Raw genomic sequence first — 288,358 nt, 5'->3', positions numbered from 1 at the left:
ACCAGGATCCAAAGAGCAGCGTGAAGAAGACGTCCTGGCCCGAGGTCCACAGGACGTTCAAACAACTGTGCCCTGACCTTCTTCAGCTGGTAGAGATCAGCTCAAGCCAGCGTCTGACCCAGAAGGCCAAACTTTATGGAGCAGAGAGGAGCAAGGAAGACTGAAGACAAGGAGGAGGATAAGTCTGAACAAGACTGAAGAGGCCTGGCCTAATTTCAATCAAGCATGTGTGTGCGTGTGAGAGAGCGCGCGAGAGAGAGATAGATAGAGATGTAATGGTTAGTAGTTCCGTGAGTTCTTGAGACTAGAGGTCGACCGATTAATCGGAATGGCCGATTAATTAGGGCCGATTTCACGTTTTGTTAACAATCGGAAATGGCATTTTTGGGCGCAGATTTTTTTTATTTTATACCTTTATTTAACTAGGCAAGTCAGTTAAGAACACATTCTTATTTTCAATGACGGCCTAGGAACAGTGGGTTAACTGCCTTGTTCAGGGTCAGATCAACAGATTTTCAACCTATCCGCTCGGGGGATCCAATCTTGCAACCTTACAGTTAACTAGTCCAACGCTCTAACCACCTGCCTCTCATTGCACTCCACGAGGAGCCTGCCTGATACGCAAATGAAGTAGAAGCCAAGGTAAGTTGCTAGCTAGATTTAAAAACATATCTTATAAAACACAATAATTCATAATCACTAGTTATAACTACACATGGTTGATGATATTACTAGTTTATCTAGCGTGTCCTGCGTTGCATATAATCGATGCAACGCTGGGGGATGATTTAACAAAAGAGCATTTGCGGGAAAAAAGCACAATCGTTGGACGACTGTTGTTGCCGTAGGCGCCGTTGTTGCCGTTGCTGTCTGGTGAGGACCTGCCTTACAACAGGCCTACAAGCCTTCAGTCCAGCCTGTGTTCCTGGTGTAACTCGGGCAGTTGTTGTTGCCATCCAGTACCTGTCCCACAGGTGTGATGTTCAGATGTACCGATCCTGTGCAGGTGTTGTTACGCGTGGTCTGCCACTGCGAGGACAATCAGCTGTCAGTCATGTCTCCCTGTAGCGCTGTCTTAGGCGTCTCACAGTACTACGGACATTGCAATTTATTGCCCTGGCCACATCTGCAGTCCTCATGCCTCCTTGCAGCATGCCTAAGGCACGTTCACGCAGATGAGCAGGGACCCTGGGCATCTTTCTTTTGGTGTTTTTCAGTCTCAGTAGAAAGGCTTCTTTAGTGTCCTAAGTTTTCATAACTGTGACCTTAATTGCCTACCGTCTGTAAGCTGTTAGTGTCTTAAAAAATTTTCCACAGGTGCATGTTCATTAATTGTTCATGGTTCAATGAACAAGCATGGGAAACAGTGTTAAAACCCTTTACAATGAAGATCGGTGGTTATTTGGATTTTTACGAATTATCTTTGAGACAGGGTCCTGAAAAAGGGTTGTTTCTTTTTTTGCTGAGTTTATGTATACACGTGTTTAATTGAACCTTTATTTAACAAGGCAAGTCAGCTATGAACAAATTATAATTTTACAATGACGGCCTAACCCGGACGTTGCTGGGTCAATTGTGCACCGCCCTATGTGACTCCCGATCACGGCCAGTTGTGATACAGCCAGGGATCGAACCAGGGTCTTTAGTGACACCTCTAGCACTGAGATGCAGTGCCTTAGACCGCTGAGCCACTCGGGATGCCCTTTTCTTTGGGCTCTTAACTTATTCCCCCCCTAGATAATTTCCAGCAATTCTACACATTATCTTTAAAACTTTTTAAATGTTTCGCTCAGCCTCATGGCAAAATGTGTACCGTTAGGAAAGGATAGGAGAAAAGACAGCTAGCAGAGCAAAGGATGGGAGGAAAGGGATCAAGGAAAGGAAGCTGTCTATTCTTTATTTAATCTGTATTTAACTAGACAAGTCAGTCAAGAACAAATTCTTAATTATGTAGGGGGCACCAGTACCGAGTCAATGTGCGGGGGTACAGGTTAGTAGAGGTAATATGTACATGTAGGTAGAGGTAAAGTGATTATGCATAGATAATAAACAGAGAGTAGCAGCAGTATAAAAACAATGGGGGGGGGGGGGGGGTCAATGTAAATAGTCTGGGGGGCCATTAGATTAATTGTTCAGCAGTCTTATAGCTTGGGGTTAGAAGCTGTTAAGGAGCCTTTTGGACCTAGACTTGACGCACCGGTACCGCTTGCTGTGCGTTAGCAGAGAGAGCAGTCTATGACTTGGGTGACTGGAGTTTGTTTGGGCCATCTGGCACCGCCTAGTATATAGGTACTGGGCTGTACACACTACCCTCTGGAGCACCTTACGGTCAGATGCCAAGCAGTTTCCATACCAGGCGGTGATGCAACCGGTCAGGATGCTCTCAATGGTGCTGCTGTAGAACTGAGCATCTTTTCTGTCTCCTGAGGGGGAAAAGGCATTGTCGGGCCCTCTTCTCCACTTTCTTGTTGGGCTTGGACCATGATAGTTTATTGGTCATGCAAACACCAATGAATTTGAAACTCAACCCACTCCACGACAGCCCCGTCGATGTGAATGGGGGCGTGTTCGTCCCTCCTTTTCCTGTAGTCCACAATCATCTCCTTTATCGTGCTCACTTGAGGGGCCCCTTGCGTCATCTGTGGATCTGTTGCGGCAATATGGGAATTGGAGTGGGTCTAGGATTTCCGGGATGATGGTGTTGGTGTGAGCCATGACCAGCCTTTCAAAGCACCTCATGGCTACCAACGTGAGTGGTACAGGGCAGTGGTAATTTCGGTAGGTTACCTTCGCTTTCTTGGGCACAGGGACTATGGTGGTCTGTTGAAAGATATAGGTATTCAGACCCTTTACTCAGTACTTTGTTGAAGCACCTTTGGAAGCAATTACAGTCTCAAGTCTTTTTGGGTATGATGCTACAAGCTTGGCACATGTGAATTTGGGGAGTTTCTCTCATTCTTCTCTGCAGATCCTCCCAAGCTCTGTCAAGTTAGATGGGGAACGGCTTCCGTCTGGCCACCATAAAAGGCCTGATTGGTGGAGTGCTGCAAGGAACTCTGGAGCTCGGTCAGAGTGACCATCGGGATCTTGGTCACCTCCCTGACCAAAGCCCTTCTCCCCCGATTTCTCAGTTCGGCCAGGCAGCCAGCTCTAGGAAGAGTCTTGATGGTTCCAAACTTCTTCCATTTAAGAATGATGGCCACTATGTTCTTGGGGACCTTCAATGCTGCAGAAATGTTTTGGAACCCTTCCCCAGATCTCTGCCTCTGCCTGTCTTGGATTTCTACAGACAATTCCTTCGACCTCGTGGCTTGGTTTTTACATAGACAGGTGTGTGACTTTTCAAATCATGTCCAATCAATTGAATTTACCACAGGTGGACTCCAATCAAGTTATAGAAACATCAAGAATGATCAATGTCACAGCGGTCTAAGGCACTGCATCTCAGTGCTGGAGGCATCACTACAGACACCCTGGTTCAAATCCAGGCTGTATCACAGCCAGCCGTGATTGGGAATCCCATGACGGCCTACATTGTAAATAAGAATTTGTTCTTAACTGACTTACCTAGTTAAAATATATATATATATATATATATATATATATATATATATATATATATATATATATATTGTGTGTAGATTGAATGCACTGTATGTAAGGGATAATCAACAAGAGGCTATGCGTTCTATGGAAAATAAGGAATGCCATGGAAGGTGTGTTCCATAATGCGTTAGCGGAGTAGAACTAATCTTCCACGGACTTGAACTAATCTTCCATTGACTAACGCATAGCCTCTCGTTGATTATCCCTTACATATATCACAGCTATAGCATAGAGCCACGAGTTGATTATCCCATTTATGCCATGGCTAGAATTTAATACATTTGCCACTATACATTTTCTCAACATCCACTGAAGTAGCTAGCAAGTTTACTAGATCGCAACAGTAGTTGCCTTGGTTACCAAACAAACATACTTGCTAGTTTATCTAAACAAACCATCAGTCCTAGCTTGCTATTATGAAAATCTAATTCAATAATGGCAATAATGTTTTCAATTCGACTTTTACTGTCAAAAGCAGTTCAAACACAGAACATGTAAGAACTAAATATAGTAAAGGAATTCTACAGTGCATTAGAGGGAAATAATATGCATGCTCTAAAATAACCTTCAAACCAATCCAAAACAAGTATTCAACAATGACATGGCAAAACAGACATAAACCGGGTGGTTCGATCCCTGAATGCTGATTGGCTGACAGCCGGTGTATATCAGACCCTATATATCACAGGTATGACAAAACATACATTTTTACTGCTCTAATTACATTGGTAACCAGTTTATAATAGCAATAAGGCACCTCTGGGGTTTGTGGTTATAAGGCCAATATACCACTCCGCGTTGTACTTAAGAACAGTTCTTAGCTGTGGTATATTGGCAATATACCCCCCCTTATTGCTTAAATATACCACGGCTATGAGGCAAAACACTTGTTTACTGTTCTAATTACATTGGTAACCTGTTTATAATAGCAATACTGTACCTCTGGGGTTTGTGGTATATGGCAAATATACCACGGCTACCTCCAGGCACTCCGCCGTGGATAAGAACCGCCTTTAGCCGTGGTATATTGGTCATATACCACACACCCTGATTGATTGTAAATGCGGAAAGGGAACTACGAACGATAGGAGGAAAGACCATTATTTGCTTTTGATAATGACTCATTTACTTTGGATCATGACATAGTTTCACAAACATATCTATATAGGCATATTTACAGACGGATTTTCATTTTAAAAGTTGCATTCTGTATTTGCACAACTGACACACACACACACACACTGATAGAACTATCTCCATAGAGCTAGCCAGCTAACTCGTTATATAACGTTAGTACCATCAGACACAATTATAAACTCTTAGCTTGAACGCTAGCTAGCTACTTTTGTTAGCATTCATCCACGTTAGCTAGTTAACTTACCAGTTTTCAAGCAATTCTTTGATAGCATTTGCAGGACGTTGGATAACTTCTCCAGCAGCAATCCGATTAACAACGGTCTCGTCGAGTCTCCGAATCACCCCGGACATACTGTTAGCTTTGATTCAGATTGTGAATATTATCAGAAGTAACAGAAATAGCTGATTAAATGGGACACCCTTACTTAATAAGAGTAGCTAGCTTAACATCCTACCACCATCACAACATGTTGTTAAAAGCGCGGGGGAGAGTGAGGGGTTCGATTAATCTCGCCAGTGCGCCCATTGAGCCGTGTTTTGCACCGGCTGAAAGTTGATTGCATTCGATTTGGAACCGGGCTGCCTCCCGGACGTTGAGCCAGGTAACCCGCTCTGTCCGAGGCCGAGGTCGCCTCAAAACAAAAGTGAAGTAATTATTAAGCAATAATTAAGTAATTCGTAGGATTCTGTTTTCCCATGCAACAGTGACATCTGCCTTCACAATAAAAACTAGTTGGAAAAAGCACACATTTATTTTATGGAAAAGAGATGTATGTTTCTGGACGATGCACCAATACTGCCTTGTTGACAAAATAACGGAGTGGTGTCACTTACTGCTTTCGCCCGATGATGTGACCGGATTTTTGCCAGGTTTAACCTGGGCCAGTGTAAAATAACTCCCTGTGTCAAATCTCTTCTATACAACCCCATGATTGGCTGTTCCTAAAAACAAGTCAACCGTAGCAGCCAATAGGGATGGGGATTGCTGTAACAAACCGCGAGTGCCTGTGTTTCCTGTGATACAATGCTACTTTTTTGTTTTGGTTTAGATTACTACTAGTGTGCATTATAAAAAAAAGTATTTTATATTTAGCTGCCATGAAAATTGCCACAGTGCTGTCAATCTGCTGGAGATTAACATCTAATCATTTACATAATAATCATACCAAAAATAAAATCCTTATTTTTTGGTGTCATATATTTTATATTAGTAAAACATGTTTTGTGGTAAAACAACAACAACAACAGTATTTACACTTTTGAGCCACAGCAACGTCATATTTTGGGTTCCGGCAGCATGACATGGATGGGATAGAATGCTGTGAGCAGTGCATCAGGAGGGTGGCGCTGTTTGGTCACCAAGACCAGGCTGAACTTCTCAATGCGGTCCAGCATGAACTCAGTTCTGGCATACTGAGGACCATCTGTGGAGCGCACCAGGCTTAGGTACCTACCGGGAGACGACACACCTTGATATCAATCTCGCAATGAGAGGGTGCAGCCTTGCATTTTTTTCTATGTCTTACACCACCACTTAAATGTAAAGAAAATCTAACTACAACTGAGAAAGGTTCATATTGAGATGATCTATGCGCTGGCAGTAAGCGCTTGGTACTGTACCTCTCTTCTTGCAGGAGCTCCTTGTTCATCAGCTGTTCACTCAGCCCTGGGTTCACCTGGTCTAGCTGGTTCTGTACACTCTCAAACAAGTCCACCTCCATCATGTTAATAACCAAGGGCTTTCCGAACCTGCAGACAGGATTACATCAGAACAGCCTTTCTATTCATACATACATTTATCTGTGTCCTTATTCACTCCTTTATTTAAACAAAAACAATATTTTTTGTGACATATTTACTGTTGGCAATTCAAATGAGCAGCCCGACCCTGAATTTGATATACATTAAGGTTTTACAGCAAACTCTTAAAAACACTTCTTACACCTGCTGCTGTCGTTGATGTGCATAACTCAAATTTAGGCTTAGGCTGCTCATTGCCGGCACCCCTGTAATATCTCTCTCTCACACCTGATGGCCCCCAGTAAAGCGAGTCTCAGTTTGTCAGGCTGCATGTCTCCAGGATGCAAGGCGTCCAGGTAGTTAGTGTCTCTGTAGCGTAGAAATGTGGCAGCCTGACCATAGGTATCCACAAGCAGGGGCCACCTAACATCAGATACACAGCCAGTGTGGATAAACTTAATTAACTGAATCTAATGTTAAATTGTAAACAGAGCGATTAGCTAAACACAGAGAGATGAACAACCTGTTTGTGTTTTGTTTGAGCAGCTAACCTGAGGGCAAAAAGTCATACTAAAGTGAGTAAGTAATTATTATAATTATTTTACCTGCCATCCTGCTTGATCTTGCCGCCTACATCTTTAATAAGAACTTCCTCAAGGTCACGAACCGGGCAACGAACCCCACCACTGTCCAGGACAGCATCTTAGTTCACATAAACACACACTGTGAGAATATTACATTTTGTGTTGCTCCAGGGAAAGGTGTGTTTGTTTGTCTCTGTGTCTGTGTATGTGTGTGTGTGGGGGGGGGTACCTGCATGTGTGTGTGCGTGTGACATTACATACCACCACCAGACTGCTCTCTCAGTGTCAGCTTGGCAAGGGATAGTTTCCCTGCAGCCTCATGAGCTGCTATTTGAGCTTTCGCCAACACATCTTCAGCTTCATGAACAACCTTTACGCACGCACGCATGCGCACACACACACACACGCACACACACACACACACACACACACACACACACACACACACACACACACACACACACACACACACACACACACACACACACACACACCAGTACTGAGACAATACATACATCATTACTTCAGTACTGAGACAATACAACTTTAGCAGTGTGCTAAAAAAGTACAGTAACTACCAGCAAGGTGACTTTAGCCTGCTCCTCCATACCCTTCCTCACACATGTATCATGTTCTGTGATCCTCTTATTCAGCTCAACGAAGGCCTTCTGCAGCTATATACACACACAGGGCGAGTGACGTCAGAGTGATGAAAGGGACATTTTCCCTGTTCATCTTGGAACTATTGATTCCAGATGTGTCTTACCTCTCTTTGGCATCGCTCATGCTCTTTCTGGAGCTGATCCACCTCCCCTTTCAGCCTGAGGGAAAACACAGGCCATTTTTGGTTTGCACGTTTGCACTGTTTCCCCCTATCAGTGAACAGTGTGGGGAAATCATGTCAGCTATCCTCTCTATCTGTCCTCAACTCAGCAAAAGTGACTATGCAGGACTGGCCTGATGACGTGACTTAACAGGACTGACGTGCCTTTGTGTTGAAGGAGAGGGGAAGTAGATAGATATAAACATATTACAAATAGTACAAATAATGTGTGCACACAACATCTGATCTCTGGCCAAGCTATTCAGTTTCTCTTACTGTTCTGGCTAAATTGTGTATCTTACTCTGTTGTCTATGCTGTATGCATGAGACATTACCTAATTAGACTATGTTTGGGAGCATAGGGTTGGGTTTTGAGAGTGTCATACTCTATGAAAGGTTTCTGTTTTGAGTGGGAGGGGTTGAACACTTGGGCGTGACTCTTACCGGTCAGTCTCCGCCTCGTTCTGCTTTTCCTCTTCCTCTGCCCTCCTCTGTTCCTCTGCCTTCATCTTCGACAGCATGGAGTCAGTGGCACTCAGATCCCAGTTCTGTAAAGTGGCAACCACAGCCTCTTCAGAAGCCACCTGGAACATGTCCACAAACACATAAGCCCAAACATGGCTTGTAAAAACACAATTACACAGCCGCCCTCTGTATCTGTCTCTCTCATTCTCACACACACACACACACACACACACACACACACACACACACACACACACACACACACACACACACACACACACACACACACACACACACACACACACATATAAAGAACCCTGATTATTGTCTATGCGCACACACAGTCACACATACCTGCTCTGGAGTGCTACCATCATCTGCATGGGTCCTCGGGTCTGCCCCAAGCTGTAGAAGAGTCTGCACTGCCCCAAGATGGCCTCCAAACGCAGCTCTGTAGATTGGAGTCCGTCCAAATGCACCCTATTAACAAAAAAAAAAACACTTCTTGACATACTTCTGCAATTGCTTAGGCCTTAGGCATGGACATTTAACTCCAATACTCAGAAATATATATTTAGTTGTTTGCCTGCTGGAGAAAGTTTGTGGAAGACAAACACTTCCAAAGAAAGGGTTTAAGTCAAGTCATGCTTGTTTTTTTAATTTAACCAGGCAAGTCAGTTATGAACAAATTCTTATTTACAATGACGGGGAGGGAACAGTGGGTTAACTACCTTGTTCAGGGGCAGAACGACAGATTTTTACCTTGTCAGCTCAGAGATTTGATCTAGCAATTTTTCAGTTACTGGCCCAACCCTCTAACCACTAGGCTAACTGCCTATCAATAGATGTGAACAGTCGTGGCCAAAAGTTTTGAGAATGACACAAATATTAATTTCCACAAAGTTTGTTGCTTCAGTGTCTTTAGATATTTTTGTCAGATATTACTATGGAATACTGAAGTATAATTACAAGCATTTCATAAGGGTCAAAGGCTTTTATTGACAATTACATGAAGTTGATGCAGAGTCAATATTTGCAGTGTTGACCCTTCTTTTTCAAGACCTCTGCAATCCACCCTGGCATGATGTGAATTAACTTCTGGGCCACATCCTAACTGATGGCAGCCCATTCTTGCCTAATCAATGCTTGGAGTTTATCAGAATGTGTGTGTTTTTGTTTGTCCACCCACCTCTTGAGGATTGACCACAAGTTCTCAATGGTATTAAGGTCTGGGGAGTTTCCTGGCCATGGACCCAAAATATCAATGTTTTGTTCCCCGAGCCACTTAGTTATCACTTTTGCCTTATGGCAAGGTGCTCCATCATGCTGGAAAATGCATTGTTCGTCACCAAACTGTTCCTGGATGGTTGGGAGAAGTTGCTCTCGGAGGATGTGTTGGTACCATTCTTTATTCATTTATTCATCTTTATTCATTTTTTGGGGGATTCAGTTCATTTGCATGGCAAAGAGGGACTTTGCAATTAATTGCAATTCATCTGATCACCCTTCATAACATTCTGGAGTACATGCAAATTTCCATCATACAAACTGAGGCAGCAGACTTTGTGAAAATGTATATTTGTGTCATTCTCAAAACTTTTGGCCACAACTGTATGTTTGTGTGTGTCAGTGGGAATGGGTGGGTGAGGGAAGACACTCACTCTCATCTGACCAAGAGCTAATATTTCTGTTCGTGCTGCATTCTCTCACCCGTGTGTTTATGTCCGCACCCCTTTCCACCAATAAGGTGATGACTTCCGGCTGACCCCCACCTGCTGCTTCTGACACTGCTGTGTTGCCATTGGCATCTGTGATGTTAATCATGAAAAGTTGGTTTAGCAGCCGCTGGCGTTTGCCTGCTTCATCCAACCCAAGGCCACGCTTTGTGTCCCTATCAGACACCTAGACAAGGACCAGTGCATCTATTAATCTTTGTCATGTCTTCATTACTTGTCCACACAGATCTCACAGATATCACATATCAGTCTCACCTCCTTCAAAATTGCTAACACTTCCTCTGCCTCTCCATCGAACGCTGCTTCCAGAAGTCGAGTTCGCAGAACCTGCTCTTCCTTCTTCCCCTTTCTCTCGTCCTCCTCCTTCTTCCTTTTCCACTCTGCCTCTTCCTGTTCTCTTCGTACGAGTGCCACAAAAGCCTGCAGGCCAATCAAAACACACCTTTCAGGGTACACACACTTCTCATTTTCAGAAACAATGACATTACATTGCATTTCATACACTGTCATTTTCATATAATTAGCTAACCTCTTTCTCCAAGCGATCCATAAGGTCTTCATAGTCCTGTTTTTCCTTCTGTCTCCAAACCCGCTCTCGCCTGGCCAGCAGGCCTCGAGTGGCCCGCTGGATGGTCACTGCAGCTAGCTCCTCTGGAGTCAGCTCTACATCTACAACAACAATAAACATGCATACAGTGAGTACAAACAAGTCCCTGTTATTTCAGTTTAGTATCGATATGCACATTTTTTATTTAGTTTTAGTTGTCTAAAAATATTTATATTTCCTTTTTATATTATTTAGTTTCAGTTTTAGTGTTAGCTGCAGAAAGCATGCGTGGTAGGCTTGTAACCATTTGTGTCTGTGTTTTTTACTTCACTTATTGCAACTCGGGGGCAGTAATACATAAGATGATGGGTAAGGTTAGGTTTCTATTATAAAGTAAAGCTCAATATGACTTGGATTTAAAAGGAATAGCGTTGCGATTGGTGCAAAAAAAATATGTTGGAAGGAAACAATCCAATGCTTTTTAACTGTAGTAGTACATGTAAGAAGAACCAAGTTAGATAGCTAGACAATTTTTTCCATATTAGCTAGTGATAGCTAGGCCTATTTGAAACATCGCCTTCTCCTGGCTGCATTTACCCGCTAGATACAGTGGCTTATAAACCCAAAAGCTTGAAAACCCAACTCGACCCCATTCGATTTTCCCCCAAAGTTTGGAGAAAATAACTAAAACTGAACATAATTCATGATAGTTTTTATTTCATTTAGTTTTGGAATCAAAGTTAATTGTTTCAGTATAGTTTAGCCTCAGTACAGATTCATTGTATTGTCTTTGTCCGTCAAGGTTTATTTGTTCATTTCCTTTGTTCAACCAGATAAGTTAGAGAACATTTCTCTTTTACAATAACAACCTGACAAGAGTAACAAAGCAAAGCCACAGACTCACACAACAACACCCATGCAGTATACATAAGATTGTACAGTCGACTTTACAGCCTAATCCTATCTGTACAGCCCAAATATTTGTTTAACCTGGAGGATTCCGTTTCTTTGTGCTGCTCAGTATGTTGAACTTGACGACAGCTATTTCTAGTTTTTATTATTATAATTTCCCATATAGGCCTATATGTTTAATAAACACAGCGCATTCGGAAAGTATTGAGAGCCCTTCACTTTTTCTACATTTTGCAATGTTACACCCTTATTCTAAAAATGGATCAACATCCCTCAACAATCTACACACAATACCCCATAATGACTAAGATTTTTTAAATAAAAAAAATAAAAAATACACAAAAACTGAAATATAACATTTGCATAAGTATTCAGACCCTTTACTCAGTACTTTGTTGAAGCACCTTTGGCAGCAATTACAGCTTTGAGTCTTCTTGGCTATGACACTACAAGCTTGGCACAGCTGTATTTGGGGAGTTTCTCTCATTCTTCTCTGCAGATCCTCTCAAGCTCTGGAAGGTTGGATGGTGAGCGTCGCTGCACAGCTATTTTCAGGCCTCTCCAGAGATGTTCGATCGGGTTCAAGTCCAGGCTCTGGCTGGACCACTCAAGGATATTCAGAGACTTGTCCCGAAGCCACTCCTGTGTTGTCTTGGCTGTGTGCTTAGGGTCGTTGTCCTATTGGAAGGCAAACCTTCACCCCAGTCTGAGGTCCTGAGCGCTCTGGAGCAGGTTTTCATCAAGGATTTCTCTGTACTTTGCGCAGTTCATCATTCCCTCAATCCTGACTAGTCTCCCAGTCCATGTCACTGAAAAACATCCCCACAGCATGAGCATGATGCTGCCACCACCATGCTTCACCGTGGGAATGGTATAGGCCAGGTGACGTGACGCTTGGCACTCAGGCCAAAGAGTTCTATCTTGGTTTCAACAAAAGGGCCGCGGCTTTTGTGGAGCGATGGATAACGATGCTTCGAGGGTGACTGTTGACGTGTGCAGAGCGTCCTGGTTCGCGCACAGGTCGGGGCGAGGGGACGGACGTAAAGTCTATACTGTTACATATAGACAGATGTGTGCCTTTCCAAATCATCTCAAATCAATTGAATTTACCACAAGTGGACTCCAATCAAGTTTTAGAAACATCTCAAGAATGATCAAAGGAAACGGCATCCACCTGAGCTCAATTTTGAGTCTCATAGCAAAGGGTCAGAATACTTATGTAAATAAGTTATTTGTTTCTAAAATCCTGTTTTCGATTTTTCATTATCAGGTATTGTGTGTAGATTGATGAGGATTTTCTATTTATTTAATCCATTTTAGAATAAGGCTGTAACGTAACAAAATGTTGAAAAAATGAAGGGGTCTGAATATTTTCCAAATGCACTGTATATGGTTTATAAATGTTTATTTAAGTTTGATTTGCTGCATTTATCTAAATAAAAGTTTTGTATTAAATGGAAATAATAATATACTGTACATAAAAGGAATGTAGGCCTAGTATTTCATACCATCTCATGAATACCATCTGAGAGCTACAGCTGAAAAGGCTTTCAACATAATTGCTCATTTGTTAACTAAAGGAGTACGGCAACAGCTGTCAAAGCTATGAATCCCGCTCTATGATATGTAGTGAGGCAATTATCTATGTACTGAAGACAACTTAATTTTACATGCTCTACAGCAGGGTTCCCCAAATGGCGGCCCGCTGTGAATTTGGCATGCCGGTGGTTTTATTTGCCCCCCACAAGTTTTTTGAGAAAAAAAAAATGTATAAAATAAAAATATGGTTTATTTTATAAAAAAAATTGTGGGGGTGAGGGGGGGCATTTTCATTGTTGGACATAAAAGAACGTAAAAACACCAGGAAATCAGCTCCAATCGATTTGAATTTTGAAAATCTGTTCCCAAAGTTCCAACGGATAACAGAGAGACGTTTTGGGCTCCCGAGTGGCGCAGTGGTCTAAGGCATTGCATCTCAGTGCTAGAGGCGTCACGACAGACACCCTGGTTTGAATCCAGGTTGTATCACAACCGGCCATGATTGGGAGTCCCATACGGCGGTGCACAATTGGCCCAGCGTCGTCCAGGTTTGGCCGGTATAGGCTGTCATTGTAAATAAGAATTTGTTCTTAATTGACTTGCCTAGATAAATAAAGGTAAAAATATATATTAAAAATAAAAAATGTGATCGTATACAAATCATAAGAATTAATAATAATTGATTTATATAGCACTTTTCTACCAACTGAGGTACTAAAAGCGCTTTACATAGTAGGGGGAAACTCACCTCATCCACCATCAATGTGTAGCACCCAACTCAGTGATGCACGGTGACCATTTTTGTGCCAGAACTCTCACCACACATCAACTATCAGGTGTAGAGGTGAGGAGTGATATACGCCAATTAGGAATGAGGGGGATGATTAGATGCCATGATGGAATGTGGTCAGGTTGGAAATTTTGCCATGACACCAGAGCGTACACCCCACCCCTACTCTTACAATAAATCCCATTGGGATTTTGAATGACCACAGAAAGTCAGGACACCGATTTTAACGTCCCATCCGAAAGACGGCACCCTGCACAGGTCAATGTTTCCAAATGTAATCAAGGTTTTTGTCACGTTCACTGATGGAATGAGGAGACCAAGGTGCAGCGTGGTAGGCGTACATCTTTCTTTTATTAAATGACACTGAAAAAACAACAAAATACAAAACGAACGTAAAGCTATGTGCAGTGCAGAAAGCAACTACACAAAAACAAGATCCCACAAACTAAAGGTGGAAAAAGGCTGCCTAAGTATGATCCCCAATCAGAGACAACAATAGACAGCTGCCTCTGATTGGGAACCATACCCGGCCAACAAAGAAATAGAAAAACTAGAATGCCCACCCAAATCACACCTAACCAAATAGAGAAATAAAAGGCTCTCTAAGGTCAGGGCGTGACAGTTTTAGTCAAATATTATATCTGTTTAGGCTTCTTGCGGTAAATTTGCAGTCTAAATGTTTTATTTTTTATTATGTTTCGGCCCCCGATCATCCGCTCAAGAAAAAATTTGCTTGCGGCTGAATGTGGTTGATGATCCCTTCTCTATAGTTCCTACTGCTCCCATGTGTGCCTTGGGTGGTGCCTGCAGGAAACAATGAGGGATTGTTTTCAAGCTTGCATCATTTCCTTTGACCACATCAGACTCCCTTGGGTGTAATGAAGAGTAACAGACAGTTGTGTAATGTAAGCAATGTGTTCATTCTTCTGAACTCCAGGGTGGTTAATGAATGTGTGATTGCACACTGTCCCCGGTAAGAAGAACACAGCCGATCCTAGGGAAAAATTATTATTATCTCCTTTTTTTCCCACCCCTTTTTCATGGTATCCAATTGGTAGTTACAGTCTTGTCTCATCGCTGCAACTCCCGTACGGACTCGGGAGAGGCGTGCGTCCTCCGAAATACAACCAAGCCACACTGCTTCTTGACACAATGCCCACTTAACCCGGAAGCCATCCGCACCAATGTGTCGACGGAAACACCATACACCATGTCAGCGCCCAGTCAGCCACAGGAGTCACTAGTGCGAGATGGGACAAGAACATCCCTGAACATCCCTGCCGGGCCAAACCCTCCCCTAACTAGGACGACGCTGTGCCAATTGTGCGCTGTCCCATGGGTCTCCCAGTCGCGGACGGCTGCAACAGAGTCCGGACTCTAGTGGCATAGCTAGCACTGCCTTAGACCACTGCACCACTCTGGAGGCAATTACTATTCTCTTCTGGTCGAGTCCTAACTTGAGATGAGCATGCTTAACTGGCTTTCTCATAAATCAAGCAACACAATATAGTCTATCATGCCCTGAGCGACAGCAGCTTTTTAGATCTCAGGGAAGTATCCTGTCACCAATGTACCTCAGCCAACATACTACGGGCGAGTTTCACTTCTACTACACAAGCATTAGGCACACAGATCTCAACTGATGACTAAGGCCTAGGTATATGAGGACAATCAAATCAGCACTTCTTTACATTGTTGCAATGGAAGTAAGCTAAAGGTAAATTGTCTGATTTGGCATGATAAGAATGAGCAATGCAGAGCAGTACTTTTCTTTGGTGGTTGCACTGTCTTGGCAGAGGTGTTACGTCTTGTCTTGGCAGCAGCAGCTTTGCCTTTGGACTGACCACCCTGGGTCACACCAGTGCTCTGTCTGCGCTGGGGGGAGGCACCTTCCAGAGCACAAACAAAAAGGGGAAATTAGACTACACATTAAGCGAAAGAGAAACACATCTCTATGTACAGACGGCCGACACATTTAATGTGATGGTAACCAAAACCAATTAACCAAAACATGTACCATCACAAGTTTAGGTACATACTTAAATGTTTTTACAGCAAAGTAAAGTAATGAAACAGGCAGGGAGCAGGTCTCGAACCCTCGACCTTCTAGCCCGAAGTCCGGCGCGCTATCGACTGTGTCGATTTCCATAAACCCAGGGTCGTTACACTAATTTAATGTTACTTTGTGTTTAAAATGGGCTGGAGATATTGATAACTTGTTAACGTTAATTGATATAAAGCCTATTAAACAGCTTCAACCTCCAATTGTTTTGCATCTTCATTTCAGACAACAACATTTTACTTAGACCTAAAATACTTTCATATTCGGTAATCAGATCCCCAATGGCTAACGTCGTTAGACACCTCGACTTGAAGTTGAATTCCAATGCTATTCATGGTTTGCATACCTGCCTCTAATGATTGGACTGCTCCCTTCGACCGTGCCTTGGCTCCAGTTTTTCCTGGGCTTATAGTACTACGTGAACTCATATTTTGTCCAAATAATAGTTCGACGAACCAGCCTAGAAGCCCATTACTCTAGTACAATTAGCCAAAAATAGATTATGGTTTCAAACCTACGCAATTTAGCTGTTGGATTCACAATCCCTTCCTGAACTCTCACTGGTCACCATGGTAACACTTGCGCAGCTTGGTCTCACGCGAAGGTAAAATAGAAATAGAATGAATAGAATGGGTTTGTCAACGTTCAAGTCAATAGGCGCGTTCTAGCGGATGTCTTTTGTCAACTCCGTAACCATTCTTGGTCAACGCTTTTCAAAGTGTGTTGCATTGTCTGACTTGCGCCTACCAATTACTGTATACACTGAGTGTACAAAACATTAGGAACACCTTCCTAATATTCAGTTGCACCCCCCTTTTGCCCTCAGAACAGCCACAATTCGTCGGGCATGGACTCTACAAGATGTCGAAAGCGTTCCACAGGGATGCTGGCCCATGTTGACCCCAATTCTTCCCACAGTTGTGTCAAGTTTGATGAATGTCCTTTGGGTGGTGGACCATTCAAACACACAGGAAACTGTTTAGCGTGAAAAACCCGGCAGTATTGCAGTTCTTGACACACTCAAACCGTTGCGCCTGGCACCTACTACCACATCCCGTTCAAAGGCACTTAAACCTTATTAACAAATATCAACAAACAAAAGAGGAATAGTCACATGCAAATAATCATACATACAAACTATTTACATTGCCAGGAATCCTAAACAAACAAATCATATTCATTAATAATACAACAAGTTTTAATTGCATTTTTGTTTGAATTAGACCATTTGCATTTGTGAGTATGAAACGTACCTAATATTATTAGCAGTTTAATTAAATATACTACATCTTTATCAATGTCAGAATTTCTGAAATAAATCATTATATCAAAACCATTAAATAGTACAACCGGTCTTGTTTTTGTTTTTGTAACAAAATTCTGTATGTCAATCCCAAAAAGTATACTATAAATACAGGTTAAAAAAACAACAATGCAAAATGGTCTCCTTCTCCATTCCACAGAAATCACATTTATAATCAATATTCAGCTTGAATCTTTCCAAAACATGTTTCACAGGATAAATTCTATGTAACATTTTAAATGAAACTTCCTTTACCTTGTTACTGATACAATATTTGTTAGCAATCTTCCATGCTTTCCCCCATGTTATATCACCATAGATATTTGACCAAAAGAATTGTAGTATCACAAACAATATTCCTAATCTGTTTATTACTACATTTATCTTTGATGTTAATGTTGCCAATGAATATATTTTAATGTAAATATATGTTACTTACATCAACCACAGAGGAATTTAAAAGAGATACAACCCCCCTTGGAATCGCATCAAAAACAATTGCATATTCTTTCGGGGTTATTGGAATTTTTAATTTATCAAGAAATGACCCATGTGAGAGTAGATATACATCCTCAACCACAGAGGAATTTAAAAGAGATACAACCCCCCTTGGAATCGCATAAAAAACAATTGCATATTCTTTCGGGGTTATTGGAATTGTTTATTTATCAAGAAATTACCCATGTGAGAGTAGATATACATCCTCAACCACAGAGGAATTTAAAAGAGATTACAACCCCCCTTGGAATCGCATAAAAAACAATTGCATATTCTTTCGGGGTTATTGGAATTTTTAATTTATCAAGAAATTACCCATATGAGAGTAGATATCCATCCTCATTCAGTAACTGACCAACCAAAATAATTTTATTCTCAAACCAGTTACGAAAAAAAAAGACTTATTTTTAAATCGTATATCTTTGTTGGGGGGGGGGTTATTTTTATTTTACCTTTATTTAATTAGGCAAGTCAGTTAAGAACAAATTCTTGTTTTCAATGATGGCCCAGGAACAGTGGGTTAACTGCCTTGTTCAGGGGATGTTTATACGCAAACATCCAAGCTAAAATCGCCTGCAAGTGACATCAATAAGGACTTTAGCTACTCCAGGGAGTGATGTGCAGCCTCTCGTTGAGTAAGTGAAGTTGAAGGGTGACCGGGGGACTGCAGGCTGTCATATAATATATCCTTATAACTTCCTCTGTGTGCAAGTTTAAAATAATCGGTTCAATGACATACATATTGTGCACTATAAGCAATTATTGTTATCATGATTGTCCTCAAATAATTGTTTTGTTTTTTACAAAGAGATTTTTCTATTCACTATCATGGGGGATTCTGTTTTCTGCTAACAATGCCGTAACACGCTCGGCCTTGAACTTCCATGGCTTCATTGAGAGGGGTCAGTCGTTCTCCCCTGGCGCCAACGTGTAGACTGCATCAACTTTAGAAAAATCATGTGATCAAAGGTCATGAAGTTTTGACTGCAGTCGACTGCAAGTTTCTGCAGTTGCTCTTCAATTCAATTCAAGGGGCTTTATTGGCATGGGAAACATATGTTAACATTGCCAAAGCAAGTGAAGTAGGTCATATATAAAAGTGAAATAAACAATAAAAATAACAGTAAGCAGTAAACACTCACAGAAGTTCCAAAAGAATAAAGACATTACAAATGTCATATTATGTATATATATATATATATATATATATAGTGTTGAACGATTGGCAAATGGTCAAAATACAAAAGGGCAATTAAATAAATGTAAATATGGGTTGTATTTACAATGGTGTTGGTTCTTCACTGGTTGCCCTTTTCTTGTGGTAACAGGTCACAAATCGTGTTGATGTGATGACACACTGGTATTTCACCCAGTAGATATGGGAGTTTGTCAAAATCGGTTTGTTTTCAAATTCTTTGTGGATCTGTGTAATCTGAGGGAAATATATGTCTCTAATATGGTCATACATTTGGCATGAGGTTAGGAAGTGCTGCTCAGTTTCCACCACATTTTGTGGGCAGTTTCCGAATAGCGTGTCTTCTCTTGAGAGCCAGGTCTGCCTACAGCGGCCTTTCTCAATAACAAGGCTATGCTCACTGAGTCTGTACATAGTCAAAGCTTTCCTTAAGTTCGAGTCAGTCACAGTGGTCAGGTATTCTGCCACTGTGTACTCTCTGTTTAGGGCCAAATAGCATTCTAGTTTGCTCTCTTCTTTTGTTAAATCTTTCCAATGTGTCAAGTAATTATCTTTTTGTTTTCTCATGATTTGGTTGGGTCTAATTTTGTTGCTGTCCTGGGGCTCTGTGGGGTCTGTTTGTGTTTGTGAACAGAGCCCCAGAACCATCTTGCTTAGGGGACTCTTCTCCAGGTTCATCTCTCTGTAGGTGATGGCTTTGTTATGGAAGGTTTGGAAATCGCTTCCTTTTAGGTGGTTGTACAATTTAACGTCTCTTTTCTGGATTTTGATCATTAGCGAGTGTCAACCTAATTCTGCTCTGCATGCATTATTTGGTGTTTTACATTGTACACAGAGGATATTTTTGCAGAATTCTGCATGCAGTCTCAATTCGGTGTTTGTCCCATTTTGTGAATTCTTGGTTGGTGAGCAGACCCCAGACCTCACAACCATAAAGGGCAAAGGGTTCTATAACTGATTCAAGTATTTTTAGCCAGATCCTATTTGGTATGTCGAATTTGATGTTCCTTTTGATGACATAGAAGGCCCTTCTTGCCTTGTCTCTCAGATCGTTCACAGCTTTATGGAAGTTACCTGTGGAGCTGATGCTTAGGCCAAGGTATGTATAGTTTTTTGTGTGCTCTAGGGCAACGGTGTCTAGATGGAATTTGTATTGGTGGTCCTGGTGACTGGACCTTTTTTGGAACACCATTATTTTGGTCTTACTGAGAAATACTGTCAGGGCTCTTCACCAACTTCATCCTGCAGCCATCGCCTGCATTGTGGGAGGCTCTATTGTCAACCATTCATTAGCTACCTTGATCCAAACAAACTATATATTTTGCATTTTCATTTACTGTTCCATATTTTATTGAACCTGTTGTCTTATGTATGCATTTGTTCTGGCGTCTTGTATAGAATACTATCCTAGTAGCAGTCAGATATTTACAAACGAGGCTAGTATTTTGCCAAGAATCTACCTAACTTGCTAGCTACTTTACCTACCTAGATGATATTAGAAACATACCCTTATTTTACCAAATCCTCTTCTCCGTCAGCCAGTGGAGGTTTATATTTCATCCCATAGAATGTCTGCCAACTATATGAACAAGGTGAAATCTATTTTAATTCATGGTGTCAGAAGGCACTGCTTTATTAAAGAAATTCAAAACTAACTTGTTGGCATGTTCTGTTGAGGATTCAAATCCCAATTTAACTAATTGCAGAATGTATCCATATTTATTTGACATGAATGCACCTAGTCACACATCAATCCCGTCAAACACCTGAACTCCAACAATCACATTGTTTTAAATAAATCTAAATATTAAACAATGCAGAAATATGCCTTTTATACATAACATATAAACATCTTTCTTGAAGTAAAGATTACATTTACTTAAATTATCAAAAATATCTTCCCAACTATTTTGCGATCTGTATGGCACAGCTGTCAACATCCTGGTTCTTAAATTAAACTGGTATATTTTCCTATTTATACTATTCTTGTTCCTCCCCCAGTTTTGATCCTTTGTATTAGGCAGACAGACCAGTTCCCTACCTCCTTCTACTGCCACCTCCCTTCTCCATTTTTGGGGTAGTGCTGTAATCAATTGGTTGTAATCTTGGACTGACCAGACCTTCCCATGTAATTCCGATAGCTCCATGAAATACATAATTCTACCACTCCAATTTACAATATAATTTAAAAACAGAATAGCCTTCTCAAACAAATTTTCCATAAATACAAATATTTTATCAACCAGCACATTTGAGTTCAATCATAATATTTGTTGTAATATTTATTCTATCTTTTCTGGGGGATGAATTTGAAATTGTAACCATCTCTGCATTGCTTGTTTGAAAAGTGAGATACTTTGAACAGGGTTTCATTTTCAATTCATTGAAAATGAGAAATGGCAATCTGCACAAAGCAAAAAGGCCATTTTTAAACAAGGGATGAGCTTTCCTTAGTAATCTATTTGGGAACAATTTTGGATTCAAGTAAAGCTTTTGTATAAGTGAAGCTTTTAGAGAGAGCTTTAGTGCTTATATATTTAATCATCTCAGCCCACCCAGTTTATATTCATTATATAGATATGCACGCTTCATCTTGTCTGGTTTAGCATCCCAGATGAAGCAACAACAACAAAAAAGTATGAACCATCCGGAGTAGGCAGTGCCATAAATAAGTGAGTAAACTGAGATATGACTAAGGAGTTTTTTCTGATGAAATCAAGGCTGAAGTCTTTGGATTGAATGCCAAGCGTGGAACCTGGCACCATCCCCACAGTGGAGCATGGTGGTGGCAGCATAATGCTGTGGGGATGTTTCTCAGCAGCAGGGATTGGGAGACTATTCAGGAAAAAGGGAAAGATGAACGGAGCAAAATACAGAAAGATTATTGATGAAAACCTGCTCCAGAGCACTCATGACCTCAGACTGGGGTGAAGGTTCACCTTCCAACAAGACAACAACACTAAGCACACAGCCAAGACAATTAGGGGGTGGCTTCAAGACATTTTACATTTACATTTAAGTCATTTAGCAGACGCTCTTATCCAGAGCGACTTACAAATTGGTGCGTTCACCTTAAGACATCCAGTGGAACAGCCACTTTACAATAGTGCATCTAAATCTTTTAAGGGGGGGTGAGAAGGATTACTTTATCCTATCCTAGGTATTCCTGAAAGAGGTGGGGTTTCAGGTGTCTCCGGAAGGTGGTGATTGACTCCGCTGTCCTGGCGTCGTGAGGGAGTTTGTTCCACCATTGGGGGGCCAGAGCAGCGAACAGTTTTGACTGGGCTGCGCGGGAACTGTACTTCCTCAGTGGTAGGGAGGCGAGCAGGCCAGAGGTGGATGAACGCAGTGCCCTTGTTTGGGTGTAGGGCCTGATCAGAGCCTGGAGGTACTGAGGTGCCGTTCCCCTCACAGCTCCGTAGGCAAGCACCATGGTCTTGTAGCGGATGCGAGCTTCAACTGGAAGCCAGTGGAGAGAGCGGAGGAGCGGGGTGACGTGAGAGAACTTGGGAAGGTTGAACACCAGACGGGCTGCGGCGTTCTGGATGAGTTGTAGGGGTTTAATGGCACAGGCAGGGAGCCCAGCCAACAGCGAGTTGCAGTAATCCAGACGGAAGATGACAAGTGCCTGGATTAGGACCTGCGCTGCTTCCTGTGTGAGGCAGGGTCGTACTCTGCGGATGTTGTAGAGCATGAACCTACAAGAACGGGCCACCGCCTTGATGTTAGTTGAGAACGACAGGGTGTTGTCCAGGATCACGCCAAGGTTCTTAGCGCTCTGGGAGGAGGACACAATGGAGTTGTCAACCGTGATGGCGAGATCATGGAATGGGCAGTCCTTCCCCGGGAGGAAGAGCAGCTCCGTCTTGCCGAGGTTCAGCTTGAGGTGGTGATCCAAGACAAGTCTCTGAATGTCCTTGCGTGTCCCAGCCAGAGTCCAGACTTGAACCCGATCTAACATCTCTGGAGAGACCTGAAAATAACTGTGCAGCGACGCTCCTCAGCCAACCTGACAGAGCTTGAGAAGATCTGCAGAGAAGAATGGGAAAACTCCCTAAATACAGGTAGGCCAAGCTGGTAGCATCATTCCCAAGAAGACTCAAGGATGTAATTGCTGCCAAAGGTACTTCAACAAAGAAAGGGTCTGAATACTGAATATTTTGCGAAAATGTCTAAAAACCTGTTTTTGCTTTGTCATTTGTGTGTGATGTGGGGGAAAAAAATATTTCATCCATTTTAGAATAAGGCTGTAATGTAACGAAATGTGGAAAAAGACAAGGGGTCTGAATACTTTCCGAATGGACTGTATGTCTATTTCAAAGTCAGACCATTTCATAGGTAAACTGCAGGGTAATGTAAAAGTGTTTTTTTTTAAAGATCCAATACGTAATATGGTAATTATGTTTTAGTCCAGAGTGGCCAGAAAAGTTATCTAGATCTTCAATGAGACATTGCAGGGATCTAGCTTGCGGACTTAATATAAAATTTGAGTCATCAGCATACAATGACACCTTTGTTTTTAAGCCTTTGATTTAAAATCCTCTAATGTTATTTGATCTGATTTTAATAGCTACAGTAGCACTTCGATGACCATAACAAATAAATATACTGACAGCAGACACCCTTGTTTGACTCCTCTTGTAGCAACTCGACCATGAAGGCCTGATTCACGCAGTCTTCTCTGAACAGTTGATGTTGAGATGTGTCTGTTGCTTGAACTTTGTGAAGCATTTATTTGCGCTGCAATCTGAGGTGCAGTTAACTCTAATGAACTTATCCTCTGCAGGAGCTGTAACTCTGGGTCTTTAATTCCTGTGGCGGTCCTCATGAGAGCCAGTTTCATCATAGCGCTTGCTGGTTTTTGTGACTGCAATTGAAGAAACTTTCAAAGTTCTCGACATTTTCTGGATTGACTGACCTTCATGTCTTAAAGTAATAATAGACTGTTGTTTCTCTTTGCTTATTTAAGCTGTTCTTACCATAACATGAACTTGGTCTTTTACCAAATTGGGCTATCTTCTGTATACCCCCTACCTTGTTACAACACAACTGATTGGCTCAAACGCATTAAGAAGGAAAGAAATTCCACAAATTAACTTTTAAGATGGCACACCTGTTAATTGAAATGCATTCCAGGTGACTACCTCATGAAGCTGGTTGAGAGAATGTCAACCGTGTGCAAAGGTGTCATCAAGGAAAAGGGTAGCTACTTGAAGAATCTGTTTTGTTTAACACTTTCTTGGTTACTACATGATTCCATATGTGTTATTTCATAGTTTTGATGTCTTCACTATTATTCTACAATGTAGAAAATATTAAAAATAAAGAAAAACACTTGAGTAGGTGTTCTAAAACTTTTGACCGGTAGTGTATATATGGGAGATTCAAAATTATGCAGACATTTACATTGACGAAAGCCACAGTCTATCTGCAATATTAAAATGTGTTTGCATGATTAAAGCCTAAGCACATTCATTTCCATGTATCCTATCTGTGCTTGGAGTTCAAAACAGTTACCCTAAGTTAGCTGTGTTAATCTAAGTATTCTTGAAACATGTTCTCAGAATGTTATATAATTACTTTCAAATAACATATAATTTATGTTCTCAGAAAGTTAATAAAACCTCCCAGGAAAACTTTTGGGGGAACCATTGGGGTGGTAGGTAGTCAAGTGGTTAGAGCATTGGGCCAGCAACGAAGAGGTTGCTAGATCAAATCCCTGAGCTGAAAAGGTAAAAATCTGTTATTCTGCTCTTAAACAAGGCAGAACCCCTTACCAGTTGTCATTGTAAATAAGAATTTGTTCTTAACCTATTTGTCTAGTTAAATAAATATAGAAACACTTTATCAGAACCTCCCTGCAACCTAAGAATGTGATTTCCCAAAACAGCCAACTTTTTCACTTCCATTCTCAAAAAAACTGTTTTCCAAGAACCAACGTAAAACCAAACATGTACGTTCTCACAACTTCCAACGAACCAAATATGCTATCTGGGAAGGGTTTGGGAACCTCCGTAACCGTAATTTGAGTCGTAAACTCATGGGTATGCTCAAAATGGCTGTTAGTCCTGACTTGAATGGGCACTTTCGTTCTATGGATTCTATTTCTATGGATAATATTTATTTTCGGTTTGTCAAGTGGATAGCTTAAGGCCTTTCGCAAATTTCAAAATACAATCGTGGCAAATACGTTTGGAAAGCAAATGCCTACTGCCCGAAAAAGAAGACTAATTTGTCAGTAGAAGCTACCATTGTTTTCTCTCAACAACGAACAGCACTGTTTTTCAAAGTAGTCAGGCGCTATCTTGGGAGACAATCACCTGTACAGTGAGAACCCTAGGCTACGCATATTCATGCTATCCATCTTCATCATTGGGTGAGTCAGTGCCACTGGAAAGTTGAATTAGTAGCCTCCTAATATTGTACAATATGTGTCTCCCCTCTTTTTATTAGCCCTAGGCCAGGTCAAGAGCAAGGACGCTTTCCCAAAAGCATATTAATAAGGCTGCGTTTATTTTAAAACCATAGGATCCAATGAACTTAGCCTAAAATGTTTTTGGAAAACTGGCCTAGGTCGTGTTCATTTATCTGTTTGACAGTGTCATAGTCGCCACTAATTTTGGTCATTTTTGTAGTTTAAAGAAATATTCGATGTCTCCTGTCATGTAGGCCTAAATGATGTAGAATGGGATGAAATACGTTTATACTGCCGCGTTCAAAATAACTGGACACCAGGAACTTGGAAATCTCACGACTTCCGACTTCAGTGCGTTCAAGACGACTGGGAAAAATAGTTTTGAACGGTCATCCAACTCGGAATCCCAAGTCGGGAACTCGGGCCTCTTTCTAAAGCTCCCTTTCTAAAGCGACTTTCCGCCTTGAAGATCACTGACATCGTGAATTCACCTCGTTTCTTCCGAGTCCCAGTTGTCTTGAAAGCACCATATAACACCACATTTTCGCGTCCATGTCACGAAACTGGAATTCATTGAACATTTGCAGTTATGATGGGTTACTTTGAGGCGGGGCATAATAACTCGTCCGCAATCTGCGAGACGGGCTTCTTCCTCACTTCTGAAACTCTTCCATTCTCCCTAACATGCCTCAAGCAAGCATGAAAATAAACTGGTTCTGTCGGAGTAGGTGATCAAGCCACGCAGAACGCTATTTTTGAGGAGTCCAGCCAGACTAGGAATGCGATACAGTCTCAGTGGGGAAGACCGGTTCAAGAGAAGGACTACATCATAATAGCCTAAACTGAAACCATGGATGATTAAATTCAGGAAGAATCTCAGTTATGCCATAAGGTTAGTTCTTAAAGTTTTTCAGGAAACATATAGGAAGATAGTGTGGAACATTTCTCTCTTAGGGACAGATCGACATTTACGAGGGGAGCTGGTCCAACTCAAGGTGTCCTAAAAAAAAAAAAAAAAATGCACCCCCTCCACCACATTACAAATATTATCACATGACCCTCCCCTTGTAGGCTACTGTAAAATAAATTGAACCCCCCCCCCCTCATAGAATTAACTCAAAATAATGTTTACTCCCATGAATAACCCTGTTTTATAAACGTGGATATCAACTTTGTCACTTCAGCATGTTTTTGTGGCACAGTATATGCCTTGCGGGGCTATGGCCAGAAGGGTGAGGGTTCGCTGACCACCACAGATGGGCTCTCTATGCGCTCCTGTTTCATTACTTAACGATCAGACAATGATCTTCTAGTGGGAATCAGAATTTCAACATTTTGATGCCATATCTATAATTATATCAAAAATATGCAACAAATGTTCCATCTATAGGTTTCTGTACCAATGCACCACACAACAAATAAACAAAACATACTGACTTTGAGCACTTCAATATCATGGTATTGCACAATGAAGTCGGGACTTATTTCCATCATGGTCCCTAGATTTGTTGCAGTATATGCTACAGTAATATAAGGGCTAAATGCGTGTCTAATTTACACATCTCCATCGGGCTTTCGGGTGTCACCTTATTATTTAATTGTAAAGATTTTTTTTTTCAGCTGTTATAAAACAGCATGTCACTTGAATATTGTTGCTTTAAATCAGTGCTCACTTTTTCATAGGCTTTTTTAAAATCCATCATCTCCATTCAAATTGCATCCAAAACATATAATACTGTTCAACCTAGTGGTAGACATACCAGTGGTAGACATACCAGTGGTAGACATACCAGTGGTAGAAAAAGTAGCCAATGATCATACTCGAGTAAAAGTCAAGATACCTTCATAGAAAATGACTCAAGTTAAAGTGAAAGTCACAGAGTAAAATACTACTTGAGTAAAAGACTAAAGGTATTTGGTTTTAACTATACTTAAGTATCAAAAGTAAATGTACTTTGCTGAAATACACTTAAGTATATAAAGGAAATGTAAAATAATAAATCATTTCACATTCCTTATATTAAGCAAACCAGACAGCACAGTTTTCTTGTTTAAACATTTACGGATAGCCAATATTCAGACATAATTTACACACTAATTTGTGTTTAGTGAGTATGCCAGATCAGAGGCAGTAGAGATGACCAGGGATGTTCTATTGATAAGTGTGTGAATTGGACCCTTTCCCTGTCCTGCTAAGCATTCGAAATGTAACAAGTACTTTTGGGTCTCAAAATGTATGGAGTAAAAAGTACATTATTTCTTTAGGAATGTAGTGGAGTAAAAGTTGTCAAAAATATAAATAGTAAAGTAAAGTACAGAAACCCCAAAAAACGACTTAAGTTGTACCTGAAACTATTTTTACTCAAGTACTTTACACCACTGGAGACTACATGACCAAAAGTATGTGGACACCTGCTTGTCAAACATCTCATTCCAAAATCATGGCCATTAAAATGGAGTAGGTCCGCCCTGTGCTGCTGTAACAGGCTCCACTCTTCTGGGAAGGATTTCCACTAGAAGTTGGAACATTGCTGCGGGGATTTGCATCCATTCAGCCACAAGCGCATTAGTGAGGTCGGGCACTGATTTTGGGTGATTAAGCCTGGCTCGCAGTCGTCGCTCCAATGCATCCCAAAGATGTTCGATGAGGTTGAGATCAGGGCTCTGTGCAGGACAGTCAAGTTTTTCCACACCAATCTCAACAAACCATTTCTGTATGGACCTCGCTTTGTGCACAGGGGCATTGTCATGCTGGATCAGGAAAGGGCCTTCCCCAAGCTGTTGCCACAAAGTTGGAAGCACAGAATCGTCTAGAATGTGATTGTATGCTGTAGCGTTAAGATTTCTATTCACTGGAACTAAGGGGACTAGCACTAACCATGAAAAACAGCCCCAGACCATTATTCCTCCTCCACCAAACCTTACAGTTGGCACTCTGCATTCGGACAGATAGCGTTCTCCTTTCATCTGCCAAACCCTGATTTGTCCATCAGACTGCCAATTGGTGAAGCGTGATTCATCACTCCAGAAGTCGAACGCGTTTCCACTGCTGCAGAGTCCTATGACGGCGAGCTTTACACCACTCCAGCTGATGTTTGGCATCGCACATGGTGATCTTAGGCTTGTGTGGCAACTCGGCCATGGACACCCATTTCATGAAGCCCAGTTATTGTGCTGACGTTGCTTCCAGAGGCAGTTTGGAACTTGGTAGTGAGTGTTGCAACAGAGGACAGATGATATTTACCCGCTACGCGCTTCAGCACTCAGCGGTCCCGTTCTGTGAGCTTGTATGGCGTACGACTTCACGGCTAAGCTGTTGTTGTTCCTGGACATTTCCACTTCACAATAACAGCACTTACAGTTGACTAGGCAAGCTCTAGCAGGGCAGAAATTCTACAAACTGACTTGTTGGGAAGGTGGCATCCTATGACAGTGCCATGTTGAAAGTCACTGAGCTCTTCAGCAAGGCCATTCTACTGGAGATTGCATGACTGTGTGCTCTATTTTATACACCTGTCAGCTACAGGTGTAGCTGAAATAGCCGAATAGCGGTGGTAGGCAGCAGCAGGCTCGTAAGCATTCATTCAAACAGCACTTTCCTGCGTCTGCCAGCGGCTCTCGCTGTTTATGACTTCGAGCCTATCAAGCCTATCAATTCCCGAGATTAGGCTGGCAATACTAAAGTACCTATTAGAACATCCAATAGTCAAAGGTATATGAAATACAAATGGTATAGAGAGAAATAGTCATATAATAAATACAACCTAAAACTTCTTACCTGGGAATATTGAAGACTCATGTTAAAAGGAACCACCAGCTTTCATATGTTCTCATGTTCTGAGCAAGGAACTTAAACGTTAGCTGTTTTACATGGCACATATTGCACTTTTACTTTCTTCTCCAACATTTTGTTTTTGCATTATTTAAACCAAATTGAACATGTTTTATTATTTATTTGAGACTAAATAGATTTTATTGATGTATTATATTAAGTTAAAATAAAAGTGTTCCTTGTTCATTCAGTATTGTTGTAATTGTCATTATTACAAATATATATATAAAAATTGTCCGATTAATCGTTAATGGCTTTTTTGGGTCCCCCAATAATCGGTATCGGCGTTGAAAAATCATAATCGGTCGACCTCTAGTTGAGATCCGGTGACTGTGCTGGCCACTCCATTATAGACAGAATACCAGCTGACTGCTTCTTCCCTAAATAGTTCTTGCATAGTTTGGAGCTGTGCTTTTGGTCATTATCCTGGTGTAGGAGGAAATTGGCTCCAATTAAGCACCGTCCGCAGGGTATGGTATTCTGTTGCAAAATAGAGTGATAGCCTTCCTTCTTCAAGATCCCCTTTACCCTGTACAAATCTCCCAATTTACCACCACCAAAGCACCCCCAGACCATCACATTACCTCCACCATGCTTGACAGATGGTGTCAAGCACCCCTCCATCATCTTTTCATTTTTCTGCGTCTCACGAATGTTCTTCTTGTGATCCGAACACCTCAAACTTAGATTTGTCTGTCCATCACACCTTTTTCCAGTCTTCCTCTGTCCAGTGTCCGTGTTTTGCCGAGATATGGCTTTTTCTTTGCAACTCTGTCTAGAAGGCCAGCATCCCGAAGTCGCCTCTTCACTATTGACGTTGAGACTGGTGTTTTGTGGGTACTATTTAATGAAGCTGCCAGTTGAGGACTTGTGAGGTGTCTGTTTCTCAAACTAGGCACTCTAATGTGCTTGTCCTCTTGCTAAGTTGTGCACTGGGGCCTCCCACTCCTCTTTCTATTCTGGTTAGAGCCAGTTTGCGCTGTTCTGTGAAGGGAGTAGTACACAGCGCTGTACGAGATCTTCAGTTTCTTGGCAATTTCTCATATAGAATAGCCTTCATTTCTCAGAACAAGAATAGACTGACACGTTTCAGAAGAAAGGTCTTTGTTTCTGGCCATTTTGAGCCTGTAATCGAACCCACAAATGCTGATGCTCCAGATACTCAACTAGTCTAAAGAAGGCCAGTTTTATTGCTTCTTTAATCAGAACAACAGTTTTCAGCTGTGCTAACATAATTGCAAAAGGGTTTTCTAATGATCAGTGAAAGGGTTTTCTAATGATCAGTGACAACATTAACAACGTCTACACTGTATTTCTGATCATTTTAATGTTATTTTAAAGGACAAAAAAATGTGCTTTTCTTTCAAAAACAAGGACATTTCTAAGTGACCCCAAACTTATTAACGGTAGTGTATACATATGTCCTAGCCTACCTCGTGCAGGTAATAAATTCAATGCAGTTATTAGACTTATATTTAGCTAATGAATGATGGGCTATGCATAAACTTCTAATTTATAGCCTCGGTCTCTTGCGCAATACGCACCATGCGTTCTCTCCTTTAAAAAAACGCTCCTTAGTTTTTCTAGTCCCAGGAAAATCTAGACTAGAATAGTTTGCTAGAATAATACATTTTTAGCATTTCTTATACTAATAGACTATTAAAAGAGGGACACAAGCTCTTGTTTGCTGCATGTGAAATACAGCAGACATTAGCACTCATGGCCACGGGCCGGGGAGTTTGAAAGAAGAGAGAACACGGGATGGCGATAGGCTATAATAGCAGTTATTTGTTCAGACCCGTAACCGTCAATGTTCGTGACGAGAAAAGAAAGCCATCTGCATCCTATTCTAGTCCTATTTTATTCAAGCATGTCATTACAATGATGAAGATCAGGACGACTAAACATTTCATTTAGGCAAACTGGAATAAAGCAACAATGGAGAAAGAGGGGGTAGGCTAATATGCACAACATCAGAGGAAATATTGTGGAATATTATTGTAACTTTGTAGGCATGCTACAACACTGACATGCATTTCTGTATGTCAGACGGCTACTAGGTCTGCTATACAGATATAGACTTATGGAAAGAGCTTAATTCATTCATTTTTTATCCGAATATTTTTGTATAAAGATAAACATCATAATGTTATATTATAGGAGTAACTCTGGTAGGCCTGAAACATTCTTGCTCATGGGCTTTCAGTAGCTAAAGCTTAATAATAGCCCCTGTTAGTTTTTCCACTCTGTTTGGCAGAACCTAACTGACAACTTGTCAAAGCTCAAACCAAGTTTATTCACCCACTGAGTCAAACAGCTGAAAAGACAAAGACATGTTTACATAGGCACATATATTTCCACCCTCCTTCTAGGTGGAGTCTACTCCTTGCTCCTCTAGACAGCCAATACATTTCTGTTGCTAGGCAGGAACTTAAATGTTGTCTTTTCCTTCTCACTTCATCTGACCTGACCTCTGCCCAAATTCCTCACTCCTCCCTAATCCACGGCTATCCAACCTTCTCAGTGACTGAAACCAGACTGTTACTATTTGCCTCTCTCCATAGGATACATGAGATTTGACAATAACATGTTCTGGCAGAATGTACACTTTCTACACTCCCCTTTCTCAATCAGTAGATTTCCATACACCCAGTTATAATATGGTAAAATGAATAAGGATATTTGAAGTTGGAATCCAACACCACACCACACCTTCACAAAAGTTTCTAAACTTTACTAGGGTAATATCAATAGTAAGTCAAACCAGGGCTCCCAAGTGGCACAGCGGTCTAAGCCACTGCATCTCAGTGCTAGAGGCGTCACTACAGACCATTCCAGGCTGTATCACAACCAACCATGATTGGGAGTCCCATAGGACGGCGCACAATTGGCCCAGGGTCATCTGGGCCAATTCATTGTTTATAGGGAATATATGAGCAGGCTATTATATTGCGGTAAACACTTGGAACTTAATTTGGCCAAAGAAAATTTCTCAACAGAAAGAAATATAACAATTTCGAACTGGTTTAAATGTTCACAAAATTTTTGAACAGTCTATATTGCAGCAATTACTAACAAATTACAGAAATAGGCTAATGTTATTTATTTTACAACAGACCTACTTATAACCTATCTTAAACAAAATACAGAGCATACAATTAAACATATCAAATTAAATTTAGCCAATGAACATTTCTCAACAGAATAAAAAAAAACAGGTTTTGCATATTCAAAATTCTGGTTTCGATAAGTAAATAGGCGTACAATAATAACAATGATATACAATAATAATAATGATGAAACACATTTTTATAAATACATTTAAGTTCCAAAATTATATTCTACCTAAATAAGGAGTTGCACAGTAGCCTGCATTTAGCCTTGGCAAAACGTTCTTCTCATCTTTCACTACAATATTAAAACTAGTATTAAATTCCCCTTGTAAGCTATTAACTATAGGCATACTCTTTTTCTTATTTATTTATTTATTAACCTTATTTCTCCCCAATTTCGTGGTATCCAATTGTCTTATCGCTATGGACTCGCGAGAGGCGAAGGTTGAGAGCCCTGCGTCCTCCGAAACACAACCCAAACAAGCCGCACTGCTTCTTGACACAATGCCCACTTAACCCGGAACCCAGCCACACCAATGTGTTGGAGGAAATCAATGGAAACAGAATGTGCTTGAGCTCAATTTTGAGTCTCATAGCAAAGGGTCTGAATACTTATGTAAATAAAACAATTAAAAAAATACTTTTTTTTATACATTTGCAAAATTTACTAAAAACCTGTTTTCTCTTTGTTATTATGGGGTATTGTGTGTAGATTGAGGCAAACATTTATTTATTCTATTTAAGAATAAGGCTGTATCGTAGCAAAATGTGGAAAAGGGGAAGGGGTCTGAATACTTTCCGAATGCACCCATTCCACTTATCCAGTTTATTTTTGTGTTAGGTTACACGGGAACACGCATAATGACATTTTAATGTGTAAATTGTGATGTTGTATTTTGTATAAATATGCAGAATTGATCATAGCCTACCAATCTGCCACTCTATAACTTTCCTTCCATTTCTCCTCACTACCATGTTCTCACATTGTGTGCACCCTCTCTTTGGGCTCTCTCAGGAATCAGTATGGCACACCGCTCTCAGTGTTCCTCAGCCGGGGATAACCGCCTGGACCCCAACTATGTGCCTCCCCACTACCGCGAGGAGTACCGTCTGGCCATTGACGCACTTGTGGAGGATGACCTGGAGGGCTATTATAAATTCCTCCAGAGTGCGGATGTGGTGGACTTCCTTTCCAGACAGGAAATTGAGCACATTAAGTGCACAGTGAAAGTTCCGTACCAGAACACTCAGCCTGAGCTCCCATATGTGGAGTCTGGGGGAGACGGCTCTTCAGACACATACTGGCCCATCCACTCTGACTTGGATGTACCCGGACTTGACCTTGGCTGGCCCGAACAGCATCGCTTCATAGGCCCCACCGATGTCACCACACTGGTTAACCCCTCTGAGCCAGATATGCCAAGTATCAAGGTGCAGGCTCGTCGACTTATCAAGAATGCTCAACAAGTATGTCCGTTTTTCTTTTTTGTCTGGTTATTAGCAGAGTATACATGATCCCAATTTTAGATTCTGCTGATTTATTGGCACATTGGACAATCTCGCAGAATTCTGCAATCTTTATGCACGTTCGCCATTGACTGAGAACAACAAACAAATTCACTACATATGTAGGGTTTTAATTTGATCACTCTGCAAACTTGTAGTGTATTCAAAGTTTAAAAAGGCTTCTGAAGTTTGTAATTTCTGGTTTAAAATGTCAGATTTGATTTGTCCTAACGAAGAATGTGTCAACCCCTACAAAAAATATCCATGAATGATAATCCACATAATAATTCACATTCCCTGTTGCTGCAAGATTATTTTCTATATTCAATCTAAGTATCTAGTTTTCAAAATGCAATATTCACTTTACTTTTGATATGATTCTCATGTCATTTGCTAACAATACAATGAAATATCACTTAAACTGCTCAAAACAAATAACTACTGAACTAGAATGATGTATTGCCTATTTAACATATATACTAGTTTGATAACTGCTGAACTGTGCATTTCTATATTTTGACCTCACATGTAGCAATTTGACTTTTTATGTTCGAAGGTAAAACCAAATCATGTATGGATGTGGCTGTAAATACTGCACAATTCTCTATCAGCCAGTGTGCTTCAATAGGACAAGGTGGAAAGAGTCACTCTACTGTATGTGCTATCCTTTAGAATTATAGTGTAGTATACAATCCACTGCTGAAATACCTGAGGCCTCATTTATCAATATTGCGTAGAAACTATTCTAAAACACTACTTACGAACGGAATTTAAAATGTTCTTACGCATAGAAAAGGTGTGATTTATCAAACAATCCTACAAACGTCATACATACACCGGTAGGAGATAACTGTTAATAAACACCAATTGTTCTCAGCCTCAGTGCTTGTGCATTTTGAAGCGCCTCTAATTAACCATATACAGGTATGGTCAAAATCATCCCTTTAGAGCCTGGAATATAAAAAGCTGTACCATGAAATAGACTACAACTGCGCAACCAAAAAAATCTATTTTTTAAAGGTATTGTTTAGACTGAAATAGAGGTGCTAGTTTCAGAGATTGAGCTAGTTTCAGAGATTGAGTACAACCAAAAGGTTCAATTTGGCTCGCTCAGTTGTGGCTTGACCAGTAAAAATACAAACATAGCCACAAAGAGAGGACCATTAGGACAATTCAAGTTGCTTTAGCAATGGCAAATATACTTCAAATGAGTAGGCAACACTCACCAATAAGCCATCCATCTTCACCAATAAGCCATTCATCCTCACCAATAAGCCATCCATCCTCAACACTTCCCGCCTATAGGCGTATAGGCCAACATTGCTGTTCTGCAGAATGAACTAATTGTGCATTCCACCTATCCACCACATTCGGCATCATACAACCTATCACCTGCACATTACGAGTGGAAGCCATTTCTGTTCACATACAGTGCCTTCAGAAAGTATTCACACCCCTTGAATTTTTAAAACATTTTTATTATGTTACAGCCTGAATTTAAAAAGGATTACATTGAGATCTTGTGTCACTGGCCTACACACAATACCCCATAATGTCAAAGTGGAATGATGTTTTCAGCAATGTTTACAAATTAGTTAAAAATGAAATGCTGAAATGTCTTGAGTCAGTAAGTATTCAACCCCTTTGTTATGGCAAGCCTAAATAAGTTCAGGTGTAAAAATGTGCTTAACAAGTCACATAATAAGTTGCATGGACTCACTCGGTGTGCCATGATAGTGTTTAACATGACTGTTGAATGGCTAACTCATCTCTGTACCCCTAAAATACAATTATCTGTAACGTCCCTATGTTGAGCAGTGAATTGCAAACACATATTCAACCACAAAGACCAGGGAGGTTTTCCAATGTCTCGCAAAGAAGGGCATCTATTGGTCAATGGGTAAAAATGAAAAAATAATACATTGAATATCCATTTTAGCATGGTACAGTTAGTAATTACATGTTGGATGGTGTGTAAATACATCCAGTCACTACAAAGATACATCCTTGCTGGAGAGGAAGGAAGCTACTCAGGGATTTCACCATCGGGCAGTTACAGAGTTTAATGGCTGTGGTACGAGAAAACTGAGGATGGATCAACAACATTCTAGTTACTCCACAATACTAACTTAAATGACAGAGTGAAAAGAAGGAAGCTTGTACAGAATACAAATATTCCAAAACATGCAGCCTGTTTGCAATAAAGCACTCAAGTGAAACTGCAACAACAACAAAAAATAGCAAAGAGATGAACTATGTCCTGAATACAAAGTGTTATACACTGCTCAAAAAAATAAAGGGAACACTTAAACAACACAATGTAACTCCAAGTCAATCACACTTCTGTGAAATCAAACTGTCCACTTAGGAAGCAACACTGATTGACAATACATTTCACATGCTGTTGTGCAAATGGAATAGACAACAGGTGGAAATTATAGGCAATTAGCAAGACACCCCCAATAAAGGAGTGGTTCTGCAGGTGGGGACCACAGACCACTTCTCAGTTCCTATGCTTCCTGGCTGATGTTTTGGTCACCTTTGAATGCAGGCGGTGCTTTCACTCTAGTGGTAGCATGAGACGGAGTCTACAACCCACACAAGTGGCTCAGGTAGAGCAGCTCATCCAGGATGGAACATCAATGCGAGCTGTGGCAAGAAGGTTTGCTGTGTCTGTCAGCGTAGTGTCCAGAGCATGGAGGCGCTATCAGGAGACAGGCCAGTACATCAGGAGACGTGGAGGAGGCCATAGGAGGGCAACAACCCAGCAGCAGGACCGCTATCTCCGCCTTTGTGCAAGGAGGAGCACTGCCAGAGCCCTGAAAAATGACCTCCAGCAGGCCACAAATGTGCATGTGTCTGCTCAAACGGTCAGAAACAGACTCCATGAGGGTGGTATGAAGGCCCGACGTCCACAGGTGGGGGTTGTGCTTACAGTGTGTTGGTACCATTCTTTATTCATGGCTGTGTTCTTAGGCAAAATTGTGAGTGAGCCCACTCCCTTGGCTGAGAAGCAACCCCACACATGAATGGTCTCAGGATGCTTTACTGTTGCTATGATACAGGACTGATGGTAGCGCTCACATTGCCTTCTCCGGACAAGCTTTTTTCCGGATGCCCCAAACAATCGTAATGGGGATTCATCAGAGAAAATGACTATACCCCAGTCCTCAGCAGTCCAATCCCTGTACCTTTTGCAGAATATCAGTCTGTCCCTGATGTTTTTCCTGGAGAGAAGTGGCTTCTTTGATGCCCTTCTTGACACCAGGCCATCTTCCAAAAGTCTTCGCCTCACTGTGCGTGCAGATGCACTCACACCTGCCTGCTGCCATTCCTGAGCAAGCTCTGTACTGGTGGTGCCCCGATCCCACAGCTGAATCAACTTTAGGAGACGGTCCTGGTGCTTGCTGGACTTTCTTGGGCGCCCTGAAGCCTTTTTCACAACAATTGAACCGCTCTCCTTGAAGTTCTTGATGATCCGATAAATGGTTGATTTAGGTGCAATCTTACTGGCAGCAATATCCTTGCCTGTGAAGCCCTTTTTGTGCAAAGCAATAATGACGGCACGTGTTTCCTTGCAGGTAACCATGGTTGACAGAGGAAGAACAATGATTCCAAGCACCACCCTCCTTTTGAAGCTTCCAGTCTGTTATTCGAACTGAATCAGCATGACAGAGTGATCTCCAGCCTTGTCCTTGTCAACACCTGTGTTAACGAGGGAATCACTGACATGATGTCAGCTGGTCCTTTTGTGGCAGGGCTGAAATGTGGAAATGTTTTTGGGGGATTCAGTTCAATTAATTGCAATTCATCTGATCACTCTTCATAACATTCTGGAGTATATGCAAATTGCCATCATACAAACTGAGGCAGCAGACTTTGAAAATTAATATTTGTGTCATTCTCAAAACTTTTGGCCACGACTGTATATGTTCCTGTTCGTTTTGCTAATGGCGTGCCTCTAATTTGTACTTTATATGTATCATGAATTCACAATGTAAATACATGATTTAATTATTACTCTTACAATTTCACACATTTTCAACATGTATTTTCTCCATCCTATGCTTGACAAGCAGTTCCCTTATTCTACCACTTGGCACTGTGTGTACGCATGGTCATGGCTGTGCGTAAATTTAGGCACACTCTCAAGCAAACATTCACATGGCTAAATCTCACACTTTGCGTGGACATCATCCCATGCATGGTTTTTACGTACAGATTTGTGCCCACGCATGATTGATAGGTGAGGCCTCTAGATTGTATATAACAATATATTCCACTCATTATCTGAATTTCATTGATACACTAAGCTGATGAATTTCAAGCACAGAGACAGACGATACTATATCAGTTGGTGTGTAACAGAAAGGATATGCAATACTACAATAGAAAATGTAGAATAATCGCACAGCATGTGATGTGTGTATAATGCCTCACTATTGCATGCTTTATTTAACATTTGAAACCAATGCAGGTGTAATGTTAGTATATATGATAGTGTACTCTGTGGTCCTTTCCAGGTGATCGCTGTGGTAATGGACACTTTTACAGATGTGGACATCTTTGCTGATATTCTGGATGCTGCCATGCGAAATGTTGCCGTGTATATCATTCTGGATGAACAGAATGCACACCACTTCACTAGCATGGCTTCCAACTGCCGGGTCAATCTGGAAAACATTCAAGTGAGTCTATGAAGTGATGCACTATCTTGAATGTACTGTATGTGAAGGAGTTTTCCTATTAAGATACATTGATCATTTTAAAAGGGAATTTCACCCTAGAGTAACCTGGGCCTGTTTTCATGATGTTCGAGGCTTTTCTAGGATAGTGAGATGTGTTTCACACATAGTTTCCCAGGAGGAAGAGTGGGTCTTGGCTTTTAGTCGAGCAGCGTGTATAATGCCTCACTATTGCATGCTTAAGCATTTGCTTTAACATTTGAAGCGAATGTATATATTTGTTCCCACTCTGTGAACTAAACCATTACAGAGGCCTAGACTAAAAGCCTATTTATGCTTGATCCAAAAATGTGGTCAGAGGCTCCATATGGAGGGTGGTGACACTTGCGGAGCCTCCAGAGGAATGCTGAGGTCAAATGGAGCTCTTGTACCACATTGCCATGCACCTCCCAAATTTTGTAACAGTGTGGAGGGCTCTGAGTTACCTCTTCTGCAGAGAATAAGTTACCAGCCTCCGAAATGGCAGCCCAAATAAATGCTTCACAGAGTTCAGGTAACAGACACATCTCAACATCAACTGTTCAGATGAGACTGCGTGAATCAGGCCTTCATGGTCGAATTGCTGCAAAGAAACCACTACTAAAGGACACTAATAATAAGAAGAGACTTGCTTGGGCCAAGGAACACAAGCAATGGAAATTAGACCAGTGGAAATCTGTCTTTTGGTCTGATGAGTCCAAATTTGAGATCTTTGGTTCCAACCGTCGTGAGACGCAGGGTAGGTGAACAGATGATATCCGCATGTGTGGTTCCCAACGTGATGCATGGAGGAGGAGGTATGATTTTGTGGGGGTGCTTTGCTGGCGACACTGTCTGTGATTTATTTAGAATCCAAGGCACACTTAACAAGCATGGCTACCACAGCATTCTGTAGTGATACACCATCCCATCTGGTTTGCTCTTAGTGGGACTATCATTTGTTTTTCAACAGGACAATGACCCAACACACCTCCAGGCTGTGCAAGGGCTATTTGTGACCCGATTCAGGAAACGAGGCGTATGTCACAAGTCACGACTTCACAGTAGAGCCATTTGAAATGCCTTCTCGAACATGTGAACATTCATGTGCCTTAATATCAAACTTGTGTGCCATCTGTAAATACGAATACAATTGTTAAATTACGAGCCTAGTTGGTTTAGCCACAGAAAAAAGGAGCAACCTTCCCATTAGCCATGATTGGCTGAGATAATGAGTGGGCTGGACATTTGTCTATTGGAGCTCGTCGTGTCGAACGCGGCTTAAAAAAAATGTATCGCATAGTAAAACTGCATAAACCTAATGTCAAGTAAATGTGTACTGTTAGCTAGCTAACGTTAGCTGGCTGGGTCGCTAGCTAACGTTATGTGTATGATCTTATTCTTCATATCTCAGATATATATGCTTGACTAGTTATAGCCATAGAACCTGGCTGGTTAGCTACCTGCAGATTCATGCAGGGTAGTTATGTCATGTGATTATTTTCCATTGTTTAGCTAGCTAAGCTAGCTAGCTACATGTCTTAACAAAAGACTCCACTAACGTTACGCAAGTGTCCATTTTAATAGAATGTCACTGCAACTGTAGGTAGATGTACTAGCTGTTAAATTCGTTCTGGCTATCTACTCCAATTTCAGACCACGGGTAAGAAAGTCTCGCTAGCTACATTTTCAGATGTTACGCATTTCTAATTTTGACAAAGTATTTTAATTTCAAGTTAAAGTGTACTGTTAGCTAGCTAGCTAACATTAGCTGGCTGGCTCGCTAACTAACGTTAAGTCATGCGTTGGGATTCATTGTTTACCTAGCTAGCTATCTAGCTAAATTTCTTAACAAAAGACTCATCTTAATGTGCCAGGGCACAGAATAACTGATTCATTTTTGAACGCTCAACACCCGTTGAATATGTCCGGTGTCAGTAAATGCCGGTAACAAAACGTAATTCAATTGTTGCCAGCAGCACAGTTACAGTCACCAAAGCTCATTATGTGTCTGGAAGTAGCTAGCAAGTTAGCTTGGGTGCTTGACTGCTGTTGTTTAATACAGCACGCTCAGATCAACCCTTATAGAGATGGGTCGGGCTAAAGCTTAAGAGGGTGTGAATGGGTCTAGACAAATAAGATAAGTTATAAGTTACAAGTTTATCAACTTTCAAAGCAGAATTACTTTCCCATTGTTCTTCAAATGGAATGTATGATGTACCATTTTGTTATTTGGTGTCTCTTGTTGTGCTGTGCTCACTTGAACAGGAAGGTGGCGCGGCGGTCTTTTGTGGGCAAATTTTATCATCAAAGTCTGGCATTCTCTGGATTTATAGTGCTTTGAATACAACTGGGAACTCTGAAAAAAACAAGGTTGAATCATGACATTAGTGATCTTCAGGTCGGAGCTCTAGGAGGCCAGAGTTCCCGACTTGGAATTCCGAGTTGGATGACCGTTCAAAACAAATTTTCTCAATCTGAGCTTTTTGTTTTTTTAACTCACTGAAGTCTGAGATTTCCCAGTACTGAGTTGTTTTGGACACGGCAGAAGTCATGCTGGATTGATAGCATGGCCAATGTTGAATGTTTATTCTTTTAAGCTTGGAAAAGAGACCCTTAAACCCAGACTTGGACCACACATCCACTCCACTGAATAGCAGGCTAGTGATTGCTTTGCAATGCTTGCAGTTAGCCACTGATTCCTTCCAAACCACTCATTGTTGAATTTGCGGTTTTCCAACGTGTTGTGTAATGTTTATGTTCAATGGCCGATGAGCACCAGAACGTTATCTATAATTTATCTTCATTATTTCTCTTCATATGACAAGAATTGAAAAGGATTTGCCAGGAGATTGTCGACTTGATTCATGATGATGACTGCTAGCTTGCTAAATACATGTTTTAAAGTATGATGTTGACATGATCAGTCCAATCAAAGCTACTGTAGATATGTCATTTGACGTCATTTTATCTGTGGTCATTGACCTTGAGCCTTCTTGGATGGGCACTTCTAATGTAACTCTATGGCAGCACCCAAGAGGCTTGAATTTTCGAGCTCTCCCCGTAGATTTTGTGGTGACGTAGTGTCCCCATAAGTGACAGAACACTGAGCCAATCACAGCGCAACTGGTAAACATTACCAACCCCTACGCTCTGTATTTTCCGCTGGCTGCCCCACCACCACCACAGAAAGCACTGTGCTAGGCTGAAACACCTGCATTTCGGAGCTGCCTTACACAAGAAAGCAAAAAAGAGACTATGGTACATCAGAGCTAACTGGCTACCTACTACTGTTAGCTAGCCAGATAGCCACAAAGAATTGTTAGCTAGCTACCCTGTTGCGTCTTTATTGTTGCCATTGTCCTGGATGGAAGAATGTTCAGTGAATGGGGAGATGCAGCGTGAGGTAATACAGTAGGGGGAGTGCGAGTGCTTCTCAGAAGTAATGTTTTATGCGTTCTCCTCACTCTCGTTCTCACAAGAACATACTTAAGAGAAAGTCCTCGGAGAATGCACATGGAGCATGAGAGTGTGGACCACGGTAATACGCAGATTGAGAAACACCTAGTATCTACCTACAGTCATGTCTATCAGGCAGTGGCGACCCATCATTCAGGGCTGGCCTGTTTTGCGTGCTATTTTGGCATTAATGTGTCACATATTCAACTGTCGTTCAAACTGTTCAACTGTACAATATTTTTATTGTCTTACAGACAATATCGTGTTGTGCCTGGATTTCTTCCTGGAGTGGATTCTAGATACAGAAACACAATTCCTTTGCATGCGTGTGTAATTGTAGCAGAACTGTATCCTGTGAACTCTATCCCTTCTAGACTATGCTGGATTTCAAGCAGATGACTCATGAGGGGCTGAATGGCAGTTTTATCATGATAACACTCCCACAGCTTTACAAGCATTCCCTGAACTTTAGTACACTGATCATGCTGTATTTTCTTAATGATGTATGTTTCTTTGTGAATGGCAATTTCATCATGACCATCAGTTCTCTTAGCTACAGATTGTTACACCAGTTTATATGATTTAACCAAATATTTTTGGTATCCATCACTGGGAGTTACAGGATAGGTACTGTTTGGTGTAGCACAGACTTTTCTACCAGCCTTAGCGATGCCATCTTTGACCTCGATTTGGGGGAAACAGGAGTCTCATAAAATGTCTGTGTCCAGTTGCAGGGGGGTCCGTTTGAATTGAGAAAATTCTCCTTTATTAAAATAAATAATTTTTACTACATGGAGTAATCCAACCATGTGTACGCCACCATCTTGTCTATTTTAAGTCTTCTCTCATTGATCGAAAACAGGGCTCTGTCATCATGAAATGCAGAACTTTGGGGCGGACACCTCATTGGAGACAGCTGGGTGTTCACCCCAAAGTTCTGCATGTCATGATGACAGAGACCTGTCTCGATAAATGAGAGAAGACTTGAAATAGACAAGATATCGGCAAAAATATTTGGGTAAATCAAATTATCTGGTGTAACAATCTGTAGCTACAGTTCTCTGGACTTGTGTGTCTCTACACCTGAAAAACACTGAACTGTACTACACTGTTCATACATTTTTGTGGGTATGTTACTTTTACCATATAACATTCTTGTTGAATAACCAGTTTTCTTGAGTTAGTAGTAAATAGTGTACACTCCCCTGTATTTGAGATTTTTCACAAATAAACATTTAGATTTCTGCTACAGGGCCCTGTACAGTTTATATACATTTATTCTTTAAATCCATAAAGGCAGACACATTTCGAAGATTGATAGAAAATATCCATATTTATTTTATGGTGGTTCTATATCAGAGCTCTTCAACCCTGTTTCTGGAGAGATACCGTACTGTAGGTTCACTCCAATCCTAATCTAGCACACCTGACTCTAATAATTAGCTGGTTGATAAGCTGATCCAGGTGCGTTACAACTGGGGTTGGAGTGAAAACCTACAGGAGAGTAGCTCTCCAGAAACAGGGTTGGAAACCCCTGTTCTACATGGACTTATTTTGAGACACAGGCAGCCCAATTCTGATATTTTTCCACTAATTGGTCTTAATCACATCAGATCTTTTTCAGAACCAATCTGATTGGTGGAAATACCAATTAGTTAACAAAAAAATATCAGAATTGTGCTGCATGTGTAAACGCAGACATAGTCCTATATCCAGCTTTGGTACATTGGCAATGATGTTCAGCATGGTGGGCTGGCGAAGCTGAGACTCTTTGTGCTTTGTCCTGTCTACGGTTAATGCCCAGCTGGATAAGACTTTGCAGAAAGTGGTGTAGAGCTTCTTAACCACCAAATGTTTGGTCCTCTTGCAGAATATTTGCTGGTACTACACGTCTCCTGGAAAGACATGGTTGTGGTGTTAGCATTGTGGAAGGGATGTAGGGCAACACGCCTTTGTTGGTAAAGGTGTCAACCGAATGTGACAGGCTAGAGAATTGTTTATGAACAATGGGAGCTACTTTTGAGAGGATAAGATAAGTAACAAAGTGAATGGGCTGGGGGACTAAAGAAAGGTGTGAAAAGTCTTAGGGGGCTTTTCTTACACAGTATGAATTGTTGTGTATGGGAGATGGAGGAAAAATGACACCATAATCGCTCTCATACACAACAATACATTTACTGTCTAAGCACAAATAAAAAAACCTTCCTCATCTCAAAGTACTGTCTGTAAACCTCCCCCAGCACATTGACTTTGACAGATCATTCTTGTTAATTAGTAGCCCTTTGCAGGGGATTTCTGTAGACGTGTCTTTGCATTGTGTTTGGAGAATCTGAAGAGAGAAGAATGAGGTGGTTGTGTCATTACTGTTGTAATCTGGATTTTATACCTTTCAGTGTCCGTTGCTGGTTTCTGTCCCACAATCTTGTTGTGCTCTATAACCGCAAGGTGTCCGGTCCCTCATGCTTGTGTACCCAAAATGCAGCCGCTTTGGGGTCTTTTTCAGCAGGGCACTGGAATGACTCCAAATAACCTGAGTTTTTCAAAGAGGCATAATTGATGACATGGTCTGGAAGGGACTATGTTCCGCAGGCTACCTTTAACCACCTGTAACCCTATAACACAAACACTAACCATACAAACTCTACCCAATTCATGTTTATACCACGCTTACTGTAAATTGAGCTATCTTAGCCGTCAGCTTGTAAATATTTTTTGCCAACTTACCTTCAACTTGTGCAGAGCTACGGGTTGAAAGCGCATGTTGGTGGATTCTGTGGATTCACCTACAACAAAATATACAATTTAACCACCCAACTAATTGTATTGTTCTCTATTAGACTGGCTAGCTTAGCATCGACATTTCAATATTGTCAGCTTGCTATCTAGCATCGCAAGATTGCTAGCCAGCTGAGACTGGCTGAGAACCAACCACATTCATCATTGCTACCAACAAACAAACAGAGTTAGCTATGGTGACAATTCCATTTTTTGTAACGGAGTGTTCTCCACACAAGTATCGAAAAGATTGCTACCAGATTGAGCTACTCTTATTTGCTAACATTAGCTAGCTTATGTTAACTAACGTCAGTCAAAGATAGAACGAACAAACATTTTTACTCTGCTGAAGGCAATTACCAGTCCAGCAGTGACTACCATGGTATTGGCAAAAGTTATTGAGTGTGTGTATACCAAAAAAGATACCTACAGTGGGGAGAACAAGTATTTGATAACCTGCAAAAAATTGGCAGTGTTTGCTAATTATAAAGCATGTAAGTAATTTAAAAAAATTATAGGTACACTTCAACTGTGAGAGCCGGAATCTAAAACAAAAATCCAGAAAATCACATTGTATGATTTTAAAGTAATTAATTAGCATTGTATTGCATGACATAAGTATTTGATACATCAGAAAAGCAGAACTTAATATTTGGTACAGAAACCTTTGTTTGCAATTACAGAGATCATACCTTTCCTGTAGTTCTTGACCAGGTTTGCACACACTGCAGCAGGGATTTTGGCCCACTCCTCCATACAGACCTTCTCCAGATCCTTCAGGTTTCGGGGCTGTCGCTGGGCAATACGGACTTTCAGCTCCCTCCAAAGATTTTCTATTGGGTTCAGGTCTGGAGACTGGCTAGGCCACTCCAGGACCTTGAGATGCTTCTAGGCCACTCCTTAGTTGCCCTGGCTGTGTGTTTCGGGTCGTTGTCATGCTGGAAGACCCAGCCACGACCCATCTTCAATGCTCTTACTGAGGGAAGGAGGTTGTTGGCCAAGATCTCACGATACATGGCCCCATCCATCCTCCCCTCAATACAGTGCAGTCATCCTGTCCCCTTTGCAGAAAAGCATCCCTAAAGAATGAAGTTTCCACCTCCATGCTTCACGGTTGGGATGGTGTTCTTGGGGTTGTACTCATCCTTCTTCTTCCAAACACGACGAGTGGAGTTTAGACCAAAAAGCTCTATTTTTGTCTCATCAGACCACATGACCTTCTCCCATTCCTCCTCTGGATCATCCAGATGGTCATTGGCAAACTTCAGACGGGCCTAGACATGCGCTAGCTTGAGCAGGGGGACCTTGCATGCGCTGCAGGATTTTAATCCATGACGGCGTAGTGTGTTACTAATGGTTTTCTTTGAGACTGTGGTCCCAGCTCTCTTCAGGTCATTGACCAGGTCCTGCCGTGTAGTTCTGGGCTGATTCCTCACCTTCCTCATGATCATTGATGCCCCACGAGGTGAGATCTTGCATGGAGCCCCAAACTCATCTTCAATCTCTTCCATTTTCGAATAATTGCGCCAACAGTTTTTGCCTTCTCACCAAGCTGCTTGCCTATTGTCCTGTAGCCCATCCCAGCCTTGTGCAGGTCTACAATTGTATCCCTGATGTCCTTACACAGCTCTCTGGTCTTGGCCATTGTGGAGAGGTTGGAGTCTGTTTGATTGAGTGTGTGGACAGGTGTCTTTTATACAGGTAACGAGTTCAAACAGGTGCAGTTAATACATTTACATTTACATTTAAGTCATTTAGCAGACGCTCTATAGAGGTAATGAGTGGAGAACAGGGGGTTTCTTAAAGAAAAACTAAAAGGTCTGTGAGAGCAGGAATTCTTACTGGTCGGTAGGTGATTAAATACTTATGTCATGCAATAAAATGCAAATTAATTACTTAAAAATCATACAATGTGATTTTCTGGATTTTTGTTTTAGATTCCGTCTCTCACAGGTGAAGTGTACCTATGATAAAAATGACAGACCCCTACATGCTTTGTAAGTAGGAAAATCTGCAAAATCGGCAGTGTATCAAATACTTGTTTCCCCCATTGTATATGATTTATCAGATGGTTTCAGAGTTCAATACAGGACTGTAACATTAGCTAGTTAACCTACCTAGCTAGGCTAGCAAGCTAGCTAACATTAGTTTACCTCTAATCGAGAATCTTCCATTTGTTGTGAAAGAAAACCTCTCAGCTGGAGTCGAAATGGATTCCCCCTCAGTTCAGCCTAAAATCCCTCTGGTATTTTTTTTTCACCGTAAGGTGCATCATTCTTAATAGCCACAAGCCACTGGCAGCATCTGGGGAAAGGTAGAACGGTGAAAGATAACTCATTTTCGTGCTTGTTTGTAATTAACACAGAACACCACACAGGCATGATGACAAACGTTAGTAAAAAAAAAACATTGTAAACAAAAAAAGTTCTGAGTACATACACAATGCCATCATCGAAGTTTGTGGGAATGCCCCATCTACCTTAGCGGGCGGTATCTACATTCACTATGAATGCTGGACTTTGTGCTTCACTATGAGCAGACGAATACATGTAACAGTATAACTTTAGACCGTCCCCTCGCCCATACCCGGGTGCAAACCAGGGACCCTCTGCACACATCAACAACAGTCACCCACAAAGCATCGTTACCCATCGCTCCACAAAAGCCGCGACCCTTGCAGAGCAAGGGGAACCACTACTTCAAGGTCTCAGAGCAAGTGACGTCACCGATTGAAACGCTATTTAGCGCGCACCACCGCTAACTAGCTAGCTATTTCACATCCATTACACTCACCCCCCTTTTGACCTCCTCCTTTTCCGCGAAAACCAGTGATCCGGGTCAACAGCATCAATGTAACAGTATAACTTTAGACCGTCCCCCCGCCCATACCCGGGCGCGAACCTCTGCACACATTAACAACAGTCACCCACAAAGCATCGTTACCCATCGCTCCACAAAAGCCGCAGCCCTTGCAGAGCAAGGGGAACCACTACTTCAAGGTCTCAGAGCAAGTGACGTCACTGATTGAAACGCTATTTAGCACGCACCACCGCTAATTAGCTAGCTATTTCACATCCGTTACATACACAGGAAGTCAAAACTTTGCAATTCTACCAGTGAAATGAAAATGTGCTAGTTCTAGCTTGTGGTTTGGATAATTGTGATATTTATGATAAAAATGTAATGTTATTAATATAGTAATGACTATATTCCGTGGCAGAGCCAGGGTGAAATTCCCATTTAACTTTAAAACTTGGCCTCCCGGGTAGTGCAACAGTCTAAGGCACTGAATCGCAGTGCTAGCAGGTCCTGGTTCGATCCAAGGCTGTGTCGCAACTGCCGCGACCAGGAGACCGATGAGTGCACAATTTCCCTAGCGTCGTCCGGATTAGGGGAGGGTTTGGCCGGCTGGAATGTCCTTGTCCCATCGCGCTCTAGAGACTTCTGTGGCTGGCCGGGTGCATGCACGCTGACACGGTCGCCAGGTGTGTCAGTGTTTCCTCCAACACTTTGGTGCGGCTGGCTTCCAGGTTAAGCGAGCATTGTGTCAAGAAGCAGTGAGGCTTGGCATCCCAGCCGGAGGACGCACGACTCTCGACCTTCGCCTCTTCCGAGTCCGTACGGGAGTTGCAGCGATGGGACAAGACTGTAACTACCAATTGGATATCACGAAATTGGGGAGAAAAAGGTGTTAAACATTTTTTACTTTCAAACATGATTATTATTATTTTTTTCATAACCTTTTATTGCAGAGGGCTAAATCAAGGTCACACAGAGTGATTCTTGGTAGTATTAAACAAATCTATTTTGTAACACAAGTATACACCTCAGACACATGGTTATGGGTTTAAAGAAATAAGACACCTGTACCATGTCAGATATTGTAACGGTTTTCGTTGGTGGAAGGAGAAGAGGACCAAAGCACAGCGTGGTAATGTCCATGTTAAATTTATTCAATAACTGAACATTGAACCACACTGTAAACAAATGCACAACAGTCCTGTCTGGTAGAGAGACAGAAAGCAACTACCCACAACTCAAGTGGGAAAAACAGGCTGCCTATGTATGGTTCTCAATCAGAGACAACGATTGCCAGCTGCCTCTGATTGGGAACCATACCAGGCCAAACACATAGAAATAGAAAACATAGAACACAAAACATAGAATGCCCACCCCAACTCACGCCCTAAAATAGAGACATAAAAAAGGAACTAAGGTCAGGACGTGACAGATGTAGACTTTAAATGTATACTATATTGAGTTTGCATCCCAATACTACACTTTATATACATCACAGAAGACTTAAATACAACAAAACTGTTTGACATGGAAACACCAGATTTTCGTTGTTAAAAAAAAAAACTTTATTAATGATGAAAAAGATTAATATCATTCCACCCATAAGGCCAAAGAGGGTGCTTTTAGTCATTGACTGAAGTAAAGGACTACGGCTTTCCTCATATTCAGTACGTAATTTACAGTTCAGAAAAGAAACACCACATATAAATATGTTTAACCATGTATTAAAGAATGAATAATGCAAATCTTGGCAACACAGGCTCTGCTCCTTGCCCAAGCAAAGCATCCATATATAAACAAGCAGTGAGTGTGGTAAGCTATACCAATCCCCCAGCAGGAAAACAGAACCTAATAGGTGGAGGTTAGGGTGGTAGTGGGAGCAAAATAAGTGAACATACTAGTAGTAGCAGTAAGTGGCAGCAGGAAGTGAGTTAGAGTAAGTAAGTTAGGAGTGATTGCTGCTAGCATCTAATTGGTGCAATCGTGGGCACTTGGGTTCCGCTTCATTTCAGAAAGGAGGAAACACCACATAGAAATATGTTTAACCATTTATTAAAGAATGAATAATGCAAGTCTAGGCGATGAAATAGGTTTTGGCCATGGAAACCCATTTCATGAAGCTTCCGACAAACAGCACTTGTGCTGATGTTTCTTCCAGAGGCAGTTTTGAACTCGGTAGTGAGTGCTGAGCTGTTGTTTCACCTAGAAGTTTCCACTTCACAATAACATCACTTACAGTTGACCGGGGCAGCTCTAGCATGGCAGAAATTTGACAAACTAACTTGTTGGAAAGGTTACAGTCACAGTATGGGCCATTCTACTGTTTAGGTTTGTCTATGGAGCATCTAGCTGTGTGCTTGATTTTATACACCTCTCAACAATGGGTGTGGCTGAAATTGCAGAATCCACTAATTTGAAGGGATGTCCACATACTTTTGTATATATAGTGTTTATTGTCATTGGTTGCCAACATCAATGTTGAACAGAGGTTTGCCAGGTACCACCCTTGCTCAACATGCAAGTAGCATAACATTAAAGAGAGGACAAAGCAGTGTTAGTTTTGATGAAGACGACTAATGTTCCATGCTAATTCTTTCATCTAGGGGTGTATGAGAGTATGGTTAACATGTGAGTGTCCATAATGCAGACAGAATTTAAGAGATCATGCAATATTAAGGGAAGGAACATTTAGTGTCTTTCAGACTGAAGAATCCATTAAAGCCATCGTACCTCTGGAAAAGCGTAATGTAAACCCAACAACGTTGACCTAACATGAACTCAAACTTTGGCTACTGAGTGAAGAGGGATACTCTTTGATATGCATGCTCGTTGCTTCTCCATACGCAATGAAGAGTAGGCGGACAGATGGATTCCTGTGCAGACTGCACGCCGAAGGGTCATGACGCCCAATATGAACTGAATCTCTGCTATCGGACCATGATAAGAAGGGCCTCATTTGCTTGTCTGAATTTTGTAATAGAAAAGGCATCCCTGAAGACTATGAGAACCATTTAACAGAAATGCAAAAATCATCCTGTGAGGGTTTGATCGCTGATGATGAACTACTAATGGCAATTAACTCTTCCAAACTGGTAAATCTCCTGGCTTCAATGGTATACCAATTGAGGGGTGCATGATCTTTTTACAGAAATCAAATAATATTTGCTCACCTACAGTTGAAGTCGGAAGTTTACATACACTTAGGTTGGAATCATTAAAACTTGTTTTTTAACCACTCCACACATTTCTTGTTAACAAACTATAGTTTTGGCAAGTTGGTGACACAGGTATGACACAGGTAATTGTTCCAACAATTGTTTACAGACAGATTATTTCACTTATAATTCACTAAATCACAATTCCAGTAGGTCAGAAGTTTACATACACTAAGTTGATTGTGCCTTTAAACAGCTTGGAAATTTCCAGAAAATTATGTCATGGCTTTAGATGCTTCTGATAGGATAATTGACATAATTTGAGTCAATTGGAGGTGTACATGTGGAGATTTCAAGGCCTACCTTCAAACCCAGTGCCTCTTTGCTTGACATCATGGGAAAATCAAAAGACCTCAGAAAATAAATGGTAGACCTCCACAAGTCTAGTTCATCCTTGGGAGCAATTTCCAAATGCCTGAAGGTACCACGTTCATCTGAACAAACAATAGTACGCAAGTATAAACACCATGGGACCACGCAGCCGTCATACCGCTCAGGAAGGAGACGCATTCTGTCTCCTAGAGATGAACGTACTTTGCTGCGAAAAGTGCAACTCAATCCCAGAACAACAGCAAAGGACCTTGTGAAGATGCTGGAGGAAACATGTACAAATGTATCTATATCCACAGTAAAACGAGTCCTATATGGACATAACCTGAAAGGCCGCTCAGCAAGGAAGAAGCCCATGCTCCAAAACTGCCATGAAAAAGCCAGACTACGGTTTGCAACTGCACATGGTGACAAAGATCGTACTTTTTGGAGAAATGTCCTCTGGTCTGATGAAACAAAAATAGAACTGTTTGGCCATAATAACCATCGTTACATTTGGAGGAAAAAGGGGGAGGCTTGCAAGCCGAGGAACACCATCCCAACCGTGAAGCACTGGGGTGGCAGCATCATGTTGTGGGACTGGTGCACTTCACAAAATAGATGGCATCATGAGGTAGGAAAATTTTGTGGATATATTGAAGCAACATCTCAAGACATCAGTCAGGAAGTTCAAGCTTGGTCGCAAATGGGTCTTCCAAATGGACAATGACCCAAAGTTGTCTAAAGTTGTGGCAAAATGGCTTAAGGACAACAAAAGTCAAGATATTGGAGTGGCCATCACAAAGCCCTGACCTCAATCCCATAGAAAATTGTGGGCAGAACTGAAAAAGCGTGTGCGAGCAAGGAGGCTCACAAACCTGACTCAGTTACACCAGCTCTGTCAGGAGGAATGGGCCAGAATTCACCCAACTTAATGTGGGAAGCTTGTGGAAGGCTACTAGAAATGTTTGACCCAAATTAAACAATTTAAAGGCAATGCTACCAAATACTAATTGAGTGTATGTAAACTTCTGACCCACTGTGAATGTGATGAATTAAATCAAATCTGAAATAAATCATTCTCTCTACTATTATTCTGACATTTCACATTCTTAAAATAAAGTGGTGATCTTAACTGACCTAAGACAGGGAATTTTTACTAGGATTAAGGTGTATGTAAACGTCTAACTTAAACTGTACTTACATTTTTCATTTGAACAGGGGGAACTATCAACAACCCAAAGAGAGGGACTGATTACATTACTATTGAAGCAGGAGCAAATGTCAAGATAAAAGCCCTGTACACCTCAAAAACTGGAGACCCCTCACTTTGTGCTGTGCCCGTATTCTGTCAAAATGTTTAACATTTAGAATGAAGAAAGTAATAAGCAAAATTACTCAAAGTGAACAGTCTGGCTTAACTGAAGTTCGCTACATTGGTGATAATATTCGTTGTTTTATGGAAATGTTTAGGGTCCAACAAGGGGATCCAGTTTCACCTTTTTATTTTAAAAAATGTTTTACCCCCTTTTTCTCCCCAATTTTAATCTTGTCTCATGGCTGCAACTCCCCAACAGGCTCGGGTCAAATCATGCGTACTCCAAAACATGACTCATCAAACCGCGCTTCTTAACACTCGCCCGCTTAACCCAGTTCACAGTTCACCTGACAACCGCCCAGCCCACCACAAGGAGTCGCTAGAGCACGATGAGCCAAGTAAGCCCCCCAGCCAAACCCTCCCCTAACCCGGACAACGCTGGGCCAATTTTTCCCTATGGGACACCCAATCACGGCCGGTTGTGATACAGCCCGGGATCGAACCAGGGTGTGTAGTGACTGGGAGGGGTAGTAGGTCTGAGTATCAAGGGTGACATAGTGACGCCCCTAGCACTGCAATGCAGTGCCTTAGACCGCTGCACCACTCGGGAACCCCCGCCTTATTCATTCTTATTGGCTATCGAGGAGATGGCCGTCAGAATCAGGAACAATTCTAATGTAGTAGGTCTAAGCATCAAGGGTCTCATAACCAAAATGTCCATATATGCAGATGATACAACAATCATCAATAGATGCTCTTATTGGAGATTTGAATTACTTTCTTAAACCAAATTATGACAAATGCATTTTAAGAGTGGGTTCCTTAAGAAAGTCCAACTATATTTGTCCCTGTTGTGTACCAATTAAGTGGAGCAACGGCCCAGTGGACATGCTTGGCATCCACATTCCAAAGAGAATGAAGGATCTTGTAAAGGAGAACTTTGATTTGAAACTAGCCAAGATTGACAAAATACTTTTGCTGTGGAAAGGTAAAGCTTTGTATTTATATGGCAGAGTGACATTGATAAACACCTCAATTGTCTCTCAGTTCAGCTATCTCTTCCTGTCACTTCCATCGCCAGATAAGGTTTTCTTTAAGCAGTTTGAAGCCATGATCTTTCATGTTATTGGGAATGGTAAACCAGAAAAGGTCCAACGTAAATATATCTAAATCAATGGAAGGCTGAATTTGAGGAATATTGAATATTTAATCAATCTCTGAAAGCCTGAATGCCAAAAACAATATGTAAATAGGAGTAAAATCTTAGAAAAGACAAACCCACTTCTCAATTCCAAAATATTTAATTTTATACAAATGAACTCTTTGCACTTTATTTGGTTCCTGCATGGTATCTTAATAGACATATCCCTATTCTTCAAAGAATCAATTAAAGCTTGGTTGCATTTTCAATATTGTCCCCCAGAAGATCCCCCTTTTCCGACCCAAATCATATGATTCATTTCAAATATACTGATGAATAAATATAAATGAAACATAGAATGTGTTTCTGGAAAAGGGGATCTTATTTTGAAATGATATCATTGATAGTAATGGGTATTGTATTTTATCTGAAACACTGTGCATGATGTATGGGAACATACTCTATGTACAAATCATAATTACAATCAGTTACTGGCAGCAATTCCAACAGAATGGAAGAAAAAATGAAGGGGAAGAGAAGATAAACTGTTTGTAGACCTCAAATTAAATCTCACAGATGGTTAACTATAGATAATATTTATAAAGACCTGTACCATTTACATTTGGAAAACAACAAATTGTTTGCCATCCCACTTAAATTCCACTCTTACTGGGATTTTTTATTTTATTTAACCTTTATTTAACAAGGCAACCAGTTAAGAACAAATTCTTATTTACAATGATGGCCTAGGAACAGTGGGTTAACTGCCTTGTTCAGGGGCAGAACGACAGATTCGATCTAGCAACCTTTCAGCTGCCGCCCCAAAAGAAGAGCAGTTTAATACTCCCATCCCCTGGAAAAAGGTTTTTGGTTTTATTTATAAAACAACCTTAGACTCCACAATCTGAATGTTTCAGTTGAAGATATTTTATAATGTTCTGGCAACTAACAACATGTTACAAATATGGGGCATCGAAGAGGATTTGTTACATATTTGCTGGTATTGCCCCATAGTTGCAAACACTTGGGCAAAAGTACAAGAGTGGTTACTCCCTGTTTTACACAACTTTGTTTTCTCTCCACAAACAGTTATATTGCGTGACTTTAGGGACAGATGCAACCCAATATATGATCCCTTGATTCTGCTGGGGAAGGTTTTAATTTTTAAAACTCAGAAAACAAATATGTTAGTATTTGATTCTTTCAAAAATAACTGTCAAACACCATTATACACTAGAATGATTGATTGCAAAAGAAAGTGGGAGGTCTCAAGATTTTACTGATAATTGGGACCAAATAACACATCAAGAGGGATGGTGCTGATTTCATATATACAGAACAAAAATATAAATGTAAAGTGTTGGTCCCATGTTTCATGAGCTAAAATAAAAGATCCCAGAAATGTTGTATACAAACAAAAATCTTATTTCACTCAAATTTTGTGCCCATATTTGTTTACATACCTGTTAGTGAGCATTTCTCCTTTGACAAGATAATACACCTACCTGACAGGTGTGGCATATCAAGAAGCTGATTAAACAACACGATCATTATACAGGTGCATTTTGTGCACTCTAAAATGTGCAGTTTTGTCACACAACACAATGCCACAGATGTCTCAAGTTTTGATGAAGTGTGCAATTTGCATGCTGACTGCAGGAATATCCACCAGACCTGTTGCCAGATAATTTAATGTTAATTTCACTACCATAAGCCGTCTCCAACATTGTTTTAGAGAATTTGTCAGTACGTCCAACCTGCCTCACAACCGCAGACCATGTGTAGCCATGCCAGCCCAGGACCTCCACATCTGGCATGTTCATACTCTGGGACTAGCCACTCATACAGCTGATAAAGCCCTTTTGTGGGAAGAAACTCATTGCTCCCAAGTGGGTAGCCCCATGACATACACTATATACTGTATACAAAAGTATCTGTGACCAACATATGCATATCTGTATTCCCAGTCCAGTGAAATCCATAGATTAGGGTCTAATGAATTTATTTCAACTGACTGATTTCCCTGATCTGTAACTCCAGTAAAATCATTGAAATTGTTGCCTGTTGCGTTTATATTTTTGTTCAGTATACTAAGGGAAGGAGCTCCTGATCGCCAGTCATATGACAATGCTAGTTGGTTTTTGTTTGTTGTTGTATTTATAGTTTATAGTAATTCCTGTTTATGTCCTTTTGTAGTTAGTTAGTGTAGTTGTTTGTACCATCTATGGGAGGAAGGATGTCACCGTTGCGCAGCATCTGAAACCTGGTCCCAACTGAGTCCGAATACTCATTGGCGACAACAACACCAGGCTCAAGAGCATCGAAGCTTGTAAAACAGGAAGTAAGAAAATATATTTAGAAGAAATTACAACCTTGCATAACATCAATTCACCTCCCAAGTTTAGATGAGAAGAATAACCTCATACAATGCAATGAATATGATATTCACCTGAAGTGCTGGTACTGATCTGTGGCAGCGGCCTGAAGTACAGAGTCAGGTGTTGTTGCCAGCCATAGCTTTCCACCAGCACCGTACCATCCTCCAGTCCAACCAGTGGTGGGATGTTGACCAGTCACAGAGCTGTCCTTCACAACACCAGCAATCTCTGAAAAAGTGTTCACTCTGGTCTTTCTGACGTGCTGCTTGATGAGGCCGAAGAACCAATTGGGAGCAAACTTCGTGTGGCCTGTGATCAGGAAGTCAAGGTCCAGACTGTGGTGGAGCTTGTGAATGATCGCCCAGGCACAATACCAGAGCACTAACTTGTTCCTCCACCGGTCTAATGTCCATTGCTCGTGTTTCTTGGCCCAAGCAAGTCTCTTCTTCTTATTGGTGTCCTTTAGTAGTGGTTTCTTTGCAGCAATTCGAACATGAAGGCCTGATTCACGCAGTCTCCTCTGAACAGTTGATGTTGAGATGTGTCTGTTACTTGAACTCTGTGAATAATTTATTTGGGATGCTATTTCTGAGGCTGGTAACTCTAATGAACGTATCCTCTGCAGCAGAGGCGGTCCTCATGGAGCCAGTTACATCATAGCGCCTTATGGTTTTAGCAACTGCACTTTCAAAGTTCTTGAAATTTTCTGGATTGACCCCCTTCATGTGTTAAGGTAATGATCGACTGTCGTTTCTCTTTGCTTATTTGAGCTGTTCTTGACATAATAGGGCTATCTTCTGTAAACCACCCCTACCTTGTCACAACACAACTGATTGGCTCAAATGCATTAACTTCTTAGTGATCCCTTCCCGCGCCAATTCTGTTAACAACACCCAGTGAAATAGCAGTGCGCCAAATTAAAAAACAGAAATACTCATAATAATAATTAATAAATCATACAAGTGTTACACATGGGTTTAAAGATTAACTTCTTGTTAATCCAGCCAGTGTCAGATTTCAAAAAAGGCTTTACGGCGAAAGCAAACCATGCTATTATCTGAGGATAGCACCCCATCAAACATACACATGAAAATCATAATTGAACCCGCCAGGCACAACACAAAAGTCAGAAATAACATATAATGCATGCCTTACCTTTGAAGATCTTCTTCTGTTGGCACACCAATATGTCCATTAAACATCATAAATGGTCCTGTTGTTCGATATATTCTGTCGTTATATATCCAAAATGTCAACTTATTTGGCACATATGATTCAGAAAATACACCAGTTCCAAATCCCGCAACATGACTTTACATTATCTAATTAGTTACCTGTAAACTTGATCCAAACATTTCAAACAACTTTCATAATCCAACTTTAGGCATTTTTAAATGTAAATAATCGATCAAATTTAAGACGGAATAAACTGTGTTCAATAACGGAGGAAAACAAAGTGTAGCGTGCTTTCAGGTCGCGCGCCTCAACCACAACAGTACACTTCACTCGAACCTTGTTCTGGACAGCCCTACTTCTCCATTTCTCAAAGGAAAAACATCAACTAATTTTAAAGACCGTTGACATCTAGTGGAAGCGATAGGAACTGCAAGCAACTACCTTAGAATTCTAGATTTCCATTGAAAACCCATTGAAAAGAGAGTGACCTCAAAAATGTTTTTCCCTGGATTGTTTGTACTCTGGGTTTCGCCTGCCAAATAAGTTTTATTATACTCACAGACATCCTTCAAACAGTTTTAGAAACTTCAGTGTTTTCTATCTACTTTCTATCTACTATCCTAGCCTCTGGGCCTGAGTAGCAGGCAGTTTACTTTGGGCACACTTTTCATCTGGATGTGAAAATAGTGCCCCCTAGCCTTAAATCAAATCAAATCAAATCAAATGTATTCATATAGCCCTTCGTACATCAGCTGATATCTCAAAGTGCTGTACAGAAACCCAGCCTAAAACCCCAAACAGCAAGCAATGCAGATGTAGAAGCACGGTGGCTAGGAAAAACTCCATAGAAAGGCCAAAACCTAGGAAGAAACCTAGAGAGGAACCAGGCTATGTGGGGTGGCCAGTCCTCTTCTGGCTGTGCCGGGTGGAGATTATAACAGAACATGGCCAAGATGTTCAAATGTTCATAAATGACCAGCATGGTCGAATAATAATAACGCAGAACAGTTGAAAATACGTTTTAAGAAGGAAAGAAATTCCACAAATTAACTTTTAAGAAGGCACACCAGGAAACGAACAGGGTCAACACCCAAGAGGAGGAAGAAGAGGAGCAAGGATGCGTGGTGGAAGGCAAAACAGAGGAAGAGGCAGAAGAGGACATAGGCGCATATCTGATGACATAAGGGCCACTATTGTAGACCATGTTGTCAATCATGGCCTTACAATGGCTGAGACGGGTCGAAGGGTGCAGCCGAATATTGGGAGATCAACCGTGTCCAGTTAAAACATATATCTATGTAACTACTTTACAGCAACATTTTATAGTGATACATAGTACAGTAAGCATAAACTGCACACATTTCCATTGCTGTGGAAGAAACATGCAATATATGTACATTTTATGTCACTCTTCCTTACCAAAACAAATTCAACTGTGTGTTCTGGGATATAGCGTATAATGGAGTTGGAATCAAGTGAACCCTCTCACAACTCTGTATACGTGGATGAGGCTGTCTTCAACCTGACCAAATGCAGAAGGCGGGGTCGGAATATCATCGGTCACAGAGCTACTGTGGATTTGCCAGGCCAACGGGGAGGAAATATCACCATGTGTGCTGTTATTTCGGAGCATGATGTCCTAACCCATATCCACCTTATAGGGCCATACAACACCCAGCATCTACTCAACTTTTTAGAGAATCTCTACAGGGCTCTCATCCCTGATGATGAGAGGGGTCTGTTTAGAGAGGATTTGCCAAAGTATGTGGTCATTTGTGATAATGTGAGTTTCCATCGATCAAACATCATAAGGCAATGGTTTGTGACCCACCCGAGGATGCTCATAGAATTCCTCCCACCTTCTTCACCATTCCTTAATCCAATTGAGTAGTTATTTTCAACATGGAGGTGGAAGGTGTACGATCGTCAGCCACACACACAGATGACCCTGCTGGCTGCAATGGATGCAGCATGTGAGGACATCACAGTAGACGCCTGCAGAGGATGGGATAAGGCATTCCAAAAGATTCTTTCCACGTTGCATTGGAAGGGAAAATATCCGGTGTGATGTGGATGAGAATATGTGGGCCGACAGACAGGAACGTCTGGATGTGTAGAGACAGCACAACAGTGCTGCGGGCAAAGTTGTGCCTTAGGGGTGGTTTCCTGTGTTTCTTTCTAATTTAGTTTTTTTCCTTTGTGCCCCTTGGGTTGTCCAGTCTCTTTCAATCAATAACCCACATACAGTAATATGTAAATAGTACTGTTGAAATTGATATATGCCATAGAAGTGCAGCCTTGTGCATTTTCAATACAGTAACTGTCATCCAAACTGTAGCCTAAGTTTACATCAGGTAATACTGTCAAAGTACACAGTTACATTGACAACATGCCTAAACATTTTGACGACCTTGTTCGTGAACAATGACTCAATGACTTATCATTCTGATGACACTGACATGATCATTGGCATGAATATTTACTTTTGAGAGATGTACTATGGATTTTTAGTGACTGACTAGCTTTAGAAACATATATATTGTATATTGCAGTTTGTACAAATAGTTCTGAGAAATGCACTTATTATTTTGCACATGTTACGGATGATGTGAAAAATGCACCAAAGCGACTGAGAAAAACTGTATTGGAAAATTGCAACTCTGTGTTGTGGTCTGTCTATATATGGTTGATTGTTGGTTGAACTAACACTTTACATTCGTTCATGCGTGAGGGTCAATTTCACCTGCACGATTCATCAATTCAGGTCTTTGTACAAAAGGTCTAATAGAAATGTGTAAAACTATGCTTGACAGTTTATAACAAATAGTTCAACAATTTTGCATGTAATGGCTTATGCAAGGAACTAATGCCTAGATGTTTTGAGGGGTAAGACTATTCAACAGAGAACCATCTACTATATTTTGATCAACATGACATGAGTAATTGATCATGTGGAAAAAAGCTGACACTGGTACATTATCAATTGCAATTTGTTCAAAGGAATAAGAAATTGCTTTAATGATGTGCACAAGTGACTAGATGATTTGGAATTTGTACAAGTAGTATCAAGAATTGCACTTTTGATCTAAGAAATGCACCAAAGCGACTGAGAAAAACTGTAACAGCTTTTGGCAGATTGGCAGACCTGATAGTTGTTCCTCTGGCACTGCCAGCACAGGTTTGTCCTGGGCTTAGTGCTTGAGATGTGGGGCAGCAATTTTCTCTGCAGATACCTGAAGGAAGACAGCCCAACTACACGTACCTCTGGAAAATACATAATAATGTGAGATCAATAAAAGTAGTGCCAATCATATTGGAGGTAAATTAAATAATCAAAACGTGTTGTTTATGCTTTACATACCAAGTGTTGTCATCAATTCCTTTAGAGACGCCACACCCCTGCTTTTGTCACATGGGATGGCAGCAGCTTTCCACCTAAGTGTTGTGTCCTGGGTGGTGTCCTGGTAATACTATTACATTATCCTCTGCGTAGTTGTTGAGGAAGTTCACAACTCGCTGCAAGTCCTCATGCTTCAGGTGCATCCTGTGCTTGCTTGGGCCAGCTCTCTTTTTGATGGGAGGCATTAGATAATTCTCCTTGTATGACTGGTGGAGTACAGTCAGGCGTGTTCTACTGATGCTGAAAGACAAATTCCAGATACAAATATTTTAGCATTATTATACAATAGACTTTCTGACAAAATTAGAAATGTATAATATCTGAAACTGTAGCTAGACTCTTACCCGTATACATGGATCAACGCTTCATGGCAGACTGCAACCCCCTTTCATTAAATAAGACGTCCTGTCCTGTGTCGTTTCCGTTTTGTTTGTACAGCCTGCTTTGCCCATTGTGTCAAGTCACTCTGGTTCACACTGACCGTGTGCAATGCCATAAGAATCATCAGATCTTTCTCCCTCTCTATTATGGATGCCATGGTTGCCCTTAGTTTGAAGATGTATTCCGGGGACAGGTGTTTTATACAACAGCCTTCTGTGTTTTCTTTTCGACTCCCTCTGCATTTGCAATCAAACGCCAGAATTCTATTCATCTCCTTATCATACTCTGCTTCTACCAGACATTACACTGATTTCAAATATCGATCAACTTCTTCCATGACAACAACACTGTTGATGACCGTTTCTTCCCCATCACTGTCATCAATGAAAATGTTTTTACCTAAATCAGGGATTTCCTCATCATCTGATTCATTTTCAGAGTCAGAGAGAGTCAGCATGGCACGATCTTCCTCCAGAAAGTAGTCCATCACAACTTTTTACTAGTGACTTTGTCGATAGCGCCTGATAAATTCAGGGCAGTAGCAACACATTTGCAGTTCTCCATGGCTAACATTATATATTTAAAAAAAACTGCAGTAGGAAGGATTATCTACACATAACGAGCAGCTCATTTTATAGGCAGAAGACGCTACACGGCAGACCAATCCGAAACTCATCTCTCGGCATGTCCAGCCCAATCATTATCTCAGCCAATCATTGCTAGCGGGAAGGTTCCTGTCTTTTTCTGTTCGCTAAACCAACTAGGCTCGTAATTTAACAACTTTATTCGTATTTACAAGTTTGTTTCTGCCAAAAAAAATACATTTTGATAACACATTTAAATAAACGTTCAAATGCCGCTCCTATGAAGTCGTGACTCGCAACATACGCCTAGTTTCCTGAAACTAGTCACATTTACATAAGTATTCAGCCCCTTTGATATGAGACTCTGAATTGAGCATTGTGCATCCTGTTTCCATTGATCATCCTTAAGGTATTGTGCGTAGAGCTCCAAGACAGGATTGTGTCGTGGCACAGATCTGGGGAAGGGTACCACAAATGTTCTGCAGCATTGAAGGTCCCCAAGAACAAAGTGCCCTCCATCATTCTTAAATGGAAGAAGTTCGGAACCACCCAAACTCTTCCTAGAGCTGGTCGCCAGGCCAAACTGAGCAATCGGGGGAGAAGGACCTTTGTCAGGAAGGTGACTAAGAATCCGATGGTCACTCTGACAGAGCTCCAGAGTTCCTCTGTGGAGATGGGAGAACCTTCCAGAAGGAAAATAATCTCTGCAGCACTCTACCAATCAGGCCTTTATGGTAGAGTGGCAAGACGGAAGCCACTCCTCAGAATAAGGCACATGACAGCCCGCTTGGAGTTTGCCAAAAGACACCTAAAGGACTCTCAGACCATGAGAAACAAGATTCTCTGTTCAGATGAAACCAAGATTGAACTCTGGCCTGGATGCCAACCGTCATGTTGGAAGTGAAGCATGGTGGTGGCAGCATCAGGCTGTGGGGATGTTTTTCAGCTGGAGGGACTGGGAGACTAGATGAACGGAGCAAAATACAGAGAGATCCTTGATGAAAACCTGCTCCAGAGCACTCAGGACCTCAGACTGGGGCGAAGGTTCACATTCCAACAGGACAACGACCCTAAGCATACAGCCAAGACAACACAGGATGGCTTCGGGACAGGTCTCTGAATGTCCTTGAGTGGCCCAGCCAGAGCCTGGACTTGAACCCGATCAATCATCTCTGGAGGGACCTGAAAATAGCTGTGCAGCGACTCTCCCCGTCCAACCTGATAGAGCTTGAGAGGAACTGCACAGAAGAATTTGAGAAACTCCCCAAATACAGCTGTGCCAAGCTTGTAGTGTCATAGCCAAGAAGACTCAAAGCTGTAATCGCTGCCGAAGGTGTTTCAACAAAGTACTGAGTAAAGAATCTGAATACTTATGTAAATGTGATGTTTAATTTCATTCTTTTTTGCTAACATTTTTAGAAACCTGTTTTGCTTTGTCATTATGGGGTATTGTGTGTAGATTAATGAGGGGAAAAAACAATTTAATCCATTTTAGTATAAGGCTGTAACGTAACAAAATGTGGAACATGTTAAAGGGTCTGAATACTTTCCGAATGCACTGTAAATAGCATAAATAGCCTTCTGTCCTACTGATACTGACTAGCAGTATCTGATGCATATGCAGGATGCAAAGTGTACACAGTGAGAGTGACATGATAATCTAAAACCTAGACCTATTGTCTACCTGAGCTAAAGGCTTATGTCTAACGGTATATGCCAGTTAGCCTTGAGAGATGAATAGATGATGAGAGAAATAGACCCCATAGATTACTAGAATAAGCCTGCAAATGAGTTTCTGAAATAGATCTCTACCTGATGTTCCCATTAGAGGCAATGAACGCTTGATCGCCAACAGCTGATTGCCATGTGGGTGTTTAGCAAGCCCACCGCATGCTACGTAATGCTAACATCAACAGCCCATCCAAGCTATACTGAGCGTTGATTGGTCATCGCACGACTATACAGGGTCAGCTTCTCCACGAAGGTCCAAGGTGATAACTTGAAATCTGAGGGAAAAAGGTTAGGGTTATGACAATGGTTAAGCAGTAGTAATCAATTCAAAATGTACTTCTGTAAATACACTGAAAGAAAATGGTCAATATTAGGGGACATCTTTATCTATATATTACCAGATATCTGACATTTTATTAGATATAAGGAGTAGACATGCTCCAGAAACACATGTCCTTCATTTCATATACGGAGATAGGATATTCTCTGTTATGGGACAGTTTCTACATGCATCCAATCTGGACCTCCGAAATCTACCTGCTACCGTATGAGTCCAGAGCTATATCTGGAGTATACGTTCAAGACACACACCTGTAGAATATTCTCACTCCGAAAAGGGTGTGTCAAGATGCTGACATATCTAAGCCAATTTACTCAGGCATGAACGAATCCACATATTTTCAGAAATGCATCATAGTCCTTAGTTGATCATTTATCTCTCCGTATAAAAAAAATATATATATTTCACAAAAAATCCTTACCTTTGTATATATAGTGTATAATGTATGTGGACACTCCTTCAAATTAGTGGATTCGGCTATTTCAGCCACACCCGTTGCTGACAGGTGTATAAAATTGAGTGCACAGCCATGCAATCTCCATAGACAAACATTGGAAGTAGAATTGCTCGTACTGAAGAGCTCAGTGACTTTCAACGTGGCACCGTCATAGGATGACACCTTTCCAACAAGCCCCGGTCAACTCTTAAGTGCTGTTATTGTGCAGTGGAAATGTCTAGGAGCAACAACGGCTGGTAGGCCACACAGAACGGGCCCGTTGAGTGCTGAAGCACGTAGCTCGTAAAAATAGTCTGTCCTCAGTTGCAACACTCACTCTCGAGTCCAAACTGCCGCTGGAAGCAACGTCATCACAAGAACTGTTCTTTGGGAGCATCATGCAATGGGTTTCCAAGCCTAAGATCACCTAAGATCATGCAATGCCAAGCGTTGGCTGGAGTGGTGTAAAGCTCGCCGCCGTAATTACCCAACATTAATTAGTGCCCAACCTCACTCATGCTCTTGTGGCTGAATGGAAGCAAGTCCCCGCAGTAATGTTCCAACATCTAGTGGAAATCCTTCCCAAAAGAGTGGAGGTTGGTTATAGCAGCAAAGGGGGGACCAACTCCATATTAATGTCCGTGATTTTGTTTGTTTGATGAGCAAGTGTCCACACTCTGTCATGTAATGTACAGTATGTGAATCATAGATATTTAATTATTTTGTCCTTGTATGTCTAATAAAAATGGGCTAAATCCGACTCATGAAATGTCCTGCGCCAAAATTGTTTTACCTTTTCAGGCGCTGAAAATGATTGTGCTTCTTCACAAGATGGTGTCATATCTGAGCATATATTTGCACCACATTCAGTAGTAGGCTATGCAAGGCACGGAAAGGAAAACATCCAACTTGCTATTTCCAAAGCGCATCTCTGCTACTTCTGTTTAAAAAATGCAGCATAACAAATCCAGAGCTCCAGTCACAATACGTGTTTTCTGGAAAGATGCAGACTTAAGCCTATCTTTGCAAAAATGTATTTCATGTAACAGAAAATCAAAGTTGCACACCCACAAAACCCCTACCTGCCCTGTTTGTTATTATGGATGATGCAATGGTGCAGAGTTGATCATCAGCGGTGGTCCCTCGGAGACCAGACCCAAGGTGGTGGTAGTGTTGGTCTGTGATCCACTCCAAACTGTCAATGCATAAATCATGAATTAAAATTGTGTCGATATTGCAAGAAAATATTGTAATTTCACATAACCATACCACAAGTTAACGTTAGCTATTCTACCTGCTTCATTCATGATCAGAACACTAACTGGAACTATCTAGCTAGCCAAATTAGTTAGTTAGATAGATAGCTATTTAGCGTATATTAACCAGTAATACAAAATACGCTTAAACGTTTTAAAATGTTAGCTGTCAACTTGAGACTTGATAAGGGGTAAAAGTGCTTTTCCATGAAGGGAAGGCAATTTCATTATTTGTTAGCTCGGCTACCAGTTAGCTTTAATTAACCACCTATCAATCCTAGCTTGCTAGCCTTACTGGCTACTGGCCAAATAAGCTAACGTTCTTGATTCTAATTACTAGGATAAATAAATAATATCTCAAATGAGTTACTCACTTTAGCTTTAACTTCTTTGAGGTATTTCTGAACAGCTTCTCACTTATTTCAGTGTTTTTTGGAGAACATCTAATGAGAACATGTTTTTATCTTGCAGTTCATGCGTGTCAGAACTGTGTCAGGGGTCACCTATCACTGTCGCTCTGGGAAGACCTTCAAGGGTCAGATGATGGATCGCTTCTTGCTGACAGACTGCAGGGCAGTCCTGAGTGGAAACTATAGGTGAGGGTTCAATAATGAAGAATGTGATACAAAGTGTTTCAAATTTGTACAAATGTTGCATGATTTCTCAAACCTGACATTTAGTCATGTGGATCTGAAAATAACTACATTAAATTGCTCTTACACCTGTGTAGTAACAAATACATAACATTAGTATTGATGCATTTTAATTTAGCAACTGCTTTGTTTCTTTCATATATTTTTATTGGAGTAAATTTATTTAAGTGCAAAACAAAACATGCCACTTGGTGGCAGACAAGCCACACAGCATCCATAAACAACAAATGCATACAATAGGAGACAAAACAACACTGACAAACAATTGACAATGAGCAATAATAGTTTGGATTCTTTACGACACCAACCAGATTGTGCTCATGAGCTTCCGACCTGTACAGGCCATCGGAGATGCACCCAGATTATATTTTTAAAAAAAAATAGTATTTCACCTGCTCCTACATTCAGTATCAGTCAAAAGTTTGGACACACCTACTCATTCTAGGGTTTTTCTTTATTTGTACTATTTTCTACATTGTAGAATAATAGTGAAGACATCAAAACTATGAAATAACACATATGGAATCATGTAGTAACCAAAAAACTGTTAAACAAAAAATATTTTATATTTGAGATTCTTCAAAGTAGCCACCCTTTGCCTTGATGACAGCTTTGCACACTCTTGGCATTCTCTCAACCAGCTTCATGAGGAATGCTTTTACAAGTCTTGAAGGAGTTCCCACATATGTTGAGCACAAAAGCAGTTTTTCCTAAATGTGTTGTTCATTTCTATCCAACACGAATGGATCACGCTGTATATTGAGTAAAAATAATCCTGGATCTTTGTAAATTCTTGAGTAAAACTCAATCTTCGGACATGTCCATAAACAGTGAAAATAAGACCCAATGCCTGTTAGGCATTTAGAGCAAATGGGGGGGGGGGGGGGGAGATCTGTGGACCGAACTTGCTCAGAGTGTGGGGGGTTAAATAGTGCCTATGTAAATACTGGAAACTGCCAATGAGGAAGATTGGTTCTCTGAGCCTATTACAGAAAAAAGTAGCATTTGGAATTGATAGGTTTAATTGATTTGTTTTGTAATTGCATAGTAATGGAGTTGAGTTCCTTATTCCATTGTAATACATATATTTAGCTTAATTATGTGTAATGAAATGTAATTAATCTCTTTGCCCGCAGCTTCATGTGGTCTTTTGAGAAGCTTCACCGTTGCATGGCTCACCTCTTCCTTGGACAGCTTGTGACTACTTTTGATGAGGAGTTCCGGATCCTGTTTGCACAGTCCCAACCTTTGGTACTGGAAAATGTCCTTGTTCCAATGCCACACTACAGCAGTTTATCTGACAGTCAATACAGCAGTGATCTGACACTATTGTTCAGAGATCCCAGAAAGTTCCTCCCCATAGACAGCTCTCGTCCTGTAGAATGGGCTAGACATTCCTCTGATGACCGTATGGATATGGTTCAGAATATGATGCCTCCTGGGAGGTGTGAGCCCATCCACAGTTCACTAGATCAGGGTCCACCAGATATGTACAGCAACAAGTACTCCTCCCAGCAATTTAAACTGGAGCAGCAGTCTTTTATGGCACAAGGTCACCCCATGATGCAGTCAAACACAATGGAGTTTGCTGGCTCTAAAAGGCACAGTTATGCAGAGGGCACTTATGCCGGACATTCCTCCTCTCAATTCATGCAGCACCAAGCCATTCACAGCTTTGAGGGGGATACGGCAACCCAGAACAGGAAGATACATAGGGAACAGCATCACTATCAGAGAACAGGGCTAGAACCAGGTTACAGCGGCTACGATCAATTCAGGGACCAAGGGTACCCTCTGATGGATCAGTATTCTGAGTCTGGGTACCCACATGGAATAGCGATAGAGCCACCAGACAACTATGACCCTGTACTGAATTATTTGTCATCATCAAACCTTGCTGTGGAGCTGGGACATGGCTCAAACAAATTATCAAGTCCAGGAGAGGGTCCCTTTAGTCAGTCAAACCCCAAAAGACTGAGCACGGGCCAGCCTCATGCCTGTCAGACCACCCCAACACAACAAAACCCATTTGAACAGAGATCATTTTATGTCAGGTCTGGTTCGGACTGTAAAACACAGGATCCCAGTGCAAAGCAGGGGATGCGAGATTGGAGGATCAGCTCATACCTCAGTGCATATGATGATGCAGGAGAGGAAGAGATTCCACAGCCTATGGGAAATGACCCCTTTCAAGAGCCCCTTAATCCATCACAAGGCAAATTATTTGCTCCACTGGTATCAGATCCCAGGTTTAGTGCCAAAGAGTTACCCAAGATTCCAGGGCTCAGGTTAAACAAGCCCACCTGCCCAGAACACTCAAGAACACTAGAAATTATTGTTAGCTTAGATGCCCAAACAACACTAACACCACCTTCGGAGTCGTCATCAACCACTGAAGGTGACAAATCAGAGGAGATGGATGTAAAAGAGCCCAAAAGAGAAGAGTCATTCCGTAGGAGGTTCAATCCTGCTATCCAAAGGACCTCGAGACTAAGATCCTCACTAATCTTCAGCTCACAACTCGAACAGCATATCTCACAGGAACAGAAATGTAACTCTGGCCAACACTGTGAGGAAACTGCCAATGAGGAAGATGACCCATCTAGATTATCCTTGACCACTCAGGTTTGGGGGAAAAGAAGATCCATTACAAGAGAACCTTTTGAATGGAGACTTAAGTCAGCGATAGTTGATAATTCAACCATTGAGTCTTTGAAATCTGAGGACATCACTACTGATTCGGGTGATAAGGAATTGACAAAGTATCTTCCTGTGAGCACTGACAAGGTTTCTTCAATGGAACAACCTAATTCTGCCCATGAAGAACAAACCAAAACGGTAGAATCTGCACACCCATCCAAACCTTCTCAAGTTGAGAAACCCAAAACCATACAATCAGCACACCAGGCATCTTCATTGAGCAATAAATCCTATATAGATATGAATGATCCAGACAGTAGGTTTTTTTTTTTTAAAGAGTTGGCTGCCAAACGAAAAGCTGCAAAGGCTGCAGAGTCTGAGAGCAGCGCTGAAAAAGCTCCTGTAAAACCAGTGACTCCATTTGACTTGAAAATTAAGGAACCAGTCACAAGGATAGAACCTAACCTTCCAATAGCCACACTAAATCCAGCAGATACTTCAACCAATAAGCCAGCTCCAGCAGATACTTCAACCAATAAGCCAGCTCCAGCAGATACTTCAACCAATAAGCCAGCTCCATCAACAGAAGCCCCACTTTATCCAGCAGATACTTCAATAAAAAAGACAGCTACATCAACAGAAGCATCATCAGAAACACTGGAGACTTCACCAGTGTTACAGGAGAACAAAACATCCATGGCAAAATATGGCTCCTTACTTGATGTCAAAGAACAGCATTCTAAAAATAAAGAACAGCAAGACCTTCAACTTCCCCAAAGTGACTCCAAAACATTCCTCAGGGATAAATTATCTTGTGTCGATGGCCTACTTAGAGTCTCTACTGATACTGAGAAGATAGAGCTGAAGAACAGCCGGAACCAAAGTGTGTCTAAAGTTAACCCTAGAGATACAAGTACATTTCTTAAGAGCACCTCAAATCAGTGTTCCTTTAACATCTCCCCAAAGGATTTCAGTTTATATAAACTATCTCCAAAGAAACCAAAGTCATTCAATCCTGCTTCAAATGAGCTAAACCCATCTCTTCCACTCACACTAACAGAAGCTAGCTCATCTTCATATCTGACACCAAAAGGTTTAAGCTCAACTAGTCTCACTTCATCAACAAATGCAGCAAAGGAGTTGAGCTCAGCCCTTACCCCCACCCTTAAGGAGCCCAGTTCATCTATCCCCATGTCAAAGCAGCCATTACCATCCTCTAAACCTATCACAGTAGAGTCCAACATACCTCTGAGCCCCACCCAATCTGAGCCAGGTGTGTCTCATAAGCAGGACAAAACAGATTCCAAGGAATCTCTCAGCCCTATCCCAATGCAATCTTGCTCATCCTCAATCCCTGCAACAGAATTTAGCCCTCTGCCAAACCCTACCCAAACACAATCTAGTTTCTTACCCAAGTCCACCTTAGTTGGGTCAATTTCATCAACACCAATGGAATCTAACACCTCTCCCAAACCCTCCACAAAGGAGTCATTGTCTACAATTGCCACAACTGAGTTGAGGTCATCCTCTCCTAAGACCAACCCAATAAAATCCTATTCCTCCCCTTGTCCTGGCCAACATGAGTCGGTTTTGTCACTCAAACATTCCAAAACAGCATGCAACTCCTCTCCAAAGCCCGCTACAGTGTCCAATGACTCTTACAACTCTTCACCTCCATCTTCAAAGCATGTCATGGAAGAAACCAACAAATCTCTCATCTTCACACCAACAAAGTCTAGCTCTCCTCCTGAGCCTACCCCAACAGAATCTAGTGCTTCAACCAATCCAACACCAAGAGAACTCAACCCTCTTCCTAGCACCACCCCAACGGAACCAAGTGCATCTACTGGCCCGACCCTAACAGAATCAAGTGCATCTTCTAACCCAACCCCAACAAAATCACACTCCTCCCTTACATGTGGGTCAGGTGGATCAGTTGTGTGTCCCAAGCCTGGCCAAACAAAGTCCAGAACTTCTCCAAACCTCACCCCAAAAGAATCTTGTTCCTCTCCTAATCATACCCTAACTGAACCTACCTCACCATACAACCCTGTCCTTGTGGAATCCGTCCCATCAAGCAACTCAAACCCAACTGAATCCACTGCCTCTCATGACACTGCCCCAGCTCCACCCGTCATTGTGGATAACAGTAAGGAGGGCAAAGCAAGTAAACTTAACAAGGAGCAAAAAGTGGGAAGTTCTGCAGCTTATAAAGGTGAGAAGATAGCAGGTGATCCTGAAACTAAGAGAAAAACTGCTCCTGGAGAATCTGCCTCCCATGGATCTCAGAGTCCTGATGAGACCAAAGAGAATAACAGCACTATGAAACCAGAGAGCACAACAGATCAAAGCAATCCCATACCACCCCCAGTGAAGCAACCTAAAGTAAGCCAGTCCCACTACCATTTGTCTACTGCCAATGTACTCTCTAGCAGCAACCTAAGAGATGACACAAAGCTCCTATTAGAGCAGATTTCTGCTAACAGCCAGAGCAGGACAGAACTCAATAAAGAATCTGCTGTCACTGATGATGCCAAACAGGATGAGGCTGACCGGGGTGTTAGTGGTAAGGAGGAAGCATCAGCCCGACGACAGATCGGAGGCCCGGCTAGAACTTCTCAGGAGAGGGAGAAGCTTCTTCAGAGAATCGATAGCATGCGGAAGGGGAGGAAAGTCTACAGCCGCTTTGAGGTAAAGTACCCTGCTGCATCAATAGGCCAGTAGCAATTGAACTAAATTAAAATGTACGGTACCTATTGTAACCAAGGTACCTAATTGTTTTCAATCTCACCTGCTTGCCTTCATCTGAGTTCATGTTTTCTGCTTGTTATTCTGTGTTTTGTTAGATGGCGCCTTAACCAGGGATCGGAAGGATGAAGTGAGTACGGAGAAAGACCACATTTTCCTCTAGAACTTGTCCTGTAACTATGCCCATTCCCCAAAAGTCTAAAACCACAGATTGGAGAGGGATCACTAGTTAACTAACATAAATATTATTCTCAGGTTTCTATATTAGAGGGTTTCTCCGAATGGACTATATGCATGTAAAGCATTAAGGATTTTGGGAACAAAAACTTGACTAAGTTTACCAACATGGATTGCTGTGTAAATAAGCAGAGACTTTACAGTGTGGACAATGGACCTCTGCTGTCTACAAAGGGGAACTGAAAAATCCAATCCCATCAGCTAAATGCACAACTAAATGTGCAATATATTTGAAAATGATTGTGTTCCTAGACACACTGGACGCACTGGTGTTGTTGACTGCAATGTAATATCTGTCACTCTCTGGGTTGTTTAATTATTATCTGTTTGAGGATCTGTTTTATATACTAACAATCATTTCCAAATAATACAAGTACAATCACCATAGAAAATGTATTAATCATAAACAGTGCAAGAATAGCTTTCAAATAGTTGGACCACTTTTTTCATTTGGAATGCTTTATTAGAATTATTAAATCAGAATGACAGTGTGCTAGATTAACCAAATGTATGCATGAATAATCATGTGTATTTGCACAAAAATATATATATACAGTATATATGTAATACTGTGATTTTAATGCCACAGGACATTAGGTCCCTTTTTTAAAAGATGCTATCTGTGATTGCTACATCAATTTTGGACTTTTACATTAATTATACACTACCGGTCAAATGTTTTAGAACACCTACTCAGGGTTTTTCTTTATTTTTACTATTTTCTACATTGCAGAATAATAGTGAAGACATCAACACTATGAAATAACACATAAGGAATTATGTAGTAACCAAAACAAAGTGTTAAATAAATCAAAATAGATTTGAGATTTGAGATTCTTCAAATAGCCACCCTTGCCTTGATGACAGCTTTGCACATGTTAAACAAATCAAAATATATTTTAGATTTGAGATTCTTCAAATAGCCACCCTTGCCTTGATGACAGCTTTGCACACGCTTGGCATTCTCTCAACCAGCTTACAACAGTCTTGAAGGAGTTCCCACATATACTGAGCACTTGTTGGCTGCTTTTCCTTCTCTCAGTCCGACTCATCCCAAACCATCTCAATTTGGTTGAGGTTGGGGGATTGTGGAGGCCAGGTCATCTGATGCAGCACTCCATCTCTCTCCTTCTTGGTAAAATAGCCCTTACACAGCCTGGAGGTGTGTTGGGTCATTGTCCTGTTGAAAAACAAATGGTCCTTTAGTAGTAAAAATTAAGAAAAACTCTTGAATGAGTAGGTGTTCTAAAACTTTTGACCGGTAGTGTATATACCTATTGATTCTTGAAGAATATGACTTGTAAAATGTCCCATCAGCTTAGTTCATCTGTCGTACCCCATCAGAACTCAAAATATAAGCTTGTTTTACTCAATTGTTTGTAAATGATGCAATTGTAAAAAATAAAATAAATACTTAATAGCCTCAGAAGATGGTTATAACTATAGTTTTGATGTCATGGATTGTCAGTTCTTCCATCCATGGCTCTCTGAATTTGAGATTGTTACATTTCTCAAGCCCCATCCCTCAGTTGTGTACCAAATAACAGTGTCAGGGAGTGGTGGCTTTGTTGCTGTTAAAGTGCAGATTGCCCCTTTAACCATTGGACAACAGCATGGTATGCTGTTTTTCAGTTATATCACTTGCTTATCGTCATGTCCATTGACCCCCTCTATGTCTCAGTGGGAAAGCATTCAATATGGTTAATCATTTATGGATTGGTGTTTAAATGCTTTCAATGCCAAAGTCTGAAAATGTCATGAAAATATCATTTCTAACCTGCTCAATCCACTGCCTACAGTATGTAAACTATATTTTGAACTTTAATATTATATGCGATTCCTTACTGGTTGAACTATTTTTAATGCTCCGACGGCTCTGTTTTTACCAGTATTTGCATGAATTATTATTTGAATTAATTTGCTCAACTGTGTTGGATGTCACTGGTGTCAAGCTCTGTGCTCTGCAAGCTAGTTTCTAAGCAGTACCTATCAGTCACTTGTGACTGATCTGCTGATACACAGTTGATACAGTCAGCTGTTGTGTAGTCCCTGGGTTACCCTGTCTATTATGTTTACTGTAGAAATGTACTAAGCTACGTAAAGTGGGGGGGGGATTTTAGATTTTTTTTAATGTTTCATAAAAAAGACTGGAATATTGTGCAAGCCCCTTTGTTCGACACCCTTGTCACTGAGAAGATCGTTATCTGTGTCGCCAAGAACATCACAAGAAGTTTGTATTAGTGTGTAAAAGTTCAGCAATGTTATTTGAACACACCCAGCAGCTACATTTTCTAGCACAAAGGTTAGCACAAATGTTGCAACAATGTTTGATAACAATTTTGGTTTAATAATACCCAGTGCTTGATTTAGACTAAAATGCCGGTACTCATTTTGGGTGCTGGCAGTGTTGTGTTCAAGACCACCTAAAGATGTTGTGTTCAAGACCAAGACCAGAAAAATGCATGTCCAATTCCAAGACCATGATTGTAATTGTGTCAAATCGCCCCCCATAATAATATTTCTGTGTTCATATTTCAGAACAACATATGGATTCTTTAGACATTCTGAATGGTGAAGAAATAGCAACATTACAAATTATCACAAACAGGTCTATAATAGATAAAAGGACCAAAGATGTTACAACTTCCAATACCAATAGTGAGCGTGCAACTTTCAAACAATTCCCCCCACCCTTCCCTACCAGCGAATCGAGGAAATTCTAACTTGCACAACAAAGTTTGAGGATATTTTACAACTAATGTAAAGGGCAGTAATGTTATGAGTAAAGTAGGAAGCTCAGTTTTCAAAAAGCGAAAATATGTTAATGTGACATGAAAGGAGTGTGGATATTTGGACTGGCGAAGCGGTTAAATGCGTTGACTAAATGGGAGCTGCTAAATATAATTTTTTTACTAAATCAAATCACATGTTATTGGTCACATACAAAATGCGAAAATCTCTTGTTCCTAGCTCTAACGGTGCAGTAATATCTAACAATGTGTGTGTGTTTATATATATATATATATATATATATATATGTGTGTGTATATATATGTGTGTGTATACTTTTTACATTTTTTATTAACCTTTATTTAACTAGGTGTGTGTGTATAATTTTTTATTTTTTTATTTAACATTTGTTTAACTAGGCAAGTCAGTTAAGTACAAATTCTTATTTACAATGTCGGCCTGGGATTAAAACAAATAAATAAATACAATATAAATATAGGACAAAACACACATCACAACAAGAGAGACAACAGTCCAACTTCCGGGTTGGAGCGAGCGGTCGCATCTGCACTCGGTCCGCAGGAGACTCTGCTAGCTAGCCAACAGCTAGCCAACGTCTACCGAACAGAACTTCTGCACTCAACAATCCGGTCGCATTTCGCTTCGCTCCACAGGTAGTATCACATTTTTCATTTCATTTCATTACAGTACAACGGCTTGATTTGTTTGATCGTAGCTAGCTACATAGCTAGCTACATAGCCGTCTTTGTATCAAAGATAATTGTGTAGTCTAGAGCGATTTCCTAGGTTAGTTAGCCAGCTATTGTCGTTCTTTTAACGCAACGTAACGTAATCAACACTGCTAGCTAGCCAGCTAGCCCCGAATAGCAGCACAGTAGAAACTATTACACTCAACGGAACGACTTGATTAGTGTAGTGTCAACAACGCAGCCAATGCCAACTAGCCTACTTAGTCAACAACGCAGCCTCTGCCAGCTAGCCTACTTCAGCAGTACTGTATCATTTTAATCATTTTAGTCAATAAGATTCTTGCTACGTAAGCTTAACTCTCTGAACACTCGTGACGTGTAGTCCACTTGTCATTCCAATCTCCTTTGCATTAGCGTAGCCTCTTGTGTAGCCTGTCAACTATGTGTCTGTCTATCCCTGTTCTCTCCTCTCTGCACAGACCATACAAACGCTCCACACCGCGTGGCCGCGGCACCCTAATCTGGTGGTCCCAGCGCGCACGACCCACGTGGAGTTCCAGGTCTCCGGTAGCCTCTGGAACTGCCGATCTGCGGCCAACAAGGCAGAGTTCATCTCCGCCTATGTCTCCCTCCAGTCCCTCGACTTCTTGGCACTGACGGAAACATGGATCACCACAGACAACACTGCTACTCCTACTGCTCTCTTTCGTCTGCCCACGTGTTCTCGCACACCCGAGAGCTTCTGGTCAGCGGGGTGGTGGCACCGGGATCCTCATCTCTCCCAAGTGGTCATTCTCTCTTTCTCCCCTTACCCATCTGTCTATCGCCTCCTTTGAATTCCATGCTGTCACAGTTACCAGCCCTTTCAAGCTTAACATCCTTATCATTTATCGCCCTCCAGGTTCCTCGGAGAGTTCATCAATGAGCTTGATGCCTTGATAAATCCTTTCCTGAGGACGGCTCACCTCTCACAGTTCTGGGCGACTTTAACCTCCCCACGCCTACCTTTGACTCATTCTTCTCTGCCTCCTTCTTTCCACTCCTCTCCTCTTTTGACCTCACCCTCTCACCTTCCCCCCTACTCACAAGGCAGGAAATACGCTCGACCTCATCTTTACTAGATGCTGTTCTTCCACTAACCTCATTGCAACTCCCCTCCAAGTCTCCGACCACTACCTTGTTTCCTTTTCCCTCTCGCTCTCATCCAACACTTCCCACACTGCCCCTACTCGGATGGTTTCGCGCCGTCCCAACCTTCGCTCTCTCTCCCCGCTACTCTCTCCTCTTCCATCCTATCATCTCTTCCCTCTGCTCAAACCTTCTCCAACCTATCTCCTGATTCTGCCTCCTCAACCCTCCTCTCCTCCCTTTCTGCATCCTTTGACTCTCTATGTCCCCTATCCTCCAGGCCGGCTCGGTCCTCCCCTCCCGCTCCGTGGCTCGACGACTCATTGCGAGCTCACAGAACAGGGCTCCGGGCAGCCGAGCGGAAATGGAGGAAAACTAGCCTCCCTGCGGACCTGACATCCTTTCACTCCCTCCTCTCTACATTTTCCTCTTCTCTCTCTGCTGCTAAAGCCACTTTCTACCACTCTAAATTCCAAGCATCTGCCTCTAACCCTAGGAAGCTCTTTGCAACCTTCTCCTCCCTCCTGAATCCTCCTCCCCCTCCCCCCTCCTCCCTCTCTGCAGATGACTTCGTCAACCATTTTGAAAAGAAGGTCGACGACATCCGATCCTCGTTTGCTAAGTCAAACGACACCGCTGGTTCTGCTCACACTGCCCTACCCTGTGCTCTGACCTCTTTCTCCCCTCTCTCTCCAGATGAAATCTCGCGTCTTGTGACGGCCGGCCGCCCTACAACCTGCCCGCTTGACCCTATCCCCTCCTCTCTTCTCCAGACCATTTCCGGAGACCTCCTCCCTTACCTCACCTCGCTCATCAACTCATCCCTGACCGCTGGCTACGTCCCTTCCGTCTTCAAGAGAGCGAGAGTTGCACCCCTTCTGAAAAAACCTACACTCGATCCCTCCGATGTCAACAACTACAGACCAGTATCCCTTCTTTCTTTTCTCTCCAAAACTCTTGAACGTGCCGTCCTTGGCCAGCTCTCCCGCTATCTCTCTCAGAATGACCTTCTTGATCCAAATCAGTCAGGTTTCAAGACTAGTCATTCAACTGAGACTGCTCTTCTCTGTATCACGGAGGCGCTCCGCACTGCTAAAGCTAACTCTCTCTCCTCTGCTCTCATCCTTCTAGACCTATCGGCTGCCTTCGATACTGTGAACCATCAGATCCTCCTCTCCACCCTCTCCGAGTTGGGCATCTCCGGCGCGGCCCACGCTTGTTGCGTCCTACCTGACAGGTCGCTCCTACCAGGTGGCGTGGCGAGAATCCGTCTCCACACCACGTGCTCTCACCACTGGTGTCCCCAGGGCTCTGTTCTAGGCCCTCTCCTATTCTCGCTATACACCAAGTCACTTGGCTCTGTCATAACCTCACATGGTCTCTCCTATCATTGCTATGCAGACGACACACAATTAATCTTCTCCTTTCCCCCTTCTGATGACCAGGTGGCGAATCGCATCTCTGCATGTCTGGCAGACATATCCGTGTGGATGACGGATCACCACCTCAAGCTGAACCTCGGCAAGACGGAGCTGCTCTTCCTCCCGGGGAAGGACTGCCCGTTCCATGATCTCGCCATCACGGTTGACAACTCCATTGTGTCCTCCTCCCAGAGCGCTAAGAACCTTGGCGTGATCCTGGACAACACCCTGTCGTTCTCAACTAACATCAAGGCGGTGGCCCGTTCCTGTAGGTTCATGCTCTACAACATCCGCAGAGTACGACCCTGCCTCACACAGGAAGCGGCGCAGGTCCTAATCCAGGCACTTGTCATCTCCCGTCTGGATTACTGCAACTCGCTGTTGGCTGGGCTCCCTGCCTGTGCCATTAAACCCCTACAACTCATCCAGAACGCCGCAGCCCGTCTGGTGTTCAACCTTCCCAAGTTCTCTCACGTCACCCCGCTCCTCCGCTCCCTCCACTGGCTTCCAGTTGAAGCTCGCATCCGCTACAAGACCATGGTGCTTGCCTAAGCTGTGAGGGGAACGGCACCTCAGTACCTCCAGGCTCTGATCAGGCCCTACACCCAAACAAGGGCACTGCGTTCATCCACCTCTGGCCTGCTCGCCTCCCTACCACTGAGGAAGTACAGTTCCCGCTCAGCCCAGTCAAAACTGTTCGCTGCTCTGGCCCCCAATGGTGGAACAAACTCCTCACGACGCCAGGACAGCGGAGTCAATCACCACCTTCCGGAGACACCTGAAACCCCACCTCTTTAAGGAATACCTAGGATAGGATAAAGTAATCCCTCTCACCCCCTCCCCTGAAAAGATTTAGATGCACTACTGTTCCACTGGAGGTCATAAGGTGAATGCACCAATTTGTAAGTCGCTCTGGATAAGAGCGTCTGCTAAATGACTTAAATGTAAATGTAAATGTAACACAACACTACATGAATAGAGACCTAATACAACAACATAGCAAGGTAGCAACATATGACAACACAGCATGGTAGCAACACAACATAACAACAACATGGTAGCAACACAACGTTATTGGGCACAGACAACAGCACAAAGGGCAAGAAGGTAGAGACAACAATACATCATGCAAAGCAGCCACAACTGTCAGTAAGAGTGTCCATGATTGAGTCTTTGAATGAAGAGATTGAGATAAAACTGTCCAGTTTGAGTGTTTGATGCAGCTCGTTCCAGTCGCTAGCTGCAGCGAACTGAAAAGAGGAGCGACCCAGGGATTTGTGTACTTCCGAGACCGTTAACAGAATGTGACTGTCAGAACGTGGAGGATGAGGAGGATGTATGTGGAGGATGAGGGCTGCAGTAGATATCTCAGATAGGGGGGAGTGAGGCCTAAGAGGTGGGTCTTGCGACAGGTATAGGGAGATGACCAGTTTACAGAGGAGTATATAGTGCAGTGATGTGTCCTATAAGGATCATTGGTGGCAAATCTGATGGTCGAATGGTAAAGCACATCTAGCTGATCGAGAGTACCCTTACCTGCCTATCTATAAATTATGTCTCCGTAATCTAGCATGGGTAGGATGGTCATTTGAATCAGGGTTAGTTTGGCAGCTGGGGTGAAAGATGAGCGATTACGATAGAGGAAACCAAGTCTACATTTAACTTTAGCCTGCAGCTTTGATATGTGCTGAGAGAAGGACAGTGCACCGTCTAGCCATACTCCCAAGTACTTATATGAGGTGACTACCTCAAGCTCTAAACCCTCAGGGGTAGCAATAACACTTGTGGGAAGAGGGGCATTCTTCTTACCAAACCACATGACCTTTGTTTTGGAGGTGTTCAGAACAAGGTTATAGTTAGAGAAAGCTTGTTGGACACTAAGAAAGCTTTGTTGTAGAGCATTTAACACAAAATCCAGGGAGGGGCCAGCTGAGTATAAGACTGTAACATCTGCATATAAATGGATGAGAGAGCTTCCTACTGCCTGAGCTATGTTGTTGATGTAAATTGAGAAGAGCATGGGGCCTAGGATCGAGCCTTGGGGTACTCCCTTGTTGACAGGCAGTGGCTGAGACAGCAGATTTTCAGACAGCAGATTTTTATACACTACACTCTTTGAGAGAAGTAGTTAGCAAACCAGGCCAAAGACGCCTCAGAGACACCAATATTCCTTAGCCGGCCCACAAGATTGGAATGGTCTACCATATCAAAAGCTTTGGCCAAGTCAATAAAAATAGCAGCACAATATTGCTTAGAATCAAGGGCAATGGTGACATCATTGAGGACCTTTAAGGTTGCAGTGACACATCCATAGCCTGAGCGGAAACCAGATTGCATATCCGAGAGAATACTATGGACATCAAGAAAGCCAGTCAGGGCCTCCCGGGTGGCGCAGTGGTTAAGGGCGCTGTACTGCAGCGCCAGCTGTGCCATCAGAGTCCCTGGGTTCGCGCCCAGGCTCTGTTGTAACTGGCTGCGACCGGGAGGTCCGTGGGGCGACGCACAATTGGCCTAGCGTCGTCCGGGTTAGGGAGGGCTTGGTCGGTAGGGATGTCCTTGTCTCATCGCGCACCAGCGACTCCTGTGGTGGGCTGGGTGCAGTGAGCACTAACCAAGGTTGCCAGGTGCACGGTGTACCCTCTGACACATTGGTGCGGCTGGCTTCCGGGTTGGATGCGCGCTGTGTTAAGAAGCAGTACGGCTGGTTGGGTTGTGTATCGGAGGACGCATGACTTTAAACCTTCGTCTCTCCCGAGCTCATACGGGAGTTGTAGCGATGTTAGTAGCTACTACAACAATTGGATACCACGAAATTGGGGAGAAAAAAGGGGTCAAATTCACACAAAAAAAAGAAAAAGAAAGCCAGTCAGTTGATTATTGACAAGATTTTCCAACACTTTTGATAAACAGGGCAAAATAGAAATAGGCGTATAACAGTTAGGATCAGCTTGATCTCCCCCTTTAAATAAAGGACGAACTGTGGCTGCCTTCCAAGCAATGGGAACCTCCCCAGAAAGGAGAGACAGGTTAAAAAGTTGGACATAGGCTTGGCGACGATAGGGGCAGCAACATTACAGAAGAAAGGGTCTAAACCATCTGACCCAGATGTTTTTTTGGAGTCGAGTTTAAGGAGCTCGAAGCAGTAATCTCTCCGGCTAATTTTGGTCAAAATTTGGTTGTAGGTTTGAAGTTTTGATCTGGAGCGAAAGCCATGCTGCGGAGGGTAGCATCCTGCATATGTACCTGCCGAAGAATCCAAGAATCCAAGTCAGAGTACAACAATCGGTTAACCACCTAACTGAGGAACTTAATTTAATCTTGCGTAATACCCTAGATGCAGTCGCACCCCTAAAAACAAGAAACATTTGTCATAAGAAACTACCTCCCTGGTATACAGAAAATACCTGAGCCCTGAAGCAAGCTTAAGAAAAAGATCATGATCAGTAGAAAGCAAATTACGGACTCCTCTTTAAATCTGCGTATTTCTCCAAAGCTCAGTTGTCGTGAGTCTACACAACACTGCCAGGACCTAGGATCAAGGGAGACACTCAAGTTTTTTTATACTATATCTCTTGACACATTGATGAAAATAGTCATGGCCTCTAAACCTTCAAGCTGCATACTGGACCCTAGTCCTACTAAACTATTGAAAGAGCTACCATTGATCACCACATTCTTTTGGAGAGATTGGAAACCCAAATTGGTCAACACGGACAAGTTCTGGCCTAGTTTAGATCTTATATGTCAGAAATATATCAGTTTGTCTCTGTGGATGGTTTGTCCTCTGGCAAATCAACTGTACATTTCAGTCTTCCTCAAGGTTTTGTTTTAGGACCACTATTGTTTTCACTATATATTTTACCTCTTGGTAATGTCATTCAGAATCATAATGTTAACTTTCACTGCTATGCGGACGACACACAGCTGTACATTTCGATGAAACATGGTGAAGATATGTCAGTCGTCCTGGTCCCCAATTAGAGGCAGCTGATTGGATATGTCAGTCGTCCTGATATGGCCCCCAATCAGAGGCAGCTGTTTATCGTTGACTCTGATTGGGGATCATATTTAGGTAGCCATTTCCACATGGAAGGAAACTGCTCAGGGATTTCATCCTGAGGCCAATGGTGACTTTTAAACAGTTACAGATTTTAATAGCTGTGATATGAGAAAACTGAGGATGGATCGAAAACATTGTAGTTACTCCACAATAATAACCTAAATGACAGAGTGAAAAGAAGGAACCTTGTACAGAATAAAAAATACTCCACAACATGAATCCTAATTCCAATAAGGCACTAAAGTAAAACTGCCAAAATATGGCAAATAAATTAACTTTGTGTCCAGAATATCCAACATAAGACATCACTGAGTACCATTCTTCATATTTTCAAGCATGGTGGTGGCTGCATCACGTTATGGGTATGCTTGTCATCATCAAGGACTAGGGAGTTTTTGCTCTGACATGCAATGTCAAGTGTGGGACCCTGTATAGACAGGTGTGTGCCTTTCCAAATCATTCAATTTACCACAGGTTGACTCCAATCAAGTTGTAGAAACATCTCAATGATGATCAATGGAAACAGGATGCACCTGAGCTCAATTTCGGGTCTCATATCAAAGGGTCTGAATACTAATGTAAAGGTATTTCTGTTTTAAAGGGTTTATACATTTGCAAACATTTCTAAAAAACTTTTTTTGCTTTGTCATCATGGGGTATTGTGTGTAGATTGCTGAGGAAAATGTTTTTATTTAATCCATTTTAGAGTAAGGCTGTAACGTAACAAAATGTGTAAAAAGTCAAGGGGTCTGAATACTTTCTGAAAGGCACTGTATGTTCTTATTGTTTGTATAATGTATTTTACAAGTGTTAAGATGTGTATTCTGTCAATTATTTTACACAATGATTATTCCCTATTGGAATTGGGCCTTTAGGTATCCTCTTGGAGGCCAGATGTCACCATAAAACAGGTCTTCGTGGAATCTGGGCCCCTGAGCCATAACATTGTCCATGGGTGTCCTTAAGAGGTTTTAAGATGTTTCAAATGTATAGCCTTTTCAAACCCAAGGTCTCAGCCTTGATGTAATGGCTTGGAAGGGTGAAACAGTGAACAGATATGGCAAGAGTATGTAGGTCAGCCAGCCTTTGGATTTGAGAAATATGCTGTGAACCTCTAAGAGGAACATGTCTGTCTTCCCATATGCATATGTCTGTCTGTCTATCTCTTAAATATAGAAGTTGTCCACCTTAAATTTTGCATCTATTATTTCTCCACACCTTGACCAGGTTTTTGATTCCTAACATTTCCCTCAGTCAAGTATTGAATATCAAGCGCAGATTCAACTACAAAGTCTAGGGAGCTTTTTGAAAGCCAATGATGGTAGATCGGAAACAATAACAAATCAGACGTTGAATATCTCTTTTAGCAAGGTGAAGTTAATAATTATGCTGTGGATGATGTATTAAACCACCTAGACACATCAAAGACACAGTTGTTCTTCTGAACTGAGCTGCAGGACAAGAAGGAAACTGCTCAGGGGTGTCACCATGAGGCCATTGTGGATTTTAAAACATAATCAGAGTTCAATGGCTGTGATGGGAGAAAACTGAGGATGGATCAACAACATTGTAGTGACTCCACAATAATGACCTAAATCACAAAGTGAAAAGAAGAATATAAATATACAAAATATGCATAAAGTAACACTACAAAAAAAACACGACAATGGAATACACTTTTTGGCTTAAATGCAAAGCCTTATGTTTGGAGCAAGTCCAACACAACAACACATCCATCACTGAGTAACTGCTTCCTTATTTTCAAGCATGGTTGTGGCTGCATCATAGTATGGGTATGCTTGACATATACAAAAACAGTGGAGTTTTTCCAGGATGAAAATAAACGAGATGGAGCTAAGCACAGGCAAAATCTTAGAGGAAAACCAGCTTCAGTCTTCTTTACACCAGGCACTGGGAGAGGAATTCAGTTTTCAGCAGGACAATAACCTACAACACAAGGCCAAATCTACACTGGAGTTGCTTACCAAGAAGACAATGAATGTTCCTGAGTGGCCAAGTTACAGTTTGACCTGTATCTGCTTGAAAATCTATAGCAAGACTTGAAATGTGAAGATTTTTGGAAAATAATAAAAATGGGCAAATATTGCACAATCCAGGTGTGCAAAGCTCTTAGAGACTTACCCAAGACACAGCTGTAGGGTGAGTACTTATCAAATCAAGATATATTAGTGTTATATTTTACATTAATCTCAATGGAAATCTTTGACAAAGTATTTTGTGTAGATCGTTGACAAAAAAAAAGACAATTAACTCAATTTTAATCCCACTTTGTAACACAATAAAACGTGAAGAAATCCAAGGTGGTGAATACTTATGGTAGACACTAGATAAATTAAATACTTTTTCAACACGTTTGATTTTCTTAGGACGACAATAAAGTTTAATACCGGAGAGAATGTGTTTGTATGTTGATACAAAATATTTTGTTGGTGTACTCTTTCTTGTGGAACAGGACCTAAAAAGGCATGATCGTCATGATTTCAACCTTTCTGAATAAAAGTCTTGATGCTAAACAGCAGATTGTTGAAAAGAGTGCTTTTCAGTAACATGCAACAAAACCAAAATGCCAATTTGGATACTGTGGCTCCAGACCTGTTTGACCTCAGCGAGGGATTGACGCTGCTAAAAAAGTAACACTGTGTTTAAAGTTTTGGGCTATTTCTTATCTCACTTATTGATTAGAACAATTAGACTATGAGCTCTCCTATTTCAAAATGTCCCAATTCAAAACAGTTTCTGCAAGCTGATTATAGTGTTTTACATTTCAATGAGCTTACTCTTGCGGCTTAACGGGGACAGTTGGAGACGGGAAAACTCTGTTTGCCATCACTCAGAGTGGAAGGTTTGACAGGATCTACAAGGAGAGGATGAAATGTTTCCCTCTGGAGTTTCTTAGGGATGTATGAACTGTGAATTGTAACAGGCATACTGTTGATAACTGTGACAAACATTTTGACAGGCCTACTGTTGATCGCCAGCCTGTCTCATAAGACTTGCTATGAACAGAATGTCCTGATATAGCTTGTCCATGAGTGAAGAAAGTAATTTTGGGTCAACCATTTAGTTAAGCAACAGAAATAACTTTGCGTGAACTTATAATTAGTGTCCTATCCAAAGCTCCTAGAGTGAAACAAATTGATTAGCTACAGCACTGAGCGAATATTTTATTTCTGTACTAATTAGACGTGCTGTGTATATGTAATGTAGGCTATTATATGAGACATACTAATAAAGTGTCCTAAACCCATTATGTATCTTAGCAAACACCAGAGACATAATAATAATAACATATTATGTTTCCATTACTCATTATATTTGTTATGGTCATTAGTCATCCTTTGAAAAAAATTATTTGACGTCACTAAACCAATCACGTGCCAGATTGGACTGATTATGGAATAAGAAAACCCCAAACATTACCAACAACAGTGGACCCCTTGTTTAGGAATGTGCTTTTGTAACCCTTCTATTTCCAAATGTATTAATAAGCCGATGCTGAAACATAATCGTGTAATAAAGAGCTTTTCTCCGCCAAAACCCCTTCTTTCTTGTAACATTGTGCACTACACAAGATAGGAAAGTGGTGCCTGTTTGGTAGTACAGTTTGTGTCAATGCCAGACTCAGTGTTTGCTATTATTTCTGTTAGTGTTTGCTAGTATTTATATTATAGAGATAGATTGATACTATCTTAGTGTATCATGATTGCAAAAGTGAGAATAGTTTACCATATCACAGCTTTCAGCTGGTATGCCTTTATCATTAAGTCCCTGGCTGCTAAGGATGGAGAGAAGTTACCACCTGGGATCTTTGAGTATGGTGGACCCTGGAAGTACCTTACTTTCCTCAACCTGGTGAGATTATTTTGAATTTTAATTACAATTGGGGGTTGGATTGTAATGGATTAAAAGGTACTACAAACTCAAATTACAAAAGTAATGGCAAAATGTTATTGTGAATTGAATTGATTTGGGATAGTTGGACGAAATTGGTTATACTGCATGGGTTGTGGTTTGATCAGAACAATAAAACTTAACACAGAGTTGAATGTATCCGGTATAGAGGTTCAACCATGTCAACCTAGTCAGGAAAATCTCCAAGGTCACATGAGGCTACCTGATTTTTGTTGTATGATTTTTTGTCTGTTTTTGTCTGTATATGAATGATAAATTGTAACAAAATGGGAATAACAATAATATGCTATGTATGCTATATTTAAGTTATTGCAGATGGTGTTCTTTGGGATGGCTGTGGTGAATGATCTTCAGACTGGGAAAAACACAGTCAAGGGTCTTAACAAGTGGAAAGACCTCATCTTCTCTGTCCTTGCATTCCCTGTAGGCATGGTGAGAAGGAGTGATTGAAATTTTGTGATTTGATATACCACCAACATAAAATCTCCCACATCAAAGGGAGATAGTATATCTCATCTTAATGGATTTACTGCAATTTTTTATTTCTTTCCTTTTGTCTCTAAAATGTCTTAGTTTGTGGTGCTGCTTTTCTGGGTGATCTTTGCCTACGACAGGCAGCTTGTCTACCCAGAATCTTTAGATGCCTTCTTTCCTCTCTGGATGAATCATGCTATGGTCAGTACATACAAATTACAGACAAATGATTGTGAATGTAGAAGTGGGCTGGAAAGTAAATATAATGATGATAATGTATGAAAATATTATTTGTAGCACACCGTTGTTATGCCTGTCTTACTTGGGGAGATCCTGCTTCAACATCATGTGTACCCAAAGACTAAAAACGGCTTAGCTGCCTTAGGAGTTGTGGGCTTGGCTTACTTGGGCTGGTATGTAAAGGTTGTTTATTCATAAGATACAAATGTATGTATTGCTGACCATGTGTTTGTAGCACTAATCCACATTAATTTGAAAATTGAGTTCAAATTCTGATTCAAAATTTAAGCTGCTGACCCACTACACATGTATTGACATTAAAGAGTCAGACATTGTACTTACTGTATGTTGTTTCACTGCACCTCCATTCTCCATTTGTCTTGTTCTGTAGGGTGATATTTATCTACTTGGCGGTAGGTCTTTGGGTGTATCCTCTCCTCGGGCTCCTTAGCACCTCGGGTGTGTTGGGGTTATTCCTCTTAAACATGACAGTGGTGGCAATGATGTATCTGCTAGGACGGACCCTAAACAACTGTGTCTGGGGTGAGTGACCTCAGCAGGCTAGAACCATGACGTCAGAAGCAGAATTACCATGCTAAAGCTATAATAACCTCTCCCTTTCTCTCTCTCTCTCTCTTTGTTATTATTTTAGGAAAAGGCAAGACGGTGACTAAAAATAAATGAAACTCTGCTCATTTTCCTCTTTGAATCCATTGGGGCCTGATACATTGTTGTCAAACAGATTTCGCCAACATGCCTCAAGAAATACTGTATGTGTATGAATATAAATTGCACACAGGGTCTTATGTCACATGTACTGTCCTCTGACAACATAGTTTCTAACAGACATGCTGTTGTTTTTCTTTTTTCAATAAATGTTATCAGCATCACAATTACAAAATATAACTCACAGTTGAAAAAATTGAAATCCCAGGTAGGCCTACATCAGGTTGATTGGTTATGTCCTTTTCTACCAGGAAGTTATCACAACATTCTCAAAACAATCGTTCTCTACTTACCAAAATTCTCTAACTACAACTTGACCAAATGAGAATATGAGAGTAAACAAGGGGTGATAAAATATCTCACCAATTGTTATAACTTTTTCTCTTGAGATTGGAATATCGTTGTGTTTTCATAACGTGTGGAAATCATGAAACAGTATATGAGCTATTAAAGTCTCAAAACCATGGTTGTGTGTACTTTTACCACAATAGGAAATTGGATGTTTGCTTTTATGACCAAACATGTAATTACAAGGCACAAAAAAAGCATGACATAAATATGATGTAAGTCATGTTCCTTTTGGAGGTATAATTTCATTATTCAATCATTAACAAATAAAATAAAAGGGCAGCAAATCACTGCAATGACAAATGTGGGCCAATGAGTGCATCCTCCTTCATTCTCACGTTGTCCGTTAATGTTCTTTGATATTGGTGGATAGCTTGATCTTGTGTAGAAATCAATATTTTCCAGGGTACCAAATGTAAATGTCTTTGTAACCGATTTGTACATTTCCTGGTACTCCCTAAGTGTGCTGATCCTTCAGGATGTGCCCCCACGCAGGTCCCTGTAGTCCTTGGTGTTGAAGATAGTTTGGGTCTGCCTCTACCAATCTAACTGACAGGACTTTGGCCAATAAGTGACAGTCTTGCTCATTTATAACTGCAGAAGAAATAAAAGTCATTTTATGATCCAGTATTAAGGAATACAGTATGAACCAGGTTTGGTATCTAAAGTGTATTATCAGAATATACTGTACATAGCCTGCATCACCTCTTCACCTTTTCCTGTTGTTTCCTTCTCATGCAGTGGGCCATACGTGGCTCTGTATATTATTTATCCAAATATGAATCTCCGTTGTCAAGAGTGGGAGCCATTTCCAAACATTTGAGCAAGCTAAAACAATACATTCAAGTCTTATATAATCTGATCATTAAAAAAAGCACACCAGGGCACTGTTAGTCAGTGTTAACCCCAAGTATAAAGGTAAATGGCAATGCACAATACACCATTTACATATGTTTCAATTGAGCCTCCAATGACTAAAGGAAAAAATGTCAAGATAAAAATATTAAGGCCTACATAACATTTGGAGAACACTGTAAAAATGAATATGATAAGGTCGATAATGAAATTCTTAGGAAACATTTGATGTGTATACCCTGAGGGAAGCATTCCATTTTTGAAAAGTTCCAAAACCCAAGTAGGGAAAATCAGACTTAGAGGATTCATAGTTTTTGCTGGGCATTAAAGGGGAAGTTCATCCATTTTTCCGTGGCATTATTTTCACTCTTTCTGTGCTTGTAGTTGACACATTATGCTGCGATATCACTTGCCATTGACTGCAATGCATTATGAAAATGTGTCTAAATCAAATCAAATGGAATTTTATTTGTCACTTGCGTCGTAGACAACAGGTGTAGACTAAAGGCCAGTTTAAACTTGGTCTAACGACATGTCTGTAGACAATTAGAATGCGACAAGTGGCGCTGGTCAAACTAAGGTCGATGTCCACACCCCCGCGGAAATCTAATTAGAATTAGCATAATAAAACAATCCCCATACAAATCTGTCAGTTTAAGCTAGATATATCTGTTTTTTTTCAAACCACCGCATCTGCTTATGTAACACTTTCGGTGAAAGTCTTTCATCTACGGTGAAAGGTGACAGAGCTGGAGCGGTGTTTGTCAGACCATGAGAACGGTTTGGCCTACAAACGGACCCCTCTATAGAAAGATGAGACTCTCATGAACATGATGGTGTTCTCTGTTTTGCTCTACGATCCCCACAAGCTTCTGAAGTCGATACAGCTGATCCGTCAACTTCTGTCGGTAGCGTCCGAACACCGATACACTAATATGACCCCTCTGTGTAAAGGTGAGACTTGTTTTGCTCTAGGACACCCACAGGCCTCACAAGACTCGTCTAAAGGTCCCCTGGTACCAGTCAAAAACATTTATGGAAGTACAGTGCATTTGGAAAGTATTCAGACCCCTTCCCTTTTTCCACATTTTGTTACGTTACAGTCTTATTCTAAAATAGATTACAATTATTGTTTTTTTGAATGTATTGAAAAAAAAAAAAAACAGACATTTACATAAGTATTCAGACTCTTTGCCATGAGAATCCATTGATCCTCCTTGAGATGTTTCTACAACTCGATTGGAGTCCACCTGTGGTAAATTCAATTGATTGGACATGATTTGGAAATGCACACAACTGTCTATATAAGGTCCCACAGTGCATGTCAGAGAAAATAACAAGCGACTTGGGACTTGGTCAGGGAGGTGGCCAAGAATCCGATGGTCACTCTGACAGACCTCCAGAGTTCTTCTGTGGAGATGGAAGAACCTTCCAGAAGGACAACCATCTCTGCAGCACTCCACCAATCAGGCCTTTATGGTAGAGTGGCCAGACGGAAGCCACTTTTCAGTAAAATAAATATGACAGCCTGCTTGGAGTTTGCCAAAAGGCACCTAAAGGACTCTCAGACGATGAGAAACCAAATTCTCTGGTCTGATGAAACCAAGATTGAACTCTTTGGCCTGAATGCTAAGGGTCACGTCTGAAAGAAACCTGGCACCATTCCTACGGTGAAGCAGGGTGGTGGCAGCATCATGTTGTCAGTGGCAGGGACAGAAAGACTAATCAGGATCGAGGGAAAGATGAACGGAGCAAAGTACTGTACAGAGAGATCCTTGATGAAAACCTGCTCCAGAGTGCTCAGGACCTCAGGCTGGGGAGAAGGTTCACCTTCCAACAGGACAACAACCCTAAGCACACAGCCTAGACAACGGAGAAGTGGCTTCGGGACAAGTCTCTGTGCAGCGATGCTCCCCATCCAACCTGACAGATCTTGAGAGGATCTGCAGAGAAGTATGGGAGAAACTCCCCAACTACAGTTGTGCCAAGCTTGTAGCGTCATACCCAAGAAGGCTTGAGGCTGTAATCGCTGCAAAACGTGCTTCAACACAGTAATGAGTAAAGGGTCCGAATAATTATGTAAAATGTGGTATTTGCAAAAAAGAAAAACGTTATTTATTTGTCATTATGGTGTATTATGTGTAGAAATGAGGTGGGGACTACTTAATCAATTTTAGAATAAGGCTGTAAATTTAGAAAAAGTCCAGGCTCTGGCTATCGACTCCGATTTCAGAGCATTTTCGTCTGGCAAAAAAACATTTAATTTGTTGCCAGCAGCATAGTTACAGTCACCAACGCTCTGGATAACATGAAAACAGCCTAACCAGCTCTGCTAGGGCGAGTAAAATGGTCAGTGAGGTGTTCTCTCATTTGTATCTGGAAGTATCTAGCCAGCTAGCCAACGTTAGCCAGTTAGCTTGGGTGCTTGACTGCCATCGTGTGGTCAGAACGCTCGGATCAACCCTACTCCTCGGCCAGAGCGTCCAGTGTGCGCTCTGAACGCTCCGGGAGCGAAACGCTCTGAATTTATGAACGCCCACAAAGTCTCTGCGACTGTACGTTGTCGTGCTTACTGCCTCAGCTACCAGACCAAATCCTCCTGTGACAAGAAGATGCAGGAGTTCTAAAATGCTCGGGTAGAATTGCCTACTTTTATTTTGTCACACTGGCAGTAATCTATTTTCTGTAAGCTAAAGTATCTAAAGTTAAGACGTTGTCAGCTATACTATGGTCATTATTTGAACTGGCTAGCCAGCTAGTGTAACAGAATAACTTTAGACCGTCCCCTCGCCCATACCCGGGCGCGAACCAGGGACCCTCTGCACACATCAACAACAGTCACCCTCGAAGCATCGTTTACCCATCGCTCCACAAAAGCCGCGGACCTTGCAGAGCAAGGGGAACTACTACTTCAAGGTCTCAGAGCAAGTGACGTAACCGATTGAAACGCTATTTAGCGCGCACCGCTAACTAAGCTAGCCGTTTCACATCCGTTACACTAGCAACGAACCAAAACATTGTTTAGAAAATTGCTTTTAGTTGCCTGGCTTGCTAGGTTTGCCATTTACTTAATTTATTTTTAAACGGGTGGCTTTATTGGTGTTAAAATAGAGAAAGTATGCTATTTGGAGCACCAGGCTGCTGATATTATGCAGAGGCTGTCGTTTTGTGTTTCTACTTTTTCATAACGACAATGACAAGTTTGATGTCTACAATTGTCTACAGACATGTCGTTAGGCAGAGTGTAAACCAGCTTTAACAGTTGAATGCTAACAAGCATGTCCAAAAACGCTGCAAAACGCTCCAAACTAACTCATATTACATCAGAATCCCATTCTGATTGATGTCTCTGCACTATATTTTTTTCAAGATTTTCCACGGTCCCATAAATCCATATTTGTATCTTTTCGTTGTTGTAAACAGCATCATTAAAACAAGGATTTCTGGCACAGTGAAACAATAAATTGAGTGCAGATACATCATTCAGAATGGGATTCTGATGGAATATGAGTTGGTGTGGATCTTATTTAGAGTGATTTCTAATATGCTTTAGACATATTTGCATATTGCATTATAGGCAATGGCAAGTGATGACTCAACTAGTCAACTACTGATGTGACAACTAATTATCTCTGTAACGAAACAAAATGTCAAAAAATGGTTTGGGGGATCAACTACAAGCACAGAAGAGTACAAATAAATAATTATATTTTTGTTCAGTATATAAATGAATGATATGCACCCATTGATTCTTGAAAAATCGAATTTATAAATGCCTCATGAGCTTAGTTCAACTGCCATACCCCATCAGAACCCAAAATATAAGTTTGTTTTACTCCAATGTTTGTGAAGAAAGTGAAAGTAATCAAATACTATACAACCTCAAAACATTGTTAAAACTATGAGTTTGATATCATGGATTTTCAGTCCTTGCATCCATAGCTCTGTCTATGGGCTCTATTTTAACACACCTAATGCAATGGTAAATATAAGCGCAGGCGGTAGCGCTATATGTTCAGGGGTGTGTCAGAAATACTTTTGCTATTTTCACCAAAACAATTATCTGCATACTTGCTGGCGTTGGCCCGAAGATGCTGGGTTTTGATGAATAAACGAGTTGTGGGTGTGTCGAGGCTTGGCCCCTCACTAGCCAATAAAAACGTGCTCCATGATGAAATATGTGGTTGCTTCAAGTTGCGTTTTTACCGTCTTTTATGTATTGCAATGGAATCAACTCCAATTCCAATGTTAGTCCATTATAGTTTGTTAAATGGCTTACAGAAATGAAATAACAAAATGTAGACCTATCTTTGCTAAATATGTTAACCCATTTGCAGTCCACATTGTTCTCAGTTCTCAGCATGGCTTCAATAGCATTCACACTGACATAGGAGCTAGGCCTACTGTAAATTGCATTATGGCTGAGCATGGACATGCCTAACATTGTCAATAAGCAAGATTCAATTCATTATTGATAAGGCCTAGGTTTAGCTAGCCATATAAAAATCTGTGGTGGTAGTTTGAGTCTTTTTTAAAGTGTAATACAGATGATTGGTAACGATGACATGAACATTGACATCCATACCAACATTTTACTCCACTTTTTACCCCGACATAGTGTGAAATACATATATAATCAAATTTCAAATCAAATTTATTTATATAGCCCTTCGTACATCAGCTGATATCTCAAAGTGCTGTACAGAAACCCAGCCTAAAACCCCAAACAGCAAGCAATGCAGGTGTAGAAGCACGGTGGCTAGGAAAAACTCCCTAGAAAGGCCAAAACCTAGGAAGAAACCTAGAGAGGAACCAGGCTATGTGGGGTGGCCAGTCCTCTTCTGGCTGTGCCGGGTGGAGATTAATAACAGAACATGGCCAAGATGTTCAAATGTTCATAAATGACCAGCATGGTCGAATAATAATAAGGCAGAACAGTTGAAACTGGAGCAGCAGCACAGTCAGGTGGACTGGGGACAGTAAGGAGTCATCATGTCAGGTAGTCCTGGGGCATGGTCCTAGGGCTCAGGTCCTCCGAGAGAGAGAAAGAAAGAGAGAATTAGAGAGAGCATATGTGGGGTGGCCAGTCCTCTTCTGGCTGTGCCGGGTGGAGATTATAACAGAACATGGCCAAGATGTTCAAATGTTCATTAATGACCAGCATGGTCGAATAATAGTAAGGCAGAACAGTTGAAACAATAGCTTAAATGTAGGCTAATATTGATGAGTGGCAATGAGAAGATTCTGGATCTACAGTGCTTCAGAAAGTATTTATACCCCTTGATTGACTTATTCCACATGTTATTATGTTACACCCTGAATTCAAAATTGATTTAAAAAAATCGCACTCATCTACAAACAATACCCCCATAACGATAAAGTGAAAACATGTTTTAAAAAAAAAATTGTGCACATTTATTGAAAATGAAATACAGAAATCTAATTTACAAAAGCATTTAGATCCCAGCACCTTTGTCAGCGATTACAGCTTTGAGTTGTCTTGGGTATGTCTGCATCAGCTTTGCACATCTGGATTTGGGTTTTTTCTTCCTTGAAGATTTTCTCAAACTCTGTTAAAACTTCTTAAGGCTAGGGGGCACTATTTTCACGTCCAGATGAAAAGTGTGCCCAAAGTAAACTGCCTGCTACTCAGGCCCAGAAGCTAGGATATGCATGTAATTGGTAGGTTTGCATAGAAAACACTCTAAAGTTTCTAAACCTGTTACAATTATGTCTGTGAGTATAACATAACTTATTTGGCAGGCGAAACCCCGAGGACAAACCATCCAGGATACATTTTTTTAGGTCACTCTCTTTTCAATGAGATTTCTATGTGGATCTAGATTTCTAAGGCACTTGCTTGCAGATCCTATCGCTTCCACTAGACGACAACAATCTTTAGAAATTGGTTGATGTTTTTGCTTTGAGAAATGAAGAAGTAGGGCTGTTCAGAACGAGGGTCGAGTCTAGTGTACTGTTGTGGTTGGGGCGTACAACCTGAAAGCTCGCTCCACTTTGTTTTCATCAGGTATTGAACACAGTTTATCCAGTCTTAAATTTTATAGATAATTTATGTTTAAAAATACCTCAAGTTGGATTAGGAAAGTTGTTTGAAATGTTTGGATCAAGTTTACAGGTAACTAATTAGATACTTTGTAGTCATTTTGAGCAAGTTGGAACCAGTGTTTTTCTGGATCAAATGTGCCACATAAATGGACATTTTGGAGATATAACGACAGAATTTATCGAACAAAAGGACCATTTGTGATGTTTAATGGACATATTGGAGTGCCAACAGAAGTAGATCTTGAAAGGTAAGGCATGCATTATATCATTATTTCTGACTTTTGTGTCGCCAGGCGGCAGGTTGAAATGTGATTTTCATGTGTTTGTTTGATGGGGTGCTGTCCTCAGATAATATCATGGTTTGCTTTGGCCGTAAAGCTGTGGCTGGATTAACAAGAAGTTCATCTTTAAACCGATGTATAACACTTGTATGATACATTAATTATTATTATGAGTATTTCTTTTTTTGAATTTGGCGCGCTGCTATTTCACTGGGTGTTGTCAAAACGGGATTGGCGCGCGAAGGGATCACTAAGAAGTTAAATTAGATGGGGATCAGCGGTGAACAGCAGTCTTCAAGTCTTTCCACAGATTTGGGCTTTGGCTGGGTTACCTTAGGACTTTCACATTCTTGTTTTGAAGCCATTCCAGAATTTCTTTGGCTGTATGCTTGGAGTTTGTTCTGTTGGAATGTAGTGTTAGTACTTCAACCTCCCATGGTTTCTCAGCGGGAGCTGTAAGCAGCGGTCGTTTCAGTGTTGGTTTTGTCGCAAAACTAAGGCCGTTGCGGAAACAAAGACAAAGACTGTTCTGTGGAGTTATTTGATGAAGGAAAGAGAAGAAGGCTCCACAACACTCTCTCACGTAAGTATCTTACCTAGTTATTTTCAGATGATCAAATGTTTTCTTTTTGTAGCTTTGGCAAATATGTGTTTGTTTTCTATACCTGTTCGCTCCCCACCCCTTGGCTGCAACACTTCTAATTTAGTGTACACTTCGTGCACAACCCATTCCGGTTCTCTGGCAGCGTTTGAAATTGCCGATCTGCAGTCAAGAACGCCAAGTTCATCTCAGCCTATGCTGCCCTTCAGTCCCTTGACTTTTTGACCCTGACAGTGTTCTCTGGGGTGATCCCCCAGAAAACACTGCTACTCCAGCTGCTATTTCTTCATCTGACATTTTCTCTCATAGCCCAAAAGCATCTGGTTGTCGCAGTGGTGGCACAGGTCTACTCATTTCTCCTAAGTGGAGATTTTCTTTTTTCAGCCTCTCTCACCTGTCCATCTCCGCATTTCAAAGCCATGCTGTCACTTGTCCACTCAAGCTTAACATTATTGTCAACTATCGCCCACCAGGTAACCATGGAGTGTTCCTCGATAAGCTTGACACCTTGATAAGCTCATTTCCAGCCAATGGTTCACCGCTCTTCGTACTTGGCAATTCAACCTCCCGACGTCTGCCTTCGATTCATTTCTTTTGAAATCTCTCTCTCCCCACCTTCCCGCTTTTGACCTCACCCTTTCCCGATCCCCTCCAACTCACAAAGCAGGCAATACACTTAAGCTCATCTTTACTACAGGCTGCTCGCCTACTAATCTCACTGCAAGCCCCCTCCAGGTCTCTGATCACCACTTTGTTTCTTTTTCTGTCTCCCTTTCCTTCAACCCAAACCACAATCTTCTCTCTCTCTCCTCTTCTATCTTATCATCTCTTCTTTCTGCTAAATTATTCTCCCTCCTGTCTTCTGATTCTGCCTCTTTGACCTTACTCTCCTCACTTTCCGCATTCCTGTGACTCGCACTGTCCCCTTTCCTTCCGGCCTGGCTCAGCCCTCCCCTCCTGCTCTGTATCTGAGTCACTCATTGCAAGCTTACAAAACAGGGCTGCAGGCAACTGAGCAAAAATGTAGGAAAACTAAACTTCTGGAGGACCTACCATCTTTTCACTCCCTCCTCTCTACCTTCCCTTCCTCTGTATCTGCTGCTATAACCACTTTCTACCAGAGGTGGGACCAAGTCATTGTTTTACAAGTCACAAGTAAGTCTCAAGTCTTAGCACTCAATTCCCAAGTCAAGACAGGCAAGTCCGAGTCAAGTCTCAAGTCAAGACCAACAAGTCTCAAGTCAAATTTCAAGTCCTAAACTTTTTAGAGTCCTAAACAATAATGTGCTCTTCACCAAATGTAATACCATTTAATATTTTTAACAAGCGTAATAGATAGCATATTACATTTACGCAAATCATGAATGCTTTTCAAAATACAGTGGGGCAAAAAAGTATTTGGTCTTTGATCTTGGCCATAGTGGAGTTTGGAGTGTGACTGTTTGAGGTTGTGGACAGGTGTCTTTTATACTGATAACAAGTTTAAACAGGTGCCATTAATACAGGTAACGAGTGGAGGACAGAGGAGCCTCTTAAAGAAGAAGTTACAGGTCTGTGAGAGACAGAAATCTTATTTCCCCCATAATTTGCAAATAAATTCATTAAAAATCCGACAATGTGATATTCTGGATTTTTTCCCCTCATTTTTTTCTGTCATAGTTGAAGTGTACCTATGATGAAAATTACAGGCCTCTCTTATATTTTTAAGTGGGAGAACTTGCACAATTGGTGGCTGACTAAATACTTTTTTGCCCCACTGTATATTTATTACTTTCCAAATAAACTTTATAGTTCCATGAGAATACATGGGTAGCCCCCCCCCAATAGCGATCGACTATCGAGGATCGCTATGGGGCGCAATCTGGGGATGTAGGCTTGTACACAATTGCCCAACCTTAACACACACACACACACACACACTGTGTGTGTGGTTGCATTAGGCTAACATATGTCAATGGCTTTAGGAACAGCAGTAACATCAGGCAGGGTTTGGGCTACGAACTGCCTAGCCAGTTGTAGCTCAATCTTGGGTGCAATGATCACGTTCCCGCACTGACTGACTGTGTGGATGCTCATTGATTTAATGTTACGTTAGCCAACATGCTACACTAGCAAAGTTATGAATGATATAGCTGTCGGCTATATTAGCCACGACGTACCGTTCTTTGTGCAGCTTCAAATGTCGAACAAAGTTGGAAATTGTTGCGCCTCCGTCTGTCACTTTCTTCCCGCATGTTTTGCAAGTTGCAATCCATTTTTTGTTGATACAGCGTAGTCTTTATATCTGAAAATAATAATTTTGGGTATCATCTTTCCAAGGGCTCCATTTGAATTCACTCTTCCGACGTTCCTCTGCACTGCCACGTGCAACTTTTTCTCAGCTGGCACAATTTGATTGGCTGCTGTCCGATTCAAACTGTAATCCGTTAAATGAAGAATTGATGCGCTGCACACTTTTTTTAATAGCATCATTTTTATATATTTGGGCATGGGGAGGGTATCAGGTCAGTTCGAGTCAAAAGGCTCAAGTCCAAGTTAAGTCACGAGTCATTGGTGTTAAAGTCAAAGTCGAGTTGACTTTGAGCCTTTTGTGACTCGAGATGACTTTGAGTTATTTGTGACTCGAGTCTGACTCGAGACCAAGTTATGTGACCCACACCTCTGCTTTCTACCACTTAAAATTTCAGTCAGCCTATTGAGTCCACTGGTCTAACTCACACAGAACTACCCTACGCCTTGACCTCCTGCAACTAGTGAGGTCTGCCCGCCTGCCCGCTCAACCCCATCACATCCTCCCTTCTCCAGACCATCTCTGGAGAACTTATCCCATTCCTCACTTCCCTCATCAACTCATCCCTGACCACTGGCTTCATCTCCTCAGACTTCAAAGTGGTCCGAGTCGCTCCTCTCCTCAAGAAACCAACACTCGACTCATCTGACGTCAAACTATAGACCTGTATCCCTTCTTTCTTTTCTTTCCAAAACACTTCAGTGTGATGTCTAAGGTCAACTTTCTCGTTATCTCTCTCAGAACAATCTTCTTGACCCTAACCATCAGGCTTCAAGATGGGTCACTCATCTGAGACTGCTCTTCTCTGTGCCATGGAGGCTCTCCGCACTACCAAAGCTGACTTTCTCTCTTTTGTTCTGACCCTCCTAGATCTCTCTGCTGCCTTCGAGACCGTGAATCATCAGATCCTCCTCCCTCTCAGGGCTGGGTGTTTTATGCTCTGCACACTCTTACATTGCATCCTACATTGCATCCTACCTGGCAGACAGCTCCTAGTTCTAGGCCCTCTTCTCTCTATACACCAAGTCACTCGGCTCCGTCATATCCTCACATGGTCTCTCCTATCATTGCTATGCGGATGGCACTCAACTACTTTTTTCCTTCCCCCCTTCTGACACCCAAGTGGCGACACACATCTCTGCATGCCTGGCAGACATCTCAACTTAGATGTCGGCCCACCACCTCAAGCTCAACCTCGACAAGACAGAGCTGCAGTTCCTCCCGGGGGAAGGCCTTCCCGCTCAAAACCAAATCAAATCAAATGTATTTATATAGCCCTTCGTACATCAGCTTATATCTCAAAGTGCTGTACAGAAACCCAGCCTAAAACCCCAAACAGCAAGCAATGCAGGTGTAGAAGCACGGTGGCTAGGAAAAACTCCCTAGAAAGGTCAAAACCTAGGAAGAAACCTAGAGAGGAACCAGGCTATGTGGGGTGGCCAGTCCTCTTCTGGCTGTGCCGGGTGGAGATTATAACAGAACATGGCCAAGATGTTCAAATGTTCATAAATGACCAGCATGGTCAAATAATAATAATCACAGGCAGAACAGTTGGAACTGGAGCAGCAGCACGGCCAGGTGGACTGGGGACAGCAAGAAGTCATCATGTCAGGTAGTCCTGAGGCATGGTCCTCAGAGAGAGAGAAAGAAAGAGAGAATTAGAGAGAGCATACTTAAATTCACACAGGACACCGGATAGGACAGGAGAAGTACTCCAGATATAACAAACTGACCCTAGCCCCGACACATAAACTACTGCAGCATAAATACTGGAGGCTGAGACAGGAGGGGTCAGGAGACACTGTGACCTCTCTATCAAAGACCTCTCTATCACGGTTGACAACTCCACAGTGCCGCCCTCCCAGAGTGCAAAGAATCTTTGTGTGATCCTTAACAAGACCCTGTCGTTCTCTGCAAACATCAAAGCAGTGACTCACTCCTGCAGGTTCATGCTCTACAACATCCGTAGAGCACGGCCCTACCTCACACAGGAAGCGGCGCAGGTCCTATTCCAGACACTTGTCCTTTCCCATCTAGACTACTGCAACTCGCTGTTGGCTGGGCTCCCCGCTTGTGCCATCAAACCTCTGCAACTTATCCAGAACGCTACAGCCCGCTATGCCTACACCCCAACCCGAGCACTCCGTTCTGCCACCTCAGGTCTCTTGGCCCTCCCACCCCTACAGGAGGGCAGCTCCCACTCAGTCCAGTCCAAGTTCTTCTCTGTCCTGGCACCCCAATGGTGGAACCAGCTTCCCCTTGAAGCTATAACAGCAAAGTCCCTGCCCATCTTCTGAAAACATCTGAAACCCTTCCTCTTCAAACAGTATCTTATATAATCCCCCTCCTCACCTCGAGGAAAACCTTAACCAGCACTTGCACTTGACCCCCCTCTACTGATAGCTACTTTATTTAGGAAAAATGTACTTTCTATGCCTGTGATATGTGGTTGTCATCTTAAGATGAATGCACTAACTGTAAATCGAGCGACTGCTAAATTACTGAAATGTAAATGTGTGGAGGGGAACATCCAAGTGTGGAGGGGAACATGATTACAGCGACTGTGGGAACAAGTGATGTAATTGTGTGTGTGTGTGTGTGGGGGGGGGGGGGGTAGATTTGGTAGATGCCAGGTGCAGAGAGAGGCAATAGAAGCCCAGAGATATAGAATCAATCATGATGTCTCATTTGCAGAGGCTGTAGGACAGATCGCTGTCACTACTCAGACTGCTCCCATAGTAAGAGGTCCTACTGTTAGAACTGGTGCTTCTGCTAGTCCTGACATGGTTTCCAGGTCTGTTCAGAAATCATGCTGTGTCAAAGGACGCTTTGATAGTAAATCAAATGGACGTCGTAGCTGCCATTGGAAAGGTTATTAACATGACTCGGATTGTGGAAAGCAGAAATGACAGGTTGACTATTATTGTGGATACGGCAACAGAGTTATTAGAGGTAACAGATGTTACTGTCAACATTATTTTTTTAAATGCTGAATAATCCTAAAGAAGAAGAACAGACCTTAGACCAGCTAATGGATCAATGTCAAGGTGGACAAGGAGGTTAATCTGGGAGATCCATTTGTACTATCAAGGACTGTGAAGAGAGCAGTGGCAAAGGTTGATTCAATCATGGTGACTAGAAGCGGCCTTGTTCTGATTAATTGTGTAGAGGAAAAACAGAAGACGCGTGCAATGGATCTGGCAAAATTCACAGCATCGGAAGTAACCTGTATTGATCTTCGAAGAAGGGCAGCTGCCAAAGGAGTTACAGTATGTCTGGAGTGTCGTTAGATGACGACTACCTTATTCAGAAAATCCCAGGAGTGATCAGTGCATGTCACCTGACCAGTATGGTAAATGGAAAGAAGGAGAAAAGCCTATCGATACTATTGCTGGTTGAGGAGACAACCTGCACATGTGAAGCTTGGATACGTGAGGTATGCGGTGAGAGCATTTGTGTCCAAACAATTACAGTCTGGGAATTGCAAAAGATATGGCCACGTGTCAAATGTTTGCAGATGGAGGAAGTATGTTATTGAATATACTGTGAATGGAAAATGTTGCAACTGTGGTGGGGATCATACTCCGGACTTCCTTGAGTGCCCTGTTAGGGTGAAAGAGGTTGAGGTGTCAAAGATCAGGGCTGCACAGCAGATTCCCTATGTGGAGGTGGTGAAGCAGTCAAAGGGTCAAGAGGCCACAGTGCTGAAGAAGATATGACGATGGATGCACCATGATCCGGATACGCACATTGTTAAGAAGGTGGATTTTGTAGCATTTATAGCCACAGTTATTAATTGTACTGCACAAGTGTCCAAGGATTCCAAGAAGTTGGGCATCACTATATCTACAGCCGATACGTTTTTGGGGCTCCAAGACCTTTTCACTGCAAGGTCTACTGTCGCCAGAAAACGTCTCGCCCTCACAGGATCCTTCTGAGCCTGTCTAGGGATCTGATTCGAATTTTGGATTTTAACAGAAAAGAAGGTTGATTTTGTTTAGTTAAAATATATTTTTGATCGTTTGTATGGATATTTTTTACGCTGCATTAATTTGTTATTTTTGGGATCTTTGTCATCCACCCGCACATTAGGTGGCGGAACGCACATCATTATACCAGAGAAGAAGAAGAGGGTGGCTTTGTCGTCACATCCAGTTTCTAAAAACTCTAGAACATTACAGTCTTTGATTACCGTATGTTCGAGAGCTCTTCTTCTGTGTGTATGACACGGCATATAAAGCTACAGTCATTAATATGACAGTGCATAGCAAACGATTTTGGTATGTGGCGCCAGCAGTTGCCTGATCTCAATGACTATCTACATTGTACACATTCCGAGCAAGTCTGGTCATCGAAATTTTGCTAATACAAGAAAAACATTTCAGACCTTTCGTGCGTGCCATCGTTTGCCACCATTGCATTGGTTAGCAACAGGTAAGCTGAATCCATTTGCGGCACATAGGCGGGGTTTGTCCATATTTAACTATTTAGGCAGCTAGTGTGGGTTAACTGCTAGTTAGCCATATAACTTACCTGTGAAGCTCTGTCTTGATTAACAGCCAGTTAGAACGCAGGCACTGCCGTGCTGCCCGCGGACAACTGAACGGTGGATCGCTGTAGCTAGATGGCTGGCTAACGTTAACTAGCTAAAAATGTTAACTAACTAGCTGACTTGTGTCGTGAAATAATAGTACAGCCCTTATAATTGGAGGCATCATAATGTTCCCTTTTTAGATGGTAAGTTACCTCTGTACTTTGCGGAATGGTTTGTTTTTAATAATAATATTTCAAATTGTTTTGTTCCCCTGACACTTGCCCTAGAATATTTGTATAATTCCATGTTGTTGTAGAAGCAGATGTCTTAATGTCACATGCACAAGTAACGTTACAGTGAAATGCCTTTCTTGCGAACTCAACCCAATAATCAATAAAGATGTAATACTAGAAAAAAACCCACGAGAAATGAAGAACTCAATAAGTAAGTATTACATCGTTATTGATTATTGGGTTGAGTTTGCAAGAAAGGCATTTCACTGTAACGTTACTTGTGCATGTGACATTAAGACATTTGCTTCTACAACATGGAATTATACAAGTATTCTAGGGCAAGTGTCAGGGGAACAAAACCATTTTAAATATTATTATTAAACAAGCCATTCCACAAAGTACAGGGTCAGTTCCAATACAATATTTAAAATGTGCAGGGATACTGGAGTGATGGCGGTAGATATGTATAGGGGTAAGGTGACTAGGCAACAGGATATAGTATAAACAGAGTAGCAGCAGCTTGTATGTGAGTGGGTGTGTAGTCTGTATAAATATATGTGCATGTTATGTGTGAGGGTGTAGGGCCCTGTTAGTGCAAAAAAAAAATATATATATATATATATATATAAGTAATTCATTCATCCCCTTGATCTAATGGGGAACTCCATGGGGTAAACCACTTACCGCACCCATTTTTGGATTATGTTTATGGTGAGACCCATGATGAGACACAACACGCACACCTGACAGAGGCATTCTAATTATAGTGGCTAGCTAGCTACTCTGTCAGAGCAGATTCCAGGCTATCACACTTGGAATGCCATGAAGTCATTTAGCAAGTAGATAGACCTGGACTTCTACTTGTGAAAACAACAGACACAACTGACACTTCAGTGACATTTTAACTGGTGTCTATCAACACGTGAGATAAGAATCTGAACTGCACTGCAGTAAAGATGTTCCAGGCCTTTCTAGGGGATACTAAGCACCTTTTTGAGAATAACCGCACACCTCCAGCATTGTGAGGCCTTTTATATTCATATAAATCATATACAGCACTAGATAAACATCACACATTCATATAAGTTAACAATGAGACATCTTCGCTCATAAAAATACCTCATCAGATCACTAAAATAGTGCTTTAAACATTCCTTATCAGCAAAGGGTGGGGCATTCATTCTTCTGCTTAAGTAGCCTAAATGCGGGCTGTTACAGAAGTGAGTGAATTATAGGATCAGTAGGGTATTAATCAACCCTAGATAAAAAATGGAGGTATCCTCACTGTCATGATTCAAGGGTTAATTTAGTGCACTGCACAGGATGATGTCACACAAACTCTGGAATGCTGTTCTGTGGTCATTCAATCTGTTGTGTAATGTGACAGTATTTACAAGACTATTTCAGTCTGTTTCTGGTGCTTTCCATCACAGATGCCCCAGTCACAAATGGCCCAAGTGTACACAACTTGATATCAGGACTTCTTTGCCACAACGTATGTATTTCTGGATGTTGACAATTTTGTGCTCCGTAACAGACCTCGTCATGTAATTTATTTGACTCTTCGCTATTTCTCTCATCCTTTCACAGGGACTGTAATCCTGTTGACCTGGTCCACACCAGGAGTGGGGCTAGAGGGGGGGCGGTGGCAATGCTGTGTTGGGGAAATGCTTCCTTCGGTCAGCTAGGTTTGGGCGGGATCGATGAGGAGATTGTGGTGGAGCCCCGGAAATGTGATTTCTTTCATGGGAAGCAGGTGTGTGATATCGGATGTGGCCGACGGCACACCACATTTCTACTGGGAGACGGGACTGTGTACACCTGTGGCTGCAATGACATTGGGCAGCTGGGGCACGAGAAGTCTCGAAAGAAACCAGGTAAGTGTTGCATGCTCCCCTTACTCTAATTAAACCAAAATGGGTCAGTCTAACGCCGTATTTGGTTGAAAACTATCTTTAGATTAACTGTGGTAAATCGATGTGTTAAACATGTGTTAAACATGTTAAATGCTTTGTGTTCCCCTTAGAGCAGGTTGTGGCACTAGATGCACAGAACATTGTGGCAGTGTCATGTGGGGAGGCCCATACACTCGCACTGAATGACAAAGGACAAGTGTTTGCATGGGGCTTGGCCACAGATGGACAGCTGGGCCTTGCAAACTTCGAAGAATGTGTACGTGTGCCCAGGTGAATAAAATAATACTTTAAAGTCCTCAGGGAGTTCAAGCATAATCCTGTTCATAAATGATATGCGTACAACTCAACGTGTATGAACATGACCCCATTTGTACCGATACTCTTTGCATTGTGGTATTTAAAAAATTAAAATAAGTGATTTGTGACGTGCCTGACATGTAGTATAGATATATTTCACAACAGCATAATGATTACTTTACTTTAATGGACTTTTTTTTTTTTTTCAGAAACATCAAGAGTTTATCAGATGTAGAAATTGCTCAGGTAGCCTGTGGATATCGGCACTCCCATGCTCTGTCTAGAGGTAAGGGGACATTTGGTGACTTTTGACGGGTAGCAAGGAAAAATGAAAGGATGCTCTATCAGTCCTTACCTACTTCCCTTTGCCAAGGATGTACAGGACTATCCTTTGACGGTTTTCAGCAGAACTCAGCCTAAAGATAATTGTGGGAAATTCTCTGAAACGTTTACTTAACACGATTCAATGCCACTAAATTATCATCATTATGGTGAGTTTGTTCAATACATGTGGATAGATAAATAAAATGTTGCTTCATTCATGCTTTTTCAGTTTAGTGACATCTGAAAGTGGCAGAAAGCTGCCTCTTTCAAGGAGTGGGACTCTAACCCGGAAGCTTATAAGAAATCCCGCTTTGCTCTCCGACGAACCATCAAACATGCAAAGCGTCAATACAGGACTAAGATCGAGTCGTACTACACCGGCTCTGACGCTCGTCGGATGTGGCAGGGCCTGCAAACCATTAGACTACGAAGGGAAGCATGGCCGAGAGCTGCCCAGTGATACGAGCCTACCGGACGAGCTAAACTACTTCTATGCTCACTTCGAGGCAAATAACACTGAAATGTGCATGAGAGCACCAGCTGTACCGTAAGACTGTGATCACACTTTCCGCAGCCGATTTGAGTAAGACCTTTAGACAGGTCAACATTCACAAGGCACTTTCAACCTCTCCCTGTCCAAGTCTGTAATACCAACATGTTTTAAGCAGACCACCATAGTGCCTGTGCCCAAGAACACAAAGGTAACCTGCCTAAATGACTACCGACCCGTAGCACTTACAGTTGAAGTCGGAAGTTTACATTCAGTTGGAGTCATTAAAACTCGTTTTTCAACCACTCCACAAATGTCTTGTTAACAAACTATAGATTTGGCAAGTCGGTTAGGACATCTACTTTGTGCATGACACAAGTAATTTTTCTAACAATTGTTTACAGACAGATTATTTCACTTATAATTCACTGTAACACAATTCCAGTGGGTCAGTTTACATGCACTAAGTTGACTGTGTCTTTAAACAGCTTGGAAAATTACAGAAAATTATGTCATGGCTTTAGAAGCTTCTGATATACTAATTGACATCATTTGAGTCAATTGGAGGTGTACCTGTGTATGTATTTCATGGCCTACCTTCAAACTCCGTTCCTCTTTGCTTGACATCATGGGAAAATCCAAATAAATCAGCCAAGACCTCAAACATTTTTTTGTAGACCTCCACAAGTCAGGTTCATCCTTGGGAGCAATTTCAAAACGCCTGAAGGTACCTCGTTCATCTGTACAAACAATAGTACGCAAGTATATACACCATGGGACCACACAGTCGTCAGAACGCTCAGGTCAAAGACAACGTGTTCTGTCTCCTAGAGATGATCGTACTTTGGTGTGCGAAAAGTGCAAATCAATCACAGAACAACAGCAAAGGTACAAAGTTATCTATATCCACAGTAAAACAAGTCCTATATCGACATAACCTGAAAGGCCGCTCAGCAAGGAAGAAGCCACTGCTCCAAAACCGCCATAAAAAAGCCAGACTATGGTTTGCAACTGCACATGGGGACAAAGATTGTACTTTTTGGAGAAATGTCCCCTGGTCTGATGAAACAAAAATAGAACTGTTTGGCCATAATGACCATCGTTATGTTTGGAGGGAAAATGGGGAGGCTTGCAACCCGAAGGATACCATCCCAACCGTGAAGCATGGGGGTGGCAGCATCATGTTGTGGGGGTGCTTTGCTGCAGGAGGGACTGGTGCACTTCACAAAATAGATGGCATCATGAGGTAGGAAAATTGTGGATATATTGAAGCAACATCTCAAGACATCAGTCAGGAAGTTAAGGATTGGTCGCAAATGGGTCTTCCAAATGGACAATGACCCCAAGCATACTTCCAAAGTTGTGGCAAAATGGCTTAAGGACAATGAAGTCCAGGTATTGGAATGGCCATCACAAAGCCCTAACCTCAATCCCATAGAAAATTTGTTGGCAGAACTGAAAAAGCGTGTGCGAGCAAGGAGCCCTACAAACCTGACTCTGTTACACCAGCTCTGTCAGGAAGAATGGACCAAAATTCACCCAACTTATTGTGGGAAGCTTGTGAAAGGCTAACCGATACATTTGACCCAAGTTAAACAATTTTAAAGGCAATGCTATCAAATACTAATTGAGTGTACATAAACTTCTGACCCACTGGGAATGTGATGAAAGAAATAAAAGCTGAAATAAATCATTCTCTACTATTATTCTGACATTTCACATTCTTAAAATAAAGTGGTGATCCTAACTGACCAAAGATGGGGAATTTTTACTAGGATTAAATGTCAGGAATTGTGAAAAAGTTTAAATGTATTTGGCTAAGGTGTATGTAAACTTCCGACTTCAAATGTACATGCTACCTCAACTAACCGGCGCCCCCGTACATTGACTCTGTACCGGCACCCCCCTGCATATATTGCTCTTTTTTACTGCTGCTCTTTAATTACTTGTTACTTTTATCGCTTATCCGTATTCTTTGAAACCATACTGTCGGTTAGGGGCTCGTAAGTAAGCATTTCACTGTAAGGTCTACCTACACCTGTTGTATTCGGCGCATGTGACTAATACATTTTTATCAGTGAGGCATGAATGAGGATCAGATTAAATCAAACCCTATCCTCTTCTTGCTTTTCCTTAAACCGGGTGTACACTATACAGATTTGGCCCAATTTAGCAGTCCCAGACAAGTTTTTAAGATCGGAGACAAAATCTCAATGTTGTTGCCTACTCGTGGCATGCGGACGTTACTGACGCTCGTTTAATGTGAGCGTGTCAGAGACTCAATCCGTGGGCTACCGATCTCATCTTTGAGCAGTCCCAGACACCCCAATAGTTTCAAATGTTTCATTTTATCGGCACAAAATCTGCAGTGTGGGATGTGCAATGACAAGTTTGGACGATCAGCAATAGCCAATCAGAGCTCGCCAGAAAAGAAGTCCGTGCGATGATTAAGTTCATCATCCAGAATGTGTATATTTGAGAGAGCGCGTCGACTAGGCTTACTACTAGCATGTGTTTTGTACTCGCCAAAGTGTCAAATCGTTACAGCTCTGAAGTCCACAAGCAATGTTATTCAATTCAAAATGTTGGCTAGATACAGTATTTCAACACTGTATGACAAACTCTTTCCAGTTAGACATTCACGCTTAAGGCTGCTTTGAGCTACATCTGGTTATAGCTACTTAAAATGTTATCACATCATTGTTTTGGCGAGACAGTGAGGTACGGAGAATCCTCACGACCTAGTAAAGAATCTTGTAGTGTTGTGACCTCTGCCTGTGCCACATCGTTTAGTGTGAGCGACACGACAGGAAAAATAGTTGTTTAATGGGAGAGGCTCAGTGATATATTTATTTACTTATTTCTGAAAGTCGTGTACACCCGGCTTTAGTGACTGTCCCTCCCATCTTTACCTTAAACTCTGACGTTTTCAAACGAGGTCAAGGTAAAGTCACTTAGGAAAGGGGAAAAAATATACATCTCAGAAACTATCCAAATGCACCCAAGGACTTCGAACACAGCTAATTTGAATTTCCCCCCGGGCATAATAGACTACTCCAGATTATGCATTCACTTTCTGTCTGGTTTGATTTGACTTAAACAGGGAATTTTCTGAACGATTTGCTTGATTAGGTTTCCCATCTTATATTAAATACTTCAAATCTGTTCCCTTGTTTAGGAGGCCAAGTCTATTCATGGGGACAAAACCGATACGGACAACTAGGGCTGGGAGTAGCTGGACAAGGCATCTCTACTCCCCAAGTCATCCAGTCTTTACAGGGGATTCCCTTCATCCAGATCTCAGCAGGGGGTGCTCACAGCTTTGCCCTCACATTCTCAGGGGCCGTATTTGGCTGGGGGCGCAACAAGTTTGGGCAACTCGGCCTCAATGACAACAATGGTAAGACTGACTAAGCAACTTTCCTGTGACTCACTGTTAATCTGTTTTGAAAAGAAGCCAGAAGATATAACATTAAACCAAATAATATTTCAGATCGGTATTATCCAGCCCAGCTCAAGTCCCTCAGGTCACAGAGGGTTATCTACATCTGCTGTGGGGAGGACCACACTGCCGCACTTACAAAGGTAACTTCCTCTTACACAGTGAGGTAGTAGCTGTATGTAGTAGTGTACTCTTAAGTATAACTACACTTAGTGTCTTCAGAAAGTATTCATACCCCTTGACTTACTCAAAATGATTTGTTACAGCCTGAATTCAAAATGGATGATAGTTTTGTTTTCTTTCTTTTTCTCACACCCATCTAGACACACTACCCCATAATGACAAAGTGAAAAAACATTTTTAGAAAGTTTTGCATATTTATTGAAAATGAACCAGTCAAAAGTTTGGACACCTACTCATTTCAGAGTTTTTAGTTATTTGTACTATTTTCTACATTGTAGAATAATAGTGAAGACATCAAAACTATGAAATAACGCGTATGGAGATTCTTCAAAGTAGCCACCCTGTGCCTTGATGACAGCTTTGCACACTCTTGGCATTCTCTCAACCAGATTCGAGGTAGCCACCTGTAATGCATTTTCAATTAATTTCTTAGAAATTACTTTGTTGAATTTCTTTCCTTAATGCGTTTGAGCCAATCAGTTGTAACAACACAAGGTAGGGGCGGTATACAGAAGACAGTATGGACTTGGTCTTTTACCAAATAGGGCTATGGCAAGAACAGCTCAAATAAGCAAAGAGAAATGACATCCCATCATTACTTTGAGACATGAAGGGCCGTCAATCCAGAACATTTCAATAACTTTAAACGTTTCTTCAAGTGCAGTTGCAAAAATCATCAAGCTCTATGATGAAACTGGCTCTCATGAGGGCTGCCACAGGAAAGGAAGATGCAGAGTTAACTGCTGCAGAGGATACGTTCATTAGAGTTACCAGCCTCAGAAATTGCAGCCCAAATAAATGCTTCACAGAGTTCAAGTAGCAGACACAACTCAACATCAACTGTTCAGAGGAGACTGCGTGAATCATGCCTTCATGGTTGAATTGCTGCAAAGAAACCACTACTAAAGGACACCAATAAGAAGAGACTTAGAAACACGAGCAATGGACATTAGACCGGTGGAAACCTGTCCTTTGGTCTGAGTCCAAATGAGAGATTTTTGGTTCTAACCGCCATGTCTTTGTGAGACGCAGAGTAGGTAAACGGGTGATATCCACATGTTTCCCACCGTGAAGCATGGAGGAGGTGTGATGGTGTGGGGGTGCTTTGCTGGTGACACTGTCAGTGATTTATTTAGAATTCAAGGCACACTTAACCAGCATGGCTACCACAGCGATACGCCATCCCATCTGGTTTGCGCTTGGGTGGGACTATAATTTGTTTTTCAACAGGACAATGACCCAACACACCTCCAGGCTGTGTAAGGGCTATTTGACCAAGACGGAGAGTGATGAAGTGCTGCATCAGATGACCTGGCCTCCACAATCATCTGACCTCAACCCAACTGCGATGGGTTGGGATGAGTTGGACCGCGGAGTGAAGGAAAAGCAGCCAACAAGTGCTCGGCATATGTCGGAACTCCTTCAAGACTGTTGGTGAAGCATTCCAGATGAAGTTGTTTGAGAGAATGCCAGGAGTGTGCAAAGCTGTCATCAAGGCAAAGGGTGGCTACTTTGAAGAATATAAAATCTCAAATATATATTGATAAAAAAAAAAAAAATTGTACATGATTCCATATGTTATTTCAGTTTTGATGTCTTCACTATTATTCTACAATGTAAAAATAAAAACCCTTGAATGAGTAGGTGTGTCCAAACTTTGGACTTTTACTGTAAGTTTTCACACCGCTTTGCTATGACACTCCAAATTGAGCTAATGTACTTTCAATTTCCTTTGATCATCCTTGAGATGGCACTACAACTTGGTTGGAGTCCACCCAGCAGCTTTGCAGTTCTAGACACACTCAAACCAGTGCGCCTGGCACCTACTACTATACCCCATTCCAAAGGCACTTCAATCTTTTGTTTTTCCCATTCACCCTCTGAATGACACCCATACACAATCCATGGCTCAATCTTTTAAAGGTTTATAAATCCTTTAACCTGTTTCCTTCCCTTCACCTCTGATTTGAAGTGGATTTAACAAGTGAGAAGGGATCATAGCCTTTACCTGGTCAGTCTGTTATGGAAAGAGCAGGTGTTCCCAATGTTTTGTTCAGTGTATATCTGGGGAAGGATATTAAACAATTTATAGTGTTGATTAGGAAATGGGAAAAAAATATGGAAATACCAAGACTCTCCCTGGAGGTGACCAATAACCTAATGACAACTCTGACAGAACTATGGAGTTCCTTGGTTGGGATGGGAGAACCTGCCAGTAAAACAAGTCTTTACAGCACTTCACCAATCTGGGCTTTATGGGAGGGTGGCCAGACGGAAGCCACTCCTTAGAAAAAGGCACATGACTGCACGCCTGGAGTTTCCAAAAAGGCACGTGAAAGACTGCTCATAAGGCAAAATATTCTGTGGTCTGATTAGACAAAAATATGACTCTTTGGTCTGAATACAAAGCACTATGTCTGGAGAAAACCAGACACAGCTCATCACCCGTCTAACACCATCCCTACCGTGAAGCATGGTGGTGGCAGCATCATGCTATGAGGATGCTTTTCAGTGGCAGAGACTGGGAGACTGGTAAGGATAGAGGGAACAATGAATGGAGCCAAATATAGGCAAATCCTTGATGAGAACCTGCTTCAGAGTGGAAATGACCTTAGACTGGGGCAAAGAGTATGTTCCAACAGGACAATGACCCCAAGCATACAGCCAAAGCAACACTGAAATGGCTTTAGAACAAGTGTCTCTGAGTGGCCCAGCCAAAGCCTAGACTTGAATCCCATTAAATCTGTGGAAAGACTTGAAGATGGCCGTTCACTGTCGCTCCTCATCCTACTTAGCAAATTTTCTCAAGTTCTATAAGGAAGAATGGGAGAAAATCCCCAAATCCAGATGTGCAAAGCTGATAGACATACACAAGACGACTCAAACCTGTAATCACCGACAAAGGTGCTTTCACAAAGTGTTGACTCGAGTGTGAATACTTATGTAAATTAGATATTTCTGTCTTTTAATTTTCATTAACTTGCCAAAAATATCTAACATATTTTCACTTTGTCATTATGGGGTATTGTGTGTCAATGGGTGAGGGAGAAGAAGAAAAAAAGGTAATCCCTTTTGAAATCAGGCTGTAACACAACAAAATGTGGAATAAGTAGAGGGGTATGAATACTTTCTGAAGGCACTGTGCATTATTTCATTCCTACTGAAAAAAAATATAAATGCAACATGCAGCAATTTTGAAAGTTTTTACTGAGAGAGTTCATATAAGTAGATCAGTCAATTGAAAAAAATTCATTAGGCCCTAATCTATGGATTTCGCATGACTGGGAATACAGATATGCATCTGTAGGTCACAGATACACTATCTATACAAAAGGATGTGGACACCCCTTCAAATGAGTGAATTCAGCTATTTCAGCCACACCTGTTGCTGACAGGTGTTTAAAATCGAGCACACATTCATGCAATTTTCATAGACAAACATTGGCAGTAGAATGAATGGCTTTACTGAAGAGCTCTGACTTTAAACGTGGCACCATCACAGGATGCCACCTGTCCAATAAGTCAGTTTGTCAAATTTCTGCCCTGCTAGAGCTTCCCCGGTCAACTGTCAGGGCTGTATTGTGAAGTGGAAACGTCTAGGAGCAACAACGGCTCAGCCGTGAAGTGGTAGCTCACACAAGCTCACAGAACGGGACAGCTGAAGTGCGTAGCGCCTAAAAATCGTCTTCCTCGGTTGCAACACTCCCTACCGAGTTCAAAACTGCCTCTGGAAGCAACGTCAGCACAATAACTTCATCAGGAGCTTCATGAAATGTGTTTCCATGACCGAGCAGCCACACACAAGCCTAAGATCACCATGCGCAATGCAAAGAATTGGCTGGAGTGGTGTAAAGCTGCCGCCGTTGGACTCTGGAGGAGTGGAAACGCGTTCTATGGAGTGATGAATGACGCTTCACTATCTGGCAGTCCGACGGACGAATCTGTTTTTTTGCAGATGCTAGGAGAACGCTACCTGCCCGACTGCATAGTACCAACTATAGTTTGGTTAAGGAGGAATAATTGTTCAGGCTAGGCCCCTTAGTTCCAATAAAGGGAAATCTTAACGCTACAGCATACAATGACATTCTAGACGATTCTGTGCTTCCAACTTTGTGGCAACAGTTTGGGGAAGGCTCTTTCCTGTTTCAGTATGACAATGCCCCCGTGCACAAAGCAAGGTCCATACAGTAATGGTCTGTCGATATCGGTGTGGAAGAACTTGACTGGCCTGCACAGAGCCCTGACCTCTATCCCATCGAACACCTTTGGGATGAATTGGAACGCTGACTCCGAACCAGGCCTAATCGCCCAACATCAGTGCCCAACCTCACTAATGCTAGTGGCTGAATGGAAGTAAGCCCCTGCAGCAATCTTCCAGCATCTAGTGGAAAGCCACCCAAAAGAGTGGAGGCTGTTAAAGCAGCAAAGGGGTGAACAACACCATATGAATTCCCATGTTTTTGGAATGATGCAGTTTATTACAGTGCCATCCGTTTTGTCACTAAAGCACCTTATACCACCCACCACTGCGACTTGTATGCTCTAGTCGGCTGGCCCTCGCTACATATTCGTCGCCAGACCCACTGGCTCCAGGTCATCTACAAGTCCATGCTAGGTAAAGCTCCGCCTTATCTCAGTTCACTGGTCACGATGGCAACACCCATCCGTAGCACGCGCTCCAGCAGGTGTATCTCACTGATCATCCCTAAAGCCAACACCTCATTTGGCCGCCTTTCGTTCCAGTTACATTTACATTTACATTTAAGTCATTTAGCAGACGCTCTTATCCAGAGCGACTTACAAATTGGTGCTTTCACCTTATGACATCAGTTCTCTGTTGCCTGTGACTGGAACGAATTGCAAAAATCGCTGAAGTTGGAGACTTTTATCTCCCTCACCAACTTCAAACATCAGCTATCTGAGCAGCTAACCGATTGCTGTAGCTGTACATAGTCTATTGGTAAATAGCCCACCCATTTTCACCTACCTCATCCCCATACTGTTTTTATTTATTTACTTTTCTGCTCTTTTGCACACCAATATCTCTACCTGTACATGACCATCTGATCATTTATCACTCCAGTGTTAATCTGCAAAATTGTAATTATTCGCCTACCTCCTCATGCCTTTTGCACACATTGTATATAGACTCCCCTTTTTTTTCTACTGTGTTATTGACTTGTTAATTGTTTACTCCATGTGTAACTCTGTGTTGTCTGTTCACACTGCTATGCTTTATCTTGGCCAGGTCGCAGTTGCAAATGAGAACTTGTTCTCAACTAGCCTACCTGGTTAAATAAAGGTGGGAAAAAAAAGAGATGTTCGACAAGCAGGTGTCCACATACTTTTGGTCATGTAGTGTACCTTAACGAAAAGGTAGGGGCGTGGATCAGAACACCAGTCAGTATCTGGTGTGACCACTATTTGTCTCATGCAGCACGACCCCTCTCCTTCGCATAATGTGATCAGGCTGTTGATTGTGGAATGTTGTCCCACTCTTTAATGGCTGTGCGAAGTTGCTGGATATTGGCAGGAACTGGAACACTGTCGTGAACATGTCGATCCACAGCATCCCAAACATACTCAATGGATAACATCTATGCAGGCCATGGAAGAACTGGGTAATTTTCAGCTTCCAGGAATTCTGTACAGATTCTTGCGACATGGGGTCGTGCATCATTATGCTGAAACCTGAGGTGATGGTGGCAGATGAATGGCACGAAAATGGGCCTCAGGATCTCGTCACAGTATCTCTGTGCATTCAAATTTCCATAAATAAAATGCAATTGTGTTCGTTGTCCGTAGGTTATGCCTGCCCATACATTAACCCCACCAAACCGCTCGCCCACAAGACCCCATACACATGGTCTGCTATTGTGAGGCCAGTTGGACATACTGCCAAATACTGCGCCTTATGGTAGATAAATTAACATTTAATTCTTTGACAACATCTCTGGTGGACATTCCTGCAGTCAGCATGCCAATTGCCCACTCCTTCAACTTGAGACATCTGTGGTGTTGTGACAACTGCACATTTCAGTGGGCTTTGATTGTCCCCAGCAGAAAGTACACCTGTGTAATGATCATGCTGTTTTAATCAGCTTCTTGATATGCCACACCTGCTTTGTGTGTGTGTGGAACATTTCTGGTATCTTTTATTTCAGCTCATTAAACATGGGACAAACACATTACATGTTGCATTTATATTTTTGTTTAGTGTACATTCTGAAACTCCTTTCACCTCCTTAAGATTTTGTTTTGTTTCTTTCATAGGAAGGAGGTGTGTTTACATTTGGAGCAGGAGGGTATGGCCAGCTTGGACATAACACTACAAACCATGAGATCAACCCCAGGAAGGTGTTTGAGCTCATGGGAAATGTAGTCACACAGATATCCTGTGGAAGGTACAGCACACTGTCTGCTGCGCTGTCTCTGCTTTCAAATGTGGCACTGGTCTGTTTTAGAATACACAAAGCAGATTCACCAAGTCCATAGTCTCCAGAAAGATTTTGAAAATCATGTGTAGCGTGAGGGGAAATACATTCATCTGAAACCTATGGTATCTGGGGGAGACAAGTATTTGGGCTGACATTTCAAAGTTCCTAAAACACTAATATCATAGAACACATGGTGTCTTGAGAAACATTTGTGATATTTTGTATGTCCTTTCAAGACAGCACACTCTGGCCTTCATCCCCTCCTCTGGAAAGATGGATTCATTTGGGCTGGGTGGGAACGGGCAGCTCGGTACACGCTCCACATCCAACAGGAACAGCCCTGCCCCAGTCAAAGGCCCCTGGGTGGCCTACAATGGCCCGACGCCCACAATCGCAGGTTAGTGCAGGCCCCCTCAGACGGGTTCCACAGGTAAACACTTCAAGTTTCTGCATCTGATTTGAATCTTTGATTCAGAAGACTGATTATAACTTTATATTCCAGACATGGAGCAGGGCTGCTGTGTTAAGAGGATCTATGCTGGAGGGGACCAGAGCTTTGCCCACTGTTACACTCCCCAGGTCATTTTCATACCCCACCAGCCCTAATTTATCAAGAGTCCTCATAACTAAGGTTCTGCGCTAACAAATGTTTTATTTATTTTTACACGAGAGAAATTAATACATGAAATGTTGCCAATCCTATTTGTGGATTTTGGTGATACAGTTTGTAAACATGTCAGAAAGACTTGCACGTGCTGAAAACATTTCAATGCTTACCATTTACATGTTCATGATAGTGAAATGGTTTACTTTTTGTCATTTCTAAGTAATTTAATACAATTTATTCTGCTAGAACCCTCTGGTGCCTGACGACATCAGAATACCAGATCCCAGAAGACACATATGCACCTTATCTGCTGATCTCACTCAGAGATGGCTGAACCATTATACACACGGAAGACTCCCACAAGAGATTTCCAAGTAAAATCCTCACTTCTCAAAATACGCTCATAAATTAGAATTAGCTATAGTATGGATGAACAGTGGCTTTTTTTGGGTCCCAGCTAGATTGTGTATCTGCATGAGCCTGTGTTGAACACTGTTTTTCTTTAACTTTTTTCTTGTAGCGAGATTGATCTTGTGTTTTCCTCTGCAAGTTGCCTCAATGGAAGCTTTCTGGCTGGCAGGTAATATCAATTACACTTCACTTTGAAAATGTTACTGAAAGTATTGAAATAATAAAATAAAAAAAAATTGAAGAAAAACTTTGGGAAAGGAGGATACAACTGTCTGCCTTCAACTGAAATGGGACGATCAGTCTGCATGTTCATTGAAGATTTCTGAAGTGTCAACATTTACTCTATGAATTAAAGCTTTTGCTATGTTCTATTGTCATTGATGCATGTTTTACTGAAGAGAACCTCTGTTTTGTGTAGCCATCCAGATCACTACAACACGAGCAGTAAATGCTCAGGGGTGGACATGAACATGGCTCGCCTCTTGTTTCACAGAGTCGTTCAACATGACTATCCAGAAATTGCACAGCAGGTGACTTGTACATGGCTGAGAGTAATTAAATTTTGAAGTATGGTTTACCAAAAAATATTAATCCTCATGTTATGACATTTGTCAACGCTTTAGCATTGTAGGGTATTCCAATTATTGGTGCAAATAAAGGGAGTCGGTATATTATAAGTCTGGCTGGCTAAAATGACAGTTATCCACTTAACTACAATAGATGTATGTTTGCCACCCTTCTGTATGAATTGTTATAGCATTAAACATTACACTGTGTTCTCGTGTCAGATTGCAGCCAGTCTGGAAAAGAACCTGATTCCCAGACTAAGCAGCTCCCCTCCAGACATCGAGGCGCTGAGACTCTACCTCACCCTGCCAGAGTGTCCTCTCTTCAGCGACCCAAACACATATGTGACTCTGGCCATTCCTTTTGCCAAGGCACTCATCAGTCTGAAAGAGGCTCCACTGAAGGTGCTTGGTAAGTTGCTACAGTTGAAGTCGGAAGTTCACATATAGTCGTGACCAAAAGTTTTGAGAATGACACAAATATTAATTTCCACAAAGTTTGCTGCCTCAGTGTCTTTAGATATTTTTGTCAAATGTTACTATGGAATACTGAAGTATAATTACAAGCATTTCATAAGTGTCAAAGGCTTTTATTGACAATTACATTAAGTTGATGCAGGGGGTCAATATTTGCAGTGTTGAACCTTTTTCAAGACCTCTGCAATCCGCCCTGGCATGCTGTCAATTAACTTCTGGGCCACATCCTGACTGATGGCAGCCCATTGTTGGGGCGGCAGGGTAGCCTAGTGGGCTAGTAACCGAAAGGTTGCAAGATCGAATCCCCTTTTTTTTTCACCAGGTAGGCTAGTTGAGAACAAGTTCTCATTTGCAACTGCGACCTGGCCAAGATAAAGCATAGCAGTGTGAACAGACAACACAGAGTTACACATGGAGTAAACAATTAACAAGTCAATAACACAGTAGAAAAAAGAGAGTCTATATACATTGTGTGCAAAAGGCATGAGGAGGTAGGCGAATAATTACAATTTTGCAGATTAACACTGGAGTGATAAATGATCAGATGGTCATGTACAGGTAGAGATATTGGTGTGCAAAGAGCAGAAAAGTAAATAAATATAAACAGTATGGGGATGAGGTAGGTAAAATTGGTTGGGCTATTTACCGATAGACTATGTACAGCTGCAGCGATCGGTTAGCTGCTCAGATAGCAGATGTTTGAAGTTGGTGAGGGAGATAAGTCTCCAACTTCAGCAATTTTTGCAATTAGATCCAGTCACAGGCAGCAGAGAACTGGAACGAAAGGCGGCCAAATGAGGTGTTGGCTTTAGGGATGATCAGTGAGATACACCTGCTGGAGCGCGTGCTACGGGTGGGTGTTGCCATCGTGACCAGTGAACTGAGATAAGGCGGAGCTTTACCTAGCATGGACTTGTAGATGACCTGGAGCCAGTGGGTCTGGCGACGAATATGTAGCGAGGGCCAGCCGACTAGAGCATACAGGTCGCAGTGGTGGGTGGTATAAGGTGCTTTAGTGACAAAACGGATGGCACTGTGATAAACTGCATCCAGTTTGCTGAGTAGAGTGTTGGAAGCTATTTTGTAGATGACATCGGCGAAGTCGAGGATCGGTAGGATAGTCAGTTTTACTAGGGTAAGTTTGGCGGCGTGAGTGAAGGAGGCTTTGTTGCGGAATAGAAAGCCGACTCTAGATTTGATTTTCGATTGGAGATGTTTGATATGAGTCTGGAAGGAGAGTTTACAGTCTAGCCAGACACCTAGGTACTTATAGATGTCCACATATTCAAGGTCGAAACCATCCAGGGTGGTGATGCTAGTCGGGTGTGCGGGTGCAGGCAACGGTTGAAAAGCATGCATTTGGTTTTACTAGCGTTTAAGAGCAGTTGGAGGCCACGGAAGGAGTGTTGTATGGCATTGAAGCTCGTTTGGAGGTTAGATAGCACAGTGTCCAAGGACGGGCCGGAAGTATACAGAATGGTGTCGTCTGCGTAGAGGTGGATCAGGTAATCGCCCGCAGCAAGAGCAATATCATTGATATATACAGAGAAAAGAGTCGGCCCGAGAATTTAACCCTGTGGCACCCCCATAGAGACTGCCAGAGGACCGGACAGCATGCCCTCCGATTTGACACACTGAACTCTGTCTGCAAAGTAGTTGGTGAACCAGGCAAGGAAGTCATCAGAAAAACGAGGCTACTGAGTCTGCCGATAAGAATATGGTGATTGACAGAGTCGAAAGCCTTGGCAAGGTCGATGAAGACGGCTGCACAGTACTGTCTTTTATCGATGGCGGTTATGATATCTTTTAGTACCTTGAGCGTGGCTGAGGTGCACCTGTGACCGGCTCGGAAACCAGATTGCACAACGGAGAAGGTACGGTGGGATTCGAGATGGTCAGTGACCTGTTAGTTGACTTGGCTTTCGAAGACCTTAGATAGGCAGGGCAGGATGGATATAGGTCTGTAACAGTTTGGGTCCAGGGTGTCTCCCCCTTTGAAGAGGGGGATGACTGCGGCAGCTTTCCAATCCTTGGGGATCTCAGACGATATGAAAGAGGGGTTGAACAGGCTGGTAATAGGGGTTGCGACAATGGTGGCGGATAGTTTCAGAAATAGAGGGTCCAGATTGTCACGCCCAGCTGATTTGTACGGGTCCAGGTTTTGCAGCTCTTTCAGAACATCTGCTATCTGGATTTGGGTAAAGGAGAACCTGGAGAGGCTTGGGCGAGTAGCTGCGGGGGGGGCTGTTGGCCGAGGTTGGAGTAGCCAGGCGGAAGGCAAGGCCAGCCATTGAGAAATGCTTGTTGAAGTTTTCGATCATGGATTTATCGGCGGTGACCGTGTTACCTAGCCTCAGTGCAGTGGGCAGCTGGGAGGAGGTGCTCTTGTTCTCCATGGACTTCAGTGTCCCAGAACTTTTTGGAGTTGGAGCTACAGGATGCAAATTTCTGCCTGAAGAAGCTGGCCTTAGCTTTCCTGACTGACTGCGTGTATTGGTTCCTGACTTCCCTGAACAGTTGCATATCGCGGGGACTATTCAACGCTATTGCAGTCCGCCACAGGATGTTTTTGTGCTGGTCGAGGGCAGTCAGGTCTAGAGTGAACCAAGGGCTATATCTGTTCTTAGTTCTGCATTTTTTGAACGGAGCATGCTTATCTAAAATGGTGAGAAAGTTACTTTTAAAGAATGACCAGGCATCCTCAACTGACGGGATGAGGTCAATGTCCTTCCAGGAGACCCGGGCCAGGTCGATTAGAAAGGCCTGCTCACAGAAGTGTTTTAGGGAGCGTTTGACAGTGATGAGGGGTGGTCGTTTGACTGCGGATCCGTAGCTGATACAGGCAATAAGGCAGTGATCGCTGAGATCCTGGTTGAAGACAGCGGAGGTGTATTTGGAGGGCCAGTTGGTCAGGATGACGTCTATGAGGGTGCCCTTGTTTACAGATTTAGGGTTGTACCTGATGGGTTCCTTGATGATTTGTGTGAGATTGAGGGCATCTAGCTTAGATTGTAGGACTGCCGGGGTGTTAAGCATATCCCAGTTTAGGTCACCTAACAGAACAAACTCTGAAGCTAGATGGGGGGCGATCAATTCAATGGGATCAATGGTGTCCAGGGCACAGCTGGGAGCTGAGGGGGTTCGGTAGCAGGCGGCAACAGTGAGAGACTTATTTCTGGAGAGAGTAATTTTTTAAATTAGTAGTTCGAACTGTTTGGGTATGGACCTGGAAAGTAGGACATTACTTTGCAGGCTATCTCTGCAGTAGACTGCAACTCCTGCCCCTTTGGCAGTTCTATCTTGACGGAAAATGTTATAGTTGGGTATGGAAATCTCAGAATTTTTGGTGGCCTTCCTGAGCCAGGATTCAGACACGGCAAGGACATCAGGGTTAGCAGAGTGTGCTAAAGCAGTGAGTAAAACAAACTTAGGGAGGAGGCTTCTGATGTTGACATGCATGAAACCAAGGCTTTTTCGATCACAGAAGTCAATAAATGAGGGTGCCTGGGGACATGCAGGGCCTGGGTTTACCTCCACATCACCCGCGGAACAGAGGAGGAGTAGTATGAGGGTGCGGCTAAAGGCTATCAAAACTGGTCGCCTAGAGCGTTTGGGACAAAGAATAAAAGGAGCAGATTTCTGGGCATGGTAGAATATATTCAGGACATAATGCGCAGACAGGAGGTATGGTGGGGTGCGGGTACAGCGGAGGTAAGCCCAGGCACTGGGTGATGATAAGAGAGGTTGTATCTCTGGACATGCTGGTTGTAATGGGTGAGGTCACCGCATGTGTGGGAGGTTGGACAAAGGAGGTATCAGGGGTATGAAGAGTGGAACTAGGGGCTCCATTGTAAACTAAAACAATGATAACTAACCTGAACAACAGTATACAAGGCATATTGACATTTGAGAGAGACATACAGCGAGGCATACAGTAATCACAGATGTTGAATTGGGAGAGCTAGCTAAAACAGTAGGTGAGACAACAACAGCTAATCAGCTAGCACAACAACAGCAGGTAAAATGGCGTTGACTAGGCAGAGAGGGTCGGATTAACTACACACAGAGCCTGAGTGCGGCTGGGGACGACAGATAAAACATAAACAAGCAGAATGGAGTACCGTGATTAATGGACAGTCCAGCATGCATCAGCTATGTAGCCAAGTGATCAGTGTCCAGGGGGCAGCGGTGGATGGGACAGGGAAGCTAGACTGGCGAGTATTATCCAGGTTTAAAAAACTGGCTGGCTGTGCAGAAGGTAAAAGCCGCTAGCAGTGGCTAACAATGACTAAATAGCGTATAGCTAGTTAGCTTCTGTAGGTTCTTGAATGTGTTCTAAAAATAATAGCGATTCCGTATCACATTGGGTGAGGCAGGTTACCGGAAGGTATAATCAAATTAAAAATCGAAAAGAGATTGAAAGTAAATATGGGTCCAGTGAGTGGTTGGGCTGGCTGGGGACGCGGCGATTCAGACAGGCCTGTGCTAACAAGCTAACAGTTAGTAGGCCGGTGCTAAACAAGCTAGCAGTTAGCAGACCGGGGCTAAACAAGCTAGCTGACAAGGTGAAAATCTGTCGTTCTGGCAGTTAACCCACTGTTCCTAGGCTGTCATTGAAAATAAGAATTTGTTCTTAACTGACTTGCCTATAAAGGTAAAATAAAAATAATAAATAGTTGCATAATCAATGCTTGGAGTTTGTCAGAATTTTGGGGGTTTTGTTTCTGGGGAGTTTCCTGGCCATGGACCCAAAATATCAATGTTTTGTTCCCTGAGCCACTTTTGCCTTCTGGCAAGGTGCTCCATCATGCTGGAAATTGTTTGTCACCAAAATGTTCCTGGATGGTTGGGAGAAGTTGCTCTCTGATGTGTTGGTACCATTCTTTATTCATGGCTATGTTCTTATGCAAAATTGAATGCTTTACTGTTGGCATGACACAGGACTGATTGTAGCGCTCACCTTGTCTTATCCGGACAAGCTTTTTTCCGGGTAACCCAAAATAAACTGAAAAAATGACTTTACCCCAGTCCTCAGCAGTCCAATCCATGTACCTTTTGCAGAATATCAGTCTGTCCCTGATGTTTTTCCTGGAGAGAAGTGGCTTCTTTGCTGCCCTTCTTGACACCAGGCCATCCTCAAAGTCTTCGCCTCACTGTGCGTGCAGATGCACTCACACCTGCCTGCTGCCATTCCTGCGGAAGCTCTGTACTGGTGGTGCCCTGATCCCGCAGCTTAATCAACTTTAGGAGACGGTCCTGGCGCTTGCTGGACTTTCTTGGGCGCCCTGAAGCCTTTTTCACAACAATTGAACCGCTCTCCTTGAAGTCCTTGATGATCTGATAAATGGTTGATTTAGGTGCAATCTTACTGGTAGCAATATCCTTGCCTGTGAAGCTCTTTTTGTGCAAAGCAATGATGACGGCATGTGTTTCCTTGCAGGTAATCATGTTTGACAGAGGAAGAACAATGATTCCAACTCAATCAGCATGACAGAGTGATCTCCAACCTTGTCCTCGTCAACACTCACACCTGTGTTAACGAGAGAATCACTGACATGTCAGCTGGTCCTTTTGTGGCACGGCTGAAATGCAGTGGAAATGTTTTTTTTAGGATTCAGTTAATTTGCATGGCAAAGAGGGACACTCTCTACTATTATTCTGACATTTCACATTCTTAAAATAAAGTGGTGATCCTAACTGACCTAAAACGGACTATTTACAAGGATTAAATGTCAGGAATTGTGAAAATCTGAGTTTAAATGTACAGTCGTGGCCAAAAGTTTTGAGAATGACAAATATTAATTTTCAAATTCTGCAATTAATTGCAGTTCATCTGATCACTCTTCATAACATTCTGGAGTATATGCAAATTGCTATCATACAAATTGAGGCAGCAGAATTTGAAAATTAATATTTTAGTCCCTGTTTTAGGTCAGTTAGGATCACCACTTTATTTTAAGAATGTGAAATGTCAGAATAATAGTAGAGTGATATAATTCAGCTTTTATTTCTTTCATCACATTCCCAGTGGGTCAGAAGTTTACATACACTCAATTAGTATTTGGTAGCATTGCCTTTAAATTGTTTAACTTGGGTCAAATGTTTCGGGTAGCCTTCCACAGAGCTGGTGTAACGGAGTCAGGTTTGTAGGCCTTGCTCGCACACACTTTTTCATTTCTGCCCACAAATGTTCTATAGGATTGAGGTCAGGGCTTTGTGATGGCCATTCCAATACCTGGACTTTGTTGTCCTTAAGCCATTTTGCCACAACTTTGAAAGTATGCTTGGGGTCATTGTCCATTTGGAAGACCCATTTGCGACCAAGCTTTAACTTCCTGACTGATGTCTTGAAATGTTGCTTCAATATATCCACATAACTTTCCTGCCTCATGATGCCATCTAATTTGTGAAGTGCACCAGTCCCTCCTGCAGCAAAGCACCCCCGCAAACATGATGCTGCCACCCCGGTACAGCATCATGGTGTGGGATGGTGTTCTTCGGCTTGCAAGCATCCCCCTTTTTCCTCCAAATATAATGATGGTCATTATGGCCAAACAGTTCTATTTTTGTTTCATCAGACCGGAGGGCATTTCTCCAAAAAGTACAATCTTTGTCCCCATGTGCAGCTGCAAACCGTAGTCTGGCTTTTTTATGGCTGTTTTGGAGCAGTGGCTTCTTCTTTGCTGAGCGGCCTTTCATGTTACAGTGCCTTGCGAAAGTATTCGGCCCCCTTGAACTTTGCGACCTTTTGCCACATTTCAGGCTTCAAACATAAAGATATAAAACTGTATTTTTTTGTGAAGAATCAACAACAAGTGGGACACAATCATGAAGTGGAACGACATTTATTGGCTATTTCAAACTTTTTTAACAAATCAAAAACTGAAAAATTGGGCGTGCAAAATTATTCAGCCCCTTTACATTCAGTGCAGCAAACTCTCCAGAAGTTCAGTGAGGATCTCTGAATGATCCAATGTTGACCTAAATGACTAATGATGATAAATACAATCCACCTGTGTGTAATCAAGTCTCCGTATAAATGCACCTGCACTGTGATAGTCTCAGAGGTCCGTTAAAAGCGCAGAGAGCATCATGAAGAACAAGGAACACACCAGGCAGGTCCGAGATACTGTTGTGAAGAAGTTTAAAGCCGGATTTGGATACAAAACGATTTCCCAAGCTTTAAACATCCCAAGGAGCACTGTGCAAGTGATAATATTGAAATGGAAGGAGTATCAGACCACTGCAAATCTACCAAGACCTGGCCGTCCCTCTAAACTTTCAGCTCATACAAGGAGAAGACTGATCAGAGATGCAGCCAAGAGGCCCATGATCACTCTGGATGAACTGCAGAGATCTACAGCTGAGGTGGGACACTCTGTCCATAGGACAACAATCAGTCGTATATTGCACAAATCTGGCCTTTATGGAAGAGTGGCAAGAAGAAAGCCATTTCTTAAAGATATCCATAAAAGTGTTGTTTAAAGTTTGCCACAAGCCACCTGGGAGACACACCAAACATGTGGAAGAAGGTGCTCTGGTCAGATGAAACCAAAATTGAACTTTTTGGCAACAATGCAAAACGTTATGTTTGGCGTAAAAGCAACACAGCGCATCACCCTGAACACACCATCCCCACTGTCAAACATGGTGGTGGCAGCATCATGGTTTGGGCCTGCTTTTCTTCAGCAGGGACAGGGAAGATGGTTAAAATTGATGGGAAGATGGATGGAGCCAAATACAGGACCATTCTGGAAGAAAACCTGATGGAGTCTGCAAAAGACCTGAGACTGGGACGGAGATTTGTCTTCCAACAAGACAATGATCCAAAACATAAAGCAAAATCTACAATGGAATGGTTCAAAAATAAACATATCCAGGTGTTAGAATGGCCAAGTCCAGACCTGAATCCAATCGAGAATCTGTGGAAAGAACTGAAAACTGCTGTTCACAAATGCTCTCCATCCAACCTCACTGAGCTCGAGCTGTTTTGCAAGGAGGAATGGGAAAAAATGTCAGTCTCTCGATGTGCAAAACTGATAGAGACATACCCCAAGCGACTTACAGCTGTAATCGCAGCAAAAGGTGGCGCTACAAAGTATTAACTTAAGGGGGCTGAATAATTTTGCACGCCCAATTTTTCAGTTTTTGATTTGTTAAAAAAGTTTGAAGTATCTAATAAATGTCGTTCCACTTCATGATTGTGTCCCACTTGTTGTTGATTCTTCACAAAAAAATACATTTTTATATCTTTATGTTTGAAGCCTGAAATGTGGCAAAAGGTCGCAAAGTTCAAGGGGGCCAAATACTTTCGCAAGGCACTGTATATCGATATAGGACTCTTTACTGTGGATATAGATACTTTTGTACCTGTTTCCTCCAGCATCTTCAAGGTCCTTTGTTCTAGGATTGATTTGCACTTTTCGCACCAAAGTACGTTCATCTCTAAGAGACAGAACGCGTCACCTTCCTGAGCGGTATGACGGCTGTGTGGTCCCATGGTGTTTATACTTGCGTACTGTTGTTTGTACAGATGAACGTGGTACCTTCAGGCTTTTGGAAATTGCTCCCAAGGATAAACCATACTTGTAGAGGTCTACAATTTTTGTTTTCTGAGATCTTGGCTGATTTCTTTTGATTTTCCCATGATGTCAAGCAAAGAGGCACTGAGTTTGAAGGTAGGCCTTGAAATACATCCACAGGTATACCTCCAATTGACTCAAATGATGTCAATTAGCCTATCAGAAGCTTCTAAAGCCATGACATCATTTTCTGGAATTTTCCAAGCTGTTTAAAGGCACAGTCAACTTAGTGTATGTAAACTTCTGACCCACTGGAATTGTGTTACAGTGAATTATAAGTGAAATAATCTGTAAACAATTGTTGGGAAAATCACTTGTGTCATGCACACAGTAATGTCCTAACCGACTTGACAAAACTATAGTTTGTTAACAAGAAATTTGTGGAGTGGTTGAAAAATGAGTTTTAATGACTCCAACTGAAGTGTATGTAAACTTCCGACTTCAGCTGTATATTCGGTGAACATAATGGAGCAGCAAACTGTTCAGAGAGAGATTAAGTCTGGGTATTTAATTGATGTATTAGCAGGTTTTGGTATTTTGAGTGATTATTCAACATATTGATTTCAATCAAAGTGTTTTTATAGATTCTACTATGTGGTCAGGTAAACCTCTTAGTTTATTCGATTTTTGCATCCAAATTGTCTTACGTCTCTTTGCTTTGCTCTGTACTGATCCAGGCAACTGGTGGTCTCAATTCGAAGCCCCAGTCTTCCAGAGGCTTGTGGAGCTGTATAAGGTGGTGGTGGTTTACCTGCTGAAGATGCACAAGGTGGGAGTCCCCCACTCAGAGCAGAGGGTCTTCACCTGCTTCCTGGACACGGCACTCAAGCTTCTGGAGATCCTGCACGCTGTGAGTGTTCATACACAAATCACATACGCCGGATTCACACTATGGGGCCGAGCTGTATGGCGTGATTCAAGCAATACTGTAGAAGAGCATTATTTCTCACATTACTCCTAGTTATAGACGGAAACATTTATTGTTTTAATTTTTAAAAAGGGTTGCTTTTCCTTCAAATGCCTCAGGGTTAACCGTTTTATTTGTATTGATCTCCTAGGTGAACGAAAGAGCCGGACATATCATACAGTACGACAAATTCTACATTCACGAGTTGGATGACCTGATAGACATCCGAAACGACTACATCACATGGATTCAACAGCAGATGTACTCTATGGTGTGGTTGAGCAACTTTAATACTACGATCCCTGAATGCACAATGTTATTGAGAACCCATGGAATCTCATCTTTTACAAATGCTGTCATTGCTAATGAATTGTTTCTGTCCCCTTAGGCTCATGACAGTGCGGTCACCCTCTGTAAGTACCCCTTCGTGTTTGATGCCCAGGCGAAGACCACCCTGCTTCAAACTGATGCTGTTATTCAAATGCAGGTAAGGATGAATGACTCATTCGTTTTTACACATTGAACAAAATAATTGATCGTGTGACAATTTCCATGATTTATCTTGTAGTTGCACCATTGACGGTTGAGCTCTTTTCTTTGTCTTATGCTTGCTTGTTTAGCTTTTCAAGCACCTTGAGATTTTTCTGTATAATGAAAAGCGCTGTAGAGGTTGAATGGATTTAGAATTATTTCTGGTGTCATTAGATGGCAGTGGACCAGGCACAGCGGCAAAACTTCAGCTCCATGTTCCTTCCCGTGGTGGAGTCTGTTAACCCCTGCCTCATCCTCATTGTGAGGAGGGAGAACATCGTCGGGGACACCATGGATGTCCTCAGGAAGTCCAAGAACGTCGACTACAAGAAACCTCTGAAGGTTAGCCTGTTTACCCTCTGCCATCTCACCTGGGTTGTGTTCATTAGGGCACGCTATAGCAACACAAAAATGAGCATATCTTATCCTGACATTTCCCCCCCTCCCTGTTTTCTTCCGTTGCCTAACACAACCCTGAACCTGAATTTGTCAGATCAGACTGTTGAGACTGCTGTCCTAGATGTACGCTGGAGTTGATGGTTATGTTTTTGCAATGCAGGTGATCTTTGTTGGAGAAGAGGCGGTAGATGCAGGGGGTGTGCGGAAGGAGTTCTTCCTTCTCATCATGAGAGAGCTCCTGGACCCCAAATATGGCATGTTCCGATACTACGAGGAGTCCAGGCTGATCTGGTTTGCAAACAAGGTACACTGTTCTATTGATACATTTCACTCTTGTTTCATTCCAGTGAAATGTGCGTTGTGCCCTTTCAGAAAACTATCTTTACGTTGACACTTTGTCAAGGTATTCCCAGTAGTGTTATGTTGTGGTATTCTGTTTAAAATCTGAAGTACTGGTATGCTTGGACACCATCCTGGTTGCATTTCCTCACTCTATGGACCATGTTCCTCTCAGACGTTTGAGGACATTGACCTGTTCCACCTCACCGGGGTCATCTGTGGGCTGGCCATCTACAACCTCACCATCGTGGACCTCCACTTCCCAGTGGCCCTGTACAAGAAGCTGCTGAAGAGGAACCCCACGTTGGATGATCTTAAGGAGCTGATGCCTGATGTGGGGAGGTCAGCATAGGGGTCAAGCACCTCGGGGGTTTCCCTTAAGCACTAATGTGGATGCACGGTCTGCTTATTGCTTTCATGGTGCAATAAAATATAAATGGTTGTGGAAGATTCTTGAGCATCAGAGGATATGAGAAGGTTGACAAATTGGCAAATTTGATTGTTTCAAAAAAGTTTATTCCAAATTATACACTGAAAATACCCAACATTAGTATTGAATTGCAATTGGACCCCATCAGGGCATGGACTATACAAGGTGTCAAAAGCATTTCATCCCACAGTTGTTAGGTTGGCCGGATGTCCTTTTGGTGGTCGACCATTCTTGATATACACGGGAAACTGGAAAAACCCAGCAGTGTTGCAGTTCTTGACACAAACCGGTGCCCCTGGTACCTACTTCCATACCCTATTTAAAGGCACTTTAAATATTTTGTCTTCCCTATTCACCCTCTGAGTGGCACACATTCACAATCCTTGTCTAGATTGTCTCAAGCTTTAAAAATCCTTCTTTACCCTGTCTCCTCCCCTTCATCTACACTGATTTGAAGTGGATTTAACAAATGACTCAATAAGGGATTGTAGCTTTCACCTAGAATCAACTGGTCATTCTATGTCACGGAAAGAGCAGGTGTCCTTAATGTTTTTGTATACTCAGTGTACAGTGCTTTTTGGAAAGTATTCAGACCCCTTGACTTTTTCCACATTTTGTTACATTACTCTTATTATAAAATGTATTAAATAAATGTTTCCCCTCATCAATCTACACACAATACCCAATAATCAGAGTGAAAACAGGTTTTTAGAATAGATAAATAAAAATAAATGTTTATTTTATTTTTACATAAGTATTCAGACCATTTGCTATGAGACTCAAAATTGAACTCAGGTGCATCCTGTTTCCATTGATCATCCTTGTGATGTTTCTACAACCTGCTTAGAGTTTGCCAAAAGGCACCCAAAGGACTCTGACCATAAAAAACAAGATTCTCTGGTCTTATGAAACTAAGATTGAACTCTTTGGCCTGAAGGCCAAGCTTTACGTCTGGAGGAAACCTGGAACCATTCCTACGGTGAAGCATGGTGGTGGCAGCATCATGTTTTGATGTTTTTCAATGGCAGGGACTGGGAGACTAGTCAGGATCGAGAGAAAGATAGATCCTTAATGAAAACTGCTCCAGAGCGCTCAGGACCTCAGACTGGGGGTGAAGTTTCACCTTCCAACAGGACAACAACCCTAAGCACACAGCCAAGACAACACAGGAGTGGCTTTGGGACAAGTCTCTGAATATCCTTGAGTGGCCCCGCCGGAGCCCGGACTTGAACCCGACTGAACATCTCTGGAGTGACCTGAAAATAGCTGTGCCGCGACGCTCCCAATCCAACCTGACAGAGCTTGAGAGGATCTGCAGAGAATAATAGAAGAAACTCCCCAAATACAGGTGTGCCAAGTTTGTCACATCATATCCAAGAAGACTCGAGGCTGTAATCGCTGTGAAAGGTGCTTCAACAAAGTAGTGAGTAAAGGGTCTGAATACTTATTTAATTGTGATATTTCCATTTTATTTTATATGCATTAGCAAAAATTTCTACACACCTGTTTTTGCTTTATCATTATGGGGTATTGTGTGTTGATTGAGTAGAAAAAACAATCAACGTAACAATGTGGAAAACGTCAAGGAGTCTGCATACTTTCCGACTGCACCGTGGGCTGTAGTATGAGCAATTGTCCCTTTTTTCACTGAAAACCAGGAGTCTGCAGCAGTTACTAGACTACACAGAGGATGATGTTGAAGAAACATTCTGCTTGAACTTCACCGTAGGTTTCAATTTTTTTTTTTTTACATCAATGTACTTTAGGTAGTTGAATCTCTTGTCTAGAGATGGCAAAGGGGTGACGTATGCAAGGCTTACTAGGAGAAGTCAATGTAATTTGTCCAACTTGTTTCAGGTTACAGTGGAAAACTTTGGCGCCACAGAGGTCTTAGAACTGGTTCCAAATGGCATGGATATCTGTGTTGACAACTCAAACAGGTACTTTTACAGGGTATTCCAAGTTCTTCTAATTGAACTTCTACTTAGCGACAAAGTCGGGCTGAATGTTAAGTGGATTGATTTGATTCAAAGTTTTTGAACAAATGTGTAGTTCTGTAACAAAATGGTGCTTAATCGTATGTCTTGTCTGAGTGTCTAAACATATGTAGAGAGCCTCTGAGTGTCTGCTGATGCGTTTCTGAATATTATTTTTCATGGCGTTCCCCCTCAGGCCTGAGTTTGTCTCTGCATACGTGGACTACATCTTCAATAAATCAGTGGCCGCACTTTTCGAGTCCTTTTTCGCAGGCTTCCACAAAGTGTGTGGTGGCAAAGTCCTGGAGCTGTTCCAGCCCAACGAACTGCAGGCCATGGTCATTGGCAACACCAACTACGATTGGAAAGAGCTTGAAAAGGTACAGAGGTGTCTCCATTTAGCTTGAATGATATAAATTGGTCTTGGAGTGGTACAGTAATGGAATTTGTTTCTTTCACCAGAGCACTGAGTATAAAGGAGAGTATTGGGCTGAAAATCCAACCATTAAGTTCTTCTGGGAGGTGTTCCACGATCTCTCTTTGGAGAAGAAGAAGCTCTTTCTCTGTAAGGCACTCTCTTTGAAAGCATTCAGACTGTCATGTCACAATGCCATGCTAGCAGGGGCTATTTACTGCTTAAATGCTTTTGGCACTAAAGTAATGTATATTGTATTTTCAGTGTTTCTCACAGGAAGTGACCGCATTCCCATCCTGGGCATGAAAAGCCTGAAGCTGGTGATCCAACCCACGGGAGGCGGGGAACACTACCTGCCCGTTGCACACACCTGCTTCAACCTATTGGACCTGCCCAAATACAGCAGCCGGGAGACGCTCCAAAACAAGCTTCTCCAAGCCATAGATCACAATCAAGGTTTCAACCTGGCCTAACAAATGGCACACAGACAATGCCTAGGTCCACCCAGACTGTCACATGCACACGTCTTTGCCCCGTCAACTGACTCGATTCCTGCTTTAAGACTGCAGCACTGTCACTGGCGTGAAATGGAACAGACTAAGCAGCATTTGCAGGTGGGCAAATGGTTATGCAAGAGGCTTGAGGGCTTTCTAATTCTAGGCCAATCTTTGCTTTGATATTTCAGCATCATTTACAGTTTCACACGTCACAATATTGAAGACCCAGTTGAGTTCAAATTCAATTCATATTGTTTGATATTTCTCTTGTAGATTAGCTTTTACCCGTGTTTGGATATAAACCTGTCTAAATAGGCCAAAGTTCTGGTATAAAATCTTTGAGCTCAGCTGGCACAAGATAGCACTGTTCATGAATTAAATGAATCTTATACTTTGGCAATTTCTACCATGAATAGAAATGAATCTACCATGGTAAAAACATGGTATGAATGTGAGCATTTGATGTTGCGTGGAAGTTCTTGGCTGTAAGCCTTAAAACTAGACAAATAAAAAAAATAAAACATTACAGCCATTGGTATTGTGTGTATGACCAAGTGTATATGAATTTTGGCTTCAACTGTTAGAATGCTGCTCTAAAACATTGCATTTTTGTGGAAATTATAGGCTAGTACTAACATGACTTTTGTTTATCAATATAATCCAATTTGTAAGTCTGTAAATGTAAATAATTCCTCTAAAATGTGTATTGCGATAACACTTCGGTGCTTTATAATTACTTCACAAAAACTACACTAAACTGTAGATAACGCTCACGTTATACATCACTTAATGGATTTCTATTCCATGTGTATGTGGCATTGGGGAAAGTATGATTGAAAAAAAATAACATGGTCCCATGTTTTATGAGTTGAAATAAAATATCCCCGACATTTTCCATACGCACAAAAAGCTTATTTCTCCTTTCGCAAGATAATCCAACCACCTGACCGATGTGGCATATCAAGAAGCGGATTAAATGGCATGATCATTACACAGGTGCACCTTATACTGGGGACAAAAGGCCATTCTAAAATGTGCAGTTTTGTCACTGACACAATGCCAAATGTTTTGACGGAGCGTGCAATTGGTATGCTGACTGCAGGAATGTCCACCAGAGCATTGAATGTTCATTTCTCTACCATAAGCTGCCTCGGATGTTTTAAAACATTTTGCAGTACGTCAAACCGGCCTCACAACTGCATACCACATGTAACCACACCAGCCCAGGACCTCCACATCCGGCTTCTTCACCAGCGGAATTGTTTGAGACCAGCCACCCAGACAGCTGATGAAACAGGAGTATTTATGTCTGTAATAAAGCCCTTTTGTGTGGGAATAACTCATTATGATTGGCTGGGCCTGGTTCCCCAGTGGGTTGGCCTGGCTCCCAAGTGGGTGGGCCTATGCCCAGTTGTGAAATCCATAGATTTGGGCCTAATTTATTTAACTTTACTGATTTCCTTATATGAACTGTAACTCTGTAAAATCATTGAAATTGTTGCATGTTGCATTTTTATTCAGTATAGAATGCATTTCAACGTTGCCCCCCTTTCAACCTCCAAGTGCCCATATATCTGATGTTTTAACAATCATTTTCTTACAAGGCAAAATAAGCGTTCCAAGAATATGAAGATTGTTCGAGACGATTCAAATTGACAGTATTTTAATGTTAATCTAAATATTAATCAGCTGAAATGCACACATTGTTCAGGGTAGAGGGTGAGTTAATGAGGCAGGTTATCCTGGTCCAGTGGCAAGGAGCTTGGTGGCTGTTTCAGTGGGGCAGCTCATGATGGACAAACTGGTAGTGGGACCCACATTCGGGACAGCGCTGGGGCTTCCCCTCGTGGAGCCAAAACCACACAATGGCAGTGTTGTCCTCTTCACCTATGGTACATAATCACAAGTGTTGGCACATTTTATATTATTTTGAGAACATTTTAAAGCATGAAAGTATGGTACTTACACAGACAGCCTACCAGCCGTTTGTCACTAATGCCTGGGACAATGTGAGGATCTTCTTTGGTTCCAGCATACTCCTTGGGTTTCAGAATGCTCCAAGGATCCTGATTTTATTTTATCAAAAAAAAGTACTTGTATGAACACAAATCAATCTTATTTGAATTGAAGCAGACATCACAATAGGTTGAAATAAATATACAGTGCAATCGGAAAGTATTCAGACCCCATGATTTTTTCCACATTTATGTTACAGCCTTATTGTAATTATTTTGATTTGGAAAAAAATCCTCAATCTACACACAATACCCTATACTGACAAGGTGATAACAGGTTTTTAGACATTTTTGCTAATTTATTAAAAACATAAAACATAACTTGTGTATGTATGATTGAGCTCAGGTGCATCCTGTTTCCATTGATCATCCTTGATGTTTCCTCCTGTGGTAAATTCAATTGATTGGACATGATTTGGAAAGGCACACACCTATCTATTTAAGGTCCCACAGTTAACAGTGCATGTCAGTGCTAAAAACAAAGCCACAAGGTCAAAGGAATTGTCCGTAAGTCCTCCGAGACAGGATTCTGTTGAGTCACAGATCTGGGGAAGGGTACCAAAAAATGTCTGCAGCATGGAAGACGTTTGGAACCACGAAGACTCTTCCTACGGCTGGCCGCCCAGCCAAACTGAGCAATCGGGGGAGAAGGGCCTTGGTCAGGGAGGTGCCCAAGAACCCGATGGTCAATCTGACAGAGCTCCAGAGTTCCTCTGTGGAATTGGGAGAACCTCCCAGAAGGACAACCATCTCAGCAGCACTTCACCAATCAGGCTTTTATGGTAGTGTCCAGAAGGAAGCCACTCCTCAGTAAAAGGCACCTAAAGGACTCTGACCATGAGAAACCAGATTCTCTGATGAAACCAAGATTGAACTCTTTGGCCTGAATGTCAAGCATCACCGCTGGAGGAAACCTGACACCATCGCTACGGCGAAGCATGGTGGTGGCAGCATCATGCTGTAGGGATGTTTTTCCGCGGCAGGGACTGCGAGACTAGTCAGGATCAAGGCAAAGATGAACGGAGCAAAGTACAGAGAGATCATTGATGAAAACCTGCTCCAGAGCGCTCAGGACCTCAGACTGGGGCGAAGGTTCACCTTCCAACAGGACAACGACCCTAAGCACACAGCCAAGACAATGCAGGAGTGGCTTCGGGACAAGTCTGAATGTCCTTGAGTGGCCAAGCGAGAGCCAGGACTTGAACCCGATCAAACATCTCTGGATGTTTGTGTAGATTGATGAGGGGGGGTGTAATCCATTTAAGAATAAGGCTGTAACATAACAAAATGTGAAATAGTCAAGGGGTCTGAATCCTTTCCAAATGCACTGTATGCTATCTAGATATGACCTTTCCTTTCTTCAGTGCCTGCAAGGCACGTCGCTCGAGTCCAGTGGCCTGTTCCTCATCGGTTGGAATCCCTGGAAGGGAGAACGTTAGTGTGACACCTGTGACTTTATACACTACTTGACATTCAAATTAAGGGCATAATGTTTATCAGAACAAGAAAATCATGTTACCTCTTAACAGAGTGCATGTAATAGTTATGAGTCAAACTGCACGTCCACAAGCACACACAACTCATGTCCTCCATGTTAAGATATACTGGCACCAAATCAACGAATGTCTGCCAAAGAAGGTGGGTCTATCAATGGGCCTTCCAGTGGTTAAAATCCAAATGACCTTCAGTTATTAACAAATGTAGTAGGTTTCGTGTTTCTATACAGTAGCATCATTTTACAATTAATAACAGTCAAATTGGTAGTTATTTTATGAATGCGTCATGCACGTGTATTCCGTGATTTGGTATTCTATTTTTACAAATGTGGTGCCTATGCGAAGTGTTGCCTTGTAGGATATACTTGCAGAGCAGTCATAATATTGTTTATTCTATCATGTCAAATACTTCAAAACAGATTAGTTATTCGATTTGATGGACATTCCGACGGACCACAACCGATTAAATGTATATTACACACACAAATTAAATTTACGCACACACGTACCTTTTAATGTGGTCATAGTGCGTGGCAGTGATCTTGCCACAACATTGTTTCTTGCCAATTGCAAGGTTGTACAGGTACGAAGTAAAAACCTGCCTGCCATAATGAATTCACTTTCGCTTAAACTACCGCGTGTGATCTGAACAATCTGCTGGACTGAAATGACCCCATTTATTTCCAACCTTGACTTGATTGACGGAGTCAACCGTCCACTCACAAAGTAACGGTCTTATGAAGTGGCCAATTAAAAACGGATAAGCAACGCACGCGAACAGGGGCAGACTTTTTAGATTTTTATCTGTTTATTTATTTATTTTTGATATCGTTTTATAGTAGACAATGTTCAACAGATAACGCACTGGCATGGACACACACAAAAAAACGTGCTTCGCACGTCAAGGTCACCGTATGACCATTAATCTGAACCTATGCTCAAAACATTTTAGTAAATTACTAATATATTTAAGAGTAGTTTAAATGTTTCATGGCCTTGTAATGAGTCTACATCCAAGCAGTGACAGTTGTATGATTGCCGGTTGCTAATGGTTTTAGCTTTAAGTTGTTCATGCTTGAAATTCACATTTTCAATGCAATACTTAATCATTCGTTTGGTTGTCCCCATGTTTGTGAAGTAATAAGATAAGAAATTAAGCCAAACTAAAATCAGCATATTGAATACATAACATTTATTAGAAGTGAAAATACCATCCAGAGCATTTACATACATTTTAAAAAGGCAACCATGTACAAGGATACAACACTACAAAAATATTATACTTCACATAATGACATCTATTGGGTCCTTTTGATAAAGAGCTAAATAGGTCCATTCCAGGCTCCATGCCATAGACCGTACACAAATAATATATATGCCCCATACTCTAGAGCCTAGGCCATGGCAAAACTAGGGTATTTTCAGTATACATTTTCTATAGAGGGTCTAATAAGTTACACCTGATAGATAAAAGACAATTAGTTTAGCAATTCCATACAATTATTGTGAGTGTGGAAACCAACAAGTAACATTATTCACAAGGAAATAGACAGGGCTGATCATTTTATCTTTCCATTTAGATTTCATAATTTCTGAATTTCCGCAGAAGACTGGATGGGGAGTCGGAAGCCCAGCGAAAATGGCGATGGCAGTAGTCACCTGGATAATGGGGACATCAGAAATATGATTAAACATTTAAAAAAAGGTTTACTTATTTAATAAGACATTTAAATCAATTAAGAGTAGACCTCAAGAGCCTCAATCTGAAGCATCATATTCCCATAAGTATATTACAAGAACAAATATTACATGTTGGATTTTTAATTCTGTCTAACTATAGGTTGGCAAAAGTACCCGTAAACATGAAAATCGTTGAAAAATTAAGAAACTAGGCTATGTGCTCACTTGAAGATGGCACTGCATCTGGGGAAGGCATCTCTGGTGACTCGTGGTCAGTACAGTCTCTGTCTTGGGAACTGTTAGGGAATGTTGCTTTAGAGCTCTCCAGCATGGGCTCCTTTTTGGTCCTCACAGCCCAATGCATTGACTGAGGACAGAGAGCAACGTACCCAAACATGAAAAAACACAACCAGATAAAGTATAAGGTGAACAATGTGCATTTAACATAATATGATGTTTGCATTCAACACAGGATGCATTTCTTGAATGGACTCATCTCAGTTACATAATACTTGACCTTAGGTCACATGATTACATTTAGGCAGTGTAAAGTTTGACAACTCTTTGTAATTGCTGTGATTCCGACGTGTATTAACAAGCGGACCAGTTCCCAATTATTTGATCAATGAAAATGTATAAAATGTATGTTTTCAGTTTGATCATAATTATAATAACATACATACAGTTTTGACAGAGTCGCCAAGGGCTAGCCAGCCATGGAATGGTATGGTAATTCCACTTCTTTTCCATACATCATAGTTTCTTCTGCTCTTTTCATTGCACAAAACCTCCTTGGCTTCCTGCAACTTCTGAAACTCTTCCACTGCAACAAAATGTGGACTTAATGATGAGCATGGATAGGATTATTGCGACAACATTTTTATTATACAGTGCCTTCAGAAAGTATTCACACCCCTTACATTTTCCCACATTGTGTTACAGCCTGAATTTAAAATGGGTTCAATTGAGATTTTTGGTCACTGGCCTACACACAATACCCCATAATGTCAAAGTGAAATATGTTTTTCGAAATGTTTACAAATGAATAAAACATGAAAAGCTGAAATGTCTTAGAGTCAATAAGGATTCAACTCCTTTGTCACGGCAAGGCTAAATACATTCAGGAGTAAAAATGTGCTTAAAAAGTCACGTAATAAGTTGCATGGACTCACTCTGTGTACAAAAATTGTGTTTAACATGATTTTTGAATGACAATCTCATCTTGAAGATGGCACTGTATCTGGTGAAGGCATCTCTGGTGACTCGTGGTCAGTACAGTCTCTGTCTTGGGAACTACCGTACCTCATTTTTCCCCCTATTGTGTTATTGACTGTATGTTTGTTTATTCCATGTGTAACTCTGTGTTGTTGTTTGTGTCGCACTGCTTTGCTTTATCTTGGCCAGGTCACAGTTGTAAATGAAAACTTGTTCTCAACTAGCCTACCTGGTTAAATAAAGGTGAACTATTTAAAAAAAAAATAAAAAATTAAATTATAAATATTAAATTAAATATTTTTTTTTTATCTCTGTACCCCACAAATTCACATCTGTAAGGTCCTTCAGTCGAGCAGTGAATTTAAAACACACATTCAACCACAAAGACCAGGGAGGATTTCCAATGTCTCGCTAAGAAGGGCACCTGTTGGTAGATGGGTAAAAATAAAATAAAAAGCATACATTGAATATCCCTTTGAGCATGGTGAAGTTATTAATTACTCTTTGGATGGTGTATCAATATACCCAGTCACTACAAAGATACAGACATCCTTCCTAACTCAGTTGCCAGAGAGGAAGGAAGCCACTCAGGGATTTCACCAGGAGGCCAATGGTGACTCTAAAACATTTTATTGGTTGTTATAGGAGAAAACTGAGGATGGATCAACAACATTGTAGTTAATCCTAACTGACAGAGTGAAAAGAAGGAAGCCTGTTCAAAATACAAAATATTCTAAAACATGCATCCTGTTTGCAACAAGGCACTAAAGTAATACTGCAAAAAATGTGGTAATGCAGGATAAAATAGAAACTGAATGGAGCTAAACACAGGCAAAATCCTAGAGGAAAACATGGTTCAGTCTGCTTTCCACCAAACACTGGGAAATGAATTCACCTTTCAGCAGGACATAACCTTAAACACAAGGCCAAATCTACACTGGAGCTGCTTACCAAGAAGACAGTGAATGTTCCCGAGAGGCCAAGTTAGTTTTGACTTAAATTTACTTGAAAATCTATGACTAGACCTGAAAATGTTTGTCTAGCAATTATCAACAACCAATTTCACAGAGCTTGAAGATTTTTGAAAATAATAAAATGGGCAAATATTGAACAATCCAGGTGTGGAAAGCTCTTTGAGACTTACCCAGAAAGACTCACAGCTGTAATCACTGCCGAAGGTGCTGACTCAGGGGCTGTGAATACTTATGTAATTTGGATAGTTCTGTATTTTATTTTCAATAAATTTGCAAATTTTTACAATCGGGTATTGTGTGTAGATGGGTGATAAAAAACAAACATATTTAATCAATTTGGACATTTGGAATAAGTCAAGGGGTATGAATACTTTCTGAAGGCACTGTACATGACAATCATCACCTGTCACAGTACACAAGAGGGGCACAATCACACAGAATTCATCCATTACCTGCTCTTGGATTATCAGGGTGCTTGTCTGGATGGCATGCCAAGGCCCTTACTCTGTATTCATTTGCAATCTGTTCTGTCTGAAAACAAAGATACATCATTAAAGTTTCACCCATATACATTATGTTACATTTGCCATGGCCTTAAAAGCTGGTTGAACTGACAATCAAAATATCATAGCAGTCACTTGACAAAAGGTGTATGAAATTATACCAAGCTACGCCACTTTCACTGTACAGTATGATATCCATTTCGCAACAAGTCGGTAACATTTATTTGGCCTAGCTTGCTAACGTTATTGCTATTGGGAAAACAAACTCTTACCGAAGATAACTCATCGCATCCGAGTAACCCGTAATAATCGTCCATGTCCTCTGGTTTGCAATTTAAAATATCATCCATTCTGATTTATATGAGCTATATAAGCTTTGAAAATAACTGATTTAGCTAGCCTGACTGCTCTGATGGCTGCGGTGTTGCGCGTTCCAGGTCGACTTTATTTTAACGGCGCAGCACAGCTAGAAGTCTAAAGAACCGGAGAAGAACCACGATATGTCACTGAATATTGCAATATTATCCAGCTAACGCTAATAGCTTTAGTTGATTTAAAATGCGCAATTTGCTGATTTAATATCAATCAATGACCATTTCACAGCTAAACATAAATACGCACACGATACATTTTGTTGTTGTTGACGTCATCGTCGTGCTGAAGTGTCGCTCCCGCCGCAACCAAAGATGACAGACAGTAGGTACAGTATGAAGATGCTTCCCCCATCACACTTGTAGGTGTCGCATTGGCTAGCTACGCGCATGCGTAGACACGGCTCTTGCGCCGAACTGCGCATGTGCATGCCGTTAACTCAAAATGCACTCCTTCGATATAAAGTTATTTTCACGAAAATGAAAACGTGTCTGTTTGTGACTTTCACGACGTTGGAGTAATAACATGTTCAACTACTTGGTCACAAGCATTTGGCTACAACCGCAATAGCATTTGCTAAACACGTGTATGTGACCAATAAAATTGAATCTAGGGTGTGCCTTTAGATTTCGGGAAAATGAACAAATGAGGAAACATTTTGCACTTCAGTCAATGACTTCCCAAACCACCGCCTGGTTTGTTGGTTCTGTTTCTCAATTAGTTCCCGGAACTCACGCAATGTTGCGCCTCTGGGTTTAGAAACTCTTCGCCACAACTACTGGTGGAGAGCGAATCACATTCGCCATTTAAATAACCAGCTGTCGACCGCGGAAGAATGTTTTACCACAGTACACAGCGGCTTTATCAGCTGAAGATGGCGGACGGGGAGAATATCCTTGTTGGAGCTAGTTCCAGCAATTCAACTAATGAAGAACCAGATTCAAAAAAGGCCAAAATGAGCATGGCCATAGAATGTGGACTCAAAATTGTTCAGACTAAGCAAGTTACGTATGGGCCAGAGGCTGGTGAGAGTTTGGCGGCGGCGATTTCTGCGCAGCCAAAGGAGAAGGAGATTGAGCCGGTGATGTCGGTAGGACAGGCCTCAGCAGCAGCACCAGGCGGAGACAATGGGCTGCTGGTCTTCGAGCCTCAGGAAAGTGTAGTGAATTTAGACAAGGCGTCTGGACCCACGGCGGAGCCTGCAGGTAGGATAATTTAGCTAGCTAGTATGCCAAGTTTTTTGGCGCACTCGATCGTTGCATGTCTGGTTAACGTTAGATTGCTCCACCTAGTTGGATACCAATTGGGCTAGCTTTGTAACTAAGTTACTACTAGGTAGCTCCGCAGCACGTCAGCCTGAAGTTTGAAACGAACAAACTTTGCGTGCATTACGCAAGATATACGACTTTATTAGCCAATGCTTTTACCCACCCGGCCATAAAAATGTAACTACATTTAGCGGGAGAGCTAGCTAACTATCAACATTGGCTATTTGGCTAGTCATTTTATGCAATTTTAGTTTTTATTGCACATTTTAAGGAATGCAAAAATACAGTCCATAATTTAGTTGTTTTCGGAGTAGATACTGTTCATTAAATTAATCAACAAAACGATCACTTCCCATCGTGTCCTCTGAGTGTCTTGACCCTGATGATGAGGAGCTTAAACCCAAATGCATTTGCCTCCCCAGACGGTGTCAATGAGGATGATGACCGATCCTCACATGCAAGTTCCAGTGACTGGACACCTCAACCACAGATAGGTACAAGATGACAAATAAACCCTATTTTTTAATACACCAGTTTTAGTACACAATTCAATGCAACCCAGGTCATGTTCAAGATACAATAACATGTTTTAAGCTATTTAAATGTATTGATGTTTTTTTTTTCTTCTCAAATTAGGTTCCTACAGTTTTATCCAGCAACACATCATGAGAGAGACTGATCCAAGAACAATATTGAAAGACTTACTTCCTCCAGAGACTGTGCTTCCACCGGACTTGGATGACATGACGCTGTGGCAGATCATCATCAACATTTCGGAGCCTCCTAAAAGAAAGAAGCGGAAAGACATAAACACCCTGGAGGACGTGGTTCGGATACTCCATGAAAGCAAAAAGATCCTTGTGCTTACTGGTGCTGGAGTATGTATTGCAGGGAACACATTAAGTAGGGTGTCCAACCACTCTGCTCAGAGTGGGTAAAAATGTGCTTTGGTGATGAAATTTCACTTCCTTATGTTATGAAATACATTTTTACCAAGGCGTACGATTATTCATATTCTTAATCGTCAGTGGGGTTTTCCTCAAACCTATCATTAACATTATAGCCAAAAGTTAGACTTCGTAACCTAATACATCCAATAAGTAACGAGTTCTGTTGACATAGCGATGCAGGTTTCTCGTGACAACTTTTGAAGATTTTACATTTTGTGGTCGTCGTCCTCCAAGTTTGTTTCTGCAGGTCGCAAATTGGCATGACCCGAGCTGAATTAAGTGTAAAACGGCTTTGAATATGAAAAGCTACATATGCTCTGTTGCCATTTCATGTGAGACATTTTTGAAAAACAAATGTCTAATTAATGGAAAATGTATAGTAAAATATGAAAATAGTACATGTCATGTCTCAATCGATATCCATCTTACCTCTGTTTTATGTCCTGCGGATTTGAGAAGAATGATGACAATTTCAATGGGGAAAGTGAGCCTGACGGGTAGCCAGTAGCCTTCATTTTTGCACAGAATCCAGCTTGCTGGCGCAATGACATTTTCCAGAATGTTATTTTTTTTCTGGTCTCTGATTTAGTCACCCTAATTGTGGCCATCATACAAGGGTAAAATTTCCTTTTGAACGGATTACGATAGACATGAGGTTTGGAAAAATTTACATATTTAAGCCATTTGTCAAAAAATATGTTTTTAATTGGACACCCTACATTATGTTTTGCTGTGTCTATTTGTATAGCTTTCACAGTTGCCGTATTAGAACTTATGGTTTGTTGTTTTTCCTCAGGTGTCTGTTTCTTGTGGAATACCAGACTTTCGATCCAGAGATGGCATTTATGCAAGGCTTGCAATAGATTTCCCAGATCTTCCAGACCCTCAAGCAATGTTTGATATAGAGTACTTCAGAAGAGACCCAAGGCCCTTTTTCAAGTTTGCTAAGGTTTGTGGATTTAAAGTGTTGTATATAAACTCAGCAAATAAATAAACGTCCCTTTTTCAGGACCCTAATTTGTAAAAATACGAGTAACTTCACAGATCTTCATTGTAAAGGGTTTAAACACTGTTTCCCGTGCTTGTTCAATGAACCATAAACAATGAATGAACATGCACCTGTGAAACGGTCGTTAAGACACTAACAGCTTCCAGACGCTAGGAAATTAAGGTCACAGTTATGAAGACTTAGGACACTGGAAAGGCCTTTCTACTGTTAATGAAAAACACCAAAAGAAAGATGCCCAGGGTAGGGTCCCTGCTCATCTGTGTGAATGTGCCTTAGGCATGCTGCAAGGAGGCGTGAGGACTGCAGATGTGGCCAGGGCAATAAATGGCAATGTCCGTACTGTGAGACGACTAAGGCCGCGCTACAGGGAGACAGGATGGACAGGTGATTGTCCTCACTGTGGCAGACCACGTGTAACAACACCTGCACAGGATCGAGACATCCGAACATCACACCTGTGGGACAGGTACAGGATGGCAACAACAACTGCCCGAGTTATACCAGGAACGCACAATCCCTCAATCAGTGCTCAGACTGTCCGCTATAGGTTGAGAGGCTGGACTGAGGGCTTGTAGGCCTGTTGTAAATGCAGGTCCTCACCAGACATCACCGGCAACAACTTTGCCTATCGGTACAAACCTACTGTCGCTGGACCAGACAGGACTGGCAAAAAGTGCTCTTCACTGACAAGTCGCAGTTTTGTCTCACCACGAGTGATGGTCAGATTCGCGTTTATTGTTGAAAGAATGTGTTCCACCGAGACCTGTACTCTGGTGCGGGATCGATTTTGAGGTGGAGGGTCCCTTCCTGGTCTGGGGCGGTGTGTCACAGAATCATCGGACTAAGCTTGTTGTCATTGCAGGCAATCTCAACACTGTGCGTTACAGAGAAGACATCCTCCTCCCTCATGTGGTACCCTTCCTGCAGGCTCATCCTGACATGACCCTTCAGCATGACAATGCCACCAACCATACTGCTCGTTCTGTGTGTGATTTCCTGCAAGACAGGAATGTCGGTGTTCTGCCGTGGCCAGTGAAGAGCCCGGATCTCAATCCCATTGAGCACATCTAGAACCTTTTGGATCGGAGGGTGAGGGCTAGGGCCATTCCCCCCAGAAATGTCCAGGAACTTGCAGGTGCCTTTGTGGAAGAGTGGGGTGACATCTCACAGCAAGAACTGGCACATCTGGTGCAGTCTATGAGGAGGAGATGTACTGCAGTACTTCATGCAGCTGGTGGCCACACCAGATACTGACTTAATTTTGATTTTGCACCCCCCCCCAACACACACATTATTAAATTTATGTTATTCACATGTCTGTGGAACTTGTTCAGTTTGTCTGTTGTTGAATCTTATGTTCATACAAATATTTACACATGTTAAGTTTGCTGAAAATACAGTGAGAGGACGTTTCTTTTTTTTGCAGAGTTATTTTATACACTGCTCAAAAAAATAAAGGGAACACTAAAATAACACATCCTAGATCTGAATGAATGAAATATTCTTATTAAATACTTTTTTCTTTACATAGTTGAATGTGCTGACAACAAAATCACACAAAAATGATCAATGGAAATCAAATTTATCAACCCATGGAGGTCTGGATTTGGAGTCCCACTCAAAATTAAAGTGGAAAACCACACTACAGGCTGATCCAACTTTGATGTAATGTCCTTAAAACAAGTCAAAATGAGGCTCAGTAGTGTGTGTGGCCTCCACGTGCCTGTATGACCTCCCTACAACTCCTGGGCATGCTCCTGATGAGGTGGCGGATGTCTCCTGAGGGATCTCCTCCCAGACCTGGACTAAAGCATCCGCCAACTCCTGGACAGTCTGTGGTGCAACGTGGCGTTGGTGGATGGAGCGAGACATGATGTCCCAGATGTGCTCAATTGGATTCAGGTCTGGGGAACGGGCGGGCCAGTCCATAGCATCAATGCCTTCCTCTTGCAGGAACTGCTGACACACTCCAGCCACATGAGGTCTAGCATGGTCTTGCATTAGGAGGAACCCAGGGCCAACCGCACCAGCATATGGTCTCACAAGGGGTCTGAGGATCTTATCTCTGTACCTAATGACAGTCAGGCTACCTCTGGCGAGCACATGGAGGGCTGGGTGGCCCCCCAAAGAAATCCCACACCATGACTGACCCACCACCAAACCGGTCATGCTGGAGGTTGTTGCAGGCAGCAGAACGTTCTCCACGGCGTCTCCAGACTGTCACGTCTGTCACGTGCTCAGTGTGAACCTGTTTTCATCTGTGAAGAGCACAGGGCGCCAGTGGCGAATTTGCCAATCTTGGTGTTGGCAAATGCCAAATGTCCTGCACGGTGTTGGGCTGTAAGCACAACCCCCACCTGTGGACGTCGGCCCTCATACCAACCTCATGGAGTCTGTTTCTGACCGTTTGAGCAGACACATGCACATTTGTGGCCTGCTGGAGGTCATTTTGCAGGGCTCTGACAGTGCTCCTCCTTGCACAAAGGCGGAGGTGGCGGTCCTGCTGCTTGGTTGTTGCCCTCCTACGGCCTCCTCCACGTCTCCTGATGTACTGGCCTGTCTCCTGGTAGCGCCTCCATGCTCTGGATACTACGCTGACAGACACAGCAAACCTTGCCACAGCTCGCATTGATGTGCCATCGTGGATGAGCTGCACTACCTGAGCCACTTGTGTGGGTTGTAGACTTCGTCTCATGCTACCACTAGAGTGAAAGCACCGCCAGCGTTGAAAAGTGACCAAAACATCAGCCAGGAAGCATAGGAACTGAGAAGTGGTCTGTGGTCACCACCTGCAGAACCTCTCCTTTATTGGGGGTGTCTTGCTAATTGCCTATAATTTCCACCTGTTGTCTATTCCATTTGCACAACAGCATGTGCCTTTTATTGTCAATCAGTGTTGCTTCCTATGTGGACAGTTTGATTTCACAGAAGTGTGATTGACTTGGAGTTACATTGTGTTGTTTAAGTGTTGCCTTTTATTTTTTTGAGCAGTGTATATAGTTGAAGTTTACATACACTTAGGTTGGAGTCATTAAAACTAGTTTTTCAACCACTCCACAAATTTCTTGTTAACAAACTATAGTTTTGGCAAGTCGGTTGTTTACAGACATTATTTAATTTATAAGTCGGTGTATCACAATTCTGAAATGAATTGTCAGAAGTTTACATACGCTAAGTTGACTGTGCCTTTTAACTGCTTGGAAAATTCCAGAGAATGATGTCATGGCTTTAGAAGCTTCTGATATGATGTCAAATATCCTTTTAACTTAAGTAAATTGGAGGTGTACCTTGTGGATGTATTTCAAGGCCTACTTTCAAACTCAGTGCCTCTTGATTTTCCCATGATGTCAAGCGAAATGAAATCAGCCAAGACTTCAGAAAAAAATTGTAGACCTCCATAAGTCTGGTTCATCCTTGGGAGCAATTTCAAAACGCCTGAAGGTGGGCAGGGTACCTTAGTGGTTAGAGCGTTGGACTAGTAACCGGAAGGTTGCAAGTTCAAACCCCCGAGCTGACAAGGTACAAATCTGTCGTTCTGCCCCTGAACAGGCACTGTTCCTAGGCCGTCATTGAAAATAAGAATTTGTTCTTAACTGACTTGCCTAGTTAAATAAAGGTAAAAAAAATAAAAAGGTTCCTCGTTTATCTGTACAAACAATAGTAAGCAAGTATAAACACCATGGGACCACACAGGCGTCATACCGCTCAGGAAGGTGACGCATTCTGTCTCCTAGAGATGAATGTACTTTGGGGCGAAAAATGCAAATCAATCCCAGAACAGCAGCAAAGGACCTTGTGAAGATGCTGGAGGAATCTGGTACAAAAGTATCAATATCCACAGTAAAACCGGTCCTTTATTGACATAACCTGAAAGGTCTCTCAGCAAGGAAGAAGCCACTGCTATAAAACCGCCATAAAAAAGCCAGACTATGGTTTGCAACTGCACATGGGGACAAAGATGGTTCTTTTTGGAGAGATGTCCTCTGTTCTGATGAAATAAAAAATATGACTGTTTGGCCATAATGACCATTGTTATGTTTGGAGGAAAAAGGGGGAGGCTTGCAAGCCGAAGAACACTATCCCAACCTTGAAGCACGGGGTTGGCAGCAGCATGTTGTGGGGGTGCTTTGCTGCAAGAGGGACTGGTGTACTTCACAAATTAGATGGCACCATGAGATGGAAAATTATGTGGATATATTGAAGCTATATATTATGTGGATACATCTCAAGACATCAGTCAGGAAGTTAAAGCTTGGTCGCAAATGGTTCTTCCAAATGGACAATGACCCCAAGCATACTTCCAAAGTTGTGGCAAACTGGCTTAAGGACAACAAAGTCAGGGTATTGGAGTGGCCATCACAAAGCCCTGACCTCAATCCTATAGAACATTTGTGGGCAGAACTGAAAAAGCGTGTGTGAGCAAGGAGGCCTACAAACCTGACTCAGTTACACCTGCTCAGTCAGGAGGAATGGGCCAAAATTCACCCAACTTATTGTGGGAAGCTACCTGAATCATTTGACCTAGTTTAAACAATTTAAAGGCAATGCTACCAAATTCTAATTTTATTTTACCAGGCAAGTCAGTTAACAACTAATTTGTATTTTCAATGACGGCCTAGGAACAGTGTTCAGGGGCAGAACGACAGATTTGTACCTTGTCAGCTCGGGGATTTGAACTTGCAACCTTCCGGTTACTAGTCCAACGCTCTAACCACTAGGCTACCCTGCCGCCCCTAATTGAGTTTATGTAAACTTCTGACCCACTGGGAATGTGATGAATGAAATAAAAGCTGAAATAAATAATTCTCTCTCCTATTATTCTGACATTTCACCTTCTTAAAATAAAGTGGTGATCCTTAACTCACCTAAAACAGGAAATCTTTACAAGGATTAAATGTCAGGAACTGTGGAAAACTGAGTTTAAATGTATTTGGCTAAGGTGTATGTAAAGTTACGACTTCAACTGTGCATATATACAGTGGAAACTTATTAGGTACACCCATCTAGTCCTGGGTCGGACCTCCCCCTTTGCCTCCAGAACAGCCTGATTTCTTCGGGGCATGGAAACATTGATCAAATGGTATCAAGGGAGCTAACGTGTGCCAGGATAACATTCCCCACACCTTTACACCACCAGCCTGTACCATATACACCAAACAAATGGAGCCGTGGACTCGTGCTGCTTACACCAAATCCTGACTCTGCCATCAGCATTACAAAACAGGAACTGGGATTTGTTTGACCAGGCCATGTTTTTCCAGTGTTGGTGATCGCGTGCCCGCTGGAGCCACTTTTTCTTGTTTTTAGCTGATAGGAGTGGAACCCGTTGTGGTCGTCTGCTGCAATAGCCCATCTGTGACAAGGACCGACGAGTTGTGCGTTCCGAGATGCCGTTCTGCACACCACTTGTACTGCACCGTTATTGGCCTGCTTGTAACCCGCCTGTTAGCTACCACGATCCTTGCCATTCTCCTTCGACCTCGCTCATCAACGAGTTGTTTTCACCCACAGGACTGCCACTGACTGGATGTTTGTTTGTCGCACCGTTCTTGGTAAACCCTAATCGCCTGTCTGCCTGCTTTATATAGCAAGCCACGGCCACGTGACTCACTGTCTGCAGGAGTGAGACATTTTTTGTGAACTGGGTGGTGTACCTAATAAACTGGACCCTGAGTGTGTATTTTTGTGTGTGTGTATTAGTACCAGTCAAAAAAACCTTGAATGAGTAGGTGTGTCCAAACTTCTGACTGATACAGTATATTAGATTAAATGATTACTATCACTTGTTTTGGTATGCGAGATGGTTATGATTGCTCTGCTCTCTTGTAGGAGATCTATCCTGGACAGTTCCAACCTTCGCCCTGTCACAAATTCATATCTATGCTGGGCAAACATGGGAAGCTACTACGCAACTACACCCAAAACATTGACACTCTTGAACAAGTGGCTGGGGTTCAGAGGATCATCCAGTGTCATGGTACATACTGTAATATACACAGTGATCAGAACATTAGGAACACCTTCCTGATATTGAGTTGCATCCCCTTTTTTGCCATCAGAACAGCCTCAATTTGTCAGGGCATGGACTCCAACAAGGTGTCAAAAGCATTCCAAACGGGATGATGGCCCAGGTTGATGACAATGCTTCCAACATTTGTTAAATTGGCTGGATGTTCTTTGGGTGGTGGACAATTCTTGATACACATGGGAAACTGTTGAGTGTGAAAAACCCAGCAGCGTTGTAGTTCTTGACACACTCAAACCGGTGCGCCAGGCACCTACTACCATACCCCGTTCAAAGGCACTTAAATGTTTTGTCTTGCCCATTCACCCTCTGAGTGACACACACACACAATCAGTTTCCATTTTCTCAAGACTTAAAAGTCCTATAACCTGTCTCCTCCCCTTCAGCTACACTGAAGGATCATAACTTTCACCTGGTCAGTCTGTCATGGAATGGTGTTCCTAATATTTTGTATACTCTGTCTATGTCAAACATATAATACTATGCCAAACATATCATACTATGCTAAGTGTTTTATGGTTCTGGGTCTAATATTAACCACAAACTCCTCTGTATTTCAGGGTCTTTTGCAACCGCTTCCTGTCTCATCTGTAAACACAAGGTTGACTGTGAGGCTGTAAGGGAAGACATTTTTAATCAGGTATTGGCAAGAATGGTTCCTGTTAATATTCACCAGTGTCAAATCTGTGAATGTATGTATACTGTTGGACAGACTTGTGGCATTTTGAAGTTATCAGCCTATCTTGTACAGTAGCATCCAGTCTGCTGAATTGTCATTTATTTTTTTTGTTTTCATATTGAATACAAATATCTGTTCTAGGTTGTCCCTCACTGTCCACGGTGTCGAGATATTCCCCTGGCGATCATGAAGCCAGATATTGTCTTCTTCGGAGAGAATCTTCCAGAACTGTTCCACAGAGCAATGAAGCAGGATAAGGATGAAGTGGACCTCCTTATCGTCATTGGGTCCTCACTGAAAGTGCGACCTGTGGCTCTCATCCCAAGTATGTTGAAAATAAAATGTGTGGGTTTTTTAGATGCCCAAGATGAGCAATGCTATTACCAATGTTATCATGTTATTACCAGTATTAGTCTTGATCTCGAGCTATGCATGTGTAACAGGTGAACTCTCTTTCCATCCAGCCTCCATTCCTCATGAAGTGCCTCAAGTCCTGATTAATCGGGAGCAGCTGCCTCACCTCAACTTTGACGTGGAGCTACTTGGGGACTGTGACGTCATCGTTAACGAGCTCTGCCATCGGTTGGGCGGAGACTTTGAGCAACTGTGCTACAACTCCTTAAGACTCAGTGAGATCACAGAGAAACCCCCGCGGTCACAGACACCTTGTGAGGCCTTGTCCACTCACAGTAAGCCAACAGAAGAAGAACAGAAGACCCGTCACACAGACTCATCGTTCGGTGCCTCAGAGGAGACGGACACTCATACGGTCACAGACACTCCAGAAGGCGACAGAGTACCAACAGAACCTTGTCCGACTGCGCAGAATGACACAGACACATCTGAAGTCGATGGAGTACCATCGGTGCCCTATCCAAAGACAAAGATTGTCTCTGACACGCTTGAAGTTGGAGTACCAACAGAACCCTGTCCAAAGACTCAGAATGTCACAGGCACCCTGGAAGTCAACAGAGTAGCGACAGAGCCCTGTCCGAAAGACACTCTTGAATTCGATGCAGTGCCATTAGAGCCTAGTCCAAAAGTGCAGATTGTCCCAGAGGCTCCAGAAGAGCCTTGTTCAAAGACTCAGTCCCCCAATGAGGAGAGAATGGAGATTTCAGATTCTCCGTCAGCGGACACGCAAAGGGAAGAACCCTCTGGATTAAATGACCAACATGTCAACCTTGAAGTTCGCCGACGATGCTGGATGAGTCGAATCAGTCGAAGTCCTATCAGCAAGCGCCTTGAGAGTAAAATTTGAAGTGTTAATTTACCTCAGATTTTGTGCAAAATTGTGAAATTATTTTTCCACAACCTTTTGATGATAATACGTCTTGTCATGTTATGATGACAAAACGTGTTTCCATATTGTAAACTTCATCCTAAATTCAATGTCTTTTCTCCCAGCTTCTCAATACCTATTCCAAGCACCAAATCACTACATCTTCCACGGGGCAGAAGTGTATTCCAACTCGGAGGACGAGACATCCAGCTCCTGCGGGAGCAACAGTGAGGACTCCAGCCTGGAGGAGGAGGACGACGAGGAAGAAGACAGCGATGCCGAGGAGGACCAGAGCACACCAGCAGAGGAGGGCGAGGGCTGCCTCATTGACATAGTAACACACAAGCAAGCCTGCGAGGGCACTTCGAGTGTGAAGCAGATGGAGAGTACAGACAAAAATGTCCAGAACACCACAGACCTTTAGAAAAACAAAGCACTTGCAGTCTTTTTTACAAATATTTGTTTTGTATATTTTTGTCCACCCACAGCACCTCATATTATACATTTTTCATAAAGTCTAGATTGCATTGATACTTTTGCATGCATGTGCTGAAAATTAGTTCTTCGTTGTCTTCTGTCTGACCACATTAACAAGCTGCAGGTGGTTTGTTTACACGTTTTGTGTAATACAATTAAATAAACAGCAGCTCAACTCAACCAATCCACTTCAGAAGGTTAATGGTGAAGAAAGCAACAGAAAAAAAACATAGACCAAAGAATAATTCCCCCCCCCCCCCATACACCCAACAGTTTTTGCATTAAATCTTAAAAACCTTGTCTTTGACTTACCCACCACCTGAAGTGTAAAGAATATATTGAGCGGTGGCATTGTTTTCCTTACGATATTTGGCAGCTACTTTTTACAGTCAAGCTTTTATTATTTTTGTACTTTGTAACATGTAAGAGACATACTCAGCAAAGAGCAGGTGATGGTTTTCTAAATGAAATTGAAAACGTTATACGTTGTGCAAACATAAAGCCTTATCTGTGTTCAATGAGCTTTCATTGGAGCAAATGTCACTTTTTTTTCTTCCTGTTCAGCAGTTTGACGCGTTTGTTCATGTTTCCTCGGTTGTATGAGCTATTTGGTCGATGTGACTGATTGTCTCCTATTCACTCTTTCCTGAGAAATGTCCAGCCCTAACACAGACCCTGTAGAGCTATACAAGTGTTCTGGGATATGTTTAATATGAGCCAAATTTACTCTTTTAAGCAACTCATTCGAATGAAATTCAAATATTTGTTTTGTTTTGAGCTTGATAGTTAAATTGCTAAAATGTTCATTCATAGTAGGCCTTTTCCTTATTTTCATGAGAACACCACAGAAATAGTCTAATTTATCACAAGGTGTGACAACACACTGTTGTGTAGAAAATGGATATAGATATGAGAGTTGCATGCTATTTGACATTTGATGTCCCAAGTTTAGTTTGAGAAGACCACCACAGGTAAGTGCATGCAGTTCAGATACTGCAGCAGCGCCATTGGAGCTGGTTTTACACAAATGGAGGGACAACATTTACATGGTTGAACTAAGATGATTACAATTACATTTAAGAGTTATTATAATCAGTATGCTGATGTGTGAGAGTCGGCTTTTGTTATGCTCTGCAGTGTTTATTTTTTACATCAAAACATTTATTTTTCATGTTTTCTTTAAAAATGTATCTGCTATATTTATATTTGGTTTAATAACACCATACACCAACAAATAGGCCATAATATAGCACATAGTCTCATTTGAGGTTACCCTTTATGTAAATATGACTGCCTGTATTTAATTGATAATGTATACTGTATTTACAGTATAGGCCTATGTTTTTAAAGTTCTTATGCCTGCAAAAGTCACACAGAAAGAGTTGTGTTTTTGTCTAAAATTACTAATAAAAATTCGGTCAAAATGGCATGTGTCAAACTATTGTTGTCAAAATAATGTCATTCTAATATTAGGCTGCGTACATTGCGTTGTGGAACGTCCAATGGAACGGTGCTGTACTGAATGACCAGTTGAACAACGGGAAGGGTTTGGGGAACGCTGTCAGCACGACCACTGTCACGATACGTCAGTCGTTGCTTCAAGCCACACCAGAGATACCTTTGAGCGCGGCACTAGAGAAGAGATTGTGTGACGATTCGTTTAGTAACCGCGTGACGCACTATGACAACGTGAACGCAATTGGTCGACAGTCTGCTTGGTAAGGCGTTACACGTTCCTCCATTCATTTCCTATTTGGATTGCTATCTCCTCCTTTCAATATCTCTGGCCACACCGCGCCATACACCAAACGGCAGAAAACGTACCGCGAAGTCTGTTCAAGAACGTTTTGGGGAAACGTACAAACCGTTCCGCAATGTAGTTAACGTTCAAGTGAACTGAACGCACATTGAGTCATTGCATGATTTGAACTACATTGCCCTTCTCCAGTTCAGGCTCTGCCTAAAAGAAAATGCTGCAAAGTGTCGTAAAACAGTTTTCCATGCAGCAGCTAGCGTACAAGGTGTAAAGGGATGGTGCTCATGAAGATTTTCCTCAGACAACTTGCAAGGCTAAAGCATGGAGGACATGGAAGACGACTGTTTTGTTCTAAATGACGACTACAACCATAACTACTGTGCGAACAGTGCCAGTGGACAAGTCCTCTATCTCAGGAACGAACTGTCAGATGTACCCCAGCCCCTATCTATCTCGCCGGGTCTAGCCACGCGAGATGTAGCTGCGCAGGAGAACCACTCAAAGGTTTGTTCCAGTTCCAGCAGCAGTTTAAAGTTCATGGATTCAGACTCGAGCAGCGTGAGCAGTGACACCAGCGAGACTGACAGCCCATCGGCGGCGTCCATCGCAGGGAAACTGACCCTGAACTCAGCCTCAAAGTTTCGTAAGTTGAAAGCATCAGCATTAAAAGCTCTAATTATGACGGCCTAATGTTTATGTTTATCATGTTTTGGACTGGCATGGGATGGGGATGTAGCTTGCCATACAAAGTTATTGCCATTGCATTGCCTTTGGCCTACACGTCAGTGGAGTAGTTTGGCTACTGTCAGGGCCTGATATTCACTTGTTTAGCCACGTGTCCTAATTGTTATAGTTGTCCAAAGCTCAAGTCACTTGTCCCCCACCAAAAAAAGGTCTGTAACACCATGGTCCAAAAAGGTGACACATTTTGTTGTGTGATGCAAGGAAGAGCTAAATAACTTTCATTCTGGTATTGACAATGGAAGGCAGTTGATATTTCGAGTCATTGTGGTCTTGAGTAAGGCACTTAACTCCCCACAACGTAAAATACTGTGCTGGTGGGATACTCTATAAAACATTTGATCTGTCAACCCTCCAACTGGAGAGCTACTGGGTGTGCAGGCTTTTTCTCCAACCCTGCTCAAACACACCAGAGTCAGTTTTATTAAGGTCCTGTTGAGCAGCTGCTTTCTTTTTTTTTTCAATGTGGTGTGTTCGAAGCAAGGCTGGAGCAAAAGCCTGCACACCCAGTAGCTCTCCTTGACTCTCCAGGAGGAGGGTTTCGCAACCCTGCAAACATTGCAATTACAACCAAATACTTGTCTTAATAAAATAATTAGCTCATTCAATGAACCAGAGATCAAATGGCTGAGATGGGTGAAGTAGCTAACTCAATGTTTATTTAATTGTAAGGTTAAAATATTCAGTGTTCAGGGGAGCTCTTGACAACATAGGAGCAGTGGCGATTTTAGCATGTAGATCTTGGTGGTGGCTTTGCATGCCAGCAAAGCCACAATACATTAATTGGACTACAACGGTGACAAACGGTGCTCACAAACTGTTAGGGCCTACATAAAGCTGTCCCAACAGCAGCCCAAACACCTCAGCGGAGCCTTGTCTGGCAGTGAAACAGTTCATTCAGCCTCATTTAGTGCCTTTACAAAAACATAGCTGATATGGTTGACTTGCTTAAACAAATTTGGTTTCTATTGACAATTGAGATGTACAAACTATGGCATAAGGGGACTACGAGCGGATAAGGGCAATCCGTCATTTTCGATTAAGACATGATTGATGGAGCTAGGACAGACGTAGTCAATATAACTTTGTTCAGCACTTTTGAAAAGTACAGCGAAAGAATTCAGAACATGGGCCGTTCTTATGGTATTCTCCCTGTACACCAAGTCAGAACCGTATAATAAATAAAGTGGGCATCTAAGCAGACAATGAAAGCTCTTACAATATTCAATGATGACATTTCTCTAAAACAGACTATAGGCTACATGTGCACCACCAGGCTAAATTATGAGGGGAAAAGGAACCAAATTATTAGGGTGAGGCACATGGGCTACTAACAGCTTACTACACAACATACACTTAGTATAACTTTCTTAATGTATTTTCTAAAATTTTATACCAGTTCCCAGTTGTCTTGAACTCACTGAAGTCTGATATTTCCGAGTTTCCAGTTGTTTTTTTTAAGCGAAAGAAGTCATGCTGGATTGACAGCATGGCCAATGTTTAATGTTTATCCTTTTAAGCTTGGAAAAGAGTCCCTTAAACCCAGACTTGGCTCACACATCCACTCCACTGAATAGCAAGCTAGTGATTGCTTTGCAATGCTTGCAGTTAGCCACTGATTCCTTCCAAACCACTCATTGTTGAATTTGCGATTTCCAACTTGTTGTGTAATGTTTATCTCCAATGCCCCAATATGTTATCTATAATTTATCTTCATATGACATGGATTGAAAAGGATTTGCTAGTGGATTGTCGTCTTGAATCATGATGACTGCTAGCTAAGATTTTGAAAGTATGATGTTGACTTGATCAGTCCAATAAAAGCTACTGTAGATATAACGTGATTTGACATAACTTTATCTGTGGCCACACGTAGTGTCCCCATGAGTGACAGAACGTTGCCAACCCCTAAGCTCTGTATTTTTCGCTGGCTGCCCCACCACAACAGAAAGCACTGAGCTAGGCTGAAACGACTTAATTTTGGAGCTGCCTTACTCAAGAAAGCAAAGAGACGGTGTTTGTATGCGGCTTTATTAACTAAATGGTTATAATTTGTTTTACACTGTTTGCAAACTGATATGTGACATGTATTAATGCCAAAATAACATGCAAAACAGGCAACCCCCTCCCCCCAAAAATAGCCCCCTCCCCCAAAAATATTTTGCCCAGCAGGATGCTCTCAAATGTGCATCTGTAAAAGTTTGAAAAAACGGGAGCCGTGAAGCAGTCAACAATGCGCAATATAGCTATAATCCTCTTGTCCAACAATGTTTTTTACTTGTCCCGGGAAGCAGACAAGCGTTAATGACTTATGACCTTTGCACCCTATGGTTGGAAGGTCCTTGTTTGGAATCAGTGGTGTAGTGGTTCCTGGAGAAGTGAGTATACGAAATTTCACTAACGGCTCACCCGGCGAAGGCAAAGCTCCCTGTGTGAAAGAAATTCTATGAGCAAAGGTGGCATGTACTCTGAATCACATTTTGGTCTTTCAGTCAGGCCAACCCTAGCCCCAACCCTATCCCCAATAAATTATTTCCTAAAAACAAAAGGTTAAATTCATACACACCTTTTTTATAGGGTTATGGTTTCCACATGGTCATATTTCCATGTTACAGCACTTGTTTTCAGAAGACAGCTAATTAGCACAGGTAGTCCACTCTATCTGCCTCTGAACACGTATGTAAATGGAAGACAGACGCCACAAAGGTGTTGTCACTGAAAAATACGGTGACCTGCAACTGTGTTAAAACAGTGTACAGTAAGTGTGTATTTGGCTTTTGTGAAATTCTTTTGATGTGATATGAAAGTAGAGGGATTTATGTTTTAGAACTGTACAGCAATTGAGAATCGATTCACGTTTAGATGGTTTCCATAGGCAATTTGCCCTTTTTAAAGAGAGAATTTAAGTTCATTGGACTAAGGAGTAATTTAACGTTAGTCCAATATTGGGCTAGTCCAATCCAGGCTGTACTGTGCAAGTAGGCTAATAGTAGGACTACTATTGAAATGGATGTCAACTGAGTCAGAAATACGCAGGTTACAGGTTTTTCTCTTTTTTTCTTAAAAAAAAGAAGATTTTTGCTCTGTCACAAGTGCGCAGGCACCTAGCAATGTTGTTTAGTTCGCATGTTTCTGCAGTGTGCACGAGATGGAGTTCGCAAAACAAATTACCAGTGGATTGATGCAAATAATCATGATATCATTCCGGTAGGTATATGCTACATTTGTAGCTAGTTAACATTAAATTGAGAAGGTTTTAAAGAAAGCCTTTCCACCTGACAGAAGACAGTTATTGCCTATAATTAGCATCACTATTTTTCCTGTTCCTTAATTGTTTGAAACCTGCAGTTTTCACTTTATATGACATGACTTTGGAGAGAAACGGGACAACTTTTTTTTCTCTCATAATTACACAATATTTTATGGAAAACAACTTATATGCAGTAAGTTCGGAAAGTATTCAGACCCCTTGACTTTTTTCACATTTTGTTACGTTACAGCCTTATTCTAAAATGGATAAAATAAAAATCCACAACAATCTATACACAATACCCCATAATGAAAAAGCGAAAATAGGTTTCAGAAATGTTTTAAATGTATTAAATGGAAATTTCAGATTTACATAAGTATTCAGACCCTTTGCCATGAGACTCAAAATTGAACTCAGGTGCATCCTGTTTCCATTGATCATCCTTGAGATGTTTTTACAACTTGATTGGAGTCCACCTGTGGTAAATTCAATTGATTGGACATGATTTGGAAAGGCACACACCTGTCTATATAAGGTCCCACAGTTGACAGTGCATGTCAGAGCAAAAACCAAGCCATGAGGTTGAAGGAATTGTACGTAGAGACAGGATTGTGTCCGAGGCACAGATCTGGGGAAGGGTACCAAAGAATATCTGCAGCATTGAATGTCCCCAAGAGCACAGTGGCCTCCATCATTCATAAATGGAAGAAGACTAGGAAGAAGAGTTTTCCTAGAGCTGGCCGCCCTGCAAAACTGAGCAATCGGGGGAGAAGGGCCTTGGTCAGGGAGGTAACCAAGACCCTGATGGTCACTCTGATAGAGCTCCTCTGTGGAGATGGGAGAACCTTCTAGAAGGACAACCATCTCTGCAGCACTCCACCAATCAGGTCTTAATGGTAGAGTGACCAGACAGAAGCCACTCCTCAGGAAAAGGCACATGACAGCCCATTGGAGTTTGCCAAAAGCCACCTAGACTCTGACTGTGACAAACAAGATTCTCTGGTTTGTTGAAACCAATAACTCTTTGGCCTGAATGCCAAGCTTCACGTCTGTCGTTACCAAAGTGTTAAACAAATCAAAATATAGTTTATTCAAAGAAGCCACCCTTTCCCTTGATGACAGCTTTGCACACTCTTGGCATTCTCTCAATCAGCTTCATGAGGTAGTCACCTGGAATGCATTTCAATTAACAGGTGTGCCTTGTTAAAAGTTAATTTGTGGAATTTCTTTCCTTCTTAATGCGTTTGAGTCAATCAGTTGTGCTGTGACAAGGTAGGGGTGGTTTACAGAAGATAGCCCTATTTGGTACAAGACAAAGTCCATATTATGGCAAGAACAGCTCAAACATATCTCAACATCAACTGTTCAGAGGAGACTGCGTGAATCAGGCTTTCATGGTCAAATTACCGTGAAGAAACCACCTCTGAAGGACACCAATAAGAAGAGACTTGCTTGGGCAAGAAACACGAGCAATGGACCTTAGACCGGTGTAAATCTTTCAATTGGTCTGAGTCCAAATTTGAAACTTTTGGTTCCAACCACCGTGTTTTTGTTAGACGCAGAGTACAGTAGGCGAATGGATGATCTCCGCATGTGTGGTTCCCACCATGAAGCATGGAGGAGGAGGTGTGATTGTGTCGGGGTGCTCTGCAGATGACACTGTGTGATTTATTTAGAGTTTAAGGCACACTTAACCAGCATTACTATGACAGCATTCTGTAGCGAAAAGCCATCCCATCTGGTTTTGGCTTAGTGGGACTGTCATTTGATTTTCAACAAGACAATGACCCAAAATACACCGCCAGGCTGTGTAAGGGCTATTTGACCAAGGAGAGTGATGGAGTGCTGCATCAGATGACCTGTTCTCCACAATCACCCAACCTCAACCCAATTGAGATGGTTTGGCATGAGTTGGACCGCGGAGTGAAGGAAAAGCAACCAGCAAGTGCTCAGCATATATGGGATCTCCTTCCAGACTTTTGGAAAATCATTCCAGGTGAAGCTGGTTGAGAGAATGCCAAGAGTGTGCAAAGCTGTCATCAAGGCAAAGGGTGGCTACTTTGACGAATCTCAAATATAAAATATATTTTGATTTAACACTTTTTTTTGGTTACTATGTGATTCCATATGTTATTTCATAGTTTTGATGTCTGAATATTTTCCGAATGCACTGTATGTCCTCCACCATCAGCAACTGTAATTACATTTCTAGGGTAAAGGAGTTGAAATGAAATAGACTGAGAACAGAACTACTGCAATGTTACTCTTGTACTTGCATGCTGGGTGGGAGTAACACAGCCTTGGGACGGAAGTAACAGCTGGCGAGAAGTACACTATCTGTCTAATCTCCATGTTTCTGGTTTGTAATACTTGTTACTTTCAACAAATGTACTATCAGCCATAATTTCATGTTCGTGTCGATTTGAATAATCAATGCTATAGACTCAGAATATATGAAAATGAACCATGCGTCAACATCGCAATGTTGCCCAACTACAATATTCTGCCTTACAATATTAATCAGACTAAAGTGGATCACAATATAGTATTACAGCTATATTAACACTTTTTTTAATGGGAATGTAGTAATGTTTTTCACCATTTTCAATTACTATGAATGCTTAGCCCTACCAATCAGGTGAGCGCTAGCTGTCCTTGTCATGCACACTCCTCGTGTCTTGACAGAATAAACAGATTTATTCTCTTTACGAACGGCAAACTCATGCTTATAACATTTCCACGGCTTGACATAAAGTAATTGACCCCCCCATAATCATGAAGATGTATATATTTGTGATGGCTCAAGTCGTTGTGAAAATAACCTCCTCTTTCATCATTGTGTGGTTCAGTAATGAATGCAATGACCGAAGAGGACTATAGAACCACATACTGGCCGAACCTGGAGAAAGCCATTGACCACCTGCTAATACAAAACCCCATGGACCACATCTCCATTTCATATGAGCAGATTTACAGGTGAGACTCAAACAGTGTGACTGGGTTGATTTCTCACGTAGCTTTTGAAAGAAATGAACACGTGGAACTGCCGTACTCATGTTTGAGACCTTAGAGGGGAGCTATTGCAACTGGTCCGTTTTTAATAGTTGTTTTCCTTTCCCTGTTTCAGCTGTGTGTACAAGTGTGTTTGTCAACAGCACTCTGAGCTACTGTACAAAGACTTGATGCTGAAGATTACTACCCATCTTCAGCAAGTCTCTTCTGATCTTCAAGTAAGTGGAAACATAGAACCCGGGATCTATGTACCATACTGTACCAAAAAGGTTTGCCATGGGAAAACAAAACAGAAAAGTGGGTAGTATCTCTTGTTTCACCCCCCAAAAAGTGCATAATAACCTGATAAATTAACACTGATATTTTTTTCCTATCTTTTATCAGATTAGTCCACCACGGAATTTAATTGAGAATTTCAACATTGCTCTAACTCGGTACACAGATGCTCTTCAATGCATAGTTCCCGTATTCATCTACATGGTATGTACCCATATAAGCTGCTCATCTCTTTGAGCCAGTTTCCCAGATACAAATTTAGCCTACCCCGTCAATGGTCAGAGCAGACCTTAATCATATACTCCTTTCACACGCGCATGTTTTTCTTCCTAATTTCTAAGAATAAGTTCTACATTGAAACGAAGCTAAACCGAGACCTGCGAGAAGATCTCATGAAGCTTTTTACCGATCATGTTGCAGAAAAACATGTAGACACATTAATACGTGAGTACAGTGGACTGGCGAACTGACACCATGCCGTGCAATCCAAACCCAAAACTATTTAGCTTATGACTCATATGACTTAAAATTGTGTTGTTGTTAATTATCTTTTCTTTTTCTTTCTCTGTTTTTCCTTTTAGCTCTTCTCCTCGAAGCCCATGCCATGCCTTTTCAAGTCAGACCTTCAACAATGGCCAGTGTGGTCAAAGGCTTGTATACTCTTTGGCCCGGTGAGCGCTTTCTGTCTTTTTCAAATGCTACAACACATGCTGATAACGAAATAGTTACATCCACTTGTAAAATGACGTTTAACTACTGTAACTGTCGAGCACGATTGTAGAAATATGCGTTTAAGCACTATTTGTGGGTCTCCCACAATGACTATTGGTTACCTGTTTCAGATTGGGCACATTTAGCCCCAGCTGTCTTCTCTGGATTCATTCCTCAAATCAACCCCCCAACAGTGGAATCCCAGCTCTCTGACTATGCTGCTCGTGACCAGAAACTACAAATGGAGCTATCTCTGAATGGTTTTCCCAGGTGAGTGTTATAAGTCAGAGTTTAGCAAAAAAAAAAAAATGTACTTCCCGCCAGGGTTGTGTTCATTAGGAAAACATTTTGCAACAGAAAACAAAAATGAGGCCTCCCGGGTGGCGCAGTGGTTAAGGGCACTGTACTGCAGCGCCAGCTGTGCCACCAGAGACTCTGGGTTCGCGCCCAGGCTCTGTCGTAACCGACTGCAACCGGTACGTCCGTGGGGCGACGCACAATTGGCCTAGCTTCGTCCGGGTTAGGGAGGGGTTGGCCGGTAGGGATATCCTTGTCCCATCGCGCACCAGCGACTCCTGTGGCGGGCTGGGCACAGTGCGCGCTAACCAAGATTGCCAGGTGCACGGAGTTTCCTCCGACACATTGGTGCGGCTGGCTTCCGGGTTGGATGCGTGCTGTGTTAAGAAGTAGTGCGGCTTGGCTGGGTTGTGTATCGGAGGACGCATGACTTTCAACCTTTGTCTCTCCCGAGCCCGTACGGGAGTTGTAGCGATGAGACAAGATAGTAGCTACTAAACAATTGGATACCACGAAATTGGGGAGAAAAAGGGGTAAAATTAAAGAAAAAGAAAAAAGAAAACAAAAATTAACATTTCTTATTAAGTTCAGATGGTACATCCCCATTTCGGACCATTTTCTTCGGTTGTGCCCCAAATGAACACAGCCCTGGTTTTTGATTAAGCTTTCTTTTTGTTTTGCAGAGGTGACCAGTCTCGCAAGAGAGCCAGCGAGGAGTCTGCATAGAATAAGGATGATGCATCCATTGCTTGCTATTGACTTTAAAAATGTAACCTTATTTGCATCATAATTCATAATCAAGACGTATTGAAAAAAATATGTACACAAATATGAGTAACTGGTTGTTGATTTTTTTTTTAACGCAGATGCTCTGACCGTCAGCGACCTGGCTCAACCCAAATTGACAAAACACTGTGAATGACGAAGATTCTCTGATGCTGAGTGGGTGAGCGTCAGCCAAGCTTCATTTTTGACCCACGCCAGTTGTAGTGGACACTGTTTCTTTGCCTCCTCTGAAAAGCACAGTGAATTAATGATGGTGCATCATTGTTCTTTCAGTTTTTGATGATAAATTCATCTTTATTGTTAAGATACTACGAGGTTTAATGGGTTTGTTCTTATTTTTCCATTAAAGTGTGCCTTCTGCTCTGCTTTGTTGGGATATTCAAGTTGCCTAACAGATGCCATTTTAGGCACCCGAGTGGCGCAGCGGTATAAAGCACTGCATCTCAGTGCTAGTGGCGTCACTACAGACCTGGTTTGATTCCAGGCTGTGTCACAACCGGCCGCGATTGGGAGTCCCATCCCATAGGGCGGCGCACAATTGGCCCAGCGTCGTCCGGGTTAGGGCTTGGCCGGGGTAGGCCGTCATTGTAAATAAGAATATTTTCTTAACTGACTTGCCAAGTTAAATAAATACAATAAAAAAAGAGGTGGATGGGCATGAATCCCAGTTTTACCACATATTGTATACTGTGTCCATCATGGGTCGTGTTCATTAGGGCATGCGGCAAAAAAGAAAAATGGACAGATATATTTTACAATGGAAAACAAAAAGGCTTGTTTCTGATTGGACAAATCTGAGTAGTCCCTCCCTCCCCCCCTTTTTGAAACTAATGAACATGGCCCTGATCTCTAACCGGGACTACCCGGATCTCCTGTTGGTCTTATTGATCTGATTGAGTAACTGACAGTCTGCTGCTATTCCTCATTTGTTGTTGTGTAGAACACTTGATTCCTGTCTCTTGTTTAACTAATATTGTGTCCCTTTTGTATCAGTCAGGTCAGTCTTGATTCTCCCCAGTGATTTTTAAGCTAAAGGGGCTTGTCTTTGTAATCTCGGCACACATTTAAAATGTCTATCATGGCAACTTTAAACCAATCCACCTCCCAAGTCTTGTTTATCTGGGATTTACAGAATAAAATCTGTCCGGCATAACATAGTATTTCTTTCTCAATGGGTACAAAAAGCAGCAAAGCATGTTCCCTTACATTTTGAGTAAAGTTTAGGTTATAACTGTGAAAAGGTTGTGTAGATCATTTTTTTAAAGGATTACATTTAGCTTTTATTGAGTTGTTGTCTAACCAAATCATATTTGCTAAGCACGCTAAAGATGATTCACAATGTTTTTATTCCCTGTTATTAAAAGTTGCATTGCGACTCCAGAAATGATGGCGTCAGTCTCCCCATGTTGCTGCATTAGCCTGTGCATTATATCAAGTCACTGAGCCAATTGATTACAATCAAATTTTGAAAATGTTGTGAATTTGGTTACAGTGATGTCAAATGATGTACAGTAGGTGGATGTTGAATGATCCTGCTGTTCTCCCAAGTTGCCCAGATGATGATCAATTTGACCTTCCTTTGTTACATGTTTATGTTGAGTGAAAGTATTTGATACAGCTCTTTGCACTGTTTTAAGTGTAATGTGATGCTCGAGCTTGGTTGTGATTGTTTTCCTGTGAGGATGTTGGAGATGACTCACTCATTGTCTTATGTACAGTTTTACTTTCAATAAACACATCTTGAAAATGATGTATATTATCACCTGTGGAATCACTGGGGTTTGGTGGGATCTTGTGGGCGGAGTAATGATGGACTAAATATACACCAGGCAGAGTTTCTCCTAAGTTAATTAGTACTGTGAATAAAGGCTCAAATAATTAAATAAATACAGGCTTAAACAATGCAGGAGAACGGAGGAAATCAACACAGGATACTCAGATGCGTGAAATTATGGCATTCATTAAGTTGTAATTACTGTCTTTAAGCATTGTTTAAGAGCGAGTACTGAAATAAAGGCATATTGCTGGACCTCTTCTCTGATACGTTATCTTTGTAGCAGGCCAATTATACGTTTTTTTTTTTTTTTTTTTTCATTTCATGCTGAAAAATGCATGCCTGAGTTGAATGATGCAGTATAGATACACTGAGTATATGAAACATTAGGAGCACCTGCTCTTTCAATGATATGCACTGACCAGGTGAATCCAGGTGAACACTGTGATCCCTTATTAAATCCACAGGTTAAAGAAGGACTTATAAGCTTTGAGACATGGATTGTGTGTGTGTGCCATTCAGAGGGTGAATGTGCCAGACAAAACACTTAAGTGCATTTGAACGGGTTATGGTAGTAGTTGCCAGATGCACCAGTTTGAGTGTGTCAAGAACTGCTGCGCTGCTGGGTTTTTCACACAACATTTTCCCATGTGTGTCAAAAGCATTTGAGTCGATATGGGCCAGCATCCCTGTGGAATGCTTTCGACACCTTGTAAAGACCTTTCCCTGACAAATTGATGCTGTTCTGAGGGCAAAGGGGGGTGCAACTCAGGAAGGGGTTTTGAATGTTTCGAATGTTTTGTAAACTCTGTGTATATAATCATTAGGAAGTCATGGTCAAGATATCAATGTTCATGAGATCAAATATAGAGTGGTGGGGCTCTATGGTAATGCCCGTTCAACTAGTTCAAGAGCACACACTTTGTTGTTAATAAACACCAGTAACCTGCCGGTTAACATTAGTGTGTCCGGAGGCTCAACAAGGAGCTTCTAATTCGGTGGAGTGGCTGTGCTTTGACAGACTACTGTATGTGCTGCCGGAGGAGGGATCCCTTTCCAGAACGCCTCCACTGGCCAATGAGCTTAGACGCCACCCAGACACATGGTCCGGGCCACCCCAAAATAACCTGCGACTAGTGCACTCACAAATGTTATTACTTTTACTGGTGACAGGTTGCCCTAGCTACTCGCCTCCACATGTCCCAGTAAACTCCAAGGTTAACTCTGTTCAAGTAATTGGGAAGCCGGCCGGGGAAGCTGCCTCTTGTGTTCACATTTTCCCAGGTGGCCACCACCAACGGAAGACCAGAATCGCCTCTCATTGAGCAAAGGTGCGCTCTGAGGATTACCACAAGCTCCCGCTGGGGTTTATTTGAAGGTAAAACACCCAACCACTGTTACCTGTCGTTCATAAGTGTCCTATTGACTGTCGTTTGGGTTCATACATCATCCACCAATGAATTGGTGTACAGTAAACTCTCAGCAGGTTTCACATAGACTCACTTCATTGGGCAAGCATGGGCTTAAGGCTTATATTATTGATTTTGAAGTGACTGTTACGTTTGAATAGTTCTACCATGAACCTGGGTGGGTATTGTTGCTTTTTCTCAGTGTTCAGTGTCTCCCTCATAAACTCAAACAAAATGATTTGGTTGTGTGATTAGATTTTTTTTGGTAAGTGATCAAATACTTTTTGAGTGCACAGAAGATGAGGATAACAGTTTTTTTTCTTGATTTTGTTCATGTAAACTGAGCCCTTACTATAATTAGATATGACTTGGGGGGGGCTTGGAGGCTGTTTGCAAAGGATTCATGTACACAACAGCTGTGGCTGCAAGTCTGTTGGAAGGGGCATTGCTGCCTCTCTTAATTGCGCAGATTTGAGTGTCAGTAGCATCTGTGTACCCTATCCCGTTTCTGGATTCAATAACTACTTGGAGCTAGTGTCAAAAAGCTTTTTAAAGGCTGGGCATGAAGGAAAACTGTCTTAAATGCACCGAAAACAGCTATGCTTATCCAAGTTGGGTGAGATCCAATGTCCATGCATGAAACTAATCTCTGTCTGGGGCCACAAGAGGTTTAAGGTGTTTTGAAATGAAAATAGTATTTTAATAGGTATCAAATGCATTGTGGTTTAGCACTGGGTTGAAACACGTTGGCATGCTTTTATTATTATTCAAATGGATGTGATTACTCTAGACTCGAGTCTAGTGTTTGTTTTCCTTCTGCTAATGAATAATGAAACAAGATATTGTGTATGTTATTGAAACAATTGGTCATATTGACCAATTACACTCCCTAGTCAGGTTTGTAGCTGTGCCCTAACTCCAAGCCATGTGGCTGCTTGCTGATTTTGTGTTAGAATTATGACCCCACGAATGTTTAAGCCTAGCAAACCGATTCCAAAGAATGACACTGTAATGTCAACAGTTTTTGTGGGGGTGGCATTTGTGCATGGGGTACTGTGAATTTCCATTGCAATTGAAAGAGAAAGGTAGTACTGCAGAAGCGCATCCTAAAATAGGAATGTTTTATGACCAACGAGTGGAGTACACATTGTTAATCTTATTGAGATTACTTCCAAAGTATTCTGTGATCTTACCAACATTTAATTCGTTCTGTCAAATATTGAGTTCATGGGAGAAGCATTGACTGAACTTATTTAAATTATACTGTTTCACGGGGGGAATACAAATATACACTGATACACTAAAATAAACCGTTTAAACCCTTTTATTCCCCCACAGCATGCAAGAGAACAGTGTGGACCAGCCTACATCATTATCTCAGCTCTTGAGAGAGAACTACTTGGCCGAAGCACGAGCACACCAGAGACACAGCGAGATGAGTCGTTCCGACTCCTCCTCACGGCGCCTGGTCTACGGGCCCCTCAAAGGCAAGATGGCGGACTCTGCGGGGCTGGACGAGCCGCAACACCAGCTCCCAGACCTCTCAGCCTTCCTGAGTCAGGAAGAACTGGATAAGAGTGTTAACCTGGCCTGTCAGGCTATTGGACCCGAGGCCCTCGAAGAGAGGTCAGATGTCAAGGCCTCCCCCTCTGCCACCTCCGACACTCCCGACACCCAGCCTGATCCGGAATTAAAAGAACCCCTACCAACACACCCGGCATTCTTGCCAGAGAGACGGCCATACCCACCTCTGTCCCTCCAGGACAATGTTATAAGGACAGACGAACAGATATATCAGCCGTCCCAACCGTCCATCCAGGACAACTCGATGAGGACAGACAGACAGTCGTTCCCACCGTCCATCATCCAAGATATTGCAGTGAAGGACAACCGGGAGGACATTAAGAGACCAGGGGCTGGGGGGAGGAACACCCCGGCATTCGGCCTGGAGAACCAGTCCAAGAAGGAGTTCCTCAACAAGGCAGCGGACTTCATCGAGGAGCTCTCCTCTCTGTTCAAGGCAAACAGCTCCAAAAGGATACGGCCCCGATCGTGCAAAGCTCATAGGAGCAGAGCCAACAAGGGCCAAGCCGATGGGAGCATTTACTCCCTGAATGCAGACGACAGGGAACGGCCCATTCTTCTCCAAGACTTCGAAATGGAGATGGAGAGGCCTGCTAATCCCTTCTGCATTCAGCCGCCAGAGGTCCAAGGTTTGGACATGGACCCGGGTTATGGGCACGCTGACTTCCCCATGCAGGACTGCAGGACTACTGAGGAGCAGTATGATGACTCTGAGGTGCTTGAGGCGGATGAAGTGGATGAGGCTGAGAGCCCTGCCCTGGTGGAGATCACCCCTGGAGTGTACACAGCCGACCCCATCTGTGAGCCCCCTCACTTCATCCAGAAACTGAAAAGCAGGGAGGTGTCGGAGGGCAGCAAGGTCCAGCTGGACTGCATTGTTCAAGGACTCCCCATGCCCGAAGTCCGGTAAGGCGAAACCAAACGTTCAAACTCAACTACAATGTTAGTGTTTTTGTAGCCATAGATGCATATCTTCAAGGATATCGTCACAATTTTTTTTTTTTTTTTTTTTTTTTTTTTTTTTACATTTATCTTTATTTTTCAACATACTCTCAAAGTAGTCTATAGGGCAAGGAGAAACTTTCACCCACAGTTCAAATAGCCATTTCTAACTTTAACTAGCTTTACAGTGGCTAAAGTTAGCAGTGGCTTTTGTAACAAATCTGAACAGTTGATGAAACTTTATCCCATCCCCATAGACTACTTTCAGGTTAAATGGAAAAATATAGACTAGTAATAAAAAATAAAATAAAAAAGTGAAAATGTACTGTAAACTCGGGTAGTACTTTGATAGTAGTACACAAGGTTGTACACAAGGTGGTAGTACACACGTTTTATTGTGATTTACTAGCTAGCTGATTTGAATGCCCCATGCTTTCCCCGGGAGGTGGATCTGCTCTTGCAGTCTCTCTGAAACGATTCTAAATTTGCCTCATTGAAATGTAATACCATGAGAAGTCAGCCGGTGAGTCAGTGTGGTCAGCAAGCACATATGAGCCTTAAAACAGGCGATTACTCACCACATAGCAGAATCTGAGTACAAATGCGTTATTTTCCTGTTGAAGACATAATCTAAATGGACATATGAAAGAAGTACAGGAATCGAGGGTGAGTGAGCAATATGATGTAAAGTGGCCCAATTTTGATATTCAGAATGTTGTTGACATTGTCAGATAGGAACACTCCAGTATTTTTGCTGGAGTACTTATTCAACACATTTTGAAATATATATTGATTTTGTTTCAAAGAAAAGAAGGACAATAAGAAAAGCACTTCTTATAGGTGTTTTGTCAATTGTAAACTGACAAGCAAACAGTCATATTTGCTTGTTTGGGCTTGAATTTGAATGCAAATATTCAAATATGCCTCCCCACTGGGCACACACTGGTTGAATCACAATTTCAATTTCATGGTTGAATTGACGACTGTGCCCAGCTGATCAGGACATCCATGACCCTGAGCTAGTATTTACAGTATACACTCACTTAAAAATGCAAATTTCTCTAACTCTTCCGGACACCCTGTTTATAGGTGCCCCTGTTTGTGTATTTTGTTTTATGTCTGGAACATTCGATCATAAGTGTTTGTGTGCCAGTGTGTGTACGCAGCATTCTAAATGCCAATGGGTTTTATCAGCACATAACAATGCTCTTAAATATCTGAACACGCATTGTGGCCTATTTGCCAAGAAATAACAGAAGAGTGATTTCTTCATTATGGACATTACATTTGCATGCAAAATCACAATTTGAATGTCTCACAGAATTGACAAAACAAAATGTAAATGTGTGTGTCTATGGAACCCTTTGGTGGGAGTAAATTTCCCCAGAAAACAGACTTCTAAGTGTTGGCATGTTGTAGAAATGAAGCAAAGAAGGAAGCATCATCGATGTTACATGAAATGGGCAAGCTTTTTGGTGAGACTGAACATATAAGCCAAAGTCTGAATTTGTAAGTCTTAGGTCAAAACATGGATAGCCATGTCGAAGGAAAAGTTTGGCTGAACACAAAAACAAAAATTTGGAAAATGTGGTTATTTCCATTATTACTTTACAGAGGAAAGAAAACGACTGTTATGGATCTTACACCCTCCGTTATGGATGTTACAGAGTCTGAAATAGACATTCAAATCTTAAACGTTTATTGATCAAAATCTATCATTATACATTTGTTGTCATTTGGAATGTCTTAAAAGGTCAGCAGAAGGCATAGTGCCTTAGGATTACACAATTACAGGTGGCCTGACAGCAGGTAGCCGAGTGGAGCATTGTGCCAGTAACCAAAATGTTGCTGGTTTGAATCCTCCAGCCGACTAGGTGAAACATCTGTCTGTGCCCTTGTGCAAGGCACTTAACCCCAGTTGGTCTGATAAGAGCATCTGCCGAATGACTAAAATGTAAAAATGTAGCCTGCATAGTATACAAGTCCAGTCACCACACCCTGACTGGTAAAACATGTTTTATCTTATATATACACTACAGTTAAAAAGTTTGGGGCCACTTAGAAATATCCTTGTTTATGAAAAGCACATATTTTGTCCATTAAAAGAACATAAAATTGATCAGAAATACAGTGTAGACATTGCTAATGTAAATGACTTTTGTAGCTGGAAACGGCAGATTTCTTTATGGAATATCTGCATAGGCATACAGAGGTCCATTATCAGCAACCATCATTCCTGTGTTCCAATGGCACGTTGTGTTAGCGAATCCAAGTTTATCATTTTAAAAGGCTGATTGATCATTAGAAAACCCTTTTGCAAATATGTTAGCACAGCTGAAAACTGTTGTTCTGATTAAAGAAGCAATAAAACTGTCCTTCTTTAGTCTAGTTGAGTTTCTGGAGCATCAGTATTTGTGGGTTTGATTACAGGCTCAAAATGGCCAGAAACAAAGAACTTTCTTCTGAAACTCGTCAGTCTATTCTTGTTCTGAGAATTTAAGGCTATTCCAAGCGAGAAATTGCCAAGAAACTGAAGATCTCGTACAACGCTGTGTACTATTCCCTTCACAGAACAACGCAAACTGTCTCTAACCAGAATAGAAAGTGGAGTGGGAGGCCCCGGTGCACAACTAAGCATGAGGACAAGTACATTAGAGTGTCTAGTCGTCAAATGGCAGCTTCACTAAATAGTAACCGCAAACACCAGTCTCAACGTCAACAGTGAAGAGGCGACTCCGGGATGCTGAGTGTCTGCTGAGAACAGACATGTAAAGAAGTGTCTATGGAATAAAATGTGTAGTTACAAATATTTCTGCCCTGGGTTCTTGTATACCTTACGACCCAATCTTTGGGCTTCCCAAGAGCGAAAAAGAGGCAGAAGAGCTGGCATCTTTGTGAGACTAGGGCAAAAGGGAAAACCTTCCACCACTTCCCTCCATTCTATTGGCCAGTCACATAAGATGGATGACCTCCGATCACAAATTTGCTATCAACTCTTGTAACTGCAATATTCTCAGTTTTTCTGAGAGATACCCCCAATGACTATCCAACACGATGGATTCTCCATTCGCTGAGCAGACAGGACAATGGATTCGGGGAAATCCAGAGAGGGAAGGGTAAGTTTCTTCATCAACAACAGCAAATGGTGTGCAAACTATAGTGCAGTGGAAGTCTCAACCTATTATCCACCTGTCTTGGAATACACTATGGTCAAATACCGACCCTTCTACCTCCCGATAGTTTTCATCTGTTATCATGACTGCTGTATATATTCCACCTCAGGACAACAACAAGATGGCACTTAACAAACTGTACAAAGCTATAAACAAGCAGGAACCAAGCACCCGGAGGCTGCTTTTCTTGATGCCGCTGATTTTCATTCTGCGTCACTAAAACACGAGCATACAAGGCCTCCCTCGTCCCCCTTCAGCAAATCAGATCATGACTCAATACCCCTGCTTCCTGTTTTCAAACATAAGCTCAAACAGGAAGTATCTGTGACATGCTCCATAGAGAAATGGTCCACCAAAGCGGAGACAAAGCTGCAGGACTGCTTTGCTAGTGCTTACTGGAATATGTTCCAGGACTCCGCCAATAGCATCAACGAGCTAACCATCTCCATCACTGGCTTCATCAGGAAATGCGTCCCCGACGATGTCCCCTCCAATCAAAGACCTGGATCAACATAGAGGTACTGACTAACTAAAGGACAGAGCTACCGCACACAGGCCTATCACAGCAAACCCAGAGTCAACGGTTGAGAACACAAACGCATACAAGAAGTCCTGCTACGACCTCTGCAGAATCCCCATACAGGCAAAAGGACAATATAGGAACAAGGTGGAATCCTATTACACTGACTCCGACGATCAAAGCATGTGGCAGGGGCTACAGTCCATTACGGATTACAAAGGAAGACCTAGCCCTGATCTGCCCAACGATGCTTCCTCTACCTAACGAATTCAATGCATTTTATGCACGCTTCGACAAAACAAAACTGAGCCATGCATGAGGCCCCCTCCTTGTCCCAGAGGACTGGGTGATCTCGCTCTCCGACTTGAGTAAGGCTTTTAATCTGGTCAACACTCGCAAGGCCACAGTGCCGAACTGTATTCCAGGTCGCGTTCTCAGAGCATGCGCAGACCCACTGGCAGGCATCTTCACAGTAATTTTCAACCTCTCCTTGTCCCAGTCTGTAATCCCCACATCTCAAGCTGACCACCATCATTCCTGTTCCGAAGAAGTCTAAGGCTATCTGCCACAATGACTACCGCCCTGTAGCACTCACATCTGTTATTATTCAAGGAGCGTGACACTAGCCTGGATGCTTATAAGAAATTCCACTACAAACTCAGATGAGCCATCAAACAGGCAAAGCATCAATACAGGACCAAGATCGAATCCTACTATGCCGGCTCTGATGCTCGACAGATGTGGCAGGGCTTAAAAACTAGCACGGATTACAAAGGGAAAACAGACAAGATAAATTCCTTCAATGCTGATTTCGAGGCAAGCATCACTGAACCATGCATGAGAGCACCAGCTGTTCTGGACAACTGTGTGATCTCGCTCAAGAACCCCGTGCCAACGTAACCTGCCTGAATTACTATTGCACCTTAGCACTCACATATATAGCCATGAAATGCTTTGAAAGGCTGGTCGTGGCTCACATCAACACGATCATCCCAGACACACTGGACCCACTCCAGTTCGTCTACCGCCCCAACAGATCCACAGATGACGCAATCGCTATTGCACTCCACACTGCCCCCCACCCACCTGGACAAAAGGAATACTTATGCAAGAATGCTGTTCATTGACTACAGTGCATCATTTAACAACATAGCCCCCTCCAATATCTTCACCAAGCTCAGGACCCTGGGACTGAACACCTCCCTCTGCACCTGGATCCTGGACTTCCTGATGGGTCGCCCCCAGGTAGTGAGGGTAGACACATCGGCCACAATGACCATCAACACCGGGGCCCCTCAAGGGTGCGTGCTTAGTCCCTGTACTCCTGTTCACCCACGACTGTGTGGCCACGCAGAACTCTGACACCATCATCAAGTTTGCTGACGACACGACTGTGGTGGGACTGATCACCAACAATGATGAGGCGTTGGTGATCAGTCCCACCACAGTCGTGGAGGCCAGGTCATCTGATGCAGCCCTTCATCACTCTCCTTCTAGGTCAAATAACCCTTATACAGCCTGAAGGTGTGTTGGGTCTTTATCCTGTTGAAAAGCAAATGATAGTCCCACTAAGCGCAAATCAGGTGGGATGGCGTATCGCTGCTGAATGCTGTGGTAGCCATACTGGTTAAGTGTGCCTTGAATTCTAAATAAATCACAGACAGTGTCACCAGCAAAGGGAACCACACATGCAGAGATCATCATTTCACCTACTGCGTTTTACAAAGACGCGATGGCTGGAACCAAAAAATTCACATTTGGACTCATCAGACCAATGGACAGATTTCCACCGGTCTAATGTCCATTGCTTGTGTTTCTTGGCCCAAGCAAGTCTCTTCTTCTTATTAGTGTCCTTTAGTAGTGGTTTCTTTGCAGCGATTCAACCGTAAAGGCCTAATTCACATAGTCTCCTCTGAAAAGTTGATGTTGAGATGGATCTCAATTTCTGAGGCTGGTAATTGTAATGAACTTATTCTCTGCAGCAGAAGTAACTCTGGGTCTTCCTTTCCTGTGGCAGTCCTCATGATAGCCTGTTACATCATAGCGCTTGATGGGTTTTGAGACTGCACTTGAAGAAACTTTCAAAGTTCTTGAAATGTTCTGTATTGATTGACCTTCATGTCTTAAAGTAAGGATGGACTGTCGTTTCTCTGCTTATTTGAGCTGTTCTTGCCATAATATTGACTTTGTCTTTTACCAAATAGGGTTATCTTCTGTATACCAACAATACCTTGTCACAACACAACTGATTGGCTCAAAAACATTAGGAAGGAAAGAAATTGCACATATTAACTTTGAACAAGGCACACCTGTTAATTGAAATGCAATCCAGATGACTACCTCATGAAGCTGGTTGAGAGAATGCCAAGAGTGTGCAAAGCTGCCATCAAGGCAAAGGGTGGCTACTTTGAAGAATCTCACATTTAAAATATATTTTGATTTGTTTAACACTTTTTTGGTTACTACAGTACACCATATGTGTTATTTCATAGTTTTGATGTCTTCACTATTATTCTACAATGTAGAAAATAGTAAAAAAATAAGGAAAACCCTGAAATTAGTAGGTGTGCCCAAACTTTTGACTTGTACTGTATGTATCACCATTAGTATTTTACCATAAGTATTTATATATTCCTGCTACCTGTAATTGTTCAGCCCTGTTTATATGTATATTCTACTACTGGTCACTTTTTATGTATAAACCTTCTTCAACCACTCCAGTACCACTGCACATTGAATAGGGTACTGGCACTGACCTGAATATACTTGCATTCTCATGTTTCTTCAACTTATGTTTTTTTTTATTCTATTTTGTATTTTATCTATATTAATATTATCACTGCATTGTTGGGAAAGAATTTCACGGTACTGTTTTACACCTGGTGTATCCTGTGCACGTGGCAAATAAACTTTGCCGTCTATCAGTTGGTGTGTTAACTTGCGTTAGTTCTTGACGTCATGGTTATGTTCTCTCAGTATTAAGCGTGCTCGGTATCACCTTCTATGGTTTAGTAGCTCTGGTGTGTCAGGGAATAGTATTGTGTCTATTCTCAGTCTATGTTTAGTATTGTGTGTATACGATTGGGACACCCAGTCATAGTCCCCTTAACTTTGGGACTCTCTGTTGGGGGGGTGGGGGGGGTCTTTCCTCTCTAAGCTAGGGCCTGGAGGGAAAATAGCCTTGACAGGTGCAGCAGCCAGGCAGTCTACGCAGTCTTTGCCTTCTCCTCTGCTACTCATACTTTCAAATTAGAACCTTACTCATTAGAAATGACACGCTTTTCCAGTGATGTCCCCTACATTCAGTACCAGTCAAAAGTTTGGACAGACCTACTCATTCAAGGGTTTTTCTTTATTTGTACTATTTTCTACATGGTAGAATAATAGTGAAGAAATGCACTATGAAATAACACATAAGGAATCATGTAGTAACCAAAAAGTGTTAAACAAATCAGAATATATTTTATATTCTTCAAAGTAGTGTTGTGGAAAAATTCTTACACAGGGACACTCGAAGTCAATCTTAAGTGAATCATTGTTTATTTTCACTGCGCTGGAGAGATTTCAACCAACTCAATGCACCACAGTACACATGTCAATCAGGAGCTCCTCCTGAGCAGACCCAGCAGTTGTCTTTTATACAGCTGTACACAGACAAGTTATATTTGCATGATTTAGTGAATTCATTTATTAATTAATTAATTGATCAATACCTTTTTGTTTCATTCATGTGACCGACCAATGCTGTTTCATAACATGTGACAGAACAATAACAAGGCTTCTCCTCTCTAAGCTGAGACCTTGAAACTGAGATATCTTTAGTCTGTTCTGAAAACTGAACAGGCAGTTAACCCACTGTTCCTAGGCCGTCATTGAAAATAAGAATTTGTTCTTAACTGACTTGTCTAGTTAAATGAAGGTACAAATAAAATAAAAACACAGTCGTTCGTTCTCAAGACAAGGTCTGGGCGTACTGCCAAATTGCAGCTACTGATAGTGAGGATTTGTACAGTCAGCCACTTGCATAAACACAGAAATTGGTTTATAGAACAGCACATGAATAGAACACAGCAATTAGTTATAAAGAAAAGCACAAACGTTAAAATTCCCATTACAGTAACCACCCTTTGCCTTGATGACAGCTTTGCACACTCTTGGCAACCTCTCAACCAGTTTTATCTGGAATGCTTTTCTAACCGTCTTGAAAGAGTTCCCACATATGCTGAGCACTTGTTGGCTGCTTTTCCTTCACTCTGCAGTCCTTCTCATCCCAAATCATCTCAATTGGGTTAAGGTTGAGTGATCATTGGGGATTATCATTTGTTTTTCAACAGGACAATGACCCAAAACACACCTTCTGGCTGTGTAAGGGCTATTTAACCAAGGAGAGTGATGGAGTGCTGCATCAGATGACCTGGTTTCCACAACCACCCGACCTCAACCCAATTGAGATGGTTTGGGATGAGTCTCAAGAGGAGCTACTTTGAAAAACAGTGCTGCTGTTTGCTAAACATTGGGAGTCTACAGACAGATTAGTCTTCTCTTTTCAGCAGTAGGCATTTGTACGTTTTTCCCTCGATTGTATTTTGACATTTTAAAAAGGCAAACAGACAGCTACAAGCAACCATAGAAATATAATCCATAGATGGCAGTTCCGATTCAAGTCAGGACTGGCAGCCATTGCTGGTGTACCCATGAGTTCAATAGTCAAATTGCCAGGGTAAGAGGTTCTAAAACCCTTCTATGGATTATGTATATGGCCACAAAGCAACAAGCTGTATATTTGGCACCCATGCTGGCCAAATTGCGGCCTTCCCAACTTTAGGCAACTGGTATCTGCTAAAATAAAATAAACACTTGAGTAAATGAGGGATACAAATAATATTAAATACAGTGCCTTGCAAAAGTATTCATCTTCCTTGGCATTTTTCCTATTTTGTTGCATTACAACCTGTAATTTAAATGGATTTTTATTTGGAATTCATGTAATGGACATACACAAAATAGTCCAAATTGGTGAAGTGAAATGAAAAAAAAAACTTGTTTTGAAGAAAAAAAAGAAAAAAAGAAAAAGAAAAGTGGTGCGTGCATGTTTATTCACCCCCTTTTTATGAAGCCCCTAAATAAGATATAGTGCAACCAATTACCTTCAGAAGTCACATAATTAATGAAATAAAGTCACCTGTGTGCAATCTAATCTGTCACATGATCTGTCACATGATCTCAGTATATATACACCTGTTCTGAAAGGCCCCAGAGTCGGCAAAGTGGCACCATCAAGTGGCACCATCAAGCAAGTGGCACCATGAAGACCAATGAGCTCGCCAAACAGGTCAGGGACAAAGCTGTGGAGAAGTACAGATCAGGGCTGGGTTATGAAAAAATATCAGAATCTTTGAACATCCAATGGAGCCCCATTAAATTCATTATAACATTTTTTATAGAATATGGCCCCACAACAAACCTACCAAGAGGGGGCCGCCCACCAAAACTCATAGACTAGGCAAGGAGGCCATTAATCAGAGAGGCAACAAAGAGACCCAAGATAACCCTGAAGGAGCTGCAAATTTCCACAGAGGAGATTGGAGTATCTGTCCATAGGACCACTTTAAGCCAAGCACCCCACTGAGCTGGGCTTTATGGAAGAGTGGCCAGAAAAAAACAATTGCTTAAAGAAAAAAATAAGCAAACACGTTTGATGTTCGCCAAAAGGCATCTGGAAGACTACCCTAACATATGGAAGAAGGTACTCTGGTTAGATTAGACTAAAATGTAGCTTTTGTCCATCAAGGAAAACGCCATGTCTGAGGCAAACACAACACCTTTCATCACCCCTAGAACACCATGGGGATGTTTTTCATTGGCAGGGACTGGGAAACTGGTCAAAATTGAAGGAATGATGATGCCGCTAAATACAGGGAAATTCTTGAGGGAAACCTGTTTCAGTCTTCCAGAGATTTGAGACTGGGACGTGTCGTGGAAATTTCCTCTATATACCAAATCATGAGAGCAAACCACACACAAGTCAGAGTTAGTTATCACAAAGTCCATCTTTAATTATATGAGCTCTATCACAACCCTGTGACTCTCAGATCAATTCAGTGTCTATCAATGAATTCTCTGAGAGTCCCTTCCACATTTCAACTGAGATCCTTTATAGCAAAGACACACACAGGATAAGACAGCATCGGCATAATTCATCGTTCAGCTTTGTCTCCTAAACTATGGTCTTTTCTCAAACTCAGAACCATAAACAAATCCTCCATATCAACAGCCATATATCAAATCTATCCTATCTTGACAAGATCACAGAGACACACTGACTGGCACACAGACATTGTGGAGCCAAGAGATACACGCTTGACCTCTCCCCTCTCTCCGGCCCAAGCAACTTAGTCTTGACATAGACCAGATACTGCAACCCCGCCACAGTATTATACAAACACATTCTGATGAGAAGTAACTTACACACATATGATGAATATAAAACATCTTACCTATGTTACCAACCAATTCTGATTATTCCCCAACAGACGGAGGTTCACCTTCGAGCAGGACAATGACCCTAAGAATACTGCTAAAGCAACACTTGAGTGGTTTAAGGGGAAACAATTAAATGTCTTAGAATGGCCTAGTCAAAGCCCAGACCTCAATCCAATTGAGAGTCTGTGGTATGACTAAGATTGCTGTTCACCAGAAGAACCCATCCAACTTGAAGGAGCTGGAGCAGTTTTGCCTTGAAGAATGGGCAAAAATCCCAGTGGGTAGATGTGCCAAGCTTATAGAGACATACCCGAAGAGACTTGCAGCTGTAATCACTGCAAAAGGTGGCTCTACAATGTATTGTCGTGGCATGGTTTAGGTCCACTTGTAGAATTTATGCCAAGGTGCATTGAAGCTGTTCTGGCAGCTTGTGGTGCCCAAACACCCTTTTAAGAAACTGTGTCGGTGTTTCCTTTATTTTTTATTTATTTATCTAGGCAAGTCAGGGAAGAACAAATTCTTATTTACAATGATGGCCAAACCCTAACCCAGACGACGCTGGGCCAATTGTGCACCGCTCTATGGGACTCCCAATCCCGGCCGGATGTGATACAGGGTGGAATGGAACCAGGGTCTGTAGTGATGCCTCTAGTACTGATATGCAGTACCTTATGCTCTCTGGTGTATTTTCAACATTGAGGGCGGGCTCCTGTGGTTGGATAAAAAATGAAATAAATAAATGAAACAATTATTCTTTCTTTTTTCCCCCTATTGGGCTCCCTATGGACTTGGGCCCAGCCCCTGACTCACACAATTGACTAGCCACATTTATTTATTTTGCAGTTTTTTTAATCAGTTACCCTATCAAGGCAGGGCCCCCCAGTTGCTCTTTTTGTACGTGCTCTGTTCCTCTTTCCCTCAATCCTGACTATTTTCCCAGCCCATGCCGCTGAAAAACATCCCCACAGCATGATGCTGCCACCACCATGCTTCACCATAGGGATGGTGCCAGATTTCCTCCAGATGTTGGCATTCAGGCCAAAGAGTTCAATCTTGGTTTCATCAGACCAGAGAATCTTGTTTCTCATGGTCTGAGAGTCCTTTAGGTGCCCTTTGGCAAACCCCAAGCGGGCTGTCAGGTGCCTTTTAATGAGGAGTGGCTTCTGTCTCACCAATCTACCATCAAGGCCTGATTGGTGGAGTGCTGCAAAGATGGTTGTCCTTCTGGAAAAATCTCCCATCTCTACAAAGGAACTCTGGAGCTTTGTCAGAGGGACCATCGGATTCTTGGTCACCTCCCTATCTAAGGCTCTTCTCCCCGATTGCTCAGTTTAGCCAGGTGGCCAGCTCTAGGAAGAGTCTTGGTGGTTCCAAACTTCTTCCATTTAAACATAATGGAGGCCACTGTGTTCTTGGGGACCTTCATTGCTGCAGAAATGTTTTGCTACCCTTCCCCAGATCTGTGCCTCAACACAATCCTGTCTTGGAGCTCTACGGACCATTCCTTCGACCTCATGGCTTGGTTTTTGCTCTGACATGCACTGTCAACTGTGGGGCCTATATATAGACAGATGTGTGCTTTTCCAAATCATGGGGCTCCCGAGTGGCGCAGTGGTCTAAGGCACTGCATCTCAGGGCTAGAGGCATCACTACAGAAACTGGTTCAAGTCCAGGCTGAATCACAACCGTCCGTGATTGAGAGTCCCATAGGGCGGCGCACAATTGGCCCAGCGTCGTCCAGGTTTACCTGGCAAGACGTCAGTGAGGTGGCCTCCTGTGGCTGTTCTTTAGTACAGATGGGTGTGTCTTCCTCACAAACAGACACAGCACAGACCACTGAATGTAAAGATGGAGCAGCCGGTTGACCTGTTTACAGGGGAAACAGGATACATTGTAACTAACCAGGTCACACTGGGCTATAATAATTTGTACAGTGTTGAAGTTACATACAGTGCCTTCAGAAGGTATTCATACCCCATGGCTTATTCTACATTTTGTTGTGTTACAACCTGAATTCCAAATAGATTAAATTCTTTACACATAATGACAAAGTGAAAACATGTTTTACAAATGTTTTCAAATGTATTGAAAATGAAAGAAATAACTAATTTACTTAAGTATTCATCACACCCCTGAGTCAATACTAGAAGCACCTTTGGCAGCAATTACTGCAGTGATTCTTTCTGGGTAAGTCTGTAAGAGCTTTCCACACCTGCATTGTGCATCATTTTCCTATTATTATTTTCAAAACTCTACAAGCTCTGTCAAATTGGTTTCCATTTTCAGGTCTTGCCATAGATTTTTAAGTCGATTTAAACCAAAACTGTAACTCAGCCAGTCAGGAACACTGGGGGCTCCTGAGTGGTGCAACGGTCTAAGGCACTGCATCTAGAGGCGCCACTACAGACTGGAGCCACTGGTTCAATTCCAGGCTGTGTCATAACCGGACAAAATTGGGAGTCCCATAGGGTGGCGCACAATTTGGCCCAGCGTCTTCCAGGTTAGGGTTTGGTCGCGGTAGGCCATCATTGTAAATAAGAATTTGTTCTTAACTGACTTGTCCTAGTTAAATAACAGTTAAAAAAGTTTTTTTTTCCCATCAATAGAATGTACCACAGGTGCTCCAATCAAATTGTAGAAACACCTCAAGGATGATCAAAGGAAACAGAATGCACCTGAGCTCAATTTTGAGTCTCATAGCAAAGGTTCTGAATACTTATGTAAATCTAATATTTCTGTTTTTTGTTTTTAATTGTAATTTTTAATACATTTGCAAATTTTCCCCAAAACATATTTTCGCTTTGTCATTATGCGGTATTGTGTACAGATTGATGAGGGAAAAATGTATTTTATCAATTTTAGATTAAGGCTGTAACGTAACAAAATGTGGAAAAAGGGAAGGGGTCTGAATACTTTCCGAATGCACTGTATATTGGTCCTGACAATCTACACTGAACTAAAATATAAACGCAAACATGTAAGGTGTTGGTCCCATATTTCATGAGCTGAAATAAATGATCCCAGAAATGTTCCATATGCACAAAAAGCTTAAATCTCTCAAATGTTGTGCATAAATTTGTTTACACCCCTGTTAGTGAGCATTTCTCATTTGCCTAGATAATCCATCCACCTGACAGGTGTGGCATATCAAGAAGCTAATTAAACAGCGCATTACACAGGTGCACCTTGTACTGGGGACAGTAAAAGGCCACTCTAAAAATATGCAGTTTTGTCACACAACACAATGCCACAGATGTCTCAAGTTTTGAGGAAGCGTGCAGTTGGCATGCTGACTGCAGGAATGTCCACCAGCATTTTTGCCAGATAATGTAATGTTAATTTCTCTACCATAAACTGCCTCCAATGTCGTTTTAGAGAATTTGGCAGTACGTCCAACCGGCCTCACAGACCATGTGTATGGCATCGTTTGGGCGAGCGGTTTGCTGATGTGAACAGAATGCCCCATGGTGGCGGTGGGGTTATGGAATGGGCATCTGTGACCAACAGATGCATATCTGTATTCCCAGTCATGTGAAATCCATAGATTACGGCCTAATGAATTTATTTCAGTTGACTGATTTCCTCAGTAAAATCTTTGACATTGTTGCATGTTGTGTTTATGTTTTTGTTCTGTATATATACCAAAATGTTTAAGATCTGATCATTTGAACATTTATTCACATGACTTGATTCTTGAAATGTGTAAAAAACAGTAACCTCATGTGTCCATAGACTAAATATAGTACGATACAGAAACATCTGTAGTTCACAAAAGATAATGAGTTGCATCATATATTTGACATATTTGGACTTAGTACAGGTCAAATACTCTAGCAATACTATATGCTTTTAAGCAATTTCATTCTGAAATGCGTTTCAATATACATATGCTGAAGTCATTTGAATGATTTTCTTAATTTTTTTCAAAATCCCAACCTAAATACTGGAAGTATGATAGATAATGACAATCTTAAAATGTCAATGTGGCCTGTGTAGGCACTTGTACTATGTTGGCACCGAATTTCTTACATTTAAACCAAAACATGTTTTTTCTGTGGCACTGGCACACTTTGATATTATATTAAATATAGTACATGCACTTGAATTTAAATCATCTCTCTGATCAAACGAGTGTCTTTATGATGTTTCCATTCTAGCAGGTTGAGGACTCCATTGATATCATACTGGAACTAATAGCCAGCTTCTACACCTAGCCTGAAAGACAACCTCAACCTCACTCTTGAACATCTCTAACGGAATATTGAAGTTTAAAAAAAAAAGTGAAAGTAGCGAGACCTTTTCTATATCACATCTTTTGGGGTGTACTTCAACAAGTATTCACACCCCCTTGACTTAAACATTTAAAAAGTGTGTTACAGCCTGAATTGAATTTGTTTTTTTTATATTGAAATAGATTATATTGCGTCACTGGCTTACACACAATACCCCATAATGTCAAAGTGGAATGAGGTTTTTAGGCATTTTTACAAGTGAATTACAAATGAAAAGCTGAAATGTCTTGAGTCAATAAGTAGGTAACCCTTTTGTTATGGAAAGCCTAAATATGTTCAGGTGTAGAAATGCCACAGTCACAGTCAGGAACAGTAGCCAATTTGTCATCTTAAGAATTTTGCTCGTTTACAATTTACATCAATCCATATTTCCACTAAGTGCTCACTTGGCATTGTAGGGTGGTGTGGTGGCTTCTTGTTTTAAAGTGAAAGAGAGCTCACCAGAACTTTTTTCCCAAGATTGTGGCTACACTTACTGACAGTTGGCCTGACATACACACTGGGTCAAGACACTCACCACATACACTAATGAGTTATGACTGTCGGAGAGTTGCTAACGCAGAAAAATTGTGAGTTTCTTTTCAAATATAACATCAATTTATATTTTAACGTTGAAACGGTTTGATTATTTTTGACTGATTATGCTCAATGGGCTCAATCCCTAATGTGATGATGACACTAAAAGGAGCATATGCATTTTCTGGCTTTCCAGGTGGTTTTGTGAGGGGAAGGAGCTGGAGAACTGCCCTGACATTCAGATCATCAACAACAGCGAGTTGCACTCTCTGATCATTGCCGAGGCATTCGAGGAAGACACAGGGCGGTACTCTTGCTTTGCTTCCAACTTCTATGGCACAGACTCGACATCTGCAGAAATCTACATCGAAGGTGACCATTGAGTTTAGACCTTCAAGTCAAGTGACCCATCTAGAGTGCATCGTCACATAAAGATGTAATGCTGATGTAATTCATTTGTATCTCTTCTGGTTCAAATGTTTCATTTTCAATTAAAACATATTAATATAGACAATCGTACTAAGATCATCCCTACTGTTGAGCTCTACATCACTCTCTTTTATGTGTTTTACAGGTGCCTCCTCTACAGATTCGGAGGGGGAACAACATTTTGAGCATGTAGCACAGTGAGTACACTACTCTTCCTCTACTCAAAATAGAATTGGAAAGTGTTTAATTGCGGCAGTGAAAGCAAGATTCAAATACTTCAATTCTGCAATGTAAGAGGCCTCACTGTAGCACATAGAGTGCCTTCAGAAAGTATCCATACCCCTTGACTTTTTCCACATTTTGTTGTGTAACAGCTTGAATTTAAAATGGATTCAATTGAGATTTTTTTGTAACTGGCCTAGACACACAATAGCCCACAATGTCAAAGGGAAATTGTGTTTTTCGAAATTATTACAAATTATTATTATTGTTTATTTTTTGGGGTGGATCAGCTTGAATATTGCAAGTAGATTTTGGCTTCTATCAATGTTATTGTCTGCATGATCCAATACCCCATATATTTTTTTGAAAATATATTTTCCTTTATTATTTTCCCCTAACCCTAACACCCCTCCCCTAATGAGAGTACATCAATGGACAACAACACTTAGGCTTCTACTTCCAGCTTATACAGACGATATACATTTTTACGGACACATTATATTTCACATTAGTTATCTTTTGTTTGTTTTTAGTCCCACCCTTCAGCTCCCCTCAACCCCTCCCACCTACAGTGCATTCGGGAAGTATTCAGACCCCTTCCCTTTTTCCACATTTTGTTACGTTACATCCTATTTCTAAAATTAAAAAAAAACATTTCTTCATTATTCTACACACAATATTCCATAATGACAAAGCAAAAACAGATTTTTAGACATTTCTGCAAATGTATTAAAAATAAAAAACAGAAATACTTTATTTACATAAGTATTCAGACCCTTTGCTATGAGACTCGAAATTGAGCTCAGGTGAATCCTGTTTCCATTGATCATCCTTGAGATGTTTTTACAACTTAATTGGAGTCCACCTGTGGTAAATTCAATTGATTGGACATGATTTGGAAAGGCACACACCTGTCTATATAAGGTCGCACTGTTGACAGTGCATGTCAGAGCAAAAACCATAAGGTCGAAGGAATTGTCCGTAGAGCTCCGAGACAGGACTGGGGAAGGATACCAAAGACACAGATCTGGGGAACGGTACCAAAAATGTCTGCAGCATTGAAGGTCTGAAAGAACACAGTGGCCCCCATTCTTAAATGAAAGAAGTTTGGAACTCTTCCTAGAGCTCTTCCAAGACTCTTCCTAGAGCTGACCACCTGGACGAACTGAGCAATCGGGGGAGAAAAGCCAAGAACCCGATGGTCACTCTGACTTTGATCTAGAGTTCCTCTGTGGAGATGGGAGAACAGTCCAGAAGGACAACCATCTCTGCAACACTCCACCAATCTGGCCTTTATGGTGGAGTGGCCAGACGGAAGCCACTCCTCAGTAAAAGGCACATGACATTCTGCGTGGAGTTTGCCAAAAGGCACCTAAAGACTCTAAGACCAACAATATTCTCTGGTCTGATGAAACCAAGATTGAACTCTTTGGCCTGAATGCCAAGTGTTACGTTTGGAGGAAACCTGGCACCATCCCTATGGTGACTCATGGTGGTGGCAGCATCAAACTGTGAGGATGCTTTTCAGCGCGGCAGGGTCTGGAGAGACCTGAAAATATTTGTGCAGCAATGCTCCCCATCCAACCTGATAGAGCTTGAGAGGATCTGCAGAGAAGAATGGAATAAACTCCCTAAATACAGGTGTGGCAAGCTTGTAGCGTCATACCCAAGAAGACTCAAGGCTGTAATCGCTGCCAAAGGTGCTTCAACAAAGTACTTAGTAAAGGGTCTGAATACTTATGTAAATGTGATTTTTCAGTTTTTTTCTTTTTTCGAAATTGGCAAAAGTAAAAAAAAAAATGTTTTTGCTTTGTTATTATTGGCTATTGTGTGTAGATTGATAAATATGTTTTAATCAATTTTAGAACAAGGTTGTAAACTTGACAAAATGTGGAAAAAGTCAAAGGGTCTGAATACTTTCTGAAGGCACTGTATATAACATTCTATTGGTTGCAAGAATTTTGTATAATAATTGAAATTGAAAAACTCTATGTTTTGAATCACGGCGTCATTTTGTGCATCAGTTCATAAACCATGTGCCATAGAATCGGTACATCGAAAATCTCTTCCCAAATATTTTGCAATCTGGATGGCACAGCTGTCATTTTTTTGCTGCATAAATGAAACTGGTATGCATTTTTATTTATCACAATTTTCTTTAACCAATTTTGGTCTTTAATGCTGGGCCAACAGACAAGTTCCTTACCTTTCTCCCCCTTCCACTTGCCTCTTCCATTTTACAGTAATGCTGCAATTAGTTGGGTGTTATTTTCGATAGAGCAGACATTTCTATATAAACTCAGCAAAAAAATAAATGTCCCTTTTTCAGGACCCTGTCTTTCAAAGATAATTCGTAAAAATCCAAATAACTTCACAGATCTTCATTTTAAAAGGTTTAAACACTATTTAAAAATTGTGATCCAGTACGTAATATAGTACTCTAATCATAATTTGGTAATCCAGAGAGGTCCACAAAATGATCTAGATCCTCTATGATCCTCTATGAGGCTGTGGAGGGATCACAACTGTGGATTTAATAGAAAACATTCATCATCAGCGTACAATGACACCTTTGTTTTTAAACCCTGGATTTCTAGCCCCTTGATATTATTGTTGAATCTGATGTTAATAGGTGACATTTCGATGGCCATAAGAATATGCCGATTGCGGCCTTTTTAAAAAGAAAATGAAAAGCTGTAATGTCTTGAGTCAATAAGTATTCAAGCCCTTTGTTTTGGCAAGCCTAAATAATTTCAGGTCTACAAATGTGCTTAACATGTCACATAATAGTCGCATGGACTCACTCTGTGTGCAATAATAGTGTTTAACATGATTTTTGAATGACTACCTCAACTATGTACCCCGACACATACAATTATCTGTAAGTTCCCTTAGTCGAGCAGTGAATCTCAAACATATATTCAACCACAAAGACCAAGAAGGTTTTTTAATGCCTCACAAAGAAGGGCACCTATTGGTAGATGGGTATCTATTTGAGCATGGTGAAGTTATTAATTACACTTTGGATGGTGTGGAAATACACCCAGTCACGACAAAGATACAGGTGTCCTTCCTAACTCAGTTGCCGGAGAGGAAGGAAACCGCTAATGAATTTCACTATGAGGCCAATAGTGACTTTACAACAGTTAAATAGTTTAATGGCTGTGATAGGAGAAAACTGAAGATGGATCAACAACATTGTAGTTACTCTACAATACTAATCTATTGACAAAGAGAAAAGATGGAAGCCTGTACAGAATATAAATATTCCAAAACATGCATCTTGTTTGCAACAAGGCACTAAAGTAAAACTGCAAGAAACCTGGCAGAGCAATTAACTAATTGTCTTGAATACAAAGTGTTATGTTTGGGACAAATCCAATACAACACATTACTAAGTACCACTCTCCATATTTCCAAGCATAGTGGTGGCTGCATCATGTTATTGGTATGCTTGTAATCGTAGGGGAGTTTTTCTGGATAAAAAAATAAACGGAATGGAGCTCAGCACAGGCAAAATCCTAGAGGAGAACTTGGTTCAAATCCATTTTTATTTTTAATTTAACCTTTATTTGACTAGGCAAGTCAGTTAAGAACAAATACTTATTTACAATGACGGCCTACCCCGGCCAAACCCTAACCCGGATGATGCTGGGACAATTGTGCGCCACCCTTTGGGACTCCCAATCATGGCCGGTTATGATACAGCCTGGAATCGAACCAGGGTCTGTAGTGACGCCTCTGAGATGCAGTGCCTTAGACCGTTTGCACCACCCAGGAGCCCACGAATGTTCCTGAGTGGTCGAGTTAAAGTTTTGATTTAAATCTACTTGAAAATCAATGGGAAGACCTGAAAATGGCAATGACCAACAACCAATTTGACAGAGATTGAAGAATTTTTGAAAATAATATTGGGCCAATGTTGCACAATGCAGGTGTGGGAAGCTCTTACAGACTTACCCAGAAAGAATCACCGCTGTAGTTGTTGCTTCTAGTATTGACTCAGGGTTGTTATGAATACTTATATAAATGAGTTATTTCTTTCATTTTCAATACATTTCTAAAACCATGTTTTGACTTTGTCATTATGTGTAATTTATTTGGAATTCAGGTTGTAACACAACAAAATGTGGTATTAGTCATGGGGTATGAATACTTTCTGAAGGCACTGTATGTCACTTCAACACTCTAAAAATAAGTATAGCCCAGTGTGACCTGGTTAGTTACAATGTATCCTGTTTCCCCTGTAAACCTAAAGGCTGCAGAGGACCCCAGCTCAACCGACTGCTCCATCTTTACATTCAGTGGTCTGTGCTGTGTCTGTTTGTGAGGAAGACACACCCATCTGTACTAAAGAACATCCACAGGAGGCCACCTCACTGACGTCTTGCCAGGTAGTCACTGCATCTGTACCTGTCAAGGTAACTACTACTGTCCTTCCTGTTACGGAGGTGACAGCAACACTCACCCAGGTGACGTTTACATTGTCCTCTGCCCAGGAGACGTCAGCACCGTTACCTGTCCAGTTAGTCTGTACTCTAGATCTACCACCTGTGGACATAGTGTCAGTACTGGCGCAGGAGGTGTCAACACCGTCACCTGTCCCAGTTACGTCCACAACATCACAGACAAAGACAGTCACTACCACGGCACTACCACTGACCCAGGTGGCTTCCTCTACACCTCCTGCCCAGGTGGCTCCCATACAGACGACTCTATCTGAGGTAATATTCTGCTGAAAACCCTCTGGCCGCTGAATATACTGCAAACATAGATGGGAATTCCAGATATCTGAAATATGTCTAACTTACCTTTCTACACAGCGATCGTTATTCAAGTACTTAACAGTAATGTATATTTATGTTTGGGTACTTAAATTATGGAATCCTTTCTTCTTTTTTTTTTTAGAACCTAAACGGTGACAGCTATAACCTAGGTCTAGACGTCTATCCTCAAGGTCTAGATGGGAGGCCGATCATCGCAGCCCCTGTTTTCACAAAGGTAACCTACTAATATCATCCAAACTATTAATAATTAGAAGATACAGTATATACAATATCAACTTCACCATCAATCAACAAAATATGATATTATCATACATATAGTGGCCTTCAGAAATGATTCATTACCCTTGACTTATTCCACATTTTGTTGTGTTAGAGCCTGAATTCAAAATTCATTAAATATATGTATTTTCTCACTCATCTACACTTAATACCCGACGGCTACAAAGTGAAAACATGTATTCAGACGTTTACTTTGTAGCAGCACCTTTGGCAGTGATTACAGCTGTGAGTCATTCTGGGTAAGTCTCTATGAGATTTCCACACCTGGATTGTACAATATTTGCATATAATATTTGTTTTTTAAAAATCGAATCAAATTTTACTGGTCACATACACATATTTAGATGATGTAATTGCGGGTGTAGCTAAATGCTCGTGTTCCTAGCTCCAACAGTACAGTAGTATCTAACCATTCACAACAATACACACAAATCTATATGTAAAAGAATTAATATATACAGTGCCTTGCGAAAGTATTCGGCCCCCTTGAACTTTGCGACCTTTTGCCGCATTTCAGGCTTCAAACATAAAGATATAAAACTGTATTTTTTTGTGAAGAATCAACAACAAGTGGGACACAATCATGAAGTGGTACGACATTTATTGGATATTTCAAACTTTTTTAACAAATCAAAAACTGAAAAATTGGGAGTGCAAAATTATTCAGCCCCTTTACTTTCAGTGCAGCAAACTCTCTCCAGAAGTTCAATGAGGATCTCTGAATGATCCAATGTTGACCTAAATGACTAATGATGATAAATTACAATCCACCTGTGTGTAATCAAGTCTCCGTATAAATGCACCTGCACTGTGATAGTCTCAGAGGTCCGTTAAAAGCGCAGAGAGCATCATGAAGACCAAGGAACACACCAGGCAGGTCCGAGATACTGTTGTGAAGAAGTTTAAAGCCGGATTTGGATACAAAAAGATTTCCCAAGCTTTAAACATCCCAAGGAGCACTGTGCAAGCGATAATATTGAAATGGAAGGAGTATCAGACCGCTGCAAATCTACCAAGACCTGGCCGTCCCTCTAAACTTTCAGCTCATACAAGGAGAAGACTGATCAGAGATGCAGCCAAGAGGCCCATGATCACTCTGGATGAACTGCAGAGATCTACAGCTGAGGTGGGAGACTCTGTCCATAGGACAACAATCAGTCGTATATTGCACAAATCTGGCCTTTATGGAAGAGTGGCAAGAAGAAAGCCATTTCTTAAAGATATCCATAAAAAGTGTTGTTTAAAGTTTGCCACAAGCCACCTGGGAGACACACCAAACATGTGGAAGAAGGTGCTCTGGTGAGATGAAACCAAAATTGAACTTTTTGGCAACAATGCAAAACGTTATGTTTGGCGTAAAAGCAACACAGCGCATCACCCTGAACACACCATCCCCACTGTCAAACATGGTGGTGGCAGCATCATGGTTTGGGCCTGCTTTTCTTCAGCAGGGACAGGGAAGATGGTTAAAATTGATGGGAAGATGGATGGAGCCAAATACAGGACCATTCTGGAAGAAAACCTGATGGAGTCTGCAAAAGACCTGAGACTGGGACGGAGATTTGTCTTCCAACAAGACAATGATCCAAAACATAAAGCAAAATCTACAATGGAATGGTTCAAAAATAAACATATCCAGGTGTTAGAATGGCCAAGTCAAAGTCCAGACCTGAATCCAATCGAGAATCTGTGGAAAGAACTGAAAACTGCTGTTCACCAATGCTCTCCATCCAACCTCACTGAGCTCGAGCTGTTTTGCAAGGAGGAATGGGAAAAAAAATTCAGTCTCTCGATGTGCAAAACTGATAGAGACATACCCCAAGCGACTTACAGCTGTAATCTCAGCAAAAGGTGGCGCTACAAAATATTAACTTAAGGGGGCTGAATAATTTTGCACGCCCAATTTTTCAGTTTTTGATTTGTTAAAAAAGTTTGAAATATCCAATAAATGTCGTTCCACTTCATGATTGTGTCCCACTTGTTGTTGATTCTTCACAAAAAAATACAGTTTTATATCTTTATGTTTGAAGCCTGAAATGTGGCAAAAGGTCGCAAAGTTCAAGGGGGCCGAATACTTTCGCAAGGCACTGTATATAAGTATTAGATCGAACAATGTCGGAGTGGCATTGACTAAAATACAGTAGAATAGAATACAGTATATACATATGGGATGAGTAAAGCAGTGTGTAAACATTATTTTAACATTATTAAAGCGACTAGTGCTCCATTATTAAAGTGGCCAGTGGTTATTATAGTAACCGTGTGGAAGCCCCCATTGATGGCTATTTAACAGCCTGATCGCCTTGAGATAGAAGCTGTTTTTCAGTCTCTCAGTCCCAGCTTTGATGCACCTGTACTGACCTCGCATTCTGGATGATAGAGGGGTGAACAGGCCATGGCTCGGGTGGTTGTTGTCTTTGATTATCTTTTTGGCCTTCTTGTGACATCGGGTGCTGTAGGTGTCCTGGAGGACAGGTAGTTTGCCCCCGGTGATGCATTGGGCAGACCTCACCTCCCTCTGGAGACCCCTGCGGTTGCGTGCGGTGCAGTTGTCGTACCGGTTGGTGATACAGCCCAACAAGTTTGTGAGGGTTTTAGGGGCCAAGCCAAATTTCTTCAGCCTCCTGAGGTTGAAGAGGCGCTTTTGCGCCTTCTTCACCACACTGTTTGTGTGGGTGGACCATTTCAGATCGTCAGTGATGTATACTGCGAGGAACTTGAAGCTTTCCACCTTCTCCACTTCTGTCCCGTTGATGTGGATATGGGAGTGCTCCCTCTGCTGTTTCCCAAAGTCCACAATCAGCTCCTTTGTTTTGTTGACGTTGAGTGAGAGGTTATTTTCCTGGCACCACACTCCCAGAGCCCTCACCTTCTTCCTGTAGACTGTCTCGTCATTGTTGGTAATTAGGCCTACTACTGTTGTGTCATCTGCAAACATGATGATTGAGTTGGAGACGTGGCCACGCAGTCATGGGTGAACAGGGAGTACAAGAGGGGGCTGAGCATGCACCCTTGTGGGGCCTCTGTGTTGAGGAAGTTGGACAGGGCGGGATCAAGACCCAGGGCCTTGAGCTTAATGATGAGCTTGGAGGGTAATATGGTGTTGAATGCTGAGCTATAGTCAGTGAACAGCATTCTACATAGGTATTCCTCTTGTCCAGATGGGATAGGGCAGTGTGCAATGCGATGGCGATTGCATCGTCTGTGGATCTATTGGGGCGGTAAGCAAATTGAAGTGGGTCTAGGGTGCCAGGTAAGGTAGAGGTGATATGATCCTGAACTAGCCTCTCAAAGCACTTCATGGAGGACAGAAGTGAGTGCTACGAGGCGATAGTCATTTAGTTCAGTTACCTTTGCTTTCTTTGGTACAGGAACAATGGTGGACATCTTGAAGCAAGTGGGGACAGCAGACTGGAATAGGGAGAGATTGAATATGTCCGTAAACACTCCAGCCAGCTGGTCTGCGCATGCTCTGGGGACACGGCCAGGGATGCCCTCTGGGCTGGCAGCCTTGCGAGGGGTAACATGCTTCAATTACTTACTCACAGCGGCCACAGAAACAAAGCTCTTCAAGCTTTGTCAAATTGGTTGTTGATCATTGCCAGACAACCATTTTCAGGTCTTGCCATAGATTTAAGTTGGCCACTCAGGAACAGTCACTGTCTTCTTGGTAAGCAACTCAAATGTAGATTTGGCCTTGTGTTTTAGGTTATTGTCCTGCTGAAAGGTTAATTAATCTCAGAGAGTCTGGTGGAAAGCAGACTGAACCAGGTTTTCCTCTAGGATTTTGCCTGTGTTTAACTCCATTACGTTTCTTTTTTATCCTGAAAAACTCCAGAGTCCTTAACGATTACAATAACGTGATGTAGCCACCACTATGCTTCAAAATATAGAGAGTGGTATTCAGTAATGTGTTGTATTGGATTTGCCGCAAACATAACACTTTGTATTCAGGACAAAAAGTGAATGGTTTCCTACATTTTTTGAAGTATTACTTTAGTGCCTTGTTGAGAACAGAATATAGCTAGGTAGTCTTTCAAAAAGTATTGCACACAGAGTGAATCCATGCAACTTATTATCTGACTTGTTAAGCAAAATTTTCCTCCTGAACGTATTTAGGGTTTCCATAACAAAGGAGTTGAATACTTATTGATTCGATACATTTCAGCTTTTCATTTTTATTAATTTGTAAAAAAAAATATGAAAAATATAATTCTACATTATGGGGTATTGTGTATTAGGCCAGTGACCAAAAAATCTAAATTTAATCCTTTTTAAATTCAGGCTGTAACACAACAAAATGTGGAAAACGTCAAAGGGGTGTGAATATTTTCTGAAGGCGCTGTAGTATATTTTAAAGGTTATGTACTTAAGAAATTGTACGTTTTGTGTGTGTGATGATGAACTGGATGGATGCCCACTCTACCTGGCCCATCAGAGTCTGCAGGACCTTTTGGCGTCGGAGAGCCAGCTGGTGGTGCTAGAGTGTCGTGTGAAAGGGGTGCCCTCCCCCAAGGTGGACTGGTACAGAGAAGGAACCATCATAGAGGATTCCCCTGACTTCAGAATCCTGCAGAAGAGTAAGTCCAACTCCTTTACTACTTTACTATGTTTCAGAATAATGTACATTCATCTTATGATATTTTCTGTGATGCACAACAATTGTCTTGTATTAGTTCAATAGTACATTTCCACTGATATGGAGCCATCTTTGAAACGATTCAACGTAAGCATTCTGAAAACTGTGAAAGTATCTCAAATAAACTTTTAAAGAATCAAAAAAAAACAGAGTGTATGTTTTTTAGAAGGCAATATGAGTAGCTCTATGATTTTAAACAATTATATATATATTAGCATTTTCTTATTTTTTAGAGCCTCGATCCATGGCTGAATCAGGTACGTAATTATGCAAAGGAGAGACTGTCATGGTACAATTAATATAATTGTACAATCTTAAGATGGAGCATATTTCTGCATGTATCAAAGTATTTGGTGTGGTGTGTTACTGAATAGTAAATTGTATTCGCAATATACCAGCATTAGATACAGTACTATATTTTGAAAACATGACTGGTGCTTCCATCAGAAAGTCAACATCCTACTGTAGCCCAAGTGACATTTTCCATGAAACAGTGTACACCATTTCTCTTCCAAGATGTTTACAGTATCTGGCTGGGGCTGTAGCTACTGTAACTCCTCTGAGTAACAGCCAGTTTGCTTCGCCTCCTAAAACTCAACCTTATAAGGAAGCTTACAATCTGTGTCTGTTGAACTAACATGGTCACAGAGCCTTTCAGAGTGTCTGAAACACAGGGAAGCACTCGGGATTGGAAACATGTAGCTGCTGTGCCATTGGAAAAACTGCTCACTCACAGCATATCACAGGCAGCTGCTGGAAACTTAATTGGGGAGTACAGGCTCATAGTAATGGCTGGAACGGAATAAATGGAATGGTATCCAACACATCAAACACATGGTTTCCAGTGTTTGATTCTATTCCATTGACTCCATTCCAGCCATTATTATGAGTCTTCCTCCCCTCAGCAGCCTCCTGTGCAGCATATGCATTATATGAATGCATATTAGTTCTCTGTGACTTAGACAGCATATTGAGTAATAGCTGTAAATAGAAATTCAGACATATTTTACAATGTAGAGGCTTGCTGCCTGTTTCTTTTTCACTGTGCATACTGTATACGTAAGGACAGGTTAGCTACATAGTACAGCTGCAATGCTGTTCTAGTAACTTCTCTGCCCTTTAATCTATGAGTCATGTTGCCTGAACTTCAACAGTGACATTCAGCTGGTGCTCCCCTCATCTCCTTCATTTTTGTATTCCCTTTAGAGGAAATATGCACTTTGGTTATTGCTGAGGTCTTCCCTGAAGATTCTGGAATATTCACTTGCACTGCAAGCAACAAATATGGAACTGTATCCAGTATTGCTGCACTAAGGGTGAAAGGTAACGTCACTGGCTTGCAAACAAGGTTTAGACTTGACAGTTCTATGAGTAAGATTGTATTTGGAGACTATGTTTACAGTTTCTAGTGAAAATCGAATAACCCTTGAACAGTTTGCATCTAAAAAGGGGTGAAATTTTCCCATTGATTTCCTATGAACAAAATGTTCACTGATCAACACAACCTACTCCACATTTTCCAAGTGAATGAAAAAGTATAGAAAAAAACAACAACATAGAAGTCTTGTTTTTGAAGGTCTTCACACCACATCTAAATAAGTTAAGGAGCAAGTATTTTTAGACAAAATCCCACAACAATCCATCAGTTTGACATAGTTGTGGTTTTAATAGTGACGAGCATTAACCGGAATGTTGGTTATTTTGACCGATGTTGGTTCAATGAATTTTGTTCAGGTTTTCTTCTGTGAGCTCACTGCACACATTGAGCAGTTTCTCAAATCAAAGTTTATTTGCAACTTTCGCCGAATACAACAGGTATTACAGTGAAATGCTTACTTACAGGCCCTAACTAACAGTGCAATTATTAAGTAAAAAATAGGTATTAGGTGAACAATAGATGAGTAAAGAAATAAAATACAACAGTAAAAAGACAGTGAAAAATAACAGTAGCGAGGCTATATACACTAGTGAGGCTATAACAGTAGCGAGGCTATATACAGGCACCGGTTAGTCGGGCTAATTGAGGTCGTAAATACATGTTGGTATGGTTAAAGTGATTATGCATATATGATAAACAGAGGGTAGCAGCAGTGTAAAATATGGGTTTGGGGGGACACAATGCAAATAGTCCAGGTAGCCATTTGATTACCTGTTATGGCTTGGGGGTAAAAACTGTTGAGAAGCATTTTGGTCCTAGACTTGGCGCTCCGGTACTGCTTGCCATGCGGTAGTAGATAGAACAGTCTATGACTGGGGTGGCTGGGATCTTTAACAATTTTCAGGGCCTCCTGGATGACAGGCAGCTTAGCCCCAGTGATGTACTGGCCCGTACGCACTACCCTCTGTAGTGCCTTGCGGTCGGAGGCCGAGCAGATGCAACCAGTCAGGATGCTCTCGATGTAGCAGCTGTCTACATCTTTTTAGTTTCCTGAGGGGGAATAGGCTTTGTCGTGCCCTCTTCAAGACTGTCTTGGTGTGTTTGTACCATTCTAGTTTGTTGGTGATGTGGACACCAAGTAACTTGAAGCTCTCAACTTGCTCCACTACAGCCCCAATGATGAGAATGGGGGCGTGCTCAACTTGCTCCACTACAGCCTCAACGATGAGAATGGGGGCGTGCAGACCACTGTTGTGTGGTCTGCAAACTTAATGATGGTGTTGGAGTCGTGCCCGGCCACACAGTTGTGGGTGAACAGGGAGTACAGGAGGGGACTGAGCACGCACCCCGGGAGGCTCCAGTGTTGAGGATCAGCGTGGCAGATGTGTTGCTACCAACCCTCACCACCTGGGGGCGGTCCGTCAAGAAGTCCAGGATCCAGTTACAGAGGGAGGTGTTAGTCTCAGGATCCTTAGCTTAGTGATGAGTTTTGAGGGTATTATGGTGTTGAACGCTGAGCTGTAGTCAATGAACAGCATTCTCATGTAGGTTTTCCTTTTGTCCAGGTGGGAAAGGGCAGTGGGGAGTGCAATCGAGATTGCATCATCTGTGGATCTGTTGGGCGGTATGCCAATTGGAGTGGATCTAGGATTTCTGGGATAATGGTGTTGATGTGAGCCATTACCAGCCTTTCAAAGCACTTCATGGCTACGGACCTGAGTGCCATGGGTCTGTAGTCATTTAGGCAGGGTTGCCTTAGTGTTCTTGGGCACAGTGACTATGGCGGTCTGGTTGAAACATGTTGGTATTACAGACTCAATCAGGGACATGTTGAAAATGTCAGTGAAGACACCTGCCAGTTGGTCAGCACATGTCCGGAGCACACATCCTGGTAATCCGTCTGACCCCTCGGCCTTGTGAATGTTGACCTGTTTAAAGGTCTTACTCATATTGGCTACAGAGAGCGTGATCACACAGTTGTCCGGAACAGCTGATGCTCTCATGCATGCCTCAGTGTTGCTTGCCTCGAAGCGAGCATATAAGTGATTTAGCTTGTCTGGTAGGCTTGTGTCACTGGGCAGCTCGCGGCTGTGCTTCCCTTTGTAGACTGTAATAGTTTTCAAGCCCTACCACATAAGACGAGCATCGGAGCCAGGGTAGTATGATTCAATCTTAGCCCTGTATTGGCGCAATGTCTGTTTGATGGTTCATCGGAGGGCATAGCAAGATTTCTTTCCGGGTTAGAGTCCCGCACCTTGAAAGCGGCAGCTCTCTCCTTTAGCCCAGTGCGGATGTTGCCTGTAATCCATGGCTTCTGGTTGGGGTATGTACGCACAGTCACTGTGGGGACGATGTCCTCGATGCACTTATTGATAAAGCCATTGACTGATGTGGTGTACTCCTCAATGCAATCAGAAGAATCCCGGAACATGTTCCAGTCTGTGATAGCAAAACTGTCCTCCTTCATCTGACCACTTTTTTATAGACCGAGTCACTGGTGCTTCCTTCTTTAATTTTAGCTTGTAAGCAGGAATCAGGAGGATAGAATTGTGGTCAGATTTACCAAATGGAGGGCGAGGGAGAGCTTTGTAGATGATCAAACCGAACTGTGCGATGTAGTAGGGAGTTGTAGTTTACAATAGGCCAATATTATACATAGTTTACTGCAGAAAACGCGGTAATGAACTACAATGACCAAATTCCATTGCGGGCCTACTTGTCCGGTCGGTGTGTTTCTTTTACGCCTGCTACAGTAGGTTAGTGTGGGGCAGACAAAGAGAGAAGAGACAGAAGAATGCAAGATTGAGTGGGATAGAGAGCAGTTGCTTTGCGAGGTATCTCTACCTGAAAATACATGATCTAATTGATTGATAGTTGGTATTCAGCGGTCATAAAAGTATAGTTTACCATCAAGAACTACTAAAATGGTGATATTGTCAGACAGCATAGGTAGCAGCTCTAAAGAAACGAGATGATGACTTGGAATGTAATAATAAAGCCATCAAATAAAACAAATGTAATGTACACAACAACTGAAATATTTTATTCAAGTAAAGTAATGTGAATAAATGATTGTCAATAAGTGAAAGCAGTAATAGGCAGTGACTACCATCACCGAACATTTACTAATTGTTTTATTCTATGTTACAACATTGAACCCACATAGGCATTTAATGTTCAAAAAAATTATCGTAACCGAAATCAATAACCGTGATTTATTTTTATTATAGTAGAACCGAAACTGAACTGACCTTAAAAATCACTAATTGCTCAGCACTTGGTTTGAATGATTTGAGAACAAATTCCCCTGTCTCCGTAAGGTCCTTCAATTGGATTCTGAATGTCAAACAATGATTCAACCTCAGAGCCACCAATGAGCTTTAAAAGCATGTCTGGGATACATTTTTAGACAGGCATAGATCAGGGGAGGTTAAGAAATAATTTGAAGACACTGAATATCCCTTTGAGTGTAGTCAAGTATGGTAATTCATCTGTGGATGGTGTATCATATCACCCAGACACTGCAAAGGTCTGGCCATGGAAACTGGAAAATGGAAACTGCTCAGGGACACCACTCTCAGGTTTAGGATTATTTTAAAACAGACACATAATTAATTTGCTGAGCTGAGAGAAAACTGTGCAAGGATCAACAACATTGCATTCACTCCACATACCTGTATGAAAAAGTGAAAATCCACTCCAAATGATCAATTCTGTTTGCAACAAGAACGTTAAGTAATAGTGCAAGACAACATGGGAAAGAAATACAGTTTTTGGCCTAAATGAAAAACTTCAGGTTTGGGTCAAATCCAATACAACACATTACAGAGTGAAACCCTCCCTTTAAAGTTTTGTGGTGGCAGCATCATATTATGGGTGTGCTTGTCACTGGCAGGGACTGGGGAGTTTGTCAGGATCAAAATAAATAGAAAGGAGCAAAGCCCAGTTGAAAAGTAAGAGGAAGACCTGCCTCAGTCTTTATTTTTCAGCTGGACAATTACAATATCTAAGATACACCAGAATGGCTTTTTGAATATGTGTTAAAGTGTTCCTAAGTGGTCTAGTCTCAGTCCTGGGTCCTGACTAAATCTGCTTGAAAATCAGAAACAAGGTTTCAATAGTGCTGTCCATCAATGATTCCCAACTAAATTTACTGAGCTTCAGCAATTTTGACAAAAACAATGGATAACTGTTGCCCTAAGATTTGGTAGAATCTTACTCAAAATAATTCACAGGTGTAATTGCTGCCAAAGATGCTTCCACCAAGTATTAACTCTGGGTTGTGAAGACATACATAATCAATAAATCGTCATTTAAATATATATATACAGGTATATATATATTTTTAAATGTTCTATAATTTTTTGTTCACTTTGAAAATGTGGAGTAGGTTATGTAGATCAGTAGGAGTTCATTTCAAGGCAGCAAAATGGGAAAACTGTGCAAGGGGTGTGTAGACTTTCACTAGGTACTATACTTATCCTTCTCTCTGTACCTCATTAGGCAATGATAACACCAACAACAACCACGTGAAAACTCCACACAAGTCCACACAAGTCCCAGAGCCCTCTTCATTAGATCTCACTCCTCCCAGTCTAAAGCCTCAAGCTGAGGTTCCTGTGACCAACAGCATCAAGCCTCACTCCAACACCATCCGCCTGGATCCGCTCAGTTCCAGCACGTTACGACTGGACCCTCTGAGCACCAGTACCCTCCGTCTAGATCCTCTGAGCTCCAGCATGCTGCGCCAGGACCCTGTCAGCATCAGCATGCCCAGTCTGGACCCACTAATCCTGGGCAGCAGCCCCAGGATAGGCACCCGTAGCTCCAGCACATCTTGTCTGGATCCACTCTACCTGAGCACCCCTCACTCAGATCTGTCTACTAGCTCCAGCAGGGAACTTCCTGAGCCCAAGACTGACCATGAAGACTCCAGAGCCTTCTCAGTGTTATCAGACCCTGCCGTTGGTCTGAGTCCTAAGGTGGAAGGGACTCCTTTCCATAAACCTGAGCCCCCTCCCCCTGTAAACCTCCCTGATCCCCCCACCTCCTCTTGCCTCAAGCCTGGGGTTCTGGTGAGCCACAACGGGCCCAGGTCCAGCTCCAGGGTAGGCCTCCGTGTGCACTTTAAACTGCCTGAGAATGAGACAGACAACGAGAGTGAAACATCCGATAGCCATTCATATGAAGATATGTCACAGTTGTCCAATAAGGAACCACCTCCAGTCCTGGCCAAGCCCAAACTGTGAGTATTCTAATTAGAGGTTCACAGCAAAGCTTAGATTCATTTTTTTGCTTGACATTGTCAAATAACTCAAGCATAGATTGGTGACTTTTTTTCTAATTTGTCACACAGAAACTGGAGGCCATGAGTAACTTGTTCAGCAAGAATAGCACTTGTCTATAGGTGGTGCTGTAATAAGCAGTCTTGCTTAAAACCTCATTATCCGAGTTATTGATAAATCAGAAAGTCAGATTGTTCATGCCCATTTCAATCCTTTCTAAATCCACTTCACAATGCCCTATCAACTTGAAACGTTTTAGGGTCATGATGAACAATGATGAACCATGATGTACCATTTTAAAGGTGCAATATGCAGAAATTGCTCCATTTCCTGGTTGCTAAAATTCTAATAGTTCCCCTAATTTAAGTTTACCAAACAAGTGTAGAGAATCATTGTACCATCTAAACCAATTTGAAATATCTTTCTAATAACCAAAAATATTGTATTTTCAGCTGTTTGAAGCTGGTGTACAAACCCAAAAGTAAAAGATGCAGAAACAAAACCTAAGAACGGGAAGCATAGCAATAGTGCACATAGAACAGATCTACCACTTCCTAGACTTGCGGTCAATGAGAATGACAGATCTAAAACACACATTTCTATGTGAATTTGGTTGGTTTGCCCAAAACATGACATATTGCAGCTTTAAGTTTGGCATTGATATCTTAAAAAATAAGGAAACTATTAACAATTCACTTTTTTGACACTAATGCTTAAAGTAATTGTAAAAAAATCTTATTCTCATGGACTAAAAGTCTTATTCGATCAAAATGTGGTCTTTGAGCTCATCACAATAGTACTTAAAGAGCGAGAAAAGAATGTTGATGCATTCAAACATGGTCACACTATACGCTAATATGCAAAAACATCTGTTTTGGGGAGATGCTGTGTTATGACATGCAGAATTGCCTTTTGTAGGATACCTGGAGGCATTAATATCTGTTGGGTGATTGGTTGAGGCTTCTAGGTTGTGTAACGTCCCTCCGAGCCCTTACCAAAACACAAAACATGGCGGACAGTTTCTCTCGCCTCGGATCTTAAACCAGTAGTGACCACTAACTACAATGACAGTACACCTCAAATTAAAAGGTTAATCTAACCTAGATTTCATACTAGAGCAATAACTACTGTTCAAGAGGATTTTGTCTCATGCACGTTAATGTCACGTTTAATTATGCAGACAAACAATGTGAAATATTGTGATTAGTATATCTGTATGATCACTTATTGTTGCCCTATTATATGGTCTGAACTTAGTGAAGGTGGATCTATTGTTCGGTGAAATTAGAAACTGGAAGTCCTGCAACTTGCGCAGTCAGCGTATTTCAGCTGTGAGAGTGTATTGAAGTATTTTGGAAGGCTAATGTGGGGTGTACCAACTGAGATTTAAATCAACATGGTAATTATTTCACTGATTGCACATAAAGGAAAATAGTTCCTAAATAATAGAGTGCTTGATTTGTTATCCAGCTGATCTTGTGTCCTTTCTGTCATCCGATGAACCCCATGCATTGCTGCTCGCAGCTATATTTCTTAAGCATTCTTCAATGTATTTTGTATCAATTAACTTAAGACAAATCCTAACTTAAGACTAGTCCCAAGACTCAGAGAGACAGCCTCACATGATATGGTGACAACTGTTAAATATCTAGTCAGACAACAAACTATTAGTTTTATCACCATTTTTCCCCCCTAAATTTGCACCGACAGTTGATTTGATGATGAAAACGCTTTATTCTGAAAGCAATTCTAAAAAGTGTTTGGTTTCAGGATGTATTTTTGCGTTTACGGTCCTTGTTTTGAAGTAAAGCAAGCAGCTTGAGTTGTGTGGGCTGTATTTAGAACAGCTAACATTAGAGGTGGGAGGGTCTCCTCTCGAGCTCCCTATCTGACCTGCTCAGTTTTCATTTGTCTACTGAATACATATCTGTGCTTAACTATGTGGAGATTACAACTACAAAAAACTGAGGATGGTCATTTCTTAATGTAAGTGCAATGTTATGCTTTTTGTGCATGCTAGAAATCTTTGCACACGGGCATTGTGTTTGTCATTCTTTTGTCGGGAAGAAAAAAGTATGTCTGCCTCTAAGGTGAAGTGTTTTGCATAGTGTTAATAATTGTTATTGATTCAGTTATTGATAAGTTATTGTCTCTTTTTCACTTTATGTTATCAAAGTGACTGATATTGAATGTGAAACGAATGTAAAAAATGCTAGGATAATGTTGCAATGAAAGCTTTTCTTATACCAATCATGATACAGCACATTACTGACATTTCCAGTTGCAGAGTGTGTTTAGAGTCTGGATGCTCCTATACCTTAAAAGGGCAGACTATTTCCCCAACCAGCCCCTGAAAGGCACATTGTGGTCATTACTTTTTAGGGAACTGTGTTTAGAGTATTTGTAGTTATTTGGTGACGAACACATTAAGACTTTTGAACAAACAAAATATGATTTTTATTATAGCCTGATCTCAAGTCTGTTTATACTGTCCTGGCAACTTCTGTGGTTTGGCGTGACAATGACCATAGGAGCTGGCAAGACAGCACAAACTGATCTGGGACCAGACTAGTTTTATTATACACTGAGTATACCAAACATTAGGAACACCTTCCAAATATTGAGTTGCATCCCCCTTTTGCCCCCAGAACAACCTCATTTCGTTGGAGCATGGACTCTACAAGGTGTCGAAAGCGTTCCATAGGGATGCTGGCCCATGTTGACTCCAATGCTTCCCACAGTTGTGTCAAGTTGGCTGGATGTCCTTTGGGTGGTGGATCATTCTTGATACACATGCGAAACGGTTAAGTGTTAAAAATGCAGCATCGCTGCAGTTCTTGACACAAACCGCCTGGCACCTACTACCATACCTCGTTGAAAGGCACTTAAATCTTTTGTCTTTCCCATTCACCCTCTGAATGGCTTAAAAATCCTTCTTTATCCTGTCTCCTCCCTTCATCTGCACTGATTGAAGTGGATTTAACAAGTGACATTAATAAGGGATCATAGCTTTCACCTGGATTCACCTGGTCCGTCTATGTTATGGAAAGAAAAAAGTTGTGTATACTCAGTATGTAAAGTGTTAATGTTCTCAACATCTTCCATCTCTGTTTTCTCAGAGACCCTGTCCAGCTGCAGCTTCTACACAACCAGGTGCTTATGGAGCAGCAGCAGACTGACACTGAGCCAACCGGAGCCACCCAGAGTCAACCGGAGGCATCTGCCTGGCCAGCCCGGAAGCAACCCGAGCCCCAGCCCCAGCTCCAGCCCCAGCAACGCCTACCCCGTTCATCTACCCCCATGCCCCTGCAGTCCACCCACCCCGCACCCATACTGACCATGGCCCCAACACCCTTACTCAACTTCACCCCTGTGACAACACTGAACACTACCCCTGCAACCCAGCTAAACACTAGTGCCCCCGCACCCCTGCTTAACATTGCCTCTGCACCACTACTGAACCCATACGCAACCCAATCTTATTTTCTTTCTTCTTCTTCACCCCTGCTAAACACAAGCCCTGTACCACCAATAAACACTACCTCTGCACTACTACTGAACACAGCCCCTCCTGCACCCATTATGGGTACCCTGCCATCCTCTCCTCAACTGAAGACAGCTTCATCTTGTATGAGCTCCCCTCCATCTGCCCCTCTGCTGAGTACTGTTCCTGCACCCCACCTGCATACCAACCCTGCATCCCCACCCTATATGACGCTGCAAAACACCACCCATTCTTCCCAGCTGAACTTAGCCCCCTTATCCCTGCCTAAATCTATTCACTTACCCCAGTTTAACACACCTCTCATACCTCATCTGAATACAGCCCCCACAGCATCTCTCAGCTCCATCCCTGCAGCTTTCAACAGGGCCCCTACAACCATGCAGAACACCTCCCCCTCCCCCCTTCTCAGAACAACTCATGCCTCCCTCCTCAACCTGGCTCCCATTTCGCAGAGCTTCAACTATGCTAGGCCAAAAGAGTTTATCACTGCCCAGGCTCCCCTCTCTCCAGTCAGGAGTCCCTCCCCTACAGAGTCCCCAGTTCCGTTGCTCCACGAGCTGGCTGCCGAGCTCAACTCCTCCAACCCCAACCTGTTCTCTCCACAACCCAGAGTCTTCCCCACCAGAGTCCTCAAGTCACCCACTAGCCCCCCTTCCTTCATGTCCTCCCCCACCTCCCCCACCCTTTTGCCTGCTGCCTACCTCAACTCTGTGTTCACCCTGCCACAGCAGTCACCCCCACAGGCAGCGTCCCCGACCTCCAGCACCTCCACCCCCAGCCCCATCCAGAACCATGTGGCCTTCCTCAGCTCTGTCCTGCCCTCTCTACACACCACACAAGCCACCAACTCGATGGGCCTGCCCAGGAGTGCCCATGGGTAAGACCCTGTGATTCCTGAATTCCCGGGAAACATTCCCAACGTTCCCAGGTTTTTCTATAAATCCTTGTTGGAGGATTCTTGGAACTGGGAGGGAATAAGCAGGGGTGGAATCCTTCAACTCGGAATCCTGCAACCGGGATTTTGGAAAACTCTGGGAACTTTGGACCTCTTACCTTACACTTCAATTCTTCATATTACAGTTTTACATATTGTAAAATACATTTTTGCTAATACATTTGTTTTGATCCACAGGCCACCTCAAGGCATGCAGAAGAAGTTGCCTACAGGCACTCGTCCCATGTCAGATGTTGACATTCGTAGCAGCCAACAAACCCTCCTCCAGGATATGGAGAAAAAGCTTAGGTTCAATGAAGATTTTATGCGTGGTCATGTACAACAGGTATCGGATATATCCCTTCAATTGTACTGTTATTCCCTAAGGCATAGTCCTTCCATTATGGGGCGGCAGGTAGCCTAGTGGTTAGAGCGTTGGACTAGTAAACGAAAGGTTGCAAGATCGAATCCCCCGAGCTGACAATGTCGTTCTGCCCCTGAACAAGGCAGTTTAACCCACTGTTCCTAGGCCGTCATTGAAAAATAAGAATTTGATCTTAACTGACTTGCCTAGTTAAATAAAGGTAAAATAAATAGATTGACTGAATATGCAACTAAATGAATGAGTACTTGATTGATGTAGTAATGTGGCTTGGAGTGGAACCAACAAAGGAACAGAGTGATCTCAAATAAATAAAGTATTATTCTTCTACAAATTCTTTTCAACCCAACACATTCCTGCATGGCGCATTCTCACTTTCTTCCCATTTGCTATTCTGACATTCGTATTACAGTTCTATTTTGTTCTCCTTTTACATCGCAAGTGGAGCAAAGTGATACAATGTGAAACGATATGGAAGCAGTTAGAAAATGCATTCATCTAAACCGAGAGATCAGCAGTGCATCAGCAATCATTCCTTTTCCAATCATTCATTTTCCATATTCATTCATCAAGTACGTCTACCATATAACAACATGCAGATCATTTCAATCACAAATGAGTAGTAGTAACGTGTGTGTCCATTAGTGTGTTTGTGTTCATCAATCATCCCTATCTTCTCATAGAAGCAGACTACTTATGAGGGGAAAACAGCGAGCAGACCCCTCGGACCAAACATTCCTGCCACTGTCTTTAACTATGACGAGGTACAGCGAACATCTCTCCCTCCCAAACATTTCTTTGCTCAGAACGTTTGGTAACACATTACATTAAGTTGCTCTTAAACCTGTGCAGAAAGACTGTATTTACACCAGTGACAACATTAGATTAACATGTTGTTGCAGTGCATTTGGAAAGTATTCTTGACCCCTTGACCTTTTCCAAATTCTGTGACGTTACAGCCTTATTCTAAAATGTATTAAATTGGGGTTTTTTTCCTCATCAATCTACACACAATACTTCATAATGTCAATGCAAAAATAGTTTTTTAGAAATGTTTGCAAATGTATTAAAATCAAAAATGGAAATATCACGTTTACCTAAGTAGTCAGACCCTTTATTCAGTACCTTTGGCAGCGATTACAGCATCGATTATTCTTGGGAATAACGATACAAGCTTGGCACACCTGTATTTGGGGAGTTTCTTCTATTCTTCTTTGCAGATCCTCTCAAGCTCTGTCAGGTTGGATGGGGAGCGTCGCTGCACAGCTATTTTCAGGTCTCCAGTGATGTTTGATCGGGTTCAAGTCCGGGCTCTGGCTGTGCCACTCAAGGGCATTCAGAGACGTGTCCCGAAGCCACTCCTGCATTGTCTTGACTGTGTGCTTAGGGTCGTTGTCCTGTTGGAAGATGAACCTTCGCCCCAGTCCGAGGTCCTGAACGCTCTGGAGCAGGTTTTCATCAAGGATCTGATCTCTCTCTGTACTTTGCTCCATTCATCTACTCTCCCAGGCCCTCCCGCTGAAAAACATCCCCACAGCACGATGCTGCCACCACCATATTTTCCAACTCCAAGCGGGCTGTCATGTGCCTTTTACTGAGGAGTGGCTTTCATCTTGCCACTCTACCATAAAGGCCTGATTGGTGGAGTGCTGCAGAGATGGTTGTCCTTCTGGAAGGTTCTCCCATCTCCACAGCGGAACTTTGGAGCTCTGTCAGAGTGACCATCAGGTTCTTGGTCACCTCCCTGACCTAGGCCCTTGTCCCCCGATTGCTCAGTTTGACCGGGCGGCCAGCTCTAGGAAGAGTCTTGGTGGTTCCAAACTTCTTCCATTCAAGAATGATGGCCACTGTATTCTTGGGGACCTTAAACGCTGCAGAGATTTTTTGGTACCCTTCCCCAGATCTGTCCCTCGACACAATCCTGTCTCAGAGCTCTACTGACAATTCCTTCGACCTCAAGGCTTGGTTTTGAATGTACCACAGATGGACGCCAATCAAGTTGTAGAAACATCTCAAGGATGATCAATGGAAACAGGACGCACCTGAGCTCAATTTCGAGTCTCATAGCAAACGGTCTGAATATGTATGTAAATAAGGTATATCTGGTATTTATTTTTAATACATTTGCTAAAATAAATAAAAAAGTGCTTTGTCATCGTGAGGTGTGTAGATAAATGAGAAAAAAATATTTAATCCATTTTAGAATAAGGCTGTAACATAACAATGTGTGGAAAAAGGAAGGGGTCTGAATACTTTCTGAATGCACTGTACATAGTACCTCAGTAATTGCTTAATGGAATTGAGCTGGTTTTTGTAATTACACAAGAGGAATTGGAACGATTCCTTATTCCACTTGTGTAATAACTAAAAACCACTCAAGGCCATTACAATTACAAAGCAATAAAAAATATGACGTATTGTGAGTGTAGTAATTACAGCGTCACTATACAGGTATAACAGCAATGTAATGTAAAGTGTTAGTGAATGTTCAAAACCGTTTTTTAAGTAGTATGTATGGATGTATATTCATATATCCAAACACTGTAGTTAATTCATCATCCTAATCAGGCACTTTTAAAGTATGTGTTAACTAATATCCATTGCATGAATAATCCAAACAATTTCCAAACTGAAGGTATACGTATTGACCACACTCATGTAATGTGATGCCCCAAATAGGCTGAGGTAAATGACATTCTAAGATTTGAGCAACCTTCATCGTTTCTTGCATATGAAATGTGCATAAAAACTTCCTTTCAAATGTTACATTTCAACTGATGCCACGGGTCCCATCTGTTGTTCCTCTGAAAGTAATTGTGTTGTAATGTTGTCATAATTTCACTACATTTAAAATACCACTAACATTACCACTACCGTTAATCTTTTCAGTTCCATTACCTCAGGTCCTCAGGAGAAAAGAAAAAAAAGTTGACGTATCATGATAGAAATCTGTTGGAATTTGAATTGTTGGAATGATGTGTTCTTTGATATTTTTCGCCAGGAATGCTTAGCTTGATATTTCAGTCCAAATGTGTTCTCTGTTCTCTGTTTTACCCTCAACTTCTGTTGTATTTTGTGTAGTAGGATCAGTCCAATACCAAGGGAGAGTGATAAGAGGAATGCCACTGCATGATACATTTTAAGGTTTAAAGCTGCACTCCTCAATCTATTTTTCTGCCCACAGTGAGACCAGAACAGTTGTCTTTCTAAACTGAAGGCTGGTAAATGTAACTGCCACTTTTGAATCAAAATAGATTGAGGAGTACATCTTTAACCATGGTTGGATGTCAATTCCATTTAATTCCACTGGAATTCTAATGTTCTTCATTACTTTTCAATTAGGATTATTCGAATTGGATTGAGTTCAAACCTGCCTTTAACACGATATCCCGATTGATTAGTGGTGATATTGTGCTCTGGGTCTGATTCCTCTGTCAATCCACTCAAGTAAATACTCATCCAAACAGTTTCTGACATGTGTTTTTAGGAGTACAAAGTGTCCAACTTTGAGCAGAGGCTGTTGAGTGAGATAGAGTTCCGTCTGGAGCGCACGCCAGTCGAGGAGTCGGATGACGAGGTACAACACGATGAGAGCCCGACAGGGAAGTGCGTCGCGCCCATATTCGACAGGAAGCTGAGGAACTTCAGGGCCATGGAGGGTGTCCCTATGACGTTCTCCTGTAAAGTGGTGGGGATCCCCGTACCGAAGGTGAGACAGCACGTCTATGGTCTCTAAATATGTTTTCACCCACACTGTTATTTTTAGCAGAGGTTTTCATCCAAAGTAACTTACAGTACAGTGAGTACAAAGGTTCTTAGTATGTGATCCCATCAGAAATTGAACCCACAACCTTAGTGTTGCGCTATCAACACTCTTACCAACTGAGCCACACAGGACCACACAGACGGTCAATGTTTTATTTGCCAACGCCAGGCAAATAAAAAATGTTGGATCATATTTGGGGGTCGCCCGGGATCTGGACATATACTCAACGTTTGTTAGAAATCTCCCTCTCGCTTCAACACCATTTCAGGTTTACTGGTTCAAGGATGGCAAGCAGATCTTGAGGAAAAATGATCATTATAAGAAGATACGAGAGGGGGACGGAACCTGTGTCCTACACATAGAGGTCACCAATAACGACGATGATGGCAACTACACTGTCATGGCAGCTAACCCCCAGGTAACCAAACCACCTGTAATCACCTTTCTTACCCCTTCACTAAATCTGATTTGTTGATTAATGAATGAATGCTCACCAGGGACGAATCAGCTGCTCTGGTCATTTGATCATCCAAACGGGTCCTCTCCGAAACCGAATGACACCTATGATTCACTCTCAGAGGTGAGCAGGACTGACTGAGTGTGCATTGGGATCTACAGAGGTCAGAAGAACCCTCTTCAGGTTGGAGAGCCAGCATGATTGCAGCTCTTAATGTTTTGTGGAGGCTACTTACAGTAAGATCCCAGATGTACATATTGCCCAGACTACTGTTGAACAGCCCTCATAGCAACCATAAACCAATATATCGTTAAACCCATCAGAGAAAAATACATTGTTTTATCTCTATGATAGCAACATGAATCTCATGCATCGTTGAATGGGCTCCTGAGTGGCACCGCGGTCTAAGGCACTGCATCTCAGTGCTAGAGGCGTCACTACAGACCCTGTTTCGATTCTAGGCTATATCACAACTGGCCTTGATTGGGAGTCCCATAGGGTGGCACAAAATTGGTCTAGCATCGTTAAGGTTTGGGCCGGGGTGGGCCGTCATTGTAAATAAGAATTTGTTCTTAACTGACTTGTCTAATTAAGTAAAACATTTAAAATCATAATAAAATTAGCGATAGCGATTAGCGATTGCAGATGACAAGATATCTCAGCAACACTAGGGCCAATATACATGTACTGTAACATATTCAGCACATCCCTACAGGGTGCGGGCCCGCATACAGGAAGTAGAAGAGGGTGAACCAACCCAAGAGCGCTTCTTCCGACCTCACTTCCTCCAGGCTCCAGGGGACATGGTGGCTCACGAGGGCAGAGTCTGTAGATTAGACTGCAAGGTATGTCCTCTCTGGATGAAATAACCATGGACTTGTAAATAAGCAATGGGCATTTAATACATTTTAGAATGACTATTAAAAAAGATCATTACTCTAAACCAGTTAGGATAGCCTTTGCAGATAGATAGGACTGCACACATCTCACAAGAAGTGTTGTGTGTTTCTCTGTTTTCCAGGTGAGTGGCCTACCAAACCCAGAGCTGATGTGGCTGATCAACGGGAGGCCCATCTACCCAGACGTCTACCACCGGATGCTGGTGAGGGAGAACGGCGTCCATTCCCTTGTCATAGACCCTCTAAAACAGGACGACGCTGGAACATACACCTGCATCGCCAGCAACAAAGCAGGACAGAGCTCCTTCGGTCTGGAGTTAAGAGTTGTGGGTAAGAGTTCTCGAAGCAATGAAGCATTTTCATGAAACCCAAATAGTGTACCTCTTGATAACAAATGAGTATTTCATGATTATTAAAGATTTATACGCATTTATGATGACTAGGTAATCAGTGAGAGCTTTTGAATAAGTACAAAGTCCAAACCATGAATTGGTTGTTGTAGTGATGTGTGCCATTAGAATTAATAAGTAGTAGTAATTAGTAATTGTACATGACAGAGAAGAACTATTCTTTTCCCTTTCAGAAAAAGAGATGAAGCAGGCCCCCCAGTTTGTGGAGAAGCTCCAGAACACAGGCATCGCAGAGGGCACCCCTGTCCGACTGGAGTGCAGGGTTCTGGGCATGCCTCCACCTGTTATCTATTGGAAGAAAGACAACGACACCATTCCTCACACCAAGGCCAGAGTCAGGTTAGTGCTCCCTAACTAACCTCTCCCCTTCCAACCAGAGAGGTGACTGCCCATCCTGTGGGTGCACTTATATTAAAACTCATGATGACAAGAGGTAAAACAAAACCATGCTTAGCGATGTCGGTACATGCCAAATTAGCTTCGACTTTTTGAGATTAGAATATTGATGCCTGTTATTCACCATTTTTTTATTTAAAAAAATATATATCACAGTGAATATATACATTTATTATGATCATTTAATTGAAGAGATGAATTTTGATTCTAGCATACACCAGGATGCCACTGGATATGTTTGCCTCCTGATTCAGCCCACCAGGAAAGAGGATGCTGGCTGGTACACCGTATCAGCAAAGAATGAGGCTGGAATTGTTTCATGCACAGCCAGGCTAGACATCTATGGTAAGTTCAATTCAATACAACTTTCCACAGCTTTCTTTTACCCACCAGTGTTTATTGTAATAGTTTTGAATTAGTTAATAGTTGCTAATGATTGTGCTTAAAGTATATCAAGATATCAAATAAATGCACAATAATACCCAACGCTACAGTGCCTTCAGAAAGTATTCACGCCCCTTGACTTTTCCCACATTTTGTTGTGTTACAGCCGGAGTTTAAAATTGATTAAATTGAGATTTTGTGTCACTGGCCTTCAAACAATAACCCATAATGTCAAAATGGAATTATGGTTTTAGAATTTCTTATACAAATTAACACAAAATGATAAAGTTAAAATGTCTTGAGTCAATAAATATTCAACCCCTTTGTTATGGCAGGCCTAATGTTCAGGAGTAGAAATGTGCTTAACAAGTCACATAATTGTGTGTGTGCAATAATAGTGTTTAATTAACATTATTTTTTATATATATATATTTTACCCCTTTTTCTCCCCAATTTCGTGGTATCCAATTGTTTAGTAGCTACTATCTTGTCTCATCGCTACAACTCCCGTACGGGCTCGGGAGAGACGAAGGTTGAATGTCATGCGTCCTCCGATACACAACCCAACCAAGCCGCACTGCTTCTTAACACAGCGCGCATCCAACCCGGAAGCCAGCCGCACCAATGTGTCGGAGGAAACACAGTGCACCTGGCAACCTTGGTTAGCGCGCACTGCGCCCGGGAGTCGCTGGTGCGCGATGAGACAAGGATATCCCTACCGGCCAAACCCTCCCTAACCCGGACAATGCAAGACCAATTGTGCATCGCCACACGGACCTCCCGGTCGCGGCCACGACAGAGCCAGCGGCCACTGGGTTCGCGCCCAGTGGCACAGCTGGCGCTGCAGTACAGTGCCCTTAACCACTGTGCCACCCGGGAGGCCCCATTAACATGATTTTTTAATGACTACCTCATCTCTGTACTCCACACCTACAATTTTCTGTAAGATCCCTCAGTCAAGTAGTACATTTAAAACACATATTCAACCACAAAGACCAGGGAGGTTTTCCAATGCCTCGCAAAGAAGGGCATCTATTGGTAGATGGGTAAAAAAAAAAAAAAAACAGACATTGAGCATGGTGAAGTTATTAATTACACATTGGATGGTGTATCAATACACCCAGTCACTACAAAGATACATGCTTCGTTCCTAACTCAGTTGCCGGAGAGGAAGGAAAGCGCTCAAGGATGAGGACAATGGTGACTTTTAAACAGTTAGAGAGTTTAATGGCTGTGATAGGAGAAAACTGAGGATGGATCAATAACATTGTAGTTACTCCACAATACTAACCTATATGACAGAGTGAAAAGAAGGAAGCCTGTACAGAATACAAATATGCATCCTGTTTTCATAAGGTGCTAAAGTAAAACTGAATACTATCCTGAATACAAAGCATTATGTTTGTGGCAAATCCAACACAAAACATCACTGAGTACCACTCTTCATATTTTCAAGAATGGTGGTGGCTGCATCTTGTTATGGGTATGCTTGTCATTGGTAAGGATTAGGGATTTTTTGTTGTTATTGATAAAAATAAACCTAATAGAGCTAAGCAAAGGAAAAATCCTAGAGGAAAACCTGGTTCAGTCTGATTTCCAACAGACACTGGGAGACAAATTCACCTTTCAGCAGGACAATAACCTAAAACACAAGGCCAAATATACAATGGAGTTGCTTACCAAAGGGACGATGAATGTTCCTGAGTGGGCTACTTACCGTTTTGACTTAAATTGGCTTGAAAATCGATGGCAAGACTTGAAAATGGCTGTCTAGCAATGATCAACAACGAAGAATTAAAAAAATAATAATGTGCAAATATTGTACAATACAGGTGTGCAAAGCTCTTAGACTTAACCAGAAAGACTCACAGCTGTAATTGCTGCCAAAGGTGATTATAATATGTATTTACTCAGGGATGTGAATACATACAAATGAGATACTTCTGTATTTCACTTTCAGTAAAATGTGCTACATTTTCAAAAAACATGTTTTCACTTTGTCAATATGGGGTATTGTGGTGAGAAAAAAAAATGTAATCCATTTTGAATTCAGGCTGTAACACAACAACATTTTAATTACATCAAGGGGTATGAATACTTTCTGAAGGCACTGTGTCTCTGTTGTCTGCAGCCCAGTGGCATAAGCAGGTCCCTCTGCCTATGAAAAAAGCTCCGCGGCAGGGCAGTCGCTATGCAGTGCTGACCGGCCAAGGCCTGGACATCAAATCTGCCTTCCCCACGACGGACAATAGCCCCATCCTGTTCTCCAGCTCCCCTGTGGAGGCACAGCTGGAGAGTGAGGAGCTGTGAGGAGCAGACACACTTCACCAGAGGGTTGTAAAAGTCTGTAAAATTTCCCATAATGCACAGGTTTTTCCGAAATTCCAAAAGTTTAGGAAAGTTTGAGAATTTTGTCAACCTACACCACCACCACCACTTTAATCACTACTGGCCCTTTGAGTCTACAAATGTCTCTTATCTGGAGTCTCGTAGGGCTGGTTTCCCAGACACAGATTCAGCCAAATCCTGGACTAAAAAGCATGCCCAATAGAGAATCTCCATTGAAAGTGCTTTTAGTTCAAGACTAGGCATAATCTGTGTCTGGGAAACTGGGTCCCAGAGTTGAGTCTGCTCTAACACCTCCTAATGACTAATCTACTAGTTCATCTAATCTGTGGTGGCCAGTGGGATGGAAGAGCAGGACTATAATCTTAGCAGTTTGTGTCATCTGGTTTGTGTGATACATTTGATGTGATACATTGAAATTACAATGACAAAAACGGTTAGATTTACAACTGGCAACCTAATGCTCTGTTTGTTCCTATTGAATTGTATCATTTGAAGCGTCTTATTCACACAAAACAGACAAACTTGCCAAGTTTTAGTTCACTATCATCTTTTGATAGGTCTGATTTGTTTATGGTTCATTTTGTTCTACTTTTTGATTAGTTAGTTTGATATTGAGAAGGTTGTTGAATGTTGATGATCATGACATACTTTCATCATCATACACTTCAACCTGTTCTTTATCTTTAGCAAATTGACTATTTCGTTTGGACGTGGTTGTTGTATGGTTTGTTTTTATTTCAAACGTATATATTTGTGTCAAATAAAGATAGTTTATTTTAATGTTCATATAAAATATATGTGCATTAAATGTAAATCAAAGAAATACACTAAAGGAAAGCCAAACTGACAAATTAAATTGTACACATGCATACATTGAGTGGGGGGGGGGGGGGGTGCTACTCAATATTAGGAAGGTGTTCTTAATGTTTTGTAAACTCAGTGTATATACAGTGGGGAGAACAAGTATTTGATACACTGACGATTTTGCAGGTTTTCCTGCTTACAAAGCATGTAGAGGTCTGTAGTTTTTAATCATATGTACACTTCAACTGTGAGAGCCGGTCTAAAACAAAAATCCAGAAAATCACATTGTATGATTTTTAAGTAATTAATTTGCATTTTATTGCATGACATAAGTATTTGATACATCAGAAAAGCAGAACTTAATATCTGGTACAGAAACCTTTGTTTGCAATTACAGAGATCATACGTTTCCTGTAGTTCTTGACCAGGTTTGCACACACTGCAGCAGGGATTTTGGTCCACTCCTCCATACAGACCTTCTCCAGATCCTTCAGGTTTCGGGGCTGTCGCTGGGCAATATGGACTTTCAGCTCCCTCCAAAGATTTTCTATTGGGTTCAGGTCTGGAGACTGGCTAGGCCACTCCAGGACCTTGAGATGCTTCTTACGGAGCCACTCCTTAGTTGCCCTGACTGTGTGTTTCGGGTCGTTGTCATGCTGGAAGACCCAGCCACAACCCATCTTCAATACTCTTACTGAGGGAAGGAGGTTGTTGGCCAAGATCTCGCGATACATGGCCCTATTCATCCTCCCCTCAATACGGTGCAGTCATCCTGTCCCCTTTGCATAAAAGCATCCCCAAAGAATGATGTTTCCACCTCCATGCTTCATGGTTGGGATGGTGTTCTTGGGGTTGTACTCATCCTTCTTCTTGCTCCAAACACGGCGAGTGGAGTTTAGACCAAAAAGCTCAATTTTTGTCTCATCAGACCACATGACCTTCTCCCATTCCTCCTCTGGATCATCCAGATAGCCATTGGCAAACTTCAGACGGGCCTGGACATGCGCTGTCTTGAGCAGGGGGACCTTGCGTATGCTGCAGTATTTTAATCCATGACGGCGTAGTTTGTTACTAATGGTTTTCTTTGAGACTGTGGTCCCAGCTCTCTTCAGGTCATTGACCAGGTCCTGCCGTGTAATTCTGGGCTGATCCCTCACCTTCCTCATGATCATTGATGGCCCACGAGGTGAGATCTTGCATGGAGCCCCAGACCGAGGGTGATTGACCGCCATCTTGAACTTCTTCCATTTTCTAATAATTGCGCCAACAGTTGTTGCCTTCTCACCAAGCTGCTTGCCTATTGTCCTGTAGCCCATCCCAGCCTTGTGCAGGTCTACAATTGTATCCCTGATGTCCTTACACCCTCTCTGGTCTTGGCCATTGTGGAGAGGTTGGAGTCTGTTTGATTGAGTGTGTGGACAGGTGTCTTTTATGCAGGTAATGAGTTCAAACAGGTGCAGTTAATACAGGTAATGCGTGGAGAACAGGAGGGCTTCTTAAAGAAAAACTAACAGGTCTGTGAGAGCCGGAATTCTTACTGGTTGGTAGGTGATCAGATACTTATGTCATGCAAATGAATTACTTAAAAATCATACAATGTGATTTTCTGGATTTTTGTTTTAGATTCCGGCTCTCACAGTTGAAGTGTACCTATGATTACAAATTACAGACCTCTACATGCTTTGTAAGTAGGAAAACCTGCAAAATCGTCAGTGTATCAAATACTTGTTCTCCCCACTGTAGCAAGTACTATGAATATGACCAGGTGAATCCAGGTGAAAAATATGATCCCTTGTTGTTGTCACTTGTTAAATTCACTTCAATCAGTGTAGATGGAGGGGAGGAGACTGGTTAAATAAGTATTTTTAAGCCTTGAGACAATTGAGACATAGATTGTGTGTGTGCCATTCCTAGGGTGAATGGGCAAGACAGAATATTTAAGTGCCTGGGTTTTTCACGCTCAACAGTGTCCTGTGTGTATCAAGAATGATCCACCACCCAAAGGACATCCAGCCAACTTGACAGAACTGTGGGAACCATTGGTGAACATGGGCCAGCATCCCTGTGGAACGCTTTCGACATCTTGTGGAGTCCATGCCCCAACGAATTGAGGCTGTTGCAACTCAATATTAGGAAGGTGTCCTTAATGATTTGTACACTCAGTGTATATAGCCAGCTCTACTATGAATATGTCTTTACAATTTGATATCTAGAATTGGTTCAAAAATATGATTGCGTTTACCTTGATTTTCAATTAAAACAGAATATTTCACATCGAATACATGATTTGTAAATGCACACTTTTGCACTGTGGTCCTGTTGTGTTTTGAGTCCATACTGATAGCATATGGAAAAGCAAGTGAACTACTGTAAGCAAAGGATGGCATTTAGTGCAAAAGCATTGTGCAAAGTGCAAAAAATACACTGTAAGCCTCATTATAAACTTGCAGTGTGATTACATTTGAAACGTTTCTGCTAAAATGTGTGTTATCAGGTGGCGATCATTTGACAAGAGTTTAGTCAACCGAACAATAGATAAATAGTCGCCTCTTTATTATCACGCAGTTTGAAATGAAGCCAGATTGGAATGGGGTTTATGGTCATTTTTGCGCTTTGCTCAATGCTTTTTGCATTACGAAAATGGCTCTGTTTCTTCTCACTGCCTCATAAATGGATAGTTGTGGTTACAGTAGCTTAACAGTACACCAGGAGCCTTATCCAAGGATTGCATTTCAAACACTATCATGATGTTTACTTGACAGAAATGCCTTTTTAAGGTGAGGGATTTGAGCTGCTATTTCTGCTGTATGGAGATAGGTAACTGAATATGTAAGTTATTTTAATAAGAAAAACGAAAATCTGACAGGAATTTATGCAATAATGTTCATGCAGCAGTATAGTTGTACTTTGAAAAATATACTCATGTGTTTCAATGTTAGTGGGTCTAGTGATAGGAAATATATTTGTTTGTTGGTAGGCACATGTGCTTTAACAGGATTCACTGATAGAATGAAATGTATGTGTGGGAGAAATTATGTTTTGACGTTTTGATGGAACTCTACACACCCTTGTAGCTAACATGCGATTATTGAAAAACAGATTAAATGTTTGAACACATATTCAATAAATGTAAAGTTGCACCATGTAAAATAGTTTTTTCCCCCTGAGAATAAAGTTATATTTATTCCAAAAAATATATATAATGTATATTTTTGTACATACATGTGTCTTACACATTATGAATGCATGACATTTTATGGAAATATCTTAATTTTTTTTAATTATTTCAATTTGACGTAGAATCAGAGTCTAGCAAAATAAAATGTATTGTTCCACCTACCTTTAAAAAACAAACATTGATCCACTCATTCACAATTGTTATTATTATGGATTATTGACTAATTCCTTATCAGCTAGATTGATTTTTATGGAGTATACATTTGTAACATGATAATCAACACATATCATTTACATTTACCTCTGTTATACAGTGCAATAATCCAATTTAATTGGATATCATGCTAGGTCTCAACTCCTCTTCCCTTTGGTTTATTGTCAAATATGAGGTGAGATCTTGTTTCAGGCTTATTAGCTTGTTATTTACTTATTTTTTTCTGAGACCAATACGCAATTCCAGACAGGAGACGATGCTCAGCTAAGCCAATTAAGCAATGTTAATCACACCAATTAGACTAGCAAAAAAGTTCAAATAGGCATGAAATTGCATTCACCTTACTTGACCTAATTGCAGTCCCCAGCCTCATTTGACCAGCTGCTACTTGTTGGCTGATTGGTAAATGAACATGTTATACTGGGGTTCGGTACATGGTTGTTATAGTCCTACTGTGTTAAGGGGGTATGAGGGGTGGAAGTGACAAAAACGTTATGCAATGAATTAATGTGATAATGAATTAATCAAACCAAATTTCATTTAGTCTACTCCATTATTTAATTACTGTACTTTTATTCAAACCGTTACTAATTTTAAAATGTTTGTCATGCCCCTCATAAGCCCTGTTTATTCCTGGTTCTGACATCCGTCATATCCTGATCTTGTCTGCAGTCTGCATTCGGATTCTGCTATGAAATGATTTGCATACAAGGAGGGACCTGCAATAGTCTGTATTGCGGACACAGTGGAGGGATAAAAAAAAAGTACATTTTAAACCATGTGTAGACACATTTCTGAAAATGTGGGCACAATCAAAATGTAGACAAGATCAGGACGGGGCTATAATGGACGCTGTTTCTATCTTTGATTGAACCCTGAAGTTTGAGTCTCAGGTAATAGGCCCTCTGCTGCGGATATGTCCATGATGAATTGGCTCTGAAGGGACACTTGCTAGTGGTTGGTTTAGGAGAGTAAATAGTCACGTGGTTTCAAGTGCAGTTTTTTAGATAGAAGCCCTGTTTATACCTGGTGCTAACAAGCATCCTGATCCTCTCCACATTGTTATTGTGCCCACATTTTTAGACGGTGTAGACGATTAATAGATGCATTGTGAGCTGATTGTGATCACATCTTCCTGGCCATCTACAGAGGGAGTCAGGAGCCTCGTTTAAACTTGGTGCTAACATGCTCTTAATCATTTCTAAATGAAACTTGAGTATATTATTTAATCTAATCAGATTGACGAAATCTGACCGAACATACTGTCGGCCCCTAATACTGACGTTTTTACACTTTCCCTACTCTTAAACTTCAGAGGCCGTCATCTCCAAGTAGATCTACATGCATCTGGACGGGTCACTCCTTTTTCTGTGACATATGGCTTTTGACAGAGGGGGTAAACTAGCCACCAGTCCTTGTCAGACAAGCCAATCATACGAATGAGTGGGAAAACAAGGCTGGAAGAAATGGAAAGGTCGGAGACGGTCTGAAACATAGGCCATACACAAGACAAGCAGCAGCTGGCCAACTACATCCATCTGTAATCAATGAACCAAACTGGTAGATGGGATTATATGCCTAATTGCACAGCAAACCAGTCCATTCCCAAAATGACCAAACAGCATGAGTTTGTGTCCTTGACCCAATATGACCTAGGCATGAGGCAGCATCTTGGGCACCTAGCAGTAATTCATGATTCATACACAATACCCTGGGTTTTCACGCATAAATCCCTTTCTACGGCATTACGTTACATGATCTATTCCAGGAAGTAAACACAACGAGAAGAGCTAATAAATATTGACCGGGATTGCTGTAGTCACATTACTCATATTATTTTATGCAAATGTTCTACATATCTGTTAATGCCATTCAGAAATACGACTGTCTAACATTTGAGTGCATTTAAAGCTAGCTATAGGCCTATGCGTGGGATTTTGGTATGTACTGTGTGGGTTTGTGTTTAGTGGGTACGTTTGGATGGAAGGGGAGGGGCTGTTGACCTGGTCAGATTCATCCCTTGATTGTTGGACTTACTTGCACCAGATGGAAAGGACAGACAGACAGTTTAACAAATTATTCTGTCAAGTCTCATTTCCTCGGACCACTAGACAGATCAATTATTTACTTCACACATGGTCCCCAGTAAGTACAAGGACACTAATGTATACCACATACTGTGCTTGATTAAGAACACAGCATTGGTAAACAGACCCGCAATAGCCACCCAATATTGGAGCAATCTCTTTTAGTACATTCTAATAAACCATAGCAATAATGAATATACTTCTTGTTTATTCATGTAATGTATGTCCCGTCCCTAACTCTACCCAAAATATCAAATTCAAAACTAAATGTTTCACAAGACCAATAACATGTCAGAATATTTTGTGTGTACTTGATTTTGTCCTTCTCAAAATCGTTTTATTTTTATTTTATTAATCCCAGTCGGTGAAAAGAGCAACTGAGCAGGGTGTTGTCTAGGAGTCACTCTTAAACCATTTAGGGGTTAGGGGTCACACTTACACTTACTTCTCTGGGGATAATCTGTCTCAGATTATAAATGAGATTATCCGTATTATCATTATGAGACTAAGAACGAAACCTGTGATAATCGAGTAAATAAACAAGTGGTGTTTCCTTTAATATGTCATTTGTAGTGACATATTATCCCCAAATGTTCTTTCTAAATGTAGGTATGCAATGCAAATCACAAATACATAATCAATAAACACACGCAAAAAAAATGTTAAATCATGATAATAAATCATATTTAGCAATGATAATTAATTCACTTTCTAATGGAAATCTGACAAATGGAAATTTTAAAGAAGCTGCATAAAAGCCCCAATAATCTATATTACAACAAATGTCATGAATGTTGACATCGAATGAAGTTCCCCTATGTTATATTTAACATCTGTTGTTCCTTCAGCTCTTGTGCAATTCAATTACAATTTTTTTTACTTAAGGGACAAAATAACCTGCTATTATAAACATTGAATACAACGTATGCCATACACAGCAAACAAAGGCCTAATGTAAAACAAAAAACAAACCAAAAAGATCATGGAAAGTACGACTGCAACATGTTGATTTCCTATTGAATTAAAGTGAACATAAGACTTTCAATTGTTACTTAGAGATTTTCCTTTGATCTCACTGTCTTTACACTGGTTAGAATTTCAACCAAGATAATCAGCTCTATAGGTTTCATTGCCAGATGGTAGATTTCTGTGTTTGCAACGCATGGCTGTTAGTAAAGCCATGATGGCTCAGAGTGAAGCCATGACCAGATAGAACAGGCTTAATTGGAATTTCATTAAGGATTTGTTTGCGTTTTTGTGAGTGGGTGTGTGTGTGTTTGTGTGTCTGCGTTGGTGTCTATCCCAGCAAACAATATTGAGGATGGGGGAGGGCAATATTGGGGAGGGGGGTTAAAAGCAATATTGGGGATAGATGGGGGAATGAGGGATGGGATGGGACTCCACCTGCTGCCACCTGTTCATCTCCTGAGTCATATAAAAGTGTGTTCCTCAGTCTCTCCAAGACCAGAGACACAGAAGCTGTTTTACTGTTTAGGCTTAGCAGAGGACCAACACTTTGGATTAACTTCAAATTGTTCACTTGACATACAGCTTTATCGATACACAGCTTAATTAGACAAGGACTTTGGACAGCTACCACGACACCAGACCATTTAAAACAGTCTGGCGGTTAGTTAACACACCACTTGACTTGGTTGACTCATCGCCACATTTTGGGAGGTTTTGGTAACATACAGTAGACAGAACCAGGAGAAAACTTGTGAACTGAATCGTGGAATTGTGACCAAAACCATGGTGTCCCGCCAGCCCAGTTGCACTGGATCTGACTCTGGATCCGAGTCCGAGAGTCTGGATTCGAAGTCTGGATCTCCAGAGAAGCATGATGGTACCACACGGCGGAGGATGGCAGCCAACGCCCGTGAGAGGAAGAGGATGCAGGGGCTGAACACAGCCTTTGACCGTCTCCGTAAAGTGGTCCCCCAGTGGGGCCAGGATAAGCAACTGTCCAAGTACGAGACTCTGCAGATGGCCCTCAGCTACATCATGGCCCTCAGCCGGATCCTGACGGACGCCCAGAAGCGCAAAGCCCCCCACAGACAGTGGCTGGACCTGCAGTTTGACTCTGTGCAGCCAGAGAACTATCAGTGCTTCAGTACTATCAGGTACAGCTCTCCAGTTGAACAGGAGTACATGCATTCGTCCTTTCCCTACCAGTACGACGGCCTCCAAGTTCCTACATAGACTAGATGGAAAACTGAAAAACTAGTCATGTTGTTTGAGGTGAACGACCATCTGTACTTGTTTTTATGATGCAGGCGTTTTCTCCAACCCAGGAGTCAATAAATATATTTGTATTGCTTTTATTTATAATTTAAAAAATATATATTTATTGACATTTGTTTATATTTGAATGATTATTAAGTTTAGACATACGTTTAATCTAAAATTCTTTTTAAAAAAAAGCAATTGACAGCTTGTATTGCATTTCAGTGTACTGTACTGCAATTGATTTAGCAAAGAGTTGGTTCCTCTGTACTCTTCCCTGGTAAACACAGACATCTTGGCTTTCTCTATTTTCTCTTTCTCTCTGTATTGTTGGTAAGTAAACATTTCACTGTTAGTCTACACCTGTTTTTAATGAAGCATGTGACAAATAAAATTTGATTTGATTTGTATCAAATCTTCCAGATGAGACCCTGACATAATTGGTGTAATTTATAGTGAATGTGAATCATAGGATTACAAGTGGAGTTATTTGCCCCAATTGTTATTGTGTAAAAAAACAGTGACATTTTACAACTTTGGTAAGATACATTTTGAATCTATTTTTGTAAATGTTAACATAATGTTCTCTAGCCACAAAATGTAGGCATTTTGGAAATTCTACATGTTTTTTTGTGCTCTTCAGTTTTTCTAAACTGTGTTTAAAACTGTTTGTTTAATAATAGTTTTTCTACTGAAATAAAAGTTGCTAGCTATTTTATTGAAATTGCTTTTGAGTTGTGTCAAGTTTTGTTCTTTTGTACATTTGCACATATTTGATCGTCTCATGGATCCCTTGACCAAGTCAGCAAGCGATGGTTCTCATCCAACAACCATTCTGTTTGGCTTGAGTGGAGACATCAAAGCAGAGCACTTTACAGGTGAAGGTCACTTTCCATTTAACTGAGACAGTATTTGTCTATCATCTAATAAGGAGGTAAATTGATTGTTATGGTAACCAATCATAACATATATTTGGGGAATTAAATGTGAATGTACATCCTGTACCCAAAACATCCATTAACCGTAGCCATTTCAACTCTTTCTATCTTAATTGCCCCATCTCATCTATGTTGTATCCCCAGACAACAGGGGGTGCAAAAGGGGACCTAAAAATGTACAGCATTTCTTTTCTTTTGATGTGTCAGGTTCTAAGTGAGATTGATGGCGGGTCAGTCTGGTCCTGCACCACCCTGATCAGTGCGTCGTCCTTTTGTCCGGAGCTCCTGTGCCCTGAGATAAGACGGGATTACGTCAATGGTAGACCAACATATGAACAAATAAAAGGGCCTCGTTTTTGGGCCCACAAATGTGAGAGAATAGGTGAGAGTGATGTCGTTGAGCTTCTTTTTTTTTTACGAGTGAAGAACATGAGACAAATCTAATCAATTGATCATCATCATCATTAATAATAATACATGTCATGTCGTTGATCATTATCAGAAATGAACAAAGTGCTAAACAGAATGGTTGAATTAGGATCACTAGTAATTGGGATTATTATTTCACAAATGCCTTGTCAATATTTTGACACCAGAATAAGGAGGTGATGTTGGCCTATACTGTACCTCTGACTCACACCCAAGAAATGACATAAATCAGGTCAGTAATAATTCAGTAATAATAAAAAGTCCCATATTACTTTAACACAACTGTACGGAGTTACCCCTAGAATAGTCGTATGACCACAACAAACCTGCATTTGTTTGAATACCAAGAATTGGGGATGGAAAGTGAGCGTTAGAAATGTTTAAATGTTGCCATCATGGTACAAGCGGCATCTGATTATTGAAGCCTGTGTGCCAGATCCTGCCAAAGGCTCAACCAATGAGGAGATATTAAACTCTATTGTTGGGCAATGGCTGTGCCTAATTCCACTGTTCAGGGGCACTGATGCACGGACCTCCATGGCTGGACTCTAACACAGAATCTGTTACTACCACCAATCTCTTCATATAGCATTTAATCCGATAATTATTTCATTTTAAGGGGGGAAATCTGTGATTGCAACTTCCATGTTTTACTTAAAATAATGCTATATACCCATTGATTCCTGAAGAATATAACTTACAAATGCCTCATGAGTTTAGTTCAACTGTTGTACCCCATCAGAACCCAAAATATAACCTTGATTTACATCAGTATTTGTAAACAATGCAATTGTAAACAACACTGTATAGCCTCAGAACATGAATAATACTATAGTTTTTATATAATGGATGGACAGTCCTTGCATACAGTACATAGCTCTGTCTATGATATTGAATGTGGTTACATTTCTCTACCACATCCCTCCGGACCGCGGAAGATCGGAGCTATAGCGTGTTTTAAATCCCCCTTTAAACGGGGACTGCATGCACGGTAAACGCTGCATATGTCGGCTCAATTGGGAAAAAAACTCCACATTTCAATCGCACGATAACGCAGCGGTCCGTATTTAATGTAGCGCTTTGTTATTGAACTGCATATTGTCCCTCCAAAGCCAAAGTCTGTATCATTTCCGGTAATTTACAACTTTTGAAATACAGCGTATCCTTAGAGATTGAGATTAGTACAACTTTTTTATTTTACCATACACACAAAATGTGTGCTCTATTATTCCATTGTTTATGTTTCCGTTGTTATGAGATTTGTATAGTTTACGATTATGTTTAGAAAAGTAATGTTTCCCTCTCATGGAATGACATTCATTGACCACTACAGATATATCATAGAAGTCAATAGATTTGCATGTGAAAATGTCATAGGATGCATGTACATTTTTTAATTAAAAAAAAATTGTGTCCATTGTTACATTTTTTGGTTGATGGCCCACTCTTTGATGGTATGCATATAAGTGTACCTATGTCTCGTCTATATTTATTGTCAAAAATCATTTCATTTAAACTCAATGAGTCAATTAATCTGATTAACAATGAATTATTTGCTGCTCCAGATGTGCCCTTGAACAAGGCATTTAACCCTAATTTCCTCGAGGGGAGCCATACTACTATGGTTGACCCTGTAAAACAACACAGTTCACTGCACTTATCCTGTGTATGTGACAAAAAAATGTGTTTTTTTTTCCACGGAAGCTTGTCGTTACAAATGAACCAAGCTAGTGCAAAGATGATATGATTCATTATTTCATCTCCGAGTGTATCTCACCCTCAACATACACTAAATTGTAATGAGTATGTGTATGTGGGATGAGGTAAATTACACAGATGGTCATGGTAATTCAGAAGCTTTGTGGATTGTTTGCAAACTTAATATGCTTTTTGACAGTTGGTCAAAAATGTATATGCTAATGAGGTGACCAGGGCCTATTATACTCCATGTCTTCGGGCAGGAGATCAGAGGCACACTGCAGCAGCTATATTCTGATGAATTCAGCCACAAGCATTCAACAGTTGTCAATGGATCATGTAATTGACATGTCAATTCATTTGTTTAGCAGGAGTTTGTTGCCATTGCGAATGACTGAGTGGTTAACAGGTTGTGACGTTTGGAAAAACATTAAATCTAGAATCGGCTTCCTATTTCACAACAAAGCTTCCTTCACTCATGCTGCCAAACATACCCTCGTAAAACTGACCATCCTACCGATCCTTGACTTCGACGATGTCATCTATAAAATAGCCTCCAACACCCTACTCAGCAAACTGGATGTAGTCTATCACAGTGCCATCCGTTTTGCCACCAAAGCCCCATACACTACTCACCACTGCGACCTATACGCTCTCGTTGGCTGGCCCTCGCTTCATACATGTCGCCAAACCCACTGGCTACAGGTTATCTACAAGTCTCTGCTGGGGAAATCCCCGCCGTATCTCAGCTCGCTGGTCACCATAGCAGCACCCACTCGTAGCATGCGCTCCAGCAGGTATATCTCACTGGTCACCCCCAAAGCCAATTCCTCCTTTGGTCGCCTTTCCTTCCAGTTCTCTGCTGCCACTGACTGGAACGAACTGCAAAAATCACTGAAGCTGGAGATTCCCATCTGGTTAAATAAATAAACATCTTATAGAATATGGAAATACTTGAGAGCTACACAGAAACAAACATTAAAAGTGATATATCGGCATTACGTTCACATTTTCTAAGGAACATTTGTAATTTTTTATTTGACCAATTTTTTTATGTCAGTTTGAAGTAACATCATGAAACAAATCATCCCAAAGATTTTCTCAGCACCCCTATTGCCGAAGAAAGTGAACATGAGAACAGTGCACTATTCTAATAACTCTCTTTTAATAGAAGAATGGGCATTGTGTGTCATGTATTCAATGTTAAACTGGGCAGTTTATTGTGCACAAGAAAGCACCAGCTCCTCCCTCTTCCATGCTTATGTCATCGGCCCTTTAAAGTGATCCCACCGACAGTTGATGGTTAACAAGCTTGCTAGACTGGTCCTGCCTCACTATCATCTTGCTTGAGAACCTACGGCAATATTATCCCATATTGGAGTGTAGAGAGCCAGGAGATCCCAACCAGGCACCAATGCAGCGCCTCAACAACCGGTCGGAGAGCCACCTCAGTGGACAGGTGGAGTGTGAGTTGGACAGCCTGGGGAAGGGTTCCTGGGTGAACCAGGGGTACTGTGGCTCTCCTCTACCCATACCTCGGGCTATCAGCACCGTCTACAACCCTCAGCCTCTGTACCCCCAAGGCTCCTTCGACAGCATGTGCAAACTAACCACGCCGAGCCCTTTCCCAACCGAGGTCAAGCCGCAGGAGACAGGTTCCGATAAAAAACGCGGTGGATGCTGCTCATTTTTTAAAGGTAGGAATTGGTTTACCACCGTTGGGTTGTTGTTGTATTTTGTATTTGCTTCATTTGAATTATTTTACCTGGCAATGTCATCAAGTTGAAATGATGTACAGACTAATGCTGTGCCGGAAATATTCCCTTCCTTGGCATGTCATGGAAGGAAATGTGTACGGCCTTAAATTAGTATATCTTTTCAGAGTTCTCTGAAATTATGGGATTTTCTTCATTTATGTAGGACTGTGGGGCACGACACTGACTGAGAACACATCGGACAACCGGGAACTGTTTGTTAGGACCACTCTGAGGGAATTACTGGTCTATTTGGTGTTCCTTGTGGACATATGTCTATGTAAGTATGTCAACAATACATGTTTCTTTTTGTTCATGGCTATGTATATTGAGTGAATACACATTTCAATGTAAGGATATGACTGTATGGTAACATGATCATTTCAAGTCTGCCGCTACTGTACATGTGTCTTAAAAACGGACATTCAAACAATAATTATTTTTTTATGACTAACAGTAATTGTGTTATTTGAGTTACTTAGTAAGTGTTCGGGTACAATTCAGGAACAATAAACGTTGTTGCAGGGATTAGCTTGGCATTTTTATGATTTTCTATATAATGCTCTGTTTTGGAAGTCTGACCTGCCCTTTTTGTTGTGTCAGAGTATGCCAGGTCATGGGTAAGCAAAGCAAACGTATGATCTGTGCCTTGTACATAGATCTAGTAACGATGCAGACTGGTTGACAATAGGCAACACAGACAGAAAGTATGCCTTATCTGAGTGTAATCTGCATCTAAATGATCACTGTGCCTTTGGCAAACTGAAACCTGTGTAATGTGTTGATTTATCATCAGCTCTTTCAATCTGCTTTAGTGCCCTAATATAAAACACCCTCCCCCTCCCTTCTGGCTGAAAGGCATTGTCCAGCGGGACATTACGACTGAAAGGAACACAGACAGAGTGCTCCTGCCTTTCACTGATAAGAGCATGGGGCTTAAGCCATTGTTGCTTTGTCTGCAGCAGATTTACATTGTTTGATACGACTATTTGCGTCGCCCCAGTGTGCCATCTCTTCAACAAATGACCTGCTCTAATCGGTGCCACTTCGACTTCTGTGACGTGATTTGACTTCAGTGATGTGATTTTCACTGAATGACAAATCTTAAATGAGACACTCTGGCCCGCGTGTCTGTTTCAGACGTTCCTTATCTTGGACTTTTGAGAGGACAACGTGGTCTGACTGAGCCCTGAGCAAAGTCTGATATAATGAATCCATGGCTGGATATAACAATGTCGCTACATGTTGTCTTTCAGTGACATATGGCATGACCAGCTCCAATACCTACTACTACACCAAAGTCATGACAGACCTGTTTGTGCTTACGCCCAGTGGCAACGGAGTTACGTTTCAGTCCATTAGCAGCATGGCAGACTTCTGGACGGTACGTACCCTCCCTGCTCTAACCCTGCGGAAATATTGAACTGTCTGATATCAACTTGTACCGATACAATTACTTTGATCACGAATAGCACAAATGTGACATAAGTCCATAAGTGACATCAAGATATAAGAAGATAGTAATAATAATACAACATTAAAGGAAATACTAATGCGTTGTTATAAACCAACAAAAATCATAAATGCTTGTTCTACCTACCTCTATTTGAACAGTATGCCCAGGGCCCAATGCTGGACGGCCTCTACTGGACCAAATGGTACAATGACCAGTCCCTACAGAATGGGGACCACTCCTTCATCTACTATGAGAACATGCTGCTCGGGGTACCCAGGATGAGACAGATCAAGGTGATGAACAACTCCTGTAAGGTCCACAAAGACTTCCGCAACGAGATCTCCGGATGCTTTGATGTCTATAATGAGAAGAAGGAGGATGAGGTGGACTTTGGCCTTGTTAACGGAACTGCGTGAGTTCAAATGTTCTTTTCAATGCTTGTTTGTCCTGCCATGGCTGTAGTTGACTCCTATTGCAACATACACTCTTGGAAGAAAAGGTGCCATGTAGAACCTAAAAGGGTTCTTCGGTTGTCCCCATAGGAGAACCCTTTGAAGAACCCTTTTGGGTTCCATGTAGAACCCTTTTCACAAAGAACCCAAAAGGGTTCTACCTGAAACCAAAAAGGATTCTCCCTGGACCTAAAAAGGGTTATCCTATGGGGACAGCCGAAGAACCCTTTTGGTTCTTTGGCTGTCTCATGGCAAAGTGTTTGTATGTTTCTTTTTTCAGAACAATTTGGGTGTCAATCAAATAGACATTAAGACAACTTTGAAAAGATTGACTGTAGATCTGAAAGGCCTATGATAAAATACATTCTCTCCTCTATGTCTGCAGCTGGCAATACCACAATGAGAAAGAGATAAAGGGTTCGGCCCACTGGGGTCTGCTGACCACGTACAGCGGTGGAGGGTACTACCAGGACCTGAACAGGACCAAGGAGGAGAGTGCTGAGATCCTGATGGAGATGAATAACAACCTGTGGTTGGACCATGGCACCAGGGCCGTGTTCATCGACTTCTCCACTTACAACGCTAACATCAATCTGTTCTGTGTCATCAGGTAGGGAGAACAGACCACTTCACGCAGTAACGCCACTGTAGACTCTCTCACAAGTTCTCATGTATATTGCCTATAGAAAGTCTACACTCCTTGAACTTTTTTCACATTTTGTTGTTACACAAAGTGCAAAAATGTATCCACTCACTACTTACTGCAAGTCACTCTGGATAAGAGTGTCTGCTAAATGACTCAAATGTAAATGTAAATATATTTAATTGTATTTTTTTGTCATTGATCTACACAAAATACTCCATAATGTCAAAGTGAAAATTAATACAAATGTAAGAACTAAATATAGTAATTGCATAAGTATTCACCCCCTTTGTTGAGGCAAAATGAAATTAAAATTTGGCTTAACAAATCAAACAAGCATTGATAATGACTCACTCTATGTGAAATAGTAGGGGTTTACATTAAAAAAAAGTAGAACTACCCCTTCCTCTGTCCCCCATAAAAACAACATACGTCAGGTCTCACAGTCAAGTACAGAATTTGAAGTACAGATTCATTCAACTGTAAAGACCAGGAACATTTTCGAAAACCTTATAAAGAAGGGCAGGGATTGGTAACAATAACAAATCAGACGTTGAATATCTCTTTAAGCATGGTCAAGTTAATACTGATGCTGTGGATGATGTATTAAACCACCCAAACAAATCAAAGATACAGTCATCCTTCTGAACTGAGCTGCAGGACAGGAGGGAAACTGCTCAGGGATCTCACCATGAGGTCAAATCAAATCAAATTGTATTGGTCACATACATGTGTTTAGCAGATGTTATTGCGGGTGTAGCGAAATGCTTGTAAATTGGTGATTTTTAAAACAGCTACAGAGTTCAATGGCTGGGATAGGAGAAAACTGAGAATGGATCAACAACATTGTAGTGACTTGTAGTGACCTAAATGACTGAGTGAAAAGAATACAAATATACAGAATAAAAATATTCCAAAACATGCATACAGTACCTTTGGAAAGTATTCAGACACCTTTACTTTTTGCACATTTTGTTACGTTACAGACTTATTCAAAAATGTATTAAATATATATTTTTCTCATCAATCCACACACAATACCCCATAATAACAAAACAAAAACAGGTTTATAGAAATATTTGCTCATTTAATTTAAAAAAAATTTTTAAAACAGCTTATTTATATAAGTATGTAAGCACCTTTGGCAGTGATTACGGAATCAAGTCTTCTTAGGTTTGACACTACAAGCTTGGCACACCTGTATTTGGGTAGTTTCTCCCATTCTTCTCTGCAGATCCTCTCAAGCTCTGTCAAGTTGGATGGGGAGGTCTCTCCAAGTCCGGGCTCTGGCTGGGCCACTCAAGGACATTCAGAGACTTGTCCCAAAGCCACTCCTGCATTATATTGGCTGTTTGCTTAGGGTTGTTGTCCTGTTGGAAGGTGAACCTTCACCCCAATCTGAGGTCCTGAGCACTCTGGAGCAGGTTTTCATCAAGGATCTCTCTGTACTTTGCTCCGTTCATCTTTGCCTCAATCCTGACTAGTCTCCCAGTCCCTGCAGCTGAAAAACATCCCCACAGCATGATGCTGCCACCACCATGCTTCACACGGTAGGGATGGTGCCAGGTTTCCTCCAGACATGACACTTGGCATTCAGGCAAAATAGTTTCCTCTTGGTTTCATCAGACCATTGTTTCTCATGGTCTGAAAGTCTTTAGGTGCCTTTTGGCAAACTCCAAGTGGGCTGTCATGTGCCTTTTACTGAGGAGTGGCTTCTGTCTGGCCACTCTATCATAAAGGCCTGATTGGTGGGGTGCTTCAGAGATGTTTGTCCTTCTGGAAGGTTCTGCCATCTCCACAGAGGAACTCTGGAGCTCTGTCAGAGTGGCCATTGTGGTTCTTGGTCACCTCCCTGACCTGCAGCTCCACCTCCTTCCCACTCTACCATAAAGGCCTGATTGGTGGAGTGCTTCAGAGATGGTTGTCCTTCTGGAAGGGTCTCCCATCTCCACAGAGGAACTCTGGAGCTCTGTCAGAGTGGCCATCGGGGTTCTTGGTCACCTCCCTGATTCAGAGCTTCAGAGATGGTTGTCCTTCTGGAAGGTTCTCCCATCTCCACAGAGGAACTCTGGAGCTCTGTCAGAGTGGCTATCGGGGTTCTTGGTCACCTCCCTGATCTCCCCCGGGCGGCCAGCTCTAGGAAGAGTTTGGGTGGTTCCAAACTTCTTCTATTTAAGAATGTTGGAGGCCACTGTGTTCTTGGGGACCTTCAATGCTGCAGAAATTTCTGCTACTCTTCCCCAGATCTGTGCCTCGACACAATCCTGTCTCGGAGCTCTACGGACAATTCCTTCAACCTCATAACTTAGTTTTTGCTCTGACATGCACTGTCAACTGTGGGACCTTATATAGACAGTTGTGTGCCTTTCCAAATCATGTCCAATCAATTGAATTTACCACAGGTGGACTCCAATCAAGTTGTAGAAACATCTCAAGTATGATCAATGAAACATTGATCAGGATGCACCTGAGCACAATTTCGGGTCTCATAGCAAAGGGTCTGAATACTTATGTGAATAAGGTATTTCAATTGTTTATTTTTTATACATTTGCAAAAATGTCTAAAAATCTGTTTTCTCTTTGTCATTATGGGGTATTGTGTGTAGATTGCTGAGGATTATTTTTTAAATGTATTTAACCAATTTCAGAATAAGGCTGTATGGTATGGGTATGGGTATGCTTGACATCGGTAAAGACTAGGAAGTTTTTCAGGATGAAAGAAACGTGATGGATCTAAGCACAGGCAAAATCCTAGAGGAAAACCTACTTCAGTCTTCTTTACACCAGACACCAGACACTGGCAGAGGAATGAAATATCCTAATAAAATACCATACCAAATGCACCTTTCAATAACCTACAACATAAAGCCAAATCTACACTGGCGTTGGTTACCAATGTTCCTGAGTAGACAAGTTAACGTTTTGACTTAAATCTGTTTGAAAATCTATGGCAAGACATGACAATTGCTGTCTGGCCATGATACAGGTGTGAAAATACAGGTTTGAAAAGCTCTTATGAGACTTACCCAAGAAGACCAAAGGTGTTTCTAACGTGTTGACTCAGGGGAGGGAATACTTATCTACTCAAGGTATATTAGTGTTTCATTTTCCATTCATCATTTTTTTAAATTACATTTGTCTTCCACTTTAACATTACAGAGTATATTCTGTAGATCGTTGACAAAAAAAAGACAATTAAATCCATTTTAAACCCACTTTATAACACAATAAATTGTGAACAAATCCAAAGTGAGTGTAGACTTTCTATAGACACTGTATATGGTGTCCATATAAGGACTGAGTCAGGTGACTTTGGATGTCTTCCGTGGATGTCCAAATATGGACATTATACATGTATTCTTTCGCAAATGACCAGTGGTTAAAAGTGATTCCCTTTTCTGCAGGTTATTGGTTGAATTTCCGGCCACTGGTGGAGCGATACCCTCATATCAGATTAGAACGGTGAAGCTGATTCGTTACATCACCTACTGGGACTACTTCATCATTGGCTGTGAGATGGTGTTCTGCCTGTTCATCCTCTACTACATTGTGGAGGAGATCCTTGAGCTCCGAATCCATGGGTTCTCCTACTTCAGCAGTATCTGGAACACTCTGGATGTGGTTGTCATACTGGTGAGAGGACAGGCTGAAACATCATTCTCAATCAAAGCACTCAGTAACACAAGAATCGCATCAGTCACATATCAACCAGTGGTGGCTGGTGAGCTACATAGCTGAGGAGGATGATTGATGCTGATTTACGAGTTATGATAAACCTAACCTGAACCTCACACAAATCTGTTTTTCCACAGCTTGCCATTGTCGCAATCGTCTTCAATGTTTTTCGCACCATTAAAGTGGACAAATTACTTGGTAAACTCTTAGAACAACCTGGCATTTATGCAGACTTTGAATTTCTTGCATTCTGGCAAACACAATACAACAACATGAATGCAGTGAACTTGTTCTTCGCTTGGATCAAGGTAGATTACTTCTTTCTTCCTCAGAATGTATCAATACTTGAATGCATTTCATTTCATTGTTGACAGTGCCCAAAGTTTGACTCCTTCTGTTCTTGCCTCTAGGTTTTCAAGTACATCAGTTTCAATAAGACTATGACTCAGCTGTCTTCTACTCTGGGCCGCTGTGCCAAAGACATCATGGGATTCGCCATTATGTTCTTCATCGTGTTCTTTGCATACGCTCAGCTTGGCTACTTGCTCTTTGGTACGGAGGTGAAATCCTTCAGCACCTTCGTCAAGTGCATGTAAGAGAGCGCCAAAAATAGTTATTTTTCTCATAAATAAATAACAATCCAACACCCACGCAAGCAATTGGCCAGATTTTGAAAACAGTATCGATCAATTACTCTAATTAGTTTCCTTTTTCTCTGTAGCTTTACACAGTTCCGGATTATTCTTGGAGATTTTGATTATGATGCCATTGAACGTGCCAACAGAGTCCTGGGGCCAATCTATTTCGTCACCTATGTGTTCTTTGTCTTCTTTGTGCTGCTTGTAAGTTGAACTGAACAAAATACTTTCTACTAGATTTTCGAAGTGTAAACTACACCTTGCCATCTTATGTTCATGGAATTTCTTCCCTAGAACATGTTTCTGGCTATCATCAACGACACATATTCTGAGGTCAAGGAAGAGCTGTCATCCCAGAAGGATGAGCTGCAGATTACTGACATCATCAAACAGGTAAATAGGTATATATTATACCAATGTAAGATGGCATATGATACAAATCAGAATATAAAATATACACTGAGTATACAAAATACAAAAACATTAAGAACACCTGCTCTTTCCATGACAAACTGGCCAGGGGAATCCAGGTGAAAGCTATGATCCCTTATTGTTGTTAAATCCACTTCAATCAGTGTAGATGAAGGGGAGGAGACAGGTCAAAGAAGGATTTTTAACCCTTCAGTCAAATGAGACATGGGTTGTGTTTGTGTGCCACTCAGAGGGTGAATGGGCAAGACAAAAAGTGTAAGTGCCTTTGAACAAGGTATGGTAGTAGTGCTAGGTGCACCAGTTTGTGTCAAGAACTGCAACGCTGCTGGGTTTTTCACGCCAAACTGTTCCCCGTGTGTTTCAAGAATGGTCCACCACCCAAAGGACATCCAGCCAACTTGACACAAATGTGGAAAACATTGCAGTCGACATGGAATGCTTTTGACACCTTGTAGAGTCCATTCCCCGACGAATTGAAGCTGTTCTGAGGGCAAAGGGGGAGATGCAACTCAACAATGTTACTAATGTTCGCTATACTCAGTGTATATGACATATGCAAAAAAAAAAAAAAAAAACATGCATACATTTTTGTGTTTCAGAGCTACATGAAGACCTTTATGAAATTGAAATTGAAAAAGGAGAAGATATCCGATGTTCAGAAAGTACTACGATCTGGCTCAAACCAACTAGAATTCAAAGACTTTAGAGAAACTCTGAAAGAGTAGGTCACTATACTCTCTGACAGAAGAAAAATCCGTAGACATAAATCAATAGCGTTCAGATTCTAGTCTATACTCTCCTCTCTTGTCTTAACCCTACAGGTTGGGACATGCCGACCATGAGATATCTGAAGCTTTCTCCAAATTCGACCATGATGGAAACCAAATTCTAGACCAAGAGGAGCAAGAAAGGATGAAGAGGGAGCTGGAGGAGAAGAGGGTTAGTGGACTTGGCTAAACGAGCAATTTAACCTAACCCCTCTGCTATTCATATGATAAAAGAAATCCATTCATGCATTTTCTCATGTCATTATCCTTAGGATGCTCTTAGTGCCGAGCTCAACAACCTTGGAAAAAACTATGGGAATGGATCTCTGGAGAAATCCACGATGGATATAGATGAGCATGGCAAGCCAAGTAACACTCTGGTGGAGCAGGAGGACTTCCAGAGGTGTGTTGAATATTTGCATTGAGTATAACGCAGGGTAATCTCGGCTCCCAGAACAAAATCAGATAGGCTATCAAGAGAGGCTAAGCTCAGGAAACTGATACCATTTACAAAGATGGAAACTTTGTAAAAAAATATGTCCAAACAAACATCTACGTACGTGCACCATGAATGACTCCTAATTGGCTTGTGTTATATGAGATCCACAACCTTTTTTATAATCTTATGAAACATCAAGAGCTGGTTACATACTGAGGTCGAGATGTAAACTGTACATGCATTGTAGTTGTCAGACAACAATTATCTTTAAAATGAGACTCTAGAAATACACTACATGAACAGAATAATGTGGACACCTGCTCGTCAAACATCTAATTTCAAAATCTTTGGCATTAATATGGAGTTGGCCTACCTCTTTGCTGCTATAACAGCCTTCACTCTTCCGGGAAGGTTTTCCACTAGATGTTGGAACATTGCTGTGGTGTCTTGCTTCCATTCAGCCACAAGAGCTCCCCAGTAAGGTCATTCTTCTGCCAATGTCTGTCTATGGAGATTGCATGGCTGTGTGCTCAATTTTATACACCTGTCAGCAACGGGTAAGGCTGAAATAGCTAAATCCACTAATTTGAATGAGTGTCCACATACTTTTGTATCTATGGTGCATCAGAGGAAGTAAATATCAAACCACACATCCATGCAGTCATGTCCAGCATTACACCATTTTCAATGTGTACCATCTACTCTAATGGCAATTATTTTTCCTCTATTCCGTCAAAGGTTGGTCAGACAGGTTCTCCAACTAGATCACTCAGTAGCTGCTATCATGACCAAGATGGATATAGTCACGGAGAAACTGGAACTGCAGGAGAGCAACAGGACTAATGGGAAGGAGACAATGGGAAAACCAAATGTGGCCAAAAACTATGTGAGAATGTTTGGAATTTAATTAAGCTTTCTGTGTTGAGCAAGTTTGATATTCAACTAAGTTTCCTGCTCGGGTATTCGATCAGGTTTTCCGTCTCGAGCATGTTTGGTATTCAATTAGGTTTTCGGTGTTGAACAATCACATTTTCGGTCTTGAACATGTTTGGTATTCAATCAGGTTGTCTGTCGTGCATTTTTGGTATTTATTCAATAAAGTTTGCAAGAGTTGACCACTTGTTTACTGTACATTTCCCCAGAACGAAAAATCAGCTTCGGATGGGAATGTTATGGTATATCTGGAAAGAGGGACGAGGGCTGAGATGGCACCCTGGAGATCAACCATTCCTGCAGGAAGTGCCCCCTATGATCGTCCTGGGACAGGCTGGACAATGGCCAACAGCCACATGTGAAGCATATTTAACTGACTTAAAGGCAATGGTGAATGGCTTAACAGGTTATTAACACTTCAATTCATGTTCAAAATTCTGCTATATACTGTACATGTATTCCATTTTAATCAGAGAGAGGGAGGATAAGTTAATGTAACATGGAACTTTATATATTAATTGTACTGTCCATACATTTGTGCTGGGCTTTGTGACTGATGTGTTAATCTGGTTTGTTGTCGATGCCATTTCTAAAAACAATTGTATCTTCTGAGTTTGTGTATAAGACAAAAGTTAAATGTACAATATTTTATACTATATAAGTACTCCCTCCACCTTGCACCTGACTTAATGTGCATAATTCCTAAATATACAGGAACTTCTAAATTGAGTTTAAGTGCTTTAATATTGACAAGCGTCCCTTTGAACATGCAACTAAGACTATTTATCTTTTGACTACTTTATATGTGTTTAAATCTAGAATATTCTTTAAAAATGAGATAGGTGTATATATATATATATAGACCTCCTGTAAAGATCTAGACTCGCCTCAATTCAAAGCTGTTGCTCATTGTATCTGTTGTACATAACTACTCAATGAAGTGTCTCTCAATGTTTCTGAATAAAGTCAGATAGTAAGATTGCTTTTCCTTCTTAATCTTTTACCCCGTGAGGGCTAATCATAACACGTTACAACCACTGTTTGACTACTTTTCAGATTACACTATAACAATGTATAGTGTAAGTCATTGTAAATGCTTATGTTGATAAATGAAAATCTTGACATTTATTCATGAAACTTTACTTTATATGCTTCCTTTCTTTACAATTCCTTTTCTGTTTTCCCAACTCAATCCATCTCTCTTGCCCAATATAGTCTTTAAAGAAAATATATATTTGTTCCTTCTTCAATTCCAAAACACTTAATTACTTAATATAGCTACATCTAATTTTACAGGCACTAAGAATATAATAGAAGAACAAAACTATTCCAGTAGGTGAAGGGATCGATGTATGTGGGCCGCAAAATCTTCCACTGAAATAAAAGATACCTTTCATAGAAGTAAAAATCAGAATAAGACCCTCGATATTTGAATGAGTATCGAGCTCATCAAGTGCACTTTCACCACCCTGTGAAGTTCATCATAATTGATTTAATCTGCAGCCTGAAAAAACAGCTTGTTTTCCCGAGTCGTAGTGGGAGGACCACAAGTTACTTCGATATGATGGTTATTGTATCAATATTTGCACATAGAGGCGTTCCCACTGCCATTTTTCGCATAATAAAATGTACCGACATTCGTTCGTTGAACGAAGGAATTGTTTGTCGGCATTTATAACATTGTAACGGCATATCCTGTTTCCATCGTGACTTTTTTCATGCGTCAAGTAATTCATGCGCATGAAATGGTTGGATGGAAACCTGGTTTCTGATTCATATGCCAGTGCTTTCTACGTTCTCTTGGAGTGCAGTTGGCACCAATAATGTATATAAACCCTGGATTGCCAATAATATGTATTGGCCAATGAGATGTTTTGAAGCCACCCGTCGGCCATATTGGCACTCCCAAAAATAAGCAGTCCTCCATAGGACTTAATGGAATTCTACAATATTTCAATTAAATGTTTGAAGGACATCAAAAATTGGACATCCAGAGTGCATCAAGCATGATTTAGAGCTTGTTTATGGAAAAGTGCTTATTTCTGCATTTCAATGTTGCAACTTGCTGAAAACAGTCTACAGTGTTCATAACATCTCGAATAAATATAACAAATGTTTTTTTTTTATCCAGAGTGCATCAAACATGATTTAGAGCTTGTTTATGGAAAAGTGCTTATTTCTGCATTTCAATGTTGCAACTTGCTGAAACAGTCTACAGTGTTTTCATAACATCTCGAATAAACATAACAAAAACATTTTTTTATCCAGAGTGCATCAAACATGATTTAGAACTTGTTTATGGAAAAATGCTTATTTCTGCATTTCAATGTTGCAACTTGCTGAAAACAGTCTACAGTGTTTTCATAACATCTCGAATAAACATAACAAATGTTTTTTTTATCCAGAGTGCATCAAACGTGATTTAGAGCTTGTTTATGGAAAAGTGCTTATTTCTGTATTTCCATGTTGCAACTTGCTGAAAACTGTCTACAGTGTTTTCATAACATCTCGAATAAACATAACAAATGTTTTTTTTTTATCCAGAGTGCATCAAACATGATTTAGAGCTTGTTTATGGAAAAGTGCTTATTTCTGTATTTCCATGTTGCAACTTGCTGAAAACTGTCCACAATGTTCATTTAATCTCAATAGACAGCACAGCAAAAATTGGACATCCAGAGTGCATCAAACATGATTTAGAGCTTGTTTATGGAAAAGTGCTTATTTCTGCATTTCAATGTTGCAACTTGCTGAAAACAGTCCACAATGTTCATTTCATCTCAAATAGACAGCACAGCAAAAATTGAACATCCAGAGTGCATCAAACATGATTTAGAGCTTGTTTATGGAAAAGTGCTTATTTATGCATTTCAATGTTGCAACTTGCTGAAAACAGTCTACAGTGTTTTCATAACATCTCGAATAAACATAACAAATGTTTTTTTTATCCAGAGTGCATCAAACGTGATTTAGAGCTTGTTTATGGAAAAGTGCTTATTTCTGTATTTCCATGTTGCAACTTGCTGAAAACTGTCCACAATGTTCATTTAATCTCAAATAGACAGCACAGCAAAAATTGGACATACAGAGTGCATCAAACATGATTTAGAGCTTGTTTATGGAAAAGTGCTTATTTCTGCATTTCAATGTTGCAACTTGCTGAAAACAGTCCACAATGTTCATTTCATCTCAAATAGACAGCACAGCAAAAATTGAACATCCAGAGTGCATCAAACATGATTTAGAACTTGTTTATGGAAAAATGCTTATTTCTGCATTTCAATGTTGCAACTTGCTGAAAACAGTCTACAGTGTTTTCATAACATCTCGAATAAACATAACAAATGTTTTTTTTATCCAGAGTGCATCAAACGTGATTTAGAGCTTGTTTATGGAAAAGTGCTTATTTCTGTATTTCCATGTTGCAACTTGCTGAAAACTGTCCACAATGTTCATTTAATCTCAAATAGACAGTACAGCAAAAATTGGACATCCAGAGTGCATCAAACATGATTTAGAGCTTGTTTATGGAAAAGTGCTTATTTCTGCATTTCAATGTTGCAACTTGCTGAAAACAGTCCACAATGTTCATTTCATCTCAAATAGACAGCACAGCAAAAATTGAACATCCAGAGTGCATCAAACATGATTTAGAGCTTGTTTATGGAAAAGTGCTTATTTATGCATTTCAATGTTGCAACTTGCTGAAAACAGTCTACAGTGTTTTCATAACATCTCGAATAAACATAACAAATGTTTTTTTTTATCCAGAGTGCATCAAACGTGATTTAGAGCTTGTTTATGGAAAAGTGCTTATTTCTGCATTTCAATGTTGCAACTTGCTGAAAACAGTCCACAATGTTCATTTCATCTCAAATAGACAGCACAGCAAAAATTGAACATCCAGAGTGCATCAAACATGATTTAGAGCTTGTTTATGGAAAAGTGCTTATTTATGCATTTCAATGTTGCAACTTGCTGAAAACAGTCTACAGTGTTTTCATAACATCTCGAATAAACATAACAAATGTTTTTTTTTTATCCAGAGTGCATCAAACATGATTTAGAGCTTGTTTATGGAAAAGTGCTTATTTCTGCATTTCCATGTTTCAAATTGCTGAAAACTGTCCACAATCTCAAATAGACAGCACAGCAAAAATTGGACATACAGAGTGCAATCAAACATGATTTAGAGCTTCTTTATGGAAAAGTGCTTATTTCTGCATTTCCATGTTTCAACTTGCTGAAAACTGTCCACAATGTTAATTTCATCTCAAATAGACAGCACAGCAAAAATTGGACATCCAGAGTGCATCAAACATGATTTAGAGTTTGTTTATGGAAAAGTGCTTATTTATGCATTTCAATGTTGCAACTTGCTGAAAACAGTCTACAGTGTTTTCATAACATCTCGAATAAACATAACAAATGTTTTTTTTTTATCCAGAGTGCATCAAACATGATTTAGAGCTTGTTTATGGAAAAGTGCTTATTTCTGTATTTCCATGTTGCAACTTGCTGAAAACTGTCCACAATGTTCATTTAATCTCAAATAGACAGCACAGCAAAAATTGGACATCCAGAGTGCATCAAACATGATTTAGAGCTTGTTTATGGAAAAGTGCTTATTTCTGCATTTCAATGTTGCAACTTGCTGAAACAGTCTACAGTGTTTTCATAACATCTCGAATAAACATAACAAAAACATTTTTTTATCCAGAGTGCATCAAACATGATTTAGAACTTGTTTATGGAAAAATGCTTATTTCTGCATTTCAATGTTGCAACTTGCTGAAAACTGTCCACAATGTTAATTTAATCTCAAATTGTCATGTATTGTCATGTTATGTCTTGTCCCTGTGCTTTCTCTTCTCTTCGTTTCCCCCTGCTGGTCGTATTAGGTTACTTTCTCTCTCTCTATCGTTCCGTTCCTGCTCCCAGCTGTTCCTCATTCTCCTAACGACCTCGTTTACTCTCTCACACCTGTCCCCTCTTTTGCCCTCTGATTAAGTCTCTATTTCTCTCTCTGTTTCTGCTTCTGTCCTTGTCGGATTCTTGTTTGCTTTGCCCTTGTCCCGTCCTGTCGTAATCTGCCTCTTCATCAGATGCTGCGTGTGAGCAGGTGTCTCTGTCCTCTACGGCCCGCGCCTACCCGGAGGGACCAGCAGTCTGTTGCCGCTAGCCCTGCTATTCTCCTCTACTACTAGAAGGGGGACTCTCCTGTAAAGATAGAGGATTTATGTTTTCCCTGTTTGGACATCTCCTGTAAAGATTGAGGATTTATGTTTTCCCTGTTTGGACATTAAAAGACTCTGTTTCTGTTAAATCGCTTTTGGGTCCTCACTCACCTGCATAACAGAAGAATCCGACCAAGAATGGACCCAGCGACTTCGGATCCTCTCTACTCACCCGTCGAGATCCAGGGAGCGATGCTAGGCAGACACGAGCAGGAATTGTCTGCTGCTCGACATGCCGTTGAGACCCTGGCCGCCCAAGTCTCTGACCTCTCGAAACATATTCACAATCTCCGCCTCGATCCACCGGCTACTTCCAGGGCTTCCGAGTCTCCGGAGCCCAGAATTAATAACCCACCGTGTTACTCTGGGGAGCCCACTGAATGCCGCTCGTTCCTCACCCAGTGTGATATTGTGTTCTCTCTCCAGCCCAACACGTACTCCAGGGGTACAGCTCGTATCGCCTACGTCATATCTCTCCTTACTGGACGGGCTCGTGAGTGGGGCACGGCAATCTGGGAGGCAAGGGCTGAGTGTACTAACCAGTATCAGAACTTTAAGGAGGAGATGATACGGGTTTTTGATCGTTCAGTTTTTGGGAAAGAAGCTTCCAGGGCCCTGTCTTCCCTATGTCAAGGTAATCGATCCATAACGGACTACTCTATAGAGTTTCGCACTCTTGCTGCCTCCAGTGACTGGAACGAGCCGGCGTTGCTCGCTCGTTTTCTGGAGGGTCTCCACGCGGAGGTAAAGGATGAGATTCTCTCCCGGGAGGTTCCTTCCAGCGTGGATTCTTTGATTGAACTCGCTATTCGTATAGAACGACGGGTAGATCTTCGTCACCGAGCTCGTGGAAGAGAGCTCGCGTTATCCGTTTCCCCCCTCTCCGCATCACTACCATCTTCCTCCACTGGCTCAGGTGCTGAGCCCATGCAGCTGGGGGGTATTCGCATCTCGACTAAGGAGAGGGAACGGAGAATCACCAACCGCCTCTGTCTCTATTGCGGGTCCGCTGGTCATTTTGTCATTTCATGTCCAGTAAAAGCCAGAGCTCATCAGTAAGGGGAGGGCTACTGGTGAGCGCTACTACTCAGGTCTCTCCTTCAAGATCCTGTACTACCTTGTCGGTCCATCTACGCTGGACCGGTTCGGCAGCTTCCTGCAGTGCCTTGATAGACTCTGGGGCGGAGGGCTGTTTTATGGACGAAGCCTGGGCTCGGGAACATGACATTCCTCTCAGACAGTTAGGGGAGCCCACGGCCATGTTCGCCTTGGATGGTAGTCCTCTCCCCAGGATTCAGCGTGAAACGCTACCTTTAACTCTCACTGTCTCTGGTAATCATAGCGAAACCATTTCTTTTTTGATTTTTCGTTCACCTTTTACACCTGTTGTTTTGGGCCATCCCTGGCTAGTGTGTCATAATCCTTCTATTAATTGGTCTAGTAACTCTATCCTCTCCTGGAACGTCTCTTGTCATGTGAAGTGTTTAATGTCTGCTATTCCACCTGTTTCTTCTGCCCCCTCTTCACAGGAGGAGCCTGGTGATTTGACAGGGGTGCCGGAGGAATATCATGATCTGCGCACGGTCTTCAGTCGGTCCAGGGCCACCTCCCTTCCTCCTCACCGGTCGTATGATTGTAGTATTGATCTCCTTCCGGGTACCACTCCCCCCCGGGGTAGACTATACTCTCTGTCGGCTCCCGAACGTAAGGCTCTCGAAGATTATTTGTCTGTAGCTCTCGACGCCGTAGTCCCTTCCTCCTCTCCCGCCGGAGCGGGGGTTTTTTTTGTTAAGAAAAAGGACGGGACCCTGCGCCCCTGCGTGGATTATCGAGGGCTGAATGACATAACGGTTAAGAATCGTTATCCGCTTCCTCTTATGTCTTCAGCCTTCGAGATCCTGCAGGGAGCCAGGTTTTTCACTAAGTTGGACCTTCGTAACGCTTACCATCTCGTGCGTATCAGGGAGGGGGACGAGTGGAAAACGGCGTTTAACACTCCGTTAGGGCACTTTGAATACCGGGTTCTGCCGTTCGGTCTCGCTAACGCTCCAGCTGTCTTTCAGGCATTAGTGAATGATGTACTGAGAGACATGCTGAACATCTTTGTTTTCGTTTACCTTGACGATATCCTGATTTTTTCACCGTCACTCCAGATTCATGTTCAGCACGTTCGACGTGTCCTCCAGCGCCTTTTAGAGAATTGTCTTTATGTGAAGGCTGAGAAGTGCGCTTTTCATGTCTCCTCCGTCACATTTCTCGGTTCTGTTATTTCCGCTGAAGGCATTCAGATGGATCCCGCTAAGGTCCAAGCTGTCAGCGATTGGCCCGTCCCTAAGTCACGTGTCGAGCTGCAGCGCTTTCTCGGTTTCGCGAATTTCTATCGTCGTTTCATTCGTAATTTCGGTCAGGTGGCAGCTCCTCTCACAGCCCTTACTTCTGTCAAGACGTGCTTTAAGTGGTCCGTTTCCGCCCAGGGAGCTTTTGATCTCCTCAAGAAGCGTTTTACATCCGCTCCTATCCTTGTTACACCTGACGTCTCTAGACAGTTCATTGTCGAGGTTGACGCGTCAGAGGTGGGCGTGGGAGCCATTCTGTCCCAGCGCTCCCATTCTGACGAAAAACGCCAGCGTTTTTGGTGGCCCACTCAGGAGCGTGACACGCGTCGTTTCGTGGCTGCTTGTTCGGACTGCGCGCAGACTAAGTCCGGTAACTCTCCTCCTGCCGGCCGTCTCAGACCGCTTTCCATTCCCTCTCGACCGTGGTCTCACATCGCCTTAGACTTTATTACCGGTCTGCCTTCGTCAGCGGGGAAGACTGTTATTCTAACGGTTGTCGATAGGTTCTCTAAGGCGGCTCATTTTATTCCCCTCGCTAAGCTTCCTTCTGCTAAAGAGACGGCACAAATCATCATTGAGAATGTTTTCAGAATTCATGGCCTTCCGTCAGACGCCGTTTCGGACAGGGGTCCGCAATTCACGTCTCAATTTTGGAGGGAGTTTTGCCGTTTGATTGGGGCTTCCGTCAGTCTCTCTTCCGGTTTTCACCCCCAGTCTAACGGTCAAGCAGAACGGGCCAATCAGACTATTGGTCGCATCTTACGCAGTCTTTCCTTTCGAAACCCTGCGTCTTGGGCAGAACAGCTCCCCTGGGCAGAATACGCTCACAACTCGCTTCCTTCGTCTGCGACCGGGCTATCTCCTTTTCAGAGTAGCCTCGGGTACCAGCCTCCTCTGTTCTCGTCCCAGCTCGCCGAGTCCAGCGTCCCCTCCGCTCAGGCTTTTGTCCAACGTTGTGAGCGCACCTGGAAGAGGGTCAGGTCTGCACTTTGCCGTTATAGGACGCAGACTGTGAGAGCCGCTAATAAGCGTAGGACTAAGAGTCCTAGGTATTGTCGCGGTCAGAGAGTATGGCTCTCCACTCGTAACCTTCCCCTTATGACAGCTTCTCGCAAATTGACCCCGCGGTTCATTGGTCCGTTCCGTATTTCTCAGGTCGTTAATCCTGTCGCAGTGCGACTTCTTCTTCCGCGACATCTTCGTCGCGTCCACCCGGTCTTCCATGTCTCCTGTGTCAAGCGTTTTCTTCGCGCCCCCGTTCGTCTCCCGCCCCCGTCCTTGTCGAGGGCGCACCTATCTACAGGGTCCGGAAGATTATGGACATGCGTCCGCGGGGCCGTGGTCATCAGTACCTAGTGGATTGGGAGGGGTACGGTCCTGAGGAGAGGAGTTGGGTTCCATCTCGGGACGTGCTGGACCGTTCGCTGATCGATGATTTCCTCCGTTGCCGCCAGGTTTCCTCCTCGAGTGCGCCAGGAGGCGCTCGGTGAGTGGGGGGGTACTGTCATGTATTGTCATGTTATGTCTTGTCCCTGTGCTTTCTCTTCTCTTCGTTTCCCCCTGCTGGTCGTATTAGGTTACTTTCTCTCTCTCTATCGTTCCGTTCCTGCTCCCAGCTGTTCCTCATTCTCCTAACGACCTCGTTTACTCTCTCACACCTGTCCCCTCTTTTGCCCTCTGATTAAGTCTCTATTTCTCTCTCTGTTTCTGCTTCTGTCCTTGTCGGATTCTTGTTTGCTTTGCCCTTGTCCCGTCCTGTCGTAATCTGCCTCTTCATCAGATGCTGCGTGTGAGCAGGTGTCTCTGTCCTCTACGGCCCGCGCCTACCCGGAGGGACCAGCAGTCTGTTGCCGCTAGCCCTGCTATTCTCCTCTACTACTAGAAGGGGGACTCTCCTGTAAAGATAGAGGATTTATGTTTTCCCTGTTTGGACATCTCCTGTAAAGATTGAGGATTTATGTTTTCCCTGTTTGGACATTAAAAGACTCTGTTTCTGTTAAATCGCTTTTGGGTCCTCACTCACCTGCATAACACAAATAGACAGCACAGCAAAAAATTGGACATCCAGAGTGCATCAAACATGATTTAGAGCTTGTTTATGGAAAAGTGCTTATTTATGCATTTCAATGTTGCAACTTGCTGAAAACAGTCTACAGTGTTTTCATAACATCTCGAATAAACATAACAAATGTTTTTTTTTATCCAGAGTGCATCAAACATGATTTAGAGCTTGTTTATGGAAAAGTGCTTATTTCTGTATTTCAATGTTGCAACTTGCTGAAACAGTCTACAGTGTTTTCGTAACATCTCGAATAAACATAACAAAAAATTTTTTTATCCAGAGGGCATCAAACATGATTTAGAGCTTGTTTATGGGAAAGTGCTTATTTATGCATTTCAATGTTGCAACTTGCTGAAAACTGTCCACAATGTTAATTTCATCTCAAATAGACAGCACAGTAAAAATTGGACATCCAGAGTGCATCAAACATGAATTAGAGCTTGTTTATCGAAAAACAAGTTTTTCTGCATTTCAATGTTGCAACTTGCTGAAAACTGTCCACAATGTTAATTTCATCTCAAGTAGATAGCACAGTAAAAATTGGACATCCAGAGTGCATCAAACATAATTTAGAGCTTGTTTATTGAAAAAAAAGTTTTTTCTGCATTTCAATGTTGAAACTTGTTGAAAACCAACAAGTGCATATCAAAATAGATCTACATCCTCCACAAGTGTCAGGGGACTCGTCTGAAGTCAGAACGTCTATGTGCCAACTTCTGTTTGTAAAATCCAAAATCTTTGGGCTACAAACTAATGTGACCCCACTTGTCACAATGTTCTCCGATTTGCCCTACGTTCCCCACAAGTGTCACGGGACTAATCTGAAGGTAACCGGAACTGATTCAAATGATAGCTTATTTAACCTGGGACCTCTCGCAACCTAATCCATAATCATACACCTATACCAACGATCCGTTTGGTCAAAGAATTTTCACTTTCCACAAAAATGACGGTCAAGATATGAGTCGATGTCTCCATGTTGCTACTGAGCTGCATATAGCATTGATGGTATAGTGGTGAGCATAGCTGCCTTCCAAGCTGTTGACCCGGGTTTTATTCCTGCGCAATACAGAGCATGAGCTGAACTTTTGAATTTACCAGTCCAAAACGATGTTCTCTCCGTTCAAAAAATATTCTTCCACACATGTTCAAATTACCTGAGCTAATGAAATTAAACAACCACGAAGGGACTCAAACTCTCAGTCTTCTGATTGGAAGTCAGACACCTTATCCATTAGGCCACAGAGTCTACTTGACACATCTCTGATTTTTACAAGTACAAAGATACTCTTTCCTTCAATCTTGCGATGCAGATTCAGACACAATAATTCTCAGGCCTTGCAGTCTTAGATTATTAAAGTTGAAAAACATTGTCCAAGCAACAAGACCAATGCCTTAGTTAGGGAAATTGGAAACATGTTCAAATTAGCTGAGCTAAAGAAATTAAACAACCACGAAGAGACTCGAACCCTAAATCTTCTATTTCAAAGTCAGACGCCTAATCCATTAAGGCGTGATACATTCGGAAAGGAACCTATCCGAATGAGGAAAGCTAGTGATATTTTACAAGTACGAAAAGACTCTGTCCTTCAATCTTGTGATGCAGAATCAGATACAACATTTCTCAGGCCTTGCAGTCTTAGATTATTAAAGTTGAACAACAATGTCCAAGCTTTTCAAAGCAACAAGACCAATGCCTTATTTAGGGAAATTGCAAACATGTACGAATTAGCTGAGCTAATGAAATTAAACGACCCTATTTGACATCATACAGACTTTGCTATGCAACAGTAGACATCAAAGTTGTGAACCTGTCCGAATGAGGAAAGCTAGTGATATTTAACAAGTAAGAAGAGACCTTTTCCCTCAATCTTGCGATGCAGAATCAGACACAATAATTCTCAGGCCTTGCAATATTAGATTATTAAAGATGAATAACAACAGGACCAAGACCAATGCCTTATTTAGGGAAATTGCAAACATGTTCAAATAAGCTGAGCTAATGAAATTAAATGACTACGAAGGGACCGGAACCCTCAATGTTCTGATTTAAAGTCAGATGCCTTATCCATTAGGCCACACAGTGTAAGTGATACATCCCTATTTGACATTATACAGACTTTGCTATGCAACAATAGACATCATAATTGTGAACCTGTCCAAATGAGGAAAGCTAGTGATATTTAACAAGTTAACAACCACAATGGGACTCAAACCCTCAATCTTCTGAGTAGAAGTCAGATGCCTTATCCATTAGGCCACGCAGTCTATGCCATACAATCCTATATGACATCAAACAGACGTTGCTTAGAAACAAAATAAATCAAAGTTGGGAACCTGTCCGAATGAGGAACGCTAGTGATATTTTACAAGTACGAAAATATTCTATCCCTCAATCTTGCGATGCAGAATCAGACGCAAAATTTCTCAGGCCTTGCAGTCTAAGATTATTAAAGTTGAACAACAATGTCCAATGGATTTCTCGTCCATCGCCTTAACCACTCGGACACGACAACTGTGACAGAGGAAAACAGGCTTGTTAGAAGTGAATGGGACGGCAGGCATAGTTTACAGCAAATTATAATTTAATAACTGAAAGATAATGTAGTATTTCATTATAATGCGATAACAGGAAATGTTCCAATCATTCATTTGTTATTTAGTACAGCTGTTTCCTTATTTCCCTTGATCTTTGCTCAGCTCCAGAAGGTTTGCATTTGAGAGTGTTTATTATAAATTGTTATTTCATCATCTTATTATTACTGCCAAGCAGCATGAGACCTGCTTGAGAGGTGCTAAACATCTGTCAGTAGTGGGATTTGAACCCAGGCCTCCATTGGAGACTGCAACATGAACCCAGCACCTTAGACCACTCCGCCATCCTGATCACAGCACAGTAATTGGGTATCGGGTTAAAGAGTATGGGGTAAAAGTAGAAATAGGCACAGCATTCTAAAATCACCACAGAGACCAGTACATTTATGCACGATACTGTCCTGCACTTTCAGTAGTCATTTGTTTTAATCAATTAAAAACTCCAGTCATTGGTTTAACCTCAATATGGCCTTCAATGGGAAAAGAGTAGTAAATCGTCATTTAATGAGCACTAAACTGGTCTCAGAATATGGCCATTCTGATATAAATGATACAATTCCTCAGATAAGACCGAAAAAGTGTCTGGAAATATCAGCAACCATCAGGGTAAGAGTGATAACAGGTTCACATGGGGGAAATCTTAACAAATGGCTTAATCTGTATTTTTAACGCAATCGTGTTTTATTTATTTTTAGGGTTTAACGAGGCAGCTCACCTGTGACCTGTGGCTTTACATTAGATGCAGCGACTTCAATTACCCTGCAGACTATATTTTGGTTTTTCCCGCCAATACAATCCACTGACAACGACTGACGAGTTGTGCGTTCCGAGATGCATTTTGTTATTTGCCTGTTCGTGGCCTGCCTGTGAAATTGTCCGATTCTTGCAATTCTCTTTCAGCCTCTCATCAACTAGCTGTTTTTGCAGAGTGTTAAAAATACGATAGTTATTCACTACTCGTATTAACTACTGGCCTGAGTACACCTGATCTCATCAAATTGTTGATCAGATCTCGGCTGCTAAGCAGGGTCGGGCCTAATTAGTACTTGGATGGGAGACCGCCTGGGAATACCCGGTGCTGTAAACGTTTTGTCAACAAGGGGGTGGTCTTGCATCATTTCATCAGCATCACTGCCTTGTCGAATTAAAACTCTTTGTCCGTTTTTCCCACAAGGCTGAATAATGTGACCTCGCTTTGAAATAAGTAAGCAAGCTTTGTTTGTATTTCATCCAACGATCTGTGCTACAAAGTGATGGCTACAGTATATGCAATTTCTTCCACTTTTTGAGTGACACAAAGATGCTTATCTAAATGGTGAAAACGCAACATCTGTTAATCAGATTCACTTTGACTTTATGTAGTGCACCAAGAGATACCGGCCTGAGTGAGAACTTCCTGTTTGAAAAGTGAGACAGGTGTTGGTGATTAAGTCGTGAGTGAGAGTTTGTTTGCTTGAGAGTGTTTGCTTGAGAGCTTTTTTGGTTATTTTTAGTATAATTTAGATTTCTTTTGCATTTGAACAAGTTTAAGTTTGGTTAGTTTTTTCCCCCTTTGCAGTTTTGCTGCTTGGGGGAGAGTTTTTGGGTCTCATTTTTGTTTACTAAGACGGACAACATGGCAATGACTAACGGAATGGACAAGGACAAAGAAAATGCTCAACGGAAGAAACATGGAGATGAAGGAGGACTGAAAAATGGCAAAGAATTTACGGTGGCAGTGGAGTTGGGAGAAGATAAAAGTTACAACGATGGAGATACTACGTTCGATTTAAGAGCTGTGTGGGGAGGTGGTGGGATGTAGAATGAAAGGAGAAAGAAAGTACGAAATTATAATGCGAAAAGGAAAGGATCGTTTAATGGATGGTTTAATGATAAAAGACGAGGCGAGAGATATGATTGCAAACGAGCTAGTCGTATCTTTCATGAATCTTCCCGTATACATTGAAGACAAAGTTATACTGGATAAGCTGAGTAACTGGGGTGTAAACTGCTGTCTCAGAAATAAGAAGGAGAGTTTGGCCAGGTACGGAGATTGTGGACGGGTAAGGTAAAATTCACTGAAACAGTATAATCATTGCCATATTAGACAAAATTTGAGACACTGGAGGGAGGAGAGTATTTTAGAGTAATACATGATAAGCAGGTCAGGGTTTGTCGACTGTGTATCCAGCCTGGGCACATAGTCAAAGACTGCCCTGAGTTTAAATGTTTCAAGTGTGGAAAACAGGGTCATTATGCAAGGGAATGTGTTGGAGGGAAGGAAAGGTATTTTTGTGGTGGATGCCGAAAGAGACTAGAGGAGTGCAACTGTGGAGAGGTTTTGGTTGAAGAGGGGAGTCAGGAACATTTCGAGGAAGCAGTTGTATCACCGTAAGAAGGAGAAGAAGATGGAGGAGAGGACGTGGTGGAGGGTGGAGAGACGGAGAAAAGAAAAGGGGAGAAGATGGAACAGAAGACAAATGAAATAGGGAGCAGTATGGATTCAGAAATAAGAAGAGGGAGTTTTCAGGAGGAGGGGGGGAGTGGGCTGGGTGGAGGCACTGGGGACTCACAGATTTTGGGGGGGGGGGGCCTCGGGCTATGTGGGTGCCTCGGAAGGAGGTGAAGTGGAGGGGAGTGGGACGCTGACAACGATACAGGAGACGCAAATGGATACAGGAAGCACAACAGGCACAGGAAAGAAGATTTTGAGTTGGTTGGATGAGATGGATTTAGAGTCAATTTCAGATTCAGAAGACATGGAAAAGATTGATAGAACAAGGGGAGGCTACAGGAAGAGGAAAGCATCGGTGGAGGTGAAAAAGGACGGAAAAGGAAGTAAACATGACAACAGGTAGAGGATAATGAGAAAATATTTATTTTGATTATTTATTGGAATGGTTAAATTTACGTCAATCAATGCGAATGGTTTAAGAACAATGGAAAAATTCTGATATTGGTTTCGGGAAGTTTTTTGTTTTAGTGCAAAGGTATTAAAGGGGCACTCACCACATGGGATTTTAATGAGTTTTTATTTTCTGACTTTTCATTACACACGCAAATTCTTTTGATAAAGGAATGTTCTGGGAACATGGAAATACAAAAATGTTGGAACTAGTTGACTATTGTTTGCAATTTGTTTTATATAGTGAAAAACACTGCTTTGAAGGGTTTTGTATGACCTATGACCTTCTGATGACTTTCCGTTTTCCGTGGCTTGATCACCCGCATTGGAAAGCCATTTGGATAATACATTTATGGTCATTTGTAATACTGCTTTCAAAATAATTTGTGTAATTGGTAAATATGTTTCAGAGCCATATTTGTAATTTGGATCACTGTGAAGAGGGAGAGGGCATTGCTTTTAACTAAGGGTATGCTGCTTTAAGTCTATTTTCCTATGACCATAGGGGTTAAATCATTTTTCTTTGTGGAGTTTTTTTTCAGTTTAGTGATTTTAATTTGATTAGGTTAGTTGAAATGTTGTTTTACAATTTTTTTAGTTTTGTTTTACATTCCTCTCATATGGAGAGATGTGTGTAAAACATGGGGGAGGATTCCATTTTTTGAGGGTTTGAATTGAAGTTATACAACTTAAGTGATATGTGAAGGAGTGTATTGTATTATTGAGTGTATTGTATTGTATTGTGTTTGTGTTGTTCTATTCCCGAGGTATAGGTCTAACTTCTTGATCCTTGGCTCTACGATGTAGTTGACAGTGAGATGGGGAGTATAAACCAATTTGAAAGAATAGTTTCAATAGAATATTTTGATATTCTCTGTGAAATATGTTTAGATATGTGTATTAAGAATAATTGGTAAAAGTAATAATTTATCATGTAGTTAATGAACTGAACTAAACTGTTGTTCTGATCTGTTCTTTCGAGGTTATCATGGAATGTGACATCAGATGGTATCTTAATGCATGGAAGAGATAATTGGACCGAATAGTGTGTGTACCTCAAAACCCCCTCTAACTGGCTGAAGAAGAGTGACAAAGGCGTTGAAGGAGGCTTTCCAAACCACTTCTACCGAGAGAGAAGAACAAAGCCAGAAATTGGTGTACAGTATCAGATCTAAGCTATCAACTGCTTTTCTTTCATGTTTCTCTCATACTGTGAGAGTCCACTTGGAGTGATCATGGAGAAAGATCTGTTCTAAAATTTTCTTATGATGCTGGTATATTGGTTGACGAATGGACAAGACATGAGTGGTAAAGATGAGACATTGAAATTGGGACATTATCATGGGCCGTCCACTTTGAACTGTAAAGCTATGTGAAGAAGAACGAAAGAGACGCCAGAAGATGCAGTGCCTGAGAGGGGGGGTTGGTCAACTGTGCCATTAAATTATTTATACTTTTGTGGTATCCGGTTGATTGAAGAGGTCTACACCATGTAAATTGTAGTAATTTAGATTAAGAATGCATTGAGATACTGATCTGTATTATAATCATGATTAAAAAAGTTAATAGTAGAATTATGGGATAATTATACTGAATGTAAGTAAATCTGCTAATATTGATGTGTGTTAAATTGAGATTTTTACTTTGTGATAAGACAAATTTGAATCACTGAGGAATGCTATTCTAAATATTGGTTGGATAAATAGTTGGGTTGTTACTTATGATTTGGAATATGAATGATTTCACTGGCCTATGCTCTTTTCCTGAGTATATTTCTGAGCATGAGGACTTAGAGGGATGTCTGTCCTATATGTTGTGAGGAGGCCTGTGTTTAGACACTGGTTCTCATGTAACTTAAGGAGCATTTCTATTTGTCTTGTAGAATAGGTTGTAAACTTAATTTCAGAAGGGAGAAAGCTTACATATAAGCTAAGGTATTTGACATTGAGGGGATTTGAATTTTTATATTGAGTATATAATTAATATTCTGATTCTTTAGAAGGGACAATGTCCCTTGAGAGGGGAATGTTGGGGAATAATCAGAATAGGTTGGTAACATAGGTAAGATGTTTTATATTCATCATATGTTTGTAAGTTACTTCTCATTAGAATGTTATTTTTGTATAATACTGTGGCAGGGTTGCAGTATCTGTTCTATGTCAAGACTAAGTTGCTTGGGCCGGAGAGAGGGGAGAGGTCAAGCGTGTATCTCTTGGCTCCACAATGTCTGTGTGCCAGTCAATGTGTCTCTGTGATCTTGTCAAGATAGGATGGATTTGATATATGCCTGTTGATATGGAGGATTGGTTTATGGTTCTGAGTTTGAGAAAAGTACATAGTTTAGGAGACAAAGCTGAACGATAAATTATGCCTATGCTGTCTCACTATGTGTCTTTGCAATAAAGTATCTCAGTTGAAATGTGTGAGGGACTCTCAGAGAATTCATTGATAGACACTGAATTGATCTGAGAGTCACAGGGTTGTGATAGAGCTCATATAATTAAAGATGGACTTTGTGATAACTAACTCTGACTTGTGTGTGGTTTGCTCTCATGACTTGGTAAATAGAGGAAATTTCCACGACATGGGTTAAAGAGTATGGGGTAAAAGTAGAAATAGCCACAGCCTTCTAAAATCACCACAGAGACCAGTACATTTATGCACGATACTGACTTGCACTTTCAATAGTCATTTGTTTTTATCAATGAAAAACTCCAGTCATTGATTTAACCTCAATATGGCCTTCAGTGGGAAAAGAGTAGTAAATCGTCATTGAATGAACGCTAAACTGGCCTCAGAATATGGCCATTCTGATATAAATGACACAATTCCTCAGATAAGACCGAAAAAGTGTCTGGAAATATCAGCAACCATCAGGGTAAGAGTGACAACAGGTCCACATGGGGGAAATCTTAACAAATGGCTTAATGGGTATTTTCAACGCAATCGTGTTATTATTTATTTTTAGGGTTTAACAAGGCAGCTCACCTGTGATCTGTGGCTTGACATTAGATGCGGCGACTTCGATTACCCTGCAGACGATATTTTTGTTCTTCCTGCCAATACAATCCACTGACAACGACCGACGAGTTGTGTGTTCCGAGATGCTTTTTGTTATTTGCCTGTTTGTGGCCTGCCTGTGAAATTGCGCGATTCTTGCAATTCTCTTTCAGCCTCTCATCAACTAGTGTTTTTGCAGAATATTAAAAATACGAGTTATTCACTACTCATATTAACTAAGTGTCATTTACATTACCTTAAGTCATTTATTTTTCAACTGGATTTTACAAAGGTGCATGACATGCAGGCGCTAAAAGGTTGTCAGGAGTGGGTTTCAAACCATGTCTATAGGGGAGTCTGCGACCTGAATGACTTAATGGTTATTTTCAATGCAATCGTGTTTTTTCTTTTTCTTTTAGGGTTTGACAAGGTTTCTCACCTATGACCTGTGGCTTGACTTAGATGTGGCCAGTTCGATGACCCTGCAGACTTTAAGAGTGTCTTCAGAATATGGCCATTTTGACATGAATTTAAAGATGCCTCAGATAGGACTAAAAAAGTGTGTGGAGCTATCCGTCAGGGTAAGAGTGACAACAGGTTTCCACATGTCAAAATCGGGGAAATCTTAGCACATGGCTTAATGGTTATTCATGAGAATCGTGTTGTTGTATTTTTGAGTGTATCATGGGATCTCACCTGAAATCTGTGGCTTGACTACAAACCTGTAACCTATGCTTACTGTGGCATATAGAGCTAGAAGGGTGGATAACCAGGTGTGTAAAGGTGTGAGGTGGGATAGATGGCCTGCAGTCCTATCCCAAATGGACAACTAATCCCTATGTACTTGTGGAGATCTGAGAGGATGTGATTGGTATAAGAAACACGACTAAACTTCCACCTCCGGAGGGGTCAAATAGAATCATTTTCATTGTCGGCAGGATTCGAACATGCACAGGAACATCCTAATGGATTTCTAGTCCATCGCCTTAACCACTCAGCCACGACAACATTGGAAGAAGAATACAGGCTTGTTAGGAGTGAATGGGCCACCAGGCATAGCTTACAGAAAGTGATCATTTTACAACTGAAAGATAATGCAGTTTGAGAGTGTTTATTATAAATTGTAATTTCACTGTGTGAAGTTGTTATTTCATCATCTTATTTTTACTGCTAACCAGCATGACTCATGAGAGGCACCAAACAACTGTCAGAAGTGGGATTTGAACCCACGCCTCCATGGGAGACTGCGAACTTAACGCAGCGCCTTAACGCAGCGCCTTAGACCGCTCGGCGATCCTGACTACAGCACAGTACCTGGGTATCGGGGTAAAGAGTATGGGGTAAAAGTAGAAATAGGCACAGCCTTCTAAAATCACCACAGAGACCAGTACATTTATGCACAATACTGACTTGCACAGTAACTCATTATAATGCAATAACATGAAATGGTCCCATCATTCATTTGTTATTAAGTAGAGCTGTTTTCTTATTTTCCTTGATCTTTGCTCAGCTCCAGAAGGTTTGCATTTGAGAGTGTTTATTATAAATTGTAATTTCAATGTGTGAAGTTGTTGTTTCATCATCTTATTTTTACTGCTAACCAGCAAGACTCCTGAGAGGCACTAAACAACTGTCAGAAGTAGGATTTGAACCAACACCCCCGTGGGAGACATGTGGAAACCTTAACGCAGCGCCTTAGACCACTCGGAAATCCTGAATACAGCACAGTACCTGGGTATCAGGTTAAAGAGTATGGGGTAAAAGTAGAAATAGGCACAGCCTTCTAAAATCACCACAGAGACCAGTACATTTATGCACACTACTGACTTGCACTTTCAATAGTCATTTGTTTTTATCAATGAAAAACTCCAGTCATTGATTTAACCTCAATATGGCCTTCAATGGGAAAAGAGTAGTAAATCGTCATTGAATGAATGCTAAACTGGCCTCAGAATATGGCCATTCTGATATAAATGGTACAATTCCTCAGATAAGACCGAAAAAGTGTCTGGAAATATCAGCAACCATCAGGGTAAGAGTGACAACAGGTCCACATGGGGGAAATCTTAACAAATGGCTTAATGGGTATTTTCAACGCAATCGTGTTATTATTTATTTTTAGGGTTTAACCTGTTACTCCTACCCCCTACTTTTTCGAACATTCTGTTAAAAATCGCGCAACATTTCAGCGCCCTGCTACTCAGGCCAGGAATATAGTATATGCATATGATTAGTATGTGTGGATAGAAAACACTCAGACGTTTATAAAACTGGTTAAATCACGGCTGTGACTATAACAGAACGTGTGTTTCATCGAAAAGCGCAGGAAAATCTAATCACTGAAAATTGGAAAATATATCAATGCGCCACTTGCATGTATTGTCTATGGGAAAGCAAATTACCTGGAGCCGAGATTGTAATTCCTACAGCTTCCACACGATGTCAACAGTCTTGTCATTTACCTAGGCTTTGTTTCTTGGTCAAACGAAGAAGAGACAAGCCATTTCTTCAGGTCTCGGACCGGATATTTTGGTTGAGATTTACCCGGACATTATTTCCAGACGTACCCCTATAGAAAATACATCGCCTCGTTATCAATTTGATATCTTATTAACGTTTACTAATACCTAAAGTTGCATTACAAAAGTATTTCGAAGTGTTTTGTGAAAGTTTATCGTCGACTTTTTTAATTTAAAAAAATGACGTTACGTTATGACGCTATTTTTTTCCGTTTATCACACAGTCTTCATAGATCGATATCTAGGCTATATATGGAGCGATTTAATCGGAAAAAAAGACCCAATAGTGATTATGGGACATCTAGGAGTGCCAACAAAGAAGATGGTCAAAGGTAATGAATGTTTTATATTTTATTTGTGCGGTTTGTGTAGCGCCGACTATGCTAATTATTTTGTTTACGTCCCCTGCGGGTCTTTTGGGGTGTTACATGCTATCAGATAATAGCTTCTCATGCTTTCCCCGAAAAGCATTTTAAAAATCTGACTTGTTGCCTGGATTCACAACGAGTGTAGCTTTAATTCAATACCCTGCATGTGTATTTTAATGAACGTTTGAGTTTTAACTAGTACTATTAGCATTTAGCGTAGTGCATTTGCATTTCCAGATGTCTAGATGGGACACCTGCGTGTCAGGTAGGAGCAAGTAACAATGCAGCTCACCTGTGATCTGTGGCTTGACATTAGATGTGGCGACTTCGATTACCCTGCAGAAGATATTTTTGTTCTTCCCGCCAATTTCTACTTTTACCCCATACTCTTTAACCCGATACCCAGGTACCGTGCTGTAGTCAGGATGGCCTTGCCATTTTTGACTGGAGCAGATTGAGTTTATCCCTGATGTGGAAACTGCCTGGAAATTCTTTCATGATGGTTTTTCCAAATAGTAAACAAACATGCCCCATTCCGCAGGTTCAGGGTTAAAGGGCGGGTTAATCCATGGTTTTCTTCTGAGCTGTCTTGTATTATTCACAACCGTAATCTAGCCTGGGCTAAAGCAAGGAAATCATGTTCTGATGCTGATTGGCTTATTTTTAGACCAAGGCCAAGTCTGAATATTTTATGTCTATTACCACTGATAACCTGAATGACCCTGTCACGTCCTGATCTTAGTTCATTTTTTTATGTCTCTATTTTTGTTTGGTCAGGGCGTGAGTTGGGGTGGGCATTCTATGTTTTGTTCTGTGTGTTAGATTTTAATGTGTTTGGCCTGGTATGGTTCCCAATCAGAGGCAGCTGTCAATCGTTGTCTCTGATTGAGAACCATACTTAGACAGCCTGTTTTCCCACTATGGGTTGTGTGTAGTGGTTTTCTGTTTTGTGTGTATTGCACCTTGCAGAGCTGTTCATTTGTCGTGTTGTTGTTTTTTGTTCAAGTATTCATATTTATTAAAAGTATTATGAATACTTACCACACTGCACCTTGGTCCTCTTCTCCTTCTCCTTCTACCCACCAAAAAAGGACCAAGCAGCTTGGTAACGAGAGGCAGCGATATCTGGAGAAATGGACATGTGAGGAGATATTGGACGGCAAGGGACCCTGGGCACAGGCTGGGGAATATCGCCGCCCCAAAGAAGAACTGGAGGCAGCTAAAGCTGAGCGGTGGCGATATGAGGTAAGGCAGCGCAACAGGCACGAGAGGCACACGGGGAGATTGGCGGAGTCAGGCGATAGACCTGAGCCAACTCCCCGTGCTTACCGGGAGAGGCGTAGTACTGGTCAGGCACCGTGTTATGCGGTGAAGCGCACTGTGTCGCCAGTGCGCGCTCATAGCCCAGAGCGCTATTGGCCAGCCCCCCGCAAGTGCCATGCGAGAGTGGGAATCCAGCCAGGGCGTGTTGTGCCAGCTCAGCGTGCTTGGTCTCCGGTCCGCCGTTTCGGCCCAGGGTACCCTGCACCGGCTCTGCGTGCTGTGTCTCCAAGGCGCTGGGAGGGTGCAGTTCGCACTATGCCTGCGCGCTGCACGTGCCGGGCGAATGTGGGCATTGAGCCTAAGGGAGAGGTGCGAGTGGTATGCTCCAGATCTCAAGTGCTCCCCCACAACTCGGTTCAACCTGTGCCTGCAACTCTGGAGGGTCCGGTCTAAAGTGGTTATCCAGCCTGGAGGAGTGGTGCCAAGACTGTGTACCAGAGCTCCGGTGTTCCCCCACAGCCTGGTCCATCCGGTGCCTCCTCCATGCACCAGGCCTCCTGTAGGTCTCCCCAGCCTGGTGGGTCCTGTGGCAGACCCACGCACCAGGCTGTCTCTCCGTTTCCTCCCTCCAGGTTCTCACGCCTGTCTGGCGCTTCCGGAGTCTCCCTCCTGTCCGGAGCCGCCAGAGTTGCCCGTCAGTCAGGAGCTGCCAGAGCCGCCCGTCACTCCGTAGCTGCCAGAGCCGCCCGTCACTCCGGAGCTGCCAGAGTCGCCCTTCACTCCGGCGCTGTCAGAGTCTCCTGCCTCTCTGGCACTGTCAGAGTCTCCCATCTATTCGGGGCCCGCTGTAAATGTCCCCAGTCCACACTCTCGCTTGGTCCTCTTCTCCTTCTCCCGCCGACAATCGTTACAGACCCTAGAATGTTTTGGAAGGCTATTAAGTCTATGTCTGGTAACAGTAATGTTAATGAATTACCGTCATGTGTTTTGAAGGACTCTGTTGCTGTATATGACAAAACTGAATTGTTTCAATGAGCACATTGTATCATCTGGTAGGCTGTTTGATTCAGTGTCCTCTGTCTCTGTACAACCCTGTGTGGATGAACCAGTGAGAGCTGGTCAAACTTTTAGCTTTTTGCCATTCTCAGTGCAGGTGGTACATAAACGCCCTGAAATCCTTAGATCAGAGAAAGCCTGCAGGTCCTGATCTTTTGGATCACTGCTTTTTAAATCTGGCAGCTGATTTCATACCTGAACCACTTACATATCTGTTCAATTTAACCCTGGAATGTAATGAAATTCCAAAGATCTGGAAATCAGCATTTGTCCTACCACTTTTAAAAGGGGGAGATCCAACTCTTTTAAATAATTATAGGCCAATCTCAAAGCTGTCACCCCTGGTGAAAATATTTGAAACCCTTGTGAGTGAACAGCTAAATTAGTTTTTATTTACTCACTCTATTTTATTAATGTACCAATCGGGCTTCAGGAAGAAGCATAGCACAATTACAGCAGCCATGAAGGTTGTAAATGATATCACTGAAGCCCTTGACAAAAAACAGCACTGTGTCTCACTTTTGATACAGTTGATCATGCTATAATAAGGCAGAGATTGTCGAGTGTAGGTCTTTCAGAGCATGCAGTTGCATGGTTTGCTAACTATCTGTCTGATAGAACTCAGTGCACTCAATTTGATGGGCTTATGTCTGTTAAATTGTCTGTCTTTAATGGTGTGCCCCAAGGCTCTGTATCTGGTCCTCTCTTATTCACTATTTATATAAATGATTTAGACAAAAATGTCCAAAATGCACAACTTCATTTTTATGCTGATGATACTGTTATTTACTGTTGTGCCTCGTCTCTAACAAAAGCTTCCCAGAACTTGCAAACTGCTTTTTATACTGTTCAACATACCTTGTGTCAATTGAATTTTATCCTCAATACTGACAAAACTAAACAAATGGTGTTTTCTAAAGCAAGAAATAGACCTCTGAACCTTTCACCTATTACTACCTGTCAGGGCAAGGAGATTGAGGTTGTAACCTTATACAAATATCTTGGAATTTCAATTGATGATGGCCTCTCTTTTAAATTGCGAATAAATAGCAAATAAATTGAAGCTAAAATTTGAATTTTATTTTAGGAATAAGGCCTGTTTTTCTGTTGAAGCTAGAAGGAGGCTAGTAATCAGCTACATTTCTGCCTTTACTAGACTATGGAGATATTTTATATATGAATGCTTCCGCTCAGTGTTTGAGATCAATTGACACCCTTTACCATGGCACTGTGAGATTTATTTTAAACTGCAAAACCCATCACTGCTCTTTGTATACCAGGGTTGGCTGGCCTTCTCTAGTAACTCATAGGCTCAGTCACTGGTAAACTTTTATTTACAAAGCCATTTTGGATTTACTACCTTTTTATTTGGGCATTTTTATTGTTCAGAAATGTGGTGGGTACTCTCTTCATTCGCTGGACTTTATCCTGCTAACTGTTCCAAATGTCCAAACTGAATTTGGTAAAAGGGCTTTTATGTGCTCTGCGCCATCGTCTTGGAACGCCTTACAAAATACTTTTAAACTGGAAGAACTTGTCCCGATTGGTATTTTTAAATCACTGATGAATGATCTTGAGACTGATTCCCCGACCTGTCAATGTTTTTAATTTTCTGTTTTTGATTTTGTTTTACTCTTGTGAAATCTATGGTTTTTACTAGATTACTTGTAGTTTTTCATGTTGTTTGTCTGTAATTTTTGTAATGACTTGGTGCTGCCTATCTTGGCCAGGACGCTCTTGAAAAAGAGATTTTAAATCTCAATGAGCCCTTCCTGGTTAAATAAAATAAATAATGCACAGACACACTAAAGCTGTACAGTGTAGTTTGAGTAGTCAGTTTCAATGATTTGCAGATGTATACCCTATTATTTACAAATCGAAAGATGTAACATTTGAAATGAATGTGGCAGAACAGTTTAGCATAGAGTTCCTGTGGGAGTCTTCTCCTTCAGTCTTTTTTCCTCCTTGGCCTCGTTTCTCATTACATGGGATTTCCCCAGAGCCAACTTCACATGAGATGGCCGCTGTCTACTGTCATGTGGTGCTGGATGACAGATATCGCTATGCCGACATCGCTGCTGTCCATGGTCCTGAAATATAAAATCTTGGCTATTTGCATATGTACGACCGTCCAAACTTGACCCCACACACATACACACACATTGATGCTAATCTCTCACACACTTTTGAACATTGCACAACCTGCAACAAAACACTGAAAGAGCATTTTATTCCAAGTGTGTTTGTGTTTGAATAAAGACCCGAAGAATGAAATCAATGTGTGGATGTTGATTGGACAATGTATATGTGCTTTGCAGAAGCCATTGCTTTGTTTATACCAGAATATTTTTTCTCAGATGTATTAAATGAAATACAGAAATATCTAATTTACAGTATTCAAACAGTATTCACATTTAAGTATTCACAATACATGTTAGAATCACCTTTGGCAGCGATTAAAGCTGTGAGTCTTTCTGGGTAAGTCTCCAAAAGCTTTGCACCCCTGGATTGTACCATATTTGCAATATCACAATATATACAGTACCAGTCAAAAGTCTGGACACACCTACTCATTTAAGGGTTTTTCTTTCTTTTTACATTTTTTTTTACATTTTAGAATAATAGTGAAGACATCAAAACTATGACATAGCACAATTGGAATCATGTAGTAAGCAAAAAAAAGTAGCCATCATTTTCCTTGACCACTTTACACACTCTTGGCATTCTCTCCAACCTTTTCATGAGGTAGTCACCTGGAATGCATTTCAATTAACAGGTGTACCTTCTTAAAAGTTCATTTGTGGAATTTCTTTCCTTCTTTTAAAGCGTTTGAGCCAATAGGTCGTGTTGTGACAAGGTAGGGATGGTTTACAGAAGATAGCCCTATTTGGTAAAAGACCAAGTCCATATTATGCCAAGAACAGCTCAAATAAGCAAAGAGAAACAACAGTCCATCGAAACTTTGAAAGTTTCTTCTAGTGTAGTCGCAAAAACCATGAAGCGCTATGATGAAACTGGCTCTCATGAGGAAGACCCAGAGTAGCCTCTGCTGCAGAGGATAAGTTCAGTAGAGTTAACTGCACCTCAGATTGGAGCCCAAATAAATGCTTCACAGAGTTCAAGAAACACACATCTCAACATACACTGTTCAGAGGAGACTGCGTGAATCAGGCCTTCATGGTCGAATTGCTCCATTGAAACCACTACTAAAGGACGGACACCAATAATAAGAAGAGACTTGCTTGGGCCAAGAAACACAAGCAATGGACCTTAGACTGGTGGAAATCTGTCCTTTGGTCTGATGAGTCCAAATTTGACATTTTTGCCATTCAATGTGTGTGTGTAAAGAATCCAGGGTGTTTAGTTGGGTCTACTCTTCATTATAAAACTATTTGTTGAATGGTTTAAAATCCATCAGAAGCTGAATAAGTCTTGACGGGGACAGAGCTTGTTTTGCCAAGGAAAGTGAAAAGGACTGAGGGAAAGTAAATGGAAAATACATGGAAAGGAACATAGAAGAACCTCAAAGAACATTGCATTTTCAAGATCATGTAACATCAAACATAACATCAAAATGCATCTTATATTCCTGCCCTTACAGAAAAACAACATGATTCCAACTTACATTTTATGTGAGCACAAATTTCATTTTGGAACACAACGTGATCACATTTTCACATGTGTAGTTTAATGTAATCACATGTTGCTTTACATGTTATCACATTATCCTCACATAAGATTACATTAAAACATGTTTTTGGAACACTTCCCGTGTTCACATGTGAAATTCATGTGGTTTTTGCCTAAACGCCCTGCAGTTCCACACTCAAGGTTCTTAATAATGCTTTAAAATACACATGTATGATTGTGCATGTGTAATGGGTTGAAAACAAAGTCACTAAAAACAGACAAACATTTATTATTTATCCCACCCCACCCCAATGAATCTAAAATGTATTTTCTACATTCTTTATCGTCAGGAGTCCATCAGGCCAATAGATGGCGCTGTTGCACTATTGTAGCAGGAGAAACAGCTAGTTCTGACCAAGCGCTCACCATTTTGCAGAATAAGGACCAGAACTTTACAGAGGTAAACTGTGTCTGTTCTTTTACTATTACAGGTATGTAACAGCACTTCAAACGTTCAAATATATACACAATATGTAATAACATGCTATTTAACAACGTTGTCCAGATATTATCACGTTAGGAAAGGTTTTGTTTTGGCTTTGTGTCGAACTGAGTGAGAGAAGAAGGTGATTTACATTGAGTGAGAGTACATGTTAGCTTGATGCTAGCTGAGGTTAAAAAAAAAACATTTACGAGTCACAGAGACTATGTTTACTGAGTAGCTGACTTGTACTGGATTTTGTCTAGGAGATGTTTTATCAAGAATCCATTTGTTAGGGATTTCTGAGTTGGTTTTACATGTTATTGGTTGTTTTGTGTAAAATTGTGCTCACTAGCTGGTAAACTGACCGAGCACGCTCAGTCTGGTGGACTTTTAGTGCATACAGTGAGAGAGAGACGATTTTCTGGAGGTGCCACTATCTTAAAGCTGAATGTATTGTCACTTTTCTATAGAGGTAGCGGTATATAGAAAAACATTCAGATATTTGGTGAATGCACCAATTTGTAAGTCGCTCTGGATAAGAGCGTCTGCTAAATGACTTAAATGTAATGTAAATGTAATATTTATGGTTTCATATATAGGTGTTTCTATTGTATGAATGTGAAATACATTCTGGTTTTCGTATGAAACCGTACACTAAGACAGGGTTATTTGGGGAACATTCTGCTTTAGGTGAAGTGCATTTATGTTGTGTAATTTAAAGTGTGCACTTGTTTGATGTGAATATTTTCAAAGTACTAACAAGAAAACAGACAATTGAACAAGAGAAAAAAAACATTTGTAAACTTGTGTCCGTTCATTTTACAGGCCACCTCAGCTACACATGCACTCTGTCTGCACACGCATCCACGCATGCACATACACACGGACAAACACACACTAATGTTCTCTCTCTTGTGTTTGTCAGCAGTTCATCGTGGCCCTGTTGTTCGCCTCCTTCACCAAAGCTCTGTCAGGGACCTACATGAACAGTGCCATCACTCAGAGAGACACTTTGACCTGTCCAGCTCTCTCATCGGACTCATAGACGGCAGCTTTGAGATGGGTTTCAACAATAACATTGAGTTGCTTGAGAATTCATCTAGTAAAAACCAGATACAGACTACAGTATGATCAATTTTTTTTTGTGGTTCAATCAGAGTCTGCTCTCAATACTGTCCAGTTTTATAGTTGTTCCTATTTATTGATTGACTGGTGTTTGTCCATGACTCCACTGTCAAACCCCTAACATGGTTTTATTTGATGCTGTGTTGTTGCAACCTAGTATCCAAACTGATATACCATTTTTAGTTGAAAACAAAGCAGTGTTTATAATTTGCGATTCCTGACTACTGCAGTGTTGTGGTTTCTTGCAGGTAACCTGCTGTTCCTGGCTGTGGTCAGCCATTTGGGGCGAAGCTGCACCGGCCCAGGCTCATTGCTATGGGCTGTTTCCTCATGGCTGTAGGATCCTTCCTCACATGCCTGCCACACTTCTTAATGGGACGGTAAAACAACTGAAATACTGGTTAAACTTGTACTTGTAGAGATACTCCAATGCGGAGGATAATTTCACTTTAGAAATAAAGAAATGTATCCAGAGTACAGGCCTCGGTGTAACGCTCATTCCTTCAACGATAAACGTAAATCCGACCATCACCCCTGGTGAGGCAAAACCGTGACTCGTCAGTGAAGAGCACTTTTTGGCAGTTCTGTCTCGTCCAGCGATGGTGGGTTTGTGCCCATCGGCGACGCTGTTGCCGGTGATGTCTAATGAGGACCTGCCTTACAACAGGCCTACAAGCCCTCAGTTCAGCCTCTCAGCTTATAGCGGAAAGTCTGAGCACTGATGTAGGGATTGTGCGTGGGAAACATGGGAAACAGTGTTTAAACCCTTTACAATGAAGATCTGTGAAGTTACTTGGATTTTTACGAATTATCTTTGAAAGACAGGGTCCTAAAAAAGGGACGTTAGTTTTTTGCTGAGTTTTTATATATATATATATACAAATTCACCACATTCATGATTTTATATGGGAATCAAAAAGCTTTCATTAATGTTCATGTGCTGATGTGCTCAGCACTGACAACAGACCCCATTATGACATCACAATGTAACGGAAGCCTTGCCATGATATCATTGCTGGTTCCATCTGACAAGCAAAATTTAATTTCCACTCATTTCAATGATAGATCTCTCACAGAGATATGTTAAGTTCTTATTTTGAGAGTGTTAATAATTATCATCAATGGCTTATCGAGGGAGAAAATCAAGTGAGTTTGACAAACTCCAGAAGGAGAACTCACAGATGAAGAGCGTCATTGAAAACCTGAGGATGAAAAACTTGGCTTTAAACCAACAGGATGACCAGGACAAGTTTTCAAGTTTTGTAAGGCTCATCAGTTTTTCAAATGTTTTTCCAAAAATATCACTGTTTATTTTGTGGTTTCATAGACATACAGTAGGCCTACATCCATACAATCTTTAGCTTAAAAGTTTTTTATGACACCCTGTAGAGACTATTTTGCCTACTTCACTTCTGCTATACATTTCATACTGTACCATTGTGATCCAGGGCTATCAGGAGAGCTACCCAATCGCAGAGGACCATCGTGGCTTCATCAGTGATGCCAGACTTCTGCAGATGCAGAGAGCTGAGAGAGAGGCCATGGAAGCAAAGCAAAGAAAGATAAGTGCTATCCATGAGAATTATGTCCGGACTGCTCTCATCGGGGTTGGCAGCACCTTCGCACACCACTTCGTCCCCTCTATTCAGTGCAATCCGCGGCCGAAAGCTCCACCGAGGCCTTTGCCACGAAGGCTTGAACACATAGCTCTGGCCCCACTGAAGAACGTGGTGGGGGTGGACGGAGCCCAAGTTAGACCCGGATCTCACTCTCTGGAGTCCATCCAGGTAAATAAGTCATTCAGCAGCAGTAGCGTGTGGCCTGTTCCCGTCCCTCCAACTGGAGCTCCCTCCAAGAGGGGCAAGAAGAAGAAGGGCAGGCCGGGAGTCAAAGCCCTGAAAGTCCAGTCGGACCAGGGCTGTGCTGACAACAACGGACCCATTGACCTGATGGAGGAGGTGAGGGACATCGAGGCTCACCTGAAGGAGGAGGCCTGGAAGGTAGGATGGACTTGGAATTTATTGTAAATGTGAAAATTTGCAGTTCAGAATTATACTTGGACTGATAAATTGCCAAAACAGACAGTGGTTCCATGTCTTAAAATGTGTGCCGAACACAACAAGCGTAGACCTTACCGTGAAACCAACAGTGCAGTTCAAGAAGAGTTAAGAAAATATTTACCAAATAAACTAAAGTAAAAATGTATAATAATTAAAGTAACACAATGACATAACAATAACAAGGCTATATACAGGGGGTATCGGTACCGAGTCAGTGTGCGGGGGTACAGGTTAGAAAGGATACTCTCTTTGACAGCATGATAGATTCGATCCTATAATACAGGATCTCTCTGTGTATTAGTTTATGTATATACTAGTATATGTATTTCTATGATGGGAGCATTCTTTTCTGGTCTACGCCAAAGGTGGTACATGAGGTGAAGGCCATGGGCAGGAGAAGTTTGGGCTCGGCCATGCCCAAGGGGGAAATAGCTACCAGCTCTCCGGGAAGCCTGAGCACATTGGATATGAACTCCCTTGCGGAGTTCCGACCCTACTTGGATGTCGGGACTCCGGTCAAGTCGTGTGACAGCCCACCCAGGCCTGCTCCCCCTCCTACCAAGCCCAGGAGCAAACAGCCTCGGCCTATAAGGTTCCTTAGCTTGCCAAAGGCTGCCAGCAGCTCAGGTCAGTCCCTCTCATGTACTCACACTAATGTTAATAAGACAGGGAGATGAAGCTAGGTAGAGTGATAGAAAGACAGTAGGAAGGGAAGGGACACAAATGGCTTTTGCCCAGGGCTAAGACATTTTTCCACACTTGCTTTGCCTGTTTCACAGTGAGATAACCTTTACTCAAGGCTAATTGGACCCTGCTTCTGAGCAGGGTGAGCACCAAAAATATATGTGCTAAATTTAAAATGATATCATAATGAACTAGTGTTAAAAGCTACAAACAGATATGGAAATGAGTAAATACATGAATAAATACATACAGTTCATAGAGAGATAGATGTCTGCTGTCAACCCATAGACAAGATTGCAGCCAGTGAGCCAAAGGGCCAAATAAAGAACCAGGCCAGATTGCAGCCCCTGTCCAACCCAGAGCAGGCCCTGACTAAGACCTTCAAGCTGCTCCACTCTGCCTCTGATGACTGGTGAGCATTCACTGTAGACAAGACCAATGGAGCTAGGCTAAAGGAAGCACAGTGTAGTGTCCTGGGAAATGTAGATTTGAGCTACAGAGCGTAGAAACTTCTGAAATTAACAGACCAGAGTCCTAATTGATGAACATCATTATAATTTTTTGGGAAAATGTTGTGTAAAATGCTTACGTTTCTTTCACTGAATTGCAGGGAGAAGAAGATCGAGGGCTTGACCTCTCTCCGTGTGATGGCTCAGAACCACATGGACATACTGATGCCTAGACTCCATGATATCTGCCTTGCCATTATAAATGAGGTAGCTGTATTCATTCACTGCCCTATTCAATCATCTGCACAAATCTGCTACATTTGGAGAACAAGTCAAATGATTGTGTCATGTTTCTGATGTTCATGGGTTGTACTGCTCAACATTAATAGCTGGTCCTGTCCGTGTTATTATGATTCAGGTGAAGAACCTGCGCTCTGCAGTGTCCTGTGCTGCCATGGCCACACTGGGTGACATGTACGTCCACCTCCAGAGGGCCATGGACAGTGAGGTGGAGGGGACGGCACGCGTACTGCTCCACAAAGCCAGCGAGGCCAACACCTTCATCCGGCAGGGCGCCAACTTTGCCCTGGGTCACATGGTGCAGAGCTGCACCCCTACCCGTGTCATGAATGCCCTGCTTGTCGGTGGGCTGAGGTAAAGAGGGAGAGGGGTCAATTAACACTCACTAAGGGGTAGATCCGGACTTCCACGAATTATCCCATTATCCAAGCCTCAAAATTGATAAGATTTAAATACTGCTAGTTTTTAATTAACTGCCTTTTTCATCAGCATGCTAGGTTATTCCACAACACTTCACAACACTTCCGGCAGAAACTCACCCCAACGCTAGACGTCACATTTGAATGGAATCACATTTTTTTGTTATGTCTTATACTTCCTTGTGTTGTGTACTTCTTATTTTACCATTGCGTTACGTAGATTATTTTTAGCCATTAGTGGAGAGGTACTGTCTACTGATGTGTGCTAGCCTTTGGGGAGTAACAAGTCATTTACAAACCTTTATAAAGTGTATATATAGTGAACACTTCAGATTAGGGGCTATTAGTGAGACACTGAGGTATTAGTAAGTACATGTACTCACATTCATAAATGCACTCATTAATAAATACACCATTCGTGACATTTATAAATAAATTTATAAATATGTATATAAATGGTGAGTCAAACCATTAATCAACCATTAACAAATGCCTTGACAATAACTCCTTTATAACTGGTTTATAGTACATTAGTAGTACATTATTAATCATTTACAAATTGTGAACATACTATGATCAAACACCTTATTAATTATCTGATAAATCATGAACAATTCATTTAAAATAGCGTTTTTAAGTGTAAATAACTATTTATAGATTTCTTATTGACATTTACAACTGTAGGAATAATGATTAATAAATGGCAAGTAAACTCTTTATACAAACAGTTTATAAATGGTATATTAAGGGACCTTAATATAAAGTCTTACCGAACAATACAATCCATTATCATTCATCTCCTAACTCATGTATCTCTATGACATGGAACTGATGTGCTCTGTTTTTCCTTCCTCAGCCACCGTAACGCTGCGGTGAGGAGCTGCACTGCTCAGCACCTGGAGAGACTGGCTGAGGTGATGGGGACGGCTCGTCTCCTGTCGGGGAAGAAAGACCTCACTGACCGTTTCTTGATTGCCGTCAGTAAACTGGCTGTGGACCCTTCACAGCAAGTCAGGTGGGAAGTTCCTCCTGTAAAATAGCTTGCTTCAACATAACAGTTAAGGCCGGGATTCAATCCATGGCTCGCTATAGCACTAGATCGCCGACAATGCAGCTTTTAAAGGTAATTTAAAGTCAACATCTGCAGCGTTTATCACGAATACAAATTTAAATTGACTTTAAAAGCCACATTGTCGTCTGTCTACAGCATCTATGTTAAAGGGTGTCATGGATTGAATTGCAGATTTTAGGTATTCCAAAACAACCACAAGTTCTCTTGGAGGGAAATAGTAATTGAAAACAAAAAGGAAATATTATAAACACAAATAAGTGCTATGTGGCATAGGACAATCCAAGTCCAGGCACCCATGTGGGTTTGAAAGTTAAAAAGCCAAAAGCTTAGCCGGGATGTTTGGCCGGCAGGGATGTTCTTCTCCCATCGCCAACTAGCGACCTCCTGTGGTGGGCGGGGTGCAATGCACGCTGACATGGTCGCCAGGTGTATGGTGTTTCCTCCGACACATTGGTGCTTGCAGGTTAAGCGGGCATTGTGTCAAGAAGCAGTGCGGCTTGGCTGGCTTGTGTTTCGGAGGACGCACAGCTCTCGACCTTCGCCTTTCCAGAGTCCTTACGGGAGTTGCAGCGATGGGCAAAGATTGTAACTACCTGTTGGATACCTCGAAATTGGGGTAAAAATTACAAATGAGTCCAAATAGTCAGTACCTGATTCAGTTTCCTTCCTTCTGTTTGGTGCCTAATGAAGACAACCCTACTTGATCACAATGGTCGGCCTGAGCCAAGTGCTGTGCAGATTCGCTAAGATTTTCATAATAACGAACGGTTAATACCCAGTTGTGAGATTGTTGAGATGATTTGTAGATCAGGTAATGTGGTTCATTGCTCAAACCGACCCTCTTGCAAATTCTACCTAATGTATGTCTTATTTTCTCTCAGGTTGCCATCAATCACTGTTTTTAATCACAGACAGCAGAAATGATTTGATATGTTGCACGTTTAAGATGATATTAATATCTTTGGCCACAGGCATCATGGTCGCAATATCTTGAGAAACGTGGCCACCAATGGCGACTTTCCTAAAATGTGGGACAAATTCACTCCGAGGAAAGAGAGAGAATCCTTGAGGGAGGTCATCTCAAAGGTTAACCTCAAAGAAAGGTACATTCTCTCTGGATGATTAGAAGAACTGTGACAAATGAGCTGATATGATTACAGAAATCCAATCCCACTGGGCACAGACATCAGATCAATGTCTAGTTGTGATTTAAATTTGAGAACTCAACCAAACTGTGAAATCAAGCAAAAATGCTGGTTAAAAGTTGGGTGAAAAAAATCCAATTATGTTTTCAGCGTTGATTCACCGTCATCATATTGATTTTTTTGTTGTTGAAATGAGGTGGAAACAACGTTTATTCAACCAGTTTTGGCCCAATGGGATGAATTTAATATACTGTAAGATTATATCTTTCTTGTCTTTTCTCTTTTTCAACAGGAATATCTGAATAATCCCCAACTTGACTATATATTTGTATCTAAATATTTGCACATTTCCCAACTTGACTATTATCCCCTCCAGTCCCCAAATTCCAATATTTTCGCTCATTCTATGAAAATTGATACTATCATCCAAACCCCCATGTAAATGCATCTTTAAACTGCATTGACTTCTTGTCCAAGTCCTGAATCCACTATAAGGCCATATGAACCACATTCAAAGCACTAAATTACCTTTCCTCGAAGCTCCCATCTGATCTACCATCTCAATAGTGGTCGACTGAAACCATACTCACCATCTCAGGGGGTGCTCAGATCATCAACCACTGACCTCCACACCATCCTCAAAACCAGCAGTCCTCTTTTGGAGGCAGATTGGTCTGTGCTCCTGTATGGCAACAACATTGTGGATTTTCATCCAATACTTCTGGACTATGAGAACATTCTTTGGACAATAAAATTAGGTAAAGTGGAAGCTGGCTACAGTCTCAGTTTTATCCTCCAAGACAGTGTGAGGATGTGTAACAACAATACCTGTGGTTTAACTTGATGATCAGGGCCAGATTGCCGAATGGGCACGCAGGGCACCTGCCCTGTGGGTCCCGACCTCCAGGGAATATCATCATAACATCCAAAACGAAAGGTATTGTGGATGTATATTACAGTACGTGGACGTTTTACAATTCTTGAGCTCGTTTCATAGTTTGTAGCCATGTTTTATATAAATTTGTGCATATTTTGTAGAAATTCCTGAGCATTTAAACATTTTTAGTGGGGATGTTGTATATCAATTTTCTTACTGGTGCTCTTCCATGCCGTCCCTAGGAGGGGTGCGTCACTTGAGTGGGTTGAGTCACTGACATGATCTTCCTGTCTGGGTTGGCGCGCCCCCTTGGGTTGTGCCGTGGCGGAGATCTTTGTGGGCTATACTTGGCCTTGTCTCAGGATGGGAAGTTGATGGTTGAAGATATCCCTCTAGTGGTGTGGGGGCTGTGCTTTGGCAAAGTGGTAGGGTTATATCCTTAAAACCTTATGAGAATTGAGACATGGATTGTGTGTGTCATTCAGAGGGTGATTCGGCAAGACAACTGAGTTAATTGCCTTTGAATGGGGTATGGTAGTAGGTGCCAGGCGCACCGGGTTAAGTGTGTCAAGAACTGCAACACTGCTGTTTTTTTCATGCTCAACCGTTTCATTTAACATTACATTTACATTTAAGTCATTTAGCAGACGCTCTTATCCAGAGCGACTTACAAATTGGTGCATTCACCTTATGACCTCCAGTGGAACAGTAGTGCATCTAAATCTTTTCAGGGGGAGGGGGGGTGAGAGGGATTACTTTATCCTATCCTAGGTATTCCTTAAAGAGGTGGGGTTTCAGGTGTCTCCGGAAGGTGGTGATTGACTCCGCTGTCCTGGCGTCGTGAGGGAGTTTGTTCCACCATTGGGGGGCCAGAGCAGCGAACAGTTTTGACTGGGCTGAGCGGGAACTGTACTTCCTCAGTGGTAGGGAGGCGAGCAGGCCAGAGGTGGATGAACGCAGTGCCCTAATGTTTCCAATGTGTATAAAGAATGGTCCACCACCCAAAGGACGTCCAGCCAACTTGACACAACATGGGCCAGCATCCTTGTGGAACGCTTAGGGCAGCTTATAGAGTCCATGCCCAGACGAATTGAGGCTGTTCTGAGAGAAAAAGGGTGTGCAACTCAACATTAGGAAGACGTTCCTAATGTTTTGTGCACTCAGTGTATGTAGTCCTACATGTTTTTTTAAAATAGTACAGTATCACAAACCACAGAACAAAACCATATAAAGTGTGGGCCTGTAATATATGTAAATCAACTAAACATTGCTTTTTATTTCCATATGCAGATAATAAAGCATCATTGTTCATGTAATAATCTAATATAAGCATTATAACTCTAGGAAGAGGAAATGGTCATAAAACCAAATAGATTAAAAGACGGACACAAAAAATGTTTTTGAACTACAACTTATTTGATTTAAAAATGTAAATTCATAGCAAAGTAATGTAGTGCATTGGTGTCTAGATCCCTGTTGGGTGTAAAAGTGTCACAAGAATCCTGTGGGGAGAGAAAACAAGAGAATACATTAAATTAATGGGTGTTAACTAATCAGGGTTCAACAAAGCACTTCAAGTCCTCAATTCCTTCAAATAAGAGAGAGAAGGAGAAAGGAGTATGGTCCCTGCAGTAGGACTACATGCTGGCCATGAGGTTCTCCAAGTGGTACTCCAGGAGTCTGGAGAGCTCAGTGACCAGAGACTCTGGGTTAAAGTACCAGGCCAGCTGCTGGCCAAACATGTCATCTAGCAGAGCCATCAGCCCGCCCTGAAGAGAACACCACACAACACATAGAAAATGGCTCTGCGTTACTAGCTTATCAAGAGGAGAGAGATAATTAGAAATACTCTCCCTAAAATGGCATTGGAACCTGGTTAACCATGAATAAGGAAGTCAAAAGGAAGTAACCTCTTGACTCTTACATTGAGCAGCAGCAGGTATCTGTCAGCCTATGGCTCCATGTTGGCAGCAGTGGGCAGGAAGGAGTACAGGAGAGAGTACAGACGCTCCACGAACCCACCAGGGTGCTAAAGGAAACAAAGGAGGAGAAAAGAGGAGAGAAGAGAAGAGAAGAGGAATTTAAGTGAAACTGCTAATAGAGAGATATCAAAACATGTACCAGTGAGATGCTACTTACCACCATCAGGGACTTCTGAGCTGTCATCATCCCAAACAGCACCAGCTCAAAGAGGACATCTATCATGTTCACATGATGGATCTAGGACAAGAAAACACGTTTGGAGAAAATAGGAATGATTTCATATAGATCAGCTACTGTGATGTATAAAAGACATGCATGTGGAAGAACTCAGTGAGACTTGAAAGAGTTAATGAACTCACCTTTGCCTCAGCCAGCTCCCTTTCAATGTCATTCCGCTTGGAGGGGTCACTCAGGTAGTCCACAAAGTCGTTATAGGTACGGATGAACTTGGCCTCGTCCTATGACAAAGAAAAGAGCATCTTAGTGAACAGAACACATTTCCCCTCAGGGACGCTCTCTTTCCCTTGAAAGAGAATGAGTTAGTGAGTTACCATGTGGTTGGCCTGAACCAGGGCGCCCAGGAGGACCTTTCCCGCCACAAACAGATGGTTCCTGCTCAGGGTGGAACTAAGCAGGGTCTAGGGAAGAGGGAAGTGTTAGGGTGAGACATCTTCCTCTAGGAGACAGAACAAGAAGTCACAGAGAGAAAAAGAAAAGTGGGTCCACTCACAGTGAAGGCCTGGCGCAGGGAGACTAGCCTCAGGGCGATGTCCTCCACTCTCTTGGTGGTAAGGTAGAGGCTGTGAAAGGGAGGGAATGGAGCATGTCAACCATTAGAGACAATGGGGGATAGCAGCATTATGACCACTATCCTTCAGCATCTGACAAGCCCAGACTACACAGACATTTAGAGGAACTCACTTTAGCAGAGGAACCTCCCTCTACTCAGGCAGCAGGTCCTCCTCCCAGCCCTACGACAACAAAACAAGCATTCAAAATCAGTTACCAGTACAATGACATAAACAGTCGGTCAATGGAAGGATCTTAATGCTCCTAGTCAATAGTATGTGTGTGTAACGTCTGACCTCATAGCAGTTGTGGCCCTCAGGCTCTGGGTCAGTGAACTGCTGAGTGGTGGGCGTAGAGAAGGAGGCAGCCTCCGACCACGCTGAAGAGGAGAGAAGCCCGTCCAGCCCCATGTGGAGAGTGGCGTACACCACTGAGACATCAGTCTGCTGCTCAAAACACACACAACACACCTGTTTACCACACACACGTTATTATAAAACCAAATCTAATGCAAAAATGCCCAGTAATGTCTAGTCTATATACATAGGAAATCGTTTATTTACCTGGTAGCAGCCAAGAGTCACGTCCACAGACGTCTCGTGGCGGAGGTGAGACGCATAGTGGGTCACCCTGCCAGCCACACGCTGACAGAGAGAGAATACATGTTAAGGCCAAATGGAATAAGTGAAGAAAAGCCTAATCTAATACTATTTCAGTAGTATTTACATCCTACCTGGATCCAAGTGATGGACTGCACTTTGGTGGCACAGTAGGGGATGCCCTCTGGACTAAGCCTGGCTGTCTCCTTGGAGATGGCCCACACCAGTTGAGTCTCCAGGCCTCTCACCCTACTCACGTGGTGCATCCTCACCACCACCTGCTGTTGAGATAAACAACAAGACAACATCAACAAAACCACTTCAGAAATTGCTGTGACACATTTCCATCAAGATTAAATGATTTACCATGTAGATTAGGATTAGCTAGTTACAAAGACACATACCTGCATTGTTCTGCACATTACAATGCATTCATGTTGGAAACAGTAAACATTGTAACCGTGATGTGACTGTGTGTGTGTGTGTGTGTGTGGGGGGGGTCTCTTACCCTGATCACAACAGGCCCACAGTACAGGGGGCTGAACCTAATCGGAATCAACTGCCAATTGCCAGTGGCCTCCTAAAGCAGAAAGCAGACAAGATATTTGTTTCATGTGAAAGAGACTTGAATATCAGGGATATTTTTCAAACATAAAACCCCAAACTTTCAGAAAATTGTACCTCAAGGATAGTCTGCACATCTGGCACATCCTCAAGGATGATAGCAGCATTCTGGACATCAAGGAGGACTGGCAGCTGTGGAACATCTGGCACATCATCCAATGGCACATCCAACTGGACCTCATCCAGGACAGTTGTTTCTAAAATGAGGAACATTGGAATATAAAATAAACTATTGTTTGGACATAAAACGTAACAAGATTGCTTATACTAGCTAGCTAGGTAGCAAAAGTCGATTGCTTAGCAACATTTACTAAAGTTAATGTTAGCGAGCAAGCTAGCTAGCTACAACATCTCTAGCACAAGCATTTTTGCCAAGTCTGAATGATAGAAATACACAACATTTTGCAAATTATAATGACATTGTTAAATGTAGTAAAATAAGAGTTTTAAACTCCACATACCCTCTTCGAAGTCGCTGTCGCTGTCCACGTGTCGACGATCACAAACCCTGCAAAACAGAAAAAGACAAGAAAAACAAGCCACAAATGAATTTGAACAACCTGTTGACGCAGTAGGCCGCCGACGTCCACGCACTCTCTCCGCCAGTCTTGAAAAGCACCCAGGCATTTTCCAGTCGATTGTTCTCAGGTCTCAAAAATCAAACAGTTTGTTGTCAGCAAGATGGATGTTGCCACACACATACCTACTTGTTAACAAAATTAAGTAAGTTTCAAATTATTCATAAATATTATCCTGCCAACCACTATATGAAGAAGTTTAAGGAAAACATCAACTCAAATTGCTCCTTTTGTAATGACCACCCAGAAACAGTGTTGCTTCTTTTTTGGCATTGTATGCATGTAAGAAAACTGTGGCAAGACATCAGTAGGTTTATAATTGAACACATTTATTAAGATTTTACACTATTGTGGAGAGATGTACTGTTTGGATTCTTTACATACAATAGAAATAAGCTGAAACATTTTTATGTAATTAATTTCATTATTCTTTTGTCCAAATTTCATATACACAAATGTAAATTTACAAACAGAAAACCACATTTTCGTACCCTACAAAAATAAATTGAACTGTATTTTAAGATGGTTAAATGCTCTACTAACCAAAAAAGCTGTTAGAATTGTAAGTATATGCATGTCCCTTAAGGTCCTTGTGTAATTGTAATGTGATATTGTACTCCCTAGCCCCGCCCCCAGCCCCACCCCTAGCTCGATTGTCCATTGTTTGTAATCTATGTAGGCTTGTGTTCCCTCATGTGCTTTATGTATTGATTTGTTGTTATTAAAAAAACAATTTTTAAATGATAGAGCATGACGTGTTGGAAACATTGCTAAGAAGATAGATAATGATTTCAGGGATTTTTGTGATGAGTTATCTGAAATTGAGATAAAAGACTGTATTAAAAGCCTTAAGGACAATAGGTCCCCAGGAAATTATGGTTTATTAAGCGAGTTTCATAAAGCATTCAATGATAGATTTATTTATTTCATTCTTGCTAAAGCAAGGTGTAATTACTTTGATTCCCAAACTTAATAAGGATACTCTTTATATAGACAACTGGAGACCCATTAGCCTGTTGAATAATGATGGGAAATTATCACGTTAGATATTTTCGCATCAGCTCTTTTTCAGAGCATATCTGATTGGTCAAAAGAGCAATTACTCAAAATAATTACTGAATTGGGCTGCCTCTCTCAAGGAAGCCATAGAAACCTGGACATGCTCCAGCTGAAATGTTCCATCCTGTCAGTACTGATGTTGAATGGCATTAAATACACTTTTTTTGATCTCTCCCATCCACTGTAGGTTTTTTGAACATGAGTGGAAATGAAACTCCAGCACCCTGGTAGCACTAAAGACTGTACAACTTTTCCAGGTGAGTTGAACCTGCCTGTGGGTGCGGTGGGGATATTCCTGGGAGGTCAACTGATGAAGAGGTATAAGCTTGGCGTTGTGTCTGGAGCCCAGCTGTCTTTCGTCACCTCCTTCATGGCCTACCTCCTTCTGCATTCTGGCACTAAGTGTGACAACTTTCAGGTGGCTGGTCTGACCGTGTCCTACAACGGGAAAATATGACATCTGATTAGTTGGTGGGTGGGTTGATAAAAACAAAATTTTTGATCAGTGGAATATGAGGGAGAGTTAGACCAAAACACATATGGGCTTGTGTCGGGGCTCCCTCTTGTGGGAATATTCAGTATGGTTGTTACAGGGCCTGGATTCCTGGCTGTTTTGTCTCTGTGCCTGTGTCAGTGATAGTTCAGCAACAATTATTTAAACATCATTATTACCAGCCATTTTCTCTGTCCCCCAGGTCCCCTGGTGTACGATGGCAGCCTGTTGGCAGAGTGTAACGGAGACTGCTTCTGCTTGGCTGGGGAGTGGGACCCTGTGTGTTCAGACAACGGCATCACCTACACCTCCCCCTGCCTCACAGGCTGCTCCAGCTTTACAGGTTACGGAAAGAACACGGTACCAATACTATTAGTGTACAAAACATTCACAGGGATGCTGGCCCATGTTGACTCCAATGGCTCCCACAGTTGTGTCAAGTTGGCTGGATGTCTTTTGAGTGGTGGACCATTCTTGATACACACGGGAAACTGTTGCAGTTCTTGACACAAACTGGTACCCCTGGCACCTACTACCATAAAGGCACGTAAATATTTTGTCTTGCCCATTCACCCTCTGAATGGCACATATACACAATCCATGTCTCAAGCCTTACAATATATTTTTTAACCTGTCTCCTTTTTAGCTATACTGCTTTAATTGGATTTAACTATTGACATCCATAAGGGATTATAGCTTTAACCTGGATTCACCTGGTCAGCATATGTCATGGAAAGAGCAGGTGTTCTTAAGGTTTTATATACTCAGTGTAACTCATTGGCACTGAAATAAGTTATTTTCAACCATTAACTGTGGCCTTGTTGAGGCCTTATCTAGGTAAGTAACTGCTGATTGACAATAAAGTATTATTTTGATGTATGGAAAAAATATGGTATGCAATTCCTATGGAGAGAAGGTTTTCTATGGTAGTTGTTTAATATGACATCAACTTTTACAGGGCACTGTGGTAAAATATATGTTTAATCTCAGTGTGATTCCCTGTTTAAATAAAAGTTAAATAAAATGTAAAAACATCAACACAAACACAGGATATGGGGTACACATGGTATGACTTCATTACATACTAGGCCCTACTGCACCTGCATTCCAGCACCATTCCAGCATCTGGAATTGACTCAACATGTTTGAGGTGGGGGATCAATACATGTTGGGGAAAAGGTAGCTGTCGAACGTATGATTCTGATATGTACAGGTAAGTGTGTGTGGGGGTGGTTCATTTTTGTGTCTGTAATCTGAGGTGTGTTTGAATATGAATGAGCAGCAGTGTTGTGATGTGTCCTATCCAGTCCTTGCAGAGTGATCTTCCTTGGCCTCATCACATGTCTCAGTGGCTCCTCCTTAGAAGGGAGGGGGACACCACCACGGGACAGCCCATACACTCATCGCTAGAGATCGAACTTCAGACTCCCTCCAAAACCACTGAACCCCTCAACACACCGAAAGAGATTACGGTGCACACGCTTAAAGGGAGCCAGAACAGGATAACTCCCTCCACCATCAAAGACACAGAGGAGGAGGAACTATCCAACACCCAGGGAGAGAGAATGAGTGACCTCAGTCAGAAAGAGAAGGTGGAAGAGGCGTTAGATAGAGGAGGTTACCACAGGGGTCATTCCTCCTGTTCATGTGAGCAATTAAGAGCAGAAGGCTTCTGATCAGCCAAATGGCAGGGGTCATAGTGATTCACACCCACAGAGAGAAAGACAACCCGCACAACCTCTTGGTTGAGATGAACCACACAGAGGTAGAGGCAGAGGGCCTTCAGGGCTAGCCAGTCAGCCTGCCTGCTCTGATCCTCAAGTCAAGTATTTAAATGCATGTTCATTAAAGAATTTTATTCAAGAATTGACAAGTCCCATTTAGTTAATGATAATTTTCACTGTCTTCAACCCTCAAGAACCAGGGTGAGTCTGGGTCACCCTTTTCCTGGGCAAACACAACTTGCATATCGTCATAGACTAGGCCGAAACGTTAAACTTTTATCCTTGCCTGAATAAAACAATGCATTTCTTATAGTGAGCAAGAGTTGCGCTTTTTCCTTTTCTATGATGATTCAAATTTTTGGTTGCACCACAACTGAACGTTGGTTGAGCGCCCTCCGTTTTTTTGTCAAATACTTCTTTCTTTTTTTACATTTACAAAGTAAATTATTAAAAGCATTAAAATTGTGATGTTTCACACTTATTTACACAACCTACTTCACACTTGCAAAGTGAAAGTTTAGACATTTTCTGAAATTAAGTAGTAAACAAAGCAGAATTGAGTCCAATTATAATGTGACTAATTTAATGGTCTATGGTTCAATCCCATTTCTGAAGTTCTGATGAATAATTCATATTGTTCCTCTTTCCTTGTGGCAGGAGCAGCAGCACTGTTACGAATCCCTTTTGGCCCGACAGTCTAGGGGGGATGGTAATGAGACCCAGAACATAACTCATGCAATTTATAATAGTGACAAAGTAAAAGTGCAAACGAAATAACCACGACTACTGAAATCTACCGTCAAACTCAGGGTTTTTTGGAAAACACACGGTAATAGGGGGGAGCAGAAAAAGGGGCTGAGCTGGACCCAAGGAAAGAAATAATAAGTATTCAAAAACACCCCTAAGCTAGACTAGCCCATTTCAACAACAGCTAACTAACCAAAAATACAGTGGGTGGTCCGCCCAGTTCAAACTAGTGTATTTAACAAAGTTTACCTACGGGTAGTATATGCCCATGGACGACTTGTCTTGGTTCCCCTTTTTCCCACCAGAAAAAACAAACAAACACCATAACCAAAAACAATACTCACAGGTGATGACAAAGTACTATGGAGGTGCTCAAACAAAAGAGAGGTCAATACACAAAGAGGGAGTGAAACAGAGAGACCTACAGACATGGCATTTACAGAGAGATTGAGCTCCACAGCAAACAACTGACAGGGTTTTTAAACAAAGGGAAAGGAACGGTGATTGGGTAGGAAACAGGAGGAGGTGTGTCTTCTGATTGATGATTGGGGAGTGATGATTTTCACCTGTGAGGGGAGAAGGAGAGAAAAGAAACACACACACAGGATACTTGTATCCGTAACAAGCACACTGCCCTCCAAAGCCTGCAAAATATTCGCCGGACTGCCCCTTTCCTTGCTCTGCATGGAACATCCAGTGTCACGTCCTTGGTGACGTGTGGGGTGACATCCGGGATGACCACAGCAACATCCTCTGGAAAGGGAAAAAAAGAGGATCAGGATGTAAACAAATGCAAACCGTAGCTTCTAAACACTGGCCAGTTGAAAGGTTCTACTAAGATGTCATGACAAACGGTACCTGTCAGAGTGCTCTCTAAGTGTTACTCACCTGCTTAGATGTCAGCTGGCAGAGTGGCGGAGACGGCCATCGTGAGAGTCCTTTCTTAAGGTGTGACGTCCACAACCTCCAACAGGGAAGAGATGGGCTCTGCCTCGGTATTAGGGGTGATGTCAACCACATTCAGGTGGGAAGAAGCCGGATCCGCCTCTGTGTTAGGGGTGATGTCCATCACATTCAGGTGGGAAGAATCTGGGTCTGCCTCTGTGTTCGTGGTGATGTCTTGAACCTCCAGGTGGGAAGGTGCCGGGTCTGCCTCTGTGATAGGGGTGATATCCTCAACCTCCAGGTGGGAAGAAGCTGGGTCTGCCTCTGTGTTCATGGTGATGTCTACAACCTCCAGGTGGGAAGAAGCCTGGTCTGCCTCTTTGTTAACGGTGATGTCTACAACATCCAGGTGGGAAGATGCCTGGTCTGTGTTATGGGTGACAACAACAATCCTGATGAGCTCTACTACTACAAGGCACCAAGATGTCATCAGCGATTTGTCAACACAAATAATCTTTTTGTAAAAACTGAACATTTGCTATCTAACTGAGAGTCTCTTCATTGAAAACATCTGAAATTCTTCAAAGGTAAATGATTTTATTTGAATGCTTTTCTGGTTTTTGTGAAAATGTTGCATGCTGAATGCTAGGCTTAATGCTATGCTAGGCTATCAATACTCTTACACAAATGCTTGTTTAGCTATGGTTCAAAAGCATATTTTGAAAATCTGAGATGACAGTGTTGTTAACAAAAGGCTAAGCTTGAGAGCTAATATATTTATTTCATTTCATTTGCGATTTTCATGAATAGTTAACGTTGCGTTATGCTAATGAGCTTGCGGCGATAATTACACTCCTGGATACAGGTTTTTTTCGTAGCCAAACGTGATGAACAAAACGGAGCGATTTGTCCTACACAAATAATCTTTTTGGAAAAACTGAACATTTGCTATCTAACTGAGAATCTCCTCATTGAAAACATCTGAAGTTCTTCAAAGGTAAATGATTTTATTTGAATGCTTTTCTTGTTTTCGTGAAAATGTCGCATGCTGAATGCTAGGCTTAATGCTATGCTAGCTATCAATACTCTTACACAAATGCTTGTTTAGCTATGGTTCAAAAGCATATTTAGAAAATCTGAGATGACAGTGTTGTTAACAAAAGGCTAAGCTTGAGAGCAAATATATTTATTTCATTTCATTTGCGATTTTCATGAATAGTTAACGTTGCGTTATGGTAATGAGCTTGAGGCTATAAATAGGATCCCGGATACGGGATTTCTCGTCGCAACAGGTTAAGCCCTGAATCAACCTTGAAGGTTTATTTGTCATGTGTGATGAGAGAGAAGAGGGACTCTGTCGTATTTTAATGATTAAAATAAAAACGTTCAAAATGACTAGGGGCGCCCCCTATTGGATGGGCATGTGTGGGGGTTGCTCCCTACACAGCCATGGACCCCTTGCACGGCTGTCCATTTGCAATATGTTTCAATGGGTATTTACCATCATGAATTTGACATGCTCAAAAATACTGCATAAATACGAAATTGACTGGCCCGATGAACTCGGAATGGTCAGGGAGGGATAGTGGTTCCTCTCCATCGCTCATTGTGTTGAATTCATCATGTCCATTTGGTGATGTTTTCTCACTGTTGAATCTTATTGCAAATGTACTGTCCATTTGCAATATGTTTCAATGGGTATTTACCGTCACGAATTTGACATGCTCAAAAATACTGCAGAAATGCGAAATTGACTGACCCAATAAACTCGGGATCGTGGTTCCTCTAAATCGCTCATTGTGTTGATTTCATTTTGATGTATTTTTTATTTCACCTTTATTTAACCAGGTAGGCAAGTTGAGAACAAGTTCTCATTTACAATTGCGACCTGGCCAAGATAAAGCAAAGCAGTTCGACACATACAACAACACAGAGTTACACATGTAGTAAAACAAACATACAGTCAATAATACAGTAGAAAAATAAGTCTATATACAATGTGAGCAAATGAGGTGAGATAAGGGAGGTAAAGGCAAAAAAGGCCATTGTGGCGTAGTAAATACAATATTGCAAGTAAAACACTGGAATGGTAGATTTGCAGTGGAATAATGTGCAAAGTAGAGGTAGAAATAATGGGGTGCAAAGCAGCAAAATAAATAAATAAATACAGTATGGGGAGAGGTAAATTATAGATGGGCTATGTACAGGTGCAGTGGTCTGTGAGCTGCTCTGACAGATGGTGCTTAAAGCTAGTGAGGGAGAAGTGTTTCCAGTTTCAGCGATGTTTGTAGTTCGTTCCAGTCATTGGCAGCAGAGAACTGGAAGGAGAGGCGGCCAAAGGAAGAATTGGTTTTGGGGGTGACCAGAGAGATATACCTGCTGGAGCGCGTGCTACAGGTGGGTGCTGCTATGGTGACCAGCAAGCTGAGATAAGGGGGGACTTTACCTAGCAGGGTCTTGTAGATGACCTGGAGCCAGTGGGTTTGGCGACAGGTATGGAGTGAGGGCCAGCCAACGAGAGCATACAGGTCGCAGTGGTGGGTAGTATATGGGGCTTTGGTGACAAAACGGATAGCACTGTGATAGACTGCATCCAATTTATTGAGTAGGGTATTGGAGGCTATTTTGTAAATGATATCGCCGAAGTTGAGGATTAGTAGGATGGTCAGTTTTACAAGGGTATGTTTGGCAGCATGAGTGAAGGATGCTTTGTTGCAAAATCGGAAGCCAAATCTGGATTTAACTTTTGATTGGAGATGTTTGAGTCTGGAAGGAGAGTTTACAGTCTAACCAGACACCCAGGTATTTGTAGTCAACAACATCAGAACCGTCCAGAGTAGTGATGTTGGACGGGCGGGTAGGTGCAGGCAGCAATCGGTTGAAGAGCATGAGAGCATTACTTGTATTTAAGAGCAATTGGTGGCCACGGAAGGAGAGTTGTATGGCATTGAAGCTCATCTGGAGGGTTGTTAACACAGTGTCCAAAGAAGGGCCAGAAGTATACATAATGGTGTCGTCTGCATAGAGGTGGATCAGAGACTCACCAGCAGCAAGAGCAACATCATTGATGTATACAGAGAAGAGAGTCGGTCCAAGAATTGAACCCTGAGGCACCCCCATAGAGACTGGCAGAGGCCCGGACAAGAGGCCCTCCGATTTGATTCACTGAACTCTATCAGAGAAGTCGTTGGTGAACCAGGCGAGGCAATCATTTGAGAAACCAAGGATAACGAGTCTGCCGATGAGGATGTGGTGATTGACAGAGTCGAAAGCCTTGGCCAGATCAATGAATACGGCTGCACAGTATTGTTTCTTATCGATGGCGGTTAAGATATCAATTAGGACCTTGAGCGTGGCTGAGGTGCACCCATGACCAGCTCTGAAACCAGATTCATCATGTCCATTTGGTGATGGTTTTTCACTGTTTAAACATATTGCAAATTTACAAAAGTCAGCCAGCAAGTCAGTGTCCATCAGTCAATAAGATATCATTCTGACACCAAACCGATACAAACTGACACTAAACCCACTTTGTCCATCTCGTTTAGAAGCCAACTATCACACATTTCAGAGCAAACCCAAAATTCACAGAGCCTTCAGTTTAAACCATAATAAAAACATAAACCATGTAGGTACGTTCTAGCTGTGGGTCCAGTTCTGACATTATGTGTAGGCCTAGCTGAGGCGACCCCAAATCCCGAGTTTCGGCTCGATAGGTAATTCGGAGCCCGAGCAGTGACCTTAATTGGTGCAGAAAATCCACTTTTTCCGGGTGTTGCAGGGTCGTTGATTGCGCTATCGGACAGAAACATTTGGGTCCGTCTCTATGGGCCGAGGTGGTTTCAATGCACCTAGTCTTGTGACTCTGGGACTTTTTGAAATGTCGTATTTTTTGCGATGGTCAAAATGAATTGAAGTTATTACAAATGTACAAGGCTGTTTCTTGGTCTGAGAACCTTCTAGAGCCACATAACTCACCGTGCACTATCAACTTGAGCTCTAGAACAGGTTTCTAAAGTTTCAGAGCTCTAGGTCTGACGGTTCTTTGATAGTTCAAACGAAAGTAACTGTTGCAGGCTCTGTGTGTCTTTAAGCCCCACACTGTGTCTGTCACGTTCTGACCTTTATTCCTTTGTTTTGTCTTTATTTAGTATGGTCAGGGCATGAGTTGGGGTGGGCAGTCTGTTAGTTTTTCTATATTTTCTATTTCTGTGTTTGGCCTGATATGGTTCTCAATCAGAGGCAGCTGTCTATCGTTGTCCCTGATTGAGAACCATATTTAGGTAGCTTGTTTTCCTTTGTGTTTTGTGGGTGGTTATTTTCAGTCTTTGTGTGTCTGCACCAGATAGAACTGTTTCGGTTGTCACTTTGTTGTTTTGTATTTTTGAAGTGTTCAGTTGTTTATTAAAAAGATGAACACTAACCACGCTGCGCTTTGGTCCTCTCCTTCTTCCATCCAAGACAACCGTTACAGTGTCACTCTGTCCTTGCTGTGTGTGTGAGTTTTTCTTGGAAATCTGATGGGAGGAATGACTGATTTACAGTTCACGAGGGTTGCCTAATCACACATATGAAGTTTTGGAAAGATGTGACCTTTTTACCCCTTCGAAACAGCCCCTGTGACCCCAATTTAAGGCACTTCCAGTTGGCACAGGAAGCTGAAGGCAAACACCAATCCTCGCCGAGGAAGGCTTTTACAGAATCCTGAGTTTAAAGTCTTTACGTTAGTTAATAACTGACTGATTTACACAGGGTTGAATGCACTGTTTTTCACAAAATGCAGGTTTAGTATATCACAACACCTTAGGTGATTTTAACAGCTTCCGGTTGCTCCAGGAAGCTTATAATAAACACAGGTAGACCTCATAGTGGCCTGATGGATTGTCATCGAAGACAGGTTCATAAGACATTCTTAACCCACATAGACTTCAGGTTGAATTTAGGGGAGCAGGCAATACAATCCTATGGGGAGAGAAGTCATTGCAAACTGTTTGATGTAAACACTCGGTTTTCACTGTTAAGAGTTAATGCCACATGGTCATGGTTAGGCTTGCACAGATCAGGAGGACCTTAGGAAAGTTCCTGAGGTTGAATTGTGCTTCTAACCCTAATGGTTCTGCCGCTGTCACCCAAAGCACCTGAAATTTAGGCCAGAGTACATTTTGGGCCTACTGTTTTGCACGGTCGCTGTGGTCAGACTGAGTGAGTGAGCTACGGTCAAGCGGGCCATCTCATTGAACTCGGCATGGCTTAGAGATTATGGTGATGCCATTGCAGGCTCTGTGTGTTTTTATGCCCCGGCACTGTGTCACTCCATCCTAGCTGTGTGTGTGTGAGAGTTTTTTCTTGTACATCCGATGGGAGGAATGACTGATTTAGAGTTTGTGAGGGTTGCCTAATCACACATAAGACATTTTGGAAAAATGTGACCTTTTTAACCCTTCAAAAGCTGAAAGCTGAAAGTAAACACATATCCTCATTGGGGTAGGTGATGGTGATGCCATTTGCTTCCATTGCTGTGATGAATTAAGCCTCCCTATTTGGGGATTTCTGCCCTATTTGATTTTAAAGTTCACGTTTCCCCTTTATGATATGAAGGGGAACATTCAATCTTTTCATGTTGATATCTGTAGAGGTACAGGTGACCCTGAACACTTGGCAAAATTACTTGAAGGAGTTGAAATTCGCCTGCACAGAAGAAGTTAGAGCATAACCTGTAAACCCATGTTATCCTTATGGAGAAACTCAGAGGTGTCAGACTACACGAACCGGTGCACGCAGCTAGAATAACTGTTTATTGTCCACCCCAACCTCGCCCTGATCAGCCCTTCGAAAATGGCATGTCTCTGTGTGTCCCAGAGGATGCATTATGTCCAAAGCATCATTAAATCACTACTAGTCAGGCTTCTGGGCTATTTGCACGGCCGCTGCAGTCAGACAGAGCAAGCTACGGTCAAGTGGAGCATCTCCTTGAACTCGGCACGGCCTAGAGATTACGATGATGCCATTTGCCAACACTTTTAATGTTGATTTCAGTCTGTCCATTTTGTGATGGTTCATCACTGTTTAAACTTATTGGAAATGGACTAAAGTCAGCCATCAAGTCAGCGTCCCTCACTCAATAAGATATCATTCTGTCACCAAACTGATACATATTGACATCAAACCTACTTTGTCCAACACGTTTAGAAGCCAACTATCACATATTTCAGAGCAGGCCCAAAATTCACAGCGACTTCTGTTTAAACCATATTAAAAACTTAAAACACGTAGTTACCTTCTAGCTGAGGGTCCAGTTCTGACATTATTTTTAGGCCTAGCTGAGGTGACCCCAAATCCCGAGTTTCGGCTCGATAGGTTATTCTGAGCCTGAGCAGCAACCTGAATGTGCTGAAAATTAACTTTTTCCGTGCGTTGTTACGGGGTCACTCAAAGAACTATCGGACAGAAACTTGTTTACTCAGAGCATGTGCCAACCAGCTGGCAACTGTCTTCGCTGACATTTTAAACCTCTCCCTGACCAAGTCTGTAATACCTACAGACCACCCTTAGTCCCTGTGCCCAAGAACGCTAAGGTAACCTGCCTAAATGACTACCGCCCGTAGCACTCACGTCGGTAGCCATGAAGTGCTTTGAAAGGCTGGTCATGGCTCACATGAACATCTTCATCCCGGAAACCCTAGACCCACTCCAATTCAGATACCGCCCCAACATATCCACAGATGACGCAAACTCAATTGCATTCCACACTGCCCTTTCCCACCTGGACAAAATGATCACCTATGTGAGAATACTGTTCATTGACTACAGCTCAGAGTTCAACACCGTAGTGCCCACAAAGCTCATTACTAAGTTAAGGACCCTGGGACTAAACACCTCCCTCTGCAACTGTATCCTGGACCACCTGACGGGCCGCACCCAGGTGGTAAGGGTAGGCAACAACACATCTGCAAGCTGATCCTCAACATGGGTGCCCCTCAGGGGTGCATGCTAAGTCCCTCCCTGTACTCCCTGTTCACCCATGACTGCGTGGTCAAGCTCGGCTCCAACACCATCATTAAGTTTGCTGACGACAAAACAGTGGTAGGCCTGATCACCGTCAACGAAGAGACAGCCTATAGGGAAGAGATCAGAGACCTGGCAGTGTGGTGCCTGGACAACAACCTCCACCCTCAATGAAAGCAAGACAAAGGATCTGATCTACAGGAAAAGGAGGGCGGGTCTAGAGCTTCTAGTTTCTTGGT

The 288,358-nt window shown here is 41.8% G+C and overlaps 12 protein-coding genes, 3 long non-coding RNA genes, 1 other non-coding gene and 1 pseudogene across 32 annotated transcripts in view; 9 read left to right on the top strand and 8 right to left on the bottom strand.

The window, feature by feature from the left end:
- The window catches only part of mlh1 (mutL homolog 1, colon cancer, nonpolyposis type 2 (E. coli)), a 16,769-nt gene extending 11,557 nt beyond the window's left edge, over window positions 1–5,212 (bottom strand). The window contains exon 1 of one of the 3 annotated variants that reach the window (XM_029669902.2): window positions 4,988–5,212. In XM_029669902.2, the coding sequence (XP_029525762.1) occupies window positions 4,988–5,094 (107 nt within the window). In that variant the 5' untranslated portion in view covers window positions 5,095–5,212. The remainder of the gene's footprint in view (window positions 1–4,987) is intronic. The other 2 variants (XM_029669899.2, XM_029669901.2) reach the window with 2 other exon arrangements.
- Window positions 5,213–5,932: 720 nt separating this feature from the next.
- LOC115135328 (IQ motif and ankyrin repeat domain-containing protein 1) lies at window positions 5,933–16,536 on the bottom strand. Of its 4 annotated transcripts, none has more exons than XM_029669904.2 (14): window positions 16,288–16,536; window positions 15,646–15,768; window positions 10,621–10,760; window positions 10,347–10,511; window positions 10,066–10,257; window positions 8,710–8,835; window positions 8,335–8,438; window positions 7,834–7,888; window positions 7,646–7,741; window positions 7,329–7,437; window positions 7,089–7,185; window positions 6,772–6,906; window positions 6,364–6,492; window positions 5,933–6,193 (listed from the first exon to the last, which is right to left on the bottom strand). In XM_029669904.2, exons 1-14 carry the CDS (start codon window positions 16,367–16,369, stop codon window positions 6,019–6,021), a joined length of 1,728 nt encoding a protein of 575 aa, XP_029525764.1. In that variant the 5' UTR covers window positions 16,370–16,536; the 3' UTR covers window positions 5,933–6,018. The 4 variants fall into 4 exon arrangements, with proteins under 4 accessions (XP_029525764.1, XP_029525763.1, XP_029525767.1 ...); XM_029669903.2 differs by having other exon boundaries at window positions 5,934–6,193; window positions 8,335–8,474; window positions 16,288–16,535; XM_029669907.2 differs by having other exon boundaries at window positions 5,934–6,193; window positions 8,335–8,474; window positions 10,128–10,163; window positions 16,288–16,535.
- An 8,438-nt stretch (window positions 16,537–24,974) lies between these two features.
- On the top strand, window positions 24,975–72,927 carry fam83ha (family with sequence similarity 83 member Ha). Of its 4 annotated transcripts, XM_029669896.2 has the most exons (6): window positions 25,962–26,244; window positions 33,313–33,764; window positions 38,327–38,491; window positions 65,676–65,800; window positions 66,994–71,188; window positions 71,344–72,927. In XM_029669896.2, the coding sequence occupies exons 2-6, from the start codon at window positions 33,321–33,323 to the stop codon at window positions 71,353–71,355; spliced, it is 4,941 nt and encodes a 1,646-aa protein (XP_029525756.2). In that variant the 5' UTR covers window positions 25,962–26,244; window positions 33,313–33,320; the 3' UTR covers window positions 71,356–72,927. The 4 variants fall into 4 exon arrangements, with proteins under 4 accessions (XP_029525757.2, XP_064879441.1, XP_029525756.2 ...); XM_029669897.2 differs by lacking the exons at window positions 25,962–26,244; window positions 71,344–72,927 and adding an exon at window positions 24,975–25,313 and having other exon boundaries at window positions 66,994–71,299; XM_065023369.1 differs by lacking the exon at window positions 71,344–72,927 and having other exon boundaries at window positions 25,960–26,244; window positions 66,994–71,299.
- Window positions 43,280–48,369, bottom strand: LOC115135325 (uncharacterized). Its single transcript, XR_003864480.2, has 4 exons — window positions 46,894–48,369; window positions 44,690–44,748; window positions 44,352–44,495; window positions 43,280–43,860 (listed from the first exon to the last, which is right to left on the bottom strand). It is a non-coding gene; the product is annotated as an uncharacterized LOC115135325 (long non-coding RNA).
- Window positions 53,664–56,286, bottom strand: LOC135573719 (uncharacterized). Its single transcript, XR_010464862.1, has 2 exons — window positions 55,972–56,286; window positions 53,664–55,848 (listed from the first exon to the last, which is right to left on the bottom strand). It is a non-coding gene; the product is annotated as an uncharacterized LOC135573719 (long non-coding RNA).
- A 5,376-nt stretch (window positions 72,928–78,303) lies between the features above and the next one.
- Window positions 78,304–87,560, top strand: LOC115135323 (androgen-dependent TFPI-regulating protein). The gene is made up of 6 exons (XM_029669895.2): window positions 78,304–85,404; window positions 85,771–85,896; window positions 86,038–86,139; window positions 86,236–86,351; window positions 86,570–86,721; window positions 86,831–87,560. The coding sequence occupies exons 1-6, from the start codon at window positions 85,252–85,254 to the stop codon at window positions 86,860–86,862; spliced, it is 681 nt and encodes a 226-aa protein (XP_029525755.1). The 5' UTR covers window positions 78,304–85,251; the 3' UTR covers window positions 86,863–87,560.
- Window positions 87,561–101,503: 13,943 nt separating this feature from the next.
- On the top strand, window positions 101,504–131,864 carry herc4 (HECT and RLD domain containing E3 ubiquitin protein ligase 4). Of its 3 annotated transcripts, XM_029669893.2 has the most exons (25): window positions 101,504–101,779; window positions 103,546–103,607; window positions 103,703–103,989; window positions 104,139–104,298; window positions 104,535–104,611; window positions 108,318–108,539; window positions 108,633–108,724; window positions 115,038–115,168; window positions 115,438–115,598; window positions 115,704–115,780; window positions 116,055–116,182; window positions 116,329–116,388; window positions 116,638–116,749; window positions 117,008–117,197; window positions 126,522–126,694; window positions 126,903–127,022; window positions 127,140–127,238; window positions 127,457–127,624; window positions 127,842–127,985; window positions 128,196–128,362; window positions 130,109–130,175; window positions 130,308–130,390; window positions 130,623–130,806; window positions 130,889–130,991; window positions 131,106–131,864. In XM_029669893.2, the coding sequence occupies exons 3-25, from the start codon at window positions 103,764–103,766 to the stop codon at window positions 131,312–131,314; spliced, it is 3,153 nt and encodes a 1,050-aa protein (XP_029525753.1). In that variant the 5' UTR covers window positions 101,504–101,779; window positions 103,546–103,607; window positions 103,703–103,763; the 3' UTR covers window positions 131,315–131,864. The 3 variants fall into 3 exon arrangements, with proteins under 3 accessions (XP_029525753.1, XP_064879438.1, XP_064879439.1); XM_065023366.1 differs by lacking the exon at window positions 103,546–103,607; XM_065023367.1 differs by lacking the exons at window positions 101,504–101,779; window positions 103,546–103,607 and having other exon boundaries at window positions 103,856–103,989; window positions 104,144–104,298.
- A 1,120-nt stretch (window positions 131,865–132,984) lies between these two features.
- LOC115135321 (cytochrome c oxidase subunit 5B, mitochondrial) lies at window positions 132,985–135,534 on the bottom strand. Its single transcript, XM_029669889.2, has 4 exons — window positions 135,359–135,534; window positions 134,703–134,773; window positions 133,305–133,404; window positions 132,985–133,225 (listed from the first exon to the last, which is right to left on the bottom strand). Exons 1-4 carry the CDS (start codon window positions 135,456–135,458, stop codon window positions 133,113–133,115), a joined length of 384 nt encoding a protein of 127 aa, XP_029525749.1. The 5' UTR covers window positions 135,459–135,534; the 3' UTR covers window positions 132,985–133,112.
- A 492-nt stretch (window positions 135,535–136,026) lies between these two features.
- Window positions 136,027–139,964, bottom strand: dnajc12 (DnaJ (Hsp40) homolog, subfamily C, member 12). 2 transcript variants are annotated; one of them, XM_029669887.2, is made up of 5 exons: window positions 139,843–139,964; window positions 139,171–139,249; window positions 137,213–137,352; window positions 136,755–136,896; window positions 136,027–136,508 (listed from the first exon to the last, which is right to left on the bottom strand). In XM_029669887.2, the coding sequence occupies exons 1-5, from the start codon at window positions 139,945–139,947 to the stop codon at window positions 136,426–136,428; spliced, it is 549 nt and encodes a 182-aa protein (XP_029525747.1). In that variant the 5' UTR covers window positions 139,948–139,964; the 3' UTR covers window positions 136,027–136,425. The 2 variants fall into 2 exon arrangements, with proteins under 2 accessions (XP_029525747.1, XP_029525748.1); XM_029669888.2 differs by having other exon boundaries at window positions 139,494–139,916.
- Window positions 139,965–140,299: 335 nt separating this feature from the next.
- LOC115135319 (NAD-dependent protein deacetylase sirtuin-1-like) lies at window positions 140,300–152,710 on the top strand. The gene is made up of 9 exons (XM_029669886.2): window positions 140,300–140,798; window positions 141,284–141,355; window positions 141,498–141,739; window positions 142,608–142,760; window positions 148,650–148,797; window positions 149,406–149,485; window positions 149,666–149,849; window positions 149,989–150,774; window positions 150,932–152,710. Exons 1-9 carry the CDS (start codon window positions 140,429–140,431, stop codon window positions 151,228–151,230), a joined length of 2,334 nt encoding a protein of 777 aa, XP_029525746.1. The 5' UTR covers window positions 140,300–140,428; the 3' UTR covers window positions 151,231–152,710.
- Window positions 152,711–153,067: 357 nt separating this feature from the next.
- On the top strand, window positions 153,068–162,925 carry cacul1 (CDK2 associated cullin domain 1). Of its 2 annotated transcripts, XM_029669885.2 has the most exons (9): window positions 153,070–153,682; window positions 159,880–160,006; window positions 160,158–160,260; window positions 160,427–160,522; window positions 160,660–160,762; window positions 160,900–160,989; window positions 161,161–161,299; window positions 162,010–162,095; window positions 162,193–162,925. In XM_029669885.2, the coding sequence occupies exons 1-8, from the start codon at window positions 153,361–153,363 to the stop codon at window positions 162,050–162,052; spliced, it is 1,023 nt and encodes a 340-aa protein (XP_029525745.1). In that variant the 5' UTR covers window positions 153,070–153,360; the 3' UTR covers window positions 162,053–162,095; window positions 162,193–162,925. The 2 variants fall into 2 exon arrangements, with proteins under 2 accessions (XP_029525744.1, XP_029525745.1); XM_029669884.2 differs by lacking the exon at window positions 162,010–162,095 and having other exon boundaries at window positions 153,068–153,682.
- A 2,129-nt stretch (window positions 162,926–165,054) lies between these two features.
- Window positions 165,055–217,470, top strand: mypn (myopalladin). 5 transcript variants are annotated; one of them, XM_029669878.2, is made up of 22 exons: window positions 165,831–165,911; window positions 166,634–167,785; window positions 183,002–183,177; window positions 183,380–183,431; window positions 187,715–187,850; window positions 187,956–188,180; window positions 188,365–188,457; window positions 192,961–193,102; window positions 193,395–193,418; window positions 194,368–194,484; window positions 199,043–199,784; window positions 202,944–204,206; window positions 204,462–204,609; window positions 205,329–205,409; window positions 208,133–208,354; window positions 208,680–208,829; window positions 208,909–208,991; window positions 209,584–209,713; window positions 209,890–210,097; window positions 210,351–210,516; window positions 210,785–210,918; window positions 213,089–217,470. In XM_029669878.2, the coding sequence occupies exons 1-22, from the start codon at window positions 165,895–165,897 to the stop codon at window positions 213,265–213,267; spliced, it is 5,640 nt and encodes a 1,879-aa protein (XP_029525738.2). In that variant the 5' UTR covers window positions 165,831–165,894; the 3' UTR covers window positions 213,268–217,470. The 5 variants fall into 5 exon arrangements, with proteins under 5 accessions (XP_064879435.1, XP_029525738.2, XP_029525740.2 ...); XM_065023363.1 differs by lacking the exon at window positions 165,831–165,911 and adding an exon at window positions 165,055–165,264 and having other exon boundaries at window positions 187,715–188,180; XM_029669880.2 differs by lacking the exon at window positions 193,395–193,418.
- A 3,632-nt stretch (window positions 217,471–221,102) lies between these two features.
- On the top strand, window positions 221,103–222,502 carry atoh7 (atonal bHLH transcription factor 7). Its single transcript, XM_029671956.2, has one exon. The coding sequence runs from the start codon at window positions 221,341–221,343 to the stop codon at window positions 221,788–221,790; it is 450 nt and encodes a 149-aa protein (XP_029527816.1). The 5' UTR covers window positions 221,103–221,340; the 3' UTR covers window positions 221,791–222,502.
- A 3,684-nt stretch (window positions 222,503–226,186) lies between these two features.
- On the top strand, window positions 226,187–237,000 carry pkd2l1 (polycystic kidney disease 2-like 1). Its single transcript, XM_029671955.1, has 15 exons — window positions 226,187–226,576; window positions 226,800–226,913; window positions 227,890–228,017; window positions 228,248–228,501; window positions 228,927–229,151; window positions 232,589–232,817; window positions 232,997–233,167; window positions 233,270–233,451; window positions 233,581–233,701; window positions 233,792–233,890; window positions 234,529–234,650; window positions 234,751–234,868; window positions 234,969–235,099; window positions 235,874–236,021; window positions 236,278–237,000. The coding sequence occupies exons 1-15, from the start codon at window positions 226,294–226,296 to the stop codon at window positions 236,428–236,430; spliced, it is 2,478 nt and encodes an 825-aa protein (XP_029527815.1). The 5' UTR covers window positions 226,187–226,293; the 3' UTR covers window positions 236,431–237,000.
- An 18,387-nt stretch (window positions 237,001–255,387) lies between these two features.
- trnal-aag (transfer RNA leucine (anticodon AAG)) lies at window positions 255,388–255,483 on the bottom strand. Its single transcript is given in 2 exon segments — window positions 255,388–255,432; window positions 255,446–255,483. It is a non-coding gene; the product is annotated as a tRNA-Leu (tRNA).
- Window positions 255,484–275,503: 20,020 nt separating this feature from the next.
- LOC115135316 (uncharacterized) lies at window positions 275,504–276,106 on the bottom strand. The gene is made up of 3 exons (XR_003864479.2): window positions 276,090–276,106; window positions 275,686–275,825; window positions 275,504–275,584 (listed from the first exon to the last, which is right to left on the bottom strand). It is a non-coding gene; the product is annotated as an uncharacterized LOC115135316 (long non-coding RNA).
- Window positions 276,107–277,473: 1,367 nt separating this feature from the next.
- LOC135573706 (solute carrier organic anion transporter family member 2A1-like) lies at window positions 277,474–279,624 on the top strand (annotated as a pseudogene).
- The last annotated feature ends 8,734 nt before the right edge of the window (window positions 279,625–288,358 follow it).

This window comes from Oncorhynchus nerka, linkage group LG10 (genome assembly GCF_034236695.1).
Source record: "Oncorhynchus nerka isolate Pitt River linkage group LG10, Oner_Uvic_2.0, whole genome shotgun sequence".
Classification (NCBI taxonomy): domain Eukaryota; kingdom Metazoa; phylum Chordata; class Actinopteri; order Salmoniformes; family Salmonidae; genus Oncorhynchus; species Oncorhynchus nerka.
The sequence above is the reverse complement of the archived record's forward strand: the minus strand, read 5'-3'. Positions and strand labels throughout refer to the sequence as shown.

What these genes read in the sequence shown, in the direction of transcription:
- herc4 (XM_065023366.1), top strand. Translation starts at nt 103,764, where the DNA reads ATGCTGTGTTGGGGAAATGCTTCCTTCGGTCAGCTAGGTTTGGGCGGG. An exon ending in ACACAGATATCCTGTGGAAG is followed by an intron (nt 115,169 to 115,437) that starts GTACAGCACACT and finishes TGTCCTTTCAAG; the next exon opens with ACAGCACACTCTGGCCTTCA. An exon ending in GGCTCCACTGAAGGTGCTTG is followed by an intron (nt 117,198 to 126,521) that starts GTAAGTTGCTAC and finishes GTACTGATCCAG; the next exon opens with GCAACTGGTGGTCTCAATTC.
- cacul1 (XM_029669884.2), top strand. Translation starts at nt 153,361, where the DNA reads ATGGAGGACATGGAAGACGACTGTTTTGTTCTAAATGACGACTACAAC. An exon ending in AAGTCTCTTCTGATCTTCAA is followed by an intron (nt 160,261 to 160,426) that starts GTAAGTGGAAAC and finishes ATCTTTTATCAG; the next exon opens with ATTAGTCCACCACGGAATTT. An exon ending in TCTCTGAATGGTTTTCCCAG is followed by an intron (nt 161,300 to 162,192) that starts GTGAGTGTTATA and finishes TTTTTAACGCAG; the next exon opens with ATGCTCTGACCGTCAGCGAC.
- LOC115135323 (XM_029669895.2), top strand. Translation starts at nt 85,252, where the DNA reads ATGATTGCAAAAGTGAGAATAGTTTACCATATCACAGCTTTCAGCTGG. An exon ending in ACCTTACTTTCCTCAACCTG is followed by an intron (nt 85,405 to 85,770) that starts GTGAGATTATTT and finishes GCTATATTTAAG; the next exon opens with TTATTGCAGATGGTGTTCTT. An exon ending in TCTGGATGAATCATGCTATG is followed by an intron (nt 86,140 to 86,235) that starts GTCAGTACATAC and finishes TATTATTTGTAG; the next exon opens with CACACCGTTGTTATGCCTGT.
- LOC115135321 (XM_029669889.2), bottom strand. Translation starts at nt 135,458, where the DNA reads ATGGCAGGCAGGTTTTTACTTCGTACCTGTACAACCTTGCAATTGGCA. An exon ending in CACTATGACCACATTAAAAG is followed by an intron (nt 134,774 to 135,358) that starts GTACGTGTGTGC and finishes TCTCCCTTCCAG; the next exon opens with GGATTCCAACCGATGAGGAA. An exon ending in ACGGCTGGTAGGCTGTCTGT is followed by an intron (nt 133,226 to 133,304) that starts GTAAGTACCATA and finishes TATGTACCATAG; the next exon opens with GTGAAGAGGACAACACTGCC.
- LOC115135328 (XM_029669903.2), bottom strand. Translation starts at nt 16,369, where the DNA reads ATGAGTTCACGTAGTACTATAAGCCCAGGAAAAACTGGAGCCAAGGCA. An exon ending in AGGCTAAAGTCACCTTGCTG is followed by an intron (nt 7,438 to 7,645) that starts GTAGTTACTGTA and finishes GCGTGCGTAAAG; the next exon opens with GTTGTTCATGAAGCTGAAGA. An exon ending in GAGAGAGCAGTCTGGTGGTG is followed by an intron (nt 7,186 to 7,328) that starts GTATGTAATGTC and finishes ATGTGAACTAAG; the next exon opens with ATGCTGTCCTGGACAGTGGT.
- LOC115135319 (XM_029669886.2), top strand. Translation starts at nt 140,429, where the DNA reads ATGTTTTACCACAGTACACAGCGGCTTTATCAGCTGAAGATGGCGGAC. An exon ending in TTGTGCTTACTGGTGCTGGA is followed by an intron (nt 141,740 to 142,607) that starts GTATGTATTGCA and finishes GTTTTTCCTCAG; the next exon opens with GTGTCTGTTTCTTGTGGAAT. An exon ending in ACCTGTGGCTCTCATCCCAA is followed by an intron (nt 149,850 to 149,988) that starts GTATGTTGAAAA and finishes CTTTCCATCCAG; the next exon opens with CCTCCATTCCTCATGAAGTG.
- dnajc12 (XM_029669887.2), bottom strand. Translation starts at nt 139,947, where the DNA reads ATGGGGGAAGCATCTTCATACTGTACCTACTGTCTGTCATCTTTGGTT. An exon ending in CCCTGATAATCCAAGAGCAG is followed by an intron (nt 137,353 to 139,170) that starts GTAATGGATGAA and finishes ATTTTGTTGCAG; the next exon opens with TGGAAGAGTTTCAGAAGTTG. An exon ending in AGATGCAGTGCCATCTTCAA is followed by an intron (nt 136,509 to 136,754) that starts GTGAGCACATAG and finishes CCCATTATCCAG; the next exon opens with GTGACTACTGCCATCGCCAT.
- fam83ha (XM_029669897.2), top strand. Translation starts at nt 33,321, where the DNA reads ATGGCACACCGCTCTCAGTGTTCCTCAGCCGGGGATAACCGCCTGGAC. An exon ending in TTATCAAGAATGCTCAACAA is followed by an intron (nt 33,765 to 38,326) that starts GTATGTCCGTTT and finishes GGTCCTTTCCAG; the next exon opens with GTGATCGCTGTGGTAATGGA. An exon ending in TCAATCTGGAAAACATTCAA is followed by an intron (nt 38,492 to 65,675) that starts GTGAGTCTATGA and finishes TTTATCTTGCAG; the next exon opens with TTCATGCGTGTCAGAACTGT.
- pkd2l1 (XM_029671955.1), top strand. Translation starts at nt 226,294, where the DNA reads ATGCAGCGCCTCAACAACCGGTCGGAGAGCCACCTCAGTGGACAGGTG. An exon ending in TTGTCTTCTTTGTGCTGCTT is followed by an intron (nt 233,702 to 233,791) that starts GTAAGTTGAACT and finishes TTTCTTCCCTAG; the next exon opens with AACATGTTTCTGGCTATCAT. An exon ending in TTTAGAGAAACTCTGAAAGA is followed by an intron (nt 234,651 to 234,750) that starts GTAGGTCACTAT and finishes TTAACCCTACAG; the next exon opens with GTTGGGACATGCCGACCATG.
- atoh7 (XM_029671956.2), top strand. Translation starts at nt 221,341, where the DNA reads ATGGTGTCCCGCCAGCCCAGTTGCACTGGATCTGACTCTGGATCCGAG.
- mypn (XM_065023362.1), top strand. An exon ending in CATTTTGAGCATGTAGCACA is followed by an intron (nt 183,432 to 187,714) that starts GTGAGTACACTA and finishes GTAAACCTAAAG; the next exon opens with GCTGCAGAGGACCCCAGCTC. An exon ending in TCTGGAGTTAAGAGTTGTGG is followed by an intron (nt 210,098 to 210,350) that starts GTAAGAGTTCTC and finishes TTTCCCTTTCAG; the next exon opens with AAAAAGAGATGAAGCAGGCC.